This window comes from Grampus griseus, assembly GCF_964374135.1.
Source record: "Grampus griseus genome assembly, chromosome: 19".
Taxonomy (NCBI): Eukaryota; Metazoa; Chordata; class Mammalia; order Artiodactyla; family Delphinidae; genus Grampus; species Grampus griseus.
The window spans coordinates 27,690,281-27,940,210 of NC_139013.1; the positions used below are offsets into that span (position 1 = coordinate 27,690,281).

General features: G+C 36.9%; 1 protein-coding gene across 3 annotated transcripts; it reads left to right on the top strand.

Moving 5' to 3' along the window:
* The first annotated feature begins 70,565 nt into the window (after positions 1 to 70,565).
* CHD9 (chromodomain helicase DNA binding protein 9) lies at positions 70,566 to 235,473 on the top strand. Of its 3 annotated transcripts, none has more exons than XM_082676532.1 (38): positions 70,566 to 72,038; positions 118,645 to 118,976; positions 131,721 to 131,832; positions 135,389 to 135,535; positions 136,457 to 136,525; positions 136,609 to 136,664; positions 137,345 to 137,462; positions 140,320 to 140,406; positions 140,817 to 140,954; positions 150,027 to 150,148; positions 153,311 to 153,554; positions 157,431 to 157,607; positions 158,968 to 159,111; positions 159,208 to 159,463; positions 160,559 to 160,769; positions 162,448 to 162,643; positions 163,901 to 164,068; positions 164,761 to 164,940; positions 179,061 to 179,171; positions 183,669 to 183,865; positions 184,326 to 184,525; positions 188,927 to 189,086; positions 189,528 to 189,617; positions 200,861 to 200,964; positions 201,471 to 201,588; positions 202,228 to 202,285; positions 205,857 to 205,899; positions 207,037 to 207,256; positions 209,889 to 210,091; positions 212,061 to 212,969; positions 213,915 to 214,078; positions 214,824 to 215,096; positions 215,834 to 216,002; positions 220,483 to 220,622; positions 220,932 to 221,153; positions 225,991 to 226,119; positions 229,636 to 229,740; positions 232,015 to 235,473. In XM_082676532.1, the coding sequence occupies exons 1-38, from the start codon at positions 70,581 to 70,583 to the stop codon at positions 232,891 to 232,893; spliced, it is 8,709 nt and encodes a 2,902-aa protein (XP_082532658.1). In that variant the 5' UTR covers positions 70,566 to 70,580; the 3' UTR covers positions 232,894 to 235,473. The 3 variants fall into 3 exon arrangements, with proteins under 3 accessions (XP_082532658.1, XP_082532659.1, XP_082532660.1); XM_082676533.1 differs by having other exon boundaries at positions 213,918 to 214,078; XM_082676534.1 differs by lacking the exon at positions 70,566 to 72,038 and adding an exon at positions 117,455 to 117,485.
* The last annotated feature ends 14,457 nt before the right edge of the window (positions 235,474 to 249,930 follow it).

The following is a 249,930-nucleotide window of genomic DNA, read 5'->3' on the forward strand; positions in this document are numbered from 1 at the left end:
TCTAGAGCGCAGGTTCAGTAGTTGTGGCGCACGGGCTTAGTCGCTCCGCGGCATGTGGGATCTTCCCGGACCAAGGCTCAAACCCGTGTCCCCTGTGTTGGCAGGTGGATTCTTAACCACTGCACCACCAGGGAAGCCCCCATTTTAACCATTTTAAAGTGCGCAGTTCGGTGGCGTTAAGTACATTTACATTGTTATAAAATCAGCCATCACCACAGTCCATCTCCAGGTGGTTCCAGAACTTTTTCATCTTCCTAAATGGAAACTCCATACTCATTAAACAATGGGTTTAATTGTTTAATTAATTTAATTTCCTCCCCATTTTCTCCTTCCTACAGCCTCTGACAACCACCATTCCACTTTCTGTTTCTATGATTTTGACAACTCTAAGTACCTTACATATAAGGATGGATCGTTCAATCGTTGTCCTTATGTGACTGGCTTATTTCACTTCGTATAATGTCTTTAAGGTTCATTCATGTTGTAGCATACGTCAGGATTTCCTTCCTTTTTAAGGCTGAATTATATTCTGTTGTATGCATATACAGCATTTGGTTTATCCATTTATCTGTTGATGGACGTTTGGGTTGCTTCCACCTTTTGGCTATTCTGAATAATATGGCTATGAACATGGATGTACAAATATTTCTGCTTTTAATTCTTTGCAGTATATAGCCAGAGTGGATCATAAGGTAACTCTCTATTTTATCTTTTGAGGAATTGCTGGGATTTCCCTGGCGGTCCAGTGTTTAAGACTCTGCGCTCCCAAATCAGGGGGTACAGGTTCAATCCCTGGTCAGGTAACCAAGATCCCGCAGGCCGCACAGCATGGCCAAAAATAGTAAATAAAGTAAGGAAGGAAGGAAGGAAGGAAGGAATCGCCCACCATTTTCTACGGTGGCTGCACCTTTTTACGTTCCCACAAGCAATGGGCAAAGGTTCCTATTTCCCCACATCCTTGCCAACACTTGTTATTTTGTTTTGTTTGTTTTTTCATTAATAGTTCTAATAGGATCTCATTGTGGATTTGATTTGCATTTCCCTAATGATTAGGGATGTTGAGCATCTTTTCATATGCTTATTGGTCATTTGAATATCTGAAGAAATGTCTCTTCAAATCTTTTGCCCAATTTTTAATCAGTTTGAGTTTTTTGTTGTTTTGAGTCAGGAGTTCTGTGTGTATTCTGGATATTAATCCCTTATCAGATATGTGATTTGCAAATATTTTCCCCCAGTCTGCCTTTTCACTCTGTTAGTAGTGTCCTTTGATAAACAGAAGTTTTTACTTTTGATGAAGTTCAGTTTACCTATTTTTTCTTTTGTTGCCTGTGCTTTTGTTGTCATGTCCAAGAAATCATTGCCAATTCCAATGACATGAGGCTTTTTTTTTCATGTTTTCTCATAAGAGTTTACAGTTTTAGCGCCTATGTTTAGGTCTGTGATCCATTTTAGGTAATTTTTGTATATGGCATAAAGTGAAGGTCCAGCTTCATTCTTTTGTACTTGGATATCCAGTTTTCCCAACACCATTTGTTGAAAAGACTGTCCTTTCCCCATTGAGTTGTTTCGGCACCTTGCTGAAATAAGGTCATAATGGTCATTTGACTATATATGTGAGGGTTTATTTCTAGGCTCTCTATTCTATTCTACTAGTTTATATGTCTGTCTGTATGCCAGTAGCATATCATTTTGATTACTGTACCTTTGTAATAAGTTTTGAAGTCATGAAGTTTGAGTTCTTCAGCTTTGTTCTTTTTCAAGATTGTTTTGGCTGTTTGGGGTTCCTTGAGATTCCTTATGAATTTTAGTATGGATTTTTTTATTTCTGCAAAAAACATCATTGGGATTTTGGGAGAGATTGCACTGAATCTGTAGATCACTTTGAGTAGTAGTGTCATCTTAATATTAATCCATGAACATGGGATGTCTTTCCACTTATTTGTATCTTCTTTAATTTCTTTCAGTAATGTTTTGCATTTTTCAGTGTACAAGTCTTTCACCTCCTTGGTTAAGTTTAGTCCTAAGTATTTTATTCTTTTTTGCGCTCACTTCTACTTTTTGAGGCTCCTGATACATTGCAAAATGAAGAAATACAAAACAAGATACCGGAGTGGTGGTCCATTTAAACTGTATGATCCTCTCAGTGTTTCTCAGGGGCAGCATATATAGAGAGAGTGATAGGATTATATAGTGTCAAAAGCCTAACTTGGAGTCCCTTCATAAATGTGAGGTCTCCCTATCGATTTACCACCACGTGATGGGAGGAGAGGGCCTGAGTGGTCCCTGTTCCTGGGGTAGGAGTGGGAATGGCATAATATTCTCTCAGGTGGGCCCTGCTGAGGGATCCAGCAAAGGCCTAAAGTCACCATAGGCCTAATCAAAACATCTCCCCAGAATGTGATGTTGAGAACATCCAGACCCCTTCAAAGCCCCAGACTAGAAGACCCCAGAGTCCCAGGGTCATGGATTCTTTCTACGCGGAACAAAAACAGTCACCTAGAGGTGCAGATGAAATAGAACAACCAGCTTACCGACGCCCGTAGTCTTGCTAACCCTGTGGGGATTTTGTCGGCTGTGTTGCTGGCCCACACTAGTTTCAATTTGAGGAGTTGTGTGAGGACAAAAGGTGAGGGAGCACAGCATGTGAGGGCCAGTCCCTGTTCAGGCATTTCCCACAACCTCCTGGAAGGCTCCTAAATGGCTGCCCTCTCTTCTTCAGTCGTTCAGCTGTCTTAGGGCTTTCTCGGCCATTCTTTTTCAGGCATTGGATTTATTTTGCTTCTCATTTTTTTTTTGGCCTGTGGGAATGCACATACAACACAGCCACTCACACTCATGCACACACAAACCCCATTGTGTATCCCTGCTAATGTCTGCAGGATTCACAGGCTGCAATGTCTGGAGACACAGTTTTTGTCTCCTTTTCTCTCATCTTTCCTCCTTCTCCTTCCTGCTAAAGCCTGTTGTTGTCTTATCCCCAGCCGGAAGCTCCCTCTGTCATGGGGCCAGGTTCCCGGCCACTAGCTCTACTCCAGCTGCTGCTCCTACAGGCCCAGCCAACTCCTATTACCATAGCAACTGAAACTCATTTTTCCATCCCTGCATTTCCACTTTGGAAAGGAAACCCATAATAGTCTTTTAAAAGAAAAAAAATTGAGCTACATCTGGCATCATCAGCTTGGACTGTGCAGAATTTCTAGCTCCCCTGACTCCCTTGGTCCCCTAAAAACCCTCCCCTACTTTCCTCCGCCTGCCTCCACCCCTCCAAGTCCCAAGGCTCCTGGCTCAAAAGCAGGTTTGAGGAGAAGTCTGGGTGGGCCCTTTCTCTCTTTAAATTAATGCAAGAGGACTCTGCTTTGCCAACCCAAGAAGAGGATGAAGTTAGAGGCTCTATTCCATTGCATCAGGTGATGCTATCCTGTGTCATCAAGGGTAACTGTTTATTTACCTTCCCCCTGGCTGGCGAGGTCAGAGGTTGCCTGAATACGTCGTTATGTCCTCTCTGAAGATGAGGCACCCACTCTCGGACTCTCGGGCAGCATGACTCTGAGGTTTTGAGCAAGATTTGATGACTACACTCCCAGTGTGGTGGCTTGGCTGGTATATTACACATACAGGAACCTAGGAGTATGATGTGAAGGGGTTTGGGATAGCTCTCCCCTCTCCTACCCCCGACAGACTTTCCTTACTGACCTGGCCCATCCCTAGTGCCTGGAATTCCACCACTGGCAGTGAATGCCATTGGGCTCACACACCGTTTTCTACTAAAAAGGTAAAGTGCATGTTAGGTTGTGGTCAGCTTGGACACATCCACCCTTGTCACCATACCATGCACATGGGGCATGCTCGGTTAATGTTTGTTGGATTGAATTATCTCTTAGCAAGCATACAGTGGTTCAACAGATAACTTTCCCTGGATAGGCAGATTTTGGCAAGAAAGGATTTTCTATATTATTATTAACCACTTTTAAAAATTATCCTACTCCCCTGAACTACCCACCGCTGTCAGTATGGATAACCGAGAGTCACATGCAAAGGGCAGGAATCAGTTTCTAGTACAGCAGTTGTTTCTTCCGGCTGCTCAAAAAACAATGTGTGCCAGGAAAACAAGGAGCGTCATTAAACCCCTCCAAGGGGAAGACAGTGTTTTTCTAAACATGGGTCTTTATCTCTACAACATGCTACCACCACCCGCTCCCGCTGCCCACGTGAGCCGGGCTTTCTGAGTCACTCGTGCTGTGTTTTTGAACACAACGTGGGGGAAGAGCCTCCACGGTCTGTTCGGCTCTGGCTATGAAAAATACAAGCTGCGTTTGACTGAATGACAGAAAGAAATCTGTCGAGCCAGGAAGCGTAGTAAATACTGTGACTCTCTGCAAATGTGCACAGTGCAAACAGCTTTTTCCAGTCTGGAAAAATGAAGAGATGTGTCTGTGCAGAACCAGCCAAGTCTCCTCCCCTCCTCCCTTTCCACCACTCCACCTCCACCTCCTGGCAAAGCCTCCCACCCTGCCCCAGACATTCAGTCATCAGCTTTCATCCTTTGTGACTTGCTTCGCCCCAGGAAATAACATTGCCCAGGCTCTGGGGAGATACACCAGCCTCTCCCAGGCATCTCTGAGGGATGTCTGTCTGGTTGGGTTTTGCCAGTCCTCTCCGACCTTGGCCAGATTTGGCTCACAGCACAATTGTGCGGGAAGCAGAGTGGGCCTGGTGTCTCCTATTCCCTTGCTCACAGCCTGCTTTCTCCTCCCCTTCAATCTTCCCCAGTTTGCTTTGAAAGAACCTTTATCCCATCCCGACTTCCACGGGACAGGGTTTAGAGGGAAGACTTGCAAAAGGTGAGGGTTTAAAAGCCTTCACTTTGGGCTAGTACAGGGGGCGGAGGTGCAATGGGAAATTTCCCAGTGACTCAAAGACGACCAGGGCCAGGACAGCCGTTGGTTGGTACAGTTTCTATACAAGAGGGACTTACAGGGAAAATCTGGGTCTGCACCTTGTCTTGAAGATACATTTGCATAGCAACTATGCTGTTTTTGCCTCGATGGCATGTTTGGGGCTGGGGGTAGTGCTGACAAAGACAGGGCACAGGACCGTAAACACCCGTCCACTGGCGTGTTGCACCAGAGAACACGTATCCAACTGCAGTTCAGTGTATTGGATGGAGTACTGGGGTGGGAATCGGAAGAAATGGGTTAGAACCCTGGCTCCCATGAGTAGGGAGTACGTGTGTCATTCACCGCTGTGTGCAAGCCTGCTGGCAGCACGTGCTCCACTAATGGTTGTTGAGTCAGTGAGTGAATGAATGAGCCAATAACCTTGGATGCTTTGCCCCTTGAGCCTCAGTTTCCTCCTCTGTAAAAAATAACATAAAAAATCTCACCTGCCTAGCTCACCAGGAGAGTGCTTGTGTGTGTGTGTGTATGTGTGTGTGTGTGTGTGTGTGTGAAAGAGAGAGAGAGAGAGAGAGAGGACAAAAGTATGAATTTTCTCTGTCCTCTGTTGTAAACTAGAATTAAAAAGTCAGTTTTTCTCAGGTTCTGTGCTTTACCCTTAGTATTTGTGTCCTTCCTCAGGAGGAGGGACTATATTCCAGTGTCCCCTGAGCACTTAGTTCTCCATCCTATATTCTGAGCACCCTAAGGACTGGAGACCATTTTAAATGCTTTTAACTGAGCAGTTTAAATCAGAGAACAATGTTTTTTTTTTTTTTTTTTGAGAACAATGATTTTTAAGGTTGGCTTATGACCAATGCCACGTTGGTCCCATACTTGGCTCCAGAACTCCCCTGAAACCCTCCCCAGGATGGAACTTGCCTTAGCACAAACAGTAGCTTTTCATCCGGTGCTAGGGAGAATCTGACCTCCAGATCTCTGCCCATGCTGTTTCCTCTGCCTGAAATGCTCCCCTTCCCTTTTCCTTGTCTCGTTCCAGCTCATCCTTCAGATCTCAGCCTAGACCTCACTTCTCCCAGAATACGTTCCCCCCACTCCCCCCGCAGCCTATCAGGTCACGCTTCCTCCTCCGTGCCCTCTCCACGTCCACTTCCTCCATCTGAGGGCTTAACCCCGCTGAATGGCATCTTCCCATTCACTTGTCTGATTCCCTCATAAACAGTGGGTCCCCTGAGGACAAACACTGTGTCTTTCTTGTTCATCAATGTAATCTCAGCGCATATCACAGTGTCAGATACCGAGAAGGTGCTCAATAAATATATATTGATTAGATGAACAGCAACAGTGTATTGGTGAAATGAGAGAGAGAGAGACAGGAGTCATGAAGGTTCTCTTAGGAGGGTATTGTATTTACTGAAGTATAGAAACAACACTTCTCCTTCTACCAAAATGGCTTGCACGCAGGCAAAGCATGCAAATCCAGACCCAGAGATTCACGCGCACACCCTGCTGCAGGCAATCGCTTGTGCAATGTACTTTCCCTTGCTCTGAAACTCTCTCTTGTCATCTCCTCCCACGCATCTTTCTCATTCCCTGTATACAGGGAATTGCAAGAATAAAAGAACCTACCTGGTAGAGTAAAGGTAATGCCAGAGAAAGAGATTCCGTGATCGTACCTTTTTTTTTTTTTTCTTCTGTTTTTGGCCACACACCAAGGCTTGTGGGATCTTCGTTCCCCAACCAGGGATTGAACCCGGGCCGCTGTAGTGGAAGCACGGAGTCCTAACCACCAGGGAGTTCCCATGCCTAAAAGCTTTTCTCGTCTCTCTCTGCCTTCTAGATTACTGCACCATCCCATTGTGAGGAAATTTTACTTACCGTTATTATGTACAAATCAGGAAGACATCTGAACTTTAAAAAAAAATAGCTTAGTGCATGTTTCTGCCAGCTATTAGGAGTCCTCCCTGGTGTGTCTTTGGGCAAATAGCTCCCAGCTCTGTGCCTCTTTTCTCTCTCACAGAGATGAGGAACAGAAGTTGTCCTCAAAGCACAATGTGACTTTTGGGGGGAAAGAAAGAGCTCCTTAAGGATGCAGAGTTGCTGGTCATGGTTTTGTCAACCCTGAGAGGAAGGAAGGTGTCACTTGCTTCTTCCATGGGCAGGTGAATTTTAAGTTGTCTTGAAGGTTATCTTGAATGTGGTCAGAGGCTGAAGTGCCGACTTGCCTCTCCCAAAGAAAGAGTTCTGAGCTAGCCACATGAACTGCCTTGGGGAGGAGGAGAATTTCTAAAGGGGATGGGAGCGTTGTTGGTAAGGACCCAACTGGTAGCAGATCCAGCATGGTAACATGACAGAAGCCTGCGAGTGTTTTATGAGCCCAGGAACAGCAGGCAGGGCTACCTCCTTCCTGTGCCAGGCGATGCCCTTTGCCCCGTGGCTGCCTCTGACCTCTTCCTGGCTACTTCTCCCAGTGCTGCCGACCACACTGCAGGTGTAGAGGACCAGTTACTAGGTCTGGGCTGCAAACCAGGGGTGCTTGGGTGAACTCGCACTGCGAGACAGATCTTATTGAGCTCCTAATGTCAGCCTTTGCAATATGTTCCATCAAAATCAGTTCCCAAACTGGGAGACTTCATGTAAAATCCAGATCTCCACGTCTTTGGAAAAATGGAAGATGTGGCAACACCAGGCTCACGTTCTTCCACAAGAATAACCAGCCAGAGGTGAATGGCTGCTGCCCCCTCCAGAGAGGACTTGCTGTCTCCAGGCTCCGCTGCTGCTACCCAGGGCTCCTCCAGGCTGAAACCAATGTCCACTGCCTTTTATCATTATGTTACCTGCTGGGCCCCGTGAAGGCACCTGAGGGTCTCTCCCTGGGTGGGGAACCTTCTGTCCCCCAGGTGCTTCATGATGCACTGAGTCCCTTTTCCTCCCTCACCCTGTTGGTGCTGATGTGTCCAGTGTTTCAGTGCTGAGGACTGGCTTCTTTCTGCCTCTAAGTTGTGAGTTGCCATCATCATGAAGAAACACAAGGCCACAGGCTAAGGAGCAGGCAAGGACCTGTTCTTCCCTTCCCAGATAACACACTCCCACTCCAGCAGTAACCTTCTGGGAATCATGCCCGTTTCTCTTCTTCTTTCTATTCCATTAGTGGTTTTCAAAGAGGACGTTTCAGCCAGATAAAGGAAGCAGCTGGCACTGTATCAGGCCTCCTGCAGGATGAGTGTTTTGGGGGGAGTCAGGGCTTTCCTGTGATTTGTTTTCGTACCTGGTAAGTTGGGATCTCCCAGGTCATTGAGGTGTGCTCTCCTAAGGAAGGAATCAGGGCCTGCTTAACTTTGATCATTGAAATCACCGTTCTCCTTGCCCTTCTTTCATAAACAAGGAAATTGGAACAGAGCTAAGAGAGGCTTTTTCATGCACTTCAGGAAAGAATGAGCAATGGAAAAAGGAAATTGAGAGCTTTGGGGAGTTTATAGCAGAGGAGTATTTGAGTTTGAAATAGGAGCTGGGAATCCATATGTTTGGGAGGAAAGAAAAGAAAAGACCCTCCACACGCACAGAGCTTCAAGGGTACGTGCGGAAATAGCTATGGCAAAGGCGGCAGGGAAGCCCACGTGGGCTTTATCAGACCCAGATGTTCAGGCAGCAGTCCTCAGGATGCCCATGAAAGGGTCCAGAGCCAGAGCCTGCTGTGCTGGACTCAGTGTTTTCTTAACTACCGAGAAGCATGTGAAATCAGTGGCCAGGAGCTTTCCACTGTGCGCTCAATGAATCCGTGAGGCCCTGCCGGGGTCTTCGCCACACCAGTTACACACAGGCTGGGCTGCCTCTCGGCAAGACTTGGATGTGGACAAGACTGGCTCACCTAGCCCCGGTCCTTGCCTGTCAGCCCCCGTCAAGCAGGGGCTGCCAGCTTGCCTCTGCTGCCCTCTGCCCCAGACTAACCTTGGGATACAGGAGTTGGAAAGCCTGGGTTTAGCTCTCAATTCCACCTTGCATAAATGACTTAAACTCTCTGAGCCTCAGTTTTACCATCTTTAAAATGGGGAGAAAACATTTGTGAGGTGCATACAAGATATAAAGAATAAAGCACAAAACATGTTTTTTAAATCATGTTTTTTTAATTATTCATAATTAAAATATTACTATGGAATATTTCAAACATATGCTTATGTAGACAGAATAAACCCTCATGTACTGGTAACCTTGCTTCAACAATGATCAACTAATGGCCAATCCTTTTTTTTGGGGGGGGGCGTAGTTGTTTTACAATGTTGTGTTAGTTTCTACTGTACAGAGAAATGAAGTAGAGTTCCCTGTGCTATACAGCAGGTTCTCATTAGTTATCTATTTTATACATATTAGTGTATATATCTTATTTCATCTATATTTCCACCTACTTTCCCCATCCCCCTGTTATTTTGCAGCAAATCCCAGATAGCGTATTATTTGATCCCATTATCACACTTACATGGATGACCTGCTCCCTTAACCAACTGAAACGTATCCAATTCTCAGATGTCCCTTTCTGCACCCTTTTCCTCTTCCAGAGTGCCACCATTACCAGCCCAGCCATGCACCTGGTACCCTAAACCCCTCTCAAAGCCATTATTCCTACAAAACTGTCACCACTGATAGCAGCTCAGGTTGTAAGCCCTGGAGTCCTGAGAGGTATTTGCATTTTACCAGAGTCTGGTATCTTCAGAGAAAAGAGTGGAACTCTAGGGAATCCCTGGTGGTCCAGTGGTTAGGGGTCCGTGCTTCCACTGCAGTGGCCATGGGTTCGATCACTGGTCAGGGAACTAAGATCCTTCAGCATGGCCAAAAAAAAAAAAAAAACCAAAACTGTAAAAGGTAGACACTGAACATCAATCCTTGGAAGGAGAAGATATTGGGCCATTCCAAGCTCTCCAGGCCCTTGACATCAAGCTTAAACCCTGTAGGAATTGACTAAGCTCCTCCTCTGTTGGTGTTTTTCTTCCAGGAAGAGGGCACATGTGGCAGAGAACACCAAGTGAATTAGGTCCTCCTTCAGCCACTGGCTGCAAGAGAATCAGGGCTCTCCTCTGCCAGCAGATGCTCTACTGCTGACTGAAGTCTGTGACAGAGATGACTATGAGACTCAGCTGTACTCCCAAGCCCCTGCAGAGTGGATAGAATGCGGGCTCCAGGGGCCAGGAGGCCAGGTTGAAATCCTGCCTGCACCGTTTACATCACATCACTTCTCTGTGCCTGTTTCTCTTCCTCATCTGTAGAGTTAGGGGTTCCGATACTTAGCTCACAGTTGGTGAAAAGATTAAACGAGGTAATACTGTGTCCATTAGGATTCTCTTGGTAACCAGGGACAGAAAATCCAACCCAAGATGCCTTTGGACAAAAAAGGAATTTGGCGCCTTACCTTAAGCTGAGAAGTCCAGGGCTGGTGAGAGGGTTCTGCACCCACTTTCCAGTGTGTGGTTTGGAGGGGGTGGTCCAAGGAATTCTCTGAGATGCCAGATGGGTGTCCTACAGTTCAACTCAGTCCTGACCCCACCTACCTGGAAATACCTGTCAGATCCCACAGGTTACGCAACTGCCCTTCACTCCAAGCCCACCTCACTTCAGGCACTATTTCCAAGTCCAGGTCATCACCTGTGCTTCTAACCGATCAGCTGTAAATCAGAGATTCCCTCAACCTCTTCCTCAGATTCCTTTAATTTGCTAAAGTGGCTCACAGAACTCAGAAAAACAGTTTACTTACTAGATTACCAGTTTATTATGAAAGGATATAACTCAGGAACAGCTAAATGGAAGAGATGCATGAGGCAAGGTATGGGGAAAGGGGCGGAGCTTCCATGCCCTCTCCCAGCCCACTACTCTCCCCAGATCACGTGTTTACCAACCCGGAAGCTCTCTGAAAATAGTCCTTTTGGAGTTTTATGGAGGCTTCATAACATAGGCATGATGGATTAAATCATTGCCCATTGGGGATTGAACTCTATCTCCAGCCCTCACCCCTCACGGGAGGTCAGCAAGGGTGTGACTGAAAGTTCCAACCTTCTGATCACTTGTTTGGTTCTCCTGGTAACCAGCCGTCATCCTTAGGTGCTTTCCAAAAGCCACATTATGAACATAACAAAGGACACCTTTACTGCTCTGTTCATTAAGGAAATTCCAAGAGTTTTAGGACCTCCGTGCCAAGAACTACGGAGGAAGACCAAATATTTCTTTCTTTTCTTTTTTTTTTTTCAGTATGCGGGCTTCTCACTGCTGTGGCCTCTCCCCTTGCGGAGCACAGGCTCCGGACGCGCAGGCTCAACGGCCATTGCTCACGGGCCCAGCCGCTCCGCGGCATGTGGGATCTTCCCGGACAGGGGCACGAACCCGTGTCCGCTGCATCGGCAGGCAGACGCTCAACCACTGCGCCACCAGGGAAGCCCAGACCAAATATTTCTATTGCTTATTACAAATCACGTTATCACTGGTGGTCCTGGCTGGGTTTGGGGTTCTAATGTCAAAATCAGGACTTGGTTTCTCTCTACTTCTTGGTTCATATTTTATGTTTCAATTTGAGTTTTGGGTTAAAGTGGTAAACAAGATGACAGCATCCGCTTTAGCCCCTGTATCCTTTCAGGATCTCCAGAGAGAATCTCTTTTCCAAAAGTCCTAGGAAAAGTCTCACTGATCCTCATGGGGTCACATGACCATCTGTGAAGCAATCACTGTGGTCCAAAGAAATGAGATGCACTCATTTTCCTAGGCGGAGTCCCTAGATCTGTATGACTGAGGGGAAGGGGAGGGGTGATTCTTAGAGGGAAATTGCAGAGGGAGTTGGGCAAGGTTACCAAAACGAAGGTGGTCCAGCCCTGATGACAAAGCTGAATATGTTTGCTATAGATGCTTCATAAGTCTTTGGGCACATTATAAAAGCTGATAAAAATGATTTTTAAAAATTCCCTTCTATCTCATGGAGTATTTTGGTTCTTTTTCAACTATGTTCTACATATTTGATCTCATCACAGTCCTGGGAGACAGACAGGAGGACAGGTACTACCCCTTTTACAGATGAGGAAATCAGAGCACAGAGCAGGTCAGGACTTTGCCCCCCGTCACACAGCCAGGTAATATGGGCTCGGCAGCTGGTGCCACATAACATAACTGGCTCTGAATCCCCTGGCAGATCCACTGGAACTGGAAACTGAGACATACAGTGTATGGGTTAATCAGGGCCTGACAGGGGGTTTGGGTCAGCTGCCCAGGTTTGTTGCAGAGTAAGCAGTCTAGACTGGCAGCAGCCTGGGTGGGGTCAAGTACCCATCACTGATGCCCGGGCAGGTGGCAAGGGAGAGAGCTGGTACAGAGGCCAAGACCCTGCCACCCCAGGGATACCCTCTCATGACCAATTCCATGTACAACAAGAAACTGGGTACAGGACTTAGTTTTCCTCGTCCCGGAAAAAAGGTGCCAGTCCAAAAAACATTGGGGGGAGGGTTACGGCCGCGTTTGTTGCCAGGCTGACTTCTCCCAAGGGAAAGTGGTCCCAGAGCCAAGAGTGTCCTTTGCCAAGACATGGAGAGAGAGCAGAATCCCCAGTTAAATGGGGGTGGTTTGGCCAGAGCACTTGGGATCCTCCTAAGTGCTGTTGGGCTCTCCAAAGAGCCTTCCAAAAAACAGCACCCCTCTTCTACATCCCGGCTCTGAACACACTGAATAAAAAGGACAAAGGAATGGCAGAGAGCCAAGGTACCACCTTAATTATCACGAAAGCTAGCATGGGGGATGTAGCTTAGTGTGAGAACAAATTGGCTTCCTAACAGCCTGGAAGGAGGAGGGGGCAGAGCAGAACGTTGCGGATAGCCTTCCCAAGCTTTCCAGTCAGACGTCATTCCATGGGCATGGGCAGTGAGAGTCAAGACCAAAAGTGTGTTCAGGGAAAATCTCTTCTCATGGAAACCAGAAGTGGGGAAAAACAGACAGTGGCACGTTATTCATCTCTCTGGGCATCAGTCTCTCCTGGGTACGATGGATGATGACAGTACCTCCCTCACGAGGACGCAGTAGGGTCCAAGGCAATAATGTGTATGACAGCCCTGGCATGTAGTAATCACTCAGTAAAAGCTGCCTGTCTCTGTGTACAGGCCAGGTTCATGGCAGGTGGCCTTGCTTTTCTCTCCAGCACGAAGCCCAGGGACCCTGTGTCCTGCTATGTTTGTGTATCGCTCTTTCTCTCCAGCTGTAAAAATTCATGAGAATGTGGGTGTGCCGTGGCTTTTCAGTTCTTGCCTTCTTCCCAGGCTGTGTTCTCCCACTTGGGGGTGGCAGGGGGATGGCAGACATCCTCTTCACAGTGGTGAGAGCCCCCCTCTCCCCCCAGGCCCTGTTCCAGCAGAGCCTGGCTCAAAGTTCAAAGCCGAGGTGGCTTTGTTGAGTAATTCAGTGATACTGCCTGCTCGACCGCCATCTAAGGGTACGGCTCACTCCCACACACCCGTTTGCCGAGCATCTGCTGCCCTGTGTTTTGTGGTGTGGAGGCTGGGAACGGGCACGTCGCCCCAACTGACCGCCGTGAGGCTGCGTTTCCTTCCTCTCCCCGCTGCCCTTGGGCTCTGAGTCTCACACACAGCCTCGCTCAGTGAGGTTTCAGATCCACTCCCAGGCTGCCTGGCGCTGACTGCATCTGGATTCACACCAACCTCTTCCTCCTGGGGGTTCAGAGTGTTCTTGGAAGGCAGCCTGGGAAGGGAAAGGCCTTCCCCAGCATTCCCCATCCAGTGGTTGGCTGACAGCGGAGACCTGAACTGCCAAGAGCTCTGGAGTCAGACAGACCTGAGTTCAAATCCCTGGGTGACCTTGGGCAGGCGGCTCACTCTGCTTCGGTTTCCTATTCTGTAAAAAATGTGACAGTAACAGGATCTGCCTCGTGGGATTATTGCCAGGATTCAGTGAGATGCTCACCGTGGACTGCTCACCCCGTGTCTGGCAAGCAGGAAGCGCTAGAGAGATGATAGCCCTTGACCATCAGTAAGGGACCTCCCTTCCCAGGAAGGGAGTGAACATGACCTTCTTTTGCCCACCCCACCTCCCAAATTAGACCCCTGTGTAGTTGCTCTGACTTGACCAAACCCATTTGGTTTTTGCAGAGACCTTTGGGGCAAGGACTCTATCTCATTTGTCTTGTAACTCCTCTGCCTAACATGGTAGCTGACACTTAAAAAGCACTGAATGTTTTGAATAAATAAGTGGAGGGTAAAGAGCAAGGGAGTGTCTGGTGAGCAGCATCTGTTCCAGGACTGTTTTCTGAACTCTACACCGTTCTTTCTGCCTCTTTCTCTTCTTCCTTCCCTCCCTCCTTCCTCCCCTCCTTCCTTGCTTCCTCTCTCCTTCCTTCTTTCCTTCCTTCCTTCTGACCTTCCTTTCCTTTTTCTAAACGGAAATAGCTTCCTTCTTTCCTTTTCTTGTAATCCAAGCTGTGAGAGCATCCCTTGAGAGCCCTTCACCCAGCCTAGAGAGCTTCGATTCCTCTTTCAAATTGAGTCTGTCCCCTGACTCATTCATTAAAATGCATAGGGCATGTGACCAAACTGCATAATGAGTCTCTCATGAGGAAGGCTCAGAGGCACAGACATGCTGCCAACTGCAAAGGCAAATACTTCCCCCCCCAGCTGTGGATCAGGCTCATTGGCCGCCATGCCCTGGGAATGCTGGGGGCTGCCGTTCATCTCCAGTAAATCAGCCAAGCCCTGGAGAGCTGCAGCCTGGCGCGGGCTCTGCAGTCTTGGAAGCTGCGTTCCTTTGGAGGATCCAACCCATGACCTTTTCTCAACCTTCCTCCACCCCCGCTTCACTTAGTTGTTCATTTATTTCAATATATTTTTAACCACACAAGTAGTAAGTGAATATATTCTTATTATAAAAAATTCAAACATAAAAGCAAGGCTCCTATGATAATTCCCCAATACTGCTACCCCTCTCTGAGATAGCCTTCTTCCAGTGTCCTCCAGCTGCTCTGTAAAAACACCCCATAAAGGCGATTTGGGGACCCAAACACCCTTTTGCCCTCCTGAAGTCCTAGGCCAATTCTCAACAGAACAGCCAACATGCATCTTGGACCCTTTCTCAGCCCCCTTCGTAGCAGCCCTCCAGTCTGCCATGTGTAATCCCCACTCACTCGGGGAAACTCCCCTGAATCCCATCCCTGCAAGAGAACCCCACCATCTACACTTAGGAAGAAAACAGATAAGCCAAATTATTCCCTGATGAGACAGTTAGGTTTAACTGTTTTTCAGAGGTGTCTGCACTTTCATTTGGAATCTTGCGGCATTCAAGGTGTCAGAATCCACTGATATCATGGTGGCCTCTCAGGCACCAAGGCTGCCTGTGTTCCGCTTCCGGGGAACAAGCCTCTCCGAACCCCCTAAATATGTCACCTGGGTAATAACCTGTTCTGCCAGGGTGTGGCCTTGGGAAAATCACTAACTTCCCTGGATCACATTAACTGACCTGCAGGATGGGAATAATACTAGCACCTCCTTCATTGGGTTTTTGTGAAGCTTAAATGGAACTATCAATGAAAAGCTTTTAGCGTTTTGCCTGGTATGTAGTCAAGAGGAAATTAATTTTCATATCATGGTCAGGAATGATCCTCATCATCATTAGTTTTACTCTAATCCATAATACTCCAATTCATTCATTCCAGAAGTATTTTTATTGAGCACTTACTACGTGCCGGGCACTGTCCTTGATCCTGGGAGTCCAGCAGAGAAGGAGTCAGACACAGTTCCCACCCTCGACGGGCGTGTGTTCTAACACAAATGTACTGGACCTTTCTGTTTGATAAGCACTTTGTTCTCAGTTATGTCATGTGGTCCTCACTGATGCCTTTTAGTCAGGCAATGACCATATGATTTTCCCCGTTGTTTAGGTTTAGAGAATTAAACTAATGAGACAGTTAGAAACTGCCCACCTACAACCTGATCTAGGGTCTTTCTGATTCCAGTCTCTTGAGGTATCAATGATTGTTCTGGAGCGTGGGGCTGGGTGAGGGGCTTTTGAGCAGCTCACAGAACTTGAAAGCCCTGACCCCACCAGCAGTAGCACAAAAGAGAGACAGGACCGCCCTCCGTGTGCCTCTGAGAATCCCAGTTAGTTCTGTCCGTGAAATCAATCACCTGGGCCTAACAAGTTTTCTCTGCTTGGTGCCAGCTTCCGGGGCCTTTTTATCAATGAAAACGTGCTTGCTCCATCCAGCCTGTGACCCATGGGCCTGGCCATGACTGCAGGCATCTTAGCTGTCTGAGTGCACTTCCCCCTGGGCTCCCCCCAGAGCAAGAGAGAGAAGGGCTAGGACTGTGGGTTCAGTGACCAAACTGCATCTCCTTGGGGGAGGTGCCAGGACTCCCAGCTGGAACGGGGTTCTCTGCACACAGCCAGCATCCCTCAAGTCAGGGCCAGGCCGGGCAGAGAGAGAACAACACACAGGAACTAGAAGTCTGTCCAGGGCAGGCCTGGCAAAGACCCCAGGGAGAGGGCACTGAGGGCCAGCCACCACGTGGATAGACCCAGGACGTGAACAGGGCTCTGCCAGGGACATTTTGCTGCCCCCATCACAGTGACCACTTGCTCCTGCCCTCTGACTGCAGGTGACAATTCTGAACCGGCACAGCAGCACGTGACTGGTGAAGGGTCCCCCACCTCCAAGGTCAATGCTGCCTAATCCTCATGGAAACTCACACACCCCTGCCCTTCTTCAGGGTCCTTTATCCACTCTGTCTTGACAAGCCCACACCCTTCCGAGGTGTGCTTCACACCCATCCCAAGAGTAGAGTTTCATTTTCTCTTTTATTGAATCCAAGTACACAGGATCATTCATAATCTTTGATTCATGACATTCTTTCGTCTTCATTTGGACCCTGCACAGCATGCATCTGGTTATTTATTATTTATTTATGTTTACTTATTTATTTATAATACAGTAAACACCTGTGAACCCACCACCCACTTCTCCCTATGTGTTTCAGTCCTTCCCATCACTTTGCCTCCCTCACCCATCCTGAATCTTGACTTTACCATTCATTGCTTTTCTAAAAATTAATTTTAATATATTTTTCTAAAAGTTGCATTGCTTAGATCTTGTTTTTACCTTGCTTAAGAGAATATTCTGCTGTATGTAGTCTTCTGAAATATACTTTTTCCTCAAAATATTATATTGCTAAAATTCATCCATATTGTAGCATAGAGCTATGTATGGTCCCTTTGTCCTCTTTATCACATCCCATGAGTACTTTTTATTTTTTTGATAGGTAAGAAGTGGATTTATTTAGAGAGATACACATTCCATAGAAAGAATGTGGTCCATCTCAAAAGGCGAAAACTGCCTTGGGAGAAACACACTCCGCAGACAGAGGGTGGGCCATCTCAGAAGGTGAGAGGCCCCACAAGTATAAATTTATTCTCCTGTCAATGAACATTTGAGTCGTTACCAGCTTTCCACTCCTTTGAACATGCTGAGCTGAAGGTTTTGCACACACCTCCTGAAAAACAATGTGAATGTACCCATTTACCATCTCACCAGCAATGAACGTGTGAAGATCCTATTGATCCACCTCCTCTCCAGTACTTGGCATTATCAGGCTTCTTAATTTTTTCCAACTGAAAGGTTATCAAATGGTGTCTCACTGTGGTCTGTTCGTTTTTATCGGCCATCCAAGTATGGTTAACAATGATTAGTGGTGCAGTGGGGATCACCCTGCCAGGGGGCCGTGAGATTTAATGAAGCACAACATGCTTGCAAAGTCTCTCCCAGTTGGGACCATGTCATTGTCTTCTTCAGCTGTGGGTCCCCAATACCTAGCACGGTGCCTGGCAACTCATTGTTATCATCACTGTGATCATCCTAACCGCAACGATAATAATAGATTAACAGGTATTGAGCACGTACTAAGTGCCAGGTGCTATCCTAACTAACACCTTTACTTTTATTATCTTGTTTCATCATTTCAGAAACCCTATAAGGTAGGTTCTATATTACCCTCTTATAAAAGAGGGGGAACTGAAATTAAATATCTTTCCCAGAATCACACAAATAGTAAATGATGGATCCATTCACCATACCTGAACCCTCGCATCTGACACCCAAGCCCTTAACCACTATATTATAGGTATCCAGTAATACTTGAACGAAGTGCCTTTACTTACCGGTACCCAGAGGCAGGGTCAGATGCCTTGGCACTTTTACTTTTTATCTCCCATCAGATATATTTAACATGCACCCAAATTTTGGTTCTAAACAAAGCTTAGAAGATTTTTATAATTTTACTGTAGTCAAATGTAACTCATTTATGATTGGTTATAATTTCTCAGCAATTATTATGCAGACTTGAGAACTCTCACTGTGAGAGAACTCTAACCTGCAAATTGTTCTTAAATGTCATGAGATGTTTATGAATTTCTCCTTTACCAATAATTCCCCTAACCCTGCTCTATTTTTTTCCTCTTATCAATCACACTTATTATCTCTAACATACCATATAATTTGCTTATTTTTGTGTCCGTTATTCACCCACAAGGGCAGGAATATTTGCTTAGTTCTGTCTATATCTTTAATTGGTTTAGCACTTATGTAGCCCTGAAACTATAGTGCCTGAAACTATACCTGGCCAGAGAAACAGCTCAGCAGATCTTTGGTGAATGAATGGCAGAAATGTACGCTTCCAGGAATGAATGAATGAATGAGTGAATAAGCCAACGAATAGTAAATTGAACAGTTAATGAAGATTGGCTATATTATTTTCATTTGGTGGTTTAATTTTTTCTTTTAGAGCCAACTCTTTTTTTCAGGGTTCAGGTTTCAAACACTTCTGTAGGCCCTGGGAGGCCAGAGATTTTGTGTCTTTATGCCAGATGGCTAAAACAGTCCTGAGGATCCAAAACAATGTTTTGTTGCCTTTTCCTTTATCTCTTAAAAACCAACATCAGCAATGAGCAGCCTGCCTCAAATGAGACTGGCAACAAGGCAGGACGCATTTAAAAAACAAAACACAACACAACAAAACAAAAAACTCCTGGCAGCATTAATATAGCAATTTTTCTAGCAATCTCCATCAGTGTCCAGGTCCAGCGCACGCTGTTATATGTGCAAAACATCTGACATATGCGTAACAGGCTTGAACCCCTGGCTGTTGTTTGTATTTCCAAACTGGGGTGCACTAGATAAATGCAGGAATCAGGAACCATCCCTCCTAGTCAAGCATTTGTGGCTCAGTTCTCAGAGCCAGGCCAAACGAGTAATTATAGCTTCCCTCTGTGGTGTACAGGGCAGGAGGCTGATTTAATAAAGGAAGCCTGCTGTCTGTCTCCAGCCTGGCTCTGACTCATGGGACCAGGGAGTCCCAAACTCGCTACCCACAGAGGGCGGGCGAGCAGCTGCGGAGGGTGGTAGGTGCGGGTGGCCGCCTAGAAAAGCCGAAAGCCCAGAGAATGAGGAAACTCCCTGCTTGGCCCTGACGAACCTGCAGCTGGAGCCAGAGGAAGTGAGGCTCAGACAGCGCAGCTGCTGTTCCAGCAACTGCGACCCCTGCCACACCCTTGAAAGGAGGCCCCCGCCGCGTGGAGATGTAAAATAAAATGGGTTAGTAATTTTCACATTCGGGATTAATTGGGGGAGAAGCCAAATCGCCTCTGTGAGGGACGGCTGCCTTTGCATGCTAGGCCGGTGGCTTGGGTTTTTTGTAGGGGCCTTGGGTGGTTGGAGTCTGGAGAGATGAGCGCTCTGTCCTTTTGATTTCCCACTTGGGCAGGGGAGGCAGCTAATTAGGTCTTTACAGCCACAGTGGCAGTTTGACCTGGGAGTGGCTTCAGCTCCGTGAGGGCGACAGCCTGCTCTGGGGAGGATTTGGACTCCACCCTAGTCGGGTCACCCGCGGTCATTTTATCCTTCCTTCCGTCTCCTTCTTCTTCCTCCCCTGGCAGGCAGCCAGATGGAGACAACTTGCCCTCCTCCTCCAGGCCCCGTGGGCCAGGAGATTCCAGCCCGCACCCCTTCCCTTCCCGCTGAGTCATCCACCTCCCGGTCAGGTGATCCTCCCCTGGGCCCTTCTGAGAGCACCTTGACCCATATTCTGAACTCTCCATTGCAGCAGGTTCGAATCGTCCTGAGAGAGGGCCCGCCAGGCCAGCGGGCAGGGGGCCCTGGTGCCGCTGCCGGCAGCCCCAGGCTGCAGACCAGGCGCCCCGGGCAGTAGGAAGGGGGTGCTCCCCACTGAGAACCACCAGACAAGCCTGAAAACTGGAGGCTGTGTGCCCGGCGGGGGGGAGGGAGGTGTCGAGTTGAGTCAGCTGGGAAAGCTGACAGCCACTGGGAGACACACGCCTCCTCCCCTCCTGCTTCGGGCTGGTGGCTCCGTGCCAGGCCCCGACTGAGCGGGCTGCCAGGGACAAGCAGGGCAGTGAAGGGCACATGCGATCCCGGCTCCAGGGTTGGGTGATACTGCTGTCCAGGGGAGGGGAAAGGTGAGGAACTATGCAAATCATGGGATCAACCTAGATGACTCATCGGGATAATCCCAGCCGAGAAAATAGCTCCACCCCACCCCTACCCACAAGGAACAAGTTCCCGTCCCCAAATCACCCACAAAACAGCCTCGACTTACTTTGTCTATGGGTTCTTTGTGCAGTTGCGGCCTGTGCACTCTTTGTGTCCCCTGAATGTGAGGATAATGGGGGCGGTGCTGTGGGAAAGGAAATCAGCAGGGAAGGGTTCAGAATCAAACTTCAGTCACTGTAGGCCTCAGTCTCCAATCTGTCACCGGGGGCAGGGGTTTAATAAAACCACACTACGTACATCAAATGGTGTGAGCGTTAGGTCAGATGGCATGTGTAAAAGTATTCTATTAATCATGCATAATTATGCGTAACTATACGATGTTCTCTTCTCTAGATTGTTATATCATTCCCTCCTTCTTCTTTTTGTTTTTTTTCCTAAATTGTTTGGCCACGCCCTGCCGCACATAGGATCTTCCCCCACCAGGGATCACACCCGCACCCCCTGTAGTGAAAGGACAGAGCCTTAACCACTGGACCGCCAGGGACCCCCAACCCCAGCCCCAGCCCCAGCCCCTTCTGAGAGGATCATTTTATTTGCTGAATGTCCCAGACATAGAAGAGCCTGGCCCTGGGTGTGTTCACAAATGCAAACAGAAAACAGAAGTTTCTGGCTACTTTGTGGTCTATCAAGTCTAATAATGCACAGCCCCGCGGAGCATGATTACATGCCACCCACAGGTTAACTGTACATCATTTTATTCTTTCATATCAAGAAAAGCTGTGCCTGTATCATAATTTGGATAATAATCTGCAGACTGGAGCAAAGTTCATTTTTAAAATCAGAATGTAAACTTAAGAAGAAGTTACTGCCTGGGGCACAGTGAGTGCTAGATGGCAGGGCAGGTGCAAGTGACATGGGTGGAAGCAAAGATGAAGGGAAGAGGGAAAGAAGGGAATTAGTCACTGTAGGAGCAGAGCTGGATTTACCAGGAAGCTAATAATGCTTAAATTTCAGGGCCCTTCATTTGCATGCATTCCAAGGCCTGGTACCTAATTTTTAATTTGTAATTACGTATTCCTTTCCTAAAAGCGAGCCCACAGTATTGTATACACGTCAGGCCCCACCACACCTGGATCTGTCCCTTTCCAGAACGTCTCTGAGAGACTCAACCTTTGTTCTTGTATAAGATTCACAAGCACAAAAGAAATGCAAGTGGTATGGGGGATGTGGCATTTCCACGTTGTCTCCACCGTGAACTCCAATTCTGAAATTTGCAGGAAGATCCACATGTAAGCCAGGCGAGGACAACACCCTAAGGAATGGGATGTAGAAAGAGGGTGGAGGTCAGGAATGCACAGAATTATTGGGCCAATTCCAACTGACTTCCCAAATCCACTGTGGTAGTTCCAGGACTCTGCAGTGTCCAGGTTTGAATCTGATTGCACAGCATGGGGCAGTGGAAAGACAGTGGCTTGCAATCTGGAAGTCTCTAACTAGTCCTGGCTGGTCTTCTCTAGTCCTCTCTCATTAACTAGCTATGTGGCCCTGGTGGAGTAACTTAACCTCTTTGGGTCTACATTTAAGATAGCGGTGGGTACTTTCAGAGGGCTTTGCTTAAATTGCCTTGTTCATCACTGTATTCTCATTGTTGAGTGCAATGTAATAATAATAATAATTAGTATTATTTTATATTAATAGCAAAAATTTACATAGTGCTTATAGATGTGGAAACTGAAGTACAAAGCTGTTACTAAATTTCCCCAGGTCATCCATCTAGTACACGGCAAAGCTGTGATTCAAACTCAAGCAGTCTGGCTCCAGAGTCCCCCTTTTCAATCACTTTACATCTTAAATACATATTTTTTTAAACTAATAGATTTTATTTTTTAGAACACTTACAGATTTACAGAAAAATTGAGAGACAGTACAGAGAGTTTGAGGAATGAAGCAAATCAGCAAATGAAGTATCCTTTGATTGAGGCCATGATTCATTACCCAAGGTACATGGGAAAGAAACTGGTGAGCTCTCCATTTTGTATAGGTTACTCCACCTAATTCTCATAGCTAACTACTTTGTTAAGTAGGTAGCATTAACAGCATTTTTCAGTGAGGAAACTAAGGCTCAGAGAGGCTAGGGGACTTGTCCCAGGTAATGCAGCAGATGTAGGTTTAAGACTAGAAAGTTATGATGTATCGGATCCTAAAGATATGTTTGCTTCTCTGAAAACTTCGTAATTATCACCAAAAGGTATTTTGTCTTATGTTTATTTCCCTAACGTTCACCTCTAGTGCCACAGAGTTTTAAAAATGCTTTGTAACCTTTTATATCTTTTGGTCCAGGAAGGTGGGTGAGGCAGTGATTATGATTCCATTTTATAGAGGAGGCTACTCAGGCTGTAAAAATTAAGATCCTATGATAAGTGCTGAGGTGGAGTCAGGACTGAAACACGATTTGTTGACTCTTCTCCCTTTTCATTCAAGCATCCCTCCATCATAAACTACCTCACTGCACGTTTACTCTTGCTAAGCCCACACAGAGGAAATACCTTGTTTGCTATGAGTCCCCGAGGGACTGCCTCTCTTCCCAGAGGTCGGCCAAGAAAATTTTTCCAAAACCGAAGCTTTGACTTCGTTTAAGTCCTTTACTACATGTTTGGCATTTTATCTGCTCGGTTACCAAAGCATGGAGAGAAAGGGTTAACTGTGCCATTTTCTTTTCCCCCCTGTACTGAACCAACCCAAGGGGGAGTTGGCCATTTTCAGTTAAAGAAGGTTGTGCCTGATTCTGATGGCGCAATCAGAAACTGCATGGCCAGTGTTGGAAACCCATTTCATGATGGCAGCAAAGAAAGGGTTTCCACTCTGTGCTCAGCTCTGCGGCCAATATAAGTATACTTCTGAAGCAAGCAGATTATCTTTGGCACTTCCCCTTCCTTGACAGCCTCAAACTGGAGGCACCCAACTTACTACCCCAGAGCAGAGCATATTCTTTTTCGTTTGTTTGTTTTTACTTGATCTTCTTATTTTGAAAAAAATTTCAAACCCATGGAAATGGTGCAAGAATGAGGCGTCATAGATTAAGAAGGGCTTCCTTAACGTTTGTATTTTAATTTTCTATACAATTTTTAAAGATTACACTCCATTTACATTTGTTACAAAATGTTGGCTGTATTCCCCATATTGTACAATATCATCCTTGTAGCCTGTCTTACACCCAGTAGTTTGTACCTCCCACTACCCACCTCCTGTACCGCCCCCCCCGCAAGAGGGTTAATTAACTTTAAAAGCCTTATTTAATGTAATTTTTTTATTTAAAAATGTTAATTTTATTTATTTTGACTAGGAGTTACATTTGTCTGGTTCAAAATTCAAGAGGATATACAGTGAGAAGTTTCTCCCAAACCTTGTCCCCCATTATCCAGTGTCCTTTTCTAGAAGAAGCCAATGATTCAGTTTATTATGTACCCTTCCAGAGATATTTCATATGTATACAAGAAAATATAATTGTATGCATGTATTCTTGTTTTGCCTCTTTTTCCCCATGATAGCATACTCTATTATCCCACATCTTGGTTTTGTATTTGAAATCATTCTAATTCCATTCATAAAGAGTACTCTCAAATTTTAAAGAATGATTTTATTGTATTCCATTGTATGGGTATTCCATAATTTGGTTAACCAGGTCCCCAGGGTCATCACTTAAGTTGTTTCTAAACTTTTGCCTTTACTGACAGTACTGTAATGAATAACCCTGTACGTATTCCTAAGGAATACGTATCCTTATTCCTTAGGATAGATTGTAATAGAGACCAGAATTAAGGTTCTACTATGAGATTATGTCCGGGAGGTTTCGTAAGTTCAGGTACTTAGAAGGCAGGTCATTCCTTGCCTCTGTTCTACACTCCTTTGATCTGTGATTGGTAACCTAATCTTACATGCTCTAGGTCTTTAAATTTTCACTGGTGCTATCTCCAGTCATAGCAGTGATGAAAGAACTTTTCAGCATTTTCTCATGCTAAGATGGTCTGTTTCTCACTGGTCTCTGGTGCCCACCTCTGCTCAGAACATTGGCAGGTTAGTTCAACAAATAGTACCTGTGTTGCTACCATGAATCTAAACTGGTCTGGGACCCATCAGTCAATTTGTGTTCTGACCTTGGTGCCAGGTTAGAACACTTGAACCAGAAGTTCAGGCTTCATGCTGTTTGTATTTGAGAAATAAATCAAAGCTTCCCAAGTGTGCTGTTAGAAGAATTCAAAGAAGCATGGTAAAAAGGTATAAATACCAACAACAGCAACAAAAATGATGAACAGTTATTTCCCAAAGGACAGCTGGAAGGCAGTGCTGCAAAGTTAAGTAGCCAGGAACATCCTCTGCTGCTTTTTCAAATTAGGTCTTGTTACATATATTTACTAGGACACATTTCAGATAAAGAACTAAACTCCATCATTGTTAGCTCAGAGGAAAAGAAGAAAGGTTCATAATCTAGTTAAAGATGCAACTGCCACAATAAACACACACACACACCACACCACCACCATCACCATACCCCACACCCCACACCTTACATATGATGTGGTTACACTGTAGCATTTTGAAAAAAAAAAAAAAAAATCTCATTTAGCATCCCGCTTCCCAGATGGGCTACCCGACATCTATTCTAAATATTAAAAAAAAAAAAGACTGTATTTCGTCCTTGAAAATATTTAGGAAAGGAAATACGTACGTTCGTTCCACCAAATATATATGTATATAAAGGAAAGATTACATCAAAACTTCTGAGCAACCTTCCAGCGTTAAAATATGTAGTCACTCTCATCATCAAGAAGTTCTCCTTGGACTTCCCTGGTGGCACAGTGGTTAAGAATCCGCCTGCCAATACAGGGGACACGGGTTCGAGCCCTGGTTCGGGAAGATCCCACATGCCACAGATCAACTAAGCCGGTGCGTCACAACTACTGAGCCTGTGCTCTAGAGCCCGTGAGCCACAACTACTGAAGCCCACGCACCTAGAGCCCGTGCTCCGCATCAAGAGAAGCCACCACAATCAGAAGCCCACGCGCCACAATGAAGAGTAGCCCCTGCTCGCCGCAACTAGAGAAAGCCTGCACGCAGCAACGAAGACCCAATGCAGCCAAAAATAAATAAACTTATATTAAAAAAAAAAGTTCTCCTTTCTATCTGTTAACTATTTTTAAAAAAATATTTATTTATTTATTTGGTTGCCCCAAGTCTTAGTTGCAGCAGGCGGGCTCCTCAGTTGGGGCACGTGGACTCCTTAGTTGTGGCATGGGAACTCTTGGTTGCGGCATGCATGTGGGATCTAGTTCCCTGACCAGGGATCGAACCTGGGCCCCTGCATTGGGAGTGCAGAGTCTTAACCACTGCGCCACCAGGGAAGTCCCCTGTTATCTATTGAAATAATTGTCACCCGAGGCTTGAGCATGATACGTGACAAGTTCATTTATTTCATAAACCTTTATTGAGTATATACTGTGGACCAGGCACTGCCACAGCACTGAGGATGTGGTGGACAGACAGAGATCTTTATCCCATGGGGCTTATGTTCTAGTGGAGGCGGAGAGACAGTAAACAACAGCAAAAGATACAGTATATCATATGGTGCTAAGTGATATGGGGACAAATAAAGCAGGGGACGCAGTAGGGAGTGTGGGGATGAGGGGGGAGGGTCACATTTTTTAAAAAATTAATTAATTATTTTATTTTGGGCTGCGTTGTGTCTTCGTTGCTGCACGCAGGCTTTCTCTAGTTGCGGTGAGCAGGGGCTGCTCTTCGTTGCGGTGCGTGGGCTTCTCATTGTGGTGGCTTCTCTTGTTCCGGAGCATGGGCTCTAGGCACGCGGGCTTCAGTAGTTGTGGCACGTAGGCTCAGTAGTTGTGGCTCACAGGCTCTAGAGCACAGGCTTGGTAGTTGTGGCACGCGGGCTTAGTTGCTCCGCAGCATGTGGGATCTTCCCGGACCAGGGCTCGAACCCGTGTCCCCTGCATCGGCGGGCGGATTCTTAACCACTGTGCCACCAGGGAAGTCTGAGGGTCACAATTTTAATTTGTGAGGTTAAGGAAGGCCTCACTGAGAAAGTAGCATTTGAACAAAGTCCTGGAGGAGGGGGGTGATATAATGGTGGCCCTTCAGGTACAAAGTAAATAAACCTCCTTTGTGGTATAATTTGAGGGTAAGCCCTTTTTATCTCCAAATGTTCTTTTCACCAACTAATCATGATTCCTAAAATTCTATTATTAGTGATACACACTTAGGTTAAGATGCTAAAATAAAAAATATACAGTTCTGAACTATTAAAACCTTTGGGTGAATTTGTTTATCTGATACTTTTGTAAGTTTCAGCGATGGAGGAGAGTAAGGTGATTGAACAGGGGGAGGTATGTGCAGTGATAACAGATTTGAGGATGTGCAAGGGGCAAGAATGTGACACAAGGGCCTGGGTTGCCGCCGCTGGGAGCAGGACTGAATCCTCCTTAAGAATTGCTCTCATTTTGCCTGCTGTGTCCACACCCATGTTGCCCAGTCCTGGGGCTGATCCTGGGGTTCTCAGCCAGTTCCTCCTGACCATAGTGCTAAGGGAGGTGCTCTGGGATGCAGGAAACAGGCTGATGGGTGGTTTAATAACATCTCCCCGGGGGCTCGGCAGAGTGTTTGGAGTTGTGCTGCAGACAGTCGTGTAAAAGGGGACACACAGGAAAGCAAGTCTGAGACTTGTAGCTCTATTAGTCTATGGTTAATTTAACAGCTCTCAGAAAAATAAACGAGTCAGGAAACTCTGAAAGTTTCCTCCTTAATCAATGCAGGAAAGCAGCATTATGTATGATGACATTCACCTCATGTTTTGAAATGAGATTATCCCCTATGTCTGTATCTTAGGTTTACCTTTGTTCCTATAAGTCCCATTCTCAAAAAATCCTTCTATAGACAAAAGCTTTAGACCATGGGTCACAAACTCAAATGCCTACAGGGACCAGAGAATAATGGACACGAGTAGGTAGGGATTGGTGGGGACCGAGACACAGTGGAGAGTGCTTGCCTCTCCTCAGCTCCTGGGAGTGTTATCAACTGGGAATGAAAGTTCAGTATTGCTAGAATTTTTCATTTTTCAAGAAGGTGGAAATCCAAATTTTTAGGCAAAATCTTCTGATTTTTAAATGTTGGCAACCAGTCCAAGACAGTTGGATACACTGTACAGGCCATTTATGATGTCTGATATAAACAGAGAATTTTGGTACATTATGGAACACAATAGCGAAGGTAGGCAGAGGAGGGACATCTGATCAACCTGCAAGTTTGAGAAGGTAAATTTTTTAGGGAGTTGACTACTTTGCCAAGGTTCTGCCTCATCTCTTTAACCAGTTATCTTGGGAAATAAATCAAAATTTCCCAAGTGTGCTATTTGAAGAATCCAAAGCTAGGAACCTTGGAGTCGTCCTGGTGGCATGGGAGAAAATGCTGAACAGAGAATTCAGAGGCCTGGATCCTAGTGTTGGTTCTTTCACAAACTCAGGATGCTACCTTGGGTGGATCTCTCAGTCCCTTGGGGTTTAATTCCCTTATCTGCAGAATGAGGGGCTGGACTTAACGGATTTCTAGAATGTCCCCCTCCAAGCCCAGGAAGTCTTCAGACATGTATTCAAGGGGTGGAGAAGGGCAGGGCATCCCAAAGCTCACAGAAAGGCTGCTCAGCTTTTGTTCTGTTTTTTCATTCGGGACTTCTGCTTTTCTGTGTTTTAGATCTTGAGCTTCTGCAAAAAAAAAAAAAATCTTTTTAAAGAAAGCGTTTCCTCATTTTCAAAAAGGTTTCAAAATCATTGAATTAGTTTATCCGTATCAATAATATGTTATTAGTTGAGGTTTGCAAACTCTATGAGGTGTGCAGCTAATCGAAATGATAGGTTTTTTCTCCATTTGTCTACCACTGCTTGTCTGGTTACAGCTGCTGCCAGCTCCCACCTCAGGCATAAATCAAATAAACAAGTGGCCAACAAATAGTTTAGGAAGATCTGACACATGACCCAGTTCAATAGATCGTTTGGGGGGGATTTAAGAAAATCTTTCTTCTGGTGATCAGATGTGTTGTTTTTGTGATACTATATATACCTATAAAATAGAGTCATATTTGCTACTAAATAAGCTTTTCCTGGTTCACATGATTTGGTAAATTATAGCAACTTTTCACAGTGATCTGCAGCTTCCAGGGGCTCTGACACTGGGAGAAATCTGAAAATCACTCGACTGACTTTTAAAAATTAGCTATAATTTATTGATAATCTAATATGTGCCGGTTTTAGGTATATCATCTCTAAGCTTCAGATTATTTGCTCTGCAAAAGAGATATTTTTAATCTCTGTTTTACTAATAAATAAAGAAACTAAGTGAGGTTAAACTAGGTGAGGTTAAAGACTTACCTGGACCACATAGGATTCTAACCCATACCTGTCCCAGCATGTTCTCAGCCAGACAACCTCAAAGGTCGCTTCTAACCTTGAGAAGTTAGGAGGCAGGAGTTCTTCTGTTTTAAGCTGTCCTAGGATCAACTGCAAAACTGCTGTCAACTTGCAACTTTCCAGATCCTCTTAGCTACTGAAACTCTTGAATTAAGTTTTGTTAACTCATAGTCATTCAAGTTTAGTGCCCTGATCTTTACTAATAAGAGGGTCTCTGAATTTAAATAGTCCCTTGCATAGCCAGGACATCTTCTGTAGGAGATGAAAGAACTTTAGATCAGACTTTTGGGGATGAATAGGTGGATTTATCGTGTTATGTCTGTACTTGGCCAAGCTGAGTTTCTCCTGTTGCAAAAGAAATGGCTTTCCCTGTTGGGTGATCTACATACTGTTCTGGTCTAATGGATTCAGTTTCCCTAGTGGACAACTTTTTTGTTCAACACTTTGCTGGGCACATAGTATAACTTAGGTCAGTATTTCTAATGACAGTAACCACTGGATTTATTTACTTATTTATTTATTTGCTTAAAAGTTCACCTACATGGGCTTCCTTGGTGGCGCAGTGGTTAAGAATCTGCCTGCCAATGCAAGGGACACGGGTTCGAGCCCTGGTCTGGGAAGATCCCACATGCCATGGGGCAGCTGAGCCCGTGCGCCACAACTACTGAGCCTGCGCTCTAGAGCCCGCGAGCCACAACTACTGGAGCCCGCACACCTAGAGCCCGTGCTCCGCAACAAGAGAAGCCACCGCAATGAGAAGCCCGTGCATCGCAACGAAGAGTAGCCCCCTCTCGCCGCAACTAGAGAAAGCCCGCGTGCAGCAACAAAGACCCAATGCAGCCAAAAATAAATTAAATAAATAATTTTTTAAAAAAGGAGCTTATAAAAAAATGTTCACCTACAAAACAGTAGACCAGTAATTTTCATTTACACACCGCAACATTTTCAGAGAATAATGTTTGTGAACATTATTAGTAAGAAACAGAAATGTGAGGCAGAGAGCATAGATGTTCTGATTCTCATTTAACAGGCAAGAAAAATTGCTTATAATTCATTCAGTTGGCAAGTGGTAGGGCCTGAATTTCTACTTGTAATCCTGTGTGCTCCATTTTACTAAAGTCATTTGGTTTTTCTAACTGGAGGGGAAACCAATTGACTTTCAGCATGAATCTAGGTTTTGTTAACAGTTCTGATGGTGATTATGAAAAATAAAGGAAAAATAGTTTATTAATTGCACAGCTTGAGAAAAATATCAATAACCATTGCTTTTCCTTAAAAAAAAAAGTAGAGGTCCCAATTATTCATAAGGTCTTCAAATTTAGAGTTTGCCATAACAAAAAATATGGACAAATGTTTCTGAGCCCACCACTACTTGGTGTCTGTTTCCTGCAAGAAAGAGGATGGAATTTGGACACATCCCTCTGGGAGCATTGTTTTTTATTCACTTTGCACTTGAGTGATTGGTTGATTACCTCTGACTTCTACAGCTATATGAAGGAGTTTGTTGATGACTTTCTTTTATGAAGGAAGAGAGAAGTGTGCTGGAACTTTCCCGTTTGAGTTTGAGGTTTTGAGAGCAGGTCCTAACAGATGAACCTCAGTTACTTGGGTGCCTTTTCTCTTTCTTTCCTGGGAGGTTAATTTTTCATTTGGTTTGTGCCTAATTCTGCCCCTTTGCGATAGCGAGGCAGGTATTCAGAAGCCACAAGGGTAGTCTGAAGAACACTTTAGGTTGCCCTAGACAGAGGTGACACAGAAACGGCTCACCTAGAGGATAAGAACACGGTAGTTGTATAGTTATTCAGTTTCGTGTTACTTAGAGCAGTACTTTCTACCTTGGCTGCACAAGCAATGACACAAAGGGGTTTTAAAACATATTGGTGCCTGAGACCCATCACCCCTAGGTTGGGGCAGGGTCTAAGCAAAGGTAACTTTTAGGTTTCCCAGGTGATTCTAGTATGCAGTTAGCTTTGAGAATCTCTCATTGAGGCTTCCAATATCTTATTCAAAACCAGGTGAGATAACCCCAAATGACAGCAGTTCTTTCTCCCGGGACATTACAGGTATTTTGGGTGAACATTTCATTCAGTGGAAAATACACATTTCTTTTTTTTTCTTTCTTTTTTTTTTTAAGTGAGAGTGTTTTTTAAATTTTTATTTTATATTGGAGCACAGTTGATTAACAATGTTGTTTTAGTTTCAGGTGTACAGCAAAGCGATTCGGTTATACATATACATGTATCTATACTTTTTCAAATTCTTTTCCCATTCTGGTCATTACGGAATATTGAGTAGAGTTCCCTGTGCTATACAGTAGGTCCTAGTTGGTTATCTATTATAAATATAGTGGTGAAAATACACACTTCTTGAGCACCTGTGTTCTAGGTGCTGAGAATACTTCCAGGAACAAGACTGAGCCTGCCTTGGCCTCGAGATGCTTGGTTTCTAGTGGGCGGAGACAAACACACACACACAGGACTGTGGTGTTTACAAGGAAACCACCCGGAGTAATTAGGGGTCAATGAAGGCCTCTGTGAGGAGCAGCCATACCTAGAGCCTACGGAAAGGCAGAGGGAATAGAGGGTGAAAAGTTCCCGAGACAAGGAAGGGTGGTATGTTTGAGGAACAGAAAAGACTGCAGTCACTTTTGTTTATCTACAAACAGGAGTGCCAGAGAATGAGCAAGCTCCAGCCTGACATTTCTTACAGTTTCCACAAATCACTCCGTATATTCTTGCCAAATAGTACACATTCTGAAAAGGGAACACAAGGAGAAGTGTCTTCTAGGAGCCAGGATACTGGGTGCTGGACGAAGACGGCTCCACAGGATTAGCCAAAAATTGCTGACTATGCGAAAAAGTCAGGCAGTCCTCCATGACACTGAGATAGACCGTGAGAAAAGGGAAAATTCAGTTATGTATTTGATAGCCAGAGGATTTGGCCTAATGCTTCGGTCTTTTATCTTGTTGCTAACCATCACTCAAATACAGCCAATCAGCGAGGCAGAACTGGCCCCGTTTTGGAAGAAATTCAGTTCTCTGATATACTAGTTTTGAGGTCTCTACCCAGCCAAACTTTCTGGAAGGTGAAACGTTTGTCAACTATTTGTAATGTTGGAGAAATCAAATATGTGCCTGTAGGAGACAATTTCTATGAATTTCTTGTTTTAAGAAACATTGACTCAGCTCCTTTCCTGGTTTCCACACAAGACTTCTACTTAAACTGCACAGGGTCTGGGAATTCCCTGGCAGTCCAGTGGTTAGCACTCCGTGCTTTCACTGCTAAGGGCCCAGGTTCAGTCTCTGGTTGGGGAACTAAGATCCCCCAAGCCATGTGGCGTGGCCAAAAAGAAAAAAAAAAGAAATTGTGCAGGGTCACTAACTGCTTACCATCTAATGGTAACCAGAAAGCTACACTGACTTACTTTCAACAAAATTTTCTGAGGCCTTTCTGCTCTTGAATTTAAAAAAAATTTTTTCAGTCATATAACCTGGAATTAATTTTCCTGGTTGGCATGTTGTCACTCTTCCTGTATAAAACAAACCATGGGGTTCAGTGCAGAGAAAACAACTATAATGAATATGCATCCTCAATCAGAATGTCCAGGAATTCCAATAATCTCCACATGCTTTTACGTAAGAGACCGCATGCTGCCCTGATAAAAAAAGAGTGCTTTAAAAGGTGATATTAATAAGAAAGATAGCCCTTCTTAAGAAATCCATATGAGGTAAGAAAAAACTCACTCAGTTATTTTAAAAAAATGCAAGACCATGTAATGGTTAAAGGATTTATTTTATTCCTAACAATAATATACGAGTTTTATAAGCTCTTTCCAAGACAGAATAAGGAGCGTGAAACCTGGCCGATGGGATTATGGAAAGATGGTGACCAAATTATAGTCGTGGCTATAACTAACGAGGAAAAACAAATCAAGAAATATTCAGAGGAAACCTGGTGCAATTTTCTCTTTTTTGAAGCTTAAACAAGACAAGATGGGTTTAAATTGCACCAGGATGGATTTCTCCTTGAAATAAGATGCCCATAATGCCTATAAAACAAACCAGTTGATTAGAAAAATACATGTCTACAGTTTCCATTAGTCCTTAGGCTCTGTGGTATAGAGCATACGTGGTTTTTTTCGTATACCAATTACAGTACCTGTAAATGAAAGTTAAGTATTAATAAATTAATAAAAATAATTAATTAGTGGGTATTATTTACTTGACAAAACTTGCCATGAGGCGAAAGGACCATGCTATCTTTTTCATTGTTGGATTCCCAGCACCTAGCACTGTACCTGACACTTCACGGATATTCTTTTTTTTTTTCTTTTTTCTTTTTTGGCCATGCACACCGTTTGCGGGACTTAGTTCCCTGACCAGGCATTGAACCCGGACCCCGGCAGTGAAAGCGCTGAGTCCTAACCACTGGACCACCAGGGAATTCCTTTTCAGAGATATTCTTTAAATATTTGTTGAATGAATTAATTTCTTAAATTGCAGCTGCACATCATGCATTTCATCTCCCCAAACTTGATTTAGATATAACTTCTCCAGGAATGCTTATATTACCCAAAGAGAAGCAGATGAACAAAGAGAAGGAATAAGGTGCTCAGGGATGTCTTATCAAGGAAAACAGCAAAACCTCTTTTTTTTTTTTCTGAAGACCTTTTAAGATTAGGACAAGCAACTTTTGTTTGTTGGTTTGTTTGTTTTGTTTTGTTTTTGGCCGTACCATGCAGCATGTGGGATCTTAGTTCCCTGACTGGAGATCGAATCCGGGCCCTTGGCAGTGAGAGCTCGGAGTCCTAACCACTGGACCGCCAGGGAATTCCCAGGACAAGCAACTGTTTATAAAAGCAAAACAGTGGAAAATTTGAACTGCCAAGTAGGATCATGCTTTGAAGTATATTTCTAGCTAAAAGCAGGGGATAAAATAGATACAACTTAGAGACTCTTAAGATCTGTCCCTGATTAAGTAGGCCTAAGATAAGAGTCTGAAGAATGGCTGCCTGGCTGAACACATCCTTTGGATGTTGTTATCAGCAGCCACTAGATTTGAAAACAGTGCTGAACATGCTTTTAATTGATCTTTGAGGTGCTCTAAGCTACAACTGAAAGCCTGCCCTTTTTTCTATTTGCTTGAACAAGAGTCTGAAAAGGGAGGCTGAAGAGCTTTCTAATGATATCCTTTACCCTTTCTTCTAAAAAGAACCTATGTTTTCCACTGAGTTAAGGAAATTTCACAACACCCAGGGGCTAAAGTGAAGTTAGTTTTTATTCACTACTGAACCAACTTTCAGATTCTTTTCCTAGAGTGGAGAAGTATCTAAGCTCTTCAAGCTACTATTCGTTATTGCAGAAAGATGGAAATCATGTTATATTCCATAATATAATGGGGCATAAAACATTTAAGTTATGAATGTACATAAAATGTGTAAGAGATTAAAAAAGCATTCCTAAAGTACTTACCTTTGGTCTGTGAAACAACATTTTCTTTAGTGCCTCAACCTGTGAATGAATGTCAATAAAGATGAATGAGAAGATATTTTGTCCAAACACATTTGTTCAGTATTTATTATTATTATTATTTTAATATATTTATTTATATTTGGCTGGGTTGAGTCTTCGTTGCTGTGTGCAGGCTTTCTCTAGTTGCGGCAAGCGGGGCTACTCTTCGTTGTGGTGCACAGGCTTCTCATTGCGATGGCTTCTCTTTGTTGGGGAGCACGGGCTCTAGGCACACGGGCTTCAGTAGTTGTGGAACACGGGCTCAGTAGTTGTGGCTCTCGGGCTCTAGAGTGCAGGCTCAGTAGTTGTGGCACATGGGTTTAGTTGCTCCGCGGCACGTAGGATCATCCCAGACCAGGGATTGAACCCGTGTCCCCTGCATTGGCAGGCAGATTCTTAACTGTGCCACCAGGGAAGTCCCCAGTTTTTATTATTAATAATTTAATATTATTTATATGAAAATAATAATCCCTTCTTCTGTAGCCAACACAGCTCCCAGTCTGGTACACATACATGGTGAGGGTAAGGTAAATTATACCAAAGTCACAAAACTGGTGAGCCCAATGTGAGAAATAACAGTGCCACTCCAACAGTCTTCAGGTTAAAAAAATTATTTGCTGCTGAATTAATATAAATATAATTAAAATATATGTTCCAACATGTTCCAACATGTGTTCCTATATGTGTGTGTGTGTATATATACACATATATACCTAATATATGGATTTAATGAATGTAATACTATAAAAAGAAGTTGCTGGCTATGCATTACTTTTTAAAAAACAGCTTTATTGAAATAGTATTTACTTAGCATAAAATTCACACTTCAGTGGTATTTAGTATATCCACAGAGTTGTACAAACATCACCACAATCTAATTTTAGAACATTTTCATTACCCCCCCATAAGTACCTATTATCAATCACTCTCCATTCTTCGTCCCCTTCCCTCCTACCCAGTCCTAGGCACCCACTAATCCACTTTCTGTCTCTCTAGGTTTGCTTATTCTGGACATTTCATATAAATGGAATCATATATATGGCCTTTTGTATCTGGCTTTTATCATTCTACATAATGTTTTCAGGGTTATTCCATGTTGTAGCATGTAGCAGTACTCAATCCTTTTTTTAAAAATTATTTATTTATTTAGGCTGTGCTAAGTCTCAGTTGCGGCACGTGGGATCTTCGTTGTAGCACGCAGGATCTTTAGTTGTGGCATGCGGACTCTTAAGTTACAGCATGCCTGCAGGATCTAGTTCCCCCACCAAGGATCGAACCCAGGCCTCCTGCATTGGGAGCACGAAGTCTTACCCACTGGACCGTCAGGGAAGTCCCCTCAATCCTTTTTATGGCTGAATAATTTTCCTTTGTATGGATATAACACTTTTGTTCATCCATTTGTCAGTTGATGGATATTTGGGTTGTTTCCACTTTGGGGCTATTATGAATAATGCTGCTATGAACATTTATGTGTAAGTTATCGTGTGGACATATGTTTTCATTTCTTTGGGGTTTCTGGGTCATGTAATAACTATGTTTAACTTTTTGAAGAACTGTTTACCAAAGTGGCTGCGCCATTTTACATTCCCACCAGCAAAGTATGAGGGTTCTAACTTCTCCATGTCCTCATCAACACTTGTTACTGCCTGTCTTTTTTATTATAGCCGTCCTAATCGATGTGAAGTGGTATTTCATTGTGGTTTTGATTTGCATTTCTTTAATAACTAATGATTATTAGAGTGTATTTTATTGTGTGCATATTGACCATTGTATATCTTCACTGGAGAAATGTCTATTTAAAACTACTTTGCCCATTTTAAAATTGGATTTTTAAAAAAATGTTGAGTTGTAAGAGCTCTTTATACATCTGGATACTATACCCTTATCAGATGTATGATTTGAAAATATTTTCTGTCATTCTGTAGGTGTTTTTCTTTGAACTTTCTTAATGGTGTTCTTTGAAGCACAAAGGTTTTCTATTTTGATATTCAATTTATTTTTTTCTTTAGTTGCTTGTGCAAAAGTTTTTAATTTTAATGAAGTCCAATTTATATTTTCTTTTGTTGCTTATGCTTTTGGTATCATATATAAGAAACCATTGCCTAACCCAAGTTCCTGAAGATTTACTCCTATGTTTTCTTCTTAGACTCTTATAGTTTTACCTCTTACATTTAGCTCTATCATCCCTTTTCATTTATTTTTTGTATTTGGTGTGAGGTAGGGATCCAACTTCATTCTCTAGCGTTTGAATATAGTTTTCTTTCTCGATTTAAATATCTTGGCACCCTTGTTGAAAATCAATTGACTATAAATGTAAAGGTTTATTTCCGGACTCTCAGTTCTATTCCATTGATCTATGTGTCTATTCTTGTGCTAGTACCACACTGTCCAATTACTGTAGTGTTGTAGTAAGTTTTGAAATCAGGAAGTGTGAGTCTTCCAACTTTCTTCTTTTTCAAGGTTGTTTTGACTATTCTGTGGGCATCACTTCTGTAGGTCTCACTGAAGTAGGGTCTAATCCTTAGTTTTGCAGTTTTAGGATCTTGATTGTATCAGTTTTTCCCCAAAGTGAACAGTACCAGAGCATTGGTTCATACCCCTCAAACTTGCAAGAAAATGCCAAGTTTGATATACCATATACATTTTGAGATAGTCCTTTTTTGGTAACCTCAACCAAAATGCCTATACAGGGAACTCCCCCTTACAAGGTGCCAAATTAGTTGATGAAAGTTTGCTTGATAAACATGGAATTGGAAACTAAGGCTGAGGGAGGAATATAGTGTAATGGTTAAGAGTTACAGGCTTTAGGGCCAATCAGTTCTAAGTTTGAATCCTATCTCTGCCACTCAATGATTGTGTAACCAGGGCAAGATTTTGAACCCTCTCCATCTGTAAAATGGAGAAAATAATCCCTTTCTCATAGAGTCGCTGTGAAGGTAAATTAAAATAACAAATATGCAATACTATAACAAAGTTGGAAGTTGCTGGCTTCCTTGGCTAAACTCTTATAAACCCTTACACAGTACTTGGGACTAGTTAGATTTCAGTAAATGTACCTATTGGAGACACTTGTAGAATGCTTCATTCGGGTTGTGAAGAAAGGCTCTCTGACATAGCACAGGCTTCCTAGTGACCTGAAACATCGTGTCTACAGATATGGGGGTCTTTTTGGTTTGAAGGACTTTGGGTAGGAATGGACCCAATTTTACTCTAGAGTGGAATAGAGGATCCTGGAGAGAGCATTGCCTAGTTCTGGACATTCCATTGCCTGATGGAACTAGTAGGCCAGTGTTGCTAGATTTTGATGTTGATGATATTGATTCTTATTAATTTAAATTGCAAAGAGTAGTGTTTACTGATGTAGCCTCTAAATTCTGGGATTTAGAGCCATCCTTTGCAATGGTTTTTCCAGAGTGCACATATCCAGAAACCTCAGTTACCAAGAATACTACTAAGGGGCTTCCTTGGTGGTGCAGTGGTTGAGAGTCTGCCTGCTGATGCAGGGGACACGGGTTTGTGCCCCGGTCCGGGAAGATCCCACATACTGCGGAGCGGCTGGGCCCGTGAGCCATGGCCACTGAGCCTGCGCTCCGCAACGGGAGAGGCCACAACAGTGAGAGGCCCGCATCCTGCAAAAAAAAAAAAAAAAACTACTACTACTAAGATTTCAGAAGTAAGCAAAAACTCGTCATTGAGCAAAATAGATGTCAAAAACCCTCACGTGCTTGGGGACTTCCCTGGTAGTCCAGTGGTTAATACTCTGCGCTTCCAATACAGGGGGCCCAGGTTTGATCCCTGGTCAGGGAACTGTATCCCGCATGCCCCAAATAAAGATCCCACATGTTGCAACGAAGATCCTTAATGCAGCAAAGAAGATCTCGCATGGCACAACTAAGACTGGTGCAGTCAAATAAGTAAATAAATAAATATTTTTAAAAACGAAAAAAACGGGCTTCCCTGGTGGTGCAGTGGTTAAGAATCCGCCTGCCAATGCAGGGGACACGGGTTCGAGCCCTGGTATGGGAAGATCCCACATGCTGCGGAGCAACTAAGCCCGTGCGCCACAACTACTGAGCCTGTGTGCCACAACTACTGAGCCCACACGCCTAGAGCCCGTGCTCTGCGACAAGAGAAACCACTGCAATGAGAAGCCCGCACACCACAATGAAGAGTAGCCCCTGCTCGCAGCAACTAGAGAAAGCCCGTGTGCAGCAACAAAGACCCAACGCAGCCAAAATTAATTAATTAAAAACAAAAAACCAAAAAACCTCATGTGCTTAACTCACAGGAGAACCCCACAGAAAATCTTTACTCAAATCTTGAAAGTCTAAACTAATAGAAGTTTATCTGTGTCTAGGTTCATAGTACAATAGAAGCATTAAAAACAAACAAAAAAAAACAACGAAAGAAGGTTGTTAGGTAGGACAATGGAGAAGTGTCAGCCCAGGAGTGATAAAGGAGACAAAAAAACCCGAAAACAAACAAACAAACAAAAACAGATGTAAATTTAATCATAAAAACAGCATTCTAGAGGTCATTATTATAGGGACAAATCTACATAATTTTGAGGGCATTCATTGGTCATAATAAACTGCAATAGTGTTGATAATGATGCTCCTTAATCACCAAACTTTATTTTTTCAAAGGGCTGTATTCAAGAAAACGTGAGTTTTCTTTGGGAGAAAAGTTCTGTCAAGTAGGTAAAGTTGATAAATGAGATGTTACTGGCCTTAGATTTGACTCAACAGGTTGGATTTGCAAACTAAAGTGGTATTCAAATAAGTAGTGTAGCGAGCTCAGAGATGAACTGTTTCCGTGCATTCTTATCCTAGTGTGTAGTTGTTGTTAAGTATCCTTGAGGGGAATCGAAACTGTAATTGTAACTTCTCTCTCAGCAGGGTTTTCTCCTAACCCTTTCAGTATCTCAGCTAAATAGAGTTGTGTTGCTCTACTCTGGAGAGCCTTCACGCGGAATATGAAGAATGAAATTACTTGGCAACTAGCACTCTGTATACCGCGGCCATTCCATTCTGGTGAGGCATAAACAAGCACAGTGACATTGCTCTATGCTTCTTTGTGAAGACAGAAAGTCAAGAGATTTCTGTCAACTGTAAAGTGAATGTTAGATATCACCCTCCTAGGATTTGAAACGGTAAATAGTTCCGAACAAACATCAGGGAGGCTGGCTGAAGTTCTAACGTTCCATTATTTTGTCTTCTCTCGTTCTAATATGGATGCTTAAGTTTTAGTCAGGTATTAAAGCCAGCTCAGGGCCTGAAAGACAGACCGGTAGAATTTTAGAATCGGAAGGCTTTTAGAAAAATGTGTCCAGCCTCTTCATTTCACAGAAGGGAAAACCGAGGCCTTGGGACACGTTATGATTTAATGTAGGTCACTCAGTTAATTAGTGACAGAGCGAGAGGGGACCCAGGTTTCCCCACGCCTTCTTAGGCCGCGGTTTTCTATACGCCCCCTACTTCTGGCCCAACGTCACCTTCTCCCCCGCCCTTCTTTTTTGGCGGGGGCGGGGGGGTCTTTCTTTCCCTTCATAGCTGTTTAATTTAGAACGTGGGCCTGACCATGGAGATGACTAGGTGTGTCAGCCCCAGCTCTCTACCACTCGAGGTGCGTACTCTCTAGATTAGGGCTTGGTGCTGGATCTCTCCTCAGCCTGGTGCCTTTTCCGCGGCAGGTGCTTAGCACCTGGACTGAATCGCTGCATCATCGCGGCGACACTCTCCTTGCTCCCGATTTTAAAGCACAGGCGTGTGCCACCGCAGTCTCAGAGCGAAGTGAGAACCAGGGTCCAAGACTACGGCCGTGTCAAGAGGGAGGCTCTAGAAACTCTCGCGGTTCCTCGGCGGCCCCGGGCCCAGCGTGTGAGTGACCTCGGCGCCGACCCCGCCACCGGTCAGCTCGCGGCTAGGGCGTGCCTGCCGGGCCTGACGTGGCGGCCGGGCCGCGGGGAGGGGAGAGGCCGCCGCGAGGGCGCGGCCTGACGTGGCGGCCGCGGCGGGGCGGCGACGGGAGCCCGGGCCACTGCACTGCCCCGCGCTCCGGCCAGAGGGCGCCCGGCCCCAACACTTCCCCGCCCCGAGGCCGCCCAGGGCTCTCGGAGTAACCGCACCGGCGATTGGGTCGGCGGCGCGCGGGGCCATGTTGGAGCCGGGCGGCGACCCCGCCTCCCGCCGCCCTCCGCCCCAGGTCAGGCCGGGCCGTGAGGGAAGGGGAGCGGCAGAGAGGATCCTCCCTCCTCGGTCGCCCGACGCGGCGGGAGCAGCGGCGGGAGCTGCCGCCGTCTCCACCGCCCCTCCGAGCCCGGGCCAATCAGCGGCGCGGGCACAAGTATGCAAATGACGCGCCGGTGCTGCCGGAGTGCCGCTCGCAGGGGCTGGTGGGGTCGCGCTGGGGGAGTGAACTGGGCCAATCAGGCGGGTGCGTGGCGGCGCGGGGGAGGCGGTGCCCCTTCACTCCTCCCTCCTCTCCCTCCCGGCCCCGCGCTGACAGGGGGGCCTGGCCGCGCCGCCGGTAAGTGCCGCAGCTGCCTGTCGCTGCCACCCGCCGCCCCAGGCGTGGGGAGGAAGCCTGGGGGCGCCGCAGGGCAGTGGCCGCTGCTCAACTGGTGGGGAGAGGCGGGGGCGGGTTCTGTCAGCCGGGTGGTCGCCTGAGGCCGCCCCCGCCCGGCCAGCCGCGCGTGTCAGTCTCGGTCGAAGCGGGGGGCGCAGGGGGCGCCTCAGTCATGGCGAAGCCCGAGAACCCGTGAGCGGCGGTGAGTACGTGCCGCCGCCGCTCCGCCGAGGTGGGGGGGTCGGGGCAGGCCGGGCCGCGTTGCCGCCGCCGAGGTGAGGGGCTGGCCCCCGGGGGCGGGCGGGCGAGAGCGCGGGGAGGCCGGGGAGGGGCCGCTGCCCGCACGTGCGGCCCAGCCCGCCCGCGGCCAGCCCCGCTCCTGTCATGGCTGCGGGCTGCTGCCCCCGCCCCCCAGCACGCAGACCCCGGGGTCCGGACCCGGCCGCAGCGCCTGTTGCGTCGGATGGAGGTGAGGGCAGGGCGGGCCGGGCGTGGGTAGGCAGGGCCTCCCTTCCCTGCCCCGTGTGAGGTCGGGGCCTCCCCGTCCGCTCGCTTCCCTCCCGAGGGTCGGGCTTCCCTCCATCCTGCAGCCTCTTCCCCCGCCCGCCTGCTTTCTCGCCTCCGTGACTCATGACAAGGCGTCCCGCGCGAGTGCTGGGTGCCCTCGAGCCCTGGACGCTCTCGGCGCTTTTCCTGGCCTAGGCGTCCGGGTTACGACCGCGCTGCCTCTCTGTTATCCTCCGTCCCGAGGGCCTCTCCATGTCTTCAGCAGGGCCCGGACCCCGGACCCCACCAGCCCCTGTGTGTGTCGGGCCTTCGCCGCGACTGCTGCTTTCTTGGGATCTGGGTGTGGGACGTGATGGGTGGTTCCAGGGCTCTCTTCGCGGACATGCATCCCAAAGCCAAGCGCGACCCAGAAAGCCTGGGTGTCTGACTGGCCTGTCGCAGTCGCCAGCTCAGAGTGGTTTCTGTTTGTTCCTTTTTTGGTTTTGTTTTGCTTTTTTCTGGTTTTGTTTTGTTTTTAAGGAAAATAAAACTTTTCAGAACAAAGTAGACAAGAACTTGTTTTTTTAATGGTGATATTTACAGTGTTACTTTCTTGGAAGACTGGGATTTGACGCTTTTGTGACTTTTATCAGTTTATGTGAAATACTCATAAGTACCTCAGAGTCCCCGCCCCCTGTTAAATAAAGTTTATTTTCCTTAATGCAGTCATTATCGCAGTTTAATTTCTCAGTTTTGCATTCCACTTTTCAGCGTTTCGTTTTCTCTGATTTCAGTCTCACCACTTTTACTTAAGTAGCTATGATCTTGAAAAGGAAAGAGGGCTTGTTTTGTAATGTTACTCTATCTAAACTCTGTATAATTGTACAGGTACTTAGAACCATTAGGTCTACAAACACTTGAATATACAGAAGGTGAACTTAAGGGGGGATTCCACTTTACAGAGGGAGGGTTGTGCTGTGTTTGTTTTTGGTGTTTTTGTTTTTGCAAAAGGATGAACATAGTGTTTCTTTTCTGTTTGATTTACAGTACTTGAATTTAAATGTGACTTTTTGCTAATAGGTAGCACAGAGCCTTCCATATGATTGATATTTGATAAATATTTACTAAATGAAAAATATCTATTGCTCCAAGCAAGTAAAACCATGTATCTTCCAAGACTTTTCTGTTTATGCTTCCATTGCCTTAGCACTTCACATTAAATCGTTGTAGTGTACTACAACGTATTGGCAGGTCTCACTCCTTGGGGAATTTCCTATAAAATGCAGATCATATAATACAGACATAAAATGATCTGAGAAAAAGCAAAGTAGTTGCCTCCCAGTTTTGCTTCTGGTATCTCTGTCATCCTTGAACGGTTTTAGGAGAGTGAGGGTAATTGAGAGTTAAAAAACAAAAACGTTGTGATTGATTAACTAGGAGAAGGTGATGTCCTAAGGACATAGGAAATAGCGTTAGGAAGAAAACATTGTGCTGGAGTAACCAGTAAAGCCTTCTTGACTTGGAAGGAGTGCTGATTAGAATCAGGACTTTGTCACTTCACTAGCTATATAGATGTAGTCAAGTTTCTTAAATTCTGTGAACCTTAGTGTGCTCCAGTTTGACAATTCTGTGATTCTAAGTATCCTGAGATCCTCCTCTGAAATGCAAAAATTATGCTTGGATTTAAGTGTTAGAAAAAGCAGAGGTTTTGAAAGAAATAGTGGTATATTGGTATTTCAGGTAAGTTGGCCTTAACCGGAAAACATTTTTAGAATAACCTCAAGTAGGCAAGCATGAATAAAGATAAGCAGTGTTGTCAATGGAAAAAGCCCATGAGACGATAAGATTAATGAAATCATAACATTTTCAATTTGGAAGTATCTCTAGAAACTTTTAACTGCAAACCCCTTATCTAATATAACTGAATGCCTTCCATAAGGCATTGAACTAGACCTTGATAATTTACCTATGGAAACAAGATAGAACTGAAGGAGGGGCTTGTGTAAATTTAGGAGGCAGGAACTGAAGTAACATTACAGATTTAGAAGTAAAATCTTTTGAAGCTTCTACCAATAGTAAAATTAAAATGTTGGTACATATGAATATTTTAGATTTTCTGAAGAATTAGATCATTGAAATAAATATAGAACAAGAAAAAGTCAACTACTTCGACAGAGAAGAAAAAAATGAAGTTCTAGAGAGATCAAAGGCTATAAAGGAAAAATAAATATGATTGAAATAGTAGATCTACTGGGGAAATTTCATCAGGTGTCAGTATAGTGAATAAAGAACACAGTGATAAGAATATGGAAACTTGAGGTAGTTGGTCAGAGTGAAAATGAGTTATGAAAACTAATTATGAGAGTGTGTTGTCATAAATGTTTGAAAAACTTTAAAAGCCAAAGATTAGAATTAGAAGGGATTTATGGAGACTGAGAATGATTTTATTGTAACCTTTCAAATGTTTTGTAGATGTTGTGGTCTTAACGTGATTAACATGTTTTAACAAAATACAGATTTCTTACATGATGAGAGATTTAGTTTTTTTACACTTATCTACTTTGTAAATATAAGTTGCCACATTCCAGTTCTATAATTGTCTTCTAACACTTTGTGTCTCTTAATTCCTTATTTGGGCTTCACTCCCCATACATTCTACCTCTCCAAATTTTACCAGTCTGAATACTCAGGTCAAATTCCATCTTGTGAATAAAATCATCTCTCATCATTGTAGCCCTTAAGGATTTCTCCTTCCCATGAAATCATACCATTATTTGTCTCACCTATTAGACATCGAGTACAATTTCCTGGCATTCCTCCTATTGTATTGCCTTTGAGTTTGCAGGAACACCTTTTGCTCCTCTCTTTTGGTAACAGTTGGAAAGTTGATCACGTGACGATGGGAGACCCAGAGGAGGGGAAGCCACTTAGAGCTGTCATTTGTTTCCTGGATTCTAGGTCATGCACATCCATTCATTCATCCACTAAGTAGATTTATTAAGTGATCCTTTTACTTACTAATTTATTATATGTAGTGTAATCCTTGCCTTTGTAGAATCTACAGCATAATAGTGGAAAGACATAATGAACAAGCAAATAAATGTAAAATTACAATTTGGGGTGAATTCAGTAAGGGAAAAGAGTGCTATGAGAGAAAAATGGGGAGGGTTTTAGTTTGTACGGTCAGAGAAGGCCTCTCAGGTGGTGATATTTAAGTCAAGACATAAAGAATAAGAAACCAGGCAGGAAAAGAGTTTCCTAGAATGGAAAAAATATGTATGAAGGCAGGAGAGAGATTAATATGTTGGAAGGAATGAAAGAAGTTCAGGGTGGCAAGAGGATAATAATGGAGGGAAACCGTGCAAGATGAAATGAGAGAGGCAGAGAGCAGATCATGCGGGGCCATGCAGGGCCTTGAAGGACATGTTAAAGACTTCTGGGTTTTACTAAGGACATTGCAGTCATTGAAGATTTTGAAGCAGAGGAGTAATATACTTTAAATTTTTAAAACATCACTTTGGCTGAAAATGGATTGGAGAAAGGCAAGGGTAAAAGCAAAGACATTGTGCTAGTACAGTTGTTGAGGTAAGACATGATGATAACTGGAACTAGGGTAGCAGCTGTAGAGATGAAGGAATGGAAAAGGATATATGTGTATATGTATATATAAAATTTGATTTGATAGAGACAGGAGATGGGAATGGTGGCGCAATTGACAACTGCATGATGAATTGGGTGTAAATGAAAGCTGTCAAAAATGACCTCCATGGACTTCGGCGCAGTGGTTAAGAATCCGTCCGCCTGCCAATGCAGGGAACACGGGTTCGAGCCCTGGTCCGGGAAGATCTCACATGCTGCGGAGCAACTAAACCTGTGCGCCACAACTTCCGAGCCTGCGCTCTAGAGTGCGCGAGCCACAACTACTGAGCCCACGTGCCTAGAGCCCGTGCTCCGCAACAAGAGAAGCCACCGCAATTAGAAGCCTGTGCACCAGGACAAAGAGTAGCCCCTGCTTGCTGCAACTAGAGAAAGCCTGCGCGCAGCAACGAAGACCCAACGCAGCCAAAATAAAATATAAGTAAATTAATTAAAAAAAAATGATCTCCACGTTCCTGGCTTGAGGAATTAGGTAGATGATGGTGAGATGTACTGAGAAGAAGATAGGGGGAGAAAAAGGATTGGTGAGAAATCAAGGTTTAACAGTATCCATAGACAAGTGCTTCAGAAGGTGAGGACTGGTTTTATCTGAGTGCTGACTCTCAGTGAGGATAGCTTTAGCTATGTGTGTGACAGCACACTAAGACATATTCATAGTATGTGTTTTTAGCATTTTTTTCTATTTAAAAAAATTTATTTATTTATTTTTGGCTGCCTTGGGTCTTAGTTGCTGTGCGCAGGCTTGCTCTAGTTGCAGGGAGCGGGGGCTACTCTTTGTTGTGGTGCCCGGGCTTCTCATTGCGGTGGCTTCTCTTGTTGCGCAGCACAGGCTCTAGGCACGCGGGCTTCAGTAGTTGTGGCTCGCGCATTCTAGAGCACAGGCTCAGTAGTGTGGCTCACGGGCTCTAGAGTGCAGGCTCGGTAGTTGTGGCACGCGGGTTTGGTTGCTCCGCGGCATGTGGGATCTTCCCCGACCAGGGCTCGAACCCGTGTCCCCTGCATTGGCAGGCGGATTCTTAACCACTGTGCCACCAGGAAAGTCCCCATAGAATGCGTTTTGAGACAAAAGACTGGGCTTCCTATTTATGTTAGAAAAGTTGGTAACTGAAATGATCTTACTTTTTAACAATGTACTTCAATTTTTGAAAGTTTATTTGTGAATATCTTAATATAGATTATATTAAATATGAAGGTTTGAGAAAAAAAGAACTAGAACGTAGTATTAGATGGGTTTATGTATTACTTGGGTGATGGTGCGGAATAGAAAAGTCTTGTTTTTTTGATATGCTCAGGAAATTAACAATCTGAAAGTTATTAGCTTGTAGGCAGTCTGATATTAAATGTATCATTTTAAATGAGGCTTCGGGTGCTTATGAGTAAAAATTATAGCTTCTGTCATTAGTAGCTATTATTTATCAAATAGCTGTAGATATTGATGTTTCTGTTGTAATTTGACATAATTAAATGTAGTTAGCTAAATGAATATCTAAGGGTTTTTTGTGTGGTTTTTTTGGTTATGCTTTAGAACTTTTTTAACCAGTAATTTTAGACACTGTTATTGCTACAAACAGACATGGTTTGAAATTTGGGGGGAAAGAAAGATTATCTTTTTTGGCCATTGGTTATTTCAGTTTAGTTTACCTGAGTAAGCAGCAGCCCTGTAAAGCATATTAAATTTTATCCTAGAGGAATTCCTGGCAGTCCAGTGGTTAGGATTCCATGTTTTTACTGCCAAAGGCCTGAGTTCAGTCCCTGCTTGGGGAACTAAGATCCCACAAGCCATGTGGCCAAAAAAAAAAACAAACGAATATTGGAAATCAGTGGTTATTCTTCTGAAAGAAACCTGCTAATATATCTTGTTAGTTCTTTTATAAGAGGGAAAAAATGGTGAGGACAATGATTAAGTTTCATATATTTTGCATAAAATTTGTTTTATCTTAAAATTTTGTGCTTTACTACAGTTTGAGTAAATTAAAATTTTTTTTCCCATGGAATTAGCTGACTTGAATTCAATATATTTCTCTCTATATTTTCTTAGTTATCTTTGAAAGAGTTGCAGTAATTTTATGGGGGCAGAAACTAAAGTACAGGAGGTTAACAAGAAAATGGGTATTTGGAAAATGGAGGCAGTGGATAATTTATTTTCAATATTTGTCTTTGAATAGGATAGAAACAAGATGATTTCATTTGTACATTTACATTTTTGAGGTAGGAGAGATCTGATGCCTAAAGTTAGAAGGAAAGCAGGTAATTGCAGGGGGTGATTAAAGATCCTCGAGAGAGGTGGAATGTATGGGTGTAAGTCTCTTTGAAAGGCTAGATGGAATGGTAGGTATTAAGAGGTGAAAGATTTATCTTTGGGGAAGAGTCATGCTTCCTCTTCTGAAAATAGTATTTATAGAAGAAAAAAGGGATAGATGCAAAGACAGATACATGGCTTCTGTAAAGATGATTGGTGACTTTCAACTGGAAAACCTCAGAAGTGTAAGAGGCAAAATTGTTTTGGGGTGAGAATGTGGAACTTAGGATTGAAGAATTGAGGAGAGAAAACAAATAACTGCAAAGAGATAGCCTAGAAGCGTAGGAAAATGAATTTAAACATTAAACAAAAGCAAGGACCACATTGAAGGTAAAGGTTTGGTTCCAGGCAAATAGTAAATATTATAAATATTACAGATATTCAGAAACATTGAATTGGACTGAGGCAAGGAGGTAAAATTACAGTGGTGATGTTAATAAACTGTGGTGGGTTGAGTGAGTGAAAAAGAACACAAGGGTTTTGAAGGTGATGAGAGGACAGCATTGGAGATAATTAGTGAAAGAGTCTGAGGAGGTCTAGAAAAGCCTAACAGCCATGGGAAGGTTTGAATGACTATTGGTTGTTGCGAAGTCAGAAAAGAGATGACAGGTATGAGAGGGAAAGCTGCATTTATTAAGCACTTACTATATTTTAGGAACTTTGTATTTTTAAACTCTGCAACAACCTTGCAAGTTAGTGATAATCAACCTGGGTCTCAGTTTTTAGTGTATTTCAAACTTTGGAGAATTCTTCACTTAAATCAGTTTCCTGTTTTTAATGTTAATAGTATACACACACACTCTCTTAATTTGATTATGAGTATGATTTATGTTCAGGACCACTTCAGTTAAACAACTTGACCTGACTCAGTAGCAACTAGGAAACTTATAATCTGTCTTCAATATCAGCCCCAAATTAGTTATTCCCAGTTAGCTTTTACCGAGAGTAGAGATGAGATTGTATTTTTAAAGATTTCCCTTTCTGTGAGATGCAAAGCAAAGCTAAATTAAGTATGAATGCCAACAAAGTAAGTTTCAATAATTGAATTTAGTAAGTGGCGATCTACAGACTGAGATGTTAATATGAGCATCAGTTGAGTGCTATTAGATTAGTAGTTTCAGTTCTTTTAAACCAAGGAATGCTTTGTTTTTAAAAAATCCTACTTGACAGATCAATCTGTAAAGTAAAAGAATGTATAGGGTGAAATCTTTTATAGGGGAAGAAATGGGGGAAGGGGTGGTCTAAAGCCCTTTCTTTCTTTGGCTAAGGATCACCCAACAATCTAGGGAGCACAGTTTGAAAACAGTATTTACGCAGTACTTTATATGGGTTATTTACTACAGTTCTATGAGATCAGTACTATTACAATCCCCATTTTGCAGATGAAGAAACTGAGCTTCAAAATGATGGACTTGCCTAAGATTACATAGCTAACAAGTGATAAAGCTTACCAGTCTCTTTTCAGAGCCCTTACTTTTAACCACTATGCTATAGGTCCCTTGTAGAATAACTTATCAATGAAAGCAAAATTCTTTGAGGGATAACCAGGAATTAAGCTTCAGTTGGATCACTGAGACATTCTGTGTGTGTGTGTGTGTGTGTGTGTGTGTGTGTGTGTGTGTGTGTGTGTGTAGGGTAAATATATATAGCCTAAAATATACTGTTTTAACCATTTTTAAGTGCATTTCAGTGGAGGCATACTTCAAGTCTTAAAAATGGTACATTGTTGCTTCAAAGAATGCTTTTGAATCTCAATTTTTGGCGTTACTATTAAGGATTGAGAGGTTTTGTTTTGTTTTACGTTATGACATTGAATTCTTGAAAACATTTGGGTATTTACTATGTGCCAGGAATTATACTAGTAGATGTTAGAGATAAAGATGAATAAGAACCATTCTCTGCACTCCTCTTGTTTAGTAGGGAAGACAGACAAGTAGACCAAGAATGATAATATAGTGTGTACAGTGTGGAATACAAAAAATGAATGCTTGGGACCTCCCTGGTGGTCCAGTGGTTAAGACTCTGCACTTCCAATGCAGGGGGCACGGGTTCGACCCCTGGTTGGGGAACTAAGGTCCCACATGCCGCATGGCATGGCCAAAAAATAAATTAATGAATGCTTAACCTTTCCAGAGGGCCGGGTTGTGTGTGTGTGTGTGTGTGTGTACTGGCTTCCTAGAGATGGTAGAACTTGAGTTTAATATCAGAAGCACTAAATAGAGTAACAGGGGTGGTGGGAAGTGATATTATAGGTGAAGAGAACTTCCTGTATGTATTAATGGAGATGTGAGAAAGTTTGATGAATTCAGGCAACATTTCAATATGGTTAAGGCATGGATTACCTGTGGGGGAATCGAAGCAAAAATGGGTAGAGAGGCATTGATATCTTTAGTAAGGGAATAAAATGAGCAAGCATATATATTGGGAGGGCAAAGATGAGTTTTGGCATATTGATGAAATTGCTGGTTAGTATAAATATTTTTTAAACGAGTTGGAAACTAAGTACAATCAGATATAACAGGCTCTTAGTAATTTTTCTGCAAGCCAACGTAGAATCTTGATATATGTTCTTAGTTCTATAGGTCAGTGAGAGGGAAATACATATTTGTTGAGCACTTACTATATTTTAGACTTTATTCTTCTGAACTCTGTAACAGCTCTGCAGTGTAGATGGTCAGGTGAGGAAAAAGAATTTAAAAGAACTGCTGAAGGTTATACAGCTTAGAGATGGCAGAATTTGAACTCACGCCTGAGCTTCTTCAACTATGCCATGGCTGATTGGTATTTGCCAGATATTTTTCTTATTGACTAGTGATCTAATTTATTTTATAACTAATCAGCTGGATGGATACCTTATGCAGTTAGATTAATCTGAAACATACCAAGAAAACACAGAACAGACATAAGGATGGGATTTAATAGAGTTCTATACGCAAATGTTAATAGAGATTGGAATACATGACTTGTAAAGCTTCTTATCTCAACTTCTGTGATGATTTTGTGTATTGTACATTAATAAAACAACCTAAGTTATCTTAAATTGTCTACTGGGAATAATTTTGAAGGATGTTTTTCTGGATAACTATTACAAATTAGTTTATTTCTCTGTTAAGTTCTAGTTGTTGCTGGTGTTCATGTTGTTATATGTTAAGGTCATACTAGCCTGAAAATTTTTTTAAAATGAGGACAGTGATACTCCTACAAATAGTAGAAGGATAGAACAATCGTAACATAATAATTATTATTTTTTTTTAGAATTTTAGGTATAGAACATTATGGTTGATGTCTTCAAAAGGAAAAAATGTTTATTTTTAAGTTAAAAGGTATTTTTAAAGTTAAATCTCATAAGCTTTTATTTTAGAATATAGAGCCCACTACTTTTTATCTTGCATTTATTCCTTAATGAGGATTTTAATCTTTTTTTCCTGATATCTCTAGTTTGGTTGGGGTAGGTGTTTTGAGAATATGTGAGTAGAAAATAAACCAAGTAGACAGTGTTGAGTTATAAGACACCTTCACAAGCATTCAGTCCAAACCTGTCATTGACAAGATAACTGGGGGGCCAGACGGTTAAGTATATTGTCACACTTTCAGTTAGTTACAGAGATTAGAATTTTGGTCTCCTGGTAGGGGGAAAACAAATAATACTAATAGGTTTTAGTCTATAATATTGGGTAAGGAAATTTCTCTTTTGGATCCTTTCAGTCTACTTTGAACATGTCTGTTTAGGCTTATAAGTAACTATCAGGTAAATTAAGGAGAGACACAGTTGATGTTCATATTAAAGAATTAAGTTTCATAGTATAGTATTTTGGTTAGAAGTTTTCTCAGCAGGTTAGGTCTGATAATTGGGTCGCAGTTTGGGATTTGGTATCCAGACATCTTTTACTCTACTTCCCATAAAATAGCTAAGTATACTACTGAAGGATAGATTCTATAGCATATCATGCTTCTTGTTCAAAAAGAACTTGAAAAATACTGGAAAAAATTTTAATGGGCCATAATATATGTACAATGGAGTGTTATTCAGCTTTAAAAAGGTAGGAAGTTCTGACATATGCTACAACATGGATGAACCTTGAATATATTATGCTAAGTGAAATAAGCCACTTACACACACAAACACATTGTATAATTCCCCTTAGATGAGGTATCTAATGTAGTCACATTCTTTAGAAACGGCAGAATGGTGGTTGCCAGGGGTTGGGATTGGAGGAAGGAGAATGGGGAGTTGTTTAAATAAATGGGTACAGGATTTCAAATTTGCAAGATGAAAAAATTCTAAAGATTGGTTACACAACAGTCAATATGCTTAAAACTACTGAACTGTACACTTAAAAATGGTTAAGATGGTACATTTTATGTATATTTTACCACAATTAAAACTTTAAAATATTTTGTGCTTTGGGGACAAAAACACTAATTTGAAAAGATACATGCACCCCTATGTTCACTGCAGCACTATTTATAATAGCCAAGATATGGAAGCAACCCAAGTGTCCATCATTAGATGAACAGATAAAAAAGATGTGGTATATATGGAAGAAAGAATGCAGTCTTGCCGTTTGCAATAACATGCATGGCCCTAGAGGGTATTATGCTAAGTGAAATAAGAGAAAGACAAATACTGTATAATTTTACTTGCATGTGGAATCTGAAAAACAAAACAAGGTCATAACAAAACAGAAACAAGAGTTATAGATACGGAGAACAAACAGGTGGTTGCCAGAGGAAAGAGGGTGGGAGAGGAAAGAAAGAAGTGAGGGAGATTGAGAGGTACAAACTTCCAGTTGCAAAAATAAATGAATCACTGGTATGAAAGGTACAGTTTGGGGAATATAGTTAATAACCAAGTAATATCTTTGTATGGTGACATCATAACTAGACTTATCATGGTGATCATTTTGAAATGTATAGAAAAAGACTCTTGTGTAACAGAAACTAAGATAATGTAGGTGAATTACACTTCAAAAACAAACATACAAACAAACTCATAGAAACAGAGGTCAGATTTGTCATTACCGAGGCAGGGGTAGTGGCTGGGGGGAGGGGAATTGGATGAAGGCCATCAAAAGGTACAAGGTAAAGTATAAGATAAACAAGTATTAGGGATGTAGTGTACAACATGATAGAATTAACACTTCTGAATGTTATATATGGAAGTTGTTGAGAGTAAATCCTAACAGTTCACATCACAAAATTTTTTTTTTGTATTTCTTCAATTTTGTATCTATGAAATGATGGATGATCTCTAAACTTATTGTGATAACAGTTTCATGATGTGTGTCAGTCAGATCATTATGCTGTACACTTTCCACTTACACAGTGCTGTATGTCAAGTATATCTCAGTAACACTGGAAGAAAAAAATTAAAAATATTTTTAAATGGGTCATAAGCTTAATGTCCAGATAACCCCTAATGCCATTTTTAAAGAAAGTTTCACATAAGATTTTTTAAAAGGGCAAAAACAGTTTCTGCCTTACGTAGAATTCCTTCTTTGCCGCCTACCCAAATAGAAAGTTTTGTGTGTATATGACATGAATAAGTATATTTTTTACTGCTTACTATATGATAAGGATAAATTTCTGACCTCTTAGAACTTACATATTCTGGGTAACATAAGCTTTAAACAAAATAAATATGTAAAGTATATAGAATGTTAGCTAATACTAAGGCAAAAAGTGGGGGGACAGAGATGTGAAGTATTGGAGGAGAACGATGACGTTTTAAATAGGTTGGTCAGGAATGACCTCACCGAGAAAGTTACTTTTGAGAAAAGAATTTATAGGAAATGAGGGAAGAGTGTATTCAGCAAGTGCAAAGGCCCCGAGGTAGGAGCATGCTTGGCTTTGTGTGTGTTTGTGAATATATATATATATAAAAACATAAAGTTTGCCATTTTAAACATTATGTATACAATTCAGTGGCATTTCCATTCACAGTGTTGTGTAACCATCACCACTATTTCCAATTTTCTTCATCACACCAAACAGAAACTCTCCTTAAATAGCTCCCCACTTCCCCTCTTACCAGCTCCTGGTAACCTCTAATATTTCTGTTTCTATGAATTTACCTATTCTAGATATTTTGTATAAGAGGAATCATACAACATTTTCCCTTCTGTGTCTGCCTTTTATACTTGGCACAGTGTTTATAAGGTTCATCCCTGTTGTAGCATGTATCAGAATCTTACCCCTTTTTGTGGTTGGATAATATTCTATTTTATGTTTATACCAAATTTTGTTTATCCGTTGATGGCGCTTAGAGTTTTTCAACTTTTGGCTATTGTGAATAATGCTGCTATGAATATTGCTGTATAAATATCTGTTTGAGTCCCTGTTGTTAATTCTTTTGGGTGTATAGTGTATACCTAGGAATAGAACTGCTGGGTTGTATGGTAATTCTATGTTTAACTTTTTGAGGAACCACCACACTCTTTTCCACATTGGCTGTCCCATTTTACATTCCTACCAGCAGTGTAGGAGGGTTTCAGTTCCTCCACATTCTCCTCAATGCTTGTTATTTTCCCTTATGTTATAGCATCTCTAGTAGGTATTAAATATCTCATTGTGATTTTGATTTGCATTCCCTTAGTGACTGTTGAGTAACTTTTCATGTGTTTATTGGCCATTTCTTTAAGTTGGGTTGTCTTTACAGTATTTAATTGTAGGAATTCTTTATAAATTCTGGGTATTGAGTTGTCTTCACTCTTTTGATACTGTCTTTTGATGCACAAGTTTTCAGTTATTATGAAGTCCAATTTATCTATTTTTTTCTATTTTCGCCCATGCATTTAGTGTTATATTTAAGAAATCATTGCCAAAACGAAAGTCATGAAGATTTGCCTCCATGTTTTCTTCTAAGAGTGTTAGAATTTTAGCTTTTAAATTTAGATCTTTGATCTGCTTGTGTTAATTTTTATATATGGTATAAGGTAAGGGTTCAGCTTCATTCTTTTGCAGGTGGCTCTTCAGTTTTCCTAGCATCAGTTGTGGAAGAGACTGTTTTTCCCCATTGAATGGTCATGGTACCCTTGTCAAAAATCAATTGACCAGGGCTTCCCTGGTGGCACAGTGGTTGAGAGTCCGCCTGCTGATGCAGGGGACACGGGTTCGTGCCCCAGTCCGGGAAGATCCCACATGCCGCGGAGCGGCTGGGCCTGTGAACCATGGCCGCTGAGCCTGCGCGTCCGGAGCCTGTGCTCCGCAACGGGAGAGGCCACAACAGTGAGAGGCCCGCGTACCGCAAAAAAAAAAAAAAAAAAAAATCGTCAATTGACCATAGATGTGAGGGTTTATTCCTGGGCTTTCAGTTCCATCCCATTGGTCTGTATGTCTGTCCTTATTCCAGTACCACACTGTTTTGATAATTGTAGTTTTGTAGTAAGTTTTGAAACCAAGAAGTGTGAGTCTTCCAACTTTGTTCTTTTTCAAGATTGTTTTGGCTGTTCTGGGTCCCTTGAAATTCCATATGAATTTCTGCAAAAAAACATCTTTGGAATTTTGATAGGAATTGCATTGAATCTGTAGGTCACTTTGGGTAGTATTGTTATCTTAACAATATTATGTCTTTGATTTATTTTTCTTTAATAAATTTATTTATTTAATTTTTGGCTGCTTTGGGTCTTCATTACTGTGCACGGGCTTTCTCTAGTTGCCGTGAGCGGCGGCTACTCTTCATTTGCAGTGCCCGGGCTTCTCATTGCGATGGCTTCCCTTCTTGCAGAGCACGGGCTCTAGGCACGCGGGCTTCAGGAGTTGTGGCTCGCGGGCTCTAGAGCACAGGCTCGGTAGTTGTGGCGCACGGGCTTAGTTGCTCCGTGGCATGTGGGATCTTCCCAGACCAGGGCTCAAACCTGTGTCCCCTGCATTGGCAGGTGGATTCTTAACCACTGTGCCACCATGGAAGCCCCTTGTCTTTGATTTATTTAGATTTCATTATTCACAGGATGTCTTTCCATTTATTTAGATATACTTTAATTCCTTTCAGCAATGTTTTGTAGTCTTCAGTGCCCACATCTTACATGGCCTTTGTTAAATTTATTCCTAAGTATTTTTTTTAAATGCTATTGTAAATGGAATTTTTTTCTTAATTGCCTTTTTGGAATGGTGATTGCTATCTTACAGAAATACAACTGATTTTTCTGCATAGATTTGTATCCTGCAATTTTGATAAATTCGTTTATTAGCTCTAACTCTGTGTGTGTGTGTGTGTGTGTGTGTGTGTGTGTATTTATAGTTTTCTATAGATCATGTTACCTGTGAATAGAGATAGTTGTACTTCTTTTTTTCCACTTTGGATGCCTTTTATTTTACTTTTTTTTGCCTATTTTGTCCAGCTGAATTTTCCAGTACTATGTTGAATAGAAGTGGTGAAAGTGGGCATCCTTGTCTTGTTCTTGATATTGGGGCAAAAGTTTTCATTCTTTTACCATTGAGTATGATGTTAGCTGTAAGTTGTTCATATATGGCTTTTATCAAACTGGGGACGTTTCTTTCTATTCCTGTTTTACTGAGTGTTTTTATCAGAAAGAGTGTTAGGCTTTGTCAAACACTTTTTCTTCATCAATTGAGTTAATATTGTGTTTTTTCCTTCATTCTGTTAATAAGATATATGATATTGATTGGTTTTTTATATGTTAATTACCTTTATATACCTAGGATAAGTCCCACTAGGTCATGATGTATATGTTGTATATGTGTGTATATATATGTGTATAATCTGCTGGATTTGGTTTTCTAGTATTTTGTTGATGATTTCTTCATCTGTATTCATAAGGGTTATTTTTCTTTGGGTTTTTTGTTTTTGTTTTTTTGTAATGCCTTTGGCTTCAGTATCAGGGTAATGTTGGCCTCACAGAATGAGTTAGAAAGTGTTCCCACCTTTTCACCTTTGTGGAAGAGTTTGAGAAGGATTGGTGTCAATCCTATAAATAATTGATAGAATTCACCATTAAAGAAATCTGGTACTAGACTTTTATTTGTTGGGAGTTTTTTTGTTTGTTTTGTTTTTTAAATTTTATTTTATTGGGGTATGTTTGTTTTATTGGGAGGTTTTGGGTTACAGATTCAATCTCCTTATTTCTTATAGATCTATTTAGATTTTCTATTTCTTTTTGTGTGAGTTTTGGTAGTTTTTGTGGTAGTTTGTCCATTTCATCTAGGTTATCCAATTTGGTGTACAGTTGTTCACATTATCCTTTTATAATCCTTATTTTGTAAAGTCTGTATTAATGTCCTCTCTTGTGTTTCTGCTTTGAATAATTTGGATGTTCTCTCTTTTCTCTTAGCCAATCTGGCTAAAGGTTTGTCAATTTTGTTGATCTTTTCAGAGAACTAAGGATAGATTTCATTGATTTTTTTTTTCTATTGCTTTTCTCTATTTCACTTATCTCTAATCTTTATTATTCCTTTCCTTCTGCTATCTTTGGATTTGTTTGCTCTTCTTTTTTATTTCATTAAGGTGTACAGTTAGGTTATTGCTCTGAGGTCTGTCTGTCTTTTTTTTTTTTTTTTGCGGTATGCGGGCCTCTCACTGCTGTGGCCTCTCCCGTTGCAGTGCTCCGGACACACAGGCTCAGCGGCCATGGCTCACGGGCCCAGCCGCTCCACGGCATGTGGGATCCTCCCAGACCTGGGCATGAACCCATGTCCCCCGCATCAGCAGGCAGACTCCCAGCCACTGCGCCACCAGGGAAGCCCAGATGTCTTTCTTTTTTAATGTAGTTGTTTACAGATATAAATTTCCATTGGAGCATTGCTTTTACTGCATCTCATTAGGTTTGGTATTGTTGTGTTTTTATGTTCATTCATCTGAAAGTATTTTCTAGTTTTCCTTGTTATTTTTTCTTTGATGCATTGGTTGTTTAAAAGTGTTTTGTTTAATTTCCATATATTTGTGAGTTTTCCAGTTTTGCTTCTGTTATTGATTTCCAGATTTGTTCTGTTGGGATCAGAAAGATACTTTGTATACTTTCAATCTTTTTAAATGTATTAAAAGTGGTCTACTTTTAATACATTTAAAAGTGTATGTGGCCTACTATGTGGTCTATCCTGGAGAATGTTTCAGGAGCATTTGAGAAGAATAAACATTGTGCTATTGTTAGGTGGAGTGTTTTGTATATATATTTTAGGTCTAATTGGTTTATAGTATTCAAATCCTCTATTTTCTTATTGACTTTTTGTGTGGTTGTTCTATCCACTATTGAACATAGGATATTGAAGTTTCCAACTGTTACTGTAGAACTGTCTGTTTCTTCTTTCAATTCTATGTATATTTGTTGCATAGATTATGTGGCTCTATTGTTAGACACATACATGTTTATAATTATTACATATTTTTGATGGATTGAACCATGTATTGATATATAATGATGTTCTTTGTTTTTTGTAACCTTTTTGACTTAAAATCCATTGTTTGATGAAAATATAGCTATTGCAGCGCTCTTGATTATTATTTGCATGGGATATCTTTTTCTGTCCTTTCATCTTTAACCTCTTTGTGGTTTTGTATTTAAAGTGAGTCTTTCGTAGATCACATACAGATGGATCATGTTTTTGATTTTGTTTTTATCCATTCTGCCAATATCTTCCTTTTAACTAGAGAATTTAATTCATTTATATTCTAAGTAATTACTGATAAGGAAGAACTTATTTCTGTCATTTTGCTATTTGCCTTTTTATGTCTTACATGCTCTTGATTCCTCCATTCATCCTGCTCTTTTTTTGTATTCAATTGATTTTTTTGTAGTGTACCATTTTGATTCCCTTTTTCCCTTTTCTGTATATATTTTAGTTATTTCCTAAGCTATAATAACAGCTTGTTTGTATGCCTGTGAAAATGATCTAGTAGAATGAGAAAAATTGATGACTCAGGAGACAGAAGTAAGAGTGACTGTTACAGTGTCCTTCAGCAGGTAGGAGTAGAGAAGGAAGGCAGAGGAAAGAGAGTATTAACTTTTTACTGCTTGTTACAAAAATGAAACATTTTTTAAGTTAAAAAAAATCTAAAGCAGAGGAAATTGAAAAGTAATGTCTTCTGTGATTTTTCAGATTTATTTGTGATGTGGTTGGGAATTTGATCAGAAATAGTTTGGCTTGTGAGTGGGAAATTGTTGTTCTGGTATATGAGTATCTGTATCCTATCAGTAAGGTCCTCAGAAGAGGAGAGGAAAGTAGATCTAGAAATGAATATAAAAACCTGGATGGGAGGAGTACAGTTGCTCCCCTACTTTCATCCTTATTAGGTACAGAACTTGGCAGTCCTTGTTACCTTTTAAAGGGCCAGCTCTATATAATTGAAGGGCAATATTGATTCCATACTAACTTATTATTTACATCCTTTCAATTAGTATTTGTTGCTTAAAGTCTCTGGACTTCCTACCTTTTAAAAAATAAAAATTCTAGATAATTAAATTTCAAATTCTGATTTTCATTAATATTATGCTGATGTTTTCTGAGTTGTCATGTGACATTCCAAAGCAAACTCTTCCTCAGTTCTAACATCACTTACTGTTTTTAATGATAATAAAACAACATGTTGCATTTACATGGAAAGTATAAGTGTGTAGGATAGGCAACAGGTTTTATCATTTGTGACAGCATCAGAAAGGATCAGTTTAGTTTCATTGTTTATTGAAGTTTTAAATTTTGATTAAAATAATCACAATAGGGCTTCCCTGGTGGCACAGTGGTTGAGAGTCTGCCTGCTGATGCAGGGGACACGGGTTCATGCCCCGGTCCGGGAGGATCCTACATGCCATGGAGCGGCTGGGCCTGTGCGCGTCCGGAGCCTGTGCTCTGCAGCGGGAGAGGCCACAGCAGTAAGAGGCCTGCGTACTGCAAAAAAAAAAAAAAAAAAAAAAAAAAATCACAATAGCTTATTTTCAAAAGCTGTGTTTCTTGAGTCATTTTAAAAGTATGTTTATTTTAGAGTTCTTATTTAATTTAAAATTTTACAAGAGTATAATTTGTATTTACCATTACTTGCTTATTTTAACACTGCCATAGTTTCAAAATTACATTGGATAGCTGAAATATCTTATTTGAGAAGACTAACAGACTTCCATTGTAACTTGACTAAAGCTTTCAAAGCAAGTTCACTTGCTTTATTTTTTCTCAGAAAAAAAAAGAATCTGCCTTGCAAACACTTGCCAAGTAAAATTAGTTGATAATGAGGTTGAAGAAAATAAAATTTTAATTGACCACTATAACCTTCATCCTTATTTAAGAGAGATAACAGAAAATTAGAAGACTCAAAATAATTTTGCCCATATAACTTTTTCTTTATAAAATAACTTTACTGAGATATAATTCAGATACTAAATAATTCACCCAAAGTATATAATTCAGTGACTTTTAGTATATTCACAGTTATGCATCTATCACCAAAAGTAATTTTACAACATTTTCATTGTCCCCCAAAGAACCCCCATAACCTGTATCCAACACTCACCAATCCTTCTGACCCCACCCCTTGACAACCACTAATCTGCTTTCTGTCTCTATATATTTGCCTATTCTTGACATTTCATATAAATGTAGTCCTTTGTGACTGGCTTCTTTCATTTGGCTTGTTTTCAAAGCTCATCCATGTTTTAGCATGTATCAGTACTTAATTTCTTTTTACTGTCAAATAATATAACGTTATATCAATATACTGCATTTTATTTCACCATTCATCAGTTGGTGGATATTGGATTGTTTCCTCTTTTTATCAATAATGCTTCAATGAACATTGTTTTGTAAGCATCTGTTTGAGTCCTTTCAATTTCTTTGGGTATATACTGTTTGAGGAGTTGCCAGACTGTTTTTCAAAGTGACTACATTTCTAACAGTAGTTTATGAGAATTCCAGCTTCTTTACATCCTCACTAACACTTGTTATTTTCCGTTATTATTTTCCTCCTATCCTAGTGTATATGAAGTGGTATCTCATGATTTTGGTATGCATTTCCCTGTTGACTAATGATGTTTACTGTATGTTCACGTGCTTATTGGCCATTTGTATATCTTCTTGGAGAAATGTCTACTCAGATCCCTCGGCCACTTTTTAATTGGATTATTTGTCTACTATTAAGTTGTAGGAATTTTTTTAATATATTCTAGATATAAGTCCCTTATCGAATACATGATTTGCAGAATTTTTCTCACATTGTCACCCTCTTTATCTCATTCTGCCATGGGGTTTCTTTTCGCTTTCTTCATATCCTTTGAAGTACAGAAATTTTTAATTTTGATGATGCTCATTTTTTTCTATTAAAACTTTTCTCATTTTGCTTAAGTAAAGACTCTAGTAACCGTCTAAATAATACAGGAGTATGTTCTGGCACATATTATATAATACTGTGTATTCCTATAGTTATAAGGTAGTATATGCTTTTTTTTTTTTTGCGGTATGCGGACTTCTCATTGTTGTGGCCTGTTTCGGAGCACAGGCTCCGGACCCGCAGGCTCAGCGGCCATGGCTCATGGGCCCAGCCACTCTGTGGCATGTGGGATCCTCCCGGACCGGGGCATGAGCCCGTGTCCTCTGCATCGGCAGGCAGACTCTCTACCACTGCACCACCAGGGAAGCCCCAGTATATGCTTTTTAATAGCTTTATTATATTTGCTTCCCTAAAGCTGTGTTGAGGATGCATATTTAGACTCTGGTTAGCTATTTATTTCCATTTTTTTCTCTGTGTTTAATTTGTACCTTGTGAATAATTTTTCATTCTATAATTGAAGTGACAGTTTTAGTTCCTAGGTTTATATCAACTCGAATTTAACCTTTCTAGTATTGCATTTCATCCTATTTTTTGAATAGGATGATCCCCCCCTCCCCCAGTTTATTAGGCTTACTTTGAAGTATATTTAAATTCATAATTTTTTGCAGTTTCATAGCATCTTCAGATTTGAGGTAGTTACTGTGAAATACTTAGATCAATTAATGATGTAGTATAGATTATCTATATGCCTATAAACCTTGTTGAAACTCACTAATAAGTAACTCTGAGGTACTACATTAAAGCCAAGAGTTCTCAAGTGCCAGGATTCATAAAATATCAAGATCAGGGCTTCCCTGGTGGCGCAGTGGTTGAGAGTCCGCCTGCCGATGCGGGGGGGACGCGGGTTCGTGCCCCGGTCCGGGAGGATCCCACATGCCGCGGAGCGGCTGCACCCATGAGCCATGGCCGCTGAGCCTGCGCGTCCGGAGCCTGTGCTCCGAAACGGGGGAGGCCACAACAGTGAGAGGCCCGCGTACCACAAAAAAAAAAAAAAAAAAAAAAAAAAAAAAAAAAAAAAAATCAAGATCAGAAGGAACTTTAAGTCTTACTAGTCAGTTACCGATATGCTGCTGGATTCCTCTTTACAAAATCTCTTTTGAGGTCTCAGTTAGCCTGTTTAAAATTTGAATATGTAACTTTAGTAATAAGGAACTCATTATCTTTGTCTTTGGATAGCTCTGTTTCAAATTCCTTTCTTACACTGAGCCAAAATAATTTCCCCTATAGTTTTCTGGTAACCTATCATTCTAGATCTGCCATTTGGGGTCCTACAGATAGCATGAGTAATAGCGTGGAAAATGAACAATAGGGCATTATAGAAAGATAACAAGTAGATTGGTGTGATTAGATTGTAGAGGATATGGAGAGATGGTGGGGTGGTGACTGGAGATGAGAAAAAATTTGAAGGGCACATGGTCAGCATTAGGGAACAATAGGTTTCCTTTGACAAGTGACATCATCAAATCTCTGTTTCACAAAACTTAACTCTGGTCACAATGTGCACGATAGATTACAGTGGGGAAATAACTTTGGGCAGAAAGGTCGGTTTTATTTATACACTGCCATTATCCAAATAAAAAATGTAGGAGAAAGATTTTAGAAGAAGGATTGGTTTGGGACCTGTTGAGTTTATACTTATGGGGAAGTCCAGGAGGCAGCTGGAAAGATACTACTAGACATAAAAATTTTAAAGTTGTCAGCAGGTAGATGATAGAGGATGAGCTTACCCAGGGAGGATATCTAGACTGAGGCGAGGACTGAGGAGAGAAACTTCAAGAAGCATGGTTTCAAGTAACTTCACCAATCTGCTTGCTGTCCTCTGAGTATGTCCCATTTTGTCTGTATTCTTCTTTAAATTAAACACTCAGGTGTGAATATTATACCCAGATTTGGTGTGACCAGCATAAGTGAATATAACATTTTGTTTAACCAGCATCCTGTTGATGGACATCTAGGCTGTATTCAGTCTTTTGCTGGAGCAAATAATGCTGCAATAAATAGCTGTATCTGCCATTTCAGTCATACATGAACATATTTATGGAATAAATTGTTAGAAGGGAATTTGTTCAGTCAAAGGGTATGTGCACTTGAAATCTTTATGGATATTGGCAAATTTCTCTCCTTAGAGATTTCACCATTTTAGACTTCACAGCGATCATACGAGAGTATTTTTTTCCAACAACTTCACTAATATGTGTTATTAGACTTTGGAATTGTTGTGAGTCTGATAGGTGAAAGATGGTATATCAGTGTGGTTCTGATTGACATTCTCTTATTTTGAATGAGAATATGAACTGACTCTTGGTATCCTTTGCCCATTTTTTTATTAGGCTATTAGTATTTTGTAGGAAATCTTGATATATTTAAAAATGAGCACGTCAGGGAATTCCCTGGCTGTCCAGTGGTTAGGATGCTGCGCTTCCACTGCAGGGGGCTGGGTTTCAGTCCCTGGCTGGGGAAGATCCTGCAACCTACACCGCAAGGCCTTTTAAAAAAAAAGAGCACTTCATCAGTAAATGAGTTGCAGTATTTCTCAGTTTGCTACTTTTCTTTTGTAATCTAGTTTATGATTTTTTTTTTTTTTTTTTTTTTTGGCCACGGCTTGCTGGATGTTAGTTTCCTGACAAGGGATTGAACCTGCACCTTTGGCAGTGAAAGCCACTTGACCACCAAGGAATTCCCTAATTTATGAATCTTTTCATAAAGTTATTTGTGTAATCTAATTAGTGATTCTTTAAATGACATGTAGATTTTGTTCCATAAATAGAAAATAAGGTAACCCTGTCCATGTTTTCTTCTAGTATATTCATGGTTTTTCATTTCTGACATTTATATCTTTGATCCATTTGTAATTTATCTTGGTTTGAGAACAAGATAGGGATCTAACTCTTTTTTTCAGGTGGCCATCCAATTGTCTTGTTTATTTTATAGTTCATTTCCCCCCAATTTGAGATACTAAGTTACTTTCTATTATATCTGTTTGGCTTCTCATATGTCAATACCACCATGTTTTGATAAATGAAATTTTATAATGCTTTAATATTTAGTAGGATTAGTTCTTCCTGGTTGTCCTTCTTTTTCAGATCTTTTCCTGGCTTTGCTTTTTGTCTAAGTAGAAACACCTTGTCTGACTGTGAAAAAAACCGCTGGAATTTTTACTGAGGCCACATTAATTTCAGACATTAGTGTATGGAGAGTTCATATATTTATAATAGTATACTGAGAGTTCATTTATAATATGGACATAGTTTTCTATCTAAGAGCATTTTATATAAAGAATATGAAGTAGTTATCAACATTAAAAATCAGGGAATTTCCAGCTCCTCTTTAAAACTCAGAAACAACAATTAACTGAAGCTGACTAGTGGCCGCCCCTTTGTACTTATAGTCAGCCATAGTTCTCCTCTGGCCAGCTTCACTCATTTATGTTACCGGCCTGGCCTCTGTAGAATTTGCAACCTGAATGTACTTGCAGAATTGGTTATCTGTACTGAAAACAGAACCCCATAGTTAAAAGTTATTAGATTTGATCCATTGCTCCATTCTCTTGAGATTCTTTTGTATGTTGGTTCTGTTAACTATGGTAATTAAGTCTGCCTTCCAACTTAAAATCACCTTCATTTAAGCTGAACCAGACAAGCTGATGATAGAAATTCTGTAGTACACTATTGGAAAATTAATTAGTACTATTTCAGGGTGGTTTTACCTGGTTACTAGTATATTGTCACATAATTTATTAAGCTAGTAAATTCTGTACTATCTACCTGTCATGTACTTAGACGCACTATAGGAACCCTAGGGAAATTAGTAGTATGGGACCAATAGTTGAAGGTTTATCCCTTTAACATTAAACTTTTATTTTAACCGTTTTAGATAAAATTTTTCCCATTTCAGTAAATGGGGAATATTTTGCCTATAGCTTTGAAAAGAGAAGCTTTAAGGGAGACATAAATCTTCAGGAATTTGAAGGTTTGTCACAATTAGGTTTATTTTAAACAATCTCAAAGTAAATGCCTAGAAAGGAAGGAGGAAATTTGACTTGATGTAAAGAAGAACTTTCTAATAGGTATTCAAGCCTAGTTTGAATGCCTTAACAAGAGTTGTTTCTAGAAGTATACAGAACATTTTTTTTTTAAACAAAGAAATGGCAAACTCAAGTTCGCCAGCTTTTTATTTTGCCAAGTAAGAATATTCTTTTCTTTTTAATTTTAAAGATCTAATTGGCTTTATTAAATGATTCATGAATTGGGCAGCATCCCATCTAGCAAACAGAGAGGAATTCCCAGGATATTCTTTAAAATGACTAATATCCTTGTCATTATCATTTAATTTTTTAAAATAATGTTTCTGGGTCCAACTTTAAGTGTTTTGGTCACTGTCATTGGAAGAGGTGATATTTGCTATCTAACAATAACTTCAAATGTTAGTAGCCACAGTAAAAATGTTAGTCAAGTGTTAAGCCAGAGAAGAAATTTTAATCGGTGAAATAGTTCCCTATTGCCTCTAGGATAAAGTCCACATTTCTTAAATGGCTAATAAAAGACCTGGATATCTGACTTCTGCTTGCCTCTCGACATCTCTCTATTGGGCTAATAGCATGCTCTGGCCACATTATGCTATTGAGTAGTTCCCAAAATGCCTTGTCCTGGCTCACCTCTGGGCATTTCTTTAGTGTTCCCTCTGTGCTCTTGCCAGTTTTAGGTACAATGCAAGAGAGTGAGGGGATTGTAAAAGACCTGTTCTCTACCCTGATAGAGGTTACAGCTTACGTGTAGAGTATTTTAGCTTTCATCTTTGGAGCAGACAGGATTGTAGTTAATATTTTGTATAGTTACTTTTGTTCTTTGGGTTTTTTTTACAGATGAAAACAAAAAGTATGTGATCTTCTCAAGGTCATACAGCTAGAAGGTAGTAGAGCCAGGACTCAGGTCTAGTGTTTGTTTAAAGTATCATGTTCTTTCTAATTCCTGTGTAGTCATTCACTGATTTAGCAAAAATGTATTGCATGCCTACTATGCTAGGCAACATACTAAGGATACAAAGATTATAAAGGTGTTCCTTTTTTCCAAGGGTGTAGAGTCTGCTGGAGAGAAAAGGTAATATATTATCACAATGCAATATTATTTATTATTTATCATATGCACATTACTAGACAGGCTTGAGTAGGCAGAATCATTCTATAGGAGATGAATCCTAAACTGAATTTTCTCCAGGTACAAATATGAAATAGCTATAAGTAGCTCATAAACAAAGTAAAAGTTAATGTAGCAGAAATTTAATACTGTATAGAAATGTTGCAGACATGACTATAATAGAGGACTGAATAATTTGGTAGGGATCAATGGTTGTATTAAGTTGGAAAAGCTATTAATGTGTGGAAATTACTGGGAAGGCTAATTCATTTAGTCTCAAAATTATTGAGAGACTTAGAGAATATAGAAATGTCTTGGAGAAAAAGCAACTATTAGACACTAAGGAAAGTAAATTTACCATTGAAGTAAGTTTATATATATATATATATATATATATTCTGTTATAGAACACATATTTAGAGGTCTTATTTTTACTCATATGACCCAGTTCAAATATCATCTCTTCTCTCTGCCTTTCCTGATCTTTTCCGGACATAATTAATTGCTATCCGATCTGTACTACCACAGTATAGTGATTTGTATACATCTCTGCTAAGACGTATATCATATTATTTGTTTATGTGTTTTCTTCCCCTCTAGATTATGAATTTTTTGAAGGCAGGGATTCTGTCCTATTGATAATTGAATCCATTTTATATGATCATCATCATGTTTGGCATCGGATGACTGTAGAAATGAAGATAGATAAGTAATTTGTTTTTGATTCTAAATACTTGTTTTAACTTTAGAAGAATTCTGTCCCCCAAATGTCTTAATTTAATGTACTTAATTGATAAGGCCCACTACAGCATTGCTCCAACTTGTATTTCCACCTTTATTTTCCACTTTTCTCCTTTTATATACTCTGCAGTGGTCATACAATTTCCTAAATATACTTCCTTCCTGCCTGCCATTTCTTTATTCCTGAATTCTTTGCCTGGCCTTTCCTTTCAATCCCTTTTCTAAGACCCCTTCAAATGCTAATTGTTCTAAGAAGCTTTTCCTGAATAACTTGCCAAGTATGCTCTCTTCTCTTTATAAATCACCTTATAGATAAACTTGTGCCTCTCAGGCCACGTTTATCATATTTTATTCAGTATATGACGTGCTTTTCTTGTGCCATTTACTCCTTATCTCCCCCATTTAGATTCTGAACTTCCTGAGGGCAGGGGCTTTTGTAGTTTCTACAAAGCTGCTTTGGATGTAATGGACAGTCCATAAATATTTGCTTAATTAAATAGTTAAAATCGGACTGATGTGATGTTTTTATAAAGTTGGAAAATAGTACATTTACTAGAATGAAATAAGATGATAGCTCTTAAGAGGGGCTTAATTGATTAATCAATTAAGAAATTAATCAATTGTAGAATAAACTGTTCAAATCAGAAAAGATGACCATTTTTTTTAGATTTTATGGGCATGTTTTCATAGTTCACCTTTAGTTTCTATTTTTATAACTAAGGTTAATGACTTACATGTACCTTGTTGCATGTGAAATGTATATCTTCTTAGTATAGTAAGGTGTCTATATTCATTTCCCTCATTAGATGTTACTCTTCTGTTTGTACTTTTATAAAAGCACAAATATTGTATTATATTGGTAATGGTCTGTTTACTTGTCTGTATCCCCCTTCAGAGGTCAGTTATTCATCATCCTAGTGCCTACAAGTTGTTTATCAATAAATGTTTGTTGGAAAAGTAGATAGCAAAATTGCTTTCTTAATTAAACTTTTTACTTCTCTCCATATTTTCGGTAGGCTTCGGGTTACATAAATGTAGAAAATACTTTGCTTTAGCATAATCTACCATAATGTACAAAAATTCAAAGACTATACCATTTCTTTCCTAAATGGAATATTACTGCTCTGATACATCATAAACGTATTTCCAGAACAGTGTTCTAAAAAACATTTAACTATTTCTTAAGAATAAAACAAATGTACAAGCCTGTAGTACACAGTATAAATTCAGAATGTTTTATATTTTATGTTCACTGTTATCAGCATAATTAAGAATATATGAACTAAAGTCATATGCTTCAGATAATTTACCTTCAGCATTCGATTGGGCAGTAGTTTTTTGTAGTACTGGGTTCTGAACTCTTGAAGTAATACAGTCTGAATATTCAGGAAATTAATCAATTCTAAGATACATATTTTTTCTACTTTTAATATCTCTGATATCAGGATGTGTCTCAGTCACTGTCTGCCCGGTGGCTGTCAGGAAGTAGTTGTCATTGCCTGTGTGTACAAAAAGTTAGTTATAGATTTTATATTGCCATCACTTCAGCTGGGCTATGTACATCGGTACTATACATGTTTAATTACTTAAAATGTCTCTAAAAAGATACAATATTATTCAGCTTCAAAAAAAAGTTGTTGATTATGCAGAGAGGCACAGAGACAGAGTAGCAGAGCATAAATTTAATATTAGTGGAGCAAATATTTGTTGTTGAAGAAATGACAGCAATTCTACATTTTCTTACAGAGCAACAGTCAGGTATTTATGGACCAAAAAGAGTACTTCATGGGAGAGGAAATTCTCAAATCGTTTGGAATAAGTCTAAGTCTAAAAATGTTCTTAAAAGTTATTTCACAGATTATAAAATAAAAATTCAAAGTGGTATAATGTCATAGTTTATTTCTTCATGTTACATCAGCTAATAATGTACTTTGTATTTGATAACATACTGGATTTGGTAACCTCCATTGTAATTCTTCTTTTTTCCTCTTGGTAAATAATCATACGTCCATTAAAAAATATATAGGACGTTGCTTTTCTGACTATTGGGTTAGGTATACATAGATGTTCCCTTGTCTAGAGTCTATAGCTAACTATAAGGTATGTTCCAGAGAAGTGACTTAACCTACTTTATTATTATTATTATTTTGGTTAATGCTATGTTCAGTTCAGAACATATAGTACTCTATCTGCTTTGTCTCACAATTATAAAATCTGGAAAAATAATTTCTTTTTTTCTGCATTTGTACCTTTTTTAAAATTATATGTTTGTTAAAGCATTTGTATACCATTGTGATTGATAAGTCCATTTCTAGGTAAAATTAATATAGATTTTGGTAGTTTTTCCTTCTCAGAATTTTTCAGAAGTATTTCTTCATTTAAATAGTGAACAGACGTTTTGTTTAGGCTATTTATATTTTCTAAAACGGACCTCCCAAAATAGAAGTTCTGGAAAAGTTTCTTAGACCTCTGCTAATTTTTGAATAAACTAATATGTAGAGAAGCAAGTATCTCCATTTGTGGTTCTCTGTGTAAGACAGTGGGGGCAGAACCCTAAATTACCTTTGTTGAAAATGTTTGGAATGAGTCCAGCCTGGAACAAAATTAGCCAGCCGTTTCATATTAGATTAGCAAGTAACCTATTAGATCCTTTCCACACATAAATTGTATGTATGTATATGAGGTGTGTGTGTGTATAAATGTTATCATTTTTTTCTCTTGATATTATCGTAAGATTAATTTATTGCTTAGCTTAAGCTACTGTTTGTTTTTGCCTCAGCTTGATTATCAATACACTTTATTTGCACAGTTTAGTAGCTATAATAAGCAACGGGTTATTCCAAATGATTTAATGGTGGGCCTCTTAGGGATAGAGTAACGAATATAACTGTTAACAGAAAGGTGCTTGGTTTTGCTACACAGATGTCTAAATCAGTTGGCTGTCAGTAGGCTGATCTTCCATGGTAGATGAACAAGAGGACCATGGTGGCAATATATTGCAACATCCCCAACATAGCACATGTCTGTGTTGTCTGTCAGCTGACCAGATGGCTAACTTTTATCTCATTTAGGGCCAGCTTATCATGACCTCATACAGTTGCTCTTCTTGATGTAGTTCCACATATACCATACGAAATAGTAGCTTTATCTGCTCAAGAGGTCTAGAGCAAAAGATCACAGCATATTTGCTAATCTAAGAGGATTCTGATGTCAGTTATCTTAGCAAGACATAACATTAAAATGTAATACATATATATTTTATACATGCTAGAGCTGCTGGGGAGTGATGGCCATTTCATGGTATGGGAGAGAGTCTGACATTCCATTCTCAAGTTTACTTTACATTCTGTCATTATAACATGTGAACTTCAAAATGAAGTAATATACATCATTACTTTTAAATGTATATAGTCATGTTCCCGTACTAGAAATTTTTTCCTTGTAGGGAATATATATATATATATATATATAAATAACTAGATCTTTATTGGAGTATAATTGCTTTACGATACTGTGTTAGTTTATGTTGCACAACAAAGCGAATCAGCCATATGCATACACATGTCCCCACATCTCCCTCTTGAGCCTCCCTCCCATCCTCCCTGTCCCAGCCCTGTCCCGGTCGTCATAAAGCACCGAGCCGATCTCCCTGTGCTCTGCTGCTGCTTCCCACCAGCCAACTATTCTACATTCGGTAGTGTATATATGTCGATTCCTTGTAAGGAATATTAATGAGCTATTTGCAATGAATTACTCTACCAAAACATACTGTACACTGAGATTTTATGTTTTTTAAATCATATGTAAACTTTGTTTGTAAAACTTCAATGAATATTCATTATCAAACTTTTTGTTCTTATTTCCTAGGATTCTGACACTTCCTGACATGTCGTTATCTAGAGCAATAATGAACATTGACCTGTTTCGGATTAGTTGATGACCTTTGGAAATGATCCATTAATATCTACTACAGAGAAGCTGAATATACTCCATTTGGAGTGAACAGCCCAGTTTGTTATTGAATTTTTCAAGATGACAGATCCAATGATGGACTTTTTTGATGATGCCAATCTGTTTGGTGAGACCTTAGAAGGTTTGTCAGATGATGCATTTGTACAACCAGGACCTGTTTCACTAGTTGATGAATTGAACTTGGGTGCAGAATTTGAACCTTTGCACATAGACTCACTGAACCATGTTCAAGGTACTCCAACACATCAGAAGATGACTGATTATGAACAGTTAAATCAGTTTGATTCAATGAAATTTCACCAAGTTAATCAGTCTTTTGGTAGCCCAGCTGAACATGTGTTATCTCCACACTCTCAGTTTAACTGTTCTCCGATCCACCCTCAGAACCAGCCCAATGGTTTGTTTCCAGATGTAGCAGATGGCAGTCCAATGTGGGGCCATCAGACAGCTACTAGCATTTCAAGTCAAAATGGGTCTCCTTTTCACCAACAAGGACATTCTCACTCTATGCATCAAACTAAAAGCTTTGTGGCACACCATGACTTTGCCTTATTTCAGGCCAATGAACAACAAACACAGTGCACTTCGCTACGCTCACAACAAAACAGAAATAATCTTAACCCAGGGCAAAATTCTCTTAGCCAGTCTAAAAATTTTATGGATGTTAATGTTTCTGGTCCACACAGAGTCAGTGTTAACCATCCACCACAAATTAATAATGCATCTACTTCACAGCAGTCCCTTTCGATGCAGCAATTTTCTCAAACGTCAAATCCTTCAGTACACTTCCTGAAGTGTAGCAATCATCAAGAAGGAAATTTTAATGGACCTTCTCCAAATATGACTTCTTGTTCTGTCAGTAATTCACAGCAGTTTTCTTCACATTATTCCTTTTCCAGTAATCATGTGTCACCAAATAGTCTTCTTCAGTCCTCTGCAGTTCTTGCACCTAATCATACAAATCAGACTTTATCTGATTTTACTGGGAGTAATTCCTTTTCACCTCATAGGGGAATCAAGCAAGAATCGACTCAGCATATGCTAAATCCCAATACATCGCTGCATTCAAATAACTTCCAAATGTTGCATTCATCACATCCTCAGGGTAATTACAGCAATTCAAAATTATCTCCTGTTCACATGAACTTCCCGGATCCTGTTGACTCAGGAACTCAAATGGGCCATTTCAATGATCATGTAGAAACTAACGGCTTTTCATCTTTAGAAGAGAATTTACTTCATCAAGTGGAATCTCAAACTGAGCCGTTCACAGGACTTGACCCAGAAGACCTCCTTCAGGAGGGTCTCCTTCCCCAATTTGATGAGTCAGCATTTGGACAAGATAATTCAAGTCATGTTTTAGATCATGACCTTGATCGGCAATTTACTTCACATCTCGTAACACGGCCTTCTGATATGGCTCAAACTCAGTTGCATACTCAGGCTCGGAGTTGGCATTCATCACTTTCTAATCATCAGCATTTACATGACAGAAATCGCCTATGTTTACAGCGACAGGTATGTAGCTCTAATTTTGGTGGTTTGGGGTGGGGTGAGTTTTTACTCATTGAGTTAATTTCATATGAGACATATTCAGAATTTCTCAAACTCAGTCATTCTGTCAGGTGAATGTATATTTTGATAAAGGTTTCTATTTTCAGTAGTCTCATATTTGAAAGTTTCATTCATTGATGTGCTCAAAGCAATAGACTTCTATATTTAGAAAATTATAAGGTATTAAGACGTCTGTTGTAACTTTCAATTATGATTGCCTTTAACAGAAAGATTTATTATCAAAAACAAACAAAAACTTAACCATAATTAAAAGGAAAACAATAGATTGGGAACATTTTGTTGCAAATATAATGGGTGTAGAGTTAATATTCCTATAAAAAACTCATATAATTTGATAATATCTCAGTTGATAATTGGTTAAAACATAAAAGCTGAAATTCACAGAAATTGGAAGTAGAATTAGTAAACATAACGTTCAGAATAATATGCAACTTTAGTAATAACTCAGTTGCAGTGTGGTTTCATTTTTACCTACTAGAAAAAAATTTGTTTTTGTTTAATAGACTTTATTTTTTTGTGAGCAATCTTTTTTTTTTTCATCTTTATTGGAGTATAATTGCTTTACAATGGTGTGCTAGTTTCTGCTTTATAACAAAGTGAATCAGTTATACATATACATATGTTCCCATATCTCTTCCACTTGCGTCTCCCTCCCTCCCATCCTCCCTATCCCACCCCTCTAGGTGGTCACAAAGCACCGAGCTGATCTCCCTGTGCTATACGGCTGCTTCCCACTAGCTATCTATTTTACGTTTGGTAGTGTATATATGTCCATGCCACTCTCTCGCTTTGTCACAGCTTACCCTTCCCCCTCCCCAGAAAAAATTTTTTAATTTTGATGCTTAACACTGGCAAATTTATGGCGAAATTGGAACTTTTACATAGCTTTGTAATTGATACAGATATTTTGGAAAGCAATTTGGTGGCATGTTTGAGTATACAAATACTTTATTACAATAACCCAAACATAGCAAAAGTAATATACCCAAAGGTATTTATCTTGCTGTATCTATAAGGGAAAATTGGAAACAGCACAGTTTGTTATCATATCCGTATTAGATGGACTATTATAGGCATTAAAAAGACTTTGATAATATGTTAGTGATAGGGGAAAAGCATAATTCAAAATTAAGATCACAGTAAAGTGGTTAAGAGTACAGGCTTTGGTTCCAGACTACCGGGGTTAGAATCTTGGCTCATGTTACTTATTTGGTGCATGACTTTTAGCTATTTAATAATTTCTATGCATCTCATTTGCTTCATCTTTAAATAAGGAAAATAAAAGGGCTTTGATAAGGATGAAGAGAGTTGTAACATGTAAAAGTGCTTAAAACCATGCCTAGCATATAATAAGCACTTAATAAATGTTTTTATAAGTATAAATTTAATTTTTTAATTAAATTAAATTATAATTTTTCATAGCAGTATGAAAATATACATATGAAAAATACTGAAAGGAAATAGATTATTTTAGGGTAGTGCAATTACACTTTCCTTTGTTTTTTATAGCTTTTGTCATGTGAATGTATTACTTTAAAAATTTTTTTAAATGTATTTAATGCAATATTTGTATCATTTTTCTGAAAGTTTGTTGTTAAATTAAAGATTTATAAAACGCTTCAGTACGTTGTTTACTTGTGAGATTTGGAGGACAATGAAGTATACCATGGTTCTTGAAACTAAGTATTTAGGAACCATTTTTGAAGTGTTTGAAAAAGATAAAATCTTTTTCTTTTCCTTTGGGAATCATGATATTTTCAGTACAGCTTTTGAATTGTCTAGATAGATTTAAGATATTTAAAAGGGACTTGTAAACTCTCCTCCTCCCCTTCTTTTTGTGGCCTGAATATAATAATATTATGATTTTGCTCCCTCTGCTGGAAGAGGATCAAGCATCTTAGTTAGAAGGACCCTGGGGAAAAACCTCTACTGATTGAACCTAGGGTCATCTATCTACTTTTTATGTAGATATCTGTCTACCTTGACTAATTAATTTGTCCAGCATATAATTGAAGTTATAAAATCTGAAATTTATTAACTTCTTTTCTTAATTGTATTTTTCTGAGGATTTTTTTTTTTAATTCATGTTTTCCTAAACATGTTCTACGAGCTTTAAAAAGAAGTACAGGTTCCCTTTTATAGATTTGGAATGAATGGAGGATAATTATAAATATCTAAAGTAGTCCCTAATACTAATATCTAGATATTAGTACTAAACTTAATACTAATATTTAGGTATCAGTACTTAGTACCATCTGAGAGAAACTTTTTTCAGACCCAACAGCAGCAGCCTTTAATAAATCATCTTATCTACACTGATACTTTCATAAGGTTTTATTTAAATCTACTCACCTTTTTGTTTCAGAGTTTGTTTTGTTTTACTAACTTCTTATTCTTTTTGTTACATGTTTAAAAACTGATAAAGGGCAGCTGGCTTTGAATACTTATCTGACTTATTGAAAGTCTGTTCTCAAGTTTCCTATTATTTCTTAGTGTTAAGACTTAGAGTTGGACATTTTTCATTGTCGGGGTGAAGAATAGAGATGGATTGGTAGAGAAGGTAGGAGATTGATTATGATTAATATGGATTGCATATAGGTGTTATATGTACAGAATTATGTCAGATATCCTAAATATGTGAAATTTAAATTATTTAATATTTATAATTTATGACAAATTGTGGCAGAGCATATAAGTCTTTTATCTGTGTAATTTTTGGCATTTTCTGAACAGTTATGGTTATGACGTAGACAGAATGTTACACTATTACAGTTTTCCCCAGGTTCTATGAAAAGAATTTTTTTCCTAGGTTTTTTTTTTTTTTTTAACTCTCTTAAACGTAGTAATTTCATTTCAGACTAAATTAGCATTGTTAAATATGTGTATAGAATAAAGTGGTATAATTCTTGGTTTATCAAAATTTTAAAAAAGGACACATATTGTTATAGCCAAAATAAGATATTTATTAATCTACTGTTTGAAAACTCACGGATGGCTCTCTATTTAGAATTTTAGAAAGCTTCACTGAGAATATTGGATATGTAAAGAATATTTCTAAGCCTTGCTTTTTATTATTCCCCAACTGAGGTAGGGTGTTTGTGGATATAATTTCAAATGTCTTAGAGTCTGTGTCAATCATTAAAAACAGTGAATATTGCTGAGACCATTTCTTATATAATTGACTCTAGAATTTTACCATTTAAAAAAGAGAAGAGAAAAAAGGTGAGAAGCAACAGGAAGTGTTTCTAAATGTAAATACTCACAAACCATAATAGAGAAATACTAGCTTATTTTCATCTCTAACTTTTATAGCAAAGGAATTTTGAGAGAATAATACTATCAACTTTTCATTGCTCTTTTATGACATACTGCTATTTTGTAACACAAAATCTTTCATTTTTGTCTTCTTATTTGTAAAGTGGAAACACTCTATGGAGCAGTGTGCGATCTCTCAATATTTGTAAATTAAATTTACTGTAAAAGTTCTACAGCAGTGAAAGATATGTGGGATAGCTAAAATAGCAATCAACACAGGAGATAGAATTTTATGATGTATATAATTGTACATAATTCCTTGTTGGCTTTTGTATTCTGATGAATTTATTACTTTATTTAATACCTTGAATTTTTATTTTTTTCCCCCTGAAGGTAGGGAAACTTATTTATTAGTTTAAAAAAAAGAAACTTAGAGAAAGGTTAGAACAGCCAATGTAAGGAACATTTTAAAATATTGGATTTTTGAGAATTCCCTGGCAGTCCATTGGTTAGGACTCCTCGCTTTCACTGCAGGGGGCACGGGTTCAGTCCCTGGTCAGGGAACTGAGATCCCACAAGCCACTCGGTGCGGCCAGATAAATAAATAATAAAATACTGGATTTTTTTCTGATGAAAAATTTAATACATAATCATTATTTTAAAATTGGACCACATAGAGAACAGATGAAAAATGAGTTACTTGTAATATCACTATATCCCTGTTGACATTTTGTTGTGTAAGTTTTCAGTGAGACCTGTTGTCTGTCTCTTCCCTGTCCTCCACCTACATATTTTTGCATTTTTAAGAAACAAGGTCGAGATCACATAATTTATGCCGTTTGACAAATTGCTTTTTTAACCTTCCAATTAATATGTTGCAGACATTTTTCATGTCATAAAATATTTTTCTGAAAATGAATTTGAATGGCTAAAAGTTTGCCATATTGTAAGGTTGCTAAATACCTTATAACAGTAAAGTTATTATTGAGATCTGGAAAAATCTGAATCAAGGTAATTAAAATATGTTTATATTTTTGTTGTGTTTATTACCATAATAGTTCAATTTAAAGTAGGTACAGAGTAGTAAGCAAAAATTAGGATAACTAGCACTATGATAGAGCACTATGTTTGTGCCACTGTTGTAAATACTTAACATATATTATTAACACATTGATCTTTCACAACGGTCCTTTTATTTGGAGTCAGTTATTTCCTTCAGTTTCCACAGGAGGAAACTGAGGTACAGAAAAGTTAAGTAATATACCGCAAGTTACACAGCCAATGTAGAGACAACCAGTGGCCAGACTGGATTCAAATCAGATTTGACTCCATTATATATGGTCTTAACTACTTTCACTTACTTCAAAGTATATTATTAATGCAGTGTAATGTATAACAATAATATACTAAATGATTTCTCGCTTCTCACCTCACCCTCCACCCCTTTAAAAATCTACCTTACTGATGAGGCAGAAACTTGCTTTAGAATCTTTAAGTGGAGAAGACCATTCATCTCATGTTTTCTGGCAGATAGTTTGTTCATTATCAGAGGGAAAAACAACGCCAAAACAACAAAGAACAAAAGTAAAGTGAAATAACTGTTGCTTGCAAAAGTGTTTTGACATTTTTAAAATAAGATTGTGTTTAAGATGATAACAAATGCCCTAAAAGTAAACCTGATAATTATCTTCAGATGTTTGAAGGACTTTAGAGGTCAGAATTGGGTCTACTAAGTGGAAGTCACAGAAAAACAGATTAGTATAAGGAAGTTTGAAGTAAAGCTCTTTCACTGAAAGTAGGGAGATGGAATGGCTCAGATGTGTCACAGAAGGAATTCCTGCAGTGGATGGAAAATGGACTAAATTGGTAGGTTCTTTCAACTCTTAAGATTCTATGGTTGTTAATTTTGGGTTTCTTTGTAAGATATATCATTCATATTGCCTGTTTAGCTCCTGAGTGGCAATTACAAATAAGGAAGAAAGGTAAGGAAATGTGACAAGTTCTCTGCTATCCAGGAACATCAGGGAATAATTTATCATAGATGGGTAAATTTTCCAGATAGTTGAAATGTATTCTATTAAGCATCAAAATCTTTAATTATATGGCTCCCTGCCCCCCCACCCCCTCCAAGGGTGATGGTGATGGTGGTAGAATGATCAGTTAGGAAAAGATGAAAAGAAATCTTAGATTTTTATAGGGAGGTCTTGTATGTTCAAATTTGTTATGGTTATTGTTACACCTCCAGGAATCACCCTCACTTAAGTAAGAATTTACTGGAACACATAAGATATTTGAAAGTTATCTTAATCAGAAGCACAGCTGATTTTGCCTGTAAGTGAAATTGTTATAAAAAAAAAGGAGGAAAACCTCTCTAAAACTAAATGTAAACCTAAAGCAAGGAACTTGCTATACTTTGCTCATACCCATTGAATTCAGAGGATCCCAAGCTCTTTGCTAGTTTTTTTGGTTTTTTGGTTTTGGGTTTTGGGTTTTTTTTTTTTTTAATAGTCATAACTTTTCCACATCAAAAAATCAACAGATAACGAATAATTTAAAAACTTGTCACTCCGCTTATGCCCTAGACAAAAAGAAGAGAAAAAACTACCTAAGTAATATTTAGATTGTTTCATTGAATAATTTAAATTTTTATAAAGTAACATCCCTCTGTTTATCAGAATTTGTTTAAATCTTTATGCATTTGGCAAGGTATTGCTTATAAGAAGTTTCAAAATTCTTTGCTGTCAAAACCAAAACACAAAATAGAAATTCTATGCAGGAATTTCCCTTTTAGTTGCTTTTTTTCAGTTATAGTGGACTAGTTTTTGACATTTCTGTCAAATCTTCTAGATTAAAATGTTCTGTTTGGACTGGGAATTTCTGGAATATTAGCTAGTTCTAAAATATGATCTTAATTATTAAACTGTGTACTATATTGTAGAAGGATTGATCTCTGCATTGAGTAACAGAAACTCTAGTTGTTAACAGTAGCTTTAAGGCTGTTGACTTCTGACATGCATACTTAAGGGTGAGAGGTGAACAGGAAGTGAATTCCAGGGGTGGGGAAGAGGCGGCAGTTGGTGAGAAATAGTGCAGTGTGTGAAGCGCATGAGATTCAAGCCAAACTTCAAAGTAGGTCTAACAAAGTTTTGTTGTATTTAAGTCTTTTTTTTTTTTTTACCCTTGCTATTTTTTTAAGTTGAAGTATGGTTGATGTATATAAGTTACAGGTGTATATTGTATTTAATTTTATTGATGAGGTGCACTCCCAAATACCTTAGGACCACTCAGTCATTTACTTATCATTATTAATATCTGAAATTGAAAAAAAATGTGTTAGGGGCTACTGAGCCATCAAACTTTATTCCTATTACGATAATATGAATACACAGTTGTTTTGGAGTACTTAAATATGGGAGATCAGGTTTGTTTGGGTAATTGGACTGAAATGATTTTAAATTAAGGAAATATTTTAACACAATATGGTATGGGTAATATATGGAAAGAGATAGAAAGTGCTTTAGGAAGCTTAGACTGCAGTTTTCAGTTAAATAAAATCTGATAATTTATTCGGGTCAACTATGCAAATAACTTGCACATTTATTATGCAAGTAATACCTTAGAAATTATGAAAGGGCAATCTTTTTTTTGTATTGAAGTTTTGTATTATTTACAATGTTTTATTAGTTTCAGGTGTACAACATAGTGATTCAATATTTTTATGGATTATATTCCATTTAAAGCTATTACAAGATAATAATGGCTAAGAACCAATCTCTAAGCAAAGTTTTTCCTTACATGAATATGTTTGTATACCTGAAAATAGTACAAGTTTACATTGAACATTTCATGGAATCATAGAATTTTAGAGCTGGATAATATTTTACTCTATCCTCATACAAAAAGCAAAAACAGTGTTAGGGCATTTTGCTTGCTGTCATATAACTGCTTAACATTCCTTTTTATAGTTTTTAAGGGTGTTCAGAAGCGAGAATGATACCACACTATGGTGAGGCACTTACAATTAATGTGTTGTAAGATACAGTTACAACTGGTTGTCTCCAAATTGAGAAATATCTTTGAGTTGCTGGGTTTTGTGTTTTTTGTGTGTTTTTTTTTCCATGTATACCTTTCAACGTATCTTCAGTTTATAACTATCCTTTTAGTGTTAAAAAGTGCACCCTTATTGTATCTGTCAAATGTAGATATAAACTGTAGATGTGTGAATGAATGAATTTTATATAACCTCTGTGTTTTGGAAAGTTGCATTTTTGCTGCTTTTATTTGTTTGGTATTTATTAGATGTCTACCAGGTGTAAGAGATTATGCTGGGCACTGAAGTTACAAAAATGAATCAGATATGGTCCTTTGCCTTTGAAGAACTCAAATTGAAAATTAAGTCATACTTTCCCATTGATCTATATTATAATTTCAGAGGGGTTCTCTTTTCATTTGTGATTCAGTTTCAGTTGATAGAGGTTTCTAGCACTTTCCCTTAGCTTTCCAAGTATGTGTTTTGGAATGAGTGATAATTACAAACAATTAATTTCTTTGATCCATCCAATTTAAAGAAGGTATCCCTCTAAGTTTCTAGATTAGCCCTTTGTTTCATGACATTTTGGCAGTCTGTACTTACTTGATCCTTCATATATATTTTATATACATATTATAATATGTGTACATATAATATATAACTGTCTAAGGTCCAGTGGCTCTTGTAAATGGCAGAGTCAAGAAAGAAGGCCCTTTTCTTTTGAGCTTCTAATCTACTTAAATTTATTACAAACTATTACAAAAGTTTTTTTAAAAAAAAACCAACAAAACAACAACAAAAAAACCCCTGTGCTATGTGAGTCAACTTTGAGCACTACTTTTTTGTCAAAAGAGAAATAACTAGTTACTGAGAGATATACTTAAACGATTATATTGCTAAATAAATTTCTCAGGATTTTTTTCCTTTAAATTCCTCAAATGAAAGTAAGACATTTAGAAGTAATTTTTAAAAACTAATATGGTAAACATTGAGAGTGTAATTAGAGATAGAAATAATAAAACAAGTTGCATAGTATTTTTAAGTGGTTTTACTTACATTATTTGAATTTTTTAGTAATAATCTGGGGTATATATAAGTTGGTATTATTTCTTAGAGTTTACAGATCAAGTATTTGAGGTGTCAAGAGGGAAAGTGACCTGTCTAAAACCGGACAGCTACTAATGGTTTAGCAGAAACTTAACTCTAAATTCACTGTGTTTTCTACCGTATCAACTCATAAGACCATAAGCAACAAACATATTCACTGAGCACCTTCTACTTATATATCAGGTACTGTGCTGGGTACTGACATTACAAATACAGAGAGACTTACTTCTAAGACTAGGCCTGCAAATCTGTATTTTTCTTATTTTACAAGAAAAAAGGTGACTTCAAGTCAGTTTAAGCAATATTAGAAATATCAATATTATGAATTTCTTCAAACTGTTTATATTGAAAGCATTATTTGCTTTTCCTAACTTTTTATTTTGAAAAAGTTTAAACTTAGAGGAAAGTTGAAAGAATAATACAGTGGACATCTATATACCATTCACATAGACTCACTGTTAATTTTTTGCCACATTTGCTTTCTCACTCTATTTTTATTTTAAATAAAAGTTACTTTTACTAAGTGATAAAACATCAATAACAAAATCGTATAATCAAATTCAGATTTCTTAAATTATCCTAATAATTTTTATAGATGTTTGTTTTAAAATCCAGAATCCAATCAAAGGTCAGGCATTGCATTTAGTTGTTATGTCTCTTTAATATTCTTTAACCTAATACAGGCTTTTCATGCCTTTTTGTTGTTCTTTCCTGACGTCACCATTGTTTTAAAAGTCCAGACCTGTTGTCTGTATTTGTCTAGTTGTTCGGTCATAATTCAAATTAAACATTTCTTGGTGAGGGTGCCACATAGATGATTTTTGTATACTTCTATTGGGTTACATTAGGAGACATGATTTTAGTTTGTCCCATTATTGGTGATGCTAAGTTTTATCATTTAGTAAAAGTACCTTCATCCCTTTGTAATTAATAGGTGGGATTTTTCTATAAAGAGTTGGACCCATGGATTTAAAAAAAACATTGAATATGTTATAATCCGTTGCCATTATTATTATTTTTGAATATTTTGCCAGTGGGAATCTTTGCAAGCCAACTCTTGCCCTTCTAACATGTCCTCATTAGTCTCTAAGTACTTCTACTTTCTGGTGTAAGAAGATGTATTTAATTTCCTTGCCTCAGACCTGGAATCAGCCATTTCTTTAAGGAGCTCATTTGCTTTATTTATCCTGTGTAATGCCACAGGATCTGAGTACTGTTGTGTAATTTCTTAGCTGTGTTTTTGTGTTGGAAGCTTGTGATTCCAGAAATTTTGGATTCAATTTCAGAAGTACTTTGTCACCATCTATGATTTCGTGTGGTGCTGTGCTATGTATGAAATAAGAAGTGGTCCTTGCTTGGTATTTGATTTAGGTTAAACTCATATTGAACAGAGGGATTTAAGTTTTCTTAAAAGTTGGATACAAAATTTTGAGAACATACTCTGTGCTAAGCACTGATGTAGTTGTAGTTCTAAGACAGCTTTGTCTATAAGACACTCGTTTATGAATTCAGTAAACATTTTGAACACCTGTCATATGTAAGACAATATATGAGGCATTCTGCTTTTCTTGTAACTCATGAGGGAGATAAGACCCATATTACAAATATGCATGAACCTCCAGTATTATATGTTTAGACATAATATATAAATGATCTAAAATGATGGTGAATACTAAAGTTTTACCTAGCTTTGTAAGATATTTACATGTGTTTCTCCTTTGAGAATTGATAATATTTCAAGTTTATCAATGAAAGTGATTTAGTTTAAGCATCTGTTGACTGCCTAGTATGTGAAGAGATGTAGTTGACAGCTACAAAAGTGAAACATGTCCACTGAACGTATTTAGAAAAAATTTAGCACAAACAAGAAAAGTCACCCCTCATCTCATGAACTAGAAATAATCACTTTTTATATTTTGGGGCTATATGCTTTTTTTGTTTGTTTGTTTGTTTGTTTGCGGTACGCAGGCCTCTCACCGCTGCGGCCTCTCCCGTTGCGGAGCACAGGCTCCGGACGCGCAGGCCCAGCGGCCATGGCTCACGGACCCAGCCGCTCCACGGCACGTGGGACCCTCCCGGACCGGGGCACGAACCCGTGTACCCTGCATCGGCAGGCGGAGTCCCAACCACTGCGCCACCAGGGAAGCCCGGGGCTATATGCTTTTAGTCTTACACTCTATAACCATTTACCTATTTGTTTTCTATATCAAATTTTCAGCTTAATTTAGGTATAATTGACATATAATAAACTGAACATATTTAAAGTATGCAATTTGATAAATTTTGACATGTATATACCTGGGAAACCATCGTCACAATCAAGATAATTAACATATTCATCACCCCAAAAAGTTCCCTGTTGTTCCTTTGTAATCCTTTCTTCCATCCTCCACCACCCCCCCCCCCCCCCCCCCCGCCACCAAGGCAACCACTGATCTGATTTCTGTCAGTGTAGATTAGTTGGCATTTTCTAGAATGTTGTATAATGGAATAATATGGTTTGTACTCTTTTTTAATCTGGCTTCTTTTACTCAGCATAACTATTTTGAGATTCATCCAGTAGTTGCAGGTATAATATTTCATTCCTTTCAGTTGCTAAGTAGTATTCCATTATATGGATACACCACAATTTGTTTATCCATTCACTTGTTGGTGGATATTGTTTCTGGTTTGGGGTTACTGTGAATAAAGATGCTATGAACATTTGTGTACAGTCTTTGCAAGTAAATACTTTTATTACCACTGGGGAAATAATTTAAGCCATTCTAAGGAGTGGGTAGTGGTGTCTTATTGTGATTTTAATTTGCATTGCCTTAATCATTCATGATGTTGAATATCTTTTCATGTGCTTACTGCCATCCACATATCTTCTTTGGTGAAGTTTCTGTCCAAATTGTTTGCCCATTTAAAAAATTGGGTTATTTTTTATTATTGAGTTGTAGTATTCTAGCTGTCAGATATATGTTTTGCAAATCTTTTCTACCAGTCTGTGGCTTCCCTTTTCTTTTTTTTTCTTTTTTTTTTTTTTTTGCGGTACGCGGGCCTCTCACTGTTGTGGCCTCTCCCGTTGCGGAGCACAGGCTCCGGACGCGCAGGCTCAGCGGCCATGGTTCACAGGCCCAGCCGCTCCACGGCATGTGGGATCCTCCCAGACCGGGGCACGAACCCATGTCCCCTGCATCGGCAGGCGGACTCTCAACCACTGCGCCATCAGGGAAGCCCCTCCCTTTTCTTAATAGTATATGTTGAAGTGGAAAAGTTTTTAATTTTGAACAACTCCTATTCATTACTTTTCTTTTATAGACTGTGCTTGTTTAATATTTAAGGAATCTGTGCCTACCCTACAGTCATCAAGGTTTTTTCTTATGTTTTCATGTAGAAGTTCTCTGTTTTCCTTAAATGTTTGTAGAATTCAATACTGAAGCCATCTGGACCTGAACTTTTATTTTTGGGAATGTTTTTAATTACACATCTAATTTCTTTAATAAACATATGTCTCTTAGGTTATATGTATGAATGAGCTTTTGGTAGTTTGTGCCTTTCAGAATTTTTAAATTTCATCTAAGTTGTCAAATTTTTTGGCATAATGTTTTCATTTTTATCCTTTCAATGTACAGTTAATAGAGTACATTTATGACATTGATAATTAATGTCTTTTCTCTTCCTTCCTGATTAGTGTAGCTAGAGGTTTATCAGTTTTATGGAGTTTCATTGATTTTCTCTTATTTTCTGCTTTAGATTTCACTGATTTCTCATATTTTTATTATTTGTTTTGCTTACTGTGGGTTTAATTTACTTTTTTTAAACTGAAAAATTGAAGTCATTCATTGAACTCTTCCTTTCTGATATAGATGTTTGATGCTATACACTTGCCATTAAGTGTTGTCTTAGGTGCATTTCATTTTTATTCAGTTTCAAAAACTTTTGAATTCCCCCTTTTGATTTCTTATTTGACTGGTGAGTTATTTAGAAATGTTTATTTAATTTATAAATATTTGAATCTTTTTCCAGATACCTTTTTGGTATTGATTTCTAATTTAACTCCATTGTGATCAGAGAACAAATTTTTATGTTTTGAATTTGTTTACATTTATTTAGGTTTGTTCTGTAGCTTATGTTCATGGCTTTACATATATTCTTTGCTCTGATATCTGCTTTATTTGGTATTAATATAGTCGCTTCTGTTTTCTGTTTGTGTTAGCATGGAATATCTTTTACCATCCTTTTACTTTTAACCCGTTTGTTTTTATATTTAAAGTGGCTTTCTTATAGGCAACATACAATTGATTCTTCTCTTCTTTATCCAACTTAACAATCTGTTTTATAATCGAGGTGATTAAACTATTTACATTTAATGTGATTAATTTTATTGATATGTTTAAACCTACTATCTTGCTATTAATTTTATATTTGTCCCGAGTATTCTTTATTCCTCTTTCCCTTATTTTCTGCCTATTTTTGGATTAACAGAGTAATTTTTATGATTTCATTTGTGTCGGTCATGGTCCAGTGGGACGACAGAAACTATACATTAATATGAGCAGGGAGATTTTAATTAATAATTATTAACTGAAACAGGATTGGTCTAATGTGAGACTGACTACTAAGGCATAAAGAAGATTTCAAAGAGTACAGGGACTTCTCTGGTGGTCCAGTGGTTAAGACTCCTGCTTCCAGTGCAGGGGGTGTGGGTTCAATCCCTGGTTGGGAGCTAAGATCCGACATGCTTCATGCCCAAAAAAACAAAACATAAAACAGGAGCAATATTGTAACAAATTCAATAAAGACTTTAAAAATGGTCCACATCAAAAAAATCTTTTAAAAAAAAGTACAAAAAAGAGCAGATAAATGGGGCAGCCACAATTTCTAGGATGGACACAAAGTACTCAAGGAAGGAAAAAATCTTGGACATGCACCTCTCACCAGGGCTGCAGTCCAGACTGCATTAGAGGGGGCATAGCCATGGAGCACCGCATGTTAGAGAAATTTGCTGCAGTGTCATGTTAGTGAGTCTCATTGGGCATCTGCTTTGTGAGGTACTGGCGGGGTGGGGGCGGACAGTGCCCATAGACTGATGTTATGACTCAAAACTTCCCTTGAAGCTGCCTAAGAAGGTGTCATATGAAGTTAACCATGGGGTGATTTTGTGTCCTGCTGGCTGCTGTATTCTGTAGCCTGCTGAAGAGAACACACCGGAACCAGGATTTGAAACGCCTTCATGTTCCAGTAATCTTCCAGCGCCCCCTACTAACAAAGCTTGACGTTATGCCACTGGCAAAGGAAAAATGTGTACAGGTTTCAACTCCATTATTGCAGGAGCAGACAATGAAGTATGGATTTAGACCTGAGAGGTGGAAAATTGACATCTGGCACACAAAGTAAGCCTTTGTTGAGCTACTATTTAGTACTTTTTGACATATTATTTTAGTGGTTGCTTTAATATTAACAGTATACATCTTTAACTTATCACAGTTTACCTTCAATTGTAATATACCTCTTCATATATATTATATGAATGATATCACAGTGTATTTCCATTTCCCCCATCCTGGACTTTGTGCTTTTGTTGTTGTATATTGTACTTCTATATAGAAGTTATAAACTCCACACTAAATTTCTATTAATTTTCCTTTAAGTAGTCAATTATCTTTGAATAAGCTTTTAAGAATAAGAAAAAATATATTTTATATTTAACCACATATATACCATTTCCAGTGTTCTTTTTCTTTTTAGTATTTATTTATTTAAGCTGTGCTGGGTCTTAGTTGCAGCATGTGGGATCTTTAGTTGTGGCACGTGGGCTTCCTAGCTGTGGCATGTGAACTCTTAGTTGCGGCATGCATTCGGGATCTAGTTCCCCTACCAGGGATCAAACCTGGGCCCCCTGCATTGGGAGCACGGAACCTTACCCACTGGACTACCAGGGAAGTCCCTCCAGTGTTCTTCATTTCTTCATGTAGATGCCAATTTCTATCTGATATCATTTTCTCTGCTTGAAAAACTTTCCTTTAACATTTCTTGTAGTGCAGGTCTGATGGTCATGAATTCTTTCAACTTTTATATGTCTAAAAGGTGTTGGGACTTCTCTGGTGGCGCAGTGGTTGAGAGTCCACCTGCCAGTGCAGGGGACACGGGTTCGATCCCTGGTCGGGGAAGATCCCACATGCCGCTGAGCAATGAAGCCCGTGCGCCACAACTGCTGAGCCTGCGCTGTAGAGCCCATGCACCACAACTGCTGAGCCTGAGCTCTAGAGCCTGCGAGCCACAACTACTGAGCCCTCATGCCACGACTACTGAGGCCCGTGTGCCTAGAGCCCGTGCTCTGCAGCAGGAGAAGGCATGGCAATAAGAAGCACATGCACCGCAACGAAGAGTAGCCCCCACTCGCTGCAACTAGGGAGAGCCTGTGCACAGCAATGAAGACCCAACACAGCCGTAAATAAACAAACAAATAAATAAAGTAAAAGGTCTTCATTTCCCTTTTATTTATTTATTTATTTATTTATTTATTTATTATTTTTTTGCCGTACGCAGGCCTCTCACTGTTGTGGCCTCTCCCGTTGTGGAGCACAGGCTCTGGATGCGCAGGCTCAGCGGCCATGGCTCATGGGCCCAGCTGCTCCGCGGCATGTGGGATCTTCCCAGACCGGGGCACGAACCCGCGTCCCCTGCATCGGCAGGCGGACTCTCAACCACTGTGCCACCAAGGAAGCCCTCCCTTTTATTTTTGAAAGATATTTTTGCTGGATATAGAATTCTAGGTTGCCAGTGGTTTTTATGTTTATTTTTGTACTTTAAGTATGTTGCTCTGCTGTTTTCTGTTTTGCCTTGTTTCTGATGTGAAGACTTCTGTAATTCTTATCTTTGTTCCTCTGCATGTAATGTATATTTGTTCCCTGGTAACTTTTATGCATTTTCTCTCTTCTAATGTTTTTAAGCAATTTGATTCTGATACTTGTTGATGTGGTTTTCTTCATGTTCCTTGTGCGTGAGTTTTGTTGAGCTTTTTGGATCTGTGCTTATAGTTTTTGTCAAACATGGAAATTTTTCCTTGAAATATTTTTGTTGTTCTCCGTTACAAGTAGATTAGGCTGCTTGAAGTTGTTCTACAGCTCACTCATGCTGTGTGTGTGTGTTTGTGTTTTCTTTTTTAGCCTTTTCCCTGTCTTTGGTTTTGGATTTTATTGTTGTTCTGTGTTTGGATGGATTTTATTAATATATATTCACTACTCTTTTCTTCTGCTGTGTAATCTGTTAACTCCAGCCAATGTATTTTTTAAATCTCATTTTCATTAATTTTATGTCTTCCATGTCTCTACTTAACATGCTTAATCTTTCCTCTAATTTACTGAACATTTGGAATATAATTATACTAGCTATGTTACTTATCCTTGTCTACTAAATCTATCATCTGTGTCATTTCTGAGCCTGCTTCTATTGATTTATTTCTCTCCTTAATGTAGGTTGTATTTTCCTGCCTCTTTGCATGCGTGATAATTTTTGAATAGGTGCCAGACATGGTGAATTTTACCCTGATGAGTGCTGGAAAGTTTTACATTTTTGTAAATATTCTTGAGTTTTGTTCTGGGATACAGTAAATACAGTAAGTTACTTGGAAATTGGTTTATTCTTACAAGATCTGTTTCCAAGCTTTGTTCGGATGGACAATATTTAGGACTAATTTTCCCCCACTATTGACAAAATAGCCTTGTGAGTTCTCTGTCCAATTCCTTGTGAAATGCAAGATTTTCCAGTCTAGCTGATGGAAAGATGGACTATTCCTGGCCTTAGTGTATGATCTCAGTTGCTTTCACGTGGTTTGTTCTGGGCCTTGGGCAGTTTCTTCACAAAGTAGTAGTATTGATCAGTACTTATCTAAAGCCTTGAGAGGAGACCTACTGAAGATTTCTGGAGGTCTTTCCCTGTGAAGCTGTCTCCTCTGCAGAACTTTCCCCTGCAAACTAGTCTTTCTGGCTCCCCTGAACCTCCAGCTCTGTCTCCTCAACACAGGTTGTGAGATTCTACCTGACTTCCTGATATCACTGTTGTTCTGCAGCTTGGAAGCATCCTCCTTATTCTCCAAATAGGATAATAGCCTTAGCTCAATTGTTTCCCTTCTCTCAGAGATTACTGTCATGGGTTGACTGATGTACAGTGTCTAAAAATTATTGTTTTATATATTGTGCTTGGTTTTTTGGTTGTTTTAAGCATGAGGGTAAATCCAGTTCCTATTATTCCATCTTGGACTTAAGTGGAAGGCTTAAAACACCATTTAATGACTGTATAATAATGTATAATGTAGAAATACTATGGTTTATATAGCCAGTTTATTTTTCTTAGATAGTATGATGAATATTTTTGTAGATAAATTATTGTGTGTACCTGTGATTATACAGAGTCCTAGAAAATCAAGGTAAATGTACAAACTTTCTGTTGAAAATTAGTACAATTATGAATAATAATAAAAATACAAATAGCCAAAAAATATTGAGCAGTTATACTTAAGTTCATAACTTTACATATATTTTTTTCATTTAATCTTCAGAACAACTCTGTGAGGTAGATCTTATCATCTTTTCTTTTTTACAGATACTGGCTTGAAGCATAGGATAGTTACATAGCTTGCTCAGGGTCATACAGATGGTGTTGGATACTTTTTATATGTCATCACATTTTATCCTCATAGTAATCTTATAATGTTAATTGTGGCACCTTAATTTATAAATGAAAAAAAAAACTCAAGGTACCACAGTTTATAAGTCACAGACCTAAAACTCGAACACAGATTTGAGAAAACTAGATATTGAGAAAAGATAAAGAGGGAATTCGCTGTTAGTCCAGTGGTTAGGACTCCGAGCTCTCACAGCTGAGGGTCCAGGTTCAATCCCTGGTCAGGGAACTAAGGTCCCACAAGTAATTAGTACTGTTTTTTTTTAAATCAGATAATCCGATTTCCAAAGTGTTGCTGTATTTTATTTTGTAAAAATGCTGTTTTTGTAAAAATAAACAAAAGGAACCTAATGAAACTTAAAAGCTTTTGCACAACAAAGGAAACCATAAACAAAACGAAAAGACAACCCTCAGAATGGGAGAAAATATTTGCAAACGAAGCAACTGACAAAGGATTAATCTCCAACATATACAAGCAGCTCATGCAGCTCAATATCAAAAAAACAAACAACCCAATCCAAAACTGGGCAGAAGACCTAAATAGACATTTCTCCAAAGAAGACATACAGATGGCCAATAAACACATGAAAGAATGCTCAACATCACTAATCAGTACAGAAATGCAACTCAAAACTACAATGAGGTATCACCTCACACCGGTCCAAATGGCCATCATCAAAAAATCTACAAACGATAAGTACTGGAGAGGGTTTGGAGAAAAGGGAACCCCTCTGCACTGTTGGTGGGAATGTAAATTGATACAGCCACTATGGAGAACAGTATGGAGGTTCCTTAAAAAACGAAAACTAGAATTACCATATGACCCAGCAGTCCCACTACTGACCATATACCCTGAGAAAACCAGAATTCCAAAAGAGTCATGTACCACAATGTTCACTGCAGCACTATTAACAATAGCCAGGACATGGAAGCAACCTAAATGCTCATCGATAGATGAATGGGTAAAGAAGTTGTGGCACATATATACAAAGGAGTATTAGCCATAAAAAGAAATGAAATTGAGTTATTTGTAGTGAGGTGGATGGACCTAGAGTCTGTCCTACAGAGTGAAGTAAGTCAGAAAGAGAAAAACAAATACCGTATGCTAACACATGTATATGGAATCTAAATTAAAAACAGAAATGGTTCTGAAGAACCTAGGGGCAGGACAGAAATAAAGATGCAGACATAGAGAATGGACTTGAGGACACTGGGAGGGGGAAGGATAAGCTGGGATGAAGTGAGAGAGTGGCATTGACATATATACACTACCAATCGTAAAATAGATAGCTAGTGGGAAGCAGCCGCATAGCACAGAGAGATCAGCTCGGTGCTTTGTGTGTGTGGTGGGATAGGGAGGGTGGGAGGGAGACACAAGAGGGAGGGGATATGGGGATATATGTATACGTATAGCTGATTAACTTTGTTATACAGCAGAAAGTAACACAACGTTGTAAAGCAATTATACTCCAATAAAGATGTTTAAAAAAATGCTGTTTTTGACTTTCTTTATAACTTATGCTTTCAGCACTTTTTTTCTTTAAAGAATCAATTTTATTTATTTATTTATGTTTGGTTGCATTGGGTCTTCATTGCTGCGCATGGGCTTTCTCTAGTTGCGTCGAGTGGGGGCTACTCTTTGTTGCGGTGCGCGGGCTTCTCATTGCAGTGGCTTCTCTTGTTGTGGACCAGGGCTCTAGGCACACGGGCTTCAGTAGTTGTGGCACGCGGGCTCGGTATTTGTGGCTCATGGGCTCTAGAGTGCAGGCTCAGTAGTTGTGGCGCATGGGCTTAGTTGCTCCATCAGCACTTTCTTAATGTTACTCATGTGGCTGTATCTCTTACTGAATTGAGCCATAATTACTAGAAAGTTGAATTCATGAATTTCTGTCATCAGACAAATGAGCTATTTATGGAGAAAAGGAATTAGATAGTTTTCATTTCTGTTATTGGTATCTGTCATTTGTTTCTCAGTTCCAGTGTTGGATAATAAATACTTTGCAGGTGGTTTTTCGGGTGTGAGTTTCTTTGATAAAGTTGGAAAAGCACTGAATTTGTAGTGAAGAGAACTAGGCTCAAGTCCTAGCCCTTCTGTCTACTATCATAGTAGTCTTAGGCAAGTTTTCTCATCTGTAATATGTGGCTGTATATTTTTAGCATTTCTGATTAATAAATGTGACAATAAATTTGAAAGTGCCTTGTAAATTGTAAAGTCAGCTTGTTGTTTAATAATGCTTCCTTGCTTTAAGGATTTAAAAAAATTTTTAGAACTAGGAAGACCTTTAATTATTAATCAACTTTTAAAAATTTTACGGGTATAAAACTGAGGCCCAGATACAAAGTCTACATAACTTTTTAGTGGCATGATCTAAAAGAGATCCCCTGCTTCTATTTCCTTTTTATTGTTCTTTTTCTTACATAACCGTTTCTTTTGTTTTATACTCCCCCCCTTTCTTATGTAACTGCTTCTTAACTCATTTTTATGCAGGCTTGCCCCTAATATTTGTGAGTCCCAGGGAAAGAGTACAATTGGAAGCTCTTAAATTGTATGTCAAAATATATAAAAGTTGCAAATAAAGCCAGTAAACTGTTAAATATGTTCTATTCTTCCTTGACAAACAGAAACACTCGTTTGAATTTAGAGGTCTTGTGCTCTCTGGAGTTCCACATCCAGAATATGGCAGAAGTGAGCCATTCTACCACTCTTTCCACCCCTGGTTCCATCCCGTACCTTGAGGGGCCTCATGAACATGTGTGGACTTCTCAGCCTGCATATCCAAGCTCCACCTCCTTCTTGCCATCTCTTTGCCCTAACCATGCACATACTGGCAATATGTGTTCCTTGCCATACAAGTACTTCCTTGTGAGAACAAACCTAAGGAATAGACCCAAGGTGGGCTCTGCAAGTGAGTGTGAGACTGTCTTAGGTAGGGAATTCCTGTGTACCTGGAGCATATTCTAGAAGAGAGGAGGGGTAGTAGATTCTTTTGGCCCTGAGGAGGGGTGTGATACAGGAACCAGACCCTCTAAATTGTGCAGCTCAAGGAAGAGGGACCCCTCTTGCCTGATGTAAAGGAAGGTGTTTTCTTTATGAGCAGTGACACATATTTGTGAAGTTAGTTCGTGCGAGCTGGTAAATTAGTGAGCGATGTAGGTCGCTAGCTTGTCTGTGACCAAGAGAAAGATTTTCTCTCTATGGAAATCATTATTATCCATACGTTGGGCTTTGTGTCTGTCAGTTCAAGTATTGTTGATTTATGAATTAAAGTTTGTAGATGACTATATAGTTTTAAAATTTTCTTAAAAACAAAGTTGTCTGTGTTCTTGGGATTAAAGTGAAATTGTCCTATTAATATGTGTGTGTTCCACTCAATGAGTTGTTGGTATGGCAGTAGATCAGGACAAGTTATTTTCTCTGGTTTTGTAATGAAAAATATTCAGTATCCAAAAAAGTAAATAAAATGAGTAAATGAAAGAATAGTAAATAAATTCATTTCAATAGGTGTTAACACTTTGCCATATTTGCTTTGTTTTTATTTATAGATAGATACATATATTTTTGTTTCAGGCTCTATGATTTGAAAGTAAATTCCAGTCATCATGAGACTTTACCTCTAAATACTTCATGTTGCATCTCCTAAGGCATGAGGAGATAGATTCTTCTACACAACTAATATCACACCCAAGATAGTTAATAGTAACTCCACATTTCATCTAAAATCTAATTCATAGTCAAGTTTCTCCAATTGTTAGGATAAATTACTGAGTTTTTTTTTTTTATCACTTTCACTTAAAATATCCTAATGAAATGTTTTAACACTGTAGTTTTGATCATGACTTGAGAATTTAAAATGTACCCAAATCTTTATTGCTTTGTCATTTAAAAAAATTAGTAAATAATCCTGCCATACAAACTTTGTATATTTTGTAGTTGCCAGGATGTCCTTTGCGAAGCAGTGGTCTGTAAACAGCTATGAATTCTCTCGGACATTTTTCAAATCCATTACTTTTTCCCTTTGTTTTAATGTGCCTTCTAAATTTACTTTTTCCTTCAGGGAAACATTGGCTAAAACTGGGATAAATTAAAGGGATTTGCATAATTTGATGAAGACAAGTGAGTTGCTACGATCTCTTTTAAATTTCTTCTATCTTGAGGGAAGAGAAGAATGAGGAGTTATAAATATTAGAAAATATTTGTTTTAGTAATATATTAAGGGGAAATATAGATGACAGTACTTTTGGTAAGGAGAAACGATCTAGACTTACTGAAATGTGGAGAAAGGGATATACCAATTACTTCTCATAGCTACTCAATTTTTGACACTATTGCTTATCACTTTTTCTGGAATCTGTTTCTGTGGATTCAGGGATGCTACAAAGTCTTAGACTGATTATTCTTTCTCTAATTTCTTGGTTCTTTTTTTCTCCTGCCCCATTAATCCAGGTTCCCCAAGATTCTGACTAAAGCTCTCTTGTCTTCTCACTCTATATTTTCTACTTCAATTATCTTAGGATGTCCCATACCTTCTTCTATAACTTTGTACCAGATACTCCCCAAATACATATCTTCTTAAATCTAGTTTTACATTTTTCAGTTGAATGTAGACCTCTTCACCAAAAGAAGTTTTACTGCCTCTGCTTTGTTCCACTTGAATATCAGGTTAATCTGGTATAGCTTTTATCGTGATTTTTCCCTGCTCGAAGTCTTCACTTAGCCTGGCACTCAAAACCTTGTAAATGGCACCCAGCTAACTTCCCAAATCTCTCACTGCTATAAGTATCACCCGTTCATTATAATAAAATGTTTCCCTTTCTTTAAAAATAACAATCTAACCACAGGTCACTACATACAAACCCTTTGTATAGATATCAGTCACTAAAAGAGATAGTTCCATACCTATCTCTTTTAGTGACTGATAGATGTAAGATTGAATAGGATAATACTTGTAAAGAGCTTAGAAAATAAGCACTCAAAAAATATTATAGCCAGGTATCACGCTATGCACTCCATGGATTAGCCTATTTTAATACTGAAAACAATCTTACGTAGCTGGTACCAATATTATCCACATTTTATGGATGAGGACACTAAAGTTTGGAAAGGTTAACAAACTTGCCCAAAGTTACATGGCTGGTAAGTAGCAGAAAGGAGTTTGAAACCCAAGGCTGCCTAACTCCAAAGCCACTATTTTCTTTTATTATTAATGGTTAATTATACACTATTTTTAACATAGAGAAAATAAGGTAACCCTCATGAAGTGAGATTAAGTAGATATTAATATTTGTCATATTTACTTCAAATCTCTGTCTTTTAAATAAACAGATATAACTATTCCTCTCCTCATTCCTTCCCCAGATGTTAATGGATACAGATCTCTAAGATGAAGTTACATAAACACATACTGAAAAAATAACATGACAAAGTCAGAATAGTGGTTTGCTCTAGAAAGCGAGGAATGGGACTGGGGATTTCAGTAGTTTTCAAGTATGTTCTGTTTTGCAAATCTAAGGAAAAAAAACAGATTTTCAACAAATATTATGTTTGTTAAACCTAGGTGGTGGGTTTATGGGTATTTGTATAATACTTCTATACACTTTTATGTTTTTGCACAGCTACGTTTTTAAAAAGTACCAACATATAGATTAGTGTTCAAGGCGTAGCCTAGAAACTGATATTTTTAAATGGCTAAATCATTTTGATTTTAATAACTTAAAAAAAGTATTATGTAGGAGGTGGATGGTTGTTGAGAGTATTATTGAAAGGACTGTGTTCATAGAGCAAGTAGAAAGTTAGCTAATTTATAGTCTCATATTTGTGCATATGTATTTGTACATTCATACATGTATTTAAAATATTTAATCTTACTTGGGATTTACAATTCTGCATAATAAATTTTAATGAAAAGTAGGTCTATTAATACATTTAGTGCTTTATTAATAGAATTAAGGACATGTATGTGAAATCTCATTTAAAATAATCATAAAAAATTTATTTTTCATTTAATTGGCTAGATTTCTTCTTTATAGCTCAAATTCTTATATATATTTAATTAAGTATTGAAATCTGATTAATGAAGTTGTTTTTAAACATCAGAAATTTGAAAAAAATATTGGCTCACCTAGAACATAAGGAACTTAACTCAAATATACTATGAAAATGACAACAGAAATTGTATTAAACCCAAATGGAGAGTCCTTAACAATACTTTTTCCCCAGACAATGTCAGTTGCCATGAAAGTGTCTCCAAAAGATTATCCTCTGAAGTTACAGTAAGTCAGACTAACCAACTAAGAATAAAATTAATAAATAAAAACAAAGTGAAGCCTTTTAAATACATAAAATTTTTCATGGTAAAAGCAAATACCATGATATAATTAAATTAACATAGCAATGATAGTGTACATGCTTAATCATGCATAGTAGAAAATTTTTTTTTTACTACTTTTAATTAGAGACACCAGTCCTCAACAACTTTTTCAGGATTATTACTATCAACCCGAGGAATTAAATACTGCTTGAGATGTTAATATCATGCTGAGACATTAAGCTTCTTTTACATATAGAAAAAAATTTAAAAGAAGCGTTTTGTCTTGCTAACATTAAACCCAATTTAACATTCAGAAGTACATCTGGGGACTTCTCCTGTGGTCCAGTGGTAAAGAATCTTCCTTTCAGGGCAGGGGTCATGGGTTCGATCCCTGGTCAGGGAACTAAGATCCCACATGCTGCGGGGCAGCTAAGCCCGGATGCTACAACTGCTGAGCCCACACACCTCAGCTAAAGAGCCTGTGTGCCGCAAACTACAGAGCCCATGCGCTCTGGAGCCCGTGTGCCACAAGTAGAGAGAGAAAACCCACATACCATAACTAGAGAGAAGCCCGCACGCTGCAACAAAGAGCCCACACACCACAATGAAAGATCCCACATGCCGCAGTCAAAAGCCAACGCAGCCAAAAAAAAAAAAGACATCTGAGCTACTGTAAAAAAAAACACCAAACTTAGTTTACATAATAAATGAGTAAAAAATATATATATTCTTTTAGTTTTAATCTTTTTTAGTATTAATATTGGTCTGCTCATTCGTAGAACTAAGTTTCACGTAATCATTCCAGTTTTTGCTTAAGTATATCATATGAATTCCTGCATGGCAATAATTACTGTTCTAAAGAATTTTTACATGACAAGTAAAATGTATTTATCTCCACTTTCAGCCAAAAATTAAAATTCTATAATAAGAAACTTGAGAAATTGTGGCTCTCATACTCATTACAGATACCCATGTTTCAATAACCATATCATTCATAAATACACAATGATGTTCATCTTGAGATGTCTAGATATGAGAGGAAAAATAAAAGTATTTCTGAAGGTTGAAAAGATGAGAAAAATAGAAATGAGTATTTTAAATGTTAATATATAATCAACTCAGGAATGTGATACATCGTTTACTAAATATATCACATTCTGAGCTTCTGATTACTGAATCTGAAGCTTCAGTAAGCTTCTGATTACTATTTTGGCAAACTTAGAAAATATATAATGATAATATTTATACAGAAGAAATTAATCTCCATGTTTTGTATAGTCTGCCTAATTTTACCATATGCTTGAGTAAGTTACAACTTTTAATTTGAGATAAAGTTTATGTAGAAAGGCCCTGTGGGTGAAACAGTTTCTTTTAATTAACAGGGGAATTGCTTGACATTTAAGTGATTAACTAAGTAAAAGAATGTATTAGGAAAAAGAAAATGGTTATTTAAATGACCATAACAATATTTTACAAGAGTCACAATGTAAATTCAGTGAAACTTTGTAATCCGCAAGAAAGCAATGAGAATAAAGTTATTTTACTTCTATAGAGTTCATTATTTTAAAAAAATAATAGCTCTGTTGATGTAATTACATTTTGTACAGTCCACCCATTTAAAGTATACAAGTCAATAAATTTTAGTAAATTCACAGAACTGTGGAACTATTACAAGAGTTCACATTTCTCTATACTTGCCAATTCTTGTTATTATCTGTCTTTGATTATAGTCATCCTTGTGGATGTGTAGTGGTACCTCATTGTGGTTGTGATTTGCATTTCCCTAATGGCTAAAGATGCTGAACATCTTTCATGGGCTTATTGGCCATTCTTATGGAGAAATGCTTATTCAGTTCTTTTGCCAATTTTTAAATTGGATTATTATTTTTTTAAATAAATTTATTTTTGGCTGTGTTGGGTTTTCATTGCTGCACGTGGGCTTTCTGTAGTTGCAGCAAGCGGGAGCTACTCTTCATTGCAGTGCACGGGCTTCTCACTGTGGTGGCTTCTCTTGTTGCAGAGCATGGGCTTTAGGCACGCGGGCTTCAGTAGCTGCAGCACACGGGCTCAGTAGTTGCGGCTTGTGGGCTGTAGAGTGCAGGCTCAGTAGGTGTGGCGCACGGGCTTAGTTGCTCTGTGGCATGTGGGATCTTCCCAGACTAGGGATCAAACCCGTGTTGCCTGCATTGGCAGGTGGATTCTTAACCACTGCGCCACCACGGAAGACCCTAAATTGGATTATGTAGTCATTTTATTATTGAGTTGTAGGAATTCTTTATCTATTATAAATCCCTTATAGATACCACTTACAAATCTTTTCTTAGGATTTTAAAAAATTAATCATGTCATGTATATGTATTCTGCATATAAATATAGTTTTGTTTCTTGCTTTTCAATCTATGCTTTTTATTTCTTTTTTTTGTTTTTTTTTGTGGTACGTGGGCCCCCCACTGCCGTGGCCTCTCCCACTGCGGAGCACAGGCTCCGGATGCACAGGCCCAGCGGCCATGGCCCACAGGCCCAGCCGCTCTGCGGCATGTGGGATCCTCCCAGACCGGGGCACGAACCTGCGTCCCCCACATCGGCAGGAGGACTCCCAACCACTGCGCCACCAGGGAAGCCCATATGCTTTTTATTTCTTTTTCTTTCCTAATTGCCTGGTTAGGCTCTCTAGCATAATGTTGAATAGAAATGGCAAGAGCAAACATCCTTCTCTTGTTGCTGATCTTAGGGAAAGCGTTCCATCTTTTACTATTAAGTATGATGTTGGCTGTGGATTTTTTGTAGATGCCCATTATCAGGTTCCCTTCTATTCCCAGTTTGTTGAGTGATTTTTATCATGAAGAGATGATCATCTTTGTCAGATGCTTTTTCTGTGTCACTTAATATGATCATGTGGTTTTAATTCCTTATTGATATTGTTACATTAATTGATTTTCAGATATTAAAATAACCTTGCATTGATAATATAAATGATGTTTATATTTTTGTATATCATTTCGTTGATATATGTGTCTATATTGATAAGGATATTGGTCTGTAGTTTAATTCATTATTTATACCAGTGTTTGTTTTTTTGTTTATTTTTTGGCTTTAATAGGTCATCATGGATGATTGCATTAAACTGAACAATTAGTAAAATATTTTTACAGCTTTTGTTAGAATATAGTGCATTTGTAGTCACTACAGTTTATTCCATGTCTTAAAGGATGACGTATAGAAGAGGTATAAGTAAAGATAAATTAATTTTTCTTTTAAACACTTAGGATCAATAAAATAGATTAAAAATTAATGTTGATGGTATATTGTGTTGTGGTATAGACTCAGTTATGTACTTTTATTTTTGTATTTGTATTACAGGGATATACTTTAACATTAAATTTTTTATTCTCTCACCCTCTTATTTAAAATACTCTTGCCTATTCTCAAAATGCCATATTGAACTGTGGTTTATATTCCCTCATCCCCATATGCACATTCACGCGCACACACACACACACACACAGATGCAATTAGAATAGAACCAACAAACTTCTGGTACACATTGATCCCCAAACTGTTTTTTAAAAAAAATTATGTATTTATTTATTTATGGCTGCGTTGGGTCTTTGTTGCTGTGTTCGTGCTTTCTCTAGTTGCAGCAGGCAGGGTCTACTCTTCATTGTGGTGTGTGGGCTTTTCATTGCAGTGGCTTCTCTTGTTGCGGAGCACGGGCTCTAAGTACATGGGCTTTGGTAGTTGTGGCACGTGGGCTCAGTAGTTGCGGCTCGCAGGCACTAGAGTGCAGGCTCAGTAGTTGTGGCGCACGGGCTTAGTTGCTCTGCGTCATATGAGATCTTCCCAGACCAGGGACAGAACTGTGTCTCCTGCATTGGCAGGTGGATTCTTAACCACTGCGCCACCAGAGAAGTCCCCCCAAACTCTTTCTTAAGGCTTCCTTTCAATATGGAAAGATAAATTGCTGATTAAATCCCTCTCTTGCTGCCAAAAATTATAGCAGTTTATAATATGGCTTTCTGTCTGGAGGGGTGTGGTCTGGTGGAGATAGGTGGTGACAAACCTGATTTCTCAATTCTTAAAAACATTTTGTACTTTTTTTTTAACATCTTTATTGGAGTATAATTGCTTTACAATGGTGTGTTAGTTTCTGCTTTATAACAAAGTGAATCAGTTATACGTACACATATGTTCCTATATCTCTTCCCTCTTGCATCTCCCTCCCTATCCCACCCCTCTAGGTGGTCACAAGCACCGAGCTGATCACCCTGTGCTTTGCAGCTGCTTCCCACTAGCTATCTGTTTTACATTTGGTAGTGTATATATGTCCATGTCACTCTCTCACTTCGTCCCAGCTTACCCTTCCCCCTCCAACATTTTGTACTTTAAAAATGATGCCTTTAAAAGATACAAAAGAGTTGTTATCTATACTAAGAATCAAAGGTATTTCTTAATTTTGCCCTATCAATTCTATGCAAGGTCATTTACTACTAGTTCTCTATGGACTTCTCAGAGTGAGCTTTTAATAAATTACACTTTATTGTAATGCTCCAAGAAAGGTAAATACAAGGCAGCTTCTCAGAATTTTATAGGAATATGAATGGTTTAATATCCACAATTTCTTAGAATATAGCTTGTGAAATGCTGGTCTTTGTAAATCTTTATTTCAGTTGTTATGCTTTTACTCGTGCTTAGCTCACTCCCTTGAATATCTTCTCATTTTTTTTTTTTTTCCGGTATGCGGGCCTCTCACTGTTGTGGCCTCTCCCGTTGCGGAGCACAGGCTCCGGACGCGCAGGCCCAGCAGCCATGGCTCACGGGCCCAGCCGCTCCGCGGTATGTGGGATCCTCCCGGACCGAGGCACGAACTCGTGTCCGCTGCATCAGCAGGCGGACTCTCAACCACTGCGCCACCAGGGAAGCCCTCTCATTATCTTTTCATTTAAAAATTAACTTATTCTTAGGCAACACAGATCACGTCTCTTTTTCCTCTGTGATCCATATTGATTTAGCTGTTCCCTCAAAAAACTGATTATTTACTGTTTTCTTCCTTTTGTCATACATGAAATGTGGTATAGATATAGCTATGTAATCTCTGCAGTAAAAGCAGAGATGTCTGCAATAAAAATATTAACATTTTTGTAGACAGCGTTTCTTTTTTCTTTTTTTTTGAATTTTAATATTTTTATACAGCAGGTTCTTATTAGTTATCTATTTTATACATATTAGTGTATATACATACATCAATCCCAATCTTCCAATTCATCCCACCATCATCACCCGCTCATATTTCTTATTTGTTCTCCAAGGAGTCTGTTGTTGAACATATTACCTGTATGTAATATGTTCTTAGCAAATATTTCTAAATTTGTTATCACCAGCCAATGGACGAGCATAAATTATAGAAATTAAGATAATATAATCTAACTTTAGTTTATAGTGACATAATTAAAACTAATAAAAGAAGAGGAATTGTTAAATAGATAAGTCAGGGTAAAATTTATCCTGTTAACGTTTATGTTCACTGGGTAAGTACATTATAAAATTGATTTTATTCAGGCATAATTTCATACGATAAAATATACCCATTTTGAGTGTAATTTGATGATTTTTGACAATGTATACCCTATATAATCATTATCACAATCAAAGTATAGAACATTTCCATAAGCCCCCAAATTTTCCTTTTTTCCTGTGTAGGCAGTTATCCTCTCATCCCTGGTCCCCAGGCAATCGGTGATCTACTTTCTGTCACTATAGATTAGTTTTGCTTGTTTCAGATTACCTATAAATGGAATCATATGTTATGTACTCTTTTGTGTCAGGCTTTTTTCATTCTACATGATATTTTTGGGATTTATCCATGTTATATCATGTATCAGTAGTTTTGTTTTTTAGATATAATTTAAGTACAGTAAAAAATTACTCTTTTTAGTGCACAGTTCTGACAAGTATATGTAAGTACCACCACTAATCAAGATACAGAATGATTCCCTATCCCTTCAAAATTCCCTCATATTCTTTTGTAGCAGTCCCTCCCCCAGCCACCAGCTGCTGGCAACCACTGATTTTTGCCCTTATATTTTTGTTGTGTTTTTTGAGAATGTGATATAAATGAAATCATACAGTAGGTAGCCTTTTGAGTCTGGCTTTATTTACTCAGCACAATGCGTATGTGATTCATTTATGTTGTTGGGTGAGTCAGTAGTTTGCTCCTTTTTATGGCTGACTAGCATTCTACTTTATGAGTACACCACAATTGTCCATTTTACCTATTGATAAGACATTTGGGTTGTTTCTTGTTTTGGGCTTTTTTTTTTTTTTTTTTTTTTTTTGTGGTACGTGGGCCTCTCACTGTTGTGGCCTCTCCCGTTGCGGAGCACAAGCTCCGGATGCGCAGGCTCAGCGGCCATGGCTCATGGGCCCAGCTGCTCCGCGGCATGTGGGATCCTCCCGGACCGGGGCACGAATCCGTGTCCCCTGCATCAGCAGGCGGACTCTCAACCACTGCGCCACCAGGGAAGACCTTGGCTATTTTTAATAATGCTTCAGTGAACATTTAAGTTCAGTCTTTTTGTGTACATATGTTTTCATTTCTTTGGATACATACAAAGGTAATGAGGTTGCTGGGTCATATGTTGAATGTATGTTTAACTTAATAAAAAACTGCTAAACGGTTTTCAAAAGTGGGGTTGCACCATTTTACACTCCCACCAGCAGTGTATGAGAGTTCCAGGTGCTCCCTCTTCTTCAGTCTTTAGTGGTGTTAGTCTTTTTAATTTTAGCCACTTGATTGGCTGTATACTATATCTCATTATAGTTTTAATTTGTATTTTCCTAATGGATAATGATACTGTGCATCTTTTCATGGACTTATTGTCCAAAAATGCATATCTTCTTCTGTGAAGAGTCTGTTGAAGTCTTTTGCACAGCCAGACATGGAAGAGATCAATTTCTCTAATGTTGCTAAGACCTGGTAAAGAGGTGTGTGTGTGTGTGTGTGTGTGTGTGTGTGTGCGCGCGTGCGCGTGTGTGCGTGCATGTGCGCATGTGTGTTTGTGTTGTAAGACCCGGTCATTTATAGAAAGAAGTCTAACTAGGCAATTTTGTGGGATTAAGGAGGTCTAGCCACATATAACACAGACTCCTCAAAGCAGATAAGTGAGAAAACAGCATCTAGAAATCTAGGAATAGGCAATGTCTAGAGATTTAGATAATTATCATAGCATAAGGCTTCAGGGACAGCTGCTGGGATTAAGGAAAAGGGATATCAAGACATTAACCTAGATTTAGAATCTAGTGGTATTAACTTCTTAATATGGGAATTGAGACCTAAAGAACATTAATCGTTTTTTAAATTCAGGTTTATTGAGATATAACTTATATCTAGTAAAATTCACCTTTTTTAGTGTACATTTCTGTGAGTTTTGACAAACATGTACATTGTATAAACACACCGCAATCAAGATAAAGAATTTTGCCATCACCCCAAAACATCCTCTGGTGCTTCTTTGTACTCAGCCTTTCCCTCAACCCCAGATCCTGGTAAACAGTGATTAATTTTCTTTCCTTATAGTTTTGCATTTTTGAGAATGTTGTATAAATGGAATCATATATCTTGTTGCCTTATTAGTCTGACTTCTTCCACTTAGCGTAATATATTTTTTGTTGCATGTATCAGTAGTGTGTTCCTTCATGGTACTGAGTAGTAGTCCATCATATGAATGAACCAAAGATTGTATATGTATTTATCAGATAAAGGACATTTGGATTGTTTCCGGGTTTTGGCATTTATGAATAAAAGCCTTTTTAAACATTTGTGTACCGGTGTTTATGTTACCATATGTTTTCATTTCTCTTGGGTAAAGGTATCAGAGTGGGATTGCCAGGGGTCATATATTAAATGTATGTTTAACTTTGTAAAAAACTACCACCTGTTTTCCAAAATGGCAGTATCATTTTGCATTTCCATCAGCAGTATAGGAGTTTGTTTCTCAATATCCTCTCTTCCTCTTCCTACTTAGTATTGTTCATGTTTTTTTTTTAACCATTCAAATAGATGTGTAGTGGTATCTCGTGGTTTGAATTTGCATTTCCCTTATGTCTAATAATGTGAGCATCTTTTCTTGTGTTTATTTGCAATGCATTTATCATCTTTGGCAGTGTCTGCCAAAAATTTTGCCCATTTTTAAAATTGGAATAGTTGTTTTCATATTATGGAGTTCTGAGACTTCTTTATATAAGGAACATTAATCTTTATCATAATAATTAATACTAATATTTATTGAGTGCTTATTATGTGTCAGATACTGTTCTAAGAACCTTTAGATACTATGATTATCCTCGTTGCATAGATGATGCAACTGTACCAAACACTGGATAGATTTTAGAGGTACAAATCAAATATGACCTTGACTTATAAATAACTAAAATATGCTATGGCAAATATAGCAGTAAAATTACATATTGTAAAAAGGAAGTGATATCTACACTGAGTTTGTTTTTTAATTAATTATTTATTTATTTTTATCTTTGGCTACATTGGTTCTTCGTTGCTGCGCGCAGGCTTTCTCTGGTTGTGGCGAGCTGGGGCTACTCTTCTTTGCGGTACGTGGGCTTCTCATTGCAGTGGCTTCTCTTGTTGCGGAGCATGGGTTCTCGGCACGCGGGCTGCAGTAGTTGCAGCCCACGGGCTCTAGAGCACAGGCTCAGTAGTTGTAGCACACGGGCTTAGTTGCTCCACAGCATGTGGGATCTTCTTGGACCAGGGATTGAACCCGTGTCCCCTGCATTGGCAGGCGAATTCTTAACCAGTGTGCCACCAGGGAAGTCCCTAGTTTTGAATAGACATTTGCTAGGCTACCTTTTAGAGAAAGGACACTCTAGACAACTAGAACAGTAAATTCAAAGTTATTATAACTTGTTTTTTTAAAAAAAACAAATTGTTTCAGTGTTGCTAGAATATAAAGTAAAACAAAAAATTGGAGGTATAACTGGAAAGAGAGAAGATGATCATGTTATTCAGAAGCGTAACAACCTAAAATGAGTATAGACTTAAACATTCCATTTCTGTTTAAAATCTTCACATTTTGACTGTGGGTTTTAAAAAACTTCCTTTTCCTCTAGCTCCTACCTTCCCCTAATAATATTGGTTGAATTAGCTCTCAGTTGTCTTTCAGCATTTTGTAGATTTCTCTTCTTATTGAGGGAACATATAATATCATATTTCCCTTTTTTAAATTATTTTTCTGGATGAAAAGCATGAAATATCATGCTAACACAATAAAGAAAAATAATTTTAGTGTCAAGACATCATTGCATTAGAACAGATGGTTTTTTCCTTAAAATCTGGTTGTAATGAATTGTTTACTTAGATTAATGATAATACAGTTAAATAATAGTCTTCAGTTTGAGGGTTATGTAATGTAACTTCTGTTAATGTAAGTTTTGTTGATGTATAACATACATACAGAAAAGTACACAAATTATAAGTAGTTTGATAAATTTTCACAGAGTAAACATCATCTATTTCACCAATCCAGATCAAGAAATAGAACATTATCACAATCCTAGAAATCTCCTTGGGCCTCCTACTAGTCCCTGCTTGCTCTCACCCTAAGGGTAATCACCATTTTGACTTCTACCCTCATAGATTAGTTTTACCTGTTATTGAACTTTATATGTATTTATGTTGAGTATGTACCCAGGAGTGAAATTGTTCAATTGTAGGGTATGTGAATGTAGTGCCAAATTAACCATATATTTAGTAGCTTAAAACAGTATCCATTTATTATCTCATAGTTTCCTTGGGTCAAGGGTCTAGGCACAGCTTAGCTGTATTCTCTGCTTGGGGTCTCACAAGACTGCATCCAGCGAGTCCAGTGGGGCTGTGACCTCATCAGAGACTCACAGCCCTCATCTAGGCTAATGGGATCGTCAGCAGAATTCATTTCCTTGTAGCTGTAGAACTCATAGGAGCTCGTTTCTTCAAGGCCAGAAGGAGACTGTCTCTGAGCTCAGGAAAGGCCTAAGCTTTCTTCTTTTTTTAAAAAATTAAACCTTTTTATTTTGAGATAATTGCAGATTTGTATGCAATTGTAAAAAATAGTACAGCTAGGTCTAGTGTATTCTTTACCCAGTTTCTTGTTATATGGATATTTTCCTGTATACAGATTTTTTTTTTAAGATTTTGCATAGGAATATTTAAGGAAGCAGTTTTCTCAGTCCAGATTTCCTATAGATAGGCCTTCAGTAGAATGGAATCATTGCAGTCTTAGTTTTATTCATCTTACAAAAACTTGAAAATCTTAGCAGTTGGCTAACATTTGAAGATAGTTATCAGATCAAGATCTCTCATTTTCTCATTAAACTTTTTGTTTTCATTGGAGAGTATTACTCAAGAGATAGCCAAACTGCAAAGCTAACACAGTCCCAAGACTCTCCTCACTTCTGACACCAACTACAAATTCTGGAGGTTCCCAGAACCACCCTTAGTTTCAATAATAGGCTAGCAGAACTCACTGAAAACTATTATACTTGTGGTTACAGATTATTACAGAGGAGGTTACAGGTTAAAATTAGCCAAAGAAGGGATGCATAGGGCAGTCTCAGAGGGTTTCAACACAAAGCTCTCTCCTTGGAATCAGGTCCCAGCATTGATGCATGACAGTATGCATGGGGTATTGTTAATCAGGGATGTCACTTGAGCTTCAGTGTCAGAGTTTTTATTGGTGCTCCATTAAATAGATGTAACTGATTGATTAATTGATTGCCCAATGTGGTTGATCCCATCCTCCAGGTTGACTAATACCAGGTGACTCAAAGCCCTCCAACCCTAAATAAGAGTCTGGATTGAACTCTCCTATGAAATGACATGGAAGTATTCATTAACCTCTTAGAACAGTGTTTTTCAAAGTTTTTATCTGGGACCCAGCATAGACGTGTTTTTAAATGTTTATGAATGTATATATGTAGGGGCATTATGTATTAAGATGTAACCAGTGCTTCTCAAAACACTAGTCTACTTCATTTATAAAGAATGTTAATGGCTATCCACTGAATTGATGGCTTGTAGTGAGATTTTAGTTCATAGTTAAAAAACACTGACCTAGAAAATCAGACCATCGAGAATAGTGATGGCTCATTACTAGAAGGAACCAGCTTAAAAACTGTAGGACCTGAACAGATAAGATCTGAAGAGGAATTGAGGTGCACTTCCATGGAGTAGTCTCCAGATGTATAGCAATGTTATCCAGTGCAAATGTTATCCAGTAGGGAAACTTCTTATTAAGATATAAAACCCAGTATGTTGGTCTTTGTGCTTTGTTGCTTATCTCTCTAGGCTGCTGAGAATAATTTGATTCATCTTTCATCACATCTTTACATTGCTAGTTCTTTCTTTTCATGCAGATTTCAGTGTAAGTGGCCTCCTCAGTTAGACTTTCATTGAGTCCATTTTAAAATAGTCACCCTATCACTTTTAATCACGTCATCCTATTTTCATTCTCTGCATAGCCATTACCCTTACCTGATGGGTTTGTTGTTTTTTTCCTTCTTGTTTATCTCCTTCTCTAAAATGTTAGCTCCATTAAAGCAGGGACTTTGTCTTGTTTACTGTTTTATTCCCAGTACTTATAACAATCTGTCTGGCAGGTAGTATGTACTCAAATAATAAGTCTTGAATGAGTGATCTAGTTTGTATTCCTCTTAAACCCAAAACAGAATACATTTCTTTTGGTGAGACTAGAGTATACTGTAATTATCACCTCCCTTGTTCCTTATGACCACATTTCTGTTTGTGCAATGTAAGATTGCATTTGTTTTTTGGCAAGCTCATTACACCATACACTCATTTAGTTTACAGTGAGCTAAAATTCCCTGGTATTTTTCACATGAGCTGCTGTTAAGGCATGTACTTTTTTTTTTTTTAAGTAGGTAGGAGTGTGTGTGTGTGTGTGTCCACGCCTGCACACAAGAATACCCATTTATAGATTCAGCCTCATAAGATTTTTTTTTTAATCAGCATTTTTGTGTATGATCTAAGAGGGATGCTAATTAAGAACTAATGGTAGGGTTGCTGAAGAGATTTTAAGCTCAAGTGAAAGGCTAGTAGGAACCCAGAAGATTGACCAGATGGCACCAGTTCACAAATTTAAACTGAAAATATTCATTTGGAGCAGTTTAGCACAAGCTGAGGAAGTAGATTCTGTTGTACAAATTTTGGAAGAGCTCAGTTGACATGCGTAGGTTTGCCTCTTCCTATTCTTAAAAAAAATGTAGCATGACTTCCCCCAGGTGCATACCCACCATTGGAGTTACACCCTCCTTAACTCATTGTGGACTTCCCAGCACTATTGTTACAGGTCAGTGCCCCTCTCATATTCTTCTTAAATCTGTCTTTTGTATTCTACTTTTTGAAATCTGTAAGGCTGCACCCAATATTTTTAGATACACTACATTTGTTGTTAGAATCATTTCTTATTGAATTGTTGGAATTTTATTTTTGAGTCCTGACTTGTTGAACTATATTTCCTGAGTTTATTGATCTGTCTATGCTTTTGTAAGTTTCAGGCCATATGATGATACTTTTTTTTCTTTAACTTCAAAAGGCGTACATTTATTGACACACAGCTACTATGCCTAGACCTGTCATGGACACCAAAAGGTCATGTTTCGTTTTTTCATGTAATTCCCATCATTTCTACTTCCACAAATAACTTTTTTTCTTATGGTCAGAGTTACATCCAGAGATGCAGTGACTCTCATTACTTCCTTTGCATTCTGCAAGATGAAATTTTTTTTTTTTAAGCATTTATTTTTTCAACCAATTTTTTTTTTTTTTTGTAGATGTTGGGGGTAGGAGTTTATTAATTAATTAATTTTTGCTGTGTTGCGTCTTTGTTTCTGTGCAAGGGCTTTCTCTAGTTGTGGCAAGCGGGGGCCACTCTTCATTGTGGTGCGCGGGCCTCTCACCATTGCGGCCTCTCTTATTGCGGAGCACAGGCTCCAGACGCGCAGGCTCAGTAGTTGTGGCTCACGGGCCTAGTCGCTCCGTGGCACATGGGATCCTCCCAGACCAGGGCTCGAACCCGTGTCCCCTGCATTAGCAGGCAGATTGACAACCACTGCGCCACCAGGGAAGCCCCAAGATGAAATTTTAATATGATGAAATTAAGTATATTTTGTGATTTCTAAAACGCTTTTGACTTTTTATATATAGATACTTTTCAGCATTTGATTTTCTTTTGCCTAAAACTGTAAATCAAGTTCAGATACCTTATTTTAAATTTTTTCCTTATTGCAAATGTATTTATGTTAGCCTTCCCTTAACATCATTTTTATTTATGTTAGTAATTACTTGAGTGTTCAAATAGTTTTTTATATATAATCTCAGAATTCTGAAAATTAAAATTGATTTTTCATAATGCATTGTATACAAAAAAACAGTGTCTTTCAACAGAACCAACTCTCAATCTCCCCTTTAAAAGACTTGAAAGAGGTTTTTTCCTTTGTATTTGTTTTATTAATACTTTTGGAAACATTGCGAAAAGAATTTAGAATATGATGGTTAGCGTTGTCCACCGAATTATGCAACTGTTTGGTTAATTTGCTTACACTGTTGCCCTTCTACTCTATCAGGTCTTCTCAAGACTTTAAGAGTGTATTTCACCTATTGGTTTTGTCACACTGTCACTGCCACACTCCAGTCTCTCTCTTAATCTGGAGAAAATGGATAATAGCAACTCTTTCATCTGCAGTTAGGAATAATTAATATTTGATTAATTTTAATAATTTGATTAATAGGAATATTGTGAAGTCAAATTTAAAAATACACCAGAAATTGTGAAAACTTTTGTGAAGGAAAATGGTTTTTGAATTAACATATTCAAGAAGTCTTTAAAAAAATTTTTTTCCCCTAAGAAGCATTTTAGAAAAGGTGCTATGGGAAGTTCATATTATTTACCAAGGTGATATTTATATATAATATTTTAATTTTTTTATTGGTGGTGTGATAATTTTGAATTGTTATATGGAAGATGCTTTAAATTTTCTACTTGTGATAAAACTCACTCTCTAGCTTTTCTTTCTCTCTCATATGTTCAAGCAGTCTACTGACTTCTTTTCTATAGCCAATAAACATACTCAAGTTTCTAATTCCACGGTAGCCTGCCATTTTCCCTTCATTTATTTAGGAAAAGTGTTTAACACTGTATCTACTTCCTTTCTTCCAATTTACTTCTTAATCTACTATAATATGGCTTCCGCCTCAACCACTCCGTTAAACTATTCTTACCATGAACCTGGAATATCTTACAGTGCCAGAAAGTAAGGAAGTGTTCAAAATATGATGGTGGTAAACAAGGTTCAGGAACCAACTTGAAGGAGCTCTATATGGTGAAAGCTGGGACAATTTGAATAACACATAATCATAGTATCAGATTATAACCCATAGAATAAAATAAATATCTGTGACTCTATACCAGTATCAATAATTGAATGAATAAATGAATGACTGAATGAATAAATAAATAAGGAGAATAGGCAACTTTTGTTTATAGTAGAATTCCAGTAGAAAATGTGGAAGGAATGATGGAAATAAAAAATTTCCATTAGGTGAATAACCAAATAATAATTGTTATAGGCAGGAACCATCAATGCATGCTAAAATTACTAGGCAAATATATATGAGAACAAGATATTTGCATAGTCTGATAAGATACTTGTTAATTATAAAAGGAGAAATTTATAGCAGAGAGTAATGGCAGACATTACTCTAACCAAAGGATCAAAGATAACAGTACCCAGCTTCCCTGGTGGCACAGTGGTTAGGAATCCACGTTCAAATGCAGGGGACACGGGTTTGAGCCCTGGTCCGGGAAGATCCCACATGCCACGGAGCAACTAAGCCCGTGCGCCACAACTACTGAGCCTGCACTCTAGAGCCCGCGAGCCACAACTACTGAAGTCTGTGGGCCTAGAGTCGGTGCTCTGCAACAAGAGAAGCCACCTCAGTGAGAAGCCTGCACACGAGAACAAAGAGCAACCCCCGCTCGATGCAACTAGAGAAAGTCCGTGCACAGCAACGAAGACCCAACACAGCCAAAAATAAAATAAATTTTTTTCAAGATAACAGTACCAGTTATAAGACATACTGACATCATTGTATCCCCTGATATGATGATGCATAGAGGTGGGCACAATATCACATTACAGCAATAACAATAGTACCTAGCACTTCTGAGTATTTGTATGCCAGACACCGTACTAAGCACTTTACAAGCTTTATCTGTTAGGTGTCACAACAGCCCTAGAAGGTAGACACTACTATTATCTCCATTTTACAGATGATGAAACCCAGGGCTGGCTGAGTCCAAAGCCCTTTCCTTTAATCACAACATTATGCTGAGAACAGCTTTTAGTATCATTAGTAATTTATGGACTGATGAATTCAGTATATTTAATGTTGTCAGTAAGTAAGGAACTTCGTGAGATTTTCTGGTTTAATGTTTTTAAAATACACTTTTGATTTGTTTGGAAACAAAAGATGAAGTTTTGAAAATACAGCATTGAGAAAGCAACACAAACTAATATAAAATAGAAGGTTAAATATTACTTGTTTTTATATCATATATGGCCTTTTTGTAAATACAAAAGTTTCCATGAAGTATTTGGGTATTTTTATTGAAACCAGTTAGCAGCCCTAAATCTAAAAATCTGATCCTGTTACCTCTCTGTATGTAATCACTTATTGATTCCCCAATTCACTTTAGCATAAAGTCCAGATATTTTAGCATAACTTATAACACTTGATAATCTGACCCATTACCTTTCTGTCTTTATTGCTTATCATTCTTCCACATGAATCCAGTTTTCTTGTCATGCCAAATTACCTGTTATACCCAGAATATAACGGTTTGAATTTCTTTATTATATAATATTTCAAGTGTACACAGAAGTAGAGTAGACATCACCCAGCTACGACAGCCATCAGTTTATAGTTTTTCATCTATACGACCCTCTGACTATCATACAGAGACTATTAGTCCCTTCAGGGACTATTTTGAAACACACCTTAATCATATCATTTTATCTGTAAATATTTCAGATATCACTTTATCTGTAAATATTTCAATTTGTGTATCTAAAAGACAAAGGTTTTAGCTTTAAGACACAATTGCAAAATTAGTTTCACACTTAAAAAAATAACTGTAATTCCTTCATAATCAAATACCCAATCAAAGTTAAAGTTCCCTAGTATTAATAAATGTAGTCTTACAGACTTGTTCAGGTCTATGTCAAAACAAGGGCCATGTATTGCATTCATTTGATACGAATTTTAAGTGTGTGTCCTTTCTTTTTTCTGGTTTTTTTTTTTTTTTTTGGCATTACATTTAGTCTTAAACCTCTTTTGATCTATGATTACCCTTCTTTGTTTTGTTTCTTATTGTTTCTTTGCTGAAGAAACAGTCATTTTTCTTTAGAATTTCCCACATTCTGGATTTTGCTGATTACATTCCCATGGTATCCTCTAGCATATTCTTCTCTCTCTGTATTTCCTGTAAGTCACATAATAAATGTTTATTTTTTAAAAAAACAACTTTTATGAATATCTACTATTTGCCTGAACTGCTATGTGGACGATTAAAATAGAGGGAATACTTTTAATAGTATTACCGTATCAGTGTAAAATTCAAGATTTAGAAAAAAGAAGGAATGTCATCATTAGCTAAAAGTGGAAACCTGGATACTAGTACAAGTCACAAAATGAAAATAAGCCTTTTAATTTGTGAACATGTGAGTTCACAAATGTGAAGAAAGTGAAATAAAATAATTGCTTCAGATACATCAAAAACTCTGAAAACAAATCTAAGGGTAAAACTCAGAGGATTTGACAGGTAATAATTTGGATCAGTTTTTCCTCCTTTTCTTCTCTTTAAAAGCAAGTCTTTATTGGTACCTTGTGGAAAAAATGTTATATACAATAAATGCAAAAGAAGTTACCACTAATGTTTGACACGTATTACTAAAATTAACTACAAATTTGTTTTTAGAGGTTGGTTTAATTTGAATATTTAAAAAATATCATTATTGGAGTATAATTGCTTTACAATGGTGTGTTAGTTTCTGCTGTATAACAAAGTGAATCAGCTATACATATACATATATCCCCATATCTCCTCCCTCTTGCCTCTCCCTCCCACCCTCCCTATCCCACCCTTCTAGGTGGTCACAAAGCACCGAGCTGATCTCCCTGTGCTATGCGGCTGCTTCCCACTAGCTATCTAATTTGAATATTTAAGTACATAATTATATGATTCTTCCTAAAATAAAAATGTTAAAAACTAGCATACTGGCTTACTATAAACAATTCAACAGAACTAAAATGCTTTCTAAGTTAGCTTTATAATATCAAATTACTCTCAGATATTTACTTTCCTTTTGATGGCAGATCTTTTTATTCTTTCCGCTTGGCTTCCATGACACCATTCTTTCCTGATGCTCATCTTACCATTTTTGTAGTTTCTTTTTGTTTTCCTTCTTTAATTCCTCTTCATCTGCTAGCTCTTTAGAACTTGGTGTTTTGGGTTTTCACTAATGGTTCTCTTCTCTTATTCAGCATTGTCTCTCTAGGCAGTAAAACTCATTCTTGATCAAGGCTTGCTATCTCTATTCTGTTTTGTATTCTCTTCCATTGCAAGTTCCATTCACCTAGTCCCCCAGGTCTGAAGCCTGAGAGTCATCTCTCCTGAGAAAAGTTGGAAGATTTTTTTTAGCTATAATACAGTTTTATATATGTTGTTGAAAATTCTTTGTTCTGTGTTTTATTATTACTAAGGAATTATATCTGTTTTATTATTTGAGACTTTTTATTCCTTCGTATTGTTTTTAAAATGTGTGAAGTAGAACTTTAAATTTTTTATAATTTTCCCTAATAGTAGAACCTGTGCTCTATAGTAGATGTATGGTAGCCATGAGATCATTCTCCCCTTCTTTTTGAAAATTTATGATTTCCACTCAGGTCTACACACTGGTGATTCAAATTTTTTAATTATTTGTATGCAACTAAAATATTTGAAATGGATGAATTCCCCAGTGTGAGTGGGTAGGTATGTGGGAAAATTATTCCACCAAGAGGAGGAAGAACTGAGTCCCCACTCCTGTTTTAACACCTCTAATTTCTTACTCAAATCTCTGCTTCTTTCTCTCATGAAGGAAAAGAGGAGTAGTAACCATGGTATTAAAACTATCTAATTTTTAAGAGGTAGCATTCATACAGGTTAGGTACCACTCTTTTTCATTCTGTTATATTTCATTTCTTTAGTGCTGGTCTGAACCCACTAAATTTATATCATGACTTGTTATTAGATCATGACCTTTGGTTTGAAAAACACGCATACCATAAATCCTTGAGTTTCCCTAGTATTGAAATATGACATCCAGGGTCTTTCATATATTCTTCTAGTTGCTATCAAAATAATTGATATATCACATATGATACCATCTTTATGTTTTGCTGTGACTTGTTTTTCTTATAAATATTTGGATATGTTATTAATATATGTGCCTTCTTTTCTTTCACTTTTTTTTTCTCATTTAGCATACAGGTCCTTGGGGCGCAAGGCCTTTGCCTTTATGTATTTATTTGTTTAAAGATTTTTTTGATGTGGACCATTTTTAAAGTCTTTATTGAATTTGTTACAACATTGCTTCTGTTTTGTTTTGGTTTTTTGGCCATGAGGCATGTGGGATCTTAGCTCCTCGACCAGGGATTGAACCTGCACCCCCTGCATTGAAAGGGGGAGTCTTAACCGCTGGGCTGCCTGGGAAGTCCCTGCCTTTATTTTAAAAATTGAGTTTTGAAATTTTGACAAACCCTACAGAGAAATCACAAATGAAATACAAAGAAATTCTTTTACTTTGTAAAAAATTGGAGAGCAGATTGCAAACCGGATGTTCCATCACCCCAAATGACTTGATATATTTCCTACAGATAAAGATATTTTCCTACATCACTGTAATGTAACCATAACAAGTGGGAAATTAATACAGCAGGAGCTGTTGGGACTGAGAGGAAGAAAACAAAATAAAACACAAGTAGATTGGACAGAATTTGTTGACTGCTTATGTAGGTGAAAAAGAGAAAAATTGTAACATTGAGAAAAGTTACTTTTAACTACCTTTTTGTATGTTTGTGTCTGTGTAAATTGGGAAATCACCTACATTAAAAATGATTAGTTAGTTAACACCTCAGTGTTGATGTTTTGTGGGAATATAGAGTTAAAATACTATATCCTAAGAGTAGAAGAAATATTTGATCACAGAAATGTTTGATCACAAATATTTGGTTGTCAACTGTTAAGATTTATTGTTAAATAATTGGGATTTTTGAATCAAGTAATAGAATCTATTGAAAAGCTTTAAGGAGAAGTGAGATATTTTGGAAATCATCCTAGTTTCTGTGGATAGTATCAGTGAGTTAAGGGTATTCAAAGAAAACAGCAAGAGAATCCACATCTTATATTCCAGCCCTGACCTCTCCAAGGATCGAGTCCAAAATTTCCAGTTACTCAAAACTTTTCATTTCAAACTCAGTGTGGAAAAAATTAAACTTATGCACACATACATACCCTTTCTCAACATTTCTTTTATCTCCTTCTGTACCAGTACTTGGTCTAGAAAGCAAGTATTGACTCTTCCTGCTCTTCAGCCCAAACCCACCCATATCTAGTTGATTTCTACCTCTTGGAAAGGGCACTGAAAAAAACTAAATTTTGTTCTTGCTTCCTTACTAGTATCTCTGAGATTTTGAGAAAGTCATTTAATTTCTTTTGTGTTCAAATTAATCTCTGTAAGTTATGATATTTGAAACAAATATGGTATAATACAGTGGTTAAGAGCACGGTTTCCATTATGAGGCTCTCTGCCTCTTAATCCCTACCCCATCTTTCAGTAGCCATGTGATCTTGGGCAAGTTATTTCTCTATGCCTTAGTATCCTTAGCTATAAAATGAGGGTAACAGTAGTACATATCTCACAGGGTTGTTTTTAAGATTAATTGAGTTAATATACAGTTGACCCTTGAACAATGCCGGATTAGAGATTACTTGAAAGATCCAAGTATAATTTATAGTCAGTTTTCCATATATGTGATTCTTCCATATTTGTAGTTCTTGATTCCTCCATATCTGTGGTTCCACATCCTTGGATGAAACCAACTGTGAATTATGTAGCACTGTAATATTTATTATTTAAAGAAATCTGCATGTAAGTAGACCCACACAGTCCATGTTGTTCATGTATGTGTCATAATAGGAATAGTGCCTAGAACATAGTAGGGAATAAGTGTTAGCTATTATTATTATATTATGATTTTAAAAACTTATGTGCTTAGGTCTGTTCTATCGTTTTGCAGTTCTGCTGTAAGAATATCTCTCCCATTTGTTACTCCTCTCCATTATCACTATTACCCTATTATTCAGGATTAAATTAATTATTACATGTAAAATGCTTAGAATAGTGCCTGTCACCTAATAAGCACTTGGTAAGTGTTAGCCCTTATTATTGGTTATTATGATTTTTATATAGATGACCTCCAGGTCAGTAAGATCCTTTTCTTGCATTAGTGGTCCTATGCCTTTAATTTCCTCTCCTGTTCTTTAGATTGGTCTTTCTAGGACACTGTTTATATAATGTTGCTCCATTTCGAGACCTTTGATGCCTGAAAGGAAAAAACTAAAAACAGGTTCTTTAATACAGATATCAGATGACTTGCCAAGACCAGTTTTTTAAAAATGGTATTAATGAAAGAGGTAAACGCGAATTTTGAGGCAGTGAAAATTTTGTTTTAGGTACTTAAGGTCGTTGCTTACTAAAATAGTCTCAATATTTTATAGATGAAAAGTATAGGTATATAATGATCAAATTCAGGAGGACTTGCTACTTAGTTATTTTTAGCAAGGGACTAAAACTAAAATTTTATCTTAAAAACAACAGTTGAGTTGAAATAGAATGTGAGGAGTAAAGGTCAGGAATGTTTAGGAGTTTTTTTATGTTAGGAAAATAAATTAATGTATTTATTCAGGTTTAAGTAAGGCAATAATTTAACTACGGCTAGTTATTTTTTTATAGACAGCTCTTTTGTGTTCATTTCAAAATCTTAAGCTTTTTGGAATTTAAATGAAAATAGCTTCATTTCTCAATTTTAAAAATGACATTGTTAGCTTTTTGTTAGAAGAATAATAAGAGACCTTATCTAATTTCTTAAAGAGAAGTCACTTGTTATGGGTTCATTTGCATGACCTCCTCTTTAACCCTTTGCTCGTCTTCAGATGTGTTTATGTTTTAAATATTTTAGAGTATCACGGAGAAAAGTATTTTTCTCTGGTAGAAATTGCATTGGACTTTGTTTTTTAATATTGATAGCTACATAAAGCCGTTTAACTACAGTTTTCATTTTCAGATGATTTTTTTAAATCAGGTTTTTACGTATATTTTTTAAAACTTTACTACAGGAAATGGTAGAGTGAGAGTTAATGTGTTACATGGAGGGAAGAACAGTCCATTGGGGGTTAAATTGCAGAGTCTAATGGAATAATAACTGGTAGCACCATCTGCTGGCCTACTTCCTCAGAAGGAGTCAGTATTTTTAACGACATCTCTAATATTCATGCTGATGCATTTTGATGCTTTGTGCATTCATTTCTTTCTGTGCTTTGTTGGAATCTGGCTATCTGCTTACAGCTATTGAGGAAACTCAGCTTTTTAGGACGGGTTTACAGTCTTTTTCATATCTAAATAGAATGAACAGTGGATATAAACTTGCCAAGGCAGAAATGTGTTGATACATCACAATGTGTATTTGTGGAGGGTTGTGCATCTCTTGGTTGCAGCTTGCTAAATAGGCCATTTAGGAATCTTCTTTCAATGCTTTTTTCTTGAGCACTGCCTGGGGTGGTGAAAAAGCAGAGGGCAAGCCTTTGTCTGACGCCAAAAATGTCTTCAGTGAAGAGGCCAAGAGGAAGGGTAAGTGAAAGCCTGAATGAGTGGGAGGAGGAGGGGTTCTTTGGGCTAAAAGGCTAATGGGATTGAATAACCTTCCTTATTACTGGCTGCTGCTGCGGAGTCGTACTGCATCGCCATCTTGAGCTTGTTGCTGTTTTCTCGCGTCTTGGTTATTTGTTATAGCCTGTAGGCCTTAAGGTGGCATTTTAGTAAGCGATTCTAAGCCCTCCCTCCTTTCCCAGTGCTGTAGCACTGCTACGAAACCTTTGATGAGGCAGGTATAGAAAAGATATCCAGTGAAGCACACTGGAACCAGCATGAAAATGTGTTTGGAAATTCCTGGTGGTTTTTTCCCTTGCTGTAGTCAGAGGCATGTTTACGGGTAAGAACGTAACAAAACTGTGATCTAAGAATATGGGATGAATGCGTGTTTAAAGAGAATATTCTTTTTAAAATGCTGTTGATCTGCTTCCTGTGATATTGCTAAAATATTAATAATTTTAACGTAAAACTAGAACTTGTTTTTTTCCAGAATTGCTTGAGCAAAATATTATGATATAGAAAGAGAAAAAAAATCCTCATTTAACTCTTTCACAGAAAAACTAAAACTTTCTCTAATTTTAAGTATGGGAATGTCTGTTGACTAACTAGCTACATTGCTGCATAGATTGCACATTAAAATGATTTAAATGAATTCAGGTTCTCATTCCACTTTCTTATAAAGCAGAGAGGCTTTGTTTTTCTAAAAATCATAATAAACTATGGGGAGTAGTCATTCTAAATTAAAATTGCTATTTAAAATTTATTAATAATTTTCAGAGTTCCGGAATGAAGAGGAAAGAAGAGACTTATTCCAAATGCCCAGAATATTTACATGACTAAATTTGAATTAGCTATATTTATAGGACAAAATTTGAATCAACTAATCAAGAATGCTATGAAAATATCAATGAATCTATATTATCCTCCTTTAACTTTCACTTTTAAAAGCAGTAGTTGAACTTTTTATTTTATACCTACACTAATTTCTAGATCAGCAAAATGTTTTAATTTGTTTGTAGCACTCATATTTGCTTATGTATTTTACTTCTTAAAGTTTAATTCTAAATTTTTGGTTATTTATGTTAATTGTTTAAATGTACTTTGGTATGTTGTATAAAAATTATTTTGATTTCTCTAGCCTCCATCTTCCAAGAAGAGTGATGGTCCTGGGACATATACTAAGTTGCAGAATACCCAGGTGAGGATCATGTCTGAGAAGAAGCAGAGAAAAAAGGTGGAATCAGAAAGCAAGCAAGAAAAGGCTAATCGTATAATATCAGAGGCCATAGCAAAAGCAAAGGAGCGTGGGGAACGCAATATTCCACGAGTAATGAGCCCTGAAAACTTTCCTAGTGCTTCAGTTGAAGGAAAAGAGGAAAAGAAAGGTAGAAGGATGAAATCTAAGCCAAAGGACAAAGAGAGCAAAAAAACAAAAACTTGTTCTAAGTTAAAAGAGAAGACAAAAATTGGGTAAGTTGGTTAAGAATTAAATCTTCTTCCTTTGAAGTTTTTGTAAAGTTCAGTCTGTCTAATCTACTTTTGATTTGCGTATGATGTGTTTACTCCCACTTTGGAGTTTTAAGTTGTTAGATACTGTGTGTATCTTACTGCCTTTTTGAATGAATTAGATAATATTCCAGAATTTACTAAATGTTACTAGTCTATGAACATACTTTTTTGTATATTAATGTTAGTAAAAGGAATTTAAAATAGGAGAACATTTTATATATAAAACAGGAAAAGGAAAAACAAAACAAAACCCATATTGCTGTGCCAGTTCCTAATGTACTTTCTTTATTAAAAAAATGCCTTGAAATTTTTTATAAGATTTCTTTACCTCTTATTTGTACTTCACTGGGCACCTTATAGTTTGGAAACATGAAATACCATATTTTCTCATAAACCCACAACATTGAACTAAATGGAATGGCAAGAAAACTAAGACCATTTAAATCAACAATAAGCAGCTCTCGGCTCTTACAGACTTCCTCCCTTACAGTCTTTCTGATTTACTTTATGTAATAAAGAGGCCAGGTGAGGATTAATGCTCCAAGAGAATTATAAGGACAAAGAATTGCTTTAGGAGGGTATATTAATCCTAGGTATTTTTATTTGACTACATACCTAATACATTTTCAAAAAATAGAATATAATAAGTGTTATTATTTGTTTTATATGTATGTTTGTTTTGCATGCAAGGGTAAAAATAATCTAAGGCCAACATAGTTTAGAATCGGTTTTGCAGGAATATTTGGTTATTTTTGAAGGCTTTATATGAAATTTTAGATCAAGTATTTAATCTGTTTTAGGAAAAATTCCCTTATTATAAAAATCTTCATTTGCTTATAAAATTATTTATGTATTATACATATATTTAGAACTAACACAGATTTGTAAACAATTCACAGCATTTTCAATGCAGCCACCAAACTGAGTTATATCATTAGGTCCTGATGCCTTTCAGTCCAAACCATTAAATAACATGGGCTCTCTTGCTATAATGGGAAAATAATTAATATTATTGATTTTGCATTTCATTTGCAGACAGCTAAGATAAAATTTGAAAGTTAGATTTCTCCTTTTTTAGTTAAACGTTTTGGTATGAAAGTATCTTATTTTTTCAATATTTTGTCTAGTTTTAATTTAGGAAACCCCATATTTAATCCTTTAATGTATTAAAAGTTACTGTTATTAAAATTTTCCAGTTTTAACTTATACAGAAATACAGGCAGAGTAGTGGTACCATTTGAAAGGGTATTTAAAAATAATGCATAAAATAAGAGAAAATACGTAGAGAACCCTCAAGAGTTAACAGTAAGTTTAAATTGGTGGGGGGGAGATAACTAGAGGCAAAAGATAACAGAAGTGAACCTGGTTCAAGAAAAAACAATATATAAGGGGAAATTAGAAATAATTAAATTGTAATAGAGAAACATGGATTTTTGAAAAATGTGGATTAATATGTAGGGAATAGTAATACAGTAGAGTATCTGACGTATTCTGTGATATTTGTATTTTTGTTAGAAATAGGTAGATTATTAACAGTAAATTATTTTAATATTGCACAGCATGATCAATTTAGTATTTGGTTTTAGAGATAGCATTCTTGAGAAAAGAGGTGAGAATTGTATTGGAAACATATTTCCATGGCGAGGTATTAAGTAATTGACAGAAAAAAAACTTGCTGAGAGTGGATGACTTTTTGATAGAGGAATTTATAAGTTGCAGGCAAGTAAAAGTGAAGCTTGCCATATATTATTAAGCTGTTGAAGTGAAACAGTTTCTTGATCATCTTTATCAGACAACCAAAGATTATTAACATGTTGGAGGAAAAAGTATGGTTGGAAATGAAATTCATATACAGTCTAGAGTTCTATATTGGTCACTTGAAATATTTCATTACTGTGCTTTCCAATAAGCCACTACATTTTTGAATTGACCATTTTTAATTTTTCAGCGAAGAAGCATCATTTAAATATTGTTTACTTGCATCATTTTTTTTTTTTTTTTGCGGCATGCGGGCCTCTCACTGTTGTGGCCTCTCCCGTTGCGGAGCACAGGCTCGACGCGCAGGCTCAGCGGCCATGGCTCATAGGCCCAGCCGCTCCGGGGTATGAGGGATCCTCCCGGACCGGGGCACGAACCTGTGTCCCCTGCATCGGCAGGCGGACTCTCAACCACTGCGCCACCAAGGAAGCCCAACTTGCATCATTTTAATTAATAATATTTCATGATGTATTAAATGTTTTCTTGTAAAGATTTTATTTTTCTGTGAGTTTTAGAAGAATTGAACTTTTGCTAATATCAGATGATTTATATCAGATAAAATTAAAGAGAGTGAAAAAAAAATTAAATAGAGAGTGTGTGTTGGAACTTAACCATGAGCAATGTGAAATATAAATTTCAAAAGTAACTAGATTTGTAGACAATAAGTTATGGTTGATATATAGTCAGAGTTGGTGTTTATTTAATCCACGTATGTGATGTGATATAATCTAGGAATACTAATCTGAAGAAAACCAATACTGCCTTGCCTCTGCTTGCTAGTGTGCTTGAAACCTTTTCAGTTTTTCTGTCACTTTCATAGATTAATTTTTTTTAATACAAGGAATAGAGTGTCCTTTTCAGAGGCTTTAATATAGTCTCATTTAATCTTTACAACAATTCTGTGAGTTAAATTGGGCATGCAGTATGATAATGTGGTTAAGTTCTTTGACTTTGGAACCAGTTGCACTTATTCAAATTCCCCCTTTGTCACAAGCAGTGTGACCTTGGACAAATACTTAACCTCTCCAAATTTTAGTTTCCTCAGACCTAAAATGAGGATAATGATAGCGCTTGCCTTATAGTGTTATTTTGAGGATGAAATGATTTAATAACACTTAAAGCATATAGAACAATACCTGTTAATAATGTTAGCCATTATTTTCTGAAAATATAAATAACATATAGCTATTTAAGGAAAAAGCCAAGGCCAGGAGCCATGCCCCTTCTTTCAAGCCTAAACTCTCACCTATCTGCCTAGGTTCTCTTTCCATTAAGGCCCTGTTCCTAATAAGATGAATTTAAAAATCAAGCAGACAAATGAAAACAAACAGTTGCTACCTGGTAAGAAGGATAATAGGTTAACCTATTAATGTTTTTGTTTTTTTTATATGAGAATGCCTCTGTTTATCAGGTTAGCTAGAGTAGCATTTAGGACAGGTAAATTTTGTTTTGAAATATGCTTGGAGTTTGAAAGGAATTACATGGTTATGTGGAAGAGTGTAAGTTGAAATGGAAATGGCCGGTGTAAAATGAAGAGTGAGGTAGGACTGGAAACAACCTTCTTCTATTTTGATGTTTTTCATGGTCTTGGCAGTCAGGTTCTAACAAGCTGCCTTTCAAGTAGAAGAGCAGGTATTTCTTTAATAATGGTTGGTACGTAATAGATGCTCCATGAATGGGAGGGAATGAATTTTATGGAATGAATGAATGAATGGAAGACTAAATATTAAATGATGCCAAATGGTTGTGTTTGATTTGTTAAATCAAGATTAGAAGTGGCAAGGTAATCCTTCGTTAAATTACAGGGACAAAACTAATGGTTTAGTAATAGTAGAGAGTTAAATTCTAAAATAAATTCATTCTAAGACTTCTGGTAGAATTTTCTTATTTGGCTCTCTTCGGTTTTAGATTATATAATAAAATATCACATGATTTGATTGAAGCATTTTTAGATTTATGTTTTATAACTTTGACATTTAAACTATGTTTCCATGTTGTCAGTTATAATTTACTTCTTGCATTAGATTATCAGACTGACAAGTAGAATGCCTTTGACACTTTAAAATGCTCTTGTGGCCCTGTAAATTTAATCAGTAAAGGTACTTCATGATTAAAAGTAAAAAAATACTTTTTTGTATTATTCATAATTATTCTTTCTGTTTGTTACAAGAATGGGAGTTATCAGGTGCTAGAAGTAGCTTTTCTCTTCAGTTAAAGCAGAAAACATCTAAGTTAGGAAATATCAAATCAAGTTGGAATTAAGGGTGTCATGTTATAAAGAAAAACAGTAAGACATTAAATTAGATCTGGAACTTATATTGTGCCCTTCTTTGCGATAGTCATTCTGAACCCCCAAGAAGGAAGAAGCAAAATAACATTTGTTAATTACCTACCATCATGTGTATACATAGATATGTACATGTGTATTTTTAAACAGAACAAACATGTATGTCCACATGTATGTCTAGAGAGACACATCTAAATAATAATGTAAGGGAAAAATAATGTGAACAAAGTCTGAAGGGAAAATAAGATGAATCATCAGAAATTGGGAATAATCCCTTTATAGTCCATGTTAATAAAGTAACAGATGAGACCCTGATTGCAAGTATTCAAAATAATAAGAATTTAGTATCTGTTTGGATAAAATATAAATGTATTAATTAATTGTTTTTGGCATATGATAAAAAAGCACTTTGAAAAATATATGGTATAAATTTATTATATATATTTTAATTATTAATCATGCCATTAGTAGTCTCTATGTAAGTTCTATAATTTTTAAATGCCAAGAAGATAAAATGTTTTATTGATTTCATTCCTTACGTCTAAACTTAGTCAGTGAAAATCTGAAACATATTCATCTGCAGAAAGAATTGATATATACATTATGTATTATTATGAATTTAATTAAGATTTACAGGTCCATTTTTAAGATGTATACCTTTACATAAGATGTATTAGTAAGGTTTATCATTAATAAATGATGTGCTGTTATTTCATTGAATCTAAAATGTCATTGATTATAAGACACACCATTATATGTCAGTAAGAAAGAAAAAAATATATTGCCAGTTAAAACTATGACATATCTTTGTTTATTAGGTGAATGTTTGTTTCATAGATGTTAACATGTGGGTAAAATGTGTATCTTAGGACACTGAAGTAAAGTATTTGATTTTAATGTTCCTATTTTGTCAGTATTTTCAAGCTTAAATGTCATTTTCTTTTTTAAGAAAGAAGAAATAAGTTTTTTAAAGAATAAAAATTAAACTGTGCTGATAAATATACTGCCTATGATTAATACTTAGCTAATACTTCACCTTAGTGGCTATATGAAACAACTCAGTGAATTAAACTTTTTGAAAAACATGATGTCCAGTCTTAAACAGGAAGTGATTGATTGATTGATTTTACTTTATTTTATTTTATTTTTTGGCTGTGCCACCCGGCATGCGGGATCTTAGTTCCCCGACCAGGGACTGAACCCGTGCCCCCTGCAGTGGAAGCACAGGAGACATAACCACTGGACCACCAGGGAATTTGCTAAACAGGAAGTGATTTATAATCCAAGTTACCAAAAATTTACAATACAATGCTGCTTTCACAAATTTAAGGATTAACTAAAATAACCACTTTAAAACTTGTTTTTTCCAGATGAGTTTAAGCTAGAGTCTTGAATTGAACTTTAAACTGGAGTGATTGCATCAAGTTAAATGTGTTTCTTCTTCTAAAAAAAAAAAATACACACACATATATTTGATGGCTTTAAAAATAACCTCAGTGCCTTCCACTGGGCTTGCAAAGAGAAAAAAAATTATAGTGTAAAATAGTATTTTTGCTTGTTTCCTTTACTTATGATGAATTGGGTGTATTAATTACAACAAATGGACTAATTGGATAAGATTCATTGTTTGTCTGGATATTGCAGTGAGAGAATCTACAGGGGGCAACTGCGGATTGACACTGTAGGATGCAGCTTGTTACACAGCCTCCATGAGTAACATGTGGGCAGGATTTAGATGAGGGCATAAATTGCATCTGAAAATCAAATATAAACGTCAAGTATAAACACTGAAGTTTTCTAGTGCCTGTACCTGTCAAATGAATTAACATTTCAAATTTATACTTATACTTAGTTTGAAATTGCCCTTGGCTGTCTGAAATAAGTTATGTTTTAATATTTAGTTCATTTATATGCCTGAATATCTGTTGCTGCAGTTCACTAACATTGATAACAGATCCCTTTCATGTTTTAAAAAACAAAACTTGCATAAAGCCTTTATTATTAATACAGTCTGTATTATTTTGTTGCTTTACTCTGTGATATTTCTAAGAATAGCAAACGATCAATTTATTTGTAGAATGTACATATAATGAAATTTTATTTTAGAATTTTATTTTAGTTTAATATAGTAAACTTGTAATTCATGATGGAAGAATGAAATGCTCTTTGGTAATTGGGTATTTTACTGAGCTGAAATTATCTTATTTCTTCTACTTTTGGATCATCTCATTTCCTTCAGATAACATTTATGGCTCTCAGTTGTCATTGTAGAGGCAATAGAAATTTCTGGTTGTTCAAAAGTCAATAAACTTTAACCTTAATGATTTTCTAAAGATAATGTAGTTTCATAATTCTCTTTATTCATTAAACTATATTTATTGATATTAAATATCTATTGACTGGTTGAAGTATAGTGTCATTTTATTTAAAAATCAATAAGATATGTTGGAAATAGTAGAGCAGGAGTAGAGAGACCTTTATTGTCTTTTACTGGACTTGTGATTTTAGCAGTTTGTTCTATCTTTCAGGGCTAAAGTTTCCCTATTAGTTTGGTGGGACCAATGTCTGCCTCACCTATGAGGATCAACAATATTATAGACAAAAGCACTTTGAAATTTTAAGTGTTCTATAAGTATAGAATAGTTTTATTATCCTAAATATTTGTTCCTAGAGTTTTCTTCACTAATTATTTTGAGCCAGTGGTTCCCAAACCTGGTGAGAATTTTTTTACAGTCTGATTGGGATCCCACTTACTAGATCAGAATTCTGGAGTTGGAACCTACAAATTTGGGATTTGGTTTGGTTTTATTAGTTTCTATTTTGAACTAGTCTCACACTTGCAAAAATAGGTCAGAGTTCCTTTAGGCTCTTCACCCAGCTTCCTCAAATGTTAATATCTTATGTAACCTAAGCACAATGATCAAAATCAGGAAGTAAACACTTAACACAATTCTGTTAACTGATTTACAGACCTCATGCAAATTGTGTCAGTTGTTCCATTTTTGGGAGCCAGGATCCAGTTAAGGATCCTGCATTTCATTTTGTTGTCATATCTCCTTACACTCCTCCATTTTGGAATAATTCTTCAGTCTTTGTCTTTAATGACACTTTCAACTTTTTTATTTTATTTTTTATTTATTTATTTTTTTTTTGCGGTACGTGGGCCTCTCACTGTTGTGGCCTCTCCTGTTGCGGAGCGCAGGCTCTGGATGCACAGGCTCAGTGGCCATGGCTCACGGGCCCAGCCGCTCCGCGGCATGTGGGATCTTCCCAGACCAGGGCACAAACCCGTGTCCCCTGCATCGGCAGGCGGACTCTCAACCACAGCGCCACCAGGGAAGCCCGACACTTTCAACTTTGAAGCATTCTAGCCAGTTATTTTGTAGAATGTCTCTCAATTTGAGTTTGTCTTATGTTTCTCATCTGGAATCTGTATTTTTAACAAACAAGCTTCTAATGAAGCCTGCCTCACAGATTTAGGAATTACTGATCAATACCAACCAAATGTTTGTTCTTATTTGTAGTTTCACTTATATACCATTTTAGAACATATAATAAACTGATATGACTTCATTGTTTCCAAGAATCAATGTTCTGTGTAAGTAACCATAGTATGTGTATATGTATGTATGTATGTGTGTGTGTGTGTATAGATATATTGTTTTTTTTAACTCAGAATTATGTCAATCAAGAATGAATTCAAGTTTTAGAATCAACTTTTTTCCTACAATGGAAATGTGCCTTTTTTAACAGAATGGGCATATGTAAATATTTTGGATTTCAGAAGTTTAGTAGGAAACTATTACATTTGAAATAGCTCTTACAAAGTTACAATTTGAAAAATATTTTTGCATGGGTTAAGGATAGTTAATGAGTTTATGAAATAAGATGCTACTCCAGGTCTATAGGAAAATATTGGAAGAAAATGCAGAATATATGAAAAATAAGATTTGAGGTCTTTTTAAAAAATTTATTTATTTTTGGTTGCGTTGGGTCTTCGTTGCTGCGCGCGGGCTTTCTCTAGTTGTGGCGAGTGAGTGCTACTCTTCGTTGTGGTGCATGGGCTTCCCATTGTGGTGGCTTCTCTTGTTGCGGAGCACGGGCTCTAGGCAGGCGGGCTTCAGTAGTTGTGGCACGCAGGCTCAGTAGTTGTGACTCACAGGCTCTAGAGCACAGCCTCAGTAGTTGTGGCACACAGGCTTAGTTGCTCCACAGCATGTGGGATCTTCCCGGACCAGGGCTCGAACCCGTGTCCCCTGCATTAGCAGGCAGATTCTTAACTACTGCGCCACCAGGGAAGTCCCTCTTTTTTTGTTTTAAGTACAATTTTCAAATAATATAATGAAGGTTTATCTAAGGTATTATAGGAAACGTTTATATCTAACCTACCCACCTCTACCAAAAAGGGTGAGTGTTTAAGATTGCTTTGGTAGAACCTAGTATTTAGGCAATGTTTATTTATAAAAATATTGTTTAAGCAGCTTAGTCCACTGTCCTTAGAGAGTTTTCATTTAATTACTTTATACTACTAGAAAGGAAAAGTACAACCTCTTCATAGTCATAAATACAAAAAATTAAACATCTCTGCTCCTGATTTCATTGAAGTTTTATCAGTAGGATTTGAGTCTTGAAGCAGCCACACAGATACCATATCAGAATATGTATACAGAATTTATTTAGCTTACCAGACACTGAGAAAATTCCTTTTTAATCAGTATATTGATGGGTTTTAACAAACCTTGATCTGTATTTCATAGGAAATTGTTATCTAAGTAACTGAACTTTCCTGTCACTAGTGTTATCCTCATCTGCAAACTAGTCTAAAATATGCATTTAGGTTTGGAGATGGATAGCAAATGGGGGAGTGCATGAAAACTTTTTTACCAATCATTTTACTTTGAGTTATCCCTTACCTTGCCACTGAAAATCATCTGCACAAGTACTTTAGGTTATATTAAATAACCACAAGTAACATAATGGTTACCCTAAGGAGGAGGTTGTTACTTGAAGAGAAAGCATGACAGGAGACTTCTGGGAAACCAGTAATGTCTTGTTTCTTGATCTAGGATCTGGCTATCTATTTATGTTCAGTTTGAGAAAATTCACTGAGCTGTATGTACTCTTTTGATGTGTGCACATTTCTGAATTTACATTATACTGTAATATTAGTACACTATTAGTTTAGGAGAAGTGAGGGATTGCATTTGGGGCCATTTTGAGATTTTAATGTCTGAGATATCCATACTGATGTGTCCAATAAACAGTTGGTTTATTGAATGAATCTGAAATTTGGGGAACGGTCTGAACTGGAGATACGAGATTTGAAAATCTTCAACTTCTAAGTGGTTGTTAAGAATAGATTAAATTAAATTTCCTGGAATAATATATAGAGAGGGAAGAAGGCTGAAGACAGAAATTTGAGAAATACCAAAGTTTAAGGGACTGGCAGAACAAACTGAATCTTGCTGAAAATCAACATACTAAGAGAAGAAGAGCCAAAGAAGTTTAGTGAGAACCAGAAGAATGTTGTGTCATGAATCCAAGGGTGCAGATAAGGAAAAAGTGATTAGTTATGTGTTGGTAGATAAAATTTTTAGAATTTCCGTCGGATTTGGCATCACAGGGGTCATTTGTGGCCTTAGACATTAGGAGTTCAGAAACATATTAGGAGTTTAGTGAGGCATATTTAATTTCTATTTCAATTCTTACTATGGTATGACTTTAAACAAGTAATTTAATTTCTCTAAGCCTAATTTCCTCTTCTTATAAAATTTGCCTGTCAGAGTTGTATGACCATGAAGTGAGAGAACACATATAAAACCAGCAGAGGCTGACCCAGTAAACACTGAATAAATGGAAGCTATGAATATGAAAAGTAGTTTTAAGACTTCAGATTATAGTGGGTTGAAGAATGAAAGAAACGGTATAGATGACTTCTTTGAGAACTGTGGATAAGGAGGAGGACCATCATGTGGTATCTAATAGTAGATATGACCTCAAGGGAGATTTTTATTTTAGTAGGGAAACCAGAGTAAAGGAAAAGGGACCAGAAGACTGAGGAAATGACCATTGAAAGCAGGGAGAGGAAATAGCGTATAACTATGGTTGGTTCCTTAATGTTGTTTCAGAGTATCTTTTTGTACTTCCTCTGATTTCCCGGTTCCAACATAAGCTATATGTTTGCTCGTATTTATTTCACATACTCAGAAAAGTGCAAGTGAGATACCAAGTAAGAGTTACCATTATACTGTTGAAGGTGGCGATCAAACCAATATGAGAATACCCTGGGGATAAATCATTCTAGGATTTTTTTCTCACCTCTCATCATCCAGTCAATAACCAAGTCCTGTTGTTTCTGCTTCCAAAATGAAAAATTGTATCTTTCTTTCCCTCTTCACCCATACTACCATGGCCCTATATTTCACTCTTCATCTCTCTCACCTGAATTGTCAGTCTTATCGCTGGTTTCCCTGACTTGCATTTCACTTCCTTCTGGTTGCATTGCTCCCTTGTTTAAAATTCTTTTTTTCCCCCAATTTTATTGCGATGTAATTGACATATCACAGTGTCTTAGATTAAGGTATACAACATAATGATTTGTTATGTGTATATATTGTGAAACTATTACCACAATAAGTTTAGTTAACATCTTATCACCTCACATAGTTATATATTTTTTTCTTGTGATGAGAACTTTTTAAGATGTACTCAGCAACTTTCAAATATATAATTCAGTATTATTAACTATAGTCACCATGCTGTTTACATCCCTAGAATGTTTAAAATTCTTACATCTTCCAATTGGTTTATTTTTTTCATTCATTCAAAAATATCTCAGTGCCATTTGTTGTCAGTCGTGAACTAGACAGATTTCTTTTAAATTCCTGCCATGTGGAGCTTAAAGCTGAGCTTAAACTAAAACATTAAGTCCTTGCATGTAATATAAGGTCTTCTGTGATCTTGACCCATCTCCTCCTGTAGTACTTTGTGTGTTACTGACATGCTCTTATCATTGCTTATTCTCATTCTTCTGCAATGTACCCTGCCTTTTCTTTTCATTACTTGTTGGACTCTCTTTCATCATTCAGTTCCCTATCTCAAACTTTACCTTTTCTGTAAAGCCTCCTTTACTCTTCAGTAAACATAAGGATTTCTCCCTTTGTCTTCACATTACATCTTGTGCTAACTTCCTCTTTAGCATTTTAGCTGGGATCATATTCTAACAATGATGTGTTAAGGTTGGGAACCATGTCCACTCTATCTTCAAATCCTAGAACCTAGGAAAGTGCCTGGCATATCACAGTTAGATATAGTTATACAGTTAGATTAGTTGAGAAATTACTGTGTGTTAAAGGCTGTGCTCAGACATGTATTATCCCATTTAATTCTCAACAACAGTAGAACTAACTATTGTAATATCCCTATTTCACAGGCAAGGAAGCTATCAAATAATTTGCCTAGTGTCCCACAGATAGGTAAATGATGAAATCAAGCTTTAAATCTTTGAAACTACGATTTCAAAGTGCATGCTCTTAACCTTCAAGTTCTCCAACATTAGTAAATAATTATTGAAAAAAATTTTGATATATTTCTGATATATCATACCTGAAAGTAAATATTTGGGGAGTTTTCTATGTTTGAAATACAGAAATCTAAGGTAGAATTTTCCAGGGACTTCCCTGGCAGTCCAGTGGTTAAAACTTCACCTTCCAGTGCAGAGGGTGCAGGGTCAATCCCTGGTCGGGAACTAAGATCCCACATGCCTCGGGGCCAAAAAACCAAAACATAAAACAGAATCAGTATTGTAACAAGTTCAATAAAGACTTTAAAAAAATGGTCCACATTAAAAAAAATCTTTAAAAAAAAATAAAATAAAATAGAATTTTCCTGATGGCGCTTGACAATCATTCCATCTCATCTGTTGAACCAGATGTGGAAATGTGGGATGTACTTCTATCTTTGATCAGGAAAAAACATAGAAAACACATTTTTTTTTTAGACATTTAGAGTCAGTGTGTGTTAACATACATATATATACATGTATATATTAGAGAATGTAAACATGTACATACTATAGAAATATAAAAAAATAAAAGAAAGTTCTTACTCTTTAGGAACATACAGTATAGCTAAGAAAAGCCTTAACGTAAGTGAAATAATCAAAGAACAATCAATTGGTAAAGTGTTTTAAGTAAGGTGGAAACTACTATAGGGTAGAAAGAAGTATAGAGGCTTTTGGAGAATAGGCGGGATTCAAAGGAATTGAGCGGAATTTGAAATAAATAGGTAGAAGGAAAAAAATCCCTCATTCCAAACCTACAAGATAATAAAATAAATGGATTACTTTAATTATTAAATAGTTACATCACCTGATATTTTTCTTATGAAAAATAATCTTGAGCCTAAAGAAACAAGTGATAGAATTTGTCTGCCTTTCTTTGCTTAGAAATATGTTAACTGTAGTACTGGTTTGTATTTGTTCCATTGGAATAGAGTTTATCATGTGAAAATGTCATTATGGATTTCATGATAAATAGCATCTTTGGGTGGACATTCAAGTGATATAAAATGGAAAAAAGTTTATCATGGGAATCTTAGTTTGCCCCAAAATGGAAAAGTACAAAGAGATCTTACTGTTTGCTCTCTTTCTCTTGAAACAGCAAACTCATTATTACATTGGGTAAGAAACAAAAAAGAAAGAATGAGTCTTCAGATGAAATATCTGATGCAGAGCAGGTGCCACAGCATGCATTCAAAGAGGAAGACTCTCAAGTGAGTATTAAAATTTTTTCTGAGAAATGAAGCACTGGCAGAATTATTTAGATAGCATAATATTGTTTTATGGGTATTTATACTATAGTTTAGTGGTAAAAATACATTTTATTGTATGGTAGAACTTGTATGACAGCATTATTACAATATGGTCCTAGTAGTATTCCCATAGAATGTTAGACCTGGGAGGAAACTTACACATCCTCTCCAAACCCTCTCAGTTTTCAGATAATGAAACTGAAGCCCAGAGAGTTTAAGTAACAGTCCAAAGTCCCTCGTGGCTTTTAACATGGAGAAGTATCCAGTGATATTATCCTATACTTATAGAGTACTTTTGAATGAATTTAATGCTGGAGATATTAATTTTAAAAGTCACATACAAATGATAAAGCAAATGGGTTGAATCATTCCTAGAAATAATTCCTTTGGTCTGCTTCTATTGAAGAAAAGATAAACAACTATATTAAAAATCCCCTAATGTAGACAAAAATACTGTGCATTTTCCTTTTTCTTTCTTTTTGTTTTTGAATAGCTATATATTCATAATAACCTTGTGAGGTTAAAAAACTATATATATAAATATATATATATATAGTGAAGGTCATAATAATTCAGGCCACCCTCTGCTTTCTAATAATTAAAGTACAACTATAGGCCGTAGGGGTGGTGGCATTTGTTGCATTATGGGGCCAGAAAGCCCCTGAATGGCCTTTCTTCTTCCTTATGCAGCTTCTTATCCAATGGGAGAGTAGTGGCTCAAGGCTCCTGGGCTGCTGCAAGAGTTGAGGTAAGGGCAGTGACTAAAGCTCCTAATATTATATGGCCTGGCTTTTTCTTCATATGTTATCCTTAACTTAGGCAAACTTATAATTATTCAACATGAGAAAATTAAGTTAAATTTTTACTAAAATAATGCTGGCCATTTTTCCATTATGTAATTAACAAACAATGAAATGGTAGAATAGGTTAACATGCACATTTTTTCCATACTTTTCACTGTAGTTAATTAGGTTGCTTTGACAGATGTGTTGCTTTAACACAAAAAATTTAATGGGGAAGGAAAAAAGAATTTTCTCGTAAACAATTATAAATCTATATTATTGATATATTTAAATATATTACTATATAAATGCTGTATAAATATATAAAAGTAGCTTTCAACCACAATGGATTGTCAAAATTTGAAGGCTTGAAAAGTAATGTAAGGTTTAGAGTCAGGTGGAAATCTGAAAACATGATTATCATACTTAATTTTTTACTTAATAGAGAGTAATGCAGTAGTCTAACTATATTTAGAGACTTAAGTTATTTTAAAAAGCCCCTATAGCACATTTTATTAGGATTATTATAGGAAACAAGTGATATCATAACGAACTATTCAGTCATTTAAAAGCATAATGTTTCTGACCTCTCATGTGAAGTGCTGTTGACTGATCTATTAAAGCCTTTAAGACATAAGAAGAATAAAGCTAGAAAAAGGAAATATGAAGAAAGAATTTGTCACTGTTTTAATTGTCCTTCGAAAAACATTATGAAGAAAGAAAGCCAAAAATATCCACATTAGCCTAAAATGCGGACATTCAAATTAGCTTTGTATTTTTAAAGTAGTAGAACTATTGTATGACAGAGAAAGTTAATTGGTGAGAGTGGTACCTTACTTGGCTTTGCCTAATATGTAACTGTATGCTCTAGTGGAATGTAAGTTATGATGAAATCAGCTCATAGAGTTGAAAAACTCAGAGTTTGTTTAATTACTCAGAGACAGATAAAGTCTTCATAGAATGAGGGAGCAGTTTACAGTAAGTAGCTCTCATTCTGTCTTGTGAAAAATTACCTGAATGTGCACTTTTGTGAGTTGAAAGGATTCTTTCAGGCCACTTGTTTACTACTTACTAAGAACTGTGTGGCATTTCAAAGTTCCAGTAGATGCCTAAGTGACCAGAAAGGAAACTTTAATGCTGAAATCATCTACAGAATCCTCTAAAAGTGTACTGAATTATTCCCAAACTTCATTATTTAAAAGATTTGTGCCTAGTGAGACATAACATTGGTTATATAGGTTATTGTTAGAATAATAAATATCATGAATGGTTATTAATTTAAACTGTTCTTGAGCATTAAGAACTATATGACTCCTGTAATCGAACTCCAAACATTCCTTTAGCCTAGTATTAGATTCGAGATCCATAGAATTTTCCCTCCCAGGGAATAATAAATATTTCATATCTTTTCCAAAATAGGATGTGGGAAAATTGGGTTTCTTAAGAAGTCCTTTTTTATAACTTTTGTATGCCACTTTCCTGTCTCCCATAATGACAAAATTGTTACCTTGAGTTTTGAAAATGTAAATATCTTCATGGCTAAGAGATGGTGACCCATCCTAATTGAGGCATGGAATTTTTCTACTACATTTGGCTGAGCTACCTCACCACAGTAGTGCCTTTCTTTCTCTCAATATTCGACTACTCTCAAGAGAAAGAGGCACTGCATCCTTTCTGGATGCAAATAACAGTGTGTACCCACACTGCTGCACTGATTCAGTTTTGTCATGGCAACGGAAGTATGAAAGACCTCCCAAATTGAAGACATTGGCAGAAACCAAAAGGAGAACACATGGGTTATTCTTTTGGTTGCATCTGGGGGGAATGTCATGGGAGTTACTAAATACACAGAAGAATAGTAAAAGGAAGAAGGAATATTGAGCAGTAGAACAGTTGGCTGAGATGCCTCCATCCACGAGATTCTAGGGAGGTGAGCAAAAGCAAAACCTAAGTCCTTTGGGATTTTCAAGCCATTGTGAGATTTGTCTTTATAGTGGGAACATCAAATATTTGATATTTAGGGAGGTAAGTAAAGCCATGCGCATTTGATACCTGATTTTAAATCATTCAGATTATTATTAAAATTACGTTGCTACACATAATACTATCTGAAAAGCTTACCTCTGTTTTTATGATAGTGGTGTTCTTTATTTTTAAGGGAAGCTAGTAAAGGTAGTAAAACACTGGTTCCTCCATTCACGTTTAATTTTTTGGTAGATTTCATACTTTATTTTCTGTATCTTTTTTAAAACATTTAATATTATTTTGGGTTTTTTAAAATCTGTTTTAAACACAAGTTCATGGGTTTTGTGTCATATTATTTAATTTCTTCTTTTAGTTTATGCCCCTGATTAATTATTTAACCAACATTCATCTGATATGTACTTTTTAGGTTTGGGGGCAAAAACTGTGAAAGTATTAATAGTTTAAAATATGTTTCCCAAGCTGTGAAATAGTTAAGTAAAAAGAAACCTTTTTATTCTTAACAATTTCTAAAGAAAAGTAATAAAGGTATTATTATTAATCATTGTTATTTGACACTTTACGAAGTAAAACTAAAGGTTGTAAACCTTTGGCAAAGGGCAAATTATAATCTTCCTTTAATTAAAAGGAAAAATTAGAAAAGATGAATGTTGAATACAGTTTTGAAAATTTAATGTACAAAATTGCCACACTAGAAATAATTTTTTTTCCTTTAATATAATCATATATATGCTCCTTATCGTTCATTACAGAAAAGAAGATCAAATCGACAAATTAAAAGAAAAAAATATGCAGAAGATGCAGAGGGGAAACAATCTGAAGAAGAGGTTAAAGGCTCTATAAAAATAAAAAAGCATTCAGCTCCTTTACCTGGTGAACAGCCTTTACAGTTATTTGTGGTAAGACAGATTTTGAATTATGACAAAAAACATTTTAAACCCATGTAAATTTTAAAATATATCTTCATTATCTTTCTTCCTAAAACCTGCTCCAGCTTTTCCTCCTAGATTCCGTACTGTAGTTAATAGAACCATTAGTTATTCAGATCAGAAACCTAGGGATTTGTTCTCTCTTTTTTTTATCTTTGCTTCTTCATCCAATTTTTTACATTTTTCACCTCCTAGATATATATTCCTAAAACTCCTCCAAGCTCTATCCTTCTCGCAATATATTTCTAAGTTACAAGCCTAATCACAGTACTTTTCCACTGAAAACTCCTCTAATGGTGTCCTAAGTCAGAAAAAAATGAAAATACACTTTTCAGCATAACTTATAAAGCCTTTTGTATGGATTTTCTAGCCTTATGTCCTTCCACTTCTCTCCACTCAGTCTTCTGGTTTTATGAACATAGTTGTCTAAATGCCATGTTTTGACACCTTTGTGTCTTTGCATATGCATTTTCCTCTTTGTAAAGTTCTTTCACTCTCCCTTGTCTGGGTTGTAAACCAACCACTCACCTGCCAGCTGAGGGATCTGGCACCTTAAACAAGAACTTATCTTCTCTATGCCTGAGCTTCCTAATCTGCAAAATGGAGATAGTACCTACTTTATAGTGTATTTGCAAGGATTAAATTAGTTAATATATGTAAAATGGTTAGAATAGTGCCTAACACATTAAAAAGCACCATATGTTTACTATGATGATGATGCCAATGATGACGAGGACAGTATTGATATTTTTCATTTTCGTATTCCTAACATTTAACATGGTCCCTGGAACGTGTTAAATAAATGTTTGTTGAATTTTAGTATATTCATAAACAGTGGCAACTAAAGTGTTTTCAGAATGTGTCATTATACATTTTTCTTCCCTCACATAGGAGAATCCGAGTGAAGAAGATGCTGCAATTGTGGACAAAATACTGTCTTCTAGAATTATAAAAAAGGAAGTAAGTAATGATATATTACATTTTACACTTTATATTCCGTGGCCTGATCATAAAAGTCATAATTATTGAATTTATTTTCTTAGATATCACCTGGAGTGATGATTGATACAGAAGAATTTTTTGTAAAATACAAGAATTAGTAAGTATTTGAGTTAGAAAAATAAGAGAAAGGTGTTTAAATATGAATTAATATTTTAAGTATATTAAGTTAAATTATGATTTTTATTTTATCTGCATTTTAAAATATTTTTTTACTTATTATTTCATAAACTTAAAAATTATTAAAAAGCGAAAAGATTTTGAAAACATTTCATGTTAAAATTGAGTGTTTTATTTTTTTCCCAGAAAACATTACTTATAAACATCAAAATGCAGTAATATTTATACATTACACTTTTACAAATTACAGACATTATCCATCATATTTATATTGTCAAACTTTTCAGATTTTGTTCAACTTTTTCTAACATTTTGGTGAAGGGAGGTATTTTAAATAACATTGGTTTCAAAACAAGTTAGCTTTCTGATCATGACAAAATGATTATAATGAAGAAATAAACTAAAAGTCATATTTTGTTACCCTTATGATTCAGTTTACCATTCTGCTTCCATATGGCAAATTGCAGACCTTTAGATCACAGTGGCTTTATTTTAGTAATTATATGGAGTCTATTGACATTAAATGAAATGATGAACTACCTATTTGTAAAGTTGAAGATAATATTTTGTTTTAGAGGCTGTGATTAAAAATAAATCTATAAAAACTCAAAACATCATTTTCTATATCATTCTAATATATTGCTTTTATAAAAATTTTAGCTCCTATCTTCACTGTGAGTGGGCCACAGAACAGCAGCTTCTGAAAGATAAAAGGATCCAGCAGAAAATCAAACGATTCAAATTGAGACAAGCACAAAGAGCACATTTTTTTGCAGACGTAAGGAAAAAAAAAAGACTATTATGTGTTGAACTCTGAACACATGTAGTATTATGTATCAAAAATTTAAGTATTATTAATTTTAATTCTTAGGCTTCCTCTTACGATATTTGAATATAAATGCTATCTACATATTTTTTCTTTCCCTAAATTTAGCTTGGAAAATAGCTAAAACAGGAACAGTGATAATTCAGAATGGTAGCTAACTCTTGTATTTTTAAATTAGCATATATTTCAATACTTTTTAGAGTTGAATGTGAGTGTGTTAATATCTTAAAGTATTTTATCAGTAGAGTTCTTCAAGAAATGGAAATGGTAGCATAGCAAATAAATGGAAAAGAAGATTTTCCAGTATGTGAAATATATTGCATATTTTCTGTATCATCTTTGTGTATGCATGAACAGAACCTCATTGGAAAAATTCATTAACCTTTCCAGGCCTCACTAAAAAGTCCGATGTCCTTTCCTGCTCTAAATTTTTTTTTCATTTTTCTTTTAATAGACTAGAATTTTTTAATTTTACTTTTTATTTTTTTAAGTTTTTTGCTGCATAGCACAGCATGTGGGATCTTAGTTCCCTGACCAGGGATCGAACCTGCACCCCCTTCACTTGAAGCGCGGAGTCTTAACCACTGGACCACCAGAGAAGTCCCTTAATAGACTTTTTTAGAGCAGTTTTAGATTCATGTAAATTTTTTTAACTTTTTATTTGAAAAATTTAGTACAACAAATTCCCACATATATTTTAACTAGATTCCGTAAATGTTAACATTTTACCATGTTTGCTTTGTCATTAACATTAATTCTCCTTTTGTCACTATGCACCCCTCTCTCTTTCTGCCTCTGCCTTTCTCCCATGCACATACATTTTTTTCTAAACCATTTGAAAATTAAGTCTCAATTTCAGTATTTTCTAGAAACAGTCTTACATAATAATAGTATAATTAACATTGATGTAGTACTGTTATCTCACCTATAGACTTTATTCATACTTCACTAATTGTTCCACTAGTATTTTTATAGCAAAAAAAAAAAGTGTGAGTGTGTATGCTTATTCTGGTCTAGAATCCAATCCTGCACATATAATGCATTTAGTTGTCATGTCTCCTTTATCAATATTTCTTTGTTTTTCATTACTTGGACACTTTTTAAAGAATTTAGGTGGTTTATTTTGTAGCACATCCCTCAGTTTGGGGTTATCTGATGTTTCCTCAGCTTCAGGTCATGCATTATTTAAAAGAACACTACAGAGATGATGCAGCAGCATTCTCAGTGTATCATATCAGGAGGTACACGATACCTATTTGCCCAATTACTGGTGGTGTTAACTTTAATCACTAGATAATGGTTGATATCTTATGGCAGATTTTTCCACCATGAAGCTATTGTTATTTCTTTGTAATTATAAAATCTACTTCAAAAATTTGATGACTCTGAAATGACCTATCAGTTTATGGATGCTGGGAGGTCCTCAAAAATTTCTCACTACCTCACTCTGATATAGAAGTTTCTAATGAGCTGAAGATTTTAGAAGTATTTAACTAATAATCTTCTAATTTTTCATGAAGATTAGGTACATTCATGACTCAGGTACAAGATAAACTGGAGCTGTGCAGATTTTCTTAGAATACCTTATTACCATTCTGGTGTTGGGCAGTGCTCTTTAACAAGTGTGTCCTGTACATGGAGATGATAGTATTGCTCAGGAAAGGATTAAGATAGTGAGGAGAACTAAAGGCAGAGCCATGGAGTACTATAACATTTAGAGGTTAAACAGAGGAGGAGAGGCAGCAAAGATAGCTGAGATGGGTTTTTGGAAGTAAGACTTTGAGGAATGGGTAGGAATTAGCCAAGCAGACAAGAGAAGGAACAGCAATCTATTCAGAAGAGAGAAAAATTAGTATAAAACCATGAAGGTGTGACAGAACATGGAGTTTGAAAAGCATCTGTTTTTGTACTCTAAAGCATGAAATCTGGGAGAGTCATTGAAGGATTTGAAGCCAGGGAGCAATATATGATTTATATTTGAGAAAGAGTACTATGGGGACAGTGTGAAAATAAATTAAAGGGAGGCAAGACAGTAGTTGGTGACTAGTTAGGAAGTTATTTGTAAAGATCCAAGTAAGGAGTGATGAAGCAGTGAGAATGAGGAAGGAGGAACCAATTTGAGTTACAGATAAAAGTAGGATCTGTGTGAATTGATGAGTTAAGGGATGTGGGAGATTAAAAAAGAGAAGGAATCTAAGATGACTTCTCCATTGCTGGCTTGTGTAACTGGGAGTAGGGTGTGAAGTTGGTGCTGTGTTACTGTTAACCCAGTTAGAAACTATAGGAAGAAGTGTAGGTTGAAGAGTAAATGAGTGCAGTCGAATGTGAGGTAGCTCAGAGAGTTTGCGTTTAGTTAGGTAAGAGGGTCTTGAGCACAAGAACCATCAGTAGATAGAGTGTTTGATACAGATGAGACAGGAGCCTCCAGGTCGGGTGATTAGTCTTCAACTCTTGGACTTGAGGAAAGTAGTACCTTTACAGAGGTAAAGGAGAGCCTCTTTCCAAAAGAGGCTACCTTTCGGACATTTTTAAACAACACATCTTCTAGAGTAACTTACTTGTCTGGAGTACCTATTTTTTAGTGTTGTTTAGTTGAGTTTTTTATATATAACATGGTGATTCATAATATAGACAAATATCCTAGCAATCTTTTTGGAATTAAAATGGAAGGATTCCATTTTTTGGAAATTTAATTAAAATCAAACTTATGTGTTTGTTCTATAGTGAATAGCTAGTAAATTTGTCTTTATTTCACTTTCATCTTTCTACTTCTTTATCATATATCAACTAAGTTACTTTTTAATTTTAGATGGAAGAAGAACCATTTAACCCAGACTACGTTGAAGTAGACAGAGTATTAGAAGTCTCTTTTTGTGAAGATAAAGATACTGGTGAGGTAAGTAAATATTTGATAGAAATATTTTCTAAGTAAGTAAGAAAAACCTAAAGACTTCCAAATATTAAAGCATTACTTTTTTATTTTTTATTTTTATTTATTATTTTTTTTGCGGTACGCGGGCCTCTCACTGTTGGGGTGTCTCCCGTTGCGGAGCACAGGCTCCGGACGCGCAGGCTCAGCGCCCATAGCTCACGGGCCCAGCCGCTCCACGGCATGTGGGATCTTCCCGGACCGGGGCATAAAGCATTACTTTTTTAAAGTTAATGACCTAAAAACACCAAAAAAGTTTCATAAGTTTTTACCAATGTAGGTTAATATATTTAAACTATTTCTGGGGATTCTCAATTTAAACTATTTCTTACTATTCTTTTTCAAAATGGTAAAATGAAAAAAAAATTTTTTTACAGCCTGTTATTTACTACTTAGTAAAGTGGTGCTCATTACCATATGAAGATAGTACTTGGGAACTAAAAGAAGATGTAGATCTTGCAAAAATAGAAGAGTTTGAACAGTTGCAAGCTTCACGGCCTGACACAAGACATTTGGTAAGAACATGCCTTAGCATCATAAAATCTTAGCACTTCTTTATTCAACAGATTTATTTTAATTTTTGAAATTTTAATTTAGTCTGGTATGCAATTAATATTGTATTTTAAAAATTACTACATAATATCTTATATATATTAATTTAACTGTTCCTCCCTTAGTGGATACTCCAGTGTTTTGCTCTTATAAACAATGTTACATTGAACATTGAGCCCTTGTAAGATAAATCAGAAGTATAATTGTTTGGTCAGAACATATATGCATTCAAAAGTTTGATAAGTATTTCCTTTTAAATTTCCCTCCGGAAAAGTTGCAAATACTTCTACCTCATCTTGAATTTAAAACTTTCCCACTGCTTTTTCTCTCAGGTCATTTATAAAAATGTCAAGAATACCAGTTTCAGCTCTAAGCAGGGTTATGAATTCTCTATCAAAGAAAAATCCTTATTATATCCACCTTTCCTTTGTTTCCTGTAAACCAGTTATTTCTTCATAACTAAATAGTTCTTCTACTTCCATAGTAGCTTTATTTTTAGAAAAACCTTTTGTATAGAATATTGTTAAATGCCTACATAGTGGGGCACAGTCAAAATGGCGGCGTGGGAGGACATGGAGTTTGCGTCTCCCCACAACTAGGGCACCTGCCAGACGCTGGCGGGGGACCTCAACACCCAAGGAGATGGGAGGAACCCCCAAGTGACTGGGTAGGATGTGAGGGATTGTGAGGGGGGAGGAGAAGTGGAAGCCGGACAGGACTGGGGCCCCTGAGGGGTGGCTAGGAGAGGGGAGGGGTTCCCATGCCTGGAGGGACCCTCAGAGGCTTGGAGGATCAGAAGAGTGCGCCTAGCGTTTCCCCTTCCCAATCGGGCCCCAGGAAGCCTGCTGATCTCCTGGGCTGGTTCCGGCCCTCCAAGGCCCCCTCCAGACAACGTGGGTCCTAGGGATGTAGGAGGGAGGGAGGAGGAGAGGCAGTGGGAGGGACCCTCCAGGACCATGGGATCAGGGGAAGTGCCTTGGGTGTTTCCCCTGCGCTCAGCCACAGTAAGCCTGTTAGGCTTCCCGGTCTGGTCCCCTGCCTTCTGGGGGCCCCCTCTGGCCGTGTGGGTCCTAGGGGCATGGGTAGGGAAGAAGAAGAGAGGCCAACAGGGAGAGCACCACCTGTGATTGGAGGATCAGGGGGAACGTGCCTATTATTTCCTCTGCCTACTCGGGCCCAGGGAGCCTGCTGGGGTCCCAGACCTGGTCCTCCACCCTCCAAGGCCAGAGGCACTCCTGGGCCCCTCCTGCTGTGGTTGAACCTAAGCCTGATCACCCACCATGGCCTTTTCCAGCCCCGTGGGTCCTAAGAATAGGCCCGCCCACCACCTAAACCCTGCCCCTGCCTAAGCCCTGCCCCCCACAGCCAAGGCCTTTTCTGGCTTTTTTTTCCCCCCTGCTGCCCTGCACAGCTTACAGGATCTTGGTTCACAAGCTGGGGGTCAGGCCTGAGCTCCTACAGTGGGAACTCTGAGTCCAAACCACTGGACTAACAGAGAACCTCAGACCCCAGGGAATATTCATTGGAGTGAGATCTCCCAGAGATCCTCATCTTGACATCAAGACCCAGGTCTACCCAGCAGCCTACGAACTCCAGTGCTGGAATCCTCAGGCCAAACAACCAGTAAGATAGGAAACAATCCCACCTATCAAAAAAAAAAACCAAAAAAAGTGAAATGACAAAAATACATGTCACAGAGGAAGGAGCAAGGTAAAAACCTACAAGACCAAATAAATGAAGAGGAAATAGGCAACCTACCTGAAAAAGAATTCAGAGTAATGATAGTAAAGATAATCCAGAATCTCAGAAATAGAATGGAGGCACGGATTGAGAAAGTACAAGAAATGTCTAACAAAGATCTAGAAGAACTAAAGAACAAACAAACAGAGATGAACAACACGATAACTGAAATGAAAAATACACTAAAAGGAATGAATAACAGAATAACTGAGGCAGAAGAACGAATAAGTGAGCTGGAAGACAGAATGGTGGAAATAACTGCCTAGGAACAGAATCAACAAAAAAGAATGAAAAGAATTGAAGACAATCTCAGAGACCTCTGGGACAACTATAAACCAACATTCAAATTATAGGGGTCCCAGAAGAAGAAGAGAAAAAGAATGGGCCTGAGAAAATATTTGAAGACATTATAGTGGAAAACTTCCCTAATTTGGGAAAGGAAATAGTCACCCAACTCCAGGAAGGGCAGATAGTCCCATACAGGATAAACCCTAGGAGAAACACACCAAGACATATTAATCAAACTAACAAAAATTAAATTCAAACAAAAAATATTAAAAGCAACAAGGGAAAAGCAAAAAATAACATACAAAGGAATGCCCATAAGGTTATCAGCTGATTTTTCAGCACAAACTCTGCAGGCCAGAAGGGAGTGGCAGGAGATTTACTTAAAGTGATGAAAGAGAAAAACCTACAACCAAGATTACTCTACCCAGCAAGGATCTCATTCAGATTCGATGGAGAAATCAAAAGCTTTACAGACAAGCAAAAGCTAAGAGAATTCAGCACCACTAAACCAGCTCTACAACAAATGCTAAAGGAACTTCTCTAGGCGGGAAATATAAGAGAAGAAAAAGACCCACAAAAACAAACCCAAAACAATTAAGAAAATGGTAATAGGAAAATACATATCAATAATAAGCTTGAATGAAAATGGATTAAATGCTCCAACCTAAAGACACAGACTGGCTAAATGGATACAAAAACAAGGCCTCTATGTACGCTGTCTATAAGAGACCCACTTCAGACCTAAGGATACATACAGACTGAAAGTGAAGGGTGGAAAAAGATATTCCATGCAAATGGAAATCAGAAGAAAGCCTGAGTAGCAATACTCATATCAGATAAAATAGACTTTAAGACTGTTACAAGAGATAAGGAAGGACACTACATAATGATCAAGGGATCAATCCAAGAAGAAGACATAACAATTATAAATATATATGCACCCAACACAGGAGCACCTGAATACATAAGGCAAATGCTAACAACCATAAAAAGGGAGATAGATTGCAACACAGTAATAGGGGGACTTTAACCCCCCACTTACAACAATGGACAGATCATCCAAATAGAAAATAAATAAGGAAACACAAGTGTAAAATGACACAGTAGACCAGATAGATTTAATTGATATTTATAGGGCATTCCACCCGCAAGTGGCAGAATACACTTTCTTCTCAAGTGCACATGGAACATTCTCCAGGATAGATCACATCTTGGGTCACAAATCAAGCCTCAGAAAATTTAAGAAAATTGAAATTGTATCAAGCATCCTTTCTGACCGCAACACTATGAGATTAGAATTCAATTACAGGAAAAAACTGTAAAAAACAAAAATACATGGTGGCTAAACAATGCACTACTAAACAACCAAGAGATCACTGAAGAAATCAAAGAAGAAATTAAAAAATACATGGAAACAAATGACAAGGAAAGCCCTAAATCTATGGGACGCAGCAAAAGCATTTCTAACAGGGAAGTTAATAGTAATTCAGTGTCACCTCAAGAAACCAGAAAAATCTCAAATAAACAATCTAACCTTACACCTAAAGCAGCTAGATAAAGAAGAAAAAAGAAAACCTAAAGTCAGTAGAAGGAAAGAAATCATAAAGATCAGAGCAGAAATAAATGAAATAGAAATGAAGGAAACAATAGCAAAGATCATTAATACTAGAAGTTGGTTCTTTGAGAAGGTAAACAAAATTGATAAACCTTTAGCCAGACTCATCAAAAAAAAAAAAAGGGAGAGGACGCAAATCAATAAAATTAGAAATGAAGAAGGAGAAATCACAGCTGACACCACAGAAATACAAAGGATTATAAGAAACTACTACAAACAACTATATGGCAATAAAATGGACAACCACGAAGAAATGGACAAATTCTTGGAAAGGTACAATTTTCCAAGACTGAACCAGGAAGAATTAGAAAATATAAACAGACCTATCACAAGTAATGAAATTGAAACTGGAATTAAAAATCTTCCAACAAACAAAAGCCCAGGACTAGATGGCTTCACAGGTGAATTCTATCAAACATTTAGAGAATAGCTAACACTTACCCTTCTCACACTCTTCCAAAAAATTGCAGAGGGAGGAACACTCCCAAATTCGTTCTACAAGGTCACCATCACCCTGATACTAAAACCAGACAAAGATATCACAAAAAAGAAAATTACAGACCAATATCACTGATGAGCATAGATGCAAAAATCCTGAACAAAATGCTGGCAAACAGAATCCAACAACACATTAAAAGGATCATACACCGTGATCAAGTGGGACTTATCGCAGGAATGCATTGATTCTTCAATATATGCAAACAATCAGTGTGATACACCATATTAACAGATTAAGGAATAAGAACCATATGATCATCTCAATAGATGCAGAAAAAGCTTTTGACAAAATTCAACACCGATTTATGATAAAAACTCTCCAGAAAACGGGCATAGAGGGAACCTATCTCAACGTAATAAAGGCCATATACGAAAAACCCACAACAAACATTATTCTCAATGGTGAAAAACTGAAAGCATTTCCACTAAGATCAGGAACAAGACAAGGATGTCCACTCTCACCACTCTTATCCAACATAGTTTTGGAAGTCCTAGTCACAGCAGTCAGAGAAGAAAAAGAAATAAAAGGAATCCAAATTTGAAAAGAGGTAGTAAAACTGTCACTGTTTGCAGATGACATGATACTATACATAGAACATCCTAAAGATGCTGCCAGAAAGCTACCAGAACTAATCAGTGAATTTGGTAAGCTTGCAGTTTACAAAATTAATGCATAGAAATGTCTTGTATTCCTATACACTAACAATTGAAAAACAGAAAGAGAAATTAAGGAAACAATCCCATTTACCTTCTCAACAAAAAGAATAAAATACCTAGGAATAAACCTACCAAAGGAAGCAAAAGACTTTTACTCAGAAAACAATAAAACACTGATGAAAGAAATCAAACATGACACAAACAGATGGAGAAATATACCATGTTCTTGAATTGGAAGAATCAACATTGTGAACATGACTATACTACCCACAGCAATCTACAGATTCAGTGTAATCCCTATCAGACTACCAATGGCATTCTTCACAGAATTAGAACAAAAAATTTTACAATTTGTATGGAAACACAAAAGACCCTGAGAAAGAAAAACAGAGCTGGAGGAATCAGGCTCCCCGACTTCAAACTATACCACAAATCTACAGTAATCAGACAGTATGGTACTGGCACAAAAACAGAAATATAGATCAGTGGTACAGGATACAAAGCCCAGAGGTAAACCCACGCACATATGGTCACCTTATCTTTGACAAAGGAGGCAAAAATATACAATGGAGAAAAGACAGCCTCTTCAGTAAGTGGTGCTGGGAAAACTGGACAGCTACATGTAAAAGAATGAAATTAGAACACTCTCTAACACAATACACAAAAGTAAACTCAAAATGGATTAAAGACCTAAATGTAAGACTGGACACTATCAAACCCTTAGAGGAAAACATAGGAAGAACACTCTTTGACGTAAACCACAGCAAGATCTTTTTTGACCCACCTCTTAGAGTAATGAAAATAAAAACAATAAGCAAATGGGACCTAATTAAACGTAAAAGCTTTTGCACAGCAAAGGAAACCATAAACAAGACAAAAAGACAACCCTCGGAATGTGAGAAAATATTTGCAAATGAAGTAATGGACAAAGGATTAATCTCCAAAATATACAAACAGCTTATGGAGCTCAATATCCAGAAACAAACAACCCAATTAACAAATGGGCAGAAGACCTAAATAGACATTTCACCGAAGAAGTCATACACATTGCCAGCAAACACATGAAAAGATGCTCAACATCACTAATCATTATAGAGATGCAAATCAAAACCACAATGAGGTATCACCTCACACCAGTCAGAATGGCCATCATCAAAAAGTCTACAAACAATAAATGCTGGAAAGGGTGTAGAGAAAAGGGATCCCTTTTGCACTGTTAGTGGGAATGTAAATTGATACAGCCACTATGGAGGTTCCTTAAAAAACTAAAAGTAGAACTACCATATGACCCAGCAATCCCAATACTGGGCATATACCCTGAGAAAACCATAATTCAAAAAGACACATGTACCCCAATGTTCATTGCTGCACTATTTACAGTAGCCAGGATATGGAAACAATCTAAATGTCCACGACAGATGACTAGATAAAGAAGGTGTGGTACGTATATACAATGGAATATTACTCAGCCATAAAAAAGGAATGAAATTAGGTCTTTTGTAGAGATGTGGATGGACCTAGAGCCTGTCATACAGAGTGAAGTAAGCCAGAAAGAGAAAAACAAATATTGTATATTAACACATATATGTGGAATCTCGAAAAATGGCATAGATGAACCTATTTGCAGGGCAAGAATCGAGACGTAGATGTAGAGAACGGACATGTGGACACAGAGGAGCAGAGGAGGGTGGTATGAATTGGGAGCTTAGATTTGACATAAATACACTACCATGTGTACAATAGATGGCTAGTGGGAACCTGCTGTATAGCACAGGGAGCTCAGCTCGGTGCTCTGTGACGACCTAGATGGGTAGGATGGGGGGAGGTGGGAGGGCGGTCCAAGAGGGAGGGGATATAGGTATACATATAGCTGATTCACTTCATTGTACAGCAGAAACTAACACAACATCATAAAGCAATTATACTCCAATAAAAAAAAAGGCCTACATAAGTTAAGTACACTGATTTTTTTATTGATACATCTGTCTCTTCCCTGCTCAAAAAAAAAAACTTGAGTCAGTTGTTTTTTCTAGTACAAAGACTGTAGAATTCTGGAAGGCGATGGCAAGTTGTGATATTTTAATAATTATATATTTTTTTATTTTCATGTAAATCCAATTTGGGGAGCCAACCAAAAGAAATTCACTTTAAAGAGACATATTATGATTTTATTAAATATTTTAGCCAGTTCTCTCTTTTTTTTTTTTTTTGCGGTATGCGGGCCTCTCACTGTTGCGGCCTCTCCCTTTGTGGAGCACAGGCTGCGGACGCGCAGGCCCAGTGGCCATGGCTCACGGGCCTAGCCACTCCACGGCATGTGGGATCTTCCTGGACTGGGGCACGAACCCGTGTCCCCTGCATAGGCAGGCGGACTCTTAACCACTGTGCCACTAGGGAAGCCCTTGGCCAGTCCTCTTTCAAATATAATTTGGTCATAGAAATTTCTTACTTCACTAAAGAGGGAGTTTATGCATGAAAAGACAAGAACAGATCACTTTTTGATTAGCACCAGAGCTAATGATTAGCTGCCATGAAAAATGTGGAGATGTGATGTAAGAGAAGGAAATGAATGAATTGTTCCATGGAAGAGATCATATTGTTTTTATAACAGTTTTTTTTTCTGGTTGTCTTCTTATTTTCTGGTCTTCTTAGTTTATCTCCCAATAATACCCACCATCTATTACCAAGAACACAGCAGCTCACCTCCATTCCTTTTGACTTCTAAGTACCTTTCCTTGAGCCAGGAAACAAAAGTGTTAATTAACTAATTCAGGGAGGAGTAGTCTAAAGGATATTATGAAAGGGAAAGGTATTCTTTTTGGGGTGGGGACCATGCTTCAGTAGTAACCTGATCTTTAGCCTCATTAAGTAAGCTATTTTTTTAGATCAGTGGTTCTCAGTCAGAGGTGCTTATCAGAATCACTTTTGGAACTTTTAAAAAATTAGAGATTCCTAGTTGCTATATCCTGGCTCCAGAATCAGAATATCTGAGAGTGGACCCCAGGTGTCATTAAAAAGGTGATTTTGAAGCACATGGTGGGAAGAGCCAGTGCCTTAGATATGTAATGTAGTCCTTGGTAAAGGGGACTCAGCCAATAAAATTAATCCCCTCAGTTAATGTAAAATCAACTTGACAACAGTGCTGGTTTATCAAAGTCAAATAATGTAGGAGGTAAGTGATTTTTTTTGCCAGTCTATTATTATTAAACAAAATAACATATAAAACATGTAAAGTATCTTTGATCAAATGAAATTTGTTCCTGGCCTAAACTAAGGAAACAGTGATTGGATTGCTAAAAAGAAAATTATGGAGAATATTAATTAATGTGGAAATTATTTTAAACAATAATTAGAGCAATAGTATATGTTAATTATTTTAAAGTTCATTGGCTACCATTTAAGAAATATTTTTTTTTAGTAAACCCTAAATTTTTCATATTTGGATGCCATTATAAGATAGTATTTTTAAAATGTATTTATAATTGTTTCTACAATATAGAATACAGTTTTCTGTATATTGATCTTATATCATGCAATGTTAGTAAAATCACTTCTTTATCTTTTTTCTAGATTCCACAGGATTTTCCATGTAGACAAATCATGTCTTCTGTAAATTAAGAAAGTTTTACTTCTTCCTTTCCAATCTTAATGACTTTTATTTCTTGTTCTTGCTTGATTGCTCCTGTTAGAACCTGTAGTACAATGTTGAATAGAAGTGATGACAGTGGACATCCTTGCCTTTTTCTGATCCTAGGGAGAAAGCATTTAGTTCTTCCATTTTCTGCATCTGCTGAGATTATCATATTTTTGTTTTTTAGTCTGTTGATCAACATTGATTAATTTTCAAAGTTAATCCACCTTCCATACCTGGGAAAAACCACTTGGTCATGCTGTATTACCCTTTTTATATATTTTTAGATTCCATCTGCTAAAATTTTGTTATGAATTTTTCATCTCTGTTCATGTGGGATATTGGTCTCTAGTTTTCCTGTAATGCCATTGTCTGATTTTGGTATCAGTTTCATAGAATGAGTTGGGACGTATGCTTTCCTCTTCAGTTTTCTGGAGGAGTTCGTGTAGAACTTACTTGGTGTTCAGATGTTTGTAAAATTTCATCATAATGTCATATAATGTTATTCTTCTGATTATTTTAAAAGCAATGCTTTTACCATGTATGAGATATAGGGAAGATCAAAAAATCTAAAATACATCATTCATTCTTTGTTTTTCCACAAAGGACCGTCCTCCTTCTAATATTTGGAAAAAAATAGATCAATCCAGGGATTATAAAAATGGCAATCAACTCAGGGAATATCAACTGGAAGGACTCAACTGGCTCTTATTCAACTGGTACAATAGGTATGTAGTATGTATTAATAGAAAAAAATTTAATGTGTGTTTTTTTATGTGTTCCAAAATACATTAAGTAAAATTGGTACTGATGTTGCTACATTATTACTGTCATGGAGTGTTCATTATTGAAAATGAAGTTGTGGTTAGCTCAAGAAGATACGTACATTATAATTTAGGATTTTGACTATAGTTGCTTCCTTTTAATGTGTACCAATGAGAATAGAAGAAAGTTGATATGTTAATTCATAATTAAATTTGAAATACCTTTGTTAACATCATCAAACGTCAGCTATGTTACAGAATGTTTTTCAACTTACACTACTGTCTGCCAATAGTTGAATCTAGTTAGTAAGGTATCAGCAGTTCCATCTATAAGAATTAGATAGGTCTGTCATGTACGTCTTCAAGGAAGCAGATTGTCAGCAATTGATAAGGAATAGAATACTTAATATAAGAACCTAGTAATGAATTACCCCCATTTATTATTAATTTTCCAAGTTGTTCAAAATGCTTTTTGGAATATTATCTCACCTTTTTTTAGTGAGATGGAAAATTAATTGCAAAAGAAGTAAAAAATGGTATCTTGATTGAGAAAGAAGTCTGATAGTGTATATAAAAGAGCAAACGAAGGTACTGTTATTAATAATAGCAAAATTTTATGACGTATTCAAAATCATTTTTCTGTGTTTTTACTTGTCACATGATTCTTCTGTTTCACTAAGTAATGGTGAGTCATGAAACTCAATCAGGTGGAGTTAGGAAAAACCTGTTATTCCACACAGTGCTCTTTCCTCTGGTTTCTATTTTCTAAATGTTAATCATTTTTCCCAAGAGAATCTTCCTGGTAAAATAGTTAACAAAATTTTATTTTAATTGTCTTTTATCAATACCCTTTCCCAGTTACTTGTTTCAAACTTGTACCACTTTCCTCAAGCACTTTATCACAACCCTATCCCCTTCACTCTCTGTATATGACTGCTTCATAGAGAAGCCTAGGGCCAGTCGGTGAATTCATTCAGGTTCTTGCCTGTCCTCACACCCAAGCCTACAAATGTATCTCCATCCTTAGCCATTCTTACCTCTGTCCTCATATCAGAAGTTAAAAGGTGCCTCCTCAGAACCAAGACTAATGCTACCACCTCAACTCTTGACAGGCATCTAATCCAATCTTTTCAGAACCTCACTTCAATCACTTATTATCCTTCTCTGTTATATCTTCAAACTATCTCTTAAGACTAGTGCCATCCCTTCAGTCTGTGAACAAATTTGGGTTTAACTTATATATAAAAGTGAGGAAAGGAAAGGGTAAACCTTCTCTTGGCTCTCTTTTTCCTTCAAGCTACATTGATCCCTCTTTGTAACTTCCTAGGCAAAGGTCTAGGAAGTATAGCCTGCATGAACTCTTCCCATTTTCTCATCTCCAATTCTCCTTAAACCTGTCGTTTGACTTTTGATTCTGTATCATCTCTGAAACTCTTAATTTTCCAATCCACAAGATATTTTTTAGCCTTAATTTGCTGTCTCTGCTGTGTTAGATAGTAGTTGCTAGTCCTTCCTTTTTTAAACTTTTCCCCCGTTCTCCCAACAGCTTCCACAGTGTGACTCTCCTAGCTCTCCAGAACCTCTGTTGTAACTATTCCTTTCAATAGTCTTTGCTGGTTCTTCTTCCTTGCCTACCCTTTCAGTGTTGTTGGTTTTTTTCTTTCCCAAAGTTCTGTTTTTTACTTTCTTCTCATATTACATTGTTCTCCGTAAGCCAAACTCTACTCCCCCGTGTCTTCACTTATCAGTAACATCTTTAACTGAGGCCTTGAACTCCAAGCCCATATTTGTTTACTTCTGGCTACCTTAATGTCTATCTCAATGATTCTTTAAACGCAGCATATTCAAAGTTAACCTTATTATTTCCTGTTTCTTCCATATCAAACTTATTCAAATATTTTACATCTTGGTTAATAATAACACAACTTATTTAGTCACCCAAACTGAAATCTGACTGCCATCCTATACTCCATATATCGGATTGGTCACTAAGTCCAAATCATTCTAACATGTAATTAACTTTGGGATCAGTTTTCTCCTCTTGATTCCTCCTACCTTAGTCCAAATGTCCACCCATTCTTTCCTGCATTATTGCGGTACTTTCCCAATTACTGTCCAAACTTAAGTCACTTCACCTTCTAATATTCACAGTGGCACCAGAGTAAATTTCAAGTACAAACCTAATCTCATCAGGTTTCTTTAAAAATGTTCAGTGACTCTCATTCATAATATTGTAGAATGATTTCTAACCTTTATTTGTGACCCCTGCTTATCTTAGTAAGATCCCTTCCCTTTACTCTTCCCTCAAAACCATATTAAATAACTTGTGGCCTCCCAGTTGATCATGTTCTTTACACTTATGCTCCTTTGCTCTGCCCTCTGGCAAAATCCTACTCATTACTGTCCTTCTCTTTGAAGGCAGTCTTATCTTCTCTCATCTCTTCTAGCCAGGGTTAGATGCTTACTCCTCTGAGGTTCCATAATAAACACTGATAATTCTTAACTGGCCATATATCATAATCATCTGTGCAGCTTATTTTAAAAATTACAGTTGCTTTTATCCTACTCCATGCACATTGAATTGGAATGTAAAGGAGAAGGCCATGGGTATCTGTTTCTTAGGCTGTTCCAATGTATAGCTAGAGTCGAAAACCAGTTCTTTATTTGTGCTTCTGTGATAGCACATTGCATGACTATTTATTTATTTATTCATATGTCTGCTTTTCTAATACATACAAGCCCCTGGAAGGCAGAGAACATGTTCTATTTCTTTTGTATCCCATCTTCTCATACTATCCGTGAGATACAGAAAGCATTTAATAAATGTTTCCTGAATAAATAACATATTTAGTTTGCCTTGCTCTTGCCATTTCGTTCTTTTAAAAACTCAGGTATCTAACAGGTGGTATCTTTATTTTGGAGCTACAAAAACCTATAGTTGTCCCTTTGCAATATTATAATAAAATTATAATCTTTAGCCAAATCTGCACTTCAGCAACTTCTACGTTATAAATGCAAGTATTTTAACTTGATCACTGGTTATTTTTTTTAATATTTATCTTTTAAAACATTGTAGTATACAGAAAACCCCAAAATCTACATGGGTAATATATTTGTTTATTTCAGACGAAACTGCATTTTAGCAGATGAAATGGGTCTTGGCAAAACCATTCAATCAATTACATTCCTCTACGAAATCCTTCTGACTGGTATAAGAGGACCTTTCCTGATTATTGCTCCACTTTCTACTATTGCAAACTGGGAGAGAGAATTTCGTACGTGGACTGATATTAATGTTGTGGTTTATCATGGGAGCCTGATTAGCAGACAAATGATACAGCAATATGAGATGTACTTCAGGGACTCACAGGTGTGTTATTGGTGATGTTTTTTGTTGTTTGAAAGGTCAGGTTTGCAAAAGATAAGCATTACATATTAATTACTTTCAAATTTATGATAGATTTTAATTGCCTACTTAAATCTTAATCTGATCTCTTTATTCATCATATTTATTTTACAATAAATTTTAGTAGCTGAAGAGAAAAATGACAGAAGTAGCCAAGTTCATGCTCTAGTTCACTGGAAGTATGCTGATTTATACAAATGTACAAATTTGATTGTATACGTAATTTTTCAACTAGAATAATTGTTTTACTAATTGTTTTCAACTACACATTAAATTTATTTTAAAAATAATGTGTCTCTTTGATCATCCTCCAGTTTTTTTCCTCCATTTTAAAATTTACATCTTCAGTGACCACCATGGGTTTGAATGCCCTTTGAGGTGAAACCATAGGTTCTCTTGTGTGTTCAATGAATTTTGATTTTAGACGGTTTTTAAAAATTTGGTTTGTTTTGTATATTGGTACAAGCATACGTCTGTATTTTTCTACCCTTTGGATTGGTTATTTCATTACTCTATTGCTTTGATGGTTTTCTTCTTCCCTATATCCTAGGGGCACATTTTCCATTTTACTTTGGCCAATTACTCTTTAGGAAGGAATACCTATTTTTCTGCTAAATGCACAGATCATAAAATTGAGATGACATTATAAGAAAGAATTCCCTAGCAGAAGGTTAAGACTAGAAAACATGAAGTTCCGAGTTGCAGTTTTGAGTGGTAGTTTGACTCTTCTTAGGTAAAACTTTTATTAAGAAATAAGAAACAAAATTAATTAAAACAACTCACACAAAATTGTACTTTTTCATTGGAAAAGGTTATGGCACTCTGCCTCAATATAGCACCTTAATATTTTATTTTCTTTCACTGATTCTTCTGTTTTATAAGGACCATTATAACATATGGCCAGGTCATGGGATATGATACAGGTTAAGGTAAGGTAAAGTGCATAGCCTTCTACTTTTGCCTCCCAATTACAACTGATTTTCTACTTATTTGAGGCTGAATATCAATAAAATTAATTGATATTTTCCTTTAACCTCATTTCCCTTCTATGGTTGAAATAATTAGATTTCTATGAAATTAAGTATGTCTATGATCAGTTGTACTGAAAATTAATTACCCTTGCACCTTTGGAGCCTATGACATCTTAGTTAAGTTATAGTTTCATTTCCTTCCATAGTGTTTTATTATTCTTAATTGTACATTTATAGAATTTTAGAGCTCTATGATATCATTAAAATCATTTAGTTCAATCTCATTTTTTAAAGGAACGTTAAAATATTGGAAGTTTAAGGATTTTTAACAAGGTTACAGTTTTAATATATGTCTTGTATGAGTTTGGTATAAATGTGAGCCAGAAGCTGAAAGATTCTCGATGTGTTGTAAACTGAATAGTATATATTAAATTATATTTTTATGCTAAATGTTACGCATTCTAGAAGAATATTATGTGAAGGGTTTAAAATTTCAAGAGGTAAATATGTCTTGTAATGAGCTAAGTAGCTCTATACTTCAAACATAGAAATAATTTTCAGTTAATTCTTTCAAATATATTTTAATATAAATTAAATGAACATTTAACTTCTGCTTTTTCCAAGTTATTAAATAAGCTTGAAATCACATAAGTAGTAAAATTATGTTGTAATTTTCTCAATTGCCTTGGAAAAAGTAACAGATAGTAACACCAATATCCACAGGCATTTATTGAGTATTTACCATGTGCCGGGCATTATGCTAAACAGTTTGCATGTAGTATTTCACTTAATCTTTGTAATATCAAAGATTAATTTATCACCTTGTAAATAGGTGATAATATCATACTTATTTACAAATGAGGAAACCAAGGCAAAAAGAAGTGATGTAGTTTCCCCTAAAATCACAGAGCAAAACTGGGATTAATAAACCCAAATCAGTTAGACTCGAGCCGTTGTTCTTAAACACTGCAATATTACTCTAACTGAATGCATTGTATCCCAGGTTTTTAGAGCTGTGTAAATACCATAGACTTATACTTTATAACTATCAATATTTTAATAATATTCTACTGGAGCTATTGTTCATCTTAATGGCCAGCATATGCAATCAATGTGAATTATTCTAAAATTAGTGTAATTAAGTTTATAGGAATTAAAATCTAAATCAGATCACATGATCCTTCTTAACCATTCATTTCTTCTAATCCCTAATAGTTTATAATTTTCAGTCGCATTTAAACATTCTCTTCACTTGGATTCCAGTACTTTATACTGTCCTGTGTCACCACCTATTCCTTCTGAAGCCCTCTTTAACCAATTTCTTCTTGTCTTCCCATATCTAATCTTGGGGGTGACCCAGGGCTCAGTCTTCAGACTTTTTATATCCATACTCATTCCATCAGAGATTTCATTCAGTCACACAACTTAATTACTGTCTGTACTGCTGGAAACTCCTAAATCTATATCACCAACTCTAACCTCTTTCCTAAATTCCAGAGTCATATGCAAATGCCTACTCAATTACTCCACTTGAATATCTAATAGACAATATCTAATCTCAAACATAACATGTCCAAAACCAAAATCCTGCATTTCCTCATTGTAGTCAATGGCAACACCAACTTCTAGTTGAGTGAAAAAGTTTAGTCAAACTTGAATCCTCTCTTTATCTCACTCCACTCCTATCCATTAGTAAATCCTGTTGGTTCTACCTTCCAGTTAAATCCAGAACTGAGCACTTCTCATGACCTCCATTGAAGATCTCTTGCTTGGATTACTACAGCAGCCTCTTAACTGGTTTCTATGATCCTGTCCTTGGCCTTTGTCAGACTGTTTTTACCAGAACAGCCAAGGGATTCTTTTTAAATATATGTCAAATCATGATACTCTTGTCTCAAAACCCTCCTATAGCTTCTTGCTCACAGTAAGAGCCAGAGTCCTTACCACAGCTTTTAAGGCCGTATATAGCCTCATCCCCTCCATTCTCACTGGATTTCAATCACTCTGGGTTTCTTGCTATTATTTGAATACTGCCAAAGGTACTCCCACATTACAGCATTCACACTCTCTATTTCTACCAAGAATTCTTTCTCTTGCAGATCTCTAGATACTAACATGGCTTCCTCCCTCATCTTCAGGACTTTGCTCAAATGTCACTTCTTAATGATGGCCTCCCAGTCACTCTAAATAAAATGGGAATGGTCACCTCCAACCCCATACTTCCTACTCCCCATCCCTGTTTTATTTTAGTCTATGACTTCTGTTACTTTCTTAGTTTTTTTTTTAAATTTTTGGTGGGTTTTTTCTTTGTTTTTCTTAGTGGCTATGTCCTATATTTGAGTCATTGGAATGTAAGTTCCACTTGGATAATTATTTTTGTCTGTCTTGTTTACTACTATATCTCCAACAACTAGATCAGAGACACTCAATAAATACTTGCTGCATAAATGACATAAGTGGCCAATTTTTATATTAACTACTTATCTGCCATTATATGTGTGGAGTCACGGATATAAGTAATAAGCATTAATACTGAAATTTCATTGGCTAGATTTTATAATAACCATTTCTTTTTTGACTTAACATTGTTATTACAACTCATAAAAATTATAAAATGTTTTATCAAGGAATACTTATTTGGATATAGTTATTAATTGTATAATTTTTAACATTCTTGAAGACAGCAATCTAATACAGTTTTAATGCTAAAGTTCCTCATTTTAAGGGAGTGTCTGTGCATACATAAAAGTTCCAGTGGAAAATGTTTTATAGCAGATGTCATTAAATGATTTTTATGCTGCTTGACAGGAATTAAAAATTATGATCAAGACATTCTAGCAAATTATTGTATTTGGTAATAAATTTCTAGGGGCGAATCATTCGAGGAGCTTACAGATTCCAAGCCATCATCACCACTTTTGAAATGATTCTTGGAGGCTGTGGAGAGCTTAATGCAATTGAATGGCGATGTGTGATTATTGATGAAGCACATAGGTTAAAAAATAAAAATTGTAAACTTCTAGAAGGTCTGAAACTCATGAATCTGGTAAGTAACTTAATGTCATTTTTATGACTTCTGTTTCTTAGCTACATAGTAAAAAGAGCTAATGCCAAAAACTTATTCCTTTTTTTATTTTAAAATAACAGATTTCTGATTTCTATCTGTGATAATTAAGATTATTTTGCTTTAATTAATTAGTAAGGGGGAAAGAATCTCATCTGTTCTCTAAGACTTAAATTTTTTAGTTCTTTCCTCCAAAAAGCTTTAGTAATTAACTGCTGGAATTAAAAAAAAGAGAGAGAGAAACCTCTGTAGAGTGTCCTATTGAAAGAAATAAAACTACAAGTTTTAAGGCAGAAATTCCTCAATAAAAAGCCCTTTCACCAAAGTTATATTATTCAGATCATTTATGATAGAGGGATAAAGTTTCTACACAATTCTACATACTTAGCATATATTTATTATAATTAATGGGATTTTTGAAAGTCATTAGTGTGTTTGCTTTAAAATCAAAGCATTTTGTGTTTTTTAATATTTTGATTTAATTAACATCACATAATTAGTACATGAGCACTTGAACAAATGACTCAAAGATATAAGGACTACATACAGTAAAACACTAAAGTGCTCCTTCTTACTCTTCATCCACGCCCACCCGTTCTCTTCCCCTCCTTACTCCAATATTTGCAGGTTGGTATATATCTGTCTAGACTGTTTCCTAATATTAAATACTTATGCAGACATACAGATACATATACAAATATTCAGGTTAGGAATTTAGAGGTACTGTCAAATCAAATTTCAAATACTTTGTGCTATTATCATTAAAAATATTTTATTTCCTGTTGTTACTATTATGTTTAATTTGTAATGCAATTCTAGTTTAGAAGTATATTCCAGTCAGCCCTTCACATTGTTGGTTTGTAGTTTTAATGATTTAAGAATTTGTTCGTGTGTAAGAAGTCAAGTGATGATCTGCCAAATTATAAAGAATGAGTGCTGTTCTCTATACAAATTACCATACCAAGAATGGTTGAGTAACCCCCAAAATGCCCTCTTTGTTCTTTAAAATGTCTGTTTCCTTGAAAAAAAACCTAAAATATGCTTCTTAATTATTTAGAATTTTTCTTTCAAAAGCAATAGGTAAGAATTAATAGCAGACAAAGTAAACTATTATGAGAATGATACAGAGTTTTTAAAAAGTGATTGAGAAAGTAAATTAATGATGATGTATGGGTAGAGATGTATTGGGTTGACTCTTGAAAATTATGGTCGGAAAAAGATTTGCTTTTCAAACACTGAAACATTTGATAACCTATGTCAGCTTTCGTATAATTTTAGTACTGTGGTGTTTGACATGAACACTTAGTACATGTTATTGACATGTTATTCTTGTTTTATATAGGAGCACAAGGTGCTTTTGACTGGCACACCTCTCCAAAATACAGTTGAAGAACTATTCAGTCTTCTTCACTTTCTGGAACCCTTAAGGTTTCCTTCTGAATCAACGTTCATGCAAGAATTTGGGGATCTGAAAACAGAGGAACAGGTATCCTATTGGTCTTTGTAAATAAGCACATCAAATCTCTTCTCATTGTACTTATGTATATGTATGCTACATATATTTTCATCATTTTTTATGCAGGTGCAGAAACTTCAGGCTATCTTGAAACCAATGATGTTGAGACGATTGAAAGAAGACGTGGAAAAGAAGTTGGCACCTAAGGAAGAAACCATCATTGAAGTGGAACTTACTAACATTCAGAAGAAATACTACCGGGCTATTCTGGAGAAGAACTTTTCGTTTTTATCCAAAGGAGCAGGGCAGACTAATGTACCCAACTTGGTCAATACCATGATGGAGCTCAGGAAGTGCTGTAATCACCCATATCTTATCAAAGGTAGCTTAAAAGGATTGCAAACAAATTCTCTTCTTTCAACAAATACTCATGAAAAAATAACACACCACCACTACAGCTGTAGTGGCTGTTATAAAGAGAGGCGGTGATCCTATAACCCTCCACCCTGGTGTTCTGAGGGATTACAAGTGTTCTGGAGTTAGGGGCAGTGTGAGCTACTTCATTACAGTGTCCCATGTTAGCATCACCAGATTACAAAAGCAGGAGTTGTGTTCAGTCTAACGTGGGCTGTAATTCTTCCTCCAGTTTAATCCTCCTTATGGACAAAGACAGCAAAGCCTGTCTTTGAACCTCCGAATTTACATATTTCTTCCTGGTTTCTTTTCAGTCTGGATACCCTAGTTATTGTCTCTCAATTTTTGTGTTCTAGTAACATTACTTTTTAAGGTCTTGTCAGCTTCTCTGCTAATAGTCTCTCTGTACAACATTTGGGTATTTTCACTTATTCCTGGGAGTATACTCTTAACTTTATCCAAGACAAGCCATTTCTTAGACTAGTAACTAACTCACTTGCAATCCTGGTACTCCTATAGCTAGACAGGCTGAAGGAAAGCAGAGAGCCTCTAATGCTAATCTAGACTCTGGAAGAAGTATGGTCAAAGACCTGTAACTTGACTTCCCCTTTAATTTTTCTTGTCTGTTTGCTTTGATGGCAAGCAAGATGCCCATCCAGATTAAGTATGATCACCTTTCAGTCATGATCACTGTTATATTGGTGTTTAAATACTAGATGTTTATTTAAAAATATGTGTTTACTCACCTAAGTTAGAACCACATTTTCATTAATACTTTTCCTAATAGCATTCATTAAACATTTAGCAAACATAAAATTTATATAAGACATTATGCCCAGTGTCTTGGGAGATAAAAAATGCTTAAGACACTGTCCATATCCTCAATTACAGGCTGGTGTTGGTGGGGATTTAGCCACAAACATAAATAATTCTAATAAAAGCAGTGTACCTACCATTAGAAAATTTTAATGTTACAGAAGCACAGAGGAGCACTATTTAAAAAGAAAGTAGTTGGGAGTCATCTGCATTTGTGCACTGATGCTGTCTTATATTTCTTTGACAGGTGCTGAGGAGAAAATACTTGGAGAATTTAGAGATACATATAATCCAGCTGCTTCTGATTTTCATCTTCAAGCAATGATCCAGTCTGCTGGTAAATTGGTCCTTATTGATAAATTGCTTCCTAAAATGAAAGCAGGAGGTCATAAAGTGCTCATCTTCTCTCAGATGGTACGCTGCCTTGATATCCTGGAGGACTATCTTATACATAAAAGGTAAGGCATATAATTCACCACTGAATTATGCTAAGTATATGTTGTTAAGTTTATTACAGCACTGTACTGTAACCCAACTTTAGTCACATCTTCCTCTTTATCTAGGTAAGAATCCATTTAAATCTCTGCATAAAGATTGTTTAAGATTATGTGTCAGGTGTTTTCCTAACCTATATATGTTGCAATAGTAAACAGGGCTAAGGAGACTGATTAAGAAAATTTTGCAAATTGACAGGTATTTGTTGACCTACAAATAGGTTTTTTAGTATACATTTTATTTGATTTTTTTAGCCTTGTAGTAGCAACATTTTAAATGGATTTATAACTATCTTCAAAATTAAAATGATTCAAGATCCTTTTCAGATCTTTTTCATTGTTAAAATTAGAACCTGAACTTGCTGCACTTTAACTTATTGTACACTATATAATACTTGCTCATGTTTTAATTTTTTCTGATGTGTTTAATGTAGGTTTTTTGTTTTGGTTTGGTTTTTTGGTACATGACAGTAAGATAGTCTTAAATAATGTCTAATCGGTATTTGGATAAATAGAATATTTATCATAAGATATTTATCAGAGCACTTTGTGGGCCAATTAGAAATCAGCACATTAATGCAAGAGAGAATCTGAAGATTCAGCTGTAATTGTAGTTTACTATATTTTGATCCTTATTAATAAGTAAAAGATCTGTCTATACTACTTTATATTATCAGAGATTTTGTAGTTCATTTTTATTTTTCATTTTGTTTTTAGTTCTACTTTTAGTGTCAGTGTTCCTTTCATTTAGTCTTATTCCAAAATGTGTATTATTCTCAGTTTTATACCACGTAAGTAGATTAAATTGCAGTATTCCTAAAATAGCCATTCTTGCATTTTCTTGATGTCTTTACACGAAGAACTTTGTAAGCTAAAGATAAATTTGACTTATGAATTTCATGGAAAACCTCAAATTTCTTTAATGTCAAAAGTAATGTCAAAAGTAACATTATTAGAAGTCACACCCCTGTTTCACAGGTACTAGAGATAACAGTGGAGCTGCTGCTGAGACTCTAGTAAATTATAGGTGGAAAGAAGTGTCTTGAACCAGTGTCTTGAAGAGGTGTGGCAAGTGTCATGTGTATTCCTCTTCTAGTTCCTAAATTTTTATGTATTTTATTTTTATTGATGTTAAATGAGGAAGAATACAAGAAGTTAAAATTCAATTGCTTGGCAGTGATGACTATAAAGGATTAGCATTATAGTTTGCCCTTAATAAATTATAGTTTACAAGCAAGTATATCAGTTGAGAGAATAGTATATCAGTTGAGAGAATAGTATATCAGTTGAGAGAAATGTTTTTAAGCTTCTTATATCGAGTTTTATGAAAGTCTTTACTTCTTGCCAAAAAAAAAAAATCATTTGTTACAATGAGATCAATAAAGTATATTAATTAGAAAGGTATTTTACCTATACATCCAGGAATGCAGAGATTTTGTAACTTTGTGTTACTTTGTGTTTCTTACTTAGCACCAACACTGAGAAGAATAAAACCATAGAAACTAGTTGGGGTAATATCACTTCTTAATTTTGTAGAAAACATAATGTTGCTGGAAAACAGATATGTGTCTGTCACATTTGATAGAATGCCTTCATTTTCATTATACTCATCTATCTAAATTTATTGCATTTCATTTGATAGATATTTATATGAGCGAATTGATGGAAGAGTCAGAGGGAATCTTCGACAAGCTGCTATAGATCGATTTAGTAAACCTGATTCAGATCGATTTGTCTTTCTTCTGTGTACCCGAGCTGGTGGTTTGGGCATCAACTTAACTGCAGCTGATACATGTATAATTTTTGATTCTGATTGGAATCCTCAAAACGACCTTCAGGTAAACAGATTCCTTGGCTAAGAGAATTTTTTTTTTAATTCCCATAGCTATCTTTGATAATCCACCTGTTTTATTTTTATACGGACAAACTAACATGTATGTTTCCCTAAGAAATATCTATGCCAAATAAAATAGGTGAAATTATTTTTATTTTAATTTAATGACAATAAAATAAAAAATACTTGTTTAGGTTACGTATCATACTTCTAAAAAAGATTTACCTACTCAAGTACAGTATTGTTCAAAGTATATCATGTAAATTTGAGAAAGGCCTACACTTTAAGAATAACTTACTTTACTTCCTTAAAAATAAGTACTTGCTTATCCTGATATCATCTTCTTAATCATTACATAATAGAGTATGCATGGAATTGAGACATATTGCCTTTTTATGAAATTCTGTAGAAAATTAATGTACACATATAAATTAAGACTACTTGAACTTCGTTGGAACATAGGAATATTAATTAGTGATTAGAGTGAGTCAAAGTTTACAGAAAATGTGTTTCTAGGAAGGATATGAGAAGAGAACAAAGTATTGGAGAAATTCTTCTTTTATTGTTCATGATAGTCTCAGTAGTACTGTAATTGATATTATTCTTGAGAATATACCTGGCTTAATAAAAGATAATGTTTTAACCTCTCATGTGTATAATCTAGTTCAAAATTTATCAGACAAATTTTAAGTTTAGGAACCCAAGATAAAATGTGAAGCTCTTATGTAATCTCTGATGTCTCTACTTCCAACATGTCTGCATATTAGATAATTAGTTCTTCCTTTGTTTAAATAAAATTTAGGCCTCCAGAGTTGTTCACCTTAGGTTTTTACTCCCCTCAGAATTACCCAGCTTAACTAAAATATATTGAAAAGATTGTTGATAATGTAGTAGAAAAAAAATTAGAAATTTAGGGTTAGATTTTAAGTTTAAAGCCAGAGGCTAAAAAAAGTCTGTTCACAGAGTTTATGTTCCTGTCTAGAATTATGCTGATGACACCCTCTTTAAAAAATAGTATTTCTTCATGGATTTATAGTCTCTGAAATATGTTTAAATTTTAATTTATTTCTGATTGTGGAATCATGTCTCATTTTAATAAGTTCTACCTTCATTTCCAGAGAAAGGTTATATGCAATTCAACAGCAAGAGTGTCTAAAAATTCTTGCACATACTTTTATATTCCATCAAGATAGTTTAATGCGTAATGCCTTTTGTGCTATTTTATAAATTAATTTAACCTATAATTTCTCATTTTTTATAGGCCCAAGCTCGTTGCCACAGAATCGGTCAGAATAAAGCAGTTAAAGTCTACCGACTAGTAACTCGTAACTCATATGAAAGAGAGATGTTTGACCGAGCCAGTCTGAAACTGGGTCTAGATAAGGCTGTATTACAGAGCATGAGTGGAAGAGAAAGTAATGTTGGTGGTGTATGTATATTTTCTTCTTCACCTAGAGTTTTTCTGTTTTTGTTTACATTTAGTTTAAACCTCAGATAGCATATTATTTAATTTTGATCCATACTAAGCAGTAGATAGATACTTTTATGTAAGGAGGAATGTCAGAGTAGAGCTACATTTAGTTAGTACTTTTGGAAACTGTTCTGTCTATATAATGTCAATGCTTGTAAATTCTAAGATTGTGTTTTCAAATAGAAATTCTTCCTTGCAGGACATTTGTATCATGGCACAGCAAAGTAGAATTTGTGTTTTTCTGCATTTTTTCTATAAACAGTTTTTCAAATTGTTTTTTTAGGGCCAAACTATTAACGTTGGCTTTCTCTTGCTATAAATGATGTTTTTGGCATTTTTTCCCCTCAAAATCTTATTTATATCTTGTGCTTATAACAACTCTCGAATCCTAGTACTAAAAAGAACCTTGAGAGGTTACCTGCCCCAGAGGTTTTGTTTTAACTGGAGTTACTTTAGGCAAATGGCAAATCGTACTTTAAAGATAGTAAAGAGTCAACAACCTCAATATATTCTTTTAGAGAATTCTCTCAGGTACATCCCAAGCCCCAAATGCAATTTAAACATGACTTCTGTGTTCTTTAACATTCTTTAGGGATACTTTCTCATTTTATGAACTTGAAAAAACTATTACCAAAATTTTGTCTCTTTAGATTCAACAGCTTTCCAAAAAGGAAATAGAAGATCTGCTTCGAAGAGGTGCTTATGGTGCCATTATGGAAGAAGAAGATGAAGGCTCTAAATTCTGTGAAGAAGATATTGATCAGATTTTACTACGTCGTACAAAAACCATTACAATTGAATCAGAAGGACGTGGGTCAACATTTGCCAAGGTAACAGTGAGTGATATTTTATAAAAAAAACAAAAAAAAACCCTGTAATGTTCTCTCGTAAAAAAAATTTAACTGTCTCTTACTCTACTAATTATTTGAGGAGCATCTACTTAATGTTTAAATAAACTGAATTACTCAAAAGAAGTAGGTAATATATTCTTTTCCTTCATTTATTTCTGATCTCTCACATCAAATTTCACATGTACTCTTCTGATGCTAGTGAAATGGAGTAGGAGTAATAACTAGAAATGGTTCTAAGTATTAATCAGAGTAGAACATTTGAAGTCAAATTTAGAAATCAAAGAACATATATGCCAGACTTCCCTGGGGGTGCAGTGGTTAAGAATCTGCCTGCCAATGCAAGTGACATGGGTTCGAGCCCTGTCTCGGGAAGATCCCACATGCTGCGGAGGAAGTAAGCCCGTTGCACCACAACTACTGAGCCCACATGCCACAACTACTGAAGCCCATGTGCCTAGAGTCTGTGCCCCACAACAAGAGAAGCCACAGCAATGAGAAGCCCGTGCGCCACAACAAAGAGTAGCCCCCGCTCAGCACAACTAGAGAAAGCCGAGGCACAGCAACAAAGACCCAACACAGTCAAAAATAAATAAATAAATAAATAAATATTTTAAAAAAGAACATATATGCCAAAGTCAGAGCAAAATATAAGTAATATAATGTAGGAGGTTAAATCATCTTACATTAACTTATAATAATTTAAAGTACCTCAAGGAAAGTATTTCTAATCTAATTTTAAATATTTAAATCAAGTTTGGGGAGGATAAAATGAAATTTTTGTCTTGAAAAGAAATATTAATAATTGTATCACCCCTATTTGGGGAAAACATTTTAAAAGTTTACTAACTGCCTGTATGTTCTTCCCCCCAACCCCCAATAGAGACATGGTAAACCTATATCTTGCATTCATCTGAAGAGTTTTTTTATTGCAGTATTCTGTCCCACCTGCACTGATTCATACAGGTTTTCTCCTTTCCACTTTACTTCCTTTCTACATTTTCTTCATTCATCCCCTCTCCACTTCCAACCCAGAAGTCTTTCTTCATCTTTATGGAGAGCACTGTAGTATAGAGCAGGTAGTCCAGGTGCTACACCAAAAGTAATGATACCAATCTTAATATGAAATTTTTTTCTCGCATTCATTCAGGAAAGTAATGTAATCTTGTGTCAGGTACTTTACTCAGTGTTGGGAACACTAAAATGAAAGGATTCTAGTCGCTGAAAAAAGTAAAGAAAGTATTAATTCTGTGTAAAATGGGAGGACAGCAAATCAAGAAAGCCTTTTCAGAGAAGATAACATTTGAGCTGAGTCTTGAAGGAAGTTTGAATTTCGTTGTGTTACAAAAAGAGAAAGCCACATAAATGAATTATATGTTACTAACCTACAAGGAAGATTTCAAGAACTATGGTGTAGGCGTGTATGGATGCACAGTGTAAATTAAATGGAGATGAATATGAAGGTTAGGGAGGTTGGACCCAAATTGTGAAGGGCTCAAAAAATTCCATTGTGAGGAATTTGAACTTGATCCTGAGGCAATTAAAAAGCTCTGAAATCCCTTCAAGAAGAAAATGGGCATAATGTGTTCTGGTTTAGAAATTTAACTCTAGCAGCAGTGTAGAGAATGAGATTGAAATGAGAAAGACTAGAGGCATAGAGACCAGATAAGAGGCTTCTATAGGCTGTGACGATAGGCAAACCAGGGCACTGGAGACCCACTTGAATTAACAGGAATTGATGACCAGTTAGAAATTTGTGGAAGGAGGAGTCAAAAATAACTTGAAGATAGATTTCTGGCCCAAGTAGCTAGGAGGATCATGGTGTCATTAAGTAAGATAGAGAATTGAGGAGAAGGAAGTTTATATGGAGAAAATAAAATATTGGAGCTGTTATATTTGTGGCATTTACAGGGCATCCAAGTGGAGATGTCCAGGAGAGTTGGCTAGATATAGATTTGGGAGTTAATAAAAAAGCAGAAGAAAGTAGTATTGTGGAAACAAAAGGAATACTGCAGAAGTAAAGTATAAGGTTGAGAACTAAAACTAGTCACGATTGGATAGATACACCCTGGCTCTATCTTCTTTCCTGAGAAATCTTGTTTCCTTTGGATTCCTTGGTCTTACTCAAGTTGTCAACACACTATGTACAGATACTTTTCCCCTCATGCCTGAAATTATCCGAAATTTAATTTAACCAAAAGGTATTAGTCACAGAAGTCACCTTTGTTGATTAGGCCAAGTATAGGGATAGTCTCCTTAAAGTTTTTTTTTTTTTTAATTAATGAAGGCATATCCTCATTTACAATGTTAATGATAATAATCATGGAAAGTCAGAACTTCAGGGTTTGAATTCTGACTCATGAGCTTAGTGACCTTGGACAGTTAACTTAACCTTTATGAGTCTTTCTTGTCCTGAAAAAGGAGAGCATGATAATCATGCTTGACCTTTCCTACTTTACTATAAAGTGCTATGTGAGTAGTATTTTACTCAGGTATGCTCTAATCATAATCAGCTATACTCTAAGAATGTGAATAGTTAAGCACTTAAGTATCTATTTTAAACCCTCAGACCAGGGAGTAATTGTTGCATTTGAAAAGAGAGCTTACTGAAAAGGTACCGCAGTAGCTGAAGAGGTACCACATAAACCTGTACTTGTATTATAATTTTTTCATTTCCATAATTGTGTGGGAATGCCACTACATGGTGGGCATTTGGCATAGTGGAATATGGCACTACTATATAGTAGCACCAAAGGAATAAAGTTGATACTATTTTTTGCTTTTCCTTAGAATGTCCAGAAACTTCAGCTGAGCAGTTATTTTCAGTGGTTTTGGTAAATGTCATTCCAATCCATGTTTCTACGTATTATCAAAGAGTTTTTGATAAGAAGCTACATTTATGGAGTAGGGTGCATAATAAGACTAATTAGAATTAATAAATATATCCATCGATTAACTCATTATTGGTAACCTCATTTACAAGTGGTTATATCACGTAAATCTTGTTTTGAGAGATTTTCATAAGGGCAGTTAGGTGGATCCTAGAAACAGAAAAGTTTCTGGTCTGATGTTAAATTTGGTGTAGAACAAAAGGCTTTGAGTTGCTTAATTTACAAAAAGAAAACAAAGTGGTCTAAATGAAGCTTCAGTTGGATTGCTTACTTATAAGGGCCTTTCTTTGGTGCCTAAGATCTTCTGCTACTTTCCGATATAGAAGATAGACTTCACCATTTAAAATTTCCCTTGCAAATAATAAAGGAATTTAATGATTAAACGAATACATTTTAAGAAAAATATTTTGAGGGGAACTGGGATATTAAGATTTAACATTTGAAAGTAGGCAGTAAACCAGTACTTGATGGACTTCTACAACAGGCATTTCATTTCTGTAGGCATTAATCCATCGTTAGAAACCTTGAGAGGGACTTCCCTGGAGGTCCAGTGGTTAAGACTCCGTGCTTCCACTGCAGAGGGAACTAGGATCCCACATGCCGTGCAGCGCGACCCCCCCAAAAAAAGAACTTTGAGAATTTTATATGTCATCTTGAAAGTAGGTTATATGTCAGTTAACAAGAGCATCTGGAATTATCTACAAATATTAAAAATTTTTAAGATTGAAAAATGAATTTATCATTTTTCTTATAATGAATATATATTTTAAAAGCCATTTAATTGTGAAGTATAGTTTCTTCTGCGCAAGTTATTTTAATTATCAACAGTTATAAGGTAGCAGCACAAAATTGATTCTCTACTGTAACATAGAACATTTTTTTAAGGTAAGCAACCATAAAGTAGTATGTTTCAAAAATCTAATTATTTCCTTTTAGTGACTTTTCATATTTAATGGCTTCTCAAGAGGCATATATCAATGAAACTGTAGGACAAAATAAAACCCTGTGAACTTCAGTGAACTTTTCATTGTTCCTGAGAATTCATGAGCTTCTATTAATGAAGATTTGAAAATGTGGATATTGTTTGTCCTCAATTAGGAGAAATTCATTTCTGAATTAACAAAATGAAGTCCCCTCTTAGATTTGGAATTACTTGGGTATAGTTAAGATGTCTGTTACTCATATTCATACCATGTTGATGAATTGTCATCATATACTTTTATGCAGGTGATGGTGGCTATCTACTTTTCATTTTATCAAACTAGTCAACCTTTACTCTTTTAAGTTGATGATGAGTTTTTAGAATTATGTGGTTTGTCATTAAGAGGTATCTCACTGTATTATTTTCTGTTGCTACTGTAACAAATTACCACAAATTTAGTGGCTTAAAACAACACAAATTTATTCTTTTATAGTTCTGGGTGCCAGAACTCCAAAATGAGTCTTACAGGGCTAAAATTAAGATGTCAGCAGGGCTGATTTCTTCTGGAAGCTTTAGGAGAGGATCAGTTTCTAATGTTTTCCAGCTTTTAAGAGTGCCTGCATTTCTTGCTTGTGACCACATTATTCCAGTCTCAGCTTCTGCTGTCACACAGGCTTTTCCTCTTCTGTAGTGAAATCTCCTCTTCTTTCCTCTTGCATTCAGGACAGCTGTGATTGAATTTAGGGCCTGCCTTGATAATATAGGCTAATCTCCCCATTTCAGGATTCCTAACTTAAGCACATCTGCCAAGGCTCTTTTGCCATATAAACTAACATTCACAAGGTTCCAGAAATTAAGACGTAAATATCTTTGCAAGCCATTATTCAGCCTACCACACTCATCATTTCAAAGAAATAAAAAATTGCTTTTTTTAGTAGTTTCATAATAATAAAGCTATAGTTTAGAACAAACAAAAAAACAATTTAAATTCATTTTGTTAAAGCATTTATTTCTGTGACTTGTTTCATAAATATGCCAGGAAAATGAATATTTTTAAACATTTATAATAGTTAAATACTTCCTATAAACAAGCATCTTACTAACCCAGTCTCAAAAGAATGATGGAATGAATGTATTTATTACTTGGTAAGCAATGTCATGAACAGACATTGCAAAGTTCAGCAAGAAGCATTTAGGATTTTAGTTTTTTTCCTACTCCTTTTTTATTTTATTTATTTATTTATTTTTGCCGTGCCGCATGGCATGTGGGATCTTAGTTCCCTGACCAGGGGTCGAACCCGCTCCCCCTGAAATGGAAGCACAGAGTCTTAAACACTGTATCACCAGGGAAGTCCTGTCCTACTAATTTTTTAGATGTTTTATAAACATTGAAACTACAAATATAGGCAGAATAGTATAATGAGACCTGTGTATTTATCACCCAGCTTCAACAATTATTTACTCATACTAAACTTTCATCACCACCCTACCCATCTTTCATATTATTTTACTTTTTATTTTTTAAAATTTATTTTATTGAAGTATAGTTGGTTTACAATGTTGTGTTAATTTCTGCTGTACAGTAATGTAATTCACTTATATATATACATATATATATGTATATATATATATACACACACACACACACACATAACCTTCTCCATTTTGGTTTATTATGGGATATTGAATATACTTCCCTGTGCTATACAGTAGAACCTTGCTGTTTATCCATTCTATATATAATAGTTTGCATATCATATTAATTTAAAGCAAGCCCCAGGCACAGTATCACAACTTCTATAAATGTTCCCATCTGTACCTCTAAAGATAAAGATTTCTTTAACACAACCACGATACTATTAATCACGTTTTAACATAAAATTAACACTAATTCCTTTTTTTTCTTTTTTTTGGCCGCAACAGGCGGCTTCTGGGATCATAGTTCCCTGACCAGGGATTGAACCCACACCCTTGGCAGTGAGAGCACAGAGTCCTAACCACAGGACCGCCAGGGAATTCCCAACACTAATTCCTGATATCATCAATTTCCCAGTGTTAAAACTTTCAGTTATCTTGAATGTCATAAATGGCTTCTTTGCTTGTAATAGTTTTATTACCTTTCCTATGTGTAATTTTCTGCATTTTAAAGTTCCATCAAAATGGGTTCTTTTTTTTTTTTAACATCTTTATTGGAGTATAATTGCTTTACAATGGTGTGTTAGTTTCTGCTTTATAAAAAGTGAAACAGTTATACATATACATATGTTCCCATATCTCTTCCCTCTTGCGTCTCCCTCCCTCCCACCCTCCCTATCCCACCCCTCTGGGTGGTCACAAAGCACCAAGCTGATCTCCCTGTGCTATGCGGCTGCTTCCCACTAGCTATCTATTTTACGTTTGGTAGTTTAAATATGTCCGTGCCACTCTCTCGCTTTGTCACAGCTTACCCTTCCCCCTCCCCATATCCTCAAGTCCATTCTCTAGTAGGTCTGTGTCTTTATTCCTGTCTAGGTTCTTCATGACTTTTTTTTTTCTTAAATTCCATATGTATATGTTAGCATACGGTATTTGTCTTTCTCTTTCTGACTTACTTCACTCTGTATGACAGACTCTAGGTCAATCCACCTCATTACAAATAGCTCAATCTCGTTTCTTTTTATGGCTGAGTAATATTCCATTGTATATATGTGCCCCATCTTCTTTATCCATTCATCCGATGATGGACACTTAGGTAGTTTCCATCTCCGGGCTTTTGTAAATAGAGCTGCAGTGAACATTTTGGTACATGACTCTTTTTGAATTTTGGTTTTCTCAGGGTATATGCCCAGTAGTGGGATTGCTGGGTCATATGGTAGTTCTATTTGTAGTTTTTTAAGGAACCTCCTTAGTGGCTGTACCAATTCACATTCCAACCAGCAGTGCAAGAGTGTTCCCTTTTCTCCACACCCTCTCCAGCATTTACTGTTTCTAGATTTTTTGATGATGGCCGTTCTGACAGGTGTGAGATGATATCTCATTGTAGGTTTGATTTGCATTTCTCTAATGATTAATGATGTTGAGCATTCTTTCATGTGTTTGTTGGCAGTCTGTATCTCTTCTTTGGAGAAATGTCTATTTAGGTCTTCTGCCCATTTTTGGATTGGGTTGTTTGTTTTTCTGATATTGAGCTGCATGAGCTGCTTATCAATTTTGGAGATTAATCCTTTGTCAGTTGCTTCATTTGCAAATATTTTCTCCCATTCTGAGGGTTGTCTTTTGGTCTTGTTTATGGTTTCCTTTGCTGTGGAAAAGCTTTTAAGTTTCATTAGGTCCCATTTGTTTATTTTTGTTTTTATTTCCATTTCTCTAGGAGGTGGGTCAAAAGGATCTTGCTGTGATTTATGTCATAGAGTGTTCTGCCTGTGTTTTCCTCTAAGAGTTTGATAGTTTTTGGCCTTACATTTAGATCTTTAATCCATTTTGAGCTTATTTTTGTGTATGGTGTTAGGGAGTGGTCTAATCTCATTCTTTTACATGTAGCTGTCCAGTTTTCCCAGCACCACTTATTGAAGAGGCTGTCCTTTCTCCACTGTACATTCCTGTCTCCTTTATCAAAGATAAGGTGACCATATGTGTGTGGCTTTATCTCTGGGCTTTCTCTCCTGTTCCATTGATCTATCTTTCTGTTTTGGTGCCAGTACCATACTGTCTTGATTACTGTAGCTTTGTAGTATAGTCTGAAGTCAGGGAGCCTGATTCCTCCAGCTCCGTTTTTCATTCTCAAGATTGCTTTGGCTATTCGGGGTCTTTTGTGTTTCCATACAAATTGTGAAATTTTTTGTTCTAGTTCTGTGAAAAATGCGAGTGGTAGTTTGATAGGGATTTCATTGAATCTGTATTTGCTTTGTGTAGTAGAGTCATTTTCACAATGTTGATTTTTCCGATCCAAGAACATGGCATATCTCTCCATCTATTTGTATCATTAATTTCTTTCATCAGTGTCTTATAATTTTCTGCATACAGGTCTTTTGTCTCCTTAGGTAGGTTTATTCCTAGATATTTTATTCTTTTTGTTGCAATGGTAAATGGGAGTGTTTTCTTGATTTCACTTTCAGATTTTTCATCATTAGTGTATAGGAATGCCAGAGATTTCTGTGCATTAATTTTGTATCCTGCTACTTTACCAAATTCATTGATTAGCTCTAGTAGTTTTCTGGTAGCATCTTTAGGATTCTCTATGTATAGTATCATGTCATCTGCAAACAGTGACAGCTTTACTTCTTCTTTTCTGATTTCGATTCCTTTTATTTCCTTTTCTTCTCTGATCACTGTGGCTAAAACTTCCAAAACTGTGTTGAATAAGAGTGGTGAGAGTGGGCAACCTTGTCTTGTTCCTGATCTTAGTGGAAATGCTTTCTCTTTTTCACCATTGAGGACGATGTTGGCTGTGGGTTTGTCACATATGGCCTTTATTATGTTGAGGAAAGTTCCCTCTATGCCTACTTTCTGCAGGGTTTGTATCATAAATGGGTGTTGAATTTTGTCGAAAGCTTTCGCTGCATCTTCTGAGATGATCATATGGTTTTTCTCCTTCAGTTTGTTAATATGGTGTATCATGTTGATTGATTTGCATATATTGAAGACTCCTTGTATTCCTGGGATAAACCCCACTTGATCATGGTGTATCATCCTTTTAATGTGCTATTGTATTCTGTTTGCTAGTATTATGTTGAGGATTTTTGCATCTATGTTCATCAGTGATATTGGCCTGTAGTTTTCTTTCTTTGTGACATCCTTGTCTGGTTTTGGTATCAGGGGGATGGTGGCCTCGTAGAATGAGTTTGGGAGTGTTCCTCCCCTTGCTATGTTTTGGAAGAGTTTGAGAAGGATAGGTGTTAGCTATTCTCTAAATGTTTGGTAGAATTCGCCTGTGAAGCCTGGGTCCTGGGCTTTTGTTTGTTGGAAGATTTTTAATCACAGTTTCAATTTCAGTGCTTGTGATTGGTCTGTTCATATTTTCTATTTCTTCCTGATTCAGTCTTGGCAGGTTGTGCATTTCTAAGAATTTGTCAGTTTCCTTCAGGTGGTTCATTTTATTGGCATAGAGTTGCTTGTAGTAATCTCTCCTGATCTTTTGTGTTTCTGCAGTGTCAGTTGTTACTTCTTTTTCATTTCTAATTCTATTGATTTGAGTCTTCTCCCTTTCTTTCTTGATGAGTCTGGCTAATGGTTTATCAATTTTGTTTATCTTCTCAAAGAACCAGCTTTTAGTTTTATTGATCTTTGCTATCGTTTCCTTCATTTCTTTTTCATTTATTTCTGATCTGATCTTTATGATTTCTTTCCTTCTGCTATCTTTGGGGTTTTTTGTTCTTCTTTGTCTAATTGCTTTAGGTGCAAGTTTAGGTTGTTTATTCGAGATGTTTCCTGTTTCTTAAGCTAGGATTGTATTGCTGTAAACTTCCCTCTTAGAACTGATTTTGCTGCATCCCATAGGTTTTGGGTCGTCGTGTTTTCATTGTCATTTGTTTCTAGGTATTTTTTTATTTCCTCTTTGATTTCTTCAGTGATCTCTTGATTATTTAGTAGTGTGTTGTTTGGCCTCTATGGGTTTGTGTTTTTTTACAGTTTTTTTCCTGTAATTTATATCTAGTCTTATAGCGTTGTGGTCGGAATAGATACTTGATATGATTTCAGTTTTCTTAAATTTACCAAGGCTTGATTTGTGACCCAAGATATGATCCATCCTGGAAAATGTTCCATGAGCACTTGAGAAGATAATGTATTCTGTTGTTTTTGGATGGAGTGGCCTCTAATTATCATTTACGTCCATCTTGTTTAATGTATCATTTAAAGCTTGTGTTTCCTTACTTCTTTTCAGTTTGGATGATCTGTCCATTGGTGAAAGTGGGGTGTTAAAGGTCCCCTACTATTATTGTGTTGCTGTCAATTTCCCCTTTTATGGCTGTTAACATTTGCCTTATGTACTGAGGTACTCCTGTATTGGGTACATAAATATTTACAATTGTTATATCTTCTTGGATTGATCCCTTGATCATTATGTAGTGTCCTTCTTTTCTCTTGTAATAGTCTTTATTTTCAATTCTGTTTTGTCTGGTAAGAGAATTGCTACTCCGGCTTTCTTTTGATTTCCATTTGCATGGAATATCTTTTTCCATCCCCTCACTTTCAGTCTGTATGTGTCCCTAGGTCTTAGGTGGGTCTCTTGTATATGGCATATATACGGGTCTTGTTTTCGTATCCATTCAGCCAGTCTGTGTCTTTTGGTTGGAGCACTTAATCCATATACATTTAAGGAAATTATCGATATTTATGTTCCTATTACCATTTTCTTAATTGTTTGGGGTTTATTATTGTAGATCTTTTCCTTCTTCTTTGTTTTCCTGCCTAGAGAAGTTCCTTTAGCATTTGTTTTAAAGCTGGTTTCGTGGTGCTGAATTCTTGCTTGTCTGTAAAGGTTTTAATTTCTCCATTGAATCTGAATGAGATCCTTGCTGGGTAGAGTAATCTTAGTTGTAGGTTTTTCCCTTTCATCACTTTAAATATGTCCTGCCACGCCCTTCTGGCTTGCAGAGTTTCTGCTGAAAGATAAGCTGTTAACCTTATGGGGATTCCATTGTATGTATGTTATTTATTGCTTTTCACTTGCTGCTTTTAATATTTTTTCTTTGTATTTAATTTTTGATAGTTTTGTTAATATGTGTCTTGGCATGTTTCTCCTTGTCTTTATCCCGTATGGGACTCTGTGCTTCCTGGACTTGATTGACTATTGCTTTTCCCATGTTAGGGAAGCTTTCAACTATAATCTCTTCAAATATTTTCTCAGTCCCTTTTTCTCTTCTTCTCCTAGGACCCCTATAATTCGAGTGTTGGTGTGTTTAATGTTGTCCCAGAGGTCTCTGAGACTGTCCTGAATTCTTTTCACTCTTTTTCCTTTTTTCTGCTCTGTGGTAGTTATTTACACTATTTTATCTTCCCGGTCACTTATCTGTTCTTCTGCTGCAGTTATTCTGCTCTTGATTCCTTGTAGAGAATTTTGAATTTCATTTATTGTGTTGGTCATCATTGTTTGCTCTTTAGTTTTTCTAGGTCCTTGTTAAACGTTTCTCATATTTTCTCCATTCTATTTCTAAGACGTTGGATCATCTTTACTATCATTACTCTGAATTCTTTTTCAGGTAGACTGCCTATTTCCTCCTCATTTGTTTGGTCTGGTGAGTTTTTACTTTGCTTCTTCTTCTGCTGTTTATTTCTCTGCCTTCTCATTTTGCCTAACTTACTGCATTTGGGGTCTCCTTTACACAGGCTGCAGGTTCGTAGTTCCCGTTGTTTTTGGTATCTGCCCCCAGTGGGTAAGGTTGGTTCAGTGGGTTGTGTAGGTTTCCTGGTGGAGGGGACTGGTGCCTGTGTTCTCGTGGATGAGGCTGGATCTTGTCTTCCTGGTGGGCAGGACTGTGTCCAGTGCTGTGTTTTGGGGTGTCTGTGAGCTTATTATGATTTTAGGCAGCCTCTCTGCTGATGGGTGGGGTTGTTTTCCTGTCTTGCTAGTTGTTTGGCATGGGGTGTCCAGCACTTTACCTTGCTGGTCGTTGAGTGGAGCTGGGTGTTAGCGTTGAGATGGAGATCTCTGGGAGAGCTCTCCCCAATTGATATTACGTGGGGCCGGGAGGTCTCTGCTGGACCAGTGTCCTGAATTCAGCTCTCCCACCTCAGAGGCTCAGGCCTGACAGCCGCTTGGAGCACCAAGACCTTGTCAGCCACAAGGCTGGCGAAACTGGGCTATGAGTTGGGTGTCAGCCACTGCCTGTTGTAGCTCTGTCTCAGCTGTCTCCAAAGGTCACCCAGATACATTGGGTTATTCCACCATTCCTCAGAACTTGCACATGCCAGTCTGGGATTTGTATATGTCCTCCTGATACTCTTCATTGAAATACCTTGCATTCATGGTGGTGAGAGATATGCTGATAGTGTTGGTTCTCTTCAGTTCAGAGACTGGAACAGTCTGAGCCTTCATGTGGCCAGGTTAGGAGCAGCTGGCCAACGGTCCCAAACTGATTACATGTCAGATTCCAAGACGGGTTTCTGCAGCGCCCGAGCAGTAGTCCCAAGCAGCCGCTCCGCTCAGCTGCAAACACTCTGACTGAGGAATTTGGTGGGGCCCTCAAACAAGGATTTCTGCCAGCCCTATAGCCTGACTTCTCCACCCAGGCAAGGAGCTGAGGAGAGCATCTCCTGACTCCATCTCACCAGAGGAGTGGACACCTGGAAGCTCCTTCCATTTATCCCTATAGAAGTTTAGCATGCATCTTTCAAGCCCTTTTGTTAAAGCATTATATATCTTCTCTGTGTATTTCATTTTTATAAAGCACTTTGATAAATTTTCTTTGAAGCAGCGTATCTATTTTTAGGAACTTAAGTTGCAAATAATGGTTATTTATGAATCACAGTGTTGAACTGTAATGTCTAAAATTAGGTCCAATGAAAAGATTTTATAATTTCTGCAACATTTAAGAAAATAAATCATTTATATTTTCTTTTATTCCTCTGTAATTTCTTAAGTTTTTACAATGCTTATGCAGTATTTTTTTTGTAAGGAAAAGAGTTTTCAAAATAAAGTTAGGCAGGAGGCTTCCCTGGTGGCGCAGTGGTTCAGAGTCCGCCTGCCGAAGTGGGGGACGCGGGTACGTGCCCCGGTCCGGGAGGATCCCACATGCTGCGGAGTGGCTGGGCCCATGAGCCATGGCCGCTGAGCCTGCGTGTCCGGAGCCTGTGCTCCGCAATGGGAGAGGCCACAACAGTGAGAGGCCCGCATACCGCAAAAAAATAAATAAAGATAGACAATGACTCATTTTTCTGTATTTCTTATATTCTGTATTGCATTTTTTTAGGAGACATATCTATGTAAAAATGGGATGGAAATAAAGTAGGAGAATACCAGAAAATGAACTGTCTAGGGCAAATAGGTTTGAAATTCTTCTTGTAACCTAATTTCTTAATATTCATTTTTTTTAAAATTAAATTATTTGTTTTAGCTACACTGGATCTTTATTGTAGCACACAGGCTCTCTAGTTGTGGCACACGGGCTTGTGACGTGAGGGCTCTAAAGCATGCGGGTTCAGTACTCGTAGTGCACGAGCTTAGTTGCGTTATGTGGGATCTTAGTTGCCCCACCATAGATTGAACCCAGGCCCCCTGCGTTGGGAGTGCGGAGGTGTAACCACTGGACTACCTGGGAAATCCCTATTCATGTAGTATTTCCTTTCTTTCTTTTTTTTTTTAACATCTTTATCAGAGTATAATTGCTTTACAATGGTATGTCAGTTTCTGCTTTATAACAAAGTGAATCAGCTATACATATACATATATCCCCATATCTCCTCCCTCTTGCATCTCCCTCCCACCCTCCCTATCCCACCCCTCTAGGTGCTCACAAAGCACTGAGTGATCTCTCTGTGCTATGCAGCTGCTTCCCACTAGCTATTGATTTTACATTTGGGTAGTGTATATATGTCCATGCCACTCTCTCACTTCGTCCCAGCTTAGCCTCCCCCCAACCATGTCCTCAAGTCCATTCTCTACGTCTGCGTCTTTATTCCTGTCCTGCCCCTAGGTTCTTCAGAACCATTTTTTTTTTTAGATTCCATATATATGTGTCAGCATACGGTATTTGTTTTTCCCTTTCTGTCTTACTTCACTCCGTATGACAGACTCTGGGTCCATCCACCTCACTACAAATAACTCAATTTCATTTCTTTTTATAGCTGAGTAATATTCCATTGTATATATGTGCCACATCTTCTTTATTCACTTGTCGATGGACACTTAGGTTGCTTCCATGTGCTGGCTGTTGTAAATAGTGCTGCAGTGAACATTGTGGTACATGACTCTTTTTGAATTATGATTTTCTCAGGGTATATGCCCAGTAGTGGGATTGCTGTGTTGTTGTATAGTATTTCTAAAATGCAGTATTGTATCCTGTATGGTTTTTTGACTAAAACGATTTGATCCCTGCTTACCCAAAGTTTAAAAGTCAAACAACAATAATAACTTCTTTAATTTTGCTCCTAAAACTCCAGCCTGTGTTGGTATTAAGCCTTTTGCCTTAAGCAGATGCTGTGCTATGTTTCAGACCATTGTAGTTTGAAACGTACTTTGAGTGCATGTGTGTATATGCTGAATTCAAATTCTATCCACACTAAATGTGAAGAGATAAGGTTTTAGATATACTTTGATAGATTTTTCCTCTACGTTTCAAAACATTTTGAAAAACTACCATTATGTATTTCAGGCAAGTTTTGTGGCATCTGGAAATCGAACAGATATTTCCTTAGATGATCCCAACTTCTGGCAAAAATGGGCGAAAAAGGCAGAAATAGATATAGATGCCATCAGTGGTAGAGTAAGTATTTATTTCCGTTTAAAAAACATTACCTGTGGGAATACTTTGGTAATATTATTATAATATTTTAAGGTGTTCCACTGTGTACTGACTAAAATAAATTAATCTGCATAAATAAATTGATACAGGGCTGTAGAATGATAACATTGAGTCAGGCACTGCTTCTGTTTAATTCTTCTGATATTTGTTGTGATAGGTTGTAATACGGTTAAAGTTTAATTTTGGAGGGTGTTTGTGTTCTTAAAATTATAATATGTTTTTTAATTTTTAAAATGTCTTAAAATAACGGATTACTTTTATTTCGCTTTTTAACCTTCTTTTTGTTATTTTGGTGTCAGATACCATTAATGATCTAGTCAAATACAAAAGGAGAAAAAAAAAGCAGTCAAGAAAGTGGCATCTTCAAAATCTGACAACGAACTATAAAAAATTTAAGATCCAGTCCTACTTACGTACATAGATCTAGCTATGCTTAGTAAATATTATGAAATTTAAAAAATAAAGTGGCATTTTTAAACTGTTTCTTTTATAACATCCCTTGGAGTTAAGGAAGAAAGGGCCAAAAAGCTAGCACAGAATTCATGGAACTGATCATAACGTAACTGTTCACTTCAAAAGACATCTACCTGTCTGATAATTTATAGGAATCAATGTTTGTGAGCCTTACCTACTTCCAAAATAACTGCTAAATGATTAAAAGAAATTTATATTAAGCATTGATGCATGGGATCTATTTTAATAGATAACCTTATAAGATGTAAAACTTTACAATGAGGAATAATGCCACTGCCCAATAATAATTATTATTTAATATATTTTGGAAATATGTATAATTCTGTATGAAACATTATAAAAAAGTAAATTAGAAAGAGATATTTATTAAAATATTACTATTTTCATATTGGCATGTTTATATGCCTTAAAAAGTCAATGGAATTTGCAAACCACTATAAATAGATGAATTAGTGAATTAACTGATAGAAGATAAATATGCCATTTAGCCTTCTTAAATATCAGTACTAACAGCAGTAGAAAAATATATGGAAGAGGAAGTCTACTTCGTAGTAGAAAAAAAGATTTAGAACACTTAGGGGAATACCTACTGGACGTATATGATTTCAGTAAAGTAAATTACCAAACTTAATTGTGAGATTTGTCAATTGGGAAGAAAAACTACATATTTTAAACATTTGTAGGTTGAGTTAATAAACATAGAAATGCAGCCCCAATCAAAATGTTAAGAATTTGTTCATATAACCAGACAAAATCTAAAATTACCCTGGAAGAATAAATACTCAACAATATTAAATCCACTTTTAGGAATCTGTCTTACAGCAATAATCACACATGTACAATGATAATGTAGTACAGTGATGTACATCGCAACATTTTTCATTTTAGAAAAAAATTAGAAACTAATTGGTACTTTTATACTGTCTAATGCAGTAAGTAAAAATAATCATGTAGATCCCTATGTACTCACATAGAGCTCTAAGACAAGACAGTTAACTTTAAAAAGAGAGAGGCCTTCCCTAGTGGCACAGTGGTTGAGAGTCCGCCTGCTGATGCAGGGGACATGGGTTCGTGCCCTGGTCCAGGAAGATCCCACATGCCGCGGGGCAGCTGGGCCCGTGAGCCATGGCCGCTGGGCCTGCGCATCCGGAGCCTGTGCTCCGCAACGGGAGAGGCCACAACAGTGAGAGGCCCGTGTACCACAATAAAAAAAAAAAAAAAGAGAGAGAGAAATAGAACAATACTTACAGTGTGATGTTTGTTTATGATTTTTCAAAAGTATTATAATGGTAATACGCAGACACTCATACATTTGTGCTGAATCCAACTAGAGCACACTGTGAGCCAAGTACCATTCTCACATTAGGGCTAAAATGAACAAGACAGATGAAGCACTGCTTAATAGAGCTTACAAATTCTGGTGGGTAAGTAAACAAATATAAGATAATTTCTGAGACTGAAGAAAATAAAATGGTAAGATGGTAGAGAATGCCTGGAGGAGTGTAGATAGCATTAGGAAAAGTGGTCAAGGGAGGTCACTCTGAGGGGACATCTGTGCTGAGACTTGAATGATGAGAACCAGCCAACAGTGTAAAGACATGAGATAAAAGCTTTCAAGGTAGAGGGAATGGCAGTGAGCCATTGTTTGAAATAAGCTTACAGTGTTCCAGAAATAGAAATGGCATTGTGTCAGATTGGAGGGGGATAGTGAGAGTGGTGACAGGTTAGGTCAAAGATGATAGGTATGGCTCATTTCAATAGGGTCTTATAGATTATCCTAAGGAGTTATGGATTTTATAAATAAACTTATATAAGCATATAGTCATGTAATACTTTGCAGTTATGTTTTCTAATTTGTACTTCTCAAAAATTTTATAATTTTCTGACAAGAAGTACCATGAAGACAGATTGGCATTACTTACTATATGTTAAAACATAAAAGCATATTAACATATTATAAAGGAACCATGATACTGAGAGAAATGTATATAGAGCAAAGAATAGAATAAGAACAGGAGAAGGTCAAATTATAGGATATAAATAAAGAAATAGCATTAGAGAAAAAGGAGTTATTTAATAATCATGATTAAAATTTGAGTTAGCATTGGGGAAGCATTTTAATAATATACTCTATGCCAAGTAAACTCCAATTTGTGATAAAAAATTTATTTTTGAAACAAAGCATGAAAAAATAGTAAAAATAGATTTCTATTTTATCAAATATTTGGTGGGAAAACATTCTAAATTAGAAACAAACCACAAAGGGAAATAATTGGCATATTCAAATATATGACTAAAAATTACGTAATGGAAAAATAAAATTGCAATCAGACTGGTGACTATTTGTAGCAGAAGTATATACGAAAGTTAGTATTTTTATTATATAAAAGCTAATGTAAATTGATCACAAGTAGAAATAAATCAAAATCTTAAAAGATTACGGGCAAAAAACACTTGAAAATTTACTCAAGAGAAAATACAATTATGGTTGGTTTTTTTTTTAAGTTGGGACCAGGGAAAGGGACAACTCTTTCTTTTTTTTAATTAAGTATTTTTTTTGAAGTAGGTTGATTTACGATGTTTTAGTCTCAGGTGTACAACAAAGTGTTATAAATACATAATTTTTTTTCAGATTCTTTTAAGCTTATTACAAAATACTGAGTATAGTTCCCTGTGTTATACAGTAGGTCCTTGTCAACTCTTTCTTCTATAGAAGGTGCCAATTAATAAATGTAGAAGGAATAAGAGAAATAGAAAATCTCAATCCACCCCATTGATGAATTCTAAAATTAGTGTGTAGAATATAAGGAGAAACAGAATTTTTATATATCTTCAAAGTATATCTTCCAAAATATTTATTAATTACAAAAGGAAAACTAGTAAGTTTACAGTGGAAAAACTTAATAGAGAAGGCTAATGTCACCAGTATTAAGACATATTAACATTATGTACCCCTTTAAGTTCAGTGCACTGTGGTCATACTACTGTGGGACAGCAGAACCTACATGGTCTGGTCCCTGCTTCCCCTCCTAGCGTTTACCCTCTCCTGCTCTAGGACTTGAACATAGAATACCTTTTCAGGTCCATTACTGTTTTCTTCACTTATAATGCCATCTCCTCCTTGGATGCCTAGCAAACTACTTCTCATTCTTGAAGATCTCTTTCTAGTATCACTACTTTGTAAATCTTTCTTTTATGGCACCCATCTTATAAAATATTGCATCCTGAATAGCATTTATTTGTTTACACATTAAACTGAGCCTCAAGACTGTGAATTTCTCATGAGCAGAAAGCTATCTTAGTCATAGCCCATAACATAGTACCTAACTTAGATAAATTGGTCAATAAAGATTAAAGTTTGTCAACTTACGTTGTTTTGAATGAATTAGACTTCATTGACCATAGTGAGGTTCATATACTTATTACTTTGCTTGTTGTAGATTAGTGTAAGTCTTTTGGAAAGCACTGAAACATGATTCTGGATCCATAAAATAATTATGCCCTTTGACCAATATTTCCATTTTTGGATATTTCACTTCCTTTGGACTTATCTTTAGGATAAACTTAGATTACAAAGATTTACTTTTTAGCATTATATATTTTAAAAATTTAAAACAATCTATTTGTATTAATTCAAATTGCATTATGAATTAATTAGGTAAAGAAAATTATGATGCATAAATTCAGTTTAAAATATAGTTTATAGTTGTTGTAGAAGCACAATACAGTAACTTTCATATTAATAAAGCCATATACCAAATTTTTTTATCCTATGATTATAATATGAAATTATGACAAATGGTAATAAGGATTTTAAAGGAATAAAAAAATTTTATGTTGATTTGGTAGTTCAGTGGAATTGTTAGTAATTTGTTCTGGTTTTATAAAATTATTGTTTGTACAGTTTGAAAGGTAAAAATGTAAAATATTGTTATAAGCAAAATAATAAAAGGACCTTCAAGTAATAGCTGTTAAATTTTACAGAACAGCTTGGTTATTGACACTCCAAGAATTAGGAAGCAAACAAGACCCTTCAGTGCTACAAAAGATGAATTGGCTGAATTATCTGAAGCTGAAAGTGAAGGAGATGAAAAGCCCAAACTCCGGAGACCCTGTGAGCGTTCGAATGGCTATGGAAGAACTGAATGCTTTAGAGTAGAGAAAAATCTGCTAGTTTATGGGTAAAATATTATTTTTAATGTTTACTGTTAGTAGTCTGGTGTACAAATTTATGGGAAACATATACTATATTCTAATATGCTTTTTATCTTGTTAGAATCAATAAAATGTATTTTTTAAGTACCATGAATTTATATATTTAACATATACTTAACAGCAATTGATGAGATATCTTTAAATTTTAATATTATAAATGTATTGCTAATATCAAACTCCTTGTTCTTAGATTTGCATATTCAGTAACACAAAATGGATAATGTTTTTATCCATTATTGAATAAAATATACTAGAAATTACTATACCATGACTCTGCAGTTTATTCTATGGGGGAAAAAACTTTAGTAGGTAAATTCTATCAGTGACAAAGTGTGTTTTTTGCAGGTTTCAGGCCTTTTATCCATGAGTTATGTTTTCTCTAGGATTTCACCCAATATTAATATAAATATACCTTTTTTTAACTAGGTGGGGCCGATGGAGAGAGATTCTGTCTCATGGCCGTTTTAAAAGGCAGCTAAATGAGCACGATGTGGAAATAATTTGCAGAGCCCTCTTAGCTTATTGCCTTGTTCACTACCGAGGAGATGAGAAAATTAAAGGCTTCATATGGGATCTCATTACTCCAACCGAAGATGGGCAGACACGAGAGCTACAAAATCATCTAGGTAAGAACATTCTTTTATTTCCTTTTTAAATTTAGTTTTAGTTATGTAAGTAGCACTTAACATAGTACCCTATAAAATATTGAAGCATTTCAGATAATAGTAAAGAACCCTTAAGCTTCACTCAATTCAAGTTCCATGTTGGAAAGGACTAGTGTTATCAGTTTGGTTGGGTTTTATATACTGTTATCAAACATGTATTTGTTTACAAGTTGTTGACCCAATAGTATGTCTTAGAGGTCATCCCATCTGTATTCATGTAGATCTATTTTATTTTTTAAACTCCTGCTTAGTAGTCCATAGTATGGATATTTCTTAATTCATTTAGCATCTCCTTTGATGATGGGCATTTAGGATGTTTCCAATTTTAGATAATTGAAAAACAGGTTTTAGTGAAGATCCTTTTACGTTCCTCCTTGTGCACAGGAATAAATCTTCCACTAAAGTAAATATCAAGAAATGGAATTGTTGAGGTACAGCATATATACGTCCTTAGGACCTAAAATGTGGTCTGTGTGTTAACAGCATCAGCATCTCCCAGGAGCTTCTTAGAAATGCAGAATCTTAGACCTCAGACTTACTACATCAGAATCTACATTTTAACAAGTTCCTCAGCAATTAGTATGTATATTAAAATTTGGAACACTGTGGTATATACATTTAAAATTGTTATAACTGTTTTAATTTGCTGTCACATGTGGCTGTGTCAATTTATAGTCCCATCAGAGATATATACAAGTAGCATTTGCTCCATAACCCTACGAACATTCTTTTTTGCATAAAATAATTGAATTTTCTATGAAGATAAAAAGATTACTGTGCCCTTAAATTGGTGTTACAATTTTATTCTATTTAATCAACAAATACCTGTTAAAGTGCCTGTTCTGCGCTTCTTGTGCAAAGTACTGGGAAGATGAGAAGGAACAACACAGACAAGATCCCTGAGCTCATGAACCTGGTCAGGCAGGCAGACATAATAAGAAAGCAGATAAATTACCTAAATAATTATAGATTATGATGAGTACTGTGAAGTAAATAAACTAAGTACTGAGATTGAGAACAACAGAAAGTACCTAGTTTAGATTAGGGTGGTCACTGGAGGTCTATCTTAATAGGAGACAATGAAATTATTAATGTGAAGAGCTGATTTCTGGTAAAGATGGAAGATTCACACAAATATAATTTCACTCTTCCTTGAAACCCAACTAATATGTCAATAAAGGGAAAAAAATTCAAGGCATCAAGCTTTATAAATTGTACAGGTATAAATTTTAGTTTCTTTAACAAGTAAATAGTGGAAGGGGAGGAAAATGGGGAGGGTATCTATAAACCATTGGCTCACAGCAGACATGATCTTGTGCCCCAATCTTGCTCCCACCCTGGGTTGTCACAGCTTTGAGCATGTTAATGGCATCTAGTTTGTAGAGGCCACAAGAGCACAGACTGCCCCTACAGTGAAAAACTGTGCAGCTCAAAATAGCAATAGTGCCAAGATTGAAAACCCTGCTATAACCTGAAAGATGTTTATGAGTCCTCAGCCAGTTGCAGTGTGTGGGCCTTATTTGGATCCTGATTGAAGCAAACAACCCAGGAAAAATTTGTCTATTATCTTTATTAGATAATTCTAAATTTGAATAGTAAATATTAAGTACGTGTTATTGCATTTCTTAGGGCTGATGATGGTATTGTAGTTTTTTGTTTTGTTTTTAAGGAAGCCTTATATTTTACATATGTTAAAAGATACTCAGACATTTATTAATGAAGTGGTGGTTGTCTTCGATTTATTTCAAAATAGTGTTGGAGGTTGGGGAACAAACAGGATATAGATGAAGCCAAATTGGCTATGAATTCATAATTAATGAAGTTGGATGATAGGATCTGTGATCCATCATATTATTCCATTTATTTTTGTATATGCTTAATTCTATAATTTTAAAATAAATAAGGATAAACCCTTAAAAGTAGAGAGAATGGAAAAGGAATTTTGGAACCTAGAAGCATTAGATTAGTGATGACTAACTTAACCAACCAGAGAGAGCTGAATCTTAGGTCAACAGTAGGAAAGGGCAACAACCAACTGATTTGCTTCATAGATTATCTAAAAGTTTCAGGAGTTTGTGACATCCGTGACCTCTGAAAGTGGATATAAAGGACAGGGGCTTTGATTAAAAGTTGTTTAAAAGGGGGATCAGATCCCTAAATACCCTTTTCAACTCCATGTATCCATGGCGAAGACTGACTGAATGTTTATTCTCTGGAGAAGATAAAATAGAGAATGTCTGCATTTCATTGGTATTTGCAACATGGAGCTACTAAATGGCTGTTAAATGAATATGTATACTGGACAGTGTCATACTCAAGGAAGAAAACTAAGGAATTGTCCTTGGTGAATTGACCAGACCAAAACCTAAAGATAATGACAGGAAAAAACCAGCTGGATTACCCTTCAAAGAGTCGACAGTCACCTCCACTCATTCAGCCTGTCTATCAACTTTTCTGTCATTCTTAAATATGAGCAAATAACCAAGGGTATCAGGCATCTGAGGAACGTCTCCAACATGAGAGAGAGACTAAAAACAAACCACTAAAATGAACTTGTAGGAAACAAAGACTGTGAAAGGAGAAGACAACTTTTTAAAAAATATCATTAATATCTGCAAAGATACTTCAGATATACTATGATTTTGAAAAAAGACGAAAGTACTGTAGAAACATTCAAGACACAGACCTCTTAAAAATTACAAATTAACATGTAAAAATTAACATGCAGTTACATGAAAAAGAAAATAGGATTAAATGATGAATCTGAGGAAATTATGGTAGGGAGAAATTTTTTTTTTTTGGAGAAATTTAAAAATATAAAACATCTCCATATTTTATTAGGAAAATTTCAATATGTGTATTTTTAAATATGCACTGTTTAGTTTCCAAACCAACAAGGGTCAGGAGGACTAGAATACAGAGCATTATTAACAGAGACTAAAATGCAATTTAAGATGGAAGCATTAATTGAGATTAAAAAAGGATACTACATAATAAAAAAAAACTAATCCATAAAAGAAGATATAACAAAATGAACTTGTATGCACTGAACAAAATAGTATCAAAATATAAAGGCAAAACCCACCAAAATCCTAAGGAGAAATGGGACAAACCTACATAGTGCTTCTATTTACCATTGTGATGAAACTCCTAGCTGGTAGAATATGGCAGGGAAAAGATAGACAAGAATTGAAAGGAAGAAGCACAACTGTATTATTTGTAATCGTGAAAACTTGTAAGTGAAACAACTCCAGCATAGTTGAAGAATAATATGCAGGTGATATAGTCATAGAATAGATTTTTACACAGCAGTTAAAATGGATGAATTAGAGCCTCCATGAATCAGCAAGTATTTATAAATCTCAGAAAAAAATTAAATATAATAAATAAGTTACAGAATTGCATGTATAATGTAATGAAAGCTTAAATACTGAATATTTCTCCAACACACAAGTATAAACGTGTATGAAATGAAAATCAAATTCAGGGTAGTGACTATGTCTGGGAAGGAAAGAGTGAATTGGACTTTATGTATTATTTCCTTTAATAAGAAACTGACCAGGGCTTCCCTGGTGGCGCAATGGTTGAGAATCTGCCTGCCGATGCAGGGGACACGGGTTCGAGCCCTGGTCTGGGAAGATCCCACATGCCGTGGAGCAACTGGGCCCATGAGCCACAACTACTGAGCCTGCGCGTCTGGAGCCTGTGCTCCGCAACAAGAGAGGCCACGACAGTGAGAGGCCCGTGCACCGTGGTGAAGAGTGGCCCGCGCACCGTGAAGAAGAGTGGCCCCCGCTTGCCACAACTAGAGAAAGCCCTCGCACAGAAACAAAGACCCACCACAGCCAAAAATAAATAAATAAATAAATAAATGTTTTAAAAAAACTGACCAAATATGGAATATGTTAAGATTAAGAGTGAAATCAAATGAATTTAGCTCTCTTAAACAGGAACCCCACAAAACCTAATCCATGTTATTAGTAACAATCAGTTTTGAAAATCAAGAGGCCACAACTTGTATTTTTGTAACTAAGGAAGCAAAAAGTAAAGCAGAGGGAAAGGTTTGGTCTTTCAGTTTTTACATTTGGAAAAAAAATGTTTTGCAACATAGAGGTAATCAGAATGATTAATTGGGGATATGAAATTCGGTGGTTGGCAGAAATTGTGTTAATATGTGTGTGGTATCGTGGACTTATCTTGTGATTGAGTTTATATTTTTACCATTAATTTTTCAAAGATCTCTGTATAACCTACACAGACCTCTGAAAGTCTCCAGAAATTTCTTCCATTGAAAAAATGTTTTAAATTGACCGTCTTTATACAAATTATCCCTGATTTCATTTGTCCTTCTCATTTTAACAGGTCTGTCAGCCCCTGTACCCAGAGGTCGAAAAGGGAAGAAAGTAAAGACTCAGACAAGCTCATTTGATATACAAAAAGCAGAATGGCTTCGAAAATACAATCCTGAGCAGCTACTTCAAGATGAAGGCTACAAAAAACATATAAAACACCACTGTAATAAGTAGGTAGTAGGGTATTTTTAACACAACCCATTGCAAGTTTACTTCTGAATTTATTAACAATCTTAAAGCATGCTGATTCTGAGTACAGAGACAGTGTGGTCTAGGACCAATCCTAATCTTATTCTTACCAGGGTATCCTTCAGCAAATCATGGTACCTCTTGTGTCACTTTTCATCAGCAGAGAGAGAAAAAAAACTGGCCTCCAAGTGATCTCATTATATCTTACTTGGATATTAAATAATGATGATTGTAAAGATTTTGAAGAAACCTATTTTATATATATGATAGTAATGAGGTTTATTTAATCAGAAGTAATTATTATTATTTCATTATAAAAATTTTGTATACAAATTCTTTTCTAATTTTAACCCCATGGATGAATTTTCTTTAATGATTAACGTCTTTGTGTCTTTTGATTTTTTTTTCCCCCTCATTTTTAGAGTTTTGCTTCGTGTAAGAATGCTGTATTATCTAAAGCAAGAAGTCATTGGAAATGAGTGCCAGAAAGTGTTTGATGGAGTTGATGCAAGGTAAATTAAATAGCATGTTTATTCTTCAGCAACGTAATGAGGCAAAAGTTAAATGACCAGAAAATTGTATATTAAGTGAATGCTTGTTCAGTGAAATTCACAGGAAGAAAAATCTACCAAACTTAGAGTGACCCTTGCCATTTTGTTGCCTTTCGTCTATTAATCTCATCGTTGGCTCTGTCGCTGAAAGTTATCATAAGAATAATAACATTAGCATTAGTAATAGCTTCCTGCTACCAAATCTAAAACTTAACCTTCCACCCTCTTACTGCAGTGACTTTTACATCCTCATATGATCCATCCAGCACCTTAGTCTCTCAGTTCCTTGACCTTTATCTACAATCGTCTTCTTTCCTCTCCACCACAGCCACACACGCACACAATCATATACTTAATCTTACTATCACCAGTAACAGCATTACCTCTTCAATCTGCATTTCAGCTGTCACTTATTTCCTTCAGACTCACTTAACTTGGGTACTTTTCACTCTCATTCTCTAATTTCATCACGATGTCCCCCATCTTATCCATCTCCACCTTCATGCCCCTCTCTCCTCATTATATACCTGCATTCTGTAGTCCAGCAGTGTACTCACTAACTGAGATTCTTTGCCTGATTTCCCCTCTGTTCTACATTCGTGGCACAACCCCAACTCATGTTAAACCAAAAAATCGTTTTACCCCTTGCCTATACCTAAGCAGTTGAACATGGCTGGAGAAAATCACACAAACCCTGCCGAATGACTAACTTCAAATTGATGAGCATTGATCTCAAGCAAAATTAAACACAAGTAAGCTGTTTAACCACCATGACTAGGAAGTTCACTTACCTACTCTTCAAGAGGACCATTCCACACCTCTCTCCTCAAGCCATCTTCCTGTCCCACCAGCATCACCCTCCAGTAATGACTTTGCTATATATTTCACAGAGAAAACAGAAACAATCAGACAAGAGCTACCTTCAGTTCTACTTGTCGTATGTGTCCCCCTATTTATTCCTTCCCTTGGGATGAAGTAGAAATCCTCCTCCTCCTAAGAGCAACCCTTATGCTTGGAACTTGTTTCTTACCTTTTAAGGACTTTACGCCTGTAATCACCTTCTGAATCATTCTCTTGGCGTATACACATTCCTTAATATCATGTATCATACATACATCGTACTACTCCATTTCTCCACTCCCCTTCATGAAAATAAAGAGTTGTCTGTGTTGACAGTCTCTACTTCTTTACCTTGCATCTTCTCTTCAATCTATTCCAATTAATCTTTCATCTCCACTCTCCCGCTGAAATGATTTTTAATCAGGCCACTAATAACCTACCATGAGATCACTCTCTCAACTTATTCTACTTCTCCCTTCTTGAAGTGATGTCTTCAGTACACATCCTTGCTGCTACCACCTGGTTGTCCTTTTTTCCATATTGGTCTTTCCTTTGCATTTTCCTTTGCTAGCTCTTATTCCTCTAATAGATCTCTAGATGTTGGATTGACCAAGACGTGTGTCCTCAGCTTTCTTTTTTATCTGTACTTTCCCTTTCAGTAAACTCATGCAACCTCATCATATTAAATATGATCTTTACACAGGTGACAGTCAGATTTACATATTCATCCCAGACGTTTCCCCTCAGCTCTAAGCTCTGAGTTAGCTGCTTCTAAACATTTCCACTTGAAAAATCTAATTAACAGCTCAAACTTCCCGTGTATCTCCCAAATCTGTCTCCTATTCCTTCCTCCCCACCTTCGCACATACAAGCCTTCTCCATCCTACTAAATGTACCACCCAGTTGCTCTGGTATCATTCTTGATTCTTCTCTTCCCCTCAAACCCTACAGGAAGACTTGTTAGCTTGACAAAGTATATGCCAAACCTGAGCACTTTTCACTCTCCTCTGCTAACTCCCTGGTCCAAGCCACCATTATCTCGTGTTTAGACTTTTTCAGTGGCCTCCTAAGTGAGTCTCTTTGCCTCTTCTTTTTCAAGAGTTGTTGGGTATTTTTTTGGCTGCACTACGCAGCATACAAGATCTTAGTTCCCGGACAAGGGATCAAACCCAGGCCCCCTGCAGTGGAAGAACAGAGTCCTAACCACTACTGGACCACCAGGGATTTCCCATCTTTGCCTCTTATTTTGCCTCTCTACAGTCGGACCTTCAGACAGCAGCCAGAGTGATCTTTCTAAAGCAAAAATCAGGCCAAGGCACTTCTTAAAACCTTCCAGTTGCTTCTCATTTCTCTTAGAATAAAGCCCAATCCTACAGTGCCCTACATAACTCTGGGATCTCTTCCTCCATTCTGTCCCTCATCCACGATGTTCCTCCAACATGTCAGGCTCATTCTGTGCTGTTCCCCCTACTACAAATATTCTTTCCCTTAATCTTCCACAGAACTGCCCCTTCATGTCATGCAGGTCTCAGCTTAAGTTTCACCTCTTCAGATAGGCCTTCCCTGCCCACGCTAGCTAAAGCAGCCCACCAGTCACCCACTATTACTTAACCTTATTTTATCTCATTCATGTTGCCTACTAGTATTAAAAATTATATTTATTTTTTAAATTGTATTTCCCCTATCATTACAATTTAAGCTGGTTGAAGGTGAAGTATGCTATCTGTCTTATTGATCATTGTGTTCCCAGCCCCTAGAATCTGGGAAATAGTAACACCCAGTAAATACTTGTTGACTAATTGGCTCCTCTTTTTCCTTGGTCTGACTGCATTCAATCCCCTTGTGATTTCCCAGGAACTGTACTGTGATCTATGAATTATCCTCTTTCATTATTCTTACCCTCTCTGGCTTCTCATTTGGATTTTAAGATATTTACATCTCTCTCAACACACATACACATGCACACACACACACACACAGACACACACACCACTTTTGCACCCAGTTCTCCTCAGACTACCATATTATTACTCTCCTTGGTCTCACAGCCAAACTTTTTTTAAAGAAGTATCTGTATGTGCTGTCCTCTTTTTCTTTTCTCGCATTCACTGTACATTCCACTACAATTCAGCTTCTACCCCCTCACTCCATCACCACTTTAAGAAGTTCTTCACCCACATTCTCACTGCTAAATTTGATGGATATATCATAGTGTTTATCTTATTTACCTTTATTGATCACTTCCATATTATTAGAATGTGTCTGTGATGCCATTCTCCTGTAGACTTTCTTTTTAGCTTTCTGCTTGCCACTTTTCATTTTCAGTCTTCTCTTCCACCTGTCCCTTAAATGTGTTCACATAGGCCCTCTCATCACTTACTCTTGGGTTTTCACATCTTTTCTGCAGCATCAATTTATATTTCCATACTGATGACTTCCGAACCTAATTCTAGCCCACATCTCTTTTCTGAACTTTAGATCTGCATTTATCAAATATGCCATGGTTACTAATGCCTCCAGGCCTTTGCATTCTTGCAGGAACATTCTCTTTCCCATTTTCTTTCATTTTCCCTCTCTTACTGCTCAGCCAGCATCAACTCAGCCTCCCTGTCCTCTCATGTCTGGGTAAAGCACATACCCAGAGTGCCCTGTCACAGCACTCATCACAGGCATTGAAGAGGTTTTGCAGATACCTCTTCAAAAGGGCAAGGATATGTCTGTCTTACTATTGCCATTGTTGGCACATTGTGAATACTGTGAATATTTAAATCAAAATGAATATTTAAATCAAAATAGATTAAAAAATCTATTTTGAATGGATGATCTAGCCTGGGGAAGTTAGAGGCTTTATGCAAGAGATAGCACATGAACTGAATCTCTCAAAGCAGAAATCAACAATAGGAGTACATGCACCTTATTGTATTCCTTTCCCTAGCAGTTAAGGAACACTTAACACTTAACATGCATATGGCACATTTAAACCGTGAGGTAGCTCTTTGGTGGGACTAACGGCAGACTCTGGGAGAGCTCACACCAATGAGTACTTCCCAGAACTTCTGCTGCCAGTGTCTTTGTCCCCATGATGAGCCACAGCCAGCCCCCACCTCTGCAGGAGACCATCTAACACTAGCAGGAAGATGAATCGCTCCCCCAGCTTGTGCCTGTAATTACAGTTATAGCAATATTAGTTCACAGTTATCAAGTGCTTTCTGTGTGCCAAGTACTCATGTAAGAGCCATGTGGCTGACAGGGTCTTGGTGCTCCAGCCGGCTGTCAGGGTGTTGGTGCTCCGGCTGGGTGTCAGGCCTAAGACTTGTATGTGGGAGAGCCGAGTTCACGACATTGGTCCACCAGACACCTCCCGGCCCCACATAATATCGAACGGCGAAAGCTCTCCCAGAGATTTACATCTCAACGCTAACACCCAGCTCCACTCAACGACCAGCAAGGTAAAGTGCTGCACAGCGCATGCCAAACAACTAGCAAGACAGGAAAACAACTCCAGCCATTAGCAGAGAGGCTGCCTAAAATCATAATAAGTTCACAGACACCCCAAAACACACCACCAGGCATGGTCCTGCCCACCAGAAAGACAAGATCCACCCTCAGCCACCAGAACACAAGCACCAGTCCCCTCCACCGGGAAGCCTACACAATCCACTGAACCAACCTTACCCACTGGGGGCAGACACCAAAAACAACGGGAACTACGAACCTGCAGCCTGTGAAAAGGAGACCCCAAATGCAGTAAGTTAAGCAACATGACAAGACAGAGAAATAAACAGCAGATGATGGAGCAAAGTAAAAACCCACCAGACCAAATAAATGAGGAGGAAATAGGCAGTCTACCTGGAAAAGAATTCAGAGTAATGATAGTAAAGATGATCCAAAGTCTTAGAAATAGAATGGAGAAAATACAAGAAACGTTTAACAAGGACCTAAGGAGCAAACAAACAATGATGAACGACACAATAAATGAAATTTAAAATTCTCTAGAAGGAATCAGTAGCAGAAAAAATGAGGCAAAAGAATGGATAAGTGACCTGGAAGATAAAATACTGGAAATAACTACCACAGAGCAGAATAAAGAATAAAGAATGAAAAGAATTGAGGACAGTCTCAGAGACCTCTGGGACCACATTAAATGTTCCAGCCTTCGAACTATAGGAGTCCCAGAAGAAGAAGAGAAAAAGAAAGGGACTGAGAAAATATTTGAAGAGATTATACTTGAAAGCTTCCCTAATATGGGAAAGGATATAGTCAAACAGGTCCAGGAAGCACAGAGTCCCATACAGGATAAAGACAAGGAGAAATCCACCAAGACACATATTAATCAAACTATCAAAAACTAAATACAAAGAAAACATATTAAAAACAGCAAGTGAAAAGCAACAATAACATACAAGGGAATCCCCATAAGGTTAACAGCTGATCTTTCAGCAGAAACTCTGCAAGCCAGAAGGGAGTGGCAGGACATATTTAAAGTGATGAAAGGGAAAAACCTACAACCAAAATTACTCTACCCAGCAAGGATCTCATTCAGATTTGACAGAAATTAAAAGCTTTACAGACAAGCAAAAGGTAAGAGAATTCAGCACCATGAAACGAGCTTTACAACAAATGCTAAAGGAACTTCTCTAGGCAGGAAACATAAGAGAAGGAAAAGACCTACAATAACGAACCCAAACAATTAAGAAAATGGTAATAGGATCATATATATCGATAATTTCCTTAAATGTAAATGGATTAAATGTTCCAACCAAAAGACATAGACTGGCTGAATGAATACAAACACAAGACCTGTATATATGCTATCTACAGGAGACCCACTTCAGACCTAGGGACACATACAGACTGAAAGTGAGGGGATGGAAAAAGATATTCCATGCAAATGGAAATCAGAAGAAAGCTGGAGTAGCAATTCTCATATCAGACAAAGTAGACTTTAAAATAAAGACTATTACAAGAGACAAACAAGGACACTACATAATGATCAAGGGATCGATCCAAGAAGAAGATATAACAGTTGTAAATATTTATACACCCAACATAGAAGCACCTCAATACACAAGGCAAATGCTAACCGCCATAAAAGGGGAAATCGACAGTAACACATTCGTAGTAGGGGACTTTAACAGCCCACTTTTACCAATGGACAGATCATCCAAAATGAAAATAAATAAGGAAACATAAGCTTTAAATGACACATCAGACAAGATGGACTTAATTGATATTTATAGGACCTTCCATGCAAAAACAACAGAATACACTTTCTTCTCAAGTGCTCATGGAACTTTCTCCAGGATAGACCATATCTTGGGTCACAAATCAAGCCTTGGTAAATTTAAGAAAATTGATATCATATCAAGTGTCTTTTCCAACCACAACTCTGTAAGACTTGATTACAGAAAAAAAATCTGTAAAAAATACAAACACATGGAGGCTAAACTATATGCTACTAAATAACCAGGAGATCATTGAAGAAATCAAAGAGGAAATCAAAAAATACCTAGAAACAAATGACAATGAAACATGATGACCCAAAACCTATGGGAAATTTATAGAAATACAGTCCTATGTCAAGAAACAAGAAACATCTCAAATGAACAACCAAACCTTACACCTAAAGCAATTAGAGAAAGAAGAACCAAAAAACCCCCAAAGTTTGCAGAAGGAAAGAAATCATAAAGATCAGATCAGAAATAAATGGAAAAGAAGTGATGGAAACAATAGCAAAGATTAATAAAAGTAAAAGCTGTTTCTTTGTGAAGATAAACAAAATTGATAAACCATTAGATTCATCAAGAAAAAAGGAGAAGACTCAAATCAATAGAATTAGAAGTGAAAACGGAGACGTAACAACTGACACTGCAGAAATATAAAGGATCATGAGAGATTGCTACAAGCAACTATATGCCAATAAAATGGATAACCTGGAAGAAATGGACAAATTCTTAGAAAAGCACAACCTTCTGGGACTGAACCAGGAAGAAATAGAAAATATAAACAGACCGGTCACAAACACTGAAAATGAAACTGTGATTAAAAATCTTCCAACAAACAAAAGCCCAGGACCAGATGGCTTCACAGGAGAATTCTATCAAACATTTAGAGAAGAGCTAACACCTATCCTTCTTAAACTCTTCAAAAATATATTAGAGGGAGGAACACTCCCAAACTCATTCTATGAGGCCACCATCACCCTGATACCACAGGGTGGTATCACAAAGAAAGAAAGATGTCACAAAGAAAGTAAACTACAGGCCAATATCACTGATGAACATAGATGCCAAAATTTCAAAACAATACTAGCAGACAGAATCCAGTAGCACATTAATAGGATCATACACCCTGATCAAGTGGGGTTTATCTGAGGAATGCAAGGATTCTTCAATATACGCAAATCAATGTGATAAACCATTTTGAATATTGAAGGAGAAAAACCATATAATCATCTCAATAGATTCAGAAAAAGCTTTCAACAAAATTCAACACCCATTTATGATAAAAAGCCTCCAGAAAGTAAGCATAGAGGGAACTTAACCTCAACATAATAAAGGCCATATGTGACAAACCCACAACCAACATCGTTCTGAATGGGGAAAAACTGAAACCATTTCCACCAAGATTAGGAACAAGACAAGGTTGCCCACTCTCACCACTATTATTTAACATAGTTTTGGAAGTTTTAGCCACAGCAATCAGAGAAGAAAAAGAAATAAGAGGAATCCAAATTGGAAAAGAAGTAAAACTGTCACTTTGCAGATGATATGAAACTATACATAGAGAATCCTAAAGATGCTACCAGAAAACTACTAGAGCTAATCAATGAATTTGGTAAAGTAGTAGGATACAAAATTAATTCACAGAAATCTCTTGCATTCCTACACACTAATGATGAAAACTCTGAAAGAGAAATTAAGGAAACACTCCCATTTACCATTGCAACAAAAAGAAAATACCTAGGAATAAACCTACCTAAGGAGACAAAAGACGTGTATGCGGACAACTATAAGACACCAATGAAAGAAATTAAAGATGATACATACAGATGAAGAGATATACCAAGTTCTTGGATTGGAAGAATCAACATCATGAAAATTACTATACAAAGCAATCTACAGATTCAGTGCAATCCCTATCAAACTACCACTGGCATTTTTCACAGAACTAGAACAAAAAATTTCACAATTTGTATGGAAACACAAAAGACCTGAATAGCCAAAGCAATCTTGAGAAAGAAAAACGGAGCTGGAGGAATCACGCTCCCTGACTTCAGACTATACTACAAAGCTACAGTAATCAAAACAGTATGGCGCTGGCACAAAAACAGAAATACAGATCAATGGAACAGGATAGAAAGCCCAGAGATAAACCTACGCACATATGGTCACCTTATCTTTGACAAAGGAGGCAAGAATATACAATGAAGAGAAGATAGCCTCTTCAATAAATGGTAGTGGGAAAACTGGACAGCTACATGTAAAAGAACTCCCTAACACCATACACAAAAGTAAGCTCAAAATGGATTAAAGACCTAAATGTAAGGCCAGACACTATCAATCTCTTAGAGGAAAACATAGGCAGAGCACTCTATGACGTAAATCACAGCAAGATCCTTTTTGACCCACGTCCCAGAGAAAGGGAAATAAAAGCAAAAATAAACAAATGGGACCTAGTGAAACTTAAAAGCTTTTGCACAGGAAAGGAAACCATAAACAAGATGAAAAGAAAACCCTCAGAATGGGAGAAAATATTTGCAAACAAAGCAACTGACAAAGGATTAATCTCCAAAATATACAAGCATTTCATGCATCTCACTATCAAAAAAACAAACAATCCAATCCAAAAATGAGCAGAAGACCTAAGTAGACATTTCTCTAAAGAAGATATACAGATTGCCAACAAACACATGAAAGGATGCTCAACATCATTAATCATTAGAGAAATGCAAATCAAAACTACAATGAGGTATCACCTCCCACCAGTCTGAATGGCCATCATCAAAAAATCTACAAACAATAAATGCTGGAGAGGGTGTGGAGAAAAGGGAACCCTCTTGCACTGTTGGTGGGAATGTAAATTGATACAGCCACTATGGAGAACAGTATGGCGGTTCCTTAAAAAACTACAATAGAACTACTATACAACTCAGCAATCCCACTCCTGGGCGTATACCCAGAGAAAACTGTAATTCAAAAAGAGTCATGTACCACAATGTTCATTACAGCTCTATTTACAATAGCCAGGACATGGAAGCACCCTAAGTGTCCATTGACAGATGAATTGAGAAAGATGTGGCACGTATATACAATGGAATATTACTCAGCCATAAAAAGAAACGAAATTGAGTTATTTGTAGTGAGATGGATGGACCCAGAGTCTGTCATACAGAGTTAAGTAAGTCGAAAGAGAAAATCAAATACTGTACGCTAACACATATATATGGAATCTAAAAAAAAAAAAAAAAAAAACAATGGTTCTGAAGAACCTAGGGGCAGGACAGGAATAAAGACACAGATGATGTAGAGAATGGACTTGAGAACACGGGGAGGGGGAAGGGTAAGCTGGGAGGAAGTGAGAGAGTGGCATAGACATATATACACTACCAAATGTAAAATAGATAGCTAGTGGGAAGCAGCCACATAGCACAGGGAGATCAGCTCGGTGCTTTGTGTCGAACTAGAGTGGTGGGATAATGGAGGGTGGGAGGGAGACGCAAGACGGAGGGATATGTGTATATGTATAGCTGATTCACTTTGTTATACAGGAGAAACTAACACAGCATTGTAAAGCAATGATACTCCAATAAAGATGTTAAAATAAATAAATATATATTTTTTAAAACCCATGAGGTATATATTTAGTGCCTTTTACTCTCTAAAAACAGGAAAAACCTTCCACCTCAGATGACAGTCACAATATTTTGAGCTTTAGAGTGCTACCTGATGATTGGTAAGAGGAAGTACAGTATCTGACCCACTTTATTTTTCCCTGTTTGGCATCCTGTCTCTGGTGTTCTTTCCTCTTTCTTTTGTCATTCTGTGCTTCTGCTTTGTTTAATCCTGACCAGGAATGCAATAAAAAATAAATATCTTCTTTAACTGTATTTTTCCTCATCTATTTTTCAGCTTTTGCCATATCACCGGAAAATCTCTCTTCCTCTTTCTCTGTTTCTGCACTAAGCTAAGAAATATTGTGATTGTGACACTTCTGTTTTTAAGCAAAATAAAGTATAATGAGGTGTGCGTTTAGAGTATTGAAAATTTTCTTTTTGTCTCCTGGCAAAGCACTTAGGAAAAATAAAAAGTAATTTTTTAATCCATTTTTTATGTTTTATTTACTTATAAAACTTAAAACTTTTTAATTGTCAATATCTTTTATTTCAACTATATTAGTGGTTAACTGTTGGGTTCTTGTGGACTAGCCCAGGAACATATTGACCATTTATCAGTTTATATCTGTATGAAAATTTATTTGCATTCCCAAAGACAACCAACTTACAGATGAACTTTTGCCACACAACTTAGTTATAAGAAACGCTCCATTTCTTCATACCTATAGTCCTTTCTTAATTAATTTATAAAATTAATGGTGCCACGATGAAGAGATGAAATTCTACTTAATATAATTTGTGTTAAGTTTTTTATTATATCTCTGATTCTTTAGAAATTGATAATACATTAATGTCATAGGGAAAATCTCAAGTAGAATATTTGATTCCCTGAGGTAATTTACCCTATCCAATCTCTTTGACTGTTGAATACAATATAAGAATGACGTGTATTTATATCAAAATTAATGATACTTATTTGCTAATCCTTGTCAAACATTATTAACTCTTTGCTAGGCTTCCTTTACTGGTAAGCAGTGCTTAATTTTTCAGTGTGACTTTCCTAGCAATAGTGGTCTAAAAGAGACATAACTTGTTTTACAGCCTAGAGCCATTCATTTGCTTTTTTAGGGCCTCAGTCTCCTCATATACAAAGTGAAATTTTTGACCCAGATGATTTTTGCCAAGTTGTTTGCTGACATAAGACTCTGCTTTCTGATAGAACCTTTTGTCTATATCTGAAGGAAATTAGTGGAAAGAATATGATTCCTTAAGAATAAAGTAAACCTGTTGAAACTTATTTCTTCTGTTGCACTTAAGAATATCAATTCATTTTATGGTACCTTTGTTGTTATTGTGCAGTTTTATAATTTTAATATGTGGTAGTTGTGGAAAATTTTTTTAAATGAAATAAAATTGTATCCTCTTTTTCTTAAAAACCACAATGCTTTTTAGAAGCTATGTAAAATTTTGCCCCCTCTTAGACTTGTTTATAGTAACTCATAAAGTCATATCATGATTTTTTTTTAAGTGACATTGATGTTTGGGTCCCAGAACCAGACCACTCAGAAGTTCCTGCTGAATGGTGGGATTTTGATGCTGATAAGTCACTCCTTATTGGAGTTTTTAAACATGGTAAGTGAGAAGTAAGATAGGTAGAGTCTTCATCTACGTATAGTGTAATTCAGCTACTTCTCAATTTATTGATTTCCACTTACAGCTTTATTCCAGTAACACCCATATTATTATATACATCATATAAAGCATACACTCCCAAGCTATGTTTGTCAGTCACTACATTTCCTCATGAATGGGTGGCATATGTGAACTGCTTCTCTTGGACGTAAGTCTCACATAACGTCCCCTCTCAAGAAGAGTTTTTATGTGAAATATGTTATGTGTGGTCAGTTTTTCCTCTTTTCCTTTTAACTGATATATTTAATCTAGATTTTTAAATATACATATTGCCAGACCATGTAATGTTTGTGATAATTTCTAGAAAACATGTTTAACCTATGTCATTTTAATATATGATCCCTTCAGTCCAGAAATATCACTCATCATAAATATGAGGAATGCTTACATTTATATTTTTTTCTTCTTTTTATCCTTTTTACTTTCATAATTGGTCATCCCTCTAGGTTATGAAAAATATAACACTATCCGAGCAGACCCGGCATTATGCTTCTTGGAAAGAGTGGGAAAACCTGATGAGAAAGCAGTTGCTGCAGAACAGAGGGCGAACGATTATATGGATGGGTACGTGGATTTCAGAGTCATGAATTCTCCATATAGCTCTATCAACATCAGCATATTCTATGTCGGTGATGTTTCTCTTTAAATAATGTAGCAGTACGAGAATTGGAGTTTACAATTCAAAAGAGCTAATGATACTCTAATAAGTTAGCACTTGTCTAACAGAGTGCAATGAAGGAAGAGACCGGACCTTCCCCACACCCATTCTTTTGATGAGTCCTTCGTTTTTCCATTCTTAATGGAAATTAAGACCAAAATTTTAGGGACCTAGGAGGGAAGAAGAAAGCTAAGCATATTACAACTGAAGAGAAATATGATGATGTTCATTATACCTATTATGAGGCCTTTTTTATTACCTTTCTTTTCTTACCAAAAGAGAAAAGTAAGAGACTATGTTAAGGTTAATACCACATTTATAAGTGAACTTCGGAGTAAGAGTAAATTAGAACTAGCTTTCTTCTGACTTGCCATGTAAATAACCTTCACGCTATTAGGCTTGGGCTCCTCTGGCTGAAGAAGAGACTTCAGTCGGACCATTAAAACATACGAAGAAGTCCTTCCAACAATACCCCATTTGTTTGTCCTACCACGAGAAATTTGAAGTTCAGTACGATAATTATAGCATTTGTTGGTATTTAACAGGGATGTGGAAGATCCAGAATACAAACCTGCCCCAGCTATCTTTAAAGATGATATAGAGGTATGCTTTGGATCATGATTTTAAATCCTCGAATCTAGTTATCCATGTTTTCTTTTGCTTGCTATTTCTTTTGTATGTTTTTCCTTCATACATTTTCATTATGCATCATTTCTTAGAACATTAGCTAAGTTAGTGACTAACTTAGGTTGCCAGACATCACAAATAACCATTCAGAATTTGCTTGATCTCGTCTTCTAGACAAGCTGGAGGCTGGTTTGGACATATGAATGAAATGGGGATTCCCAACATGCTACACTGCTAGGAACCAGAGAAACACAGTGTTCAGGGGCAAAATCTCAAAGCAGAATAAGAGCTAGATACTAAAAGTACACAGCAACAGATAAAGCGATCTGAAGTAGAGGTGGAGCCCAGAGGAATTCTGAGCTGCTAAAGCATAGTTCTAAGTGTTCTGTTTATAGAAAGTCAAAAGGAAGAAAAAGAGTTGGTTGAAAGTACAGAATATAATCTGTTGGGTTGGGAAAATGATGTTAAAAGAGGAGAAGAATTTCTATAATATTTGTGAGAATATAGTAAAGACTAGACAGTGCTATGGCTGTCAGGTAGGGTTTGTTGGTCTTGGTTGCCAAGGGAATTGGATATTGAGGAAGAAAGATGAGGCTTAGGCCAGTGTGTAGCAGTGAGAATGAAATCCAGTAAAGTCAGAACCCTTAAAGGGTAGTACCTTCTGCCAAACAGCACAGGGAAACAAGTAAATTTATCTCAGCATGGTTTCTGGGTAGGGAGAAAATTGTTTCCCCTGAGAATTCATAGCCATAGGCCTGCCTTCGCTTGAGTTTATGGTTTGATTTCTTTTACTTAATCTGCATGGTCCAGGAACTCTCAAGGCAAAAATGTAATATAAAGAGAGATCCCAAGCTGGTAATACCCTTGAGGTACTTGGTAAAAAGAACAGTTAGAAGAAACGACTTCAATCTAGATTACACTTGAGTCTTGAAGATAAAGCCCTCCATAAAATGAGGTCAAAATCCCAAAATTTTTAATTTATGAGGAGCAATTTACCATGAGTGAATGTTAGCACTATAACAAAGAACAAGATTAGATCTTTAAGAATTTCTGTTAATATATCTCCTGAAATAGAAAATAAATAAAATTTTAAATGATTAAAGACATTAAAGAAAGAACTAGGAAAAAAAGAAAGACAAGATTTTAAATGACGATGGACATATGAAAGAGAATTATATGTAACTTTAAAGGTGGAAAATACTGTCGTTGAAATTTAAAACTCAACAAATAAGTTAAACATCCTGCTGGAGAAACAGATTAGACACAGCTCACGAGAGAAGAAATTATTTAGAAAATAGAGGAAGTTATCCATAATGTAGCGTGATGAATCAGTTTGAGCCAATCAGGAGAGAAAAACCACATAGTAATTTGAACAGGAAAGTTTAATGTAAAGAGCTATTGACTATAATAGGGGGGTTGAAATACTGAGTGGCAAGAACTTGAAAGAATATAGGAATAGCCACTATTCCTAAGGCTGAGATACAGCAGCCAAGGAAGGGTCCTGTGCCCACCAGGGCTGAGGTTCTGACATTTTGGGGAGGGTATGACCACAGCTCACTAGATGGAAGAAAAGTTGTTGTGCTGCCACACCTGAGCAACTTGCTGGAAATCCACCCTCTAGGGTTGCCAAGCTTTTCTTGGGGAAGTGTCACACCGGAGGCATTCCACTACAAAACCACCCAGGGGGAGGTTGCTCAGGAGAAGCTGCCAGGCAAGAGGTGCTAAAGAAACTGCATGAACTGCAAGAGCTGGGCACTGAGGAAGCTGCATGTGCTGTAGGAGCTGAGCAGTGGAGGAGCTCACAGCAACCAGGAAGTAAAATGCCTTTCTTCTCCAGCTCCCACTACTGACAAAGCTTAATATCACATTGGCTGGCTAAGAAAAAATAAAGAGCCTAGATCCGTTTTTTTTTTTTTTTTTCTTAGAGCTGGCAAAAGGTATGAGAGGCAGTAAATTTAGAGTTGAGAGGCAACAAACCGAAAACCAGTACAATGGAGTATATAAAAAATCTTTTTAGATACGAAGAGTATATATAGCATGATAATGTCCGGTGTATGTCTAATAGGCATTCCAGAGGGACAGACTAGAGAGCATAAGGGAGAAGCCCTATTTTAAGAGTTAACAGCTGAGAATTCTTCAGACTTGATGAAATACATGAATCCTCAGATTCAAGAAGTAAAGTGAATCTTGCAGGGATAAATGAAACTAAATCCACTTCAAGAAACATCCTGGTGCAATTACAGATATACCAAACAAAGAGAAGATGTTTTTTAAAACAACCACAGGAAAAAGACCCACCTACAAAGGAATGATGATAATTCTAACTTAGGGCTTTCTAAAACAAAAGTAGAAACTAGTAGTCATTGGAATAAAAACTTAGTTGGTAAGCTCCTTGACATAGGTCTTGGTGATGAGTTTTTTGAATCTGACACCAAAAACAAAAGCAAAAATAAACAAGTGCAACTACGTCAAACTAAAAAGCTGCACAGCAAAGGAAATCATCAATAAAAGAAAAAGGCAACCTACTCAATATGAGAAAATATTTGCAAATCATACATCTTATAAGGGGCTAATATCCAAAATATATAAAGAACTCATACAACTCAATAGCAAAAAAACCCAAACGATCTGATTAAAATATAGGCAGAAGATGTGAATAGACATTTCTTAGAAGAAGACATATAGATGGCCAACAGGTACATGAAAAGTCTCTACATCATTAATCATCAGGGAAATGCCAGTCAAAAAAACAATGAGATATCACCTCACACCGGTTAGAATGACTATTATCAAAAAGACTAGAAATAACAAGTATTGGCTAGGATGTGGAGAAAAGTGAACCTTGTATATTGTTGGTGGGAATGTAAATTGGTGCAGCCACTGTGGAAAACAGTATGGAGGTTCCTCAAAAAATTAAAAATAGAGCTTTCATATGACCCAGCAATCACACTTATGGGTATTTATCCCCCAAAAATGAAAACACTCATTTGAAAGATATATGCAGCCTGATCACATGTGGTTTGAAGTTTTATTTACAGTAGCCAAGATGTGGAAACAACCTAGGTGTCCATCGATAGACAAATGGATAGAGAGATTGTGATATATATATATATATATACACACATACACGTATATTCATATATATGTGTGTGTGTATATATACACAATGGAATATTATTCAGTCTTTAAAAAGAATGAAATGTTGCCATTTGCAACAACATGGATGGACCTTGAGAGCATTGTACTAAGTAAAATAAGTCAGAAAAACACAAATATTGTGTGATGTCTCTTATATGTGGAATCTAAAAAGAAATTTTTTTTAACTAAGTTGATAGATAAAGAGAATAGATTGTGGTTGCCAGAGGCTTGAGGTTAGAGGCAGGATGGAAATGGGTGAAATGTTTTTGGTTTGGGTTTTTTTAGTTTAAATAAATTGAATTTTTAAAATTCTATTGCAAAAGAAAGTATTCTATTATAAAGAAAATCGATTCTCTTATTATATCTTGACCCAGTTACCCTGTGACAAATTTCTGTTTTCTTTTAAAAGGATGATGTTTCCTCACCAGGAGATCTTGTTATAGCAGATGGAGGTAAATAGCATTTATTTCTTTACTTAGTATTATTGTAAATTAACATTCCCATGATACCATGAGATCAGTAAACTAATACACTTCTGTATGTCTCAAATGTATGTGAAATTTATTGAAGACAGTTGCAATCATTATAGAACATAGTTGATTGGAAATTTAACAATATTTTTAGTTGTAAATCTTTACGCAGTGACTCACTGAATTTTTATAGAATAGGAGTTTTGATGCTTTTGTGGCTTGATTATTACACTGGTATGTGACATTTCACCATTAAACACACCATTAGTGTTAATTTAATAATCCGTTTCTTATTTGTTCATACACACATTGAGAAACATTCTTTTATCACTCAGTTTCTACAGGCTTTTCTGTACACGGTCTTGCTTCTCCTTCCTTCTGATATCAAGATAGAAACGTACTGTCACTAGAGTACATTGATTCCCAGCTGGTACCCAAGGGGAATAGTGCCTCACCTTCCTGTAATTCAACTAGGAATAAAGGAGTAGTTTTTCCTTCGCATGAATGATTACCACTTGATTATGGTATATATGGTTATATTACACTGTAGAAATAGAGAGTTAGATCTTGCACTTTTATTAGGTGAATGAAAACTTAAAAGTTATAACATTGTCATATTGAATTTTTTAAAATATATGTTCTTCCCTGATGACTTTTTACCTGTTTCATTCTAATTAAATTGAGATAAACTTAATACAGAAAGCTTTAATTTGAAGAGTTTATAGTGTTCAACTTCTCAATGGATTTCAGTTGGACTTTTAATTTATTTAAGTTAAGGCATTGAGTATTTGCCTTCCAGTAAGATATATTAGACCTGGAAATGCAAGAGTTGTATTTTCTGTGCAGATGAAGTTCTCTTTAAATATATAACATTGTAGTTCTTTATTCCACCGTGACCTACTCTTTGAGCTTGCTCTTAAAGTTTGTTGTAATTTTTAGAGCTATAGTTAAAACTTTTTTGAGAGGTTTGTTTTGTTTTTGTTTTTCATATAATCAGATTGGAAGAAAAAATTTTAAGTAGGGAAATTTTGCTGCTTTTGTGAACTTCATGACAGTATCTGTTTAGTTTTTGGGTTTTAGTTTTTTTTTTTTAATTGACATGAGTTTCTTTAAATGTAGATGGTCAACTGATGGAGGGTGATAAAATTTATTGGCCTACTCAGTCAGCTTTAACCACACGTTTGAGGCGTCTCATCACTGCATATCAGCGTACTAATAAAAACAGACAAATCCAGCAGATACAACCTACTTTCTCAGTGCCTGCCAGTGTTATGCAGCCTCTTTATGAAGAAGCCACTCTTAATCCTAAAATGGCAGCCAAGATAGAAAGACAGCAGAGGTAAGACAATAGCACTAAATTTTTAATATATAGTATCTAAATATAGTGTTCATTCTGAAGTCTGTTAGGGTACGATTATCTCACGTTGTGAAAAACGTATGTAGGTAGAGAAGTTGGTCAAAGCAAAATGCTTTATGCATACCTACACATGTATATAAATATATGTACACACAAATATGGTTAAGCTAATACAGATTATTGCATTTTATAGTTATTAGTCCATACTTTATATTTAATCATTCTTTTGTCATGTTTATGAACAGTGAGGTATGGGGAAAAATGAAGGTGCAAACTCAAGAATTAAATTATCAGTGAAACGTATGTTTAAATTATATGAAATAAATTCCACTGTATCTTACTTTACATGATGACATTAATGAAATATAAGAATGTATGGAAGAGAAGTTCATCTATGCTTTTTACAGAGGATGAACCCTTAAAACTACTGATGTCAAAGGGGAACAAATAGTAGTAGAACTTCTTCAAGAGGCTTGTTAGGAAGACAAGCAAACTTCTCTCATCCCAAAAGCTTTAACTTCTTAAAAAGGATAGAATATATGGAAAAGAATAAGAAAGTTTAACAATAACCTGGCGTCCTTATTAAACCTGGATCTTTGAATTTTTTTCTGAAAGATAAATCATTGTTCCTTTGTTTCATTTGCAACACATTCATTGTAACCAGAATTTAGTCTGACACTTAAGATTTTAGCTATCCTAGACGTAATCTTCAAATACTCCTACCTATGTAAATTTACTGTTTCAGTTATCTATCGTTGCATAACAACCCACCCCAAAACGTAGTGACGTAAAAACAACATCAGTTTTTTGTTTGTCACTATTCTGTGGGTTGACCAGATGGTTCTTCTGCTTCCCATGGTGTTGGCTGGAGGGAGGTGAGGGCTGGAAGGTCCATAATGGCCTCACTCACATGGTTGGCAGTTGGTGTTGACTGCCAGCTGGGAGCTCAGATTCTAAGAGGGAGCATTCCAAGTGGCAAAGGCAGAAGCTGCAGATTTCTTAAGACCCAGCCTCTGCAGTTACAGAGTGTCACTTCTGCCACCTACTGTTGGTCAAAAAAAATCACAGGGCCAACCAGAATTTAAGGGAAAGGAAAATAGGTTGCATCTCTCAAAGCGAACTGTGGCAAAGACTGTGACCATCTTTAATCTACTGCATACATTTTCCCTTGCTCTGGCAGATCTGGATAATCTTCCTAAAGTACTAGTTTTATCATGATATTCAATGGCTCTTTATTTAGTATAGGGATAAAGTCTAACTTCTTAATTAATTCGAGTCTCTTCAATTTAGGCCTCAGCATGCATTACTAATTTTATTCTCTCCTATTCCCTCTGCCTGAACGCCCCACTGAGTCTTGACTCAGTATTCTACTTAAGTTGTTGCTATCACCCAGAACACCCTTCTTCCTACTTTTTAGTCCATACCTTGCCCTACTACTCCTTCAGAGTTCAACACATGTTCTATCTCCTCTATTAGTTTTTTTCTCAACCAGACTAGCTCACAGTATTCTCCCTGCTTTCTGCACTCATATAGCACTTATCTAAATAAAACTAGTCATTTTCAAAATAATAAAAGATACTGTAATGGCATTCATCTTTTCCTTTCCATGTCTTACCTTTCTAACTTGTAAATTCTTTGAAGGTAGGTGTCATATTTTTTTGTGTCCTATGTAATCCTTGAATTTATCCTTTCTTTTCCATTCCTACTTTATCACTCAGGTACAAGGTTCATATGACTTGATTGGTTGGTTTCCCAGAATGACTATTTTTACATCATCATTAACCTTCTTAATGTATCATCATGATAAAAATGGCCTGTTAATGTTTTTCAAAGGTCTTTCTCATATGCTTTTTCTCATTACACAACAAACTTGTGATTGTTAACCAGGGAAAAGATTCTACTGTGTTTGGAGATCTATGGTGTGTGAGGATATTACCCTCTTGCAGTATCTTCAGGAACTTGCAACTGAATAGAGACTATTTTTAGCCAGACATTTAGAGTGTTTTATAAACTGACCCCAAGCCTATCTTCCTCTGTCCCCAATATGAGCCTTCTCCTTTTCAATCTGGAATAGTCATCATCCCCTTAAAATGTAAATTACTTCCTACTTTGCTTATTCTGTGCCCTCTTTCTAGTTCCCTCCCTTAATCTTAACCGTGTTCCATCTTAAATGCCACTTACTCTGTGATGCCTTTCTTCATCACTCAAGTTTGAACAGATCCTTCCATCTTCTGTGCTGTCCTAAAATTCATGGTTTCTATAATACATACAACTGTAAAATGCTACCTTATACTGTAAATATGTTTGAAATGTTTTATCTTTTTCCCAAAGGGAGGGTCGTCATATCCTATACAATCTTGTATCCCATGCATATTTTTTTGCACAGTAAGTATGCAAAAAACTATTATTGTCTGAAGGAAAAGAAGCACAGTTGGATAGATGAGTCAGCTGGCATTTTAAAATCTATTTCTAAGGAAATAGCCCTGGATTTAATCCTTTAAAGTGTTAGGTACTTGAAATGGTTTTAAATTTTTATTATAGTCATTGTATTTTGCATTAATATTTATTTACTTCTGTGAGAAATGTGACTTTTTCTTTAATCTATTCAAAATAGATGGACAAGAAGAGAAGAAGCTGACTTTTATAGAGTTGTATCTACATTTGGAGTGGTGTTTGATCCTGACAGAGGCCAATTTGATTGGACAAAATTTAGAGCTATGGCTAGGCTACATAAGAAAACTGATGATAGTTTGGAGAAATATTTGTATGCATTCATGTCTATGTGTCGGAGGGTTTGTCGTCTTCCTTCCAAAGATGGTATGTATAAAATTTCTTTTTTTCCTCGTTTCAATCAAAGAAGCAAAATTAGTAAAATTCAGAAATTTCCAGCTATTTTATTTTAGTACTGTCTAATTCAACATTTCACCAGTTTTTCTGAATTGTAAATAAACTCTGCTCAAAGATCCTTTACTCCTTAATTCTACTATTGAAATGAGATCTAAAGAGAATAAAGGTACACATTTAATTTTGAGAAAATAGTGTTTTTATTAGATTTAGATTTATGATTGTGGGAGGTGGAAGATAAAGGATAGCTTTTGGTAAACAGAACTAACGTGTGTTTTTAGTCCATCTTATAGGAACTGTGCTTAGAGGGCTTATTTACACAAGTAATTTTGCAAGAAGTGAGGCCTCCACTCAAAAGACATTTTAAAGAGTTTTAGTAGGAAAAAAACACCCAGGGCCTTCAAAAAAACAAAACGAAACGAAAACAATCAGAGCTGCTAATGCTCAGCTAAGGGACTATTCTGGGGTGAATTTATTGTTTTTGAAGCCCATGTAGGGATTTTCCATATATCCCTCACTCTTCCCTAATGTTAAAATCTTACATGACTATAGTTATAGTATAATTATTAGCCCAATCAGTACAATACCATACTAAATACCTATTCAAATCTTACTAGTTTTTCTACTGATGTCCTTTTCTGTTCCAGGAGCCCACATTGTATTTGGTGTTCTTTCTCCTTAGCCTCCTGCAGTCTGTAACAGTTCCTCAGTTTTGGGGTTGTTGTTGTAGTTGTTGTTTTCTTTAATGACCTTGATACCTTTGATCAGTTTTGCCATAAACCCCTCAATTTGGATTTGTCTTGTGTTTTCACACAATTGGATTGAGGTTATGCCTTTTTTTGCAAGAATACCTCAGAAATGATGTTGTGTCCTTCTTGGAATGTAATGTCAAGGGGTTCATGATGTCATTATGTCTTATTACTGATGATGTTGCCCTTGATTCTTTGGATTAGCTAGTTTATGCTGCATTTTTCCAGTGTAAAATGGTTATCTTCTCCCCTGTAGTTAACAGATATCTTAAGAAGATACTTTGAGACAACACAGATCCTGTTCTACTCAAACTTTCACCCATTGATTTCAGTAACCATCAGTAGATCTTGTCTGCAACAGTTTTTACTATGCAGTTCTCCTGCAAGGAAAAGCTGTTCCTTCTCCCTAGTCTACTTAATTATTTATTCATATTAGTATTTTTTCATGTGGGTATTTATTTTTTATTCTGTAGGTTATAATCCAGTACTATCAGAATTCATTTTGATGTTCAAATTGTTCCACATTTGGCCATTAGTAACTCCTTCAGGTGGTCTCTACATTATTTCAACAAGCCTCTATCTCTTTTTGAGTACTTCTCAACTGCCAGTATCTCTGCTCACAAAGATAAGACCTCATCAAAAGGAACAGAGTATGGTCTGATGTTAAAACTGAACTATCTCAGGCTGGTAGTTCATACACTGTTTGACAATTATTCCCATGTTTCCATCAAATTTTAAGAAAGCCTTTGTTGTCCCTGTGAGTTCACTGTAATGCCCTGAGTTACCTCGGTGCAGTTAAGGATATGTGGACTTAGGTTTGCTTATGGGGTGTTAATTTAACAGATTTAATTTGTATTTATAAATGAATTTGAGTGCTTTTCTCTTTAAAACACATAATAGTATGACATTAGCTCATAGGGAATTTCTTAAAAGTAACTTCCTAGTTACATTAACACACCTCCAAAATAACTTTAATATTTTACTTAACTTTCTGTAGATCCAGTGTTATATGTTACATGATTTTTAGTACTTCTTTCTAAAATTTATATTTCTCCTCATTTAAAAACGTTAAAAAGAAATTCTGGAAAGTATACAATGATATTGAGTAGAGGTGCATTTTAGAAGTTGCTTTATTTGTTATAATATAATGAAGTATCTTTGAGTGTAATATGTTTGTTCTTGTTTCAATGTAGAATTGGTGGATCCAAATATTTTTATCCAGCCAATCACAGAAGAACGTGCTTCTAGGACTTTATATCGCATTGAACTTCTAAGGAAAGTAAGGGAACAGGCCCTCCGACATCCACAGTTGTTTGAGCGCTTGAAGCTTTGCCATCCAAATCCAGACTTACCAGTCTGGTGGGAGTGTGGCCCTCATGATAGGGACTTGCTCATTGGAGCTGCTAAACACGGGGTGAGCCGAACAGACTATCACATTCTTCGTGATCCTGAACTCTCATTTATGGCAGCTCAAAGGAACTACAGTCAAAGTAAGATGGCTCATTCAAGGACTTCTACCCCACTTTTACAGCAATATCAAGTAGCACTTTCTGCTTCTCCTCTTACCTCTCTACCTAGGCTCCTAGATCCTAAAGGTATTATTCTAGAGGATGTGAAAGTTAAAAGTGAAAACCTTAAAGAGGAGCCTCAGTTTTCTGAAGAAGAATCTATGACTTCTGAGGAAACCAGGACACTAATAAAGTCTGAGCCTGTAAGTCCAAAGAATGGTGTTTTACCACAGGCTACTGGAGACCAGAAATCTGGTGGAAAAGGTGAAACAGACAGACGCATGGTTGCAGCCAGAACAGAGCCTCTAACTCCAAACCCAGCTTCTAAGAAGCAGCGAGTCCACAAAAGAGGATCAGAGTCTAGTTCTGATTCTGACTCTGATTCTGAGAGATCGTCCTGTTCTTCCAGATCATCTTCTTCTTCGTCTTCCTCTTCTTCTTGTTCCCACTCTCGATCAGGCTCTAGCTCTTCTTCTTCCTCCTCTTGTTCTTCAGCATCATCTTCATCCTCATCCTCGTCCTCCTCTTCCTCATCCTCCTCCTCATCTTCATCAGAAGAAAGTGACAGTGAAGAAGAGGAAGTCCAAAAGCGAGGTATATGCATAAAGTGCTTTTTCTATTTTAAGACAGCATTTCACATGAAAATGAAAAGAATTGATTTGGATCACTTAAGCATATTTAAATTTTATGTGTACAGATTTTCTTAGAGAAGGACTACTGAAAACGCAACTAAATTCCTGGTTCTTACTCCGTATTCAGTATTCACATTGCAAAATTGGTTAGTCAAACCGGATTAGCGACTTGGCACAGTAATTTTATTACTTTGTGATTGCCTTAAATTTAGTATTACATCTTGCCTGGAACAAGTTGATCAGTGAACAAATAAAGGTAATATTTTATAACAGCCACCAGTCCGACTTACAAGAGTATCATAGGCCCTACTTGGCCCTACTTAGAAAGATCTAGCATAGGAACTTCAGCCTGTCGGTAGTGTTAGGTGGTCCTCTTCTGCGGGTGTCCTTATAGTGGTCTAACAGCTCAGGAAATGAGTCAACATCAAGTGGACACAGGAGACACTGTGATACCCACAAGAGTGAGAATCTCCTGTCACAACTCCAGAAGCATGACTTTCAGGGTTACCACAAGGGACATGCCCAATTATGAGAGTCCCCTCTTTAGAGAATGATAGCCTCCCCAGCAATATTTGTGTCCTCCCAGTCCAGATACAGTTTACCAATCAGGAGTTTATGTATTTCCAGGGAAACAGACCTAGAGTGTTAACCATGGTTCAAATTTTCATGCAGAAAGGGATGTTTTGTTAACCTTTTTCTCCTCAAACTCCTTTATGCCACTTATTGTGCTTTTATTTCAATTTTAAAAATAATGAGTACTTTATTGTATTCTAGGTGAATTTTTTTTTACTTCTAACTTTTCATTTTCAAATATATCTGAATAATTATATAGGATTTGAAAAGTATATGTAAAATTGTGTTATGCAGTCTTTTTAAAACAGTTATAATTGGTTATGATTATTCTTAGCAGAAGGTACCCCTCACGTGAAAGCCTATGATGAAGAAAGCGTTGCATCACTGAGCACTACCCAGGATGAGACCCAGGATAGTTTCCAGATGAACAACGGGACCCCAGAGTCTGCTTACATCCTGCAAGGTGGATACATGCTGGCAGCTTCGTACTGGCCAAAGGTAAATGAGTAATTTCTTGCTGGAATAGGTCATTTTTTGAGTATTTTTCTATATTTCTTTAATGATAGATATTATGTAGTAAAAAAAAGTCACTTATATGTAGAATGACATTTTGGTGTTAGCATTAAAAGTATCAAATATTACTATCAAGTAAATTAGGTCTACTTAAATGTATGTGTTTCTCAATATAACCCTAGAATATTTAGAAGAAAAGATAATGAATGCTTATGTTCACATACAAGTTAGTATTCAGGTGCTACTTTATGAATTAAGTGCTTTTAAGTGGGTCTTCTTGAAGAAATTTACCAAGCCAGTTGTGACCTAGAAAAAAGGTTCATTTAAGTACATGTACATATAGTGGTGGAAGTTCAGATTGGATTAAGACAGTTCTTCTTCCAGTATGTGACTAGGCTAGTAGAAGAGTACTTACCTTTAGGAGTGAGGTTGGGAAATAAATGGGAGAGGAGAGAACTCTTTACTCTTATGTATACTTCTGAGTTGTTTGAACTTTGTACAAGGAACCTGTGTTACTCTTATAAAAACAAAAGAACAGAAAAATATCTTTATAGTATAATATTTTCTAATGTCACCAATGGGAATTTGTATAGAATTGTAAATGTATGTGAGAATATGTATGCATACCAAATACACATATGTTGTACCAGGGTTAAATCCATCAAGGCTGTGATCCCCAAAGTTCTGACTCAGTTATTAAAATTATCCTTTGATGTTCATGCTTTTCCAGGACCGTGTGATGATCAACCGGTTGGACAGTATTTGTCAAACAGTCCTGAAAGGGAAGTGGCCTTCAGCTAGAAGAAGTTATGATGCCAATGCAGTGGCTTCTTTCTATACCACAAAGCTGCTGGACAGCTCTGGCGCAGCTACAGAATATAGTGAGCCCAGCGTGCCCACTCCTGCAGGTGCTGGCGTTAAAGAAGAACACGATCAGTCAACACAGATGTCAAAGGTGAAGAAGCATGTACGAGAAAAGGAGTTTACAGTGAAAATCAAAGACGTATGTTTATTTTTATTGCCCTAGGACCTGATTGCGATTGCGGTGTGCAGCATGCTTTTCCTGCAAATGGCTGCCTGCTCTTACTCTTACTTCCCTCACATACTTGTTTTCTGGCATTTGGATTGTTTTCTTTTAGATATCCAGGTTATTAAACTTGAATATTCTACTAGAGGAATCATCATTAAATATGTTTTTCTACCTATACTTCTGAAAATAGTCCTTCTGCAGATCAAGATCCTTTCTTAAACAGTCTGACAATTTCTTATTGTTTGGTTCTTTTATATAGTATTCACATGGTATGTCAGTGCACTTCCTGTTTTAAACATTTAGCATGCCCTGTTATCAGTAACATTTTATTGTTCAGTATGATTTTTGAAGCTAAATTGATTACTCAGTGTCTAAAACATGGGTAATATCTTCTAATATGTCATGTGAATAGTGTACACAGAGACATAGGTCAGAAGCTGAAAGGGTTACAATGTGCTAGTCACATGAAAAGCTCTGTTTTGCTCAGAAAAGTATATGTAATACCTGGATGTTTTTCATTTAAGATAGAAATTTTAATATTCATTATAGAAATTGATTAAATGTTTTTCTCCAATTGATGTATGAATAAGAGAACATGATTAACTTTTCAGGGTTTTTAACCTCACTTTTTCTAAGTAAAAGATTTCTCTCAATATACTACGAGTTTTTTTTTAATCATTTCTTTCTTATTAATGGTGTTTGTTTAACAGGAAGGTGGTTTGAAGTTGACATTTCAGAAGCAAGGGCTTGCTCAGAGAAGGCCATTGGACAGTGAAGATGGTGCTCTAGGGCAGCAGCAGTACCTCACTCGACTTCGGGACCTTCAAGGTGCGTCAGAGACCAGCCTCGCCAGTTTTCCAAAATCCATGCCAATATCAGGTGAATATGCTAGTAATCATTGCCTCAGCATGCAAAATCATTTGCAAATCCTTTTTTACTTACTCATAGGATACTTACGAGAACCAGATTGTTACTACTTTAAACAGCCCTCCTATTATTAGAAAGCTCTAATTATCACAAAATTTCTTCTTATTTGGAAGCAAACTTTGCCTGCAATTGGTTCTTCTCAGTGACTGAAGTTCTGTCTTCAAAGGCCTCAGAGAATTAACCTAGTCCTATGTCTGCATGATAATCTTAACATTCAGAAAACAATGATCATATCTCCCCTTGGGACGATATTTTGTACTAACCTTTTGACTATTTGAATCAACGAGTATTTATTGAATACTGAACTGGTGCCCTGTGTTCTGTGCTCTCTAGGCACTGAGGAATCCATCCATAAGCAGTTTTTTTATTTTGTTGATGTATCTAGTTGTACTTTAATTCTTTCTGTGTCCCTCTTAAAGTATGCTGTCAAGAACTGATAATTCTAGTTAAGAGCAGCTGAGTCTTAAAATGTATGGACCACAGCATACTAATCGTAAAAAATGTAACTTTTCAATTAAAAGCAGGTAAGTGACTGGAATTTCCTTTATACCTCCATATACATATGGCTAAGGACTCTATTTCAGTATTCTACTAAATTCGTTTGCCATACAATAACTTGTAAACATTTCAGAACTCCTGTGCCTGTGTACAATGTGTGGAATTGCTGAAGTTTGGGAAAATAGTGCTTTATTATAGGTGTTAAATTGATTGCTGTTTCCAGTTGCTGCTCTTACCGCTTTCTAATTATAAATTATAATTAAATTATAAATTAGAGTCATCAGACTTACTTTTGTCTCTTATGGTTTCATTAACCATTCAGTGTAAGTCTCCAATTACTGGACTTTCAGACACGTATGAATGAGCCACAGTTCTCTTACTGAAGTATAAATCCCCCAAATTGTGATTTACAATGGCAAGGAGCTCTTTTTTTCGTGAGAAAATGGGAAGAGATGGGGAAGATAAGCTCTGGGCTTTTTTGCCCAACCTAAGTGGGTTTAATAATACCACTGCTTGTACCTTGATAAGTCCGTAACTCTATAAAGTGGGATTGATACATCTATCATCTGAACATTTTACTGCTATTGCAGCTGAAGATTTTACAGTCTTTGCCTATAAGTAATTCTTTGGTAAATAATACTGTTTTAATAGTATCAATAGTAATTATAACACTAATTTGCACCTATACCAAATATTAAAAAGCCTCAAAAACATTAAAACTAGATAGAATTATCTTAGAATTGTATCTCATCCATCTTGATAATTGCAAATGTGAAATCTGTTTTTGTTTTTGGCCGTGCCATGTGGCATGTGGGATCTTAGTTCCCCAGTGGGGGATTGATCCCTTGCCCCCTGCATTGGGAGATCCGAGTCTTAACCACTGGACCACCAGAGAAGTCCCTGTAAATGTGAAATCTAGCTCTGTCTTCCTACATGACTCTTAGGAAACCTGCTAACATTTTTTAACCTTTTCTTGTTCGCGAAGTGAGGAGTTGGGGTCAACGGAGAGGTAGCATTGTTAGGTGGATTAAATAATATATGTAAAGTGACTAGTATGGAAATTGGCACATAATTAGATGCTAAACAGATGTTAAAATTAGGTTTTAGAATTAGATGCTCAACAACTGGTATTATAATTCTTCATATTAAGCCCTTTTTATGTTTGTATGGGCACCCCCGAATTTTATCTAAAAGCTTTGAGTGAAGATACGTCATATAATGTAAATTAATTAATGAAGGACAGTAAAATAGCATAAATTATAAGAGGACAAAACTAAAGAGCCTATTCCAGAAATCACCTGGAATAGTACACAAAAGATGGTAGAGCCAAACAGCCTGGATTTGAATTCTGTCATTTAACACTGTTGTGACATTGGGCCTGAGACATAATGTTTCTGATCACATTTATAAAATGGGCTTAGTACCTCTGTGTTTTGTTTGTTTTGTTTTTGGTAATTTAAGAAAACATTTGTAAAACCTAGTCCAGAATATGGCACCTAGTAGGCATTCAATAGAAAGAAGGTATTTTTAATATTGTTGTAATTACAAATCTAAGATAAAGACAACACAGGCTTTATAGAGTAGACTAGGTTAAATTTTCCATTTTGGATTCTAGGTTAAAATAAATCAGTAATGTTTATTAAAATCACTCTCAAAAAGAAGTCAAGGTAGCTGGGTTTGTTGTTGATTTAAAAAATGAAAGAAGTCAAGGGAGTATATAATTTGCCAAATCGGGTATGTTTACAAATGATCAAGTAGGATTTCTTTATAAATACATAATTTGGTGTGTTATACTAATGTTTTTCCATAGATAATTGTATTAAGTACTTTTCTTTTTATATAGCACTGGGATAGCAGTAAAGGGAAAGTGAAAGAAACTTAAGACACTCTCTGCCTTTCAGTTGCTTGGTAGACTAGACCCACATGTTAAAATATTAGACAATACGTTAAAAACAAGATAATATATCTTGCTACACAGCATTATAGTTAATAAATATTGGAAAAGAGAGAAGTCACTGCTGTCTAGAGACTTAGGCAGAGTCCTGTGGAAGAGGCAGAATTGAACAGAATTTATAAGAGGAAGATTAGATAATGGTTTTTCTGGAAAATGACATTGAGAGAGAGTCAGGGAATAGCGTGAACCAGAGACTTGATGTTGGGAAAATTGTATGGTTTTAGGATAAGACTGACCTAGCTACTGTTTAAATTCTTACTGGAGAGATATTTGTATAAGGTCAGAGACTGCTTAGCAAAGGTAAATCTAGATTATGGGCAGCATCAAAAAGTGAGCTGGGGAGGGGATTGGGTTGGTGGTCAGGCAGGAATGAGGCTTGATGTAAGGTATTTCATTCATACTAGAATAGGAAGCCATGAGAAGTTCTTATAAAACAGAATAGTACTTTTAAAAGTAATATTTTAGGAAAGTTATTCTATTATTACAGTTAAAATGTACTATAGTGAAAGTATTTTCAAATATTCATAATATTTTGTTAATCTGATTTTAATGAAATAATGAAAGCTGTTCTTTTTTAATAATGTTATGTCACATTCCTCAGTGCTTTCATATGCAAAAATAATTTTTACTCATTGTAATTAGTTATTCCTTACTAATTATGAATTAAGGTATTTTTTGTAACTGAGATGTGAGGAGAGTGATTTCCATAAGATTACACAGCCAACCAAAGGGAAATGTCTTTTAGGGACACACAGGACTTGGTCAAAAATTCTCCTTGAATGATTGAAAATGCATTTCTCGCTACAAACTGTGAACCATTTTAAGCAAACATCTCATTATTAATATTTTCTTTTATAAGAGTGTTCTAGATTACGTACTCTTTAAGGACAGGAACTGTGTCTTACCTTTGAATCATCATAGTGCTTTGTACATAGCTGTTTGATAAATGTGTATTTATTTATTAGGAAAAAAATGAATGTGTGGTACTGTTTCATTCATACCTCTTACAAACATTTTTTAGTGAGTGCCTACTGAAATGAAGAGTGAGAAGGGTCAGTTTAATTTGGCAAGAAACAGTGGTGGTCTTAAAGAAAATACCTTAAATAGGCTGGGGCAGGAGTGGACTGTGGGAATTGAGGAGTGAGGTTGTCATGAGAAAGGGGAGCATAATAGCAACCAACTTTTCAAAAGTTTTGAAAGTTATGAAAAAGCCGAAAGAAGTTTATTTTTTATTTGAGTTGGGCCATGTTTTTAAGTTGATAAGAATCTAATGTAGAGTAAGATATTTTGGCACAAAAAAACAAAGATAAATGATAAAACAAACTTTTAGAAAAAGTAGGGATTAATGGGTTCAAAAAAGGGGGAAAGGTTTGTCTTGTACATGAGAAAGGCATGGTTCTTCCTCGAAAAGGGGACAAAAGAAAAGATGTGTGACTATCCAGGGGAAAAATTTGAGGAGACAAGTCAAAACTTGAAAGAGACCTAGATTACAATTCTCCTGGTTTTTAAATGAGAAATGAGGTGGTATTTTTAATCCAAGAATTGCTTGATTTTGTCTGACTGCTTGTAAAATAAGAACTAAATTTCTATGTATTTTTTTAAATAAACTTTTTCTTTGATCATGAGTATCATTACAAGCATTAATTATTTATTTTATTCTATTTTATTGGAGTATAGTTAATTTACAATGTTATATTAATTTCTGCTATACAACAAAGTGATTCAGTTATACATATATATACATTCTTTTTCATATTCTTTTCCATTATGGTTTATCACAGCATACTGAATATAGTTCCCTGTGCTATACAGTAGGACCTTGTTGTTTATCCATTCTCTATATAATAGTTTGTATCTGCTAATCTCAAACTCCCACTCCATCCCTCCCCAACCCCCGCAAAATGTCTATGTATTTAGAAAAGTAATTACGTTTAATTTAAGAACTAGATTTTTATCACTCTTGCATTTTTAATTTGTTAGGTACTCCCATTCAATCAACCCTTGGTGCCAATGGAGTTTTATTAGACAACCAGCCTGTAGTCAAAAAAAGGCGGGGAAGGAGGAAGAATGTAGAAGGTGTTGACATCCTCTTTTTCAACAGAAATAAACCACCTAATCATGTAAGTAAAGTAATGCTTAAAAACTACTGATCCTTGAGTCCAAAATTCAATTCTAGTAAATATACATATTGCTGTTTGTGAATGTTTTGTAGAATAATAAAGATAACTAGAAAATTAGGAGTATATAGCTTTAGATTGTATCTCAGTAGAATCCAGCACTGGCTAAGATTCATGAAAATTTTAAATTTGAAAGATTTAGCTGACCTTTAAACAACTTTTTTTTTCCTCTTCAAAAAGAATTGCTTCATTGGACCAAAATCAGAATGCTAAAGCATGGAAATAAAATTGTCATTTGATGTTTTTCTACAGGTTACTTTAGGCTTAACCACCTCACAGATTTCTACAGGGATAAATCCAGCACTATCCTATACTCAACCTCAAGGAATTCCTGATACAGAAAGTCCCGTTCCAGTTATTAATCTTAAAGATGGGACAAGACTTGCAGGCGATGATGCACCGAAGAGAAAGGATTTGGAAAAATGGCTTAAGGAGCACCCAGGTTATGTGGAAGATTTAGGAGCTTTTATTCCTGTAGGTGATGCCTTATAAAACTTGGTATATTTTACTTCTATGATTGGTCACACCTATAATGATGAAGCATAAATTCTCACCCACTTATGTGTTCTGCCCAAGATTTAGGAAAATTAGCAGAAAAAAATAATGACTATCTTTCGATACAATACAATATCATTTTCCATTTTTCCATTCTGCATTCAATAAGTGTTTAAGTCATAAAAATCACCTCTCATATACAGAGTACTATCATAGACCCAATGAATATTGTAAAGTTACAAAACTTGCAATCTTTTCCCACAAATAGTTTGTTTTAAAATAATAAAAATAATAATAGTAAACATTTATTGAGACTTAGCTGTGTGCTTGGCTTTATACTTAGCATAGATTACCTAATTTAACACCCCCTAACTTTATCAGAATGGCATCATTAACTTTATAAAGAAATGGAAATACTGAAATTTTAAATATTGGGTTGGCCAAAAAGTGCCTTCGGTTTTTAAGTAAAAATAAAAGACACATTTTTCATTTTCACCAAGAACTTTATTTAACAACATATTCACCATTTTGTTCCACTACCTTCTGCCATTTTTCAGGCAACTTCATAATTCCATCTTCCCAAAACTTTTTATCTTGTTGAGCAAAGAACTCTTCCAGGTGCCTTTTATAGTCTTCCAAGGAATTGAAATTTTTTCCATTAAGAGAATTTTGTAAAGACCAAAATAAATGGCAATCTGAAGATGCAATGTCTGGTGAATATGGCGGATGAATCAGAACTTCCCAGCCAAGCTGCAACAGTTTTTGCCTGGTCATCAAAGAAACATGCGGTCTTGCGTTATCCTGATGGAAGATTATGTGCTTTCTGTTGACTAATTCCGAACACTTTTCATTGAGTGCTGCTTTCAGTTGGTCTAACTGGGAGCAGTACTTGTTGGAATTAATCGTTTGGTTTTCCAGAAGGAGCTCATAATAGAGGACTCCCTTCCAATCCCACCATATACACAGCATCACCTTCTTTGGATGAAGACCAGCCTTTGGTGTGGTTAGTGGTGGTTCATTTCGCTTGCCCTACGATCTCTTCTGTTCCACATTGTTGTACAGTATCCATTTTTCATCTCCTGTCACAATTTGTTTTAAAAACGGAACGTTTTCATTACGTTTAAGTAGAGAATCACATGCGGAAATACGATCAAGAAGGGTTTTTTCTGCTTAACTTACATGGAACCCAAACATCAAAGCGATTCACGTAACCAAGCTGGTGTAAATGATTTTCAACACTTGATTTGGATATTTTGAGTATGTCCGCTGTCTCCCGCGTGGTATAATGTTGATTGTTCTCAGTTAATGTCTCAATTTGATCACTATCAATTTCAACTGGTCTACCCGACCATGGAGCACCATCCAGCGAGAAATCTCCGGCACGAAACTTTGCAAACCACTTTTGACACGTTCGATCAGTCACAGCCCTTTCTCCATATACTGCACAAATATGTTTTTGTGTTTCGGTTGTGTTTTTACCTTTCTTGAAATAATAAAGCTTAATATGCCGAAAATGTTGCTTTTTTTCTTCCACCTTCAGTATTAAAATGGCTACGCAAAAATTCACCAATTTTGATAAGTTTTTTTTTTAAATGCACGCTGATATGACAGCTGTCACAATACAGTCTAACGAAATTGTTTCGAATGAAGTTAAAGACAACTAAGTGCTACTAGAGCCATCTTATGGAAAACACCAAATGAACCTTTTGACCAACCCAATAAATAGTGCAAGGCCACACAGCTAATAAGTCTTAAATCCACTGTTCAAACTGCTACACTTAAGATCTCATAAGAATACACCTTCTGGTTCTTGTCAGATGCATGGTTTATATTAGTCAAAGAGGAGAACAGATATATTAATATGCATTTTTCTTATCCTCTGAAATACTTTCTACTCACTACCTTATGGGCGTATGTCTTTCTTACTCATAGAAATCTATTATTTAAGTTTGTAATGCTTTACTGTCAGATGCTGATGTACCAAATTTTGTATCAGTCTCCCTTGATGTTTCTATATATTTTAGAAGGTAAAAGAGTAATGGCATATCCTCTATACAATGAAGTTAGTGGGTTTGTTCTATCTGCTTCCATTATGAAGATTAATTGGATAACCCATTGAAGTCGTCCCCTACCCCATGAACTTCTTAAGGGTTGTCCTATTCACCTTGTATCCCCAGGACTTAGCACGTAATTCCTGCTACAGGGGATGGTATCTAGCTCCTTGTAAATACTTACTGAGTCAGTGATTTAAAAAATTAAAAATGAAAGTCTTTTGGAGACTAAAAAGTGCTATATAAAGGTAAAGTGATTGTTATTTTATTAACAAAAAAATTCATTACCTTATTTTTTCATGCAAAAGAACCACAGAAGCTCCAGTCCCTAGAATGTGACTGTAATATATATTTTTATATACTTGTATCTGTAATATATATTTAGTTTAATATTTTACATTGCTATTGTCGTCCTCAAGAGATAACCTGGTAGTCTAAAATAGGGAGCCTCAGTCTTAGCTTTTGAATGCCTTTCATATCCCTAATTTTTTCAAAAGATGCCACAAATTCTCAAATAAACTTTCTGTTAATTCTTTTGATTTAAAAAAAAAAAGCACCAAATAAAGCTCTTGTAATTATGAGGGGAAGGGTTGTCAGTAAGGTGAGCAATCATAAAATGAGTATTGCAATTCTAAAAATAATGAGAATTGTTAGTTTAACCCTATACTTATTAACATGTTAGAAAATACCATTTATTCAGTCAGTAAATTTTTATTGAGCAACTATTATGTGCTAGTTACTATTTAAAGGGATTTAGGATAAAACAGTGAACAATATAAAGTTCTTGCCCTCATGGCAGTTATACTCTAGTCTCTGAAGATTGTCATACCTTTCTCTTTCCACTGCAAAGGAATCTTTATTACTTTTTTTTTTAACTTATAGGAGTTCATCATTTTCCCTGCAAATAAACCTTTTGTCCTAATTTTTTATATAACTTTATTATTAAGATTTTAAAACATTGTTATAAGTAGCATTTGTTGGAGTACAGAATACAAGATAACAACTGGTATGATTTCCAAGGGCACTTTACATTAATGGTATATTGGATCTCACACTTTGCTGTGGTATCTCTACAACAAAATGATCATAACGTGGTATATGTACTATACCAGTGGTATGTATAAACTGCCATGGAAACTGATAAAAGAATAATTACTCTGCCCAAGCAGAGTATCTGGGAAAAGATAGAAAATAGAGCTGACATGACTGGTGGATGATAAAAGAATAAGTAGGCATTTGACCAGGTTAATACTGGTCAAATGCCTACTTATTCTAGGCAGGATAAGAGGAGGATACTCTAGGCATTATAGAACAATTATGAAGAGAGTCTAAAAAGGATATAGTCATAAAACAGTGACTAGTCTGATATTCCAGAGTATGTGAGGGAATGAGTGGGGTAATAGTAATTGGATAGAAAAGATGAATTCAGTCCAGGCTGTGATGGGACTGGTATGCCATGCTGAAGAGTTTGAGCTTTAGTCTGTTGGAATTTGTAATTGTTTAGAAATGACTACAGACATCAAACCTTACTTTGTTAACAGTTGTTAACAGAGGTAAGCAGCATGGTTTGATAGAGTTTTTATTGCCACCTGCTAGCTGCATGACCTTGAGGAAGGTATCTTCTCTGAGCCTTGATTCCCATTTGTAAAATAAGAATAATATCTTTGGGGGACTTCCCTGGTGGTCGAGTGGTGAAGACTCTGTGCTCCCAACGCAGGGCGGCCCGCGTTTGATCCCTGGTCGGGGAACTAAGATCCCACATACCGCAACTAGAGAGCCTGCGTACCGCAGCTACTGAGCCCGCGTGCTGTACAGCCCACCCGCACACTCTAGAGCCTGCACGCCGCAATGAAGACCCAGAGCAGCCAAAATAAATGAATACATTTTTTTAGAAAAGAATAACATCTTTGAGTATTGTGAGGATTATGTGAAAAGAGATAAGAAAGTTTATTAGTGAGATGAAGAGAAATGAAAGCCACTAGTACACATATAAATGCTATCAGAGCACTGAGAAAATCTGATGTTTCACGTGAAATTCATCAGGAGAAAATGTAAAGAGGAAGCTCTTCCAGCATTATTGATAACTCCTTCAAATAACACTCTAGAAATACAGTGATCTTTGAGGGCATTTAAGGAAAGAGCTAGCAATGTTCTCCTCATTTCAGGAGCCTACTTTCATACAGAAAGATAATACTGATCATTATTAATAATTGCCTTGAATAATTTTTCAAATATATAATTTGAGGAAAAGGTTCATGTAACATTGTCTTATTCAGCATTTTTATTAATAAATATAAAAATATTTAAACCTTAAATATTTTTAACATATAGCTATGGGGTAAATTCTTTAATATGATATATTGAAGATATGTGACAGAATATATATGATATAATATAAATCTTCAATATATAATATAAACAGTTGACCCTTGGACAGTATGGTTGTCAGAAGTACTGATGCATGCCACCCCCACAGCCAAAAATTTGAGTATGACTTTACAGTTAGCCCTCCGTGTCCTCAGTTCCGCATCCCTGGGTGCAGTCAGCCATGGATCGTGTAGTCCTGTAGTACGTATTTATTGAAGAAAATCCACATATGAGTGAGCCTGCACATTTCAGACCCATGCTATTCAAGGGTCAACTGTATTAATATATCTTATCTATAACGTATCTTCAATTTTATATGACTAAATTTCTTGGATCAGCCTATTTGTACTAGTTGCACAGTTAGATTTTCAAGCCATTCCTTTGTCCATGTATTTTAGAGAATGCAGCTCCATGAGGGGAGACCCAAGCAAAAAAGGCATCGTTGCAGAAACCCCAATAAACTAGATGTGAATAGTCTCACTGGAGAAGAACGTGTTCAGCTGATTAACAGAAGAAATGCCAGAAAGGTATTTATATATTTGTTGTTAATTTTTCATGTTGATTCACTGCTTAAGAGATCTCTAGAACACTACTTCATTATGCAGTATTTTCTAACAGACCTGGTTGGGTTAAATGTAGAAGATTTGCGGGAAAAGACATGGACTACAATTTTATGCAGTCTAATTTCAAATCCCACATCTTTGTCTAAGCTGTTGAATGAAATAAGCAAGTTAGTTTACATTATCTGTGCCTAAGCGGTGGCCCTGAGCAAGAGCACTACATGTAAGTCAGTGGTTCTCAAAAGGGGGCACTTTGTCCTCCAGGGGACGTTTAGCAACGTCTGGAAACATCTTCGGTAGTCACAACTTTGGAGTAAGGAGGTGGGTGTTGGGGAGGTGGTGAGCAGGGGAAGGATGCTAGTGGCATCTAGTGGATAGAGGCCCGGAATGCTGCTACACCTCCTGCAGCACAGGGGCCAAACCCTACAACACCAGTCCAAAATGTCTGTAGTGCAAAAGTCGAGAAACTCTGTTGAAAAGGGGACACTATTCTCATCATGGCCATTATAGATTTATATATTTATCACGTGATTTTCCATCATTTGGCTGTTAAGTGCCTCGTTTTATCAAAATGGGCATATTACATAATTTTCTGATAGATGGAAATAAAATGTCTTAAACAAAGGTACCTTATACACTAATAGTATCCCTGTGTTTACCTTCTTGCTTTATTGATTGATGAATGGTAACAGTCAGGTTTTTCCAAAGTCTATTTCTGAACCAAATGTGGCTCGACATTTGTTTTCCCAAATTGTGTCTGTTTTATGTTTGGATTGGTATATGTCTCTTTTACCTCCTAAAGTAAATGATAGAACACTTGTGGCACCCTTTTGTAAGTTCATAGCTTTGACATTTTTATTGTTTTCTATTCTGATGAGCAAGCAACAAAATAAGTAAGAAAGAAGAAATGGCCTCAGCGTAAAAACAGCAAATTTCTCATTGAGTTCCTTCACTCACAAATTAAATTACCCTACATAGGTCACATTAATTCCCTAGTTCTGTCTTGCTCTCTATTAAATGACCTCACTGCTAGTATAAAAATACATGAACTCGGGCTTCCCTGGTGGCGCGGTGGTTAAGAATCCGCCTGCCAATGCAGAGGACACAGGTTTGAGCCCTGGTCTGGGAAGATCCCACATGCCGCGGAGCAACTAGCCCCGTGAGTCACAATTACTGAGCCTGCGCGTCTGGAGCCTGTGCTCCGCAATGGGAGAGGCCGCGATAGTGAGAGGCCCGCGCACCGCGATAAGGAGTGGCTCCCACTTGCCGCAATTAGAGAAAGCCCTTGCACAGAAACGAAGAACCAACACAGCCAAAAATAAATAAATAAAATAAAAATTAAAAAAAAAATACATGAACTCATTTGACTTTCTCAGAAGAAATATTGAAATTGGAAGAAAACTACTTTTAAAATAACAATTGTCTTAATATTATCGTATGCACTAACTCATTAAAATTAATACTGATTTTTCCCCAATTTTGTAGAGATAGCTTATTCAGCTTTTGTTAGTGCTTTAAAGTGATGTCATAGATGTATTAGGGGAAGAACAAGATGACATTTTAGTTGCATTTTACTTAATTTTATGCTTGCATAGATTGTGTTACAAATCTTTGCACTTCATCTTATAATGAAATTAGCATTTCTAGATATGAATAAATTTATCTTAGCCAGTTTTAAGGAAATGGAACCATTTTTTTAAATTTTTACTTGTTAGGTTTAACATTAAACACCCTAAATTTTATTTTTCATTGTTGGTAACCTGATAAAAGTCCTGTTCATTTCCTTTAGTTTGTAGATTTCTTTATTGTTCTGAGTTTTTAGAGTGCAGACTTGAGGATTGATCAGTTACTAAGGAAAAGATCCACTTGCTGAATCCCCATAAACCATACAGAGGGCCTCCAGTTTAAACTGGAGCTTAATGAAGGTCATAATAAAAAGGAGATGGCCACAGAAACTTGAGAGGCTAAGTAAAGATTATAGGAAATACTAGATAAGAATACCTATAGGTATTATAACTAGCCATATTAAACCCTGTCTATATCCTAACAAGATATAGTATGTATTCATTCAAAAAGGTGTGGAAAAAGGAATTATTCAAGAAGTGTCTTTAGACTCCAAAGGAACATTAAATTGGTAGGTTCAAATCATTTAAACATTTAAAGGGATATGTATATTTTTATACTTTTAGGGTATCAGTTTACATAATAGATAAGTGCATGGGCTTTTGAGACCTGAGTTTGAAAGCTGATCCTAACACTTACTAGCTAGCTTTAGGCAACTTGTATAACTTCTCTGAGGCTTAGTTCCTTCATTTGAAAAATAGAAATAATACTTTCTCAAATGGATGTAGCGAGTACTAAAATAAATTATGTACTCTAAAGTCCTTAGCACAATAGTTGGTAATATGATAATAATAATAATAGCTTATATTTATTATGTGCCAGAACCTTTGCTGAGGCACTTGAATTATCTTCATAAAACCCTATGAGGGAGGTGTTGTTATCTCCATTTTGCAGATCAGAAAACTGAGGTTCAAAGAGATTTACTGATATACCCTAGTTCATGTAGGTGGTAAGTCTGACTCCGAAGGGTATACTCTTAACTAGGCTACACTGCCTACCCAACATAGTAATTTCACAGTAAACGGTAGTTATTTATTTTACTGTTCCAGTAACTCAAAAACATTTAAGGGACTTCCCTGGTGGCACAGTGGTTAAGAATCCGCCTGCCAATGCAGGGGACACAGGTTCGATCTCTGGTCCAGGAAGATCCCACATGCTGCGGAGCAACTAAGCCTATGTACCACAACTACTGAGCCTGCGCTCTAGAGCCCACGAGCCACAACAACTGAGCCCACATGCCACAACTACTGAAGCCCGCACACCTAGAGCCCGTGCTCCGCAACAAGAGAAGCCACCACAGTAAGAAGCCTGCGCACTGCAACGAAGAGTAGCCCCCGCTCGCCGCAACTAGAGAAAGCCTGCCCGCAGCAACAAAGACCCAATGCAGCCAAAATTAATTAATTAATTTTAAAGAAAGAAAGACATTTAAAATTTACATTAGCACATGTTTATATAGTATATTAATGGTTCTTGTGGATTGTGGTAGTCCTTTTTAATGTAATAAAGATTGTCAAAAGTGGTTCAACGAATACATGTGTTTTAAAAAAATAAACTCTGGGGCTTCCCTGGTGGCACAGTGGTTGAGAGTCCGCCTGCCGATGCAGGGGACGCGGGTTCGTGCCCCAGACCGGGAAGATCCCACATGCCGCGGAGAGGCTGGGCCCGTGAGCCATGGCCACTGAGCCTGCGCGTCCGGAGCCTGTGCTCCGCAACGGGAGAGGCCACAACAGGGAGAGGCCCGCGTGCCGCAAAAATAAATAAATAAGTAAATAAACTCTGTACAGCACAGAATAAAAGCAAGAAATGTCTTCATATTTAATAGTGCTTTTAAGTGTCTAACGATCTGTTTTTCATTTATAGGTTGGAGGTGCCTTTGCTCCCCCTCTGAAAGATTTATGTCGGTTCCTGAAAGAAAATACAGAATATGGAGTAGCTCCTGAATGGGGAGATGTTGTTAAGCAGTCTGTGAGTATTTCATAAATAATAATTCAGACATCATTTTTAAAATTAGATGCCATTTAATTATAACTTAGATTAAATTTTAAGTTAAGAATTAACAAAATAGGGCTTCCCTGGTGGCGCAGTGGCTAGGAATCTGCCTGCCAATGCAAGGGACACAGGTTCGATCCCTGGCCCAGGAAGATCCCACATGCCATGGAGCAACTAAGCCCATGTGCCACAACTACTGAGGCCCACGCGCCTAGAGCCGATGTTCTGCAACAAGGGAAGCCACGACAGTGAGAAGCCCATGTGCAGCAACGAAGACCCAACACAGCCAAAAATAAATTTATTTTTAAAAATTAACAAAATATTCCAAGAATATGTGAAGGTATTTTTTAGTTCATAATTTTTGTTTTGCAGAATATGTTACAGATTTCTCAGATGCTGTTGAGTTAGAATGCAGAATCAATATATGCTGATTTGTGTTTATTTTAATCTCTAAGATACTATTTGAGCAATACCACAATGAATAGTCAAAGATACTGGGCGGCACGGGCGGGATTCTCTGACGGTCCAGTGGTTAGAACTCTGTGCTTCCATTGCATGGGGCATGTGTTCAATCCCTGGTTGGGAAATTAAGATCCCATGTGCTGCACAGCGTGGCCTAATTAATTGATTGATTGATTAAAAGGCATATTAAGAAAACAAAGATGGGGAAAGATATATATATGTAAGGTTATTCATCATAATACAGTAATAAAAATTGGGAATATACCAATGGTCCATCAGTCTATTGAAAAACTGCAACTATTTTAAAAATTATATCTTAAAAGAACATCTAATGACGCGGGAGAAAAAGTTCACAGTGTTGTTAAATGGGGTAGTAGTTAAGCTCTTGGAGTATCAAAGCCTAACCATGTGGTAAGTGCTGAATAAATAATAGCTATTATGTCTACAGGTGTCTAAATAAAAAAGACAGGCAGTAAACCTATGTTCAGTATGATTCTATTTTTTTTTTTTTTTTATTTTAGAAAAGAGGTGAAGAGAATTGTAAAATCTGTTTATATGCACAAGGGGAAGATGGAAGCACACATCCTGAAATGTTAGCAGTGGTTATCTCTGAACAGTGAAACTATGGATGATATTTTTATTTATATTTTTTTGTTGTTGTGTTTTCTGTAGTGAACCCTAATGCTTTTGTAAAGAGAACAAATAAGTTGATCAGTTCAAAACAAAATTTTAAAATAGTCCCATGAGAGTCTTTTAAACCACTGTCTAGAGCTACAGTGTCACAAATGGTAGCCACCGGGCACATGTGGCTATTGAGCACTTGAAATTTGGCTAGTCTGAAGTAGGAGGTGTTGTAAGTGTGAAGCACTGTTTCTGGATTTTGAAGGCTTAGTTTGGAAAAATGAATATAAAATATCTCAATAATATTCATAGATGACATATTGAAATGGCAGTGTTTTTGTTATGTTAAATAGACTATATTGCTAAAATTTGTGTCACGTATTTTACCTTTTTTTAATTGTGGCTACTAGAAAATTTTAAATTACATACGTGGCTTACATTATTTCTATTAGACAGTGCTGGTCTAGTGGTTCTAAACTCCTAAAACTTTTAGGAATTTTCGTTCATTTGTTTGTTTTTTACTTCTAGGAGTTTTGAGCCTGAGAAAATCATGGGAGAATTTCAAGAAAGTAGCATAGGTTGCCCTCCATTGCCCTGGACTTGGTGCTTCCCAGTCTGCAGGTGCTACTGCTGTTCTGAGCCAAGTGATTTTTTCCCCCCTGTCGATTATCTTTTTTGGTTTGGCTCTGTCTCCTTTACTCCCAAAGTGATAGTCAGGAAAGAGTCATATGAAGCATCTCATTTTAATCTTTACTTACTTCTTCTGTCCTTTGCTTATTGTTCTTCCAGATTAGAAGAGGGGCACTCCTTTAGTCTTCTAGAGCAATGGGTGATGTGAAAAATGTAAGGGCATGGCAGTAGTAACCCTCATGAAAAAATTTCTTCGGACCTTCTGTTTTCCAGAACTATTCTACTAACTTATGCCTCACAGTGTAAAAGAGGGCCAGAGACCTCTTTCTGCCCTCTTAAGATAAAATGAGAAAAAGAGCTGTTTCAAGCCACTACTTATACTATGATGAAATTGGGTTATCTCTCTCGTAATTGGTTATATCAATACAGAATAAGTTTATGAATGATTACCTATTTTTAATAGCTTATTTGTATCACAAACTAATAGCTATTGATTTTATTTGAAAATGGTTATTATTGATGGATTTTTTTTTTTAGGGATTTCTTCCAGAAAGTATGTATGAACGTATTCTCACTGGTCCCGTTGTGAGAGAGGAAGTAAGCAGGCGAGGGAGACGGCCTAAAAGTGGAATTGCAAAGGCCACTGCGGCAGCAGCAGCTGCAACTGCCACCAGTATTTCAGGCAATCCTTTATTAGCCAATGGATTACTTCCAGGTGTGGACCTCACAACTCTTCAGGCCTTACAACAAAACCTACAAAACTTGCAGTCACTGCAAGTAACTGCAGGGCTGATGGGAATGCCTGCTGGCCTTTCTTCTGGAGGAGAAGCTAAAAACGTGGCTGCCATGTTCCCCATGCTGCTGTCAGGAATGACTGGATTGCCAAATCTGTTGGGCATGGGAGGACTCCTGACAAAGCCTACAGAATCTGGAACAGAAGAAAAAAAGGGAAATGACTCTACGGAGCTAGAAGGAAAAAAAGAAAGGACAGAGAGCCAAAATTCAGAGAATGGTGGTGAAAGCTCTGTGTCAAGTTCTCCTTCAACATCCTCTACTGCTGCATTAAGTGCAGCTGCAGCTGCCAACCCGTTAGCTCTTAACCCACTATTACTATCTAATATACTTTATCCAGGGATGCTTCTCACTCCAGGCCTTAATCTTCATATTCCAACTTTGTCCCAGTCCAATACTTTTGATGTACAAAAAAATAAAAACAGTGACTTAGGCTCATCTAAGTCTGTAGAAGTAAAGGAAGAAGATTCCAGAGTTGGAGATCAGGAAGACAAAGGGGGAACTGAACCGAGTCCTCTCAATGAAAACAGCACAGATGAGGGTTCAGAGAAAGCTGATGCTTCATCTGGATCTGATAGTACACCATCGTCATCTGAGGATTCAGATTCTAGTAATGAAGACTGATTCCCAGACTGCACTTAAATTATGAACTGATTTTGGATTTCTTTTCTTTAATTATTAATTGTAAATACCCCAGTGTTGAGTGCATCAATAACTTACTGACTGAACATTTCAGTTATTTGTTTAGAAGTGCAAACTGCTTTCAGAGACGTTTTGCATGTAATATTTCTTAAGATTCATAAGTTTCTGAACTTGTATGTACTATCAAATACATAAAGGTGTAAAATTACAACAAAAGGCATTATAATTTTGTTGGGGGTTAATTTTATGAAAATTATGCTCAATAAGAGTTGTATATTTAATATATTTGCAGTGAACACAGAATACTTTATGCATATTACTGATTTAATTTGAATATAGTTTTACAGCCTCCTTGACACCTATAATTTACAGATCAAAACTCAGCAATAATTTGGGCAGCTAATGAATGTCATGAAAGCTGTAGAATCTACATCACCATCCATTGCTTTAATTACATGAAAATGCTCTAGTGTTGTGATGCACTGCTGATATTTCCAATTCAGGTACAAGTGTGTTTTAAAGAAGAAATAAGTTTCCCAATCAGCCAATTTAACTGGCTACCTGTTACCTCAGCTGAGTTAGTTTAGGAAGTTTACATTCGTTTCTAATTCTATACTTGTTTTCAGGGGTTTTTTAAACACATCCTATATATCATGTTAATCTGGCAAGAAATATGACTTGCTTTTTGCTGAGCTTAACTCTTAAAATCAGTAAAGTCATGAAATAATCCTGTGTCATGTAACTTTGGCACCCTCTAGACATATTAGTTTCAGCTCTTCAAAGTTTGGCCTCCTATTAGAAATAATTGTCTCAGATGAGTAATGTCTGTTTCCAGGGTTCAGAAAAGGCAAACTCATGAAATGCCACTGAAAAGAACTTTCAACACAGCATACTTCATGTAAAAGAAATTGTTTGTTTGCTTTATTTGTGTAGATTTCTATTTGTGTTTTACGTCATGGAAATATTCCGGAATTAACAGATAATAGGGTAAAGTAATATGCAGATAGTCTCAATTCATTTTGAGTTTCTACGTATAAGCAAACTAAATGTTGCCCAGAATCAGTGTTGGGTTATCAGTTTATATTAAATATACTGAGTTGCCCATTTTGAAAATGCACTTTGAATAATCTCAAAAAAATATACGTTACTCCTATGAACCACAAAAAATGAAGCCAAAGGCTTCTGATCAATTTCTTAGAACCCTTTACCATGTAAAATTTGTCTGTTTGATTTGTGATACAATTTCTCCTGCTAAAGCTGCTATTATTCTGACAAGGTAGAGGTCCAGGTTCACCTTCATATACATTTAAAGCAATTAGAACTGAATTGGAAATAAAATATCATTTACATCCTAAGGAGAGACAAGTGTTAGCGTTTTTCTGGTACTTAAAAATAAGTCAGTGATAAAGTTTGCGAGGGGAAAAGTACCCCACTTCTCTCCCAGAGAAAAAATAACTTTTAGTATGTTTTGATGGAACTCTATTGCTTTGTCATGAATTAAGCAAGTATATTGGATTTTCCAAGACCTTTACCAGTAAATTATGTTTCTGTATGTAAAATAACTAACCCCTTATTAGAGAGACAGTGTTATATGTATTTACAAAATTATATAAGTTCCATTGGGATTGTATTGATTTTTGTATTTTCCCAAAATAGTACTTTGAATTGATAGTCCTTTATGCAATGTCTTAGCAATAGTCACTATAATGCCCTTCCAGGAGAAGTGGGTAGTAATTCTTCATCATGAAAATGATATATTACATATTTAGTATCTTCCCTTTGCAGTATTGCACCTTTGTTTAACTAGAATACACCTATGAGATAGCCAAAGTTTTTCAAACACAGTTAACTTAGTTTGCCGGTAAAGTATTACAGCACCATCCACATTTCCCTTCTCTCCCCCTAGTTACACCCACATGATCTTCATTCCTTTCTGTCTCCAATTTAAAATAAAGGGGAAAAAAGCCCTAGATCTTGTCACTAAAATCTAATTTATATCAAATTTATGAGATAAAGTATTTTCCTAATTATGATCAAATGAATTTGGTTAACATCTTAGTGATTCTCTTTCTATGTAATAAGGCAGTTGCAGTTTTCAAAGCATTAAGGCTAGTATTAACTTTAAACATTCTCTTGGGTTTCAAGACACTTCTATCTAGTACTGATTGGGGAAAAGTTGTCCAGCTATCAGCTTAAAAAAACATGCAAACATGGTTGTGTAAAGTTAAGGGTTATAAGAAAAGAAATCAGTAGAATTACATAATACTAAAGTTGCAGTTGAAAGGATATCCAAGTATGTGTTGGTAGTTACTAAAAGAATTATAGCTGTTATTGCCTTGTATTTATAGCCCTTGTTTCAGGTTTCATGATTCAAGTCTTAGTCCAATTTTTCTTTTGGACATTGCAATATTTACCAGTTGTGTTTTGTGTAGTCTGAATTTGCTTTCTGTAGTTGAGCAAACGTCTTAAAAAGTCATTTGTAATTTATTAAATTACTTTCTATGATGTTCTATAGAGCAAATGGAAGTTTAATTATTTTTTATTAAACATATTCTTTGACTACCCATGATGTCAGCCTCTGTACATGACAATGTTTTTTTATTTTTATATATAATTTATCTTATTCCAGTTATGAAGGAAACCATAGTCATAAATCTTTAAAAGGAAAGTGGAAGAATTTTTAAGAGACAGAAGTTGGCTATAATTATATCCACAATATTACTATTTCCCGAAGTTTTCTTCCCCTGGACCTTTAAAAATCCCGAAAGACCCAGAGATATACCTAACCTCTTAAAGAAGTCCATTTTGAAGATCAGTAATTATTTTTTCCCTTGGTCTTAGAGACTTTCCTAATTCATCACTGTTGTTTGCAGTGTTTTTTTAATAAATATGAAAGAAATTTGTTTTTCCTCAAACTACAAAAGTAGAACAGTAGAGTCTCATCACCCCTCATTTAACTTGAACACATTCAACTATACTGCCATGCTTTAGAAAACCTTTCTTTTTTGTAAAATATACTAAACTAAGTCAACAGCTTCATCTGGTGCTCACCCAGAGGATCAGTAATATGTTCCACTGCTGGAGGAAGAATTGGCTGTGTTGGATGATTTTGAGAGAAGATACACTATGTATAAAATGATGTATTCTGTATATTTTGAGCTGTAGGAGGGAAAAAAGTGGTTTGGGGGGAGAGTAATTTTTGACTACAAGTAATGTTCACCTCATTCAATAAATTAAGAACTTAATCTCTACATAAATGCAACTTCAGTACAGTAAGCTATTTATTTTAAAATGCAGAAAAACAAAAAAATATTTAAATCATCCATAAACCCACCCTGAAATACTGTTCATGTAGCTATCCAATCTTTTTATATGTATGTTATATACATGTAGTGGGTTGAATAGTGTCCTACAAAAATGCATGTCAACCCAGAATCTCAGAATGTGGCCTTAATTGGAAATAGGATCTTGGCAGATAAAATTAGTTAAGATGCAGTCATACTAGTTAGGGTGGGCCCTAAATCCAATGACTGTTGTCCTTATAAGAAGAGGAGAGGACATAAGAAACACAAGGGATAGGGCCACGAGGCAATAAGCAGAGATTGGTGCTGTGCAGCTACAAGCCAAGGAACACCAAGGATTACCAGCAACCACCAGAAGCTACGAGAGAAGCATGAACAGATTCTCCTCCACAGCCTCCAGAAGGAACCAGCCTTGCCAACACCTTGATTTTGGACTTCTGGCCTGAAATGTGGTAGAATAAATTTCAGCTGTTTTAAGCCATCCAGTTTGTGGTAATTTGTTACGTTAGCCTTAGGAAACATAGATTTTCATATTAAATCAGTACTATATGGGACAATATTGGCTGTTTTGCCTTTAATATACTGGCCTCTATGTCAGTAAGTATCTTGCAATGTGATTTTTAATACATATATTGCCCATACAGGTGTAATTTATTTAACCAGGAACCTAAAAATGGACATTTGAGTTTATATATGCATTTTTTGTATCCATCCCTAATGATTTCCTTAACCCCTAGAAGTGAAAATACTTCTGTTTTTAAGGCTTTTGATTTGTGTTGCCAGTGCCAATGACATTAGTAACAATTTATACTATTAGCAGCATACATTTTGTGCATGCTCATTTACCCCAAATTCTTACCAATACTGTGTATTGCATTTGAAATCATCTTTGCCTTTACTAACAGGCAAAAATAACATCTTTTTAAAAAACTGAAGTATAGTTGATATACAATATTATGTATGTTACAGGTGTGCAATATAGTGATTCACAATTTTTAAAGGTTATACTCCACTTATAGTTATTATAAAATATTGGCTATGTTCCCCATGTTGTACAATATATCCTTGTAGCATACTTCATACACAGTAGTTTGTACCTCTTAATCCCCTCCCCCTATATTTCCCCTCCCCCTTTCCCTTTCCCCACTGGTAACCACTAGTTCTCTATACTTTTGAGTCTACATTTTTGTTAAATTCACTAGTTCGTTCTATTTTTTTAGATTTCACATATAAGTGGTATCATACAGTATTTGTCTTTGACTTATTTCACTTAGCATAATACCCTCCAAGGCCATCTGCATTGCTGCAAATGGCAAAATTCCATACTTTTTTATGGCTGAGTAGTATTCCTGTGTGTGTGTGTGTGTGTGTGTGTGTGTGTGTGTGTGTGTCTCCACATCTTAACATCTTAATGAATTTTTAAATCATTCTTCCTTTTTCTTAGTAAAAAATAAGACAGGATGTTATAGAAAATCATGGGGAAGAAGAGAGGAGGAGAAGCACAAAGTAAACAACCCATAATGTTGAATACTCAGACATAATTTTTAACTTTTGGGTCATTTCTTTTGCATATAATACGTAATATGTATTATCTTAATAAGAGTGAAGTTAAACTGTACATACCATTTTGTAACCTTTTCATTTACTATATCATAATAATCTTCCCATACCATTAAAGAATCTTTCACAATTTTTTTTATACAGCAGGTTCTTATTAGTCCTCAATTTTATACACATCAGTGTATACATGTCAATTCCAATCGCCCAATTCATCACACCACCATCCTCACCCCACCCCGCCCCCGTGGCTTTCCCCCTTTGGTGTCCATAAGTTTGTTCTCTACATCTGTGTCTCAAGATGTGTCTTCACATCTTGGGCTGTGTCTTCAGCCCTGCAAACCAGTTCATCTGTACCATTTTTCTAGGTTCCACATACATGTGTTAATATACGGTATTTGTTTTTCTGTTTCTGACTTACTTCACTCTGTATGACAGTCTCTAGATCCATCCATGTCTCAACAAATGACCCAGTTTCGTTCCTTTTTATGGCTGAGTAATATTCCATTGTATATATGTACCACAACTTCTTTATCCATTCATCTGTCGATGGGCATTTAGGTTGCTTCCATGACCTGGCTATTGTAAATAGTGCTGCAATGAACATTGGGGTGCATGTGTCTTTTTGAATTATGGTTTTCTCTGGGTATATGCCCAGGAGTGGGATTGCTGGATCATATGGTAATTCTATTTTTAGTTTTTTAAGGAACCTCCATACTGTTCTCCATAGTGGCTGTATCAATTTACATTCCCACCAACGGTGCAATAGGGTTCCTTTTCTCCACATCCTCTCCAGTATTTGTTGTTTGTAGATTTTCTGATGATGCCCATTCTAACTGGTGTGAGGTGATACTTCATTGTAGTTTTGATTTGCATTTCTCTAGTAATTAGTGATGTTGAGCAGCTTTTCATGTGCTTCTTGGCCATCTGTATGTCTTCTTTGGAGGAATGTCTATTTAGGTCTAATGCCCATTTTTGGATTGGGTTGTTTGTTTCTTTAATATTGAGCTGCATGAGCTGTTTATATATTTTGGAGATTAATCCTTTGTCCGTTTATTCGTTTGCAAATATTTTCTCCCATTCTGAGGGTTGTCTTTTCATCTTGTTTATGGTTTCCTTTGCTGTGCAAAAGCTTTGAAGTTTCATTAGGTCCCATTTGTTTATTTTTGTTTTGATTTCCATTACTCTAGGAGGTGGATCAAAAAAAGATCTTGCTGTGATTTATGTCAAAGAGTGTTCTTCCTATGTTTTCCTCTAAGAGTTTTATAGTGTCCAGTCTTACATTTAGGTCTCGAATCCATTTTGAGTTTATTTTTGTGTATGGTGTTAGGGAGTGTTCTAATTTCATTCTTTCACATGTAGCTGTCCAGTTTTCCCAGCACCACTTATTGAAGAGACTGTCTTTTCTCCATTGTATATCCTTCCTCCTTTGTCATAGATTAGTTGATCATAGGTGCATGGGTTAGCTCTGGGCTTTCTATCTTGTTCCATTGATCTATGTTTCTGTTTTTGTGTCAGTACCATATTGTCTTGATTACTGTAGCTTTGTAGTATAGTCTGAAGTCAGAGTGTGATTCCTCCAGCTCCGTTTTTTTCCCTCAAGACTGCTTTGGCTATTCTTTTGTGTCTCCATACAGATTTTAAAATTTTTTGTTCTAGTTCCATAAAAAATGCCATTGATAATTTGATAGGGATTGCATTGAATCTATAGATTGCTTTGGATAGTATAGTCATTTTCACAATATTGATTCTTCCAATCCAAGAACATGGTATATCTCTCCATGTGTTGGTATTATCTTTAATTTTTAATTAAATCTTTAATTTCTTTCATCAGTGTCTTATAGTTTTCTGCACACAGGTCTTTTGTCTCCCTAGGTAGGTTTATTCCTAGATATTTTATTCTTTTTGTTGCAATGGTAAATGGGAGTGTTTCCTTAATGTCTCTTTCAGATTTTTCATCATTAGTGTACAGGAATGCAAGAGATTTCTGTGCATTAATTTAGTATCCTGCAACTTTATCAAATTCATTGATTAGCTCTAGTAGTTTTCTGGTGGCATCCTTAGGATTCTCTATATATAGTATCATGTCATCTGCAAACAGTGACAGTTTTACTTCTTCTTTTCCAATTTGTATTCCTTTTATTTCTTTTTCTTCTATGATTGCCGTGGCTAGGACTTCCAAAACTATGTTGAATAATAGTGTCAAGAGTGGACATCCTTGTCTTTTTCCTGATCTTAGAGGAAATGCTTTCAGTTTTTCACCATTGAGAATGATGTTTGCAGTGGGTTTGTCATATATGGCCATTATTATGTTGAAGTAGATTCCCTCTATGCCCACTTTCTGGAGAGTTTTTATCATAAATGGGTGTTGAATTTTGTCAAAAGCTTTTTCTGCATCTATTGAGATGATCATATGGTTTTTATTCTTCAATTTGTTAATATGGTGTATAACATTGATTGATTTGCATATATTGAAAAATCCTTGCCTCCCTGGGATAAATCCCAGTTCATCATGGTGTATGATCCTTTTAATGTGTTGTTCGATTCTGTTTGCTAGTATTTTGTTGAGGATTTTTGCCTCTATATTCATCAGTGATATTGGTCTGTAATTTTCTTTTTTGTAGTATCTTTGTCTGGTTTTGGTATCAGGGTGATGGTGGCCTCATAGAATGAGTTTGGGAGTGTTCCTTCCTCTGCAGTTTTTTGGAAGAGTTTGAGAAGGATGGGTGTTTGATAGAATTCACCTGTGAAGCCATCTGGTCCTGGACTTTGTTTGTTGGAAGATTTTTAATCACATTTTCAATTTCATTACTTGTGATTGGTCTGTTCATATTTTCTATTTCTTCCTGGTTCAGTCTTGGAAGGTTATACCTTTCTAAGAATTTGTCCATGTCTTCCAGGTTGTCCATTTTATTGGCATAGAGTTGCTTGTAGTAGTCTCTTAGGATGCTTGGTATTTCTGTGGTGTCTGTTGCAACTTTTCCTTTTTCATTTCTAATTTTATTGATTTGAGTCCTCTCCCTCTTTTTCTTTATGAGTCTGGCTAATGGTTTATCAATTTTGTTTATCTTCTCAAAGAACCAGCTTTTAGTTTTATTGATCTTTGCTATTGTTTTCTTTGTTTCTATTTCGTTTATTTCTGCTCTGGTCTTTATGATTTCTTTCCTTCTACTAACTTTGGGTTTTGTTTGTTCTTCTTTCTCTAGTTCCCTTAGGTGTAAGGTTAGATTGTTTATTTGAGATTTTTCTTGTTTCTTGAGGTAGGCTTGTATAGCTATAAACCTCCCTCTTAGAACTGCTTTTGTTGCATCCCATAGGTTTTGGATCATCGTGTTTTCATTGTCATTTGTCTCTAGGTATTTTTTGATTTCCTCTTTGATTTCTTCAGTGATCTCTTGGTTATTTAGCAATGTATTGTTTAGTCTCCATGTGTTTGTGTTTTTTATGTATTTTTCCCTGTAATTCATTTCTAATCTCATATCATTGTGGTCAGAAAAGATGCTGGATATGATTTCAATTTTCTTAAATTTACTGAGTCTTGATTTGTGACCCAAGATGTGGTCTATCCTGGAGAATGTTCCGTGCGCACTTGAGAAGAAAGTGTAATCTGCTGTTTTTGGATGGAATGTCCTATAAATATCAATTAAATCTATCTGGTCTATTGTGTCATTTAAAGCTTCTGTTTCCTTATTTATTTTCAGTTTGGGTGATCTGTCCATTGGTGTAAGTGAGGTGTTTAAGTCCCCCACTATTATTGTGTTACTGTCGATTTCCTGTTTTATAGCTGTTAGCAGTTGCCTTATGTATTGAGGTGCTCCTATGTTGGGTGCATATATATTTATAATTGTTATATCTTCTTCTTGGATTGATCCCTTGATCATTATGTAGTGTCCTTCCTTGTCTCTTGTAACATTCTTTATTTTAAAGTCTATTTTATCAGATATGAGTATTGCTACTCCAGCTTTCTTTTGATTTCCATGTGCCTGGAATATCTTTTTCCATCCCCTCACTTTCAGTCTGTATGTGTCCCTAGGTCTGAAATGGTCTCTTTTAGACAGCATATATATGGGTCTTGTTTTTGTATCCATTCAGCAAGCCTGTGTCTTTTGGTTGGAGCATTTAATCCACTCACATTTAAGGTAATTATTGATATGTATGTTCTTATGACCGTTTTCTTAATTGTTTTGGGTTTGTTTTTGTAGGTCTTTCTTTTTCTTCTCTTGTGTTTCCCACTTAGAGAAGTTCCTTTAGCATTTGTTGTAGAACTGGTTTGGTGGTGCTGAATTCTCTTAGCTTTTGCTTGTCTGTAAAGCTTTTGATTTCTCCATCGAATCTCAGTGAGATCTTTGCCGGGTAGAGTAATCTTGGTTGTCGGTTCTTCCCTTTCATCACTTTAAGTATATCATGCCAATCCCTTCTGACTTGTAGAGTTTCTGCTGAGAAATCAGCTGTTAACCTTATGGGAGTTCCCTTGTATGTTATTTGTCATTTTTCCCTTGCTGCTTTCAATAATTTTTCTTTGTTTTTAATTTTTGCTGTTTGATTACTGTGTGTCTCAGCATGTTTCTCCTTGGGTTCATCCTGTATGGGACTCGCTGTGCTTCCTGGACTTCAGTGGCTATTTCCTTTCCCATGTTAGGGAAGTTTTCGACTATAATCTCTTCAAATATTTTCTCGGGTCCTTTCTCTCTTCTCCTTCTGGGACCCCTATAATGCAAATGTTGTTGCGTTTAATGTTGTCCCAGATGTCTCTTAGGCTGTCTTCATTTCTTTTCATTCTTTTTTCTTTATTCTGTTCCGCAGCAGTGAATTCCACCATTCTGTCTTCCAGGTCACTTATCCGTTCTTCTGCCTCAGTTATTCTGCTATTGATTCCTTCTAGTGTAGTTTTCATTTCAGTTATTGTATTGTTCATCTCTGTTTGTTTGTTCTTTAATTCTTCTAGGTCTTTGTTAAACATTTCTTGCATCTTCTTGATCTTTGCCTCCATTCTTTTTCCGAGGTCCTGGATCATCTTCACTATCATTATTCTGAATTCTTTTTGTGGAAGGTTGACTATATCCACTTCATTTAGTTGTTTTTCAGGGGATTTATCTTGTTCCTTCATCTGGTACATAGCCCTCTGCCTTTTCATCTTGTGTATCTCTGTGAATGTGGTTTTTGATCCACAGGCTGAAGGATTGTAGTTCTTCTTGCTTCTGCTGTCTGCCCTCTCTTTCACATTTTCAAGGGTTTCTCATTCCACATTTATATATATGTAGATGCATCATAATTTATTTAATACCCAATTATTGAGCATTTAGATATTTTTCAGTTTGGGGCTATTTAAACAGTAATGTGTTTGTAGTCAAATCTTTGCATACACTAATGATTTTTTTTCATTAGAATAAATACCTAGGCATGATATAATAATGTTCAAATTTTAAGACCAGTTTGATTGTTATCATTTTATACCCCAACAGTAGAGTATAAAACTACTTTCTTCTCTATGTCTCCTTAGCAGTACTGGGCATTATAACTTTTTAAAAGTCTCTGTCAATTTGATAGATAAAAAAATAGACTCTTTTTTTAGTCTATTTTGGTAACATATAGTATAAAATAGGAATCTTAATTTGAATTTTTCCAAAGAGTTATGCAATGTCCCAGCATCATGTAGTATATAATCTTTCCACTGATTTGACATGCCTGCATTAGTCATAATCTAAGTAATTCATACATGTATATGTGTATGTGAATTATTTAGGTATATATGATATAGACCATATATATCATAGATACACATGATATATCAGTAATATATCATGTAAGGAGTAACCATAAGAAAAGTGGAGTAGCTATGCTAATAAAAGAGTAATAGACTTTAGAACAAACCAAAAAAAAAAAAGTGTTACTAGAAATAAAGGAGAACATTTTACAATGATTAAAGGGTCAATCTATCAGGAAAATATAACAATTATAGACATATGAGCATCTAACAACAAGGCCACAAAATACATGAAGCAAAACCTAACAAAATTGAAAGGAAAAATATACAATTCAACAATAATATTTGGAGAATAATAGCTCACTTTCAATAATGAATAGAGCAAGCAGGCCAAAGGTCAACAAGAAAACAGATTTGAACAACACTATAAATCAACTAGACCTAAGAAACATCTATTGGACACCACCCAACAATAGCAGAATGCACATTCTTAAAGCACACAAGGACCATTCTGCAGGATAGACCACATGGTAGGTCATAAAACAAGTCTCAAATTTAAAAAGATGCAATCATACAAAGTATGTTCTGCAACCACAAAGGAATGAAATTAGAAATCAGTAACAAAGCTTGGAAATTTACAAATATGTGAAAATTAAACAACATACTCATAAATAAGTAGTCAAAGAAAAAATCTCAAAAGAAGTTAAAAAATATTTTGTAATGAATGGAAACAAACAAGTAATATACCAAAACATATGAGATATAACCAAAGCAGTGCACAAAGGGAAATGTATAGCTGTAAATATCTACATTAAGAAAAAAAAAAATCACAAATCAACCTAACTTTGCACTTTAAGAAACTAGGAAAATCTCAAACTAAACCCAAAGCAAGAAGTAAGGAAATAAAGATTAGAGCGTAATTACTGAAATAGAAAATAGAGAAAATGAATGAAACCAAAAGGTAATTCTTTAAAAAGATCAACAAAACTGACAAACCTTTAGCTAGACTGATCAACAAAAAAAGAGACGACTCGAATTTCTAGAACCAGGGAATTCACTGGTGGTACAGTGGTTGGAATTCTATGCTTTCACTGCCGAGGGCCTGGGTTCAATCCCTGACTGGAGAATTGAGACCCTGCAAGCTGAGTAGTGCAGCCAAAAAAAAAAAAAAAAATTACTAGAATCAAAAGGGAACATCATTCCTACCAATATTACAGAAATAAAAATCATTATAAGGGAATATTATGAATAATTTTATGCCAATAAATTAGATAACCTAGATGAAGTGGACAAATTTCAAGAAAGACACAAACTAGTGAAACTGAATCAAGAAGAAATAGAGGGACTTCCCTGGTGGTGCAATGGTTAAGAATCCACCTGCCAATGCAGGGGACATGGGTTCGAGCCCTGGTCTGGGAAGATCCCACATGCTGCGGAGCAATGAAGCCCGTGCGCCACAACTACTGAACCCGTGCACCTAGAGCCCGTGCACTGCAACAAAGAGTAGCCCCCACTCACCACAACTAGAGAAAGCCTGCATGCATCAACAAAGACCCAATGCAGTCAAAAATAAATTAATTAAATAATTTTTTTAAAAAAAGAAAGTAAATTAGTGGTTGCCTAGGGCTGGAGGCGTTGGACTGCTCATGGGTATGGAGTTTCTTCATGGGATGATGAAAATGCTCTAAACAGATTTTGGTTTGTTGCATAACTGTGAATATACTGAAAACAACTGAACTGTATACTTTAAATGGGTGAATTATATGGTATATGGATTGTATCTCAATAAAGTTGCTTTTAAAAACTGACAGTAAAATGTACAAACTCAATGTAAAATCTTTAAATTTTTAACCTTAATAAGTACCCACTTTGTCCCTCTACTGGAGCTCCTACTGACATGTGGAAACCTCTGCCCCCCTCCACCTACCCCTTTTGCTGATCCATGAGGCTCAAACTAGCTAGCAGCTCCTGCTACTAAGAGCACTCCCTGGGGACCAAGAGGAAAAGCAAGAGTTCTGGAACCTCTTCTCCTCCTCTGTGCATTTACTCCCAAAGTGATCTCATCCAGTCTTTTTTTAAATTATTTTTTTCCTTTTTAAAAAAATTTTTGTTGAAATATAGTTGATTTACAATGTTGTGTTAGTTTCAGGTGTACAGCAAAGTGATTTAGTTATATAAGTTTTGTATATAAGTTCTTTTTCAGATTCTTTTCCCTTATAGGTTATTATAAAATATTGAGTACAGTTCCCTGTGCTATACAGTAGGTCCTTACTGATTATCTGTTTTATATGGAGTAGTGTGTATATGTTAATCCCAAACTCATAATTTATCCCTCCCTCCCCCTTCCCCTTTGGTAACCATAAATTTGTTTTCTATGTCTGTGGATCTATTTCTGTTTTGTGTATAAGTTCGTTTGTATCATCTTTTATTTTTAGATTCCACATGTAAGTGATATCATGATATTTGTCTTTCTCTGTCTAACTTACTTTACTTAGTATGAAAATCTCTACGTCCATCCATGTTGCTGCAAATGGCATTATTTCATTCTTTTTTAGGGCTGAGTAACATTCCATTGTATGTACATACCACATCTTCTTTATCTGTTCATCTGTCAGTGGCCATTTCGGTTGCTTCCATATCTTGGCTATTGTAGATAGTGCTGCAATGAACATTGGGGTGCAGGTATCTTTTGGAAATGTGGTTTTCTTATGGAGAGCAATCTGCTTTACCTAAAGTCCACCAATTTAAATGTAAATCTCATTCATAAACACCCTCACAGAATCATCCTAAATAGTGTTTGACCAAATATCTAGGCACAGTGGCCCAGCCACGTTAACACATAAACTTAACCATCACAGCTTCTATGTTAAGAAGAAATTGTGGTAAAAGGAAAGACAGAAGCAGGAAGGCCAGATGGAAGGACATTGCAAGGATGCTGGTAAGAGAAGATGGAAGCTTGGATCAGAGGACTGGCAATGGAGGAGCTGAGAGGTGGATGGATTTTGAGTAAGTGAAGACTGAGCTGGTGGATTGGATGGAGAAGGTGAGAGAAAGAGGAATCAAGGATGACTCCAAAGTTTTTTGGCCTAGTCAACTGGAAGAATGATGTTGCCTTTTCCTGAGAGGGGAAAAATGGAGACCATGGGGTTAGGGGATGGGCTTTGATGACCTGAGGATGGAAGAGTAAGGGTTCAGTGGGCACAGGGGGTAGCAGAGAGGACACAGCCCCTGCTCCTGGCCTTGAAGCCTGGGGGATATGAGGAAATGCTGGGAGTTCCAGAGCACACAAGGATTCGGTGGTCATGGAGGAGAAGGATATTTCATCCTGACCAAAGTAACTCAGGAGAGAAATGACTGGAAGGGTTTTTATTTTTTTTCTTTTTTTAAATTGAAGTATAGTTGATTTACAATATTGTGGTAGTTTCATGTGTACAACAAAGTGATTCAGTTTTTTTATACACACACACACACACACACACACACACACACATATACACACATATATATATATATATATATATATATATATGTTCTTTTTCAGATTCTTTTCCCTTACAGATTATTACAAAATATTTAGTATAGTTCCCTGTACTGTGCAAGGGTTTGCATTTTTTTAATGAAAACTGAGGAAATCAGTCTGATCCGCCTGGTCAATTTCATCTCAGGAACACTGGGCCTCACAGAATTCAGTGGTGGCCTTGAAGTCAAACTAGGTGTTTAGTTAAATGAATATTAATTGAACTACTGTTAAGTGATAAACACCGTTCTAGGTTTTGGAGACAGAGTGACACTGTTCTCCTTACCCTAAAACCTTAAGTGGCATCCAATCACCTTTAGCATAAGTCCAAAATCTTAACCAGAGCTTTGACCTCATCTCTATCCATACCTCCTGTTCCTCTTGCTTTTTACACTTCAACCACATTCATATTCCTACAACTCCCTGAACCACCCATGCTTTTTCCCAATTCGAGGTCTTTGAAAAAGCTTTTTCCTCTACCTGAAATGAACCCTTTCCTTCTTCTAGTTAGGACTTTTAGACTTCTCCTCGGGGAAGTGAAGGGGAAGAAGGGAAAGCCTTTGTCCACCTCCAACCACCCAGGCACTCCTGCCCCTGTGCCTGAGAAAGGTCTTCTGGGATGCAGTCCTATAGTTCCCTGACTTTCTTTTTTTTGTAATATATTCACACTTGATAATTACTTGTTCTAGGTCTGTTTTTCCCATGAGATCATAAGCTCTTGAGGGCAGAGACCATGCATATACCATTCACTACTATATCTTCAGTGTTTGGCAAAGTACTTGACACATAGTAGGCACTCACTAAACATTTGCTGAATATTTGAGTGGATGGATGACAAGATCTCTGGCTAAATGAATTAATGAATAAATGAGTGAAAGAGTAATCAGACCCCAAGAACCAAACCTCTGGAATAACCGAGATTGATTTTCTTTTTTTAAAATTCTTTTTAAAATTGAGATAAAATTGATATACAACATTGTATTAGTTTTAGGTGTACAACATAGTGATTTAATATATGTGTGTGTGTGTGTGTGTGTGTGTGTATATATATATATATATATATGATTATCACAAGAAGTTTAGTTAACATCTATAACCACACATGGGTACAAATTTTTTGTGTGTGTGACATGAAATTTTAAGATTTATTCTCTTGGCAACTTTCAAATACACAATATGGTATAGTTAACTATAGTCACCATGTTGTGCATTATATCCCCATAACTTATCTATTTTATAACTGGACGTTTGTACCGTTTGTCCACCCATTTTTTTCACCCATTTCACCTACCCACTATTGCCCACATCTGGCAACCACCAGTCTGTTCTCTGTATCTAGGAGTTTGGTTTTTGGTGGGTTTTTTTTTTAGATTTCACGTATCAGTGATATCATACAGTATTTGTCTTTCTTTGTCTGACTTATTTCACTTAGCATAATACCCTCAAGTTCCATCCATGTCGTCACAAATGGCAGGCTTTCCTTCTTTTATGGCTGAATAATATTCAATTATATACAAATGTCTTTATCCACTCATCTATCAATGAGCACTTAGGTTATTTCCATGTCTTGGATACTGTAAGTAATGCTGCTATGAATATAGAGGTGCAGATATCTTTTTGAGTTAGTGATTTCATTTCCTTCCAGTAAATACCCAGAAGTGGAATTGCTGGATGATATGGTAGTTCTATTTGTTTTTGTTGTTGTTATTGTTGTTGTTGTTGTTGCTGTTTTTGAGGAAACTCCATACTGTTTTCCATAATGGCTGCACCAATTTACGTTCCCATCAACAGTGTACTAGGTTTTCCTTTTCTCCACATCCTTGCCAACATTTGTTATTTGTAGTCTTTTTGATGATAGCTTTTCTGACAGGTGTGAGGTGAGAGCTTACTGTGGTTTTGATTTGCATTTCCCTGATGATTAGCAATGCTGAGCATCTTTTCATGTGCCTCTTGGCCATTTGTATGTCTTCTTTGGAAAAATGTCTATTCAGGTCTTCTGCTGATTTTTTAAATCAGGTTGCTTGTTTTTGTTTGTATTCGTTTTTGTTTTGTTTTGTTTTTTGGCTGCATGGTGCTTCTTGTGGGTACTTAGTTCCTCAAACAGGGATTGAACCTGGGCCCACGGCAGTGAAAGCTCTGAATCCTAACCACTGGACTGCCAGGGAATTCCTGGGTTGCTTGTTTTTTTGATATTGAGTTGCATGAGCTGTTTATGTGGTTTTGATATTAACCACTTATCAGTCATGTCCCATTCGGTAGATTGTCCTTTCATTTTGTCAGTGGTTTCCTTTGCAGTGTAAAATCTTTACAGTTAAATCAGACCCCATTTGTTTACTTTTGCTTTTGTTTCCTTTACCTTAAGAGACAGAGCCAGAAAAATATTGCTATGATTTATGTCGCAGGCTCTAGAGCACAGGCTCAGTAGTTGTGGTGTACGGGGCTAGTTGCCCCGCGGCATGTGGGATCTTCCCAGACCAGGAATTGAACCCATGTCCCCTGCATTGGCAGGCAGATTCTTAACCACTGCTCCACCAGGGAAGTCCCTTGATGTAGTTCTTCATGTTTGTTTTGATTTTGTTGCTTTTGCTCTTGGTGTCAAATCCAAAAATTCATTGTTAAGGAGCTTACCACCTGTGTTTTCTTCTAGGAGCTTTATGGTTTCAGGTCTTATGTTCAAGTTTTTAATCTATTTTGAAATCATGTTTGTGTATGGTGTAAAATAGTGGTCCAGTTTCATTCTTTTGCATGTGGCTGTCTAGTTTTCTCAACACAATTTATTGAAGAGACTATCTTTTTCCCATTGTATATTCTTGGCTCCTTTGTTGTAAATTAATTGACCATATACGTGTGAGTTTATTTCTGGGCTCTCCATCCTGTTCCATTGATCTGTGTCTGTTTTATGCCAATAGCATACTGTTTTGATTACTATAGCTTTGTAA

What these genes read in the sequence shown, in the direction of transcription:
- CHD9 (XM_082676532.1), top strand. Translation starts at nt 70,581, where the DNA reads ATGACAGATCCAATGATGGACTTTTTTGATGATGCCAATCTGTTTGGT. An exon ending in ATCCTCAAAACGACCTTCAG is followed by an intron (nt 162,644 to 163,900) that starts GTAAACAGATTC and finishes CATTTTTTATAG; the next exon opens with GCCCAAGCTCGTTGCCACAG. An exon ending in ATTTAGGAGCTTTTATTCCT is followed by an intron (nt 221,154 to 225,990) that starts GTAGGTGATGCC and finishes CATGTATTTTAG; the next exon opens with AGAATGCAGCTCCATGAGGG.